General features: G+C 43.2%; 3 protein-coding genes across 3 annotated transcripts; 1 reads left to right on the forward strand and 2 right to left on the reverse strand.

Moving 5' to 3' along the window:
• Window positions 1-12,995: 12,995 nt before the first annotated feature.
• On the forward strand, window positions 12,996-175,060 carry ITGA2 (integrin subunit alpha 2). The gene is made up of 30 exons (XM_075589084.1): window positions 12,996-13,240; window positions 48,914-49,037; window positions 62,550-62,659; window positions 63,671-63,762; window positions 66,509-66,623; window positions 69,266-69,393; window positions 77,265-77,413; window positions 90,208-90,358; window positions 92,853-93,018; window positions 96,931-97,004; window positions 99,521-99,659; window positions 101,005-101,150; window positions 101,829-101,972; window positions 114,655-114,858; window positions 116,903-117,033; window positions 120,168-120,307; window positions 129,181-129,332; window positions 136,065-136,175; window positions 136,320-136,402; window positions 137,104-137,242; window positions 139,479-139,571; window positions 146,367-146,443; window positions 146,530-146,613; window positions 157,177-157,279; window positions 160,291-160,401; window positions 162,250-162,354; window positions 162,877-162,990; window positions 165,305-165,394; window positions 170,777-170,893; window positions 171,175-175,060. The coding sequence occupies exons 1-30, from the start codon at window positions 13,195-13,197 to the stop codon at window positions 171,250-171,252; spliced, it is 3,516 nt and encodes a 1,171-aa protein (XP_075445199.1). The 5' UTR covers window positions 12,996-13,194; the 3' UTR covers window positions 171,253-175,060.
• A 14,011-nt stretch (window positions 175,061-189,071) lies between these two features.
• Window positions 189,072-200,449, reverse strand: LOC142488677 (molybdopterin synthase catalytic subunit-like). The gene is made up of 4 exons (XM_075589088.1): window positions 200,323-200,449; window positions 193,051-193,204; window positions 191,961-192,084; window positions 189,072-189,523 (listed from the first exon to the last, which is right to left on the reverse strand). The coding sequence occupies exons 1-4, from the start codon at window positions 200,441-200,443 to the stop codon at window positions 189,449-189,451; spliced, it is 474 nt and encodes a 157-aa protein (XP_075445203.1). The 5' UTR covers window positions 200,444-200,449; the 3' UTR covers window positions 189,072-189,448.
• Window positions 200,450-202,464: 2,015 nt separating this feature from the next.
• Window positions 202,465-204,822, reverse strand: LOC142488691 (molybdopterin synthase sulfur carrier subunit-like). Its single transcript, XM_075589092.1, has 3 exons — window positions 204,579-204,822; window positions 203,209-203,330; window positions 202,465-202,603 (listed from the first exon to the last, which is right to left on the reverse strand). Exons 1-3 carry the CDS (start codon window positions 204,588-204,590, stop codon window positions 202,477-202,479), a joined length of 261 nt encoding a protein of 86 aa, XP_075445207.1. The 5' UTR covers window positions 204,591-204,822; the 3' UTR covers window positions 202,465-202,476.
• Between the last annotated feature and the right edge of the window lie 42,678 nt (window positions 204,823-247,500).

The following is a 247,500-nucleotide window of genomic DNA, read 5'->3' on the forward strand; positions in this document are numbered from 1 at the left end:
GGCACACTGACAGACACACTCACAGACACACAGGCACACTGACAGACACACAGGCACACTCACAGACACACAGGCACACTGACAGACACACAGACACACAGGCACACTGACAGACACACAGGCACACTGACAGACACACAGGCACACTCACAGACACACAGGCACACTGACAGACACACAGGCACACTGACAGACACACAGGCACACTCACAGACACACAGGCACACTCACAGACACACAGGCACACAGGCACACTCACAGACACACAGGCACACTCACAGACACACAGGCACACTCACAGACACACAGACACTCAGTCTGTCACTCACACACTCACCGGGTCACACGTGGCAGCAGTGGGGTCTCCGCACGGCAGTGGGCCCTCTCCAAGACATGGGACACACAGCGCAGCGTGGGCCTCAGCAGCAGCAGCAGCAGCAGAAGCAGCAGCAGGTCCCCCCAGGTCCCCCCCCCCCCCCCCCAGAAGCGGCCGACGCCGCAGCACGCTCCCCGGACACCCCCGGGCAGCATGCGAGGATCGGGGGCAGGTGATTAGGGGGAGATCATGGGCAGGAGGCGGACTGGCGCAGGAGGCGCGCACAGGGGAAGCTGGGTTGGCACTTCCCCCTCCGTCCCACGTGGGGAGCGGAGGGTTCGGGGGGGCTGGATCGCACGCTTGTTTTGGGCTTCCCCCTCCGTCCCACGTGGGGAGCGGAGGGGGGAGGGTGTGGGGGCTGGATCGCGCGCTGCGCTTGTTTTGGGCTTCCCCCTCCGTCCCACGTGGGGAGTGGAGGGGGGAGGGTGTGGGGGCTGGATCGCGCGCGGCGCTTGTTTTGGGCTTCCCCCTCCGTCCCACGTGGGGAGCGGAGGGGGGGGCTGGGTTGCGCGCAGGGCTTGGTTTGGGCTTCCCCCTCCGTCCCACGTGGGGAGTGGGGGGGGGGAGGGATGCGGGGGATTCTGGGTTGCTGAGGGGAACAGGCAGCGCAAATGGCAGGACACTCTGCTTGCCCTCTGCACGCGCGCTGGGACCACAGGATTTGCCGCCATTTTTTTAAACTTTTTTTTTAACCCAATCAGGGAGGGGGATTATTTATTTAAAAAAAAAAAAAAAAATTGGCACGAGCAGGGGGATTCATTGCGCTGCAGCACGGGTCGCCAGCTGCCTAAATCCACTCACAACGGGCGACAGCTTATCATTATTTGTCGAGCACTGTATATATATATATATATATATATATATATATATATATATATATATATATATATATATATATATATATATATATATATATATATATATATATAATAAGAGTGGCATATGTAAGTTACAGACCAGATTAAAATTTGAGACAGCTTTAGCTTTGAAAGAACTTAGACTGATGGTGGCTGTGAGAGTCTCTGGTACAGTAGATTGTTCCAGTTGTGGGGTTCACGGCGGATACTTTGTTGAACCTTGGGACCATGAACAGACTTTTGGAGTCAGATCTCAGTTGATAAGAGCTGCGTGTGGTAGGGGTGAGGAGCTTGTTCAGATAGGCGGCTAGTAGTATATGAAGGCAAGAAATGAAAGATGAACTTTGTGCCTAGACTCAAGTGATGACCAATCTAGTTATTTGAGCATTTCGCAGTGATGTGTGTTGCACTGTAATTGCTTTGGAGGACAAAGCGGCATATTGAGTTGTAGAGGGTATGAAATTTGCTAAGGTGAGTTTGGGGTGCAGTGCCATATTCTATGTCCCCATAGTCAATAATTGGCATTAGCATCTGCTGTGCAATGGACTTTCTGACCAGAAGACTAAGGCTGAGGCCATAGAGGGCTCCAGCCGCGCTCCTCCGTGCTGACGCTGAGGCTCGCCTGCTTGGTCAGGAGTGATTCCATGGACTGGCAGGCAAGCAAGCGTGCACGATCGGAAGGTGGGGGAGGCGGGGCAGTGACATCGCTGGGCCAATAGCCCGCGAAGCGCCGAAATCAACATCATGATGTTGACGTCATGACGCTGCTTCGCGCTGATAGGGTGTTTTCAGCCGACAGCGCACTGAGAAACAGTTTCGGCTGTCGGCTGAAAATCCCTGTGCGTCAGCACACCTGTGGACGTTCGAGGGAGCCCCCTCTAAAGACATCCTCATTGAGGCTGACGGGGCTCAGCACGGAGCGTCTGCACGGCTCAACGCGGCTTCCCCCTCTATGGACCCAGCCTTAGGGAGGATTTGTTCCTATAAAGTACACCCAGTTTCGCATAGTTTTTGGATGTCAGGGTATCAATGTGCAACCAAATATTAAATGGGAGTCAACCCATATGCCTTAATATTTAAAACTAGTAACAGGGGCTAGGACGGTATTAGAGTTGGTTCTGATCTGAAGCTCATTCTTTGGAAGCTTTAGAAATTTAGCTTTGGTTCCAAATACTATTGTTACAGTCTTAACAGTATTTAAAAACAGTTTGCTTTGAGAAATCCAATTTTCAAGTCTCAAAACGTCAGATTAAAGTACGTGTCCAAGGTCGGAGAGGCTAGAGCTGTGTGCATAAGATCACTGCGTCCAAAATACAACACAAAAAAATAATATCACTGTACAACGAAGCACTGTGCATGTGTGTGTTAGAGTCACTGTATCAGGCCTCTGAATCCTAGGTGATCAGGTCATGCAATTTGATACTGTAAGGAATCCACACCTGAGTTTACTGGTTACCTTGCCTTACAGACCTGTGCAATCCTGGAACACTCCCCCTGGTATCTACAGCAGCTGTGCAAGCTATGATTGCAGCCCCAGCCTGGGTTCAGTCATTAGGGCAATGCTGTCACATGCCCCTTCTGCTATTGGTTTGCTGACCTTTAAATACAGCATTCCCACAATGCTTCTCTGCCGAGTATAATCCTTCTTGGAGTTACCTGTGTTCAGCCACAAGCCCTGGCTTGTTATCTCTCATTTCATATCCTGGTTTCTGTTCTAGTTCGTTACACTAGTTCCAGTTTCCTCCAGGCCTGCTGCTACCTCGCTGAGGCCTGTGTTTCCTGGTTCCTGGGGTCTGCTGCTTTCTCACCATTGCAGAGGCCGGTTTCTGTGCTGAAGTGGTGGATCTCCCGCGTTTACTTCAGCTCCCCCGCACAGACCCGTTCTAGGACTCCTGCGCTGAAGCATTGGTTTACCAGTGCTGCCTGGTGGTGTGCCCACTCCGGTCTGCCTACCCCTTACTGAGACCGGTACCATGGGCCATGGTCGCCGCACGCACAGAACCCGCTCCTGTCCGGCAGCTATTACGCTGAAGCGGGACCTAGTTGACTTCCTGTTACCGAAACTCCGCTTGGATAACGTTTACCCTGATGTCTCCTATCCTGACCCTGGCTCGTCCACAGACTACGCTGCTCTCTCCAGTCCCAACCCTGCTATGTACGACTACGGACTGCACAATCCGGATCCGACTACGTGGTCTCAGGTCGGTGATTATACAACCCCACCTCAGCCCCGCGGTCCGGTCCTGGTTTGTGGCGAGCACAACCGTGACAGATACCAGTATCTCATTGGAGCTCATGTATTAAAATTTAAGTTGCAGGCCTCTAATTCGCAAAGACAAATAGTGGGGTACCACTTTCCTTTGACTCTGCGGGGTATCCCCCCCGTCAGTCACCTGTCTCCTGCTCTGCTCCTCTGTAGCTTGGCTCACTTGCTCTCCTGCCTTCATGTGAGTCACATGCAGGTCCCTCTGTACAGGAGGCTCTGGACATATCCTGACTTCCTCAGCTCCATGCACATCTGGGTGGAGTGGGCTGGAAACCAATCCTGAATCCAGTGCTCTAAAAACCATAGAATTTGGTAATAAAAAGTTTTCAGTTCAAATTCTTATCAATAGATCAGCAGAAGTCCTTCATTTAAGTCCATTTATATCCAAAATGATACTGTAGTGCGAACGGTTATTCTAACACAAACCAGTGGCAATCGCCAAAAAGACCCAGGTACATGCTGGGTACATGCTGGGTCTAGTTTAAGGCAAGTTTAAGGCATTTCTGCATTGACTAATGGCCCATCAGATTAACAGCGGGGGTCCCTGGCACTCCCATTCAAACTGAATGGGACTGCCAGGGACCCCTGCTGTGTTAATCCGATGGGTCATTAGTCAATGCAGAAATGCCTTAAACTTGCCTTAAACTAGGCAGGTTACACCCAGCATGTACCCAGCATGTAACCGGGCTAGTTTAATGCAAGCTTTAGAATACTCGTTGTCTCGTCTGTATGTCATCTAAACACATGACCTTGGAGGTATGTATATGTGGTAACTGTGTTAGAATCCTACTCACGGAGGTGGGAGACAATCGAGGGCACCCCGCATGAACGGAACTACCTGCGCCGTCAAGCCACACCAAAGCGAGCTAGGGTATACACATAATCAATGTGAATGTCAACTAGCTTATATGTAAGCACAATAACATTGAAATAAAGCCAAATGATACAACTCACGGTCCGCTGCGACGACTCCCATCAGGCATGCTCCTAGGCAAAAACATGCAGCAAGGGGAAATCGAAGAAGGAACAGCTGGTGCACAGCCGAAAAAAGCAACACTAGGACGCAGTGACCAAACAGATTATTTAATGTATAAAAAACATATAGACTAGACGTACTGATAAATCCTCTAACGCGTTTCGCACGGAGGTGCTTTATCAAAGAGTGATTTGTTATAGCAGGATATGTCTAGATGTAGGGCTTCCCAACTGAGATAGTCAGCTGAAAGCCAATAAAAATGCAATCAATCACTCAACAAAAAACAAACAAATAACCATAGTACTGTATAAAATCAACAGTACTGAACTATAAGCAATTCTGAGAAGTAAATACTAACAATGAGAGCAATTCAAACAATAATCTTAGATGAAGCACATATAGAATAATAAATTCATTAAACTTTGTAAAGGTATACATTTATATGATATCCAATATGGGATAGAGACTGTGTTTTCTCTGTATCTGTGGCAGTTTTAGAATAGAATAGAACTGTCACAAAAATGCAACAATTGCTATTAAAAAACTAGCATACACTGTAACATATGAAACATGGGCATATCTAAAAAGAAACATATGTATCTAATACTCAATTCATAAACAAGAATTTATATACAAAGCTTTCAATCATGAAGAAAATGTTTTAATTCCCATTCCAAATTCATACCTCTAGGATCGAGAGTATCCAATGTAAAAATCCAATAGATTTCTTTGTGGTTAATGGCATTTAGTCTATCACCTCCTCTAATATGTGGTGTGAACTGGAAATTCTGTATGCTCCCCTGGGAACAGTTTGAGAAGTGTCCGGACACTGGGTGTGACAGATCATTTCTCCTAATTAGCCGAGCATGTTCAGCAATCCTTGTCTTCAGGGGTCTGATGGTTCAGCCCACATATCTCTTACCACAACCACACCAGAACATGTAAATCAGAAAACGTGTGTGGCAGTTGATGAAAGTACAGATCTTGTGACTCAGTTTACGCTGTGTAAATCAACCAAGCGCATCGATAGTAAAATATATTATTTATTCGTGAAAAAAACGTAAAAGCATACAGGAGGTGTACAGCTCTAACACGTTTCGTCTCTAAACACTGTTAGGCCGATTTTAATTCTTAGCTGCAAGCTCCTATGGGGGCCCCACTATTAAGGTGTAAATATATTTGGCCTAATTGCCTGCAAGTGCATATATAAGCAACTTGTGGGAGACTAACCCCTCCCTTTTCTAGGTATTTTCTCAGTATGGTCCCTGGATTACCACCATTCACTTCACATGTATAAGTGTTCTTACTGTTATTAACCAGTTTTAACTGCACTAGATATATAAGCACATGCTTGGACGTTTTAACCCCATTTGGGGCATTTTCACATAACACTAGCTGCAGTCAGTGTAGGGACCTGCCTATGAGACTTACCTTGGCGTTTGGTGGAAGGCTTAGGCATTATTTGATCAAAGGATGTAACTAAAAGTCTCCTTTATCTCAAAGATTTGCACATCATGTATATATATTTATTTCACATATATTGTTAACCCATTAGGCAGAAGCGCAGGGATTCACTTTCCGTTTTTCCCTATTGTATGCCCCATTATACCTTTCTTTCTCCCTGTTATGTAAGTCATGTTAGCTGCAAGCAGTAACAGGTTAAATCTATGGCTTTTGACCCCCCTTATGCCCTCTTATGAGTGATAGAAGTAAGGTGGTGGCTCATGGACTGTGTAAGCCTATCAGGGATAGGTATAGACATGAGCCCGCGCCCTTCTTGAGTCTCTTAGGAGGGTGTGACCTTGTTAGTCAGAGTTCTGCTTGAGCTCTTGAAGAGAGAGGAAGCAGAGAGCTGTGAGTCTCTCCTATGGCAGGAGGAGTGTGCTCACCCCCATAGGCTGTGTAATCTCCCAGAAAGGGAGAGGGGGAAGTGCTACATTTGGAGGTGCTGCTGAGATGCAGGACAGGCTTTTACTGCTTAACAGAGCAGATGCCATACAGGGTGAGCTCTCAGAGAAGTGAGACTCAGTCAGGAGGGAATCTAGGGCTAGTCAGGGGGAGAGTTACCTCGCAACGACAGCCTAGATTTCCCTACAATATGCCGATAGCAGGAGTACCAGTGAAGGGGGAGGCTAGCTGTAGTGTCCAGGGGACCCTGGCATTCCATAACCAGGGACCACATTCCCTGCTAGGTAGTTGCAGGCTATGCTAACCGAAAGGACAAACTGTGTTAAAACAGAGGACTATTGCTCTGGTTCTAGTCACCCTGGGGTCTGAGGAAGCCTAAAGATATCTGCAGGGAGTCTTGTTGCCTGGGGCCTTGATACCCGTATCGTGAGTCTGAGAGGTCAGAACCCTTGGTGTGGCGTTTCTTGTTGTTGGAGCACAGGGAGTCAAAGTATACTTATGCTGAAGTAGTATCAAGTACAGTGTACAAAATTTAGTTTTGTCTAGCTGAGGGATAGTTGCTGTGTCAGACTATCTGCAGCCTCAGGAAAAGTTACATGTAAACGGGGTCTCAAGATGGTGTCCACCGCGTGTGGTATGTGCATGAGTCACAAAATGGTGCTTCTGCCAAGAACACGGAAACCGCATGGGATGCTGTGTGCCAATTTGCTACAGATCTGCAAATAGTTGAATCCTTTTCGGCGCCAACGCTGGCACTGCCCACCAAAGTGACTGGCTCACGCTGAGTCAGGTCAGCCTAAAGCTAACAGCCCCTCCTCAGTGTTTCGCCCAGGGGAGGAGCTATGTGTTCTCAGCCAACCAGAAGCTGTGTTCCTGCTGGGAGGGGTCTGAAGCGCAGCTCCACAAGCTCATTCACTACTGAGCCTAGCAAGAGAAAGGAATACCCTTCAGTATCTCTACCAATCTACCTCAAGATGGCTGCTGCTAACGAGTTGATCGAGTTGGAAGTCTCCAATTATTCTCTCCCAGGTGGCTACCTGATGGTGGGATTGGAGGCCAGATCCATCTTAGGTGCATATGCGCGCACTGTCGTCTGCCTGGTGGCCTTGTTGGCCTCGATGCGCGGTGCCTGCACTGTGGCACTTGCTATCTGTGGCCTGCAAGCCCAGTGCCCTCTGAGGTATGTGTGTCTCCTTCAAGAGCCGTTACCCCGACTGGTGCGGTCTCGTTCGGCTTTCTCTGCTGCCATGGAAGCTGTGGGCCTGTGCGCCCTTATCAATGTGGCCAGATGCCCAAGTAGTCCGGTGTCACCTATTATGACTGTCGCGGACAGGGCTGTGGGCCCGTGTGCCCTACAACTGCCGGTCCTGTCTGCTATGGTGATATCAAAGGTCCCAGGCCTGGGATCAGTATCTACCGCTGTTCCTGAGGGTGAGTGGACTTCCCCAGGGGTGTTGGGTGTCAGTCCCCAGGTGACCGCGGAGCAAGGTAGCTCCATACACATGGTCGACCGGGCGACTGGCTCACCTCGGCATTGAATCCTGGCGGAGGTCTGTCCCCTAGACGAGGAAGAGTATCTCTACTGGGCGGGACCTGTGGAGAAAATCCCACAGCCTACCTGCCGTACGGAGAGAAGTTCCAGCCCAATCGCTTTCATCCCTGAGGCTCCGTAGGTTCCGGAACGTCCTGGAAGCTCCGCGACTCCAGGTGACGATGGTGCTGTTTTTATGCTGCCTGCGGAGGAACCGAGGGACATCCCCTACCTTGCTGTGGGTGAGCTGCCTCATTCCTACTTTGTTGCAGATCCAGTTGCGGACTACCTGGATGAGGTGCCGGGTGTGGGCTTGTCTGGTGCGCTGCGGAGTGACAAACGTCCGGTTTCACCGGATGTGACCAATATATCTGTGTCATCCTCACCATCTACTCCATCCAGTGCATTCTCACATGTATGTGCCAGACCTGCTAGTGAAGGAATAGAAAAAATAAATAAGTGCGCACTAAAATATATACTTAATACAAAGTGTTAATTGTGATGTCAATTTAAATCAAAAAAACACACCCCACCATGTGAAAAAGGTAAATAAATATATACCAATGTAGATGAGCGTCTGCTGCTGTGTAAAGGGTAGCCCAAGACCCTAGAATCTAGTAACAAAAAAACAAACAAAGCGCACAACACTCATCGTGAAAAATGTAATAAACTATGTTTATATATAAGGTGTTTCAAGCTTATGCGTACATCAAGGTAGATTAATCAAGCATAGAGCCACAGAGTGGCAGTTACCAGCGTCTGCAACCAGGAACCACCAGAGCTTCACTCTCCTTTCCACCTACAGGTAGGTGAAATGCCAGATAATTGATGACTCTGCCACAGTCTCAATGTCCTGTAAATAGCGTCAATACGCTTAGTGGATCCTGGGGAGTGGTTGTCCTTTGCTCGCAAGTAGAACAAAGGTTCCTCTACAGACCTCACTGTGTTTCCCGATCAGTCAGGCAGCGTGACGGCGTGGTCCCGCGGGCCCTTCTGTGACGTCAGAGCACCCGCTCTGCTTTGAGTAACAGCATCTGCCAGTAATGATTCAGACCTCACTTGGCAACCACAGAGGCAGGCAACAGCGCGGCACATGCGCAGAAGAGGAAATCAACTCTGTGTTCAGCAAACCGTTTGACAACAATAAAATACACCTTGGAATATGAATAATAAAAGTATATAAGTTGAATGGTATCTCTCCTATGCGGCGTTTTGTAGCTCAAAAGGTCACCTGAAGGTGACCCCTAATGTTCCAGGATTCTGGGTACTACCTGGCCAGGGAGCTGGTCGTAAGGTCCTGAAGCTCAGCTGAGCTGACCGTGCCATAAGAAATAGGTACCGGCAGTCCCACGGTTATAATTTCCCCTATGTCCCGGAGCCTATAATGCAGGAGATAGAGGATAATCGGTATGAGAGGCTCAAACTAGCGGTCACTGATTATCTTCAAGCCAGAACCAGTTATGTGGAATGCGTAACTGAATCCAATATTTGCTACATCATGAGGGAATGGCTCATAGGGATGTTTATATATGGACAGAGTGGAAGTTCGCCAACAAGCAGGTGCCCCTAAGGTATAATCTGTTTGGGTGGAGGATTTTGAGGGACGGCCTGTTAAGAAGCCGGATCTTAGGTATAATAAATAGTTCTACACTCTGTCAAGTTAAGTATAAATATGTATTTCATCGCTGTAGTCAGTGGGTGATGTGGTTCTTTGTAATTATCCTCTGCATGGTATATGTAATCTATATTGTTATCTTTCAGGTTTCAGACTGACAGATGGTGTACCAAATTTGGACCCCAAGCGAGGGCATTGGGAATTTCACCCAGGGGAGAGTGTAACAGGGTATGTCCCATTATACCTTTCTTTACACCTGTTATCCCTGTTATGTAAGTCCTGTTAGCTGCAGGCAGTAACAGGTAAAATCTATGGGCTCTTGACCCCTGTATGCACCTCTTATGAGTTTTAGAAGTAAGGTGGAGACGCATGGCCTGTGTAAGCCTATCAGGGATAGGTATAGACCATGAGCCCGTCGCTTCTTGAGTCTCTTAGGAGGGCGTGACCAAGTTAGTCAGAGTGCTGCTTGAGCTCTTGAAGAGAGAGGAGAGCTGTGAGTCTCTCCTATGGCAGGATGAGCATGTTCACCCCCAGCCTCTGAGCTGCGGAAACATAAAATTCAGCCCAAGGCCCAATGCTATCAGAGCCAAGCACCATTAGAGGAATGGAACCTCTGAGACCATGCACCCCTGTGATTAAGAACTGCAGTGAGTGTCAGCCAATAAAGATCCTGTTCTAATATACCAGTCTGAGTATCAGTCCTTGGGCTGAAGGGAAAAGAGTGCAATAGTGGGGGCTGACCTCTGAACATCCTGGAGCCCATTACTGCTGGAGGCGCTAAGCACCATGAGAAGAACCAGAGGAAAAACCTTAGCTTGTTTTGATCTCAACACTACCACAGATCTGCTCAGCTCTCCTGACCTTAACAGGTATCGCACCATACACTAGGTAGAACAAGCTGTGTAATCTCCCAGAGGGGGAGTGGGGGGGGGGGGGGGGAAGGGGTTAGGAAAGTGCTACATCTATACCTTTAGAATGATTTATGAATTGATTATTCTTTATACAGTATGGTTCATCTAATGTTATTGTTAGAATAGCTCTCTACTGTATTTAGTTATCAGAATTGCTTATAGTTTAGTACTGCTGATGTTATACTTTGGTTATTTGTTTGTTTGTTATATTACATTGATTTTAGCAATATGTACTTCTCTTATATATATTTTTGCTTATGTGTATTCTGTTCAGTGGTTATCCTATCAGTATATTGTCTGATGTCTTACAATGACATTGACATATATGCTGTTGGTTTTTGTACAAAGTTTTTCTGTTACAGTGTGTGTCTTGATATGTGTTTCCCTCTGTCATTTGCATAATCTCACCTGTTGAATGATTGATTTTGATTGGCTTCAGCTCAGTACTGTATCTAGACACATCCTGCTACATCAAATAACTCTTTGATAAAGCATCTCTGTGCAAAACTTGTTTGAGGATTTGTCAGTACTTCTATTCTATGTTTTGTATACATTAAATAATCTGTTTGGTCACTACGTCCTAGAGTTGCTTTTTTCAGCTGTGAACCAGCTGTTCCATGCAGATCTGGCATGTCATAGCTGCCCCCAGCACATACGGCTCATTGCCCCTCTGTCCCTTCTCTTTCACCAGCTTTCTTAATAGCTAAGCAGTCATATGTCCATGGAGAGGAACCTGCTAGGGGGCAGTGTTCTGTTGTTGATGAGCAGACACAGGGGTTACGTAACAAGCATGTTACATTTTTTAAGCAGGGCTGTATACTCTGCACTAAATGTATATTGTACAGTAATTGTGATGCTCTTTCAGTCCAGTTGGGAGAAAAGTGCTATATATATATATATATATATATATATATATATATATATATATATATATATATATATATATATATATAATGTGTGTGTGTATATTATTCAGGGGCGTAGCTATAGCCCTGGAAAAGCCCGGGGGCCTTCGCTCTTTCGGGGCCAGTGCTCTCCCCGCCTCGGCAGAGGCAGGTGGGGAGGTGATGGTATGCGGTGGCGGGGAGATGATTCATGCGGCAGCGGGCAGGCGATGGTACAAGGTGGCGGGGAGATAATGGTACGCGGTGGAAGGCCGCTGGCGTTGATCAGAAGAGCAGCTGGCACAAGAGGTAAGAGTTGTACTGAGGCACAGCAGGATAGCCAGGGAGGAGCGCGACCCGGCGGTCTGACCCAGAAGTTTTTCTTACTTCCGGTGTCTCCGGCCACAGCGCACTCCTCCCCGTCTATGAGGAGTGGGGGAGATGATGAGGGGGAGGAGAGATGATGAACGATGATGAGGAGGAGGCATGGGGAGAAATGAGGAGGAATGATTAGAGAGAGGATCAGGGAGAAAAAAAATTGCAGTCAGTATTAATATTAACGGGCCCTGAATTTTTTTTTGCCCGGGGGCCCGCGCATGTCTAGCTACTGTATGCCACTGTTATTATTATAACTTTATTGGGTGGAAAAAATGAAAATGGGAAGATATTAAATACCGTAAGATGAATATTAAGAGATGTGTTTTGATTAATTAATTGTCATTGCATGGTTAGTCATCAGTCATTTTTTACTAAGGAAAATCCATGGAAAAATAAATCTGTAGTTTAAAATCATATCACTATTGTGTTGGAATTATTTGGTCATATTGCATATGATGTGTTTTTCTCCATAGAAATACAAAGTACAACATAGGAAGTGAGTATGCAACATATTATAATTTGTGACAAAGATTATATTGATTGCTTGATGTAAAATGATAGTGTCCACAAATAAAAAATTATATCGCTGCAGGGGTCATGTCAACATGTAGATAGGAGAAGGTAGATGTTCATGAGATAGATGTTGCAGCAATATCCTTTTGTGCTGTGGAAAGTGAGAACATATGTACTTTGAAGAATTGTCAGAAGTGCTTACTATGTAGGGAGACCAGGAGGTCTATGTATTAAACTTTGCAAAATACTTTTTTGGCATGCAATTGGTGCACAAAATCTAATTTCAAATTGTTCTTGTGTACACCTATGTACTAACATGACATTTCTCAATTTGCACCATCAGCGTCAAATGTAGGAGAGGATCTCTATGTAGGAGAGTCAGTTAAAGACATACTTTAAAAATCATAAGGTACATCCTTATTTTTAACTAGCCTTAGAGGCACCTTGAAGACATAAACTGTAACTTGATATGCATGTTGGCTCACAGAGAAGTGGCAATTATCAAGCTCCACTGTGGAGAAAAATGCTTCAATGTACTTCCTGTCTGTTCACTTTAACTGTGAAAACATTAGAATATCCCTTAACAGGTCTAATAAAAGCTCTATTTATTTATTTACACAAATGATCCAGTAATGTTTATGTTACTACAGTATCTCGTCAGTAAATGTACCCACACTACGCCGTACAGATTACACTGATCAGCATGTGTCAGGCTCAGGGAGTCATAGAAGGATTGTAGGGGAGGAGGGGACCAAAGGCTGGTGTTTGCTGACTTGGGTGTATTCTTTACTGAATCACCCCTCTGCTGCCTCGCTCCTCCCAGGGATTCGGTGCTGTTGGTGTATATAAACTAAAGCCTAGGGTGTGCTGTAAAGTTTTTGTTACCACCAAGAGGAATATATTGGAATCATTATTAAGGATACAGTTTGTGTTGAAGTTTATTTAACAGGTTTGCAGTCTGTAATCTCACCTAGTTTTGATGATGGAAAGAAGCATTCACATTTCTTTGCTGTTGATCATTCAAGGTACTGTACTGTATGTGTTTTTTTGATTGAGTTATTAGGTTTACTGCAATACAGTTTCTCTAACAGTGCATAGATTTACTGTACGGGCATAGTTGAAGCAATATTTAAAAAATAATGTACTAAGTATTTCAAAGTAAGGTGCTGTTCTTTTGGCTGTGTACTGTATTTTTTTTTTATTACTCTTAATGTGCATTGTATTATACCTTAAACAGTTTGGTATTTATTTAGCTGAGCTTTTGTTTGTTTCGTTTGAAATGTACTTCATCTACAAATATTATAATTCCATAAGAAACATAAGAAAGGATGACTCCCATTTGTACTGAGCTACATGAGGTATTTTTCAAATAAAGTTGCTGTATGTTTCCCAGGCAACTTACACATTCATTCATTTTTAATTTTAAAGAACATATTTCCTAAATATTTCTGCTGACCATGACGCTTTAGTGACATCATAATAATGCAAGTCTGTCCATAATTTAAGCATGTGTTAAATAGCTTGGTGTTATTTACCAGTGTTTACCACAGCAATACTTAATCATTATTAGATTAATATGATTTAGGTCAGGGTTCTCAAATTGTGGTCTTTGGAGCAAGGTCAACAGTTACTTTAATGGGCTCTCCAGAGATAAGAACCCTTATCTACCGATGGCCCTTTCTGTTAGGTCAAGGCTAAAGCTTGGTTGTACTTGCTTGCATACTAGTCCACGGATTCTCAACGCTATTCCTCCAGACACCCCAACATGTCAGGTTTTCAGGATTTCCCTGCTTCAGCACAGGTGGCTGACTGAGCCATCTGTGCTGCAGGCTCTTTGACTAAGGCGCTGATTGAGCCACCTGTGCTGAAGCAGGGATATCCTGAAAACCTAACCTGTTGAGGGGATCCTGAGGACTGGGGTTGTGAACCCCTGTACTAGTCCATTCATTCTGATGTTGTTTCATACACACGCACATTATATGTATATATTCTACATTTGAAATATATAATAACGCTAAATACAGTACATATGGTGGTCCTGCAATAAAGGCAGTGCATGAGAAGGACAGATCTTAAAATAAATCAAATACGTTTATAATAAGCCCACTGACATCCTTTTATACATAGTAAGAGAAACATACAGATGTAACAATGCCATTCAATACTATGAAAATATGTGATATTCTAAATTACCTCACACTATATTGTCTTATCAGTGGGAGCAATGAGTCTGCTACATCTGTACACTCCTGTATTATCAATTTTTAAAGAAATTACTAGGCTCAGTGGTAATTAACACGTGGTGTCATAGGTTAGAGCTAAGGCTGCTAATACTGCTTAGTAAATGTACCCCTAAAACATCAAGGCAATGAAAAGTTTCACATGAATTAACAGCATTTGTCAAGTATGACTGTGAGCTTATGGATATAACAAATATAAAAACCTGTTAATCATGTTTCTTGTACATACGCCATATAAAATGTGATAGATTCAATTATAGTGTACAGAGATTTCGAAACCTCATAGAATTCTTCTTCAGCAAAACCCTAGTGCTGCTTCGCATTCTGTATTGGATCTATTTACTCTAAGGATATAGAAGAAAGATGAAAGATGCAGAATTTAGCAATTTGAACAGATATAGACAGCTTTATGAATATGCAGTAGAGGTCACCAGCTCTATTTATTTTAGATGGTTGCAAGTGTGATGCTGTGATCAGGTAGTTTTGATTTTTTGGAAGATACAATAACATCTTTTAGTTCCTTGGCATACAGTACACAAAGCTGTCAAAGTTGAAGGACTAACATGAGTATGATTTTGGGGTCTTGGAGTTAAATGGAAAAATCTAAAGCAACCTTACTCTACTGTTCGCGTCTCTGTGGTGACGTCACTACCAGGTGATCGTTGAGAAGCAAACACAAGGTCAAGACTTGCCGGAGAAGCCATGCCCTCTGGTGCAGTGTCCATCTTGCACTGAAAGGGTTTAAAAGTTTAACTTTAAGTTTATCATATTGAGGCCCAGGTTCACAATAGGGTGCTAAGCTTTAGCACGCCTTTACTCCCATTCATATGAATTCCCATTCATACAGTATGCTTGGGAGTAAAAATGTGATGTAAAACTCAGCACCCTTTAATGAATCTTGCCCTAAGTATATTATACTAAAGTTAATTATAGTAAAAAGTGGGAGTTTTACCGTGTGTGATAGATATTTCAAAGGCGTAGGCTTGATAGAAACATAAATATAATATTTCTCACTAAAACACGTTTTTGATGCATTTGTCAGAACAGGTCAAGAACATACAAAGTACTGTAGAAGTTAATGATCTCTATATTGTCACACAAATGTGTTTCGAGGAAGGGGCATTTGCTAGCACTGAGTTGGTGTCTATGTTTGATTACATAGTGAAGGGTAAATGTTATACAAATTGGATATTATCAAAAATGTTGTGGAATTGTACATATACAAACAAAATGAGTGAATACCGGTTGAATCCAAAAGATTGCATAGGTAAACAAATGATATATGCAGTCTGTTACATATTAACTCACTTTCCTGTGCATGAGATGTCTCTGCTTGTTCATTCAGTAACCATAGGAATCTTCAAAGTGGAATGCATTGCTGCAGGGTGTGAAATTAAATGGGAAGAGTTTTAACACAGCTAAGGTTTCACCTGGTTTAAGCAGCCCAGTCATATATTGTTGTATACTACTTGTAGCTTTAGTGCATGAAGCTGTCTACCATGCACTTTTTATCTAATCCTTTCATCCTCCCCCTCACACAGACTGCACACTAGGGTCCTTTATAGTGTGTCCTATAGCTCATAATGGACTGAGTTAGCTTCTGTGGTTTCATTACTTGCATTGTTTAAGTGAGTGCCTAAATGGCAGTACAGTAGTTAACAAAGACAAGAGGTGTAATATAAAAATATAAATTCTGTGCTACATTACATAAATAGGCCATATTGCTGGTTCTCTTAAAAAAAATATAGAATAGAATTTCTAACGAAATGGTCGGTTGTGCCCCTCTCTCATTTACAAGTAAAATATTTCTGGATTTGACTATAAAACCGAAGCATGAATCTGCATCATAGTAAATCACATCATTTTAATAATTATTTTCGGAGATCTGAGAGGTCCATTCACCTACTGGCCGAATAAGTTGCAGAGTAACCACTAACCAGTCATTGAACTGCCTTAAAATAACATTAAAAAAAAAATTACTTTTAAAGATTTCGTCTTGCTCTTTCAGGGGGTGTTTTTATTTATAAAATCTAATGCTGCATTTAGAGGATATGAACAGTTGAAATATTAAGTGTCTGGGTGGTCAAAATAAAGCTCTCCGCAGAACCTAGTGGTTACCAAGAAAAAAAATTTTGTAACAGGTTTTTAAAAGGTGCAGGAGATGCTCAGGAAAAAGATACTCGCATTGTAAGAGTTAAACTCGTACGCTTCCATGGTGAGGGGAGAGTGGCTGGTATTGCATCTTATTTCAAGAAATTCTAAACATTTTCAATTCAGAAATAGAATTCTGCCGATCTCAATATTTATTAATATTCACTCAGTATTTACCAAAACCTACTGGGGCAAATTATTTCTAATATAAATACCATTACATTTTTTTTTTATTTTTTTTAAAGTTCAAGATTGGAGTTAAGGTTGTCATTTTATTCAGATGAATTATTCACTTTTGCTCGTCATATTTATTAAATTAAAGGGTTTCAGCGTTGCCAAGTACAGTACAGGTAAGGATTAACCAGCAAACGCAAGCTTAGTCCCTTATTCTGTAAAATGTGATAAGCACATATGAAGTGCTATCACAGGAAAAGCCCTATTAAAGTCAATGGGTATTTTCATGCGATAGCACGTCATCTGCGCTATCCCACCTTACAGAATAAGGCTGCGCCCATAGACACAGCAGCCGCACGGAGGCTGAGGGAAAGCGGGTGCTTTCCCTGGCCTTAGTGCGCGCGTCGTCCGGGGGCGTGTCCATGGGCGGGCTGGTTATGTCATGGTGCTGGTTCGCCCTCATTGGGTGAACCACTCACGTGACCACCCTATCGCGCGAGAAATCAGTTTTGACAGATTTCACGCGCATCGCACGCCCCCTCCCGCTTACGCGCGCAAGCACGCTGTATAGACGCGATCACTGCCTTTAGGCAGTCTGATCGGTCCGCCCCTGTATGGACGCAGCCTAAGGGTGTAAGTGTGAGACTATTTAACGAAGTAGAACATGGTCTGGTTTTTTTTAACAGATGGGAAGCATGGGGTCTCCGGAGCTGAACCCCCAGTAATTTCAGCTCCGGGACACACTTTTTCCCCAAGATACATACCTCTGTAGGTATATCCTGCTCAGGTTTTAATGTCCTGGTCACGTGGGACAATAGGAACCTGCAAGGGATAATGTCCGGCTTCCTATTTAAACCACCACTTCGATTGCCACACTCAGCCCAGCCAGAGCTGTTAAAAGGACCACCGACACAGATATGTATCTCGCAATGATGGGGTTCCCCGGAGCTGAGAGGAATGCAGTACAGTTCCGGAGACCCCTTGCTTTAAACCTAGAACACAACTTGCTTGTTTTCCTGGGGGTGATCGGGCTAACAACTGCGATGGAGTGACCAGCCTGATCGAAATGGAAGTGGAGCCTTCTCCACTCCCCGTTTCCGGCATCCAGACCTGGCACCATCATGCAATCGCCTGTGGACCAATCACAGAACCTGGAAGTTCTGGAGAAACCATTGGCACTATCAACAGCCTGATAACTGAGCTTCAATGGCAAGTACAAACACAGGTGCTGGGGCCCTTATTAAGTAAGCTCCGATACCTCCAACCTGGCAGTATAGCATGGAAAGTCCTATTGAAATCAATGTATATCTATAACAAGTAACAGACATATGCATGAAAAATAACTTACTTCCATTTTTATATTAACCCCTTCACTCCCATTGTTATGCGAGGCGTAATAATACTCACGTGATTTTTCAACCGAACTTTAATTTTAGATCCCCAGAAACACTTTATCATGTATTCCTAATGAGTAAGGATTCGGAAGCTGATCTTCTGTCGACATAAATAGTAATTTCCACAGTGCCCGTGGTTAATGATACATTTTGTCCTAGGGTTTTTAAAGTTTCTTCGTGAGTTTTCCATAAACCTGTCAGCGCATATTTGACCATATATATGTATAAATAACAAAATACTTTAATGATATGCCAGCTAATACAGTACTGTATATCGTATCCTTCACTTATTACAACTCTGTAGGGGCTGTGTACTTTATCAAAGTCTCCTTGCAAAATTGGAGCGACAAATCTGCCCCATATTTATCACAGAAAAAAATTCAATGTACCCTAGGGGACCTTTTTGTTTGCTGCAGTTTTTTTCCCCCTCCAGTTTTGCTGCCAGGAGACTTTGATATATATGAGCCTAATCATTTAACGGCAGTAATAGCATTTCTGGTAAAAAAAAAAAAAAAATTGCATCCATATTTCTGAATGTATGCAGCATTTTTTGGTCACATAAATTCAATTTTTGGATTATTTTTCAGTGGCAATATAAGGGGGGGGGGGTTAATTTTAATTAAAACGCGGCCCGAATCTGCTTTCCTTTGAGCATTTTCACTTTATAAGTTGTGCAGGCCTGGTTTAAGGCAGTAGCTCTGCAGTGTTTAACGTTTTGTTAGATCTTGCCTGATGATGGGTTGTGTTTGAACTTGTTAAAAAGCTACAGTATGATGTGAAACAGTGAATATCACTTTTGTGGAGACTGTACTCCTTTGCAATATGGTTGCAATATGTTCATGTGAATTTTTTTTACAGTCCTTCTATAGGACTATAATATTCTTTGAAGAAGCGGCCCTACTCCTGCAGCGTCACGGGAATGCGTCGTCATGTGATGCCATGTGTCATCAGGTTGCCATAACAACGCAACGCTACAGGAGGAGGGCCGCTCCGGAGAAGGTAAGGCACCCCCCTCTCACTCCAACCCACACTCTCTCTTACCTTGGAGTGAGGAACGGTCCAGCGCCGGTCAGGGGATTCTTTAGCTCCCTTGTCTAGTCGGGCAGAAGTTGAATCCCGGCACAAATGGAGGAGGGAGATTATTGCAGGCGGTTAGGGAACTGGTGAGCCTCTGGCCGCCATTGCTGGGGAGCTGCAACACGGGCCCACCAGAGTAACCCCGATCACACGGATAGGGCAATCCACCCTTGGTGCTCGACATAACTGATCATTAGTGATCATTCACATGACTTCAATTAAAGTCAATTTCCATAAGCCATTTGTATTTGCTATCGTAAATAAGTGAATAGACACCTTAAGGTGTTATTCATTAAAGTTCAGTAGTGCCAATAGGGCAATGCACTACTACACAGAAACCCATTCAAGTCAATGGAAGATATTTTGTTCCTTAGTGCCCTATCTGAACTATTACACTATCAACATAAGTAATTAGAATGTGAGCTCTTCGGGACAGGGACTCCTTTTCCTAAATGTTACTTTTATGTCTGGCGCTTCTTCCCAGTATGTGTTTTTTATATTATTTGTTATTTATATGATTGTTATGTGTATTAGGCCTCGGGCATGGTCAGCGCTTAGGCGCTGACCCGTGCTGAGGCGCGCTGCTGCTCGGCAGTAAGCCCCTTCAGCCGCAATGAGATCGGCTTTAGCAGGGGCTCGCGCAAGCGTGCGAAAGCGTAGGTCTTATACAATTTTTAGTTTCTGCGCTCGCTGGAGCGCAGGGCCGGTCACGTGAGCGGTTCGCCCAGTGAGGGCGAACCAGCTCCGTGATGTCACAGCCGTCCCCCCCCAACCCCCGACACGCCCCCCGGACGGCGCGTGGTCTAAGGCCAGGGAAAGCACCCGCTTTGTAGAAACAAAAACAATTTAAATGCTGTTATGCACTGAGGATGGCAAAATGCAGTTAAGGACAGAGATGTTTAAAGTAGTGCTCCAGTTCTCAAACAGGTCAGGCTTTCAGGATATCCCTGCTTCAGCACAGGTGGTGCAGTCATAATGACTGAAGCAGGGATATCCTGAAACCCTGACCTGTTGCTGGCTCTCGAGCACTGGGGTTTGCCACCCCTGGCTGAAAAGTTTTGTATATTAAAAAAAAACAAACAAAAAAAAAAACATATATGTTTATTACCAGCATATTCATTAATCAATACTGTGATTTACACTTATAGCACAGTTACACACACAGTAACGGTGCCTGTGTCTTTTGTGTTACCACTTCCTCGTTTCTATAGTTACCCTTCAGAAATGTAGAAAGGCCACAGACTGTGAGCAGAAAAGTTTAGGCAGCTGCATAGCAGCGTGTGCTTTGAAACTGCTCAATACTATGCAAAATGTAGGAATATGCTACATTTGTAGTTGGAAAAAGAGGGTAATTTAAGATTTAATAGTAAGATATGAAATATTTGTTAGGAAATGGGTAGGAATTAAAAATTCGTAACAAAGTGTCATTTATCTTGCACATTTTTACCTCTTTATTTGTACTAGTTACTTTTTTGGTGCTGATCCTCCAGTTTGACCTCATTTCCTGTCAAAGGACAGGCAGGCACAAACAACTTGATCTTAAACGATGTCATCGAAAAAATGTCAACATTTGGTCCAATGGTATACCTTGATTACATTGTCTTGAGTTCAAGTCGTGAATGCTTACTTGTCAACGTGCACCCAGTGTCTATGTTCTTGGTTATATATGAGTTCCCTCTCCCCTGGAGTATTGCAAACTTATGCCCTGCCATGCCAAGGTTTTGTCTTCCCTTGAACAATATAGTCCCTTATCTCTGTAAATCTAAGATTGATATAAAACAACTCAAATTAGTTTTCCTTATTTAATACTTGTATTATCATGTAAAAAATAAAAAAAGATGGATTCTGACATTCTGCATGTAGGCTTTTCACTTTGTATCCCTTTTTCTGTGTAAATAGGGCACACAAAAACTGTATACTGTATCAAAGGAAAAAATCCCAATGCTTTGTATGGCATTCCTTTTGTTTTATAAACATGGATTTGTTTTTTGCACCAGTTTTGCAGGCGGGAAACTGATAAATATACACGTGGTGCCAAATGTAGAGAGTTTGGATAGCACCTTCCCTGTATTTGATGAAAGGGCAAGCAAACAAATGTGTTAATAACATTCCTGTGATTTAAATGTGTTTATTTCTTCTAGGTGAGAAGCATTCGATCTCTGGTCCAGAGCTGAACTACATTCATTTCAGTTCCAGTGACCCCTTGCTTCATGAGATATTTACCTCCGAAGGTGACCCCAGTAGCATTCCTGGCTGGGGAAACAATATGGATGTTTAAATCTCCTGCGAAATGGGAAGCTGTGACGTAATCCGTCGTGGCTTCCTACTGGCCCACGTGCTGCAGGAGATTTAAGAATCATGGAGGACTGGCAGCACCTACGGAGGTAAGGCCTCGTCGAGGGTGGCGCAGAGCTGGCGCACGCGCTCACGCTGGACCCGTTGCGACAATGCATGTGGCCTGCGTGAGCGGGCGTGTGCGTCTGCTCGGCGCTCAGCCGCTTGCCTAGCAAGCAAAATTGATTTTGCCGATCGCAAGCGTGTCACGTGAGCGGTTCGCTCAATGAGGGCGAACCAGCTCCGTGACGTCGGGGCCGCGCCCCCAGACGCGCACACACCTAGACGGCCAGGAAAAGCACGGCCGAGCAGGGTGCAGCTCCAGAGTGCCAGTGCGCCCGTTCCATACCTGGACGAGGCCTAAGTATCTCTAAAAGCAAGGGGTCCCATGAACTGAAATAAACGAGGTTCAGTGCTGAGATTCCCTGCTTCATACCAATAACTGGTTGAAATGCTGCTTTCAGCTGTGCTTCTTGGAGCTTGGAACATGGACCAGATGCTGCTGACCTACAGTAATTTATGATGACTATCATATCTGGTGGCATTTATGACTTGTATCAATGTCTACCAGGTGTACAGAAAAACTGTTACAAAACAGCACCAGATTCATGAAATAAAAGTGCATGCATTACATAGGCCCCTATTTACTTCATGGTTATATGACTGCTTTATTTTTTTGTACAGTAAATATCACATCTGCATCTTTTACCTACTTTTACAGCTTCTCACATTTTTTTTCAGATAACATTTGTAACAGGATTAATGATTGAAGCCAGGTGAATTGAGGTGTTGACTGAGAATACAAATATGACTGCTCTGTATCTCTGAAAGTTTTTGAAGGGGCAATGCCTCTTAGCAAATCAAATGAGATTCTCTTCGTTATAGATTACCTTTAGGTTTTTATTCCACTTTTTCATTACATTTTTTCATTGCAAAATATATTTGAAGGGTTCTGTATTTGGAGAAACAATAATGTACTGTATAGGATGATGTGTGTAGGGCTAGGTGTACTGCATAAGATGATGTGTGTACAGTAGGAGTACATGTACTGTATAGGGTGATGTGTATAGGAGTTCAACGAAAAAAATATCTGAGGGGGTATTCAGAGGGGGACAGTGCCCCTTCCAAGTCTTTATAAACAAAAACAGAAAGGCCAGAGCATCATACAAAATTACACAACAAGTCTTTATAGTTTTACTGTAAACGTGGCAGACATCGATACAAGTGATAAATGCCATTAGATGCAATAGTGCATTACTGTTTTCCTCTTAATGGCAGCAAAACACCTACAGTATAAGGTCTGTAGCAGATATGGACAAACGTGTTGAATCGGGGTTGGGAAGGAATTTTTAGCATGTTTAAATATTATCTAATTTTTCCCATGTTCAATATTTTTCATTTTCAAATGTTTTCCAATTTTTTCCATTTTCAGACATTTGCCAATTTTCAAATATTTGTTTGTTTTTAAACTTTTTTTTTTTTACAAATATTTAAATATGCAACAAAAAAAATCTGCAAATTCTAAATTTGCAGATATATGTGCCCAATTCTTATCTGTGGAGGTGTAGATATTACTAGTTAATGATAAAACATACTTACATACAGAGTGAAAATGCTATGTCAAATATGTCAAAGCAAACTTTTTTATTTTAAATATATGACATACTGTATGTTTGTATAAACGAAATGATTAGATATGTGGTGTATTTTGTATTTTGCTGCAACATTATTCTTTCATTTTAAACAATTACTTTTGCTATTCATTTCTTATCTCAAACATAATTTGTTTTGGCAACTGTTTTTGACACTTTTTCTATAGTCATTTCTACTCCTGGGATCCCCCAAAACAGTGATCTCTTGAAAAACAGATTGATAGCTTTTGATGAGCAGGAAATTACATCAGCAAATTCTAGGGGTTGTCATAGAAACAGCAGCCAAGCACATAAAAATGCTAGTAACTCCTGTAACTGTATACTGTACATTTGTGAAAGTTGCATTGTAAGATGGAGTTACTGTAGCTCTAGGTTAGAGGTAATAGTTGCTTTTGAAGTCATGCTTCCAAAGAAAAGGCATGGCAATTATTAAGTAATTTAGTGTAAGGATGGCACACATATGTTTTTCCAGTGGTGTAAGTGTATTTGCATCTTAGAGAATGGAACCAGAAAGGACAGGCATTACATATATATATATATACACACATATATATATATACATACATATATATATATATATATATATATATAGATAGATAGATAGATAGAGAGAGAGAGAGAGAGAGAGAGAGAGAGAGAGAGAGAGAGAGAGAGAGAGAGAGAGAGAATGGAACCAGAAAGGACAGGCATTACATATATATATATATATATATATATATATATATATATATATATATATATATATCTACTATATAGTAGATTTCTGAAATGTCTGTATGTTTGTCTGCATGCCCTGTGTCCCTAGGGCCAATCGCATTGCACCTTTGGCCTGTCACTCCCCTCACCACACTGTCCCACCCCTCACTGACTCTCATTGGCCATCGGCCAACACCACTGCCACACTGTCCCACCCCTCACCCCACTGTCCCACCCCTCACTGACAACACTGCTCTGGGGCGACCTCTCAACCCACAAAACCCTCACCGCCTGTAGCGCAACACTGCCTCTTACAAACACCCCCCTCCACCACCACCCCCCCCCAACCTCATGCACCCCCCTCCACCACCACCCCCCCCCAACCTCATGCACCCCCCTCCACCACCACCCCCCCCAACCTCATGCACCCCCCCTCCACCACCACCCCCCCCCCAACCTCATGCACCCCCCTCCACCACCCCCCCCCCCAACCTTATGCACACTACGAACGCACGCCACAGCTCTCCCGCTACTGCAGCCCATCACCAACCCCCCTCACCCAAACATACAACGCACGATGCTCCATCACCCCCTCCCCCCCTCACACGAACAGCAAACGCACGCTGCTGAACATACAATGCACGATGCTCCATCACACCCCTCACCCGAACATCCCCGGAGCACACCCAAAACCACCCCACCCCCCTCACCCATACATCCACCGCACGATGCTCCTCTGGAGCACCTCAACCCCCCCCCCCTCACCCCAACACAAAACTCACGCTGCCGACCATCCAACGCACGATGCTGCTCCGGAGCCCCTCACCCCACCCACCATCCAACGCACGATGCACCTCACGATGCTGCTCCGGAGCCCCTCACCCCCCACCATCCAACGCACGATGCTGAACATCCACCGCACAATGCTGCTCCGGAGCCCCTCACCCCCCCCCCCCCCCACACCCCACACTCACCCGAACATCCACCGCACGATGCTGCTCCGGAGCCCCTCACCCCCCCACACCCCACACTCACCCGAACATCCACCGCACGATGCTGCTCCGGAGCCCCTCACCCCCCACCCCACACTCACCCGAACATCCACCGCACGATGCTGCTCCGGAGCCCCTCACCCCCCCCCCACACCCTACACTCACCCCCCACACCCCACACTCACCCGAACATCCACAGCACGATGCTGCTCCGGAGCCCCTCACCTCCCCCTCCTCACCCTCTGTCCGCCCCCCCCCCCCCCCATCACGTGCGCCGCCCTGCACCGGCTCCGGACGGGAAGCGCGGCCCTCCTACCCCAGCCGCTCCCTTACCTCCCCGGCGCTACCTCCCGCTCAGGTAAGTCACTGCGCGTCCCGCCTCAGCTTATGGCGCCAGTAACAGCCTCGCGCCTCAGGCCCACACAGGGCGCTTCCTGCCGCCGCCTGCACGCGCCTCAGCCGGATGGCACATCGGGGGACCAAGCGGGCGCCGGGGGGGGGGGGGGAATCACGGGGAGGGGGGGGAATCATGGGGAGGGGGGGGAGTCACGGAGAACGGGGGGGGGACATGCACATACATTAATTATGACAATACATATGCCCACTGCTCTCCACCCCCCCCAACACTCCCCTTCCCCCCCACACCCCACCCCACTCCCCTTCCCCCCCCATTCCCCTTCCCCCCCCATTCCCCTTCCCCCCCACTCCCCTTCCCCCCCCCACTCCCCTTCCCCCCCCACTCCCCTTCCGCCCCCACTCCCCTCCCCCCCCACTCCCCTTCCCCCCCCCACTCCCCTCCCCCCCCCCACTCCCCTCCCCCCCCACTCCCCCTTCCCCCCCACTCCTCTTTCCCCCCCCCACTCCCCTTCCCCCCCCCCTCCCCCTTCCCACCCCGCTCCCCTTTCTCCCCCCCGCTCCCCTTTCTCCCCCCCCGCTCCCCTTTCTCCCCCCCGCTCCCCTTTCTCCCCCCCCGCTCCCCTTTCTCCCCCCCGCTCCCCTTTCTCCCCCCCCGCTCCCCTTTCTCCCCCCCACTCCCCTTCCCCCCCCCACTCCTCTTTCCCCCCCCACTCCCCTTCCCCCCCCCTCCCCTTCCCACCCCGCTCCCCTTTCTCCCCCCCGCTCCCCTTTCTCCCCCCCCGCTCCCCTTTCTCCCCCCCCGCTCCCCTTTCTCCCCCCCGCTCCCCTTTCTCCCCCCCCCGCTCCCCTTTCTCCCCCCCGCTCCCCTTTCTCCCCCCCGCTCCCCTTTCTCCCCCCCCCGCTCCCCTTTCTCCCCCCCCGCTCCCCTTTCTCCCCCCCCCGCTCCCCTTTCTCCCCCCCCGCTCCCCTTTCTCCCCCCCCCGCTCCCCTTTATCCCCCCCCCGCTCCCCTTTCTCCCCCCCCGCTCCCCTTTCTCCCCCCCGCTCCCCTTTCTTCCCCCCTGCTCCCCTTTCTCCCCCCCCCCTGCTCCCCCCCGCTCCCCTTTCCCCCCCCCGCTCCCCTTTCCCCCCCCGCTCCCCTTTCTCCCCCCCCGCTCCCCTTTCTCCCCCCCCGCTCCCCTTTTTCCCCCCCGCTCCCCTTTCTCCCCCCCCCCGCTCCCCTTTCTCCCCCCCCCGCTCCCCTTTCTCCCCCCCCCGCTCCCCTTTCTCCCCCCCCGCTCCCCTTTCTCCCCCCCTCTCCCCTTTCTCCCCCCCTGCTCCCCTTTCTCCCCCCTGCTCCCCTTTCTCCCCCCCCCGCTCCCCTTTCTCCCCCCCCCCCGCTCCCCTTTCTCCCCCCCCCCGCTCCCCTTTCTCCCCCCCATGCTCCCCTTTCTCCCCCCCGCTCCCCTTTCTCCCCCCCCCGCTCCCCTTTCTCCCCCCCGCTCCCCTTTCTCCCCCCCTGCTCCCCTTTCTCCCCACCCCCGCTCCCCTTTATCCCCACCCCCGCTCCCCTTTCTCCCCACCCCCGCTCCCCTTTCTCCCCACCCCCGCTCCCCTTTCTCCCACCCCCGCTCCCCTTTCTCCCGCCCCCCGCTCCCCTTTCTCCCGCCCCCCGCTCCCCTTTCTCCCGCCCCCCGCTCCCCTTTCTCCCGCCCCCCTCCTCTCCTTTCCCTCCCCCTCCTCTCCTTTCCCTCTCACCTCCTCTCCTTTCCCTCCCCCCCTCCTCCCCTTTCCCTCCCCCCCTCCTCCCCTTTCCCTCCCCCCTCCTCCCCTTTCCACCCCTTCCCCCCCTCCTCCACCCTTTCCCCCCCCTCCTCCACCACCCATCGCCTTCCTGCCCGCCTTCCTGCCTCCCCGCCTCTGCTTTCGCGCCCACCCGCCCTTACTCCGCCCGCCTCTGCCTTTCACCAACCGCCTCACAGCCGTTGCATGCACTCAACAGACACATACCTGCCGCCACACACACCTGCTGCCTTCCGCCCCTACGCACCGACATCACTGACCCACCGCCTCACACCCTAGCAGGCCCCCGACTCACAGACAGCACTCACAACCCACGCGCCACCTGCCGCCTCACACCCTAGCAGGACCCCACTCACAGACAGCACTCACAACCCATGTGCCACCCGCCGCCTCATACCCTAGCAGGACACACGCCTCACATTTTTACATCTGTTATGTCACCAAAATATACATTGTAGTGTGGTGTGTTTACAATAAAACATTTTTAAACAACATCGTATTACATTTTATTCCATCTTTCTTTTCAATATTATTATCCAACCTTTCCAAATACTCACCTATTGTTCCACGATTTATAAATAATACTACCTATTACGCATTTACATCCCGGGCAACGCCGGGTCTCTCAGCTAGTATATATATATATATATATATATATATATATATATATATATACAGTAGGCCGCACCCTTTTCAAACACAATATATATTTTTAAAAATATAAATAAATTACTTTAGGTGCTGATGTGGTTATGGGCTCTCAATCCAACTGCTCATTCAATTCCTCACATTTTTAACTGCACATGGAGATGTGCAAATGTACAGTAAACGGCAGAAACTTCAGCTGCTGGGCTGCAGGTATCAGTGCAGTGCTATGCAGGATCTATTAATCTATAAATACAGAGCTAGACCAGAGCTGGATAAAAACAGTTTAATTAAACCACCTGTACAAAAAGTATGTGAAACTTTAGTTTTATCAACTAAATTAAAGGGGATAATTATGTAGATCTTCAGGTGTGAATTTAGGATGCCCCAACCCAAGAGAGTAATTTACATTTCCGACACATTTTGCCACAACAGATTTGTGTGTGTTAAGTGCATAGTTTTCATATAAACAGAGATCATAAGACTCTGCAAATTACATATTTTATATTTGTTTGGTGGTGATGGTGGATTAAAGATATATATTGTGACAGAGTGAGGGTACATATTCATGAAAGAGACCTGTATGCAGGTGAAGGTGAGTCAGCTAGTTAGCTGTGTGTATTAACCCATGTCATATATACAAGTCAAGTGCTCACACGTGTGCCTTTTGTGACATATAGTATATTGAAGTGTTTCCCAACTCCAGTTCTCAGGGAACCCCAACAGGTCAGGTCTTAAGGATATCCCTGCTCCAGCACAGGTGGCTCAGTCAAAATGATTGAGCCTCTGATTGAGCCACCTGTGCTGGAGCAGAGATATCCTTAAGACCTGACCTGTTGGGGTTCCCTGAGGACTGGAGTTGGGAAATACTGAGTATATTGGAATGAATTGAGGGTGTATATTAGCCATTTTAGGAACCTTTGCGGAAGGTGAACTGTGGGTCAGATAAATTACTGTGTATTAACCCTTGTCACATATACAAGTCACTTGCTCACAGGTGTGCCGTATGTGACAATTGTTATGAAAGCCATACAAAACATAAACATAAAAAAATATGTGACTGTATAGTGAGGCTGCATATCATTTTTGTGATATTGAGCATATGGAAGAGTTGATGATGATATGTAACATGAGATTTAAAGCAACACAACTGGTGACTTTTTGTGTTAAAAAACGCCCCGGCAGCCCCCTGCTTCTCAAGATACTTACCTCAGAAGGGGGACTGGTATCTCTTTGCACTTTAAATGTAGCACATCACTAGGACCAATAGGAATCTGCAAGGGATGATGTCGCAGCTTCCTGTTGTCCCCAGGATGCAAGACATTTAAGCTGCCATTTCGATAACCCCAACTAGCCAAGCCAAAGCTACTACTAGTACCCCCTTCCGAGATAAGTATCTCGAGAAGCAAGGGGTCTCCAGAGCTTCCTCTGCAATGCCTCTGGAGGTATCAGTCATGTCACTCCTACCTCGGCCCATTACCGCAAGCACTTTATGCGTGTCAGTGTCCGTAGGGGCCTTATGTCCTCAGCCCTTGGCTCGGTGCCGCTGCAAAAGTAGATCAGTCAGGGCCTTACAGGAGCGGGTGTCTCAATGTCCATATCCACCCCGGTGGTCACCTCCTCGCTGACGTAATCCCACAAAGGATTCCTCAGCTGGTCCCAGTGGAGCTGAAGCACCCTCTTCAATCTGCGGGTCAACCGTCATCTCTGGAACCTGGAAAGGGAACTCATCCTCACTTCTCCGCTGGTGCTCGGCATCTGCGTGGTTCTCCCGACCAGGAGCAGGCACCTTAGACTACGCCTCATGATAATCCTCCAAGGCCTTGGGGATCCTCCGCTCGGGTAGTGCCGTCACCTCCTATGACGTCACAGATACGTGACACAGCTCCCGGTTGCCCCTGGTGACTTCCACACCATGGCGGAAGCAATTGGATGACACTCCGGCGGGAGCATCACGATGGAGCACCCCTCTTCGCTTTCCTCCGACAAAGCCTCAGACTCTCTAGATGCAGAGGATCACCGGCACACTTCGGCAACGGTGACGGAAGTTGGCAAGCAGTGGTCCCGATCTTGCACCACCAACAGAAGTGCGCCCACCTCCCCACATGGTTCACTTGGAGCGTCCGCTCCCGATTCGGCAGTCCAGTCAGCATACCGCTCTAGATAGCCCACATTCTCTACTCTCCACGCAGGGTGGCATAAATTGTAGATAGCCATCAGACAACTCTGCCCCACCCTGGGGAAGCTTGTCTCATAAGTCTCTGCAACTCACAGATCGTGGTGTAGAAGACCCGCACCTCCGTCTCCCGGCATGGGTGGTGGCAACACCTTGGGCTTAAGGTGAGGCGTCCAATACCTCTTACATTTTGCCTTCAGGCTCACATCTCCGCCTGGGCAATCACAGCTGGGGCAAATGCACTGGAGAAAGTCTTCTCCACTTACTTGTACTAACAGGAAGCCTCCTGGTAGGGTGTACTGGGATACCGCACACTCAATCATGTTCGTGATGGTATGCTCCTGTTCCTTTGGCTCACCAGGTGCAACTGAGGGTGCGTTAGCTCTCGTCCGGCTACACCCCTAGTGGTGAAACGCAATAGTCCATAAGCACTGTGCCTCCTCCTCCTGGTGGATCCAGGTGTCCAGACACCAACTGTAGGTGGGGATCCAGCTTTCACGCCAAAACCAGCCCTTACTGTGGGTGGAGCTTCAGTTTCACGCTGAGCCAAGGACATTTTTTTCAAAGAAAGCATGCAGCTTTGCAAAGCTTGCCATGCAGTTCTCCCGGTTTTAGCGGGAATCGCTATTTCACATGGGGCAGCACTGTTTCACGGGGGATCCAGTTCTCAAGATCCCATTAAGCCCCCTTGAGACACTACACACACGGGGATTATCTAATAAAGCTGGACAGCGCTGGCTGCAGTTCCACTGACGGGGAAGGTGTTCCCTTGTTATGCAAGAGTCCCATTGGACACTACACCTGCACTTTTTCCTTAGCAATCATGCTGTAGCCCCCTTCAGGCGATTCTGGCCCCTTAAGACCCCAGAACCCCAGAGGCCATACACATACTTTTCCCAGGCACTTTTCAATACAGCATGAACTAGGATTTTTGGTATTGGAGCCCCCCTGGACCGTACATCAGGGCGTAGCTCACTCTGCTTGGGTATACTTAGCTAGGGTACAGTGACTGATCTCACTTCTCCCCCCCAGCTCATATCCCATTCTCCCTCTGGAAAAGCCTGTCCTGATGGTAATCTCAGTAGCTTCTCCAAATGTAACACATTCCCCCACCCTAAGGGAGATTCACTGCTGTTTCCTGCAGTTGGTGCTACCTGTTAGGCTCACAGAAGGCCCTGAGCATCCGCTATTTTTTGGGGGATGGACAGGATTTCAGTGCATAGATAGTTCTTCTCTCGGTGTTTCAGCGCCTCCATTCCCACAGGGCCTATCACAGATAGTTGCAGTCTCAAAAGTGGAAAACACTCTCACCCTCTCCCTGAAAAACTGCAGCCTCAGGCAGGAGTATAAAACAGTTACTGGCCTTTATTCTTTATGGTACAGCAACGGCATACCAACATATACAGCATGCATCCGTACACTCCTCTCTGACAGCAAGAGTGATTATCCCCCACTGGACCCTAAATAACCCAGCGGAGTGTCACCTCGCAGCTTGCTCTTCTCTTGGTCCCTGGACTCAACACACAGGGCTTGAGGCCCCAAATGTCTCTGTTCCGCATCATTAAAATGCCTCCAGGCAGCACATATCGCTGGAACAGAAGCTTATCCATAGTAGTAAAACCAGAGATAGTTCAATGGTAAGCCTTCCGACACTGAGCAACACGTGCGTCAGTGCTTGGGCGGCTTCGCATCCGGTCACACCCCATACTGAGCCATTGGCTCTTCGACTCCTCCCTCTGGTGGAATCAGGAGTTTCAGTCGGGATAGAGAGGGCACGGCTACGGGCATTGGCACCAATCCCAGATATTTTGCAACGGCGAACTTGCATCTTTGCAACTCACCACACGGTTCCTCTTGTTCGGCGGGAACTGCGATCAGACTCCAGGATCCTCCTCAGGGACCCTGAACTCTCCTCCTTTAGTGCCTGTGACGAACTCCATCTTGGATGGGACTGTGTTTCAAGCGCCCACACCGGCTGGCATGCTCCACCGGCACTCTCTTCCCCCCAACTGTAATCGGATAGTCCCAATATGGGGCCGGGCTATATTTCACGCCAGGTCCCCGGTTGAGCACCCTATCCCACTCGCGGATCTAGCTCATAGTAGCTGAGCACACACTGCAGTCCCATCGTGTGGGGGGCAATCTCTCAAGTCACAGCCTCCTGCGCAGGAGTTTAACCCCAACATTGCCTGTTCCTATCAGGGCTTATAGTGTTGAAGCCAGTAGAAGGCTATAGCCAGGGGCACTTGGCTACAGATTTTTCAGGGTTAAACCATTAAAACTACACAAGGCTCAAATTCAGTTTAGGAAACTCTAATTTCACACAGTTAAATTGTAGCCCTGAAGAAAAACTTAAATATTTAGTATTTTGGATATAAATCACAAATTTACAGCACCCTATTAAAACAGACTGCCAAAAATCATACTGAATCATTTAGTTGTTTTTTTTGTTTTTTATGCAATTTGCTTGGAAATGAGCAAAATTAGTATTCTGATGGGACATTATGGGGGTTATGCACAAAGCAGTGATAAGTGTTTTTAAGTGAGATAAATGCCTTTATGGTGCAATATTGCGTGCAGCGAGATTCACAAAGCAGCGATAAAACTGCAGTATCGCGCTTTAAAGGCTTTTTATCATCAAAACACAGTCATTGCTAAAAAAAAATTGAGCCATAAATTGCGCCATAAAGCATTTATCTCACTTAAAAACACTTATCACTGCTTTGTGCATAGCCCCCTATGTCTTAAACTAACAGTACCACAAAGAAACGGTGGTGTTTAGAACTCCTAATAGCCCAATCTATTAATTGAGAATGAACATTTTCCAGGGCATAGGCAGCAAAACAATGTTTCAATTCAGTATTATTTTAGACCACAAGTATTATTTTAGACTACAACGTAAAAGTATCAGTAAATCTTGTATTATTCAAACTGACATGAACTTATGATTTGTGATCAATTGAGCCTTTGGGTGCAGTAAAAATAGTTGGAGCAGAGTCATGAAAACACAAAAGAGCTCATCACACAGTATCGGTGAACTGTAGGTAACTTGAGGTTGCTCTTTTGTTTCATCGTCACATGAAGAAAACAGTCAGATCCTGAGGCGCTATGTTTTTGCTTCACCAATAATGTATACAGTAATTATTTGAACAATTTACAAGTCTTTTATTTCACCAGGAATACCTCATGTTATTTTTATTTTGTATGTACAGACACCAAGTGTAGGCAGTTTCTTGGCTACAGAAACAAAGCGTTAATTCTACTAGATAAATACCAAAGGCCTGATTGTATGTCCTTGATATTTTGGAACATGATTCATCACACATACCAAACCACCGATAGAGAAAAAGCTACAACAGAAGTGTTGCAGGAAGTTAGGTTTGTGTTTTTAATTCTGTAGTTGCACAGTAACTAGAACTATACTGGAATAGATACGCTTCTCTGACTGAACAGGACAGCACACACAACAAAATGCTGTAAACCTACGAAGCGCACCAGACTAATTAGGAAATCTACAGCTACAGCGATGTCTCTGAAATTACATACAAACCTGTATTTTTGGCAAAGAAACCAAGACTGAAGGATATTTATCATAGTCTTCCGTCTGCAAAATTGGTGTAAAAAACAGAGAACCAAATGTATCAAAGAAACAACCATATTAATAACAATTCAATGTTTTCCCGTGATAAATCAGGTGCTGTTTTTGCACCTAGGGTTGCCAGGTGGCTTCTCCAAAAATACTGGACTCAATGGTGAAAGGTGCGTCAGGTCACTATGTCCAGGGAGGAAAATACCGGACACATACATGTCCCGTATTACAGTACCTTTTATATTTTACTGGGCAGAGTGTCCAAATACAGGACTGTCCGGTTCAATACCGGACACCTGGCAACCCTATTTGCACCAATTTTGTTGGCACTTAGACCTGTCTAAGACATGCAAATGAATATACAGTAATATTTACAGTTGCTCTATGCTTTACTGTGGAGGGTTTTTGTCACTTTTTTTACCCACCATAACCTTAATAAGTGTGGTGAGTACCTACTCTTAATCTCAAACCAGCAGAGCCAGCAACCAACATCACACTGATGATACCCACAAAGGTTGAAACATGTCTGTGAGTGGGTTACTGGCTTTGCATCTTACCCCAGCCTTTGCTTAAAAGCTGTGTTTAAAGCAGCATGCATTTGTTTAAGGGTTGCTCGTGTAATATGAGCTTGAGATAAAAGGTGGCACTGTGTGCTCATTTGCATGTCATTTCCCAGAATCCCTTGCTGCAGTGGAAGTGCTTTGTGCTGGGTGATAATGGTGAAAGTCAAAGTTGAAGACCTGTCAGAGACATGCAAATGAATATACAGTAATATTTACAGTTGATATATATATATATATATATATATATATATATATATATATATATATCTATGTATACACTCACGGAACAAATATCAGGCTTAGTGGAGAATATCCTCAAACCTTTAGTCAGAAGGACCAACAGCTTTATACAAAATACCACAGATTTTCTCAATAATCTTAACAACATCAACCAACTACCATCCAACACACTGCTAGTTACCATGGATGTAAAATCCCTTTACAGCAACATCCCCCACAAGGATGGTATTGAGGCATGCCTGCATTTCCTTACAACATCTCCCCTGGATCAGAAATACAGCGCTGATGTAATTACCAAACTGATAGAATACATCCTCACACACAACTACTTCAGCTTCAACAAGGAAATGTACCTACAACTAATGGGGACTGCCATGGGTACAAGATGGCACCGCAATATGCCAATCTTTTCATGGCAAATCTTGAACAAAGATTCCTAACTACATGCCTCCACAAACCCTACAAATACTACAGATACATTGATGACCTGTTTATATTATGGACAGAGGGTGAAGAAAACCTAAAACAATTCCACAAGTCCCTGAACTCATTCCATCCATCAATTAAACTCAAAATGGATTATTCGGCAAACCTAGTAAACTTTCTAGATACTACAGTAACACTGAAAGATGGCAAACTACACACATCTGTATACAAGAAACCTACTGACAGATACAGTTACCTCCACAACTCCAGCTTCCATCCCACTCATGCCAAACAAGGTATCATACACAGCCAGGCTATAAGATACCACCGCATATGCTCTGACACTGAAGACAGAAACAGGCATCTCACAACCCTGACCGAATCGTTCAGACAGAAGGGATACAAAACAAAGACCATTGCCAAAACTATTACATCTGCAATAAAAGCCCCACGAGAACACCTGCTACAATACAGACAGAAAGAACTTAACACACGCATACCACTAGTGACCACATACAACCCTTCCCTAGAGGGTATACAAAAAATAATCAAAGATCTGCAACCCATGCTGACAGAGGATGCGACATTAAAAGAAATATTTCCCAAACCTCCCATTCTTGCATTCCGGCAACCACCAAACCTCAAACAGAAATTAGTCAGCAGAAAACTTCACAATGATTTTAAAGACATGGATAATGGCACAAAACCGTGCAGCAACAAACGCTGCAAACTCTGCAAACATATTTGCCAGGATCCCACAGCCAGTCACAACCATAGAACATTCAATGTTAAAGGATCATATAGCTGCACATCGAGGAATTTAGTGTATATGATTCAGTGCAACAAATGTGACCAAGGTTGCTACATTGGGGAAACCAGCCAAAAACTACAAGGAAGAATGAATATGCACAGACACTCTATACTCCATCACGAAGTAGGAAGATACTGCTCACCTGTGGGACATCACTTCTCACAACCAGATCATTCCATAAATGATCTAAAAATCAAAATCCTCAATGGAATGTTTAAAAGCACCCAAGAACGAAAAACATTTGAACTCAGAATGATAAGACTCTTTGACACCAAAACCAAATTACTTAATGCGGACATGGGTTTTCTCACATCCTATCAAAATTGCTTGTAATTATCCTGCTGCCTCTATTCTTATCCACACTTTCTCTCCCCCCCCGCAGTATCCCTCCCCATCCCCACCTTTCTTTGACACTGTCCCCTGGCTTCAAACACTTAACACCCTACCTTATCTAGAGTAAATATCTGTTTCCCCCCCCCCCCTCTCTCCACACTGTTTTAACCATTGAACCCTTTGTATATCAGTATTGCTTGACCTGAAGAAGAGAGGATAACTCTTGAAAGCTTGTCCTATGACATAAATTCCAATAAAAAAGGTATCACCAAATACTGAAGAACTCATTTATTCTGCACTATCGCAACTGGACTAACACGGCTATTTTCTGCTTTATATTTATCTATATATATATATATATATATATTCTACTACATTGGAAACAACTACATTACCCCACAGCAGACCTGTCTAAGACATGCAAATGATATACAGTAATATTTAATGTTGCTATATGCTTTACTGTGGGGGTTTTTTTGTCACTTTTTTTTACCCATCATAACCTCAATAAGTGTGGTATATATATATAGTTACATTCAGATGTAAATTTCTGACATCAATATGACTCATTTCCTGTTTCTTGTCAACTCCATAAGGGTACAATGTTGTGGAATAATCAGATGGTATTGGCTACTGAAATTATTGCATAACATCTTTGCTCTTTAAATACAGTATCTGTGTTTATTCAGGAGCAGGATGTTGCAATCCAGTAGTAGATACATTGTGCATGTTTGTTTCTATGAGTCAAATGAGTAATGACTTTTTTTCATAGTGGGGTGCATTTGAATCATTGCCTTTTCTGGAATTATATAGCAGTCCAAGGACAAAGCTCTCACATGTAAAAATTAAGGTGGTAAGCAGGGTGCAGGCTGTCCAGGTGTCAGCAATGCAGCACATCTGATATAGAAAGCAGGACAGACACTCTAAATTCCAAAAGTGTAATTTTATTCCTCAACGTTTCGTCTCCCAACGGAGCCTTTGTCAACTGGATATAGATCCAATGTAGTCTTTCTCCCTCCTAATAGAGGTAAAGGAGAATTTTAATCCTAATAGAGGTACAGTATATTAGTATTTTATCTAGTAGTGTTAGGACTTGCAAATGGGTGTCTGCCTTGTCGTGGCTCGCAAGCTTACAACGCTTTGGCCAAAGGGTTAAACTAAATGACCCTTTTTCAAGAGAATATATAAGTATTTTACTGTGTATTTCTCTCATGTTGCATGTAGCATTGGGCTTCTCTGTCGTCTGCAATACCACACATCAGACTTTATCAGGAGCAGGATATTAACATTACATAGTAGACATATAGTACATATTTGTTGTTGTGATTGTACATATGTATCAATGTATCTTTCCTGGTGATATATTTTATTACTAAATTAATTATGAATAGAGGAACCGCTGCTGTGGTTCAGGAAGAACCTTATAGGAAAAATCCATGCATTTTCCCACTTGTTTTTTTTTTTTTTAAATACATCAATTCTGTAGTATTAGATATTACTTACTACATTTAAAAAAATGTAATTCAACTCTTAATGCCATTTTTTATGAGTTTTAATATACTGAGCATTCTTTGATTTCTATAGCAGGTTTTAACACACTTCACCAGCCGTGCAAGGTCTTTGCAACACTTTTCTCTTTGTGATAATTGGTTGCCAATATTCCCCACAGTTTAAGCTGCAAACTGTAACAAAAGATGATGTTACTGTAGTAATACAAGAATACATTGTAGCTGCTGAATTACACTGACTGAAGGATTGATTGAAACTGAAAGGCAGCCATTTAATGAACCCTGGAAAGCAGGATCTTTCCTGATCGATCACAGGAGAATGAATTGATCGGCAGCTTAGGTAATTCGTTTTCAATAAATGTAATCAAAGGCTGCATATATTAAAACAAATATATATGTATATATATATATATATATTTTATTTTATTTTTTTTAAACGTGCTATTTGGATTGTTTTGTTAAAATGCTGATTTATGTCAATGTTTTTTTCTTTGGTTAAATATGTCAGTATTATCATTAAGTAGTGACCATACTCTTGCAGTAATTCTCTGATATCAGAACTGCTTCCTGTTGAACTGTCTGCATAATGTATTTGGTCTCAGAGATAAAAGGTATATTCTATTTCCTGCAAGTACAACTGTAGATAAAGTATAGGAGTTAAAGTTATAGGTTTGTGTCAAAATATGTGCGTTTGGTTGTTGTGTAGAATTAAAAGTTTACTTTAAGGTATGTATACAAAGCCAAAAATGAGTATGTTATACAGTATGTTGCATATCCTCATGTCAGACTATCAACTGACTTTTGGCTACATTGCTACAGTATGTTTACTTCAATGTGTGATTAGGGGTGTGATAGTAGGAAGAATTTGATAGAAGTAAAGTGACCCATACACAGTATTATAATGTGTTGCATAAATCTTTCTTGGCTCAAACTCTCCACCAAGCACGAAGAGGTGGACAAAAAATAAATAAATGTATTTTGATCTGTTTAATTAATAAGGCCGTTTTAAACATGTTTGGGTATTCCTAGACCCCAAATGGTTTTCTTTTTAGTTTTTTATTTGTAAAAACAATATGCAAAAAAAATCCAAATAAGTAGGGAAATGCTAAAGGAACATCTTAATGCAGGGAACAAATTATAAATGAGTGCAAAAAAGGACAAGCGCAACTTAAATTTGCTTGTGTAACAAATCTAATTATAATGCTCATACAGTGATAAATGGAGAAAATACATAAACCCCCAAAAAGGTGCTGAGTGAAAAGCAGTGTGCCTGCTTTCAAATATACTATTTGATACCTTACATTGAGTGCTGTCTCGCGATTCCCGATCTCACCATTGGTATTGTATACCAATACTGTCTTTATGTGACATGCACCAGCTATAATATATATATATATATATCTATATATATATAGATATATATATATATATATATATATATATATATATATCTATATATATATAGATATATATATAGATATATATATATATAGATATATATATATATATATATATATATATATATATATCTATATATATATATATCAATAAACTATTAGACACAGAGATCATGACAATGAGCTCAAAACCGTTTGTCATACTGTAACAATGTGTTTAATGTACTGAGGGAGTGTAACTTGGCAGATCTGCTTATATGCTATACTAACACAATGTCCCATTCTCTCTATCTCAGTGCTATGACCCATTGTTGCAGTACACATGTAGTCAATGCTTTTGCACCCTTATTGCACAATAAATTGTTTCTGCTGGTGCGAGTAGAGTGGTTAATCTTTTGACAAGAATTCTGTTTTATGACATCCAAAAGAGCTTACTATGTGTGTCTCTTTTTAGCTTTTTATTGTAAACATGGATTGCCTGGAGCTGTGTTACAAATTGCAGTGCATACAGAGAAGGTAAAAGAGCAGCCCAAGATGCTACTAAAAATAACCATAAAATAAATATAAAATAACATACGTGCTTTTGTGCTAATAAATCTACCCCTCTGACTTTGCCTTTGATGTAACATTTTTCTTGGGTATGTAAAACTACTATGTAATTCCAGTATCTACTGACATCGAAATCCAGATGTTATATGTTAAAAGTCACTATAGAATGAGGGATTAAAGGTTGAAGGATTTTTAATGCATTGGTGTACATACTGTATATCTTCAGTATGCAACCAGAATGCTGCTTCCTACTGTATGTGTCCATCCACACTGTATGTTCCATGGACCCTGTGTCCTTAACTTGCTGAAGAAGTATTTTCTTACATTTACAACTACTGTCTCAATCTCTAGCTTCAGTGCATGACCTATTTGCTCTAGTATTTTGAGACATGTTTGCCTCCAGTGTCTATTTTATAGGGAATTAACATTTCTCTTTCATGTATACACTTTCTTCTTTTGTGCTAGTGTGTACATGTTGATGTCATTTGAGTTTCTCTGATTATTATCTGTTGGTTACTTTGTAATTTCACAGAAATTGAATAGGGGCTTTACTATACAGTACATTTCAATGAATGGCTTCAAAATGTTCAGAAAAGTGTTTTACTTGTGAGTTTTACAACAACTTTAGCTAATCTATAACTTAATACTTATGTGTCATAAATTACCCACTACTAAACAATGTGTGAACCCATTTTCCCACAAATAATGCATTTCCAATTCATATTACTATTAGATATTAATTATATTATACAAAATATTCACATATTTTTTATTATACTGTGCATTCTTATCTGTAAGTGTTCTAAGATGACCACAGTGTCAATTTCAACATATTTATTCTAATAATATTATGTAATTCCAGAACACTCAAGAACTATTTCAGACAATCATTTTCAAATGTTTCTTTGCATAGTAACTCCGTTATTTCTGGCACATCTTTATTTTCAGCATTTCCATGGAACAGCATTTCTCACAATTTCTGCAGTTTAGCTCAATTTGAATTTACCCACTTGAATTCAGTTTGGGACACTTACTGCATACTGTATGTATGCTGTGCAGGTTTTTCAGTGGTGACCCAACACTAGTTTAAATTGGGAGGAATTTGAGTAGTTTTAAAAGCACTGTAAAATTTGAAAATTCTCCATTAGCTGAGGTTGTGTTTTATGTCTATATATCCTAATTAAGGATAGTGGTTTTGTAAAGTTAAGTAATTCCTTAAGTGCAGAACACACAAGTAACAAATAAATACTTAAATACAGTATCATCATTGGCAGCAACAGAAAGCACAAACCATTCACAAGTTGTATTTACAATGCAATAATTTACTCATATTTTTTAGATCTTCTGAATGTCACATAAGTTCCTTGATGTGGGTTCATAAAGGAAAGTCCTTAAATGGCAAAATCCCTCGTTACCAAGCAGCAGTAGAACATGCTCGGAAGAAGATAGGTTTAAGGAACGGCATTGAGCACTATTTTGGCTCAGTTGAAATGTTGTTTCATACAGATAAACATTTTGAAGCATTCAAAATTAAAGTAGTACAAACACTGAGGAAATTTATTTTGAAACATAAATAGTAAGCATATGTATGAGATAAGGTTGAACTGGACCACTCAAGAACATTATGGAACACAACAGTATGTATTAAGGCAAAAGTGGCACAATAATGGGCACATACACTGTACCATATGTATATCAAATTAAAAAAATTCTATTGATTTCAATGGGGATTTTTTTCTGCGATACATACTGTACAATGCAGATATTTCTTGGCACCAGAATTGCTCCAGTTTGGCATGCCCCAACGTTTTAAACATAATTATGAACTGAATATTATTCACATGCTGTGCTAACATTTCTACATGAGTCAATTTGAAAGAGTAACTATCTTTGTATCCTTAAGAAATTGTCTAAAAGGGAATTGTAGTCAGTGTAACAGTATGTATCAAATGTAGGCAATTGGATTGCAATTTCTGTATTCTCAGAGTGCTATTTATCACTGACAAATGGCTTCAAAAGGAGAGTTTTCATCTCTGTAGTTTATCAACACAAAGTGCACCATTGTAGAATGTACAGGACAGCTTTGTGGTGCATTTATAATGTAAGTCTCACAGCACTTATGGGGTCAAAGACAACCATGGAAAAGTTGAAAAGTTTCATTCATAGAAGCACAGGCTCTATAAATTTATATTAAATGTTTAACCTGTTTTATGATGTAAAACCTTTACACAGTTTTGTAGCATGACATATTAAAAAAACAACAACACACATCTAACCACAGTTGTCACAGACTTCATTTTAATGGCATAAAAAGCCATTCATTTATGTATCTTCTTTCATGGCAATTTTTTTCAGTGTATTTTTAGTTGACTTCTTGACAAAAAAAATGATATGTGGATTATTACTAAAAACGTGTTATTTTGATTACGGCAAACAGACATCTTTCCAAAAAGCAAGGGCGCTGACAGAGGGGGTCACCGGGACAACTGTCTCATGAACAGGGAGGCTGCGAGGAAGCCCCCCTTCCTTTTTTTACCTTTACCCACACAAATGCATACAAATAATGACAGACTCGGTCTGGAGGTATAAAGGCGTGGCTTTGTTTATTATATAATAATAGCGTAACTGCTAATCCCGTCATGATCAGGAGCAGAGAGACTGCAATCGCTCCTGGCTAGGATTTTTACCCTCCCTTAGCTCATCAGCGGCCAATCAGCTGGAAGGGAAGCCTTGCCCCCTCCTTATGGTAACCCGTCACCTAGGCGTCTAGAAGGGCTACATGCTGGGCAAGCTGAACCTGGAAGTTAATCACAACTGGACATCATGCCCAACTAACTCTATTGGCCGTCCGTGCAGGCATATACCTCACCACTGAAAGGCACACAAGGCACCCCTCAGCCCTACAACGCATTTTAGGGCCATTTCCCCTCACTCCTGCACAACATCTTGTATAGCCTGTCTATCCCTTCTGCTCAACAACCTGTTAGCAACCCCTTCACCCCCCACACCACCACTCAACAACCCAGGGCCAAGATAAAAGACTGCACCAGAAGAGCTGTCAGCTGTCCAACAGGAGGAGTTAGGGCAGTGTTAGGCTGCGTCCATAGAGCCTCAGCCCGCGCTGACGCAGAGGCTCGCCTGCCTGATCAGGAGCGATCCCATGGACTGGCAGGTAAGCCAGGGTGCGCGATCGGGAGGAGGGGGAGGCTGGGCAGTGACGACACTGGGCCAATAGCCCGTGAAGCACCGACGTCAACATCACGGCGCCGTGACGTTGACACTGCTTTGCTGTTATTGGAGGTTTTCAGCCGACAGCGCGTTGAGAAACAGGCTCTGCTGTCGGCTGAAAATCCCAACGCCTCAGCACGCCTGTGGACGCTCACGTGAGCCCCCTCTAAAGACATCCTCATTGAGGATGCCGGGGCTCAGCGCAGAGCGTCCGCGCGGCTCAGCGCGGAGCGTCCGTGCGGCTTCCCGTGCTATGGATGTTGCCTTACACGGCACACAGATTATGAGATGTAGAAAACTCTGTGTCACATATATCTTGAACAGTTGCGTTAAAAAAAATTACCATGCTTCCTTTTTTTATGCAGGATTCTTCTGGCCTTTACTGTGCTTGTAAAATGCTTGTAAGGCCTTTGAATACTTGTAAAATGTGTCTGTAGTAAGCTAAACTGCTAACATAAGGATTCTTACACTGAAACAAGCCAGTTTGTTAACTGCTCATTTTAAAATTGATCTTGTTTGACCTCAGTATTTATGCCGTGGAATCATTATTTTTGATTAATCGAGTAATTTTTTTGCTCCAATTGTGCCCTTGTATTGCAACAGGGAGACTTTGATCAATAGAATTTATGTCCCTAGCCCCTAAAGCTCTGTCTTATGTCACTTAGCTAATTCTTGTCTGAGATGTAAACAAATTCATCTTATGGTGAATATCACAAAGAAGTATAATTTGACCTAACCACTGCCCTGAAATATCTGTAGATTGAATCTATAAACTCTGTTCATTTAATGTAACCATGTAGTGTTTAGTTACAATAGCTTTGTGCCCAGGAAATACTTGAAAACGAGAGATAACTCTCAATGTATTATTTCCTGGTTAAAACATTTTATAAATAAAATTTAAAATAATAACTTATTGGTGTGATGTACACCACTGGCCATTGTGCATTATGAGGTTGGAATGTTTTGGTACAGTGGAGTAAAACTGACAGGCCAAAATTTATTAATGGAGATTGGTGAAGTTATTAAAGTTAGTCAAGCTAACATTCATGTAAACGTTTGTTAATCCTCGTAAACCCGCAGTTTTTGCTCTCAAATCCACGCAAAAGCATGGAATTTCCGCCATTTCTATTACTTTTGGCAATTGTATTTTGTTTTACAGTTAGTTTCTACAAACTTTTAAAAGGTTTGTTTTGCGCAAAACAAAAGTTTAACCTGTTTTCACACTCAGCCATGGCCGTAAAGATTCAGACTTTTTGAAAGATACTGTATGCAGATTGGGCTATAAAGTTCACCTCTCTCTATTTGCTAAGCTCCTGGTACTGGATGGTGTCTCATGACATACTGTAGCACTGTTTGGAAAACTTTTAGACTGGGCACTTTCACTCATCTTGGTTCTAAAACAAACTCATGTTTTTGTTTTGGATGGAGTTTTGGCTGTGGTTTTGTTTTGTTTGTTTTGTTCTTGTTATGGTTTTGCCAAAACTCAAGATTTGTTTGGTCTTGGATTCTTACAAAATTATGGAATTATGAAAAAGTAGGTCACTAAAATATTACTGAAAAAATGTCAAAAGATACAGTATGGTGAGAAACATTTACAGCAGCGATGGATACTTGGCCTGGTGTTCTGGTTTAGGTTTTAAATAATGTTGGTGTTTTGATTTTAAAAATCTTAAAAGATTTTGTTGTGGAATAGAAAGGTTCTGATTTCACACACATGGGTTTGTCCATCTCTTGTATACATGTTTCCCTAAGTGTCATGATATCAAGGCTATTTCACCTATTTTGCCAGGCATGTGTCAGCTTTTTATTTGAGGGATTGATTATAGGAGGGATTATCAAGCACGCTTATTGTAATGAGATGTATAGAAATCTGGAACTGGCTGCATCATGTTTTTCCATTTTCTGTCAAAGTTTTCCTCCATGTCTGACTGCATGTAAAATTCTTTGTTTTATAATCTGCATCCCATTTAAGAACCTTGTTATTACATTATGTAGTTCTCTTTTCTTCTTTTTCTTTCTCTTCCCCAAAGCACTTTTACATGTTTAAAGTATGTTAACATACTTTAACATGCCTCTAGGGCAGGGTTTCCCAAACTTTTTTTTCCGTGACCCGGTTATTTTTGAACTTCTCCTTCGTGACCCACTAAAAATGTTATCGTCTATACTGGCCTATAGGGCCTGCACAGACACACACAGCCACTGATACACACACACACACACACACACACACACACACACACACACACACACACACACACACACACACACACACAGCCACTTATACACACACACACACACAGCCACTGACAGACACGCAGCCACTGACACACAGAGACACTGCTACACACAAACACACACACACACACACACACACACACACACACACACACACACACACACACACACACTGCTACACACACACACACACACACACACACACACACACACACACACACACACACACACACACACACACACACACACACACACACACACACACACACAGACACTGATACACACACACACACACACACACAGACACTGATACACACACACACACACACACACACAGCCACTGATACACACACACACATAGCCACTGATACACACACACACACAGCCACTGATACACACACACACAGCCACTGATACACACACACAGCCACTGATACACACACACACACACAGCCACTGATACACACACACACACACACACACAGCCACTGATACACACACACAGCCACTGATACACACACACACACACACTGATACTGATACACACACACTGATACTGATACACACACACTGATACTGATACACACATAGATACACACACACACACAGATACAGATACACACACACTCGCTCTCCCCTATACGCACACAGACACAAACAGTGAATTACAGGCAATGACGGATGTGGGAGGGAGGAGGGGGCCAGGGAGTTAGGGAGGAGGGGGCCAGGGACTGGGTGGGTGGGTGGGAGGAGGGGGCCAGGGACTGGGTGTGTGGGTGGGAGGAGGGGGCCAGGGACTGGGTGGGTGGGTGGGAGGAGGGGGCCAGGGACTGGGTGGGAGGAGGGAGCCAGGGACTGGGTGGGTGGGAGGAGGGAGCCAGGGACTGGGTGGGTGGGTGGAGGGAGCCAGGGACTGGGTGGGTGGTAGGAGGGAGCCAGGGACTAGGTGGGTGGGTGGGTGGGAGGAGGGAGCCAGGGACTGGGTGGGTGGGAGGAGGGAGCCAGGGACTGGGTGGGTGGGAGGAGGGAGCCAGGGACTGGGTGGGTGGGTGGATAGGTGGGAGGAGGGAGCCAGGGACTGGGTGGGTGGGAGGAGGGAGCCAGGGACTGGGTGGGTGGGAGGAGGGAGCCAGGGACTGGGTGGGTGGGTGGGTGGGTGGGAGGAGGGAGCCAGGGACTGGGTAGGAGGGAGCCAGGGACTGGGTGGGTGGGAGGAGGGAGCCAGGGACTGGGTGGGTGGGAGGAGGGAGCCAGGGACTGGGTGGGTGGGTGGGTGGGAGGAGGGAGCCAGGGACTGGGTGGGTGGGTGGGTGGGTGGGTGGGAGGAGGGAGCCAGGGACTGGGTGGGTGGGTGGGAGGAGGGAGCCAGGGACTGGGTGGGTGGGAGGAGGGAGCCAGGGACTGGGTGGGTGGGTGGGAGGAGGGAGCCAGGGACTGGGTGGGTGGGTGGGAGGAGGGAGCCAGGGACTGGGTGGGTGGGTGGGAGGAGGGAGCCAGGGACTGGGTGGGTGGGTGGGTGGGAGGAGGGAGCCAGGGACTGGGTGGGTGGGAGGAGGGAGCCAGGGACTGGGTGGGTGGGTGGGAGGAGGGAGCCAGGGACTGGGTGGGTGGGTGGGAGGAGGGAGCCAGGGACTGGGTGGGTTTGGGAGGAGGGAGCCAGGGACTGGGTGGGTAGGTGGGTGGGTGGGAGGAGGGAGCCAGGGACTGGGTGGGTGGGTGGGAGAAGGGAGCCAGGGACTGGGTGGGTTTGGGAGGAGGGAGCCAGGGACTGGGTGGGTAGGTGGGTGGGTGGGAGGAGGGAGCCAGGGACTGGGTGGGTGGGAGGGAGCCAGGGACTGGGTGGGTGGGTGGTTGGGAGCCAGGGACTGGGTGGGTGGGTGGGAGGAGGGAGCCAGGGACTGGGTGGGTTTGGGAGGAGGGAGCCAGGGACTGGGTGGGTAGGTGGGTGGGTGGGAGGAGGGAGCCAGGGACTGGGTGGGTGGGTGGGAGAAGGGAGCCAGGGACTGGGTGGGTTTGGGAGGAGGGAGCCAGGGACTGGGTGGGTAGGTGGGTGGGTGGGAGGAGGGAGCCAGGGACTGGGTGGGTGGGAGGGAGCCAGGGAATGGGTGGGTGGGTGGGTGGGAGCCAGGGACTGGGTTGGGAGCCAGGGACTGGGTGGGAGCCAGGGACTTTGGGAGCCAGGGACTGGGTGGGTGGGTGGTTGGGTGGGAGGAGGGAGCCAGGGACTGGGTGGGTGGGTGGGTGGGAGGAGGGAGCCAGGGACTGGGTGGGTGGGTGGGAGGAGGGAGCCAGGGACTGGGTGGGTGGATGGGAGGAGGGAGCCAGGGACTGGGTGGGTGGGTGGGAGGAGGGAGCCAGGGACTGGGTGGGTGGGTGGTAGGAGGGAGCCAGGGACCTTGGGAGGAGGGAGCCAGGGACTGGGTGGGTGGGAGGAGGGAGCCAGGGACTGGGTGGGAGGAGGGAGCCAGGGACTGGGTGGGTGGGAGGAGGGAGCCAGGGACTGGGTGGGTTTGGGAGGAGGGAGCCAGGGACTGGGTGGGTAGGTGGGTGGGTGGGAGGAGGGAGCCAGGGACTGGGTGGGTGGGAGGGAGCCAGGGACTGGGTGGGTGGGTGGGTGGGAGCCAGGGACTGGGTGGGAGCCAGGGACTGGGTGGGTGGGTGGGAGGGAGCCAGGGACTGGGTGGGTGGGTGGGAGGGAGCACGTGTCCTGGATCTGCCACAGCTACTATATCACCGATACCAATGCGTGTGGAGGGGAGCACGTGTCCTGCATCTGCCACAGCTACTATATCACTGATACCAACGCGTGTGGAGGGGTCCACGTGTCCTGCATCTGCCACAGCTACTATATCACCGATACCGATGCGTGTGGAGGGGACCACGTGTCCTGCATCTGCCACAGCGACTATATCACCGATACCAATGCGTGTGGAGGGGAGCACGTGTCCTGCATCTGCCATAGCAGTGTAATAATGCCCCAAGCTAGTCGAGGTCCATTCTGACAATATACTATTGTTACTACTTTAAACACACTCAGGGGGATGTGCCCTTAACTGTTTCCAGACCGTAACACAGACCTAACACAATCAGAAATCACACCCCTCTCATACACAGCCAAACATAACCAAACACACACACACTTCTCATCTACACTCGCGGTAACAAAACAGCTCGACTCCCACACCTGCAACAACCACGCTAGCAATAATCTCTCTTTCTATCGCACCACCAATGTGAACACTTTCCTGATGTGTAAAAATGCATTTCTTTCAAACCCATTTGGAATTACCTTTTCGGGTTTCTAGCCAACGTGTTTCTGGGGTAACGATTCGTTCCGCGATTATGTACCGCACATATTTCAGAGTAACGTTCAGAGAATGAGGGAGGGGCTGCGGCAGCCCGGGGTGCTGCTGCTGCTGGGAGCTGAATTGGTGCGTTCTGTCGTTCCTCTTAACCTGGATTGAGGTGGAGGAAGAGCGGGGGGGAGGAAGGGAGCGGGGGGAGGAAGGGAGCGGGACCGCGGGGGGAATCGCCGCCATTTTTTTTAAATTGAGCGGGGGGGGGGGGGGGAGGGGAGAAATTGCGCGGCCAGCCTCGCTGCGACCCGGCAATTTTGGTGCCGTGGCCCGGTGCCGGGTCGCGACCCACCATTTGGGAAACGCTGCTCTAGGGTGCTTGATTTCTAACCACGCTTAGTCGTTTAATTATCATATTCTACTACCAGCTCAAATTTGGAATCCGTATAGACTGACTGAGCATATGTACAGTCAAGACCTTTGTATTTTACAATATTGTTTCTTCCATTGTATGGGGAAAACTTTCTAATAAAGGATAGAAAAAATTTGCTTTGAGTCGTGCTTCGAAATGCATTTTTGGGTGATTTTATAAATATTGAATCTGTAAAAGACAATGATAATATAAGTTTTAGTGCAATCATATTAGTATACCAATAGTATACTGTAGTTCATATTCTCATTGGTTCTACCGGCTATGTGGGCTAGCATCTTAAAATACAGATAAAGGATAATCTTGTACTTTGATTATTAAACTCTTTAAGACTACATAGGTTTTTGGCTTCTTCTTTTAAAAATCTAAGTAAAGTGTCTAAATATTTAATTTGTTTCTAATTAACTTTTTTTTTTTCTCTCAGGCATCTTTCTTCAATTCTGTGCTCCATACAATGTCGGAGTTCCAGGGGCAAAAATATTTTCTGGACCACCAAGTGAACAGTTTGGATATGCTCTTCAGCAATTTGAAAATAATGAAGGAAACTGGTAAGAACCAACTTATACAGGCATACCCCGCATTCACGTACACAATGGGACCGGAGCATGTATGTAAAGTGAAAATGTACTTAAAGTGAAGCACTCCCTTTTCCCCACTTATCGATGCATGTACTGTACTGCAATCATCATATACGCGCATAACTGATGTAAATAACGCATGTGTAGCAGTCTCTATAGTCTCCCCGCTTGCGCACAGCTTCGGTACAGGTAGGGAGCCGGTATTGCTGTTCAGGACGTGCTGACAGGCGCATGCGCGAGCTGCCGTTTGCCTATTGGGTGATATGTCCTTACTCGCGAGTGTACTTAAAGTGAGTGTCCTTAAACCGGGGTATGCCTGTATTGATATTGTACAATCATATTACTTGTGTATGAACTCCTACTTGACCTCAGATGAAGACGCGTGGACAAGAACCGGTAAGTAAATTTACAGAGGACTAACTCTCTTAGCTCGGGGCCTCTGTAACCGTGAGCCCAGGTGGGGCGCGTCCACCAGTTTGCGCACCGCTGATGTATACTATACACAGTATAGTATAGTGCTTATAGCTCATCCTATATAACCTAACACCCTACTGGCTTTCTGCATAGCTTTGTGTAGAAGTACACTGATTAATAATCACTGGAACCCAAGTTCGAACCCACAAGTACATATACTCCTGTTCACATTGGTAAGTATAAAGTCTAGGATTACTTAATTGCAAGTTTGTTCATTCACCAATTGCTTTAGAGATACCCCTTGCAATCTATCCAGGATGTCCCGGCTTCGAGCTGAACGTGAAAAAGACACATGCCATTTCACATCTGCCAGATTGAAGTCTCCTATAATGATTGCCACTCCTTAAATTGCCTTAAATTGCCATCTTAGTTATGTTCTCTATTAATACCTTATCCAATGCTTCATCTTGTCCTGGAGGTTTGAGGACCACTCCAGTATGAATGAATACCTTCTCATCACTTTCTAGTCCAGGGTCATATTATCATTATTTGCAAACTGCTGCAAAAAAAGTGCACATCTCTAATACTGAGTGCTGCCAAGGAGTAATATATGAATAACATAAAAGTTACCTCTCTTGGTAATGGCGGACATATTTAAAGGTTACTTTACCACAACCTCCTCCATGTTTTTACAAGTTGTTTATCTCTACACATAATCAATGTTCTGTATTACAACACTTTGCCATTTATCAAGCAATGAAAACTACAGTTGTGTCATCAAACTGACATTAAAAGTAGCATTGGGCATGTATGTTCATGTATGTTCATGTATCAAGAATTTAGCAGCTGAATGTCAATAGGAATTACATGTAACATTATCTACAAGGAAGGAATTTATTTTTCCCCTTATGAGACGGCATTGAATAATGTTTCACTGGTTTTTTTTGGTCTGCCTAGATTGAACTTGATGAACATATGTCTGTTTTCAATCTCATCTACTATGTCTCGGGTATAATTGTGTCCGTTTTCAATAACTATTGATCGAGATTGTGGAGAATATAACATCCTAGTTCAATAATGCAAGGAGTTGTCCATACTGTAGGTACCAAAGGAAGAACATTACTGGGAAGGCTTCTCATGAAATGAAGATTTTTAAAGTGAGTTCTTATTTGTTATAATTTAGGAGTTAGGGAGGTACTAAGTAAAATGTTTAATTGTAGATAATTCTTCTGCATTCGACTCTGAACCACCTTACTGTACCTAGTGTGTTTGTTTGCTATAAAAATGCAAAGCAGATAATACAGTATGTACTTTTTAGCAAAACAGAATTAAGGGAGCTCAGACCTACTCCTGTAACTGAATGTATCATTAACACTATAACTTTCAATACCTTCATGGAGTATGGTGCTAAGAAAAAGGAAATTGGCTATACATTTATGTAACACAAATACAAAAACCCTAAGCTCCTCCCAAATTGGCTTGGGACACCAATCATTTAAAATAAGAATTCTGCAAGCACCCCAATAATAGTGCTGCTCTGTTTAATGCAGGGACCACATTGATGATTTATAATGGCACTACTATGGATGCATCAAGGGCTATGCAAAAAATAACAAATTAAAAGTAGTCGTATAGTAAAATGCAACCAATTTCAATATTATGCATGATTTATCATCTGTATCTGCTCCTACAATCAAGATGCAGCGGTTGTTATTTGAACAAATCACGGAGCCGTTTTCATGTGCGCTGCTGTATCCCACGCGGCATTAACGCGGCCGATCGCCCCAGGCACACGTGTTTATCGCGGTTGCTTTGTTTGAATTTCATGGATTCTGTTTCTTTGTGTGCAATGAAATGAATGAATTGTAATGTGTACAGTACTGTGCTACTGTGCTACTGTGCCAATTTCAGGTGTTTAAAAACCAGAACACTAAAATGCCATTTTCTGCACTCACCTGCACACGCGTCTAAAGGTGGTAAGGTTGGAAGAAATCACGCGCCATGACATGGGTATTCTGAGGTAATGAACACATGAAGTGTTCAAATAATGGCCGCTGCATCTGTACCTCAAAGTCCTATTCAATGTAGATTTTGTATGTATAAGTAGAAGGTCGAAATAGCTATCTGTGAGTAGGTTTACTGGCTATGCAGTTCTTTAATCCAGCCTGTAATTTAAAGCTGTGTAATGCAGCAGGCATAAGCTTATAGGGGTCCATGTTAAAATGACAAGAAGCAAAAGGTGACACTGTGCTCATTTGCATGTCATTACCCAGAATCCCTGGCTGCAGTGGAAGCTGTGTATGCCAAGAGATAATGGTGAAAAGCAGGGTTACAGACCTGTCTGAGACTTGGGAAAGTGCTTACAAGTGGTATTTTTATTTGCTGTACATATATACATTTCAAATACATTTGATTAAATATTGGTGGTTACAGATAGCCATAATACATTATAAGCATAACAACACATAAGTTAAGAAAACCTTATTGTAAGCAGTGCTAGTGCTGAATAGAAATGAAGGCTTTACTAGTAATAGGGAATGGTACATGGAAGTCACTGAATGTTACATATTTTAAATATTATGGCTCATAATTACGAAGTTGTGCTGCTCCATAAGATATTTGCTTACAGCATGGTTATATTAGTGGTTAGATAAGTTTTAGGCAAACTTTCCCCGCTGCGCCCCCCTGCTTGCGTTCCTCCACCCTGCTCGCCACCCCTGCTCACGCCCACCACCTCCTTACCTTGTCTTCAGTGTAAAATGATGCCGCGTTGCCGAAGACAAGGTAAGGGACGTTGCAGAGGCCTGACGCGATCCCCCGGCAACCTTTTTCCTCACAGGTTCAGAGGCAGAATGACAGCCTGGAAGAAATCTGCTGTCTTCCTTTTAAACCTCCCCTTTCCAATCAGCTAGCAAACCTGCCAGCTAGGGTGTGGTCTGCTAAAGTGTGAGAGTTTATCCTCTTGTATATTCCCTCACATGCCTCCCCCCTCAGAGTGTTGCTCCTCGCAAACTCGCTTTTTGAAACAATCCCCCTCCCCCCCTTCCCGGGACAAAAAATCTGCATTAGCGTGTAACTTCCCAGCCCTATGTTGTACCCAGAAGGAGAATGGTTGAAGGGAGAACTACCAGCGCATGTCTCTGGGGTTTGTGTCCTTCATTGTATGTAGCCATTTTAGCAGAGCATGGTCTGTGACCAGTGTGAATGTGGTACCCAGGAGACAATACCGAGTGCTAATACTGCCCACTTCACAGCTAAACACTCTTTCTCTATTACAGAGTATGCCTGTTCTCTTTTTAAGAGCTTCCTACTAAGGTATAGGACCGGACACTCTTCCCCGTCTTCCTCCTGAGACAAGACGGCCCCTAAACCTACTTCTGAGGCATCCATCTGCAGAATGAAGGGCTGTACTGTCCACTGAACTTTATTGGGTGCCACATTTCTTATTAGATTTGGTGAGGGGGCAAGGACTGTGGAAAAATTTGGTTTACATTTCCTATAATACCCTGCTAAGCCCAGGAAAGCTCTCACCTGTTTTTTTGCTGTTGGTACTTGACAATCCATCAACAACCTGCACCTCGCTGCAGACAGGCATTATTTGTCCATAACCAAGTATGAAGCCTAAGTACTCCGTTTCACTTCTCCCTATTGAGCATTTTGCTGTATTGGCAGTCAGGCCTGCCTTTCTAAGGGACCTTAGCACTTCCAACACTTTAGCCAAATGTGTTTCCCAATCTATGGAATAAATGATTACATCATCGAGGTAGGCTGCTGCATATTTGTTATGGGGGTAACAATATCTGATCCATTAACCTCTGGAAGGTAGCGGGAGCCCCATGCAATCCAAACGGCATGGTCCGAAAGTGAAACAGACCACAGGGAGTGGCAAAAGCAGTCTTTTCCTGTGACTTTTCTGTTAAAGGGATCTGCCAATATCCCTTGGTCAGATCTAACGTCATAATATACTTGGCCTTCTCCAGCCTCTCTAACAATTCATCAACTCTGGGCATGGGGTATGCATTGAATTTAGAAACCGCATTTACTTTTCTAAAATCTTTACAGAACCGTGTAGACGCATCCGGCTTAGGGACTAACATGATGGGGCTAAACCACTCACACCTTGACCTTTCTATCACTCCCAATTTAAGCATGTTTTCTAGTTCTGTTTCTAATACTCCCCTTAATTTTTCAGGAATTCGGTAAGGTCTGTGTTTCACTTTCTTACCTGGTTCCGTTTCGACATGGTGTGCAATCAGATGTGTTCTCTCCATTGCCAGGGAAAACACATCAAAAAAGTGTTCCACCATCTCTCGTGCCTGTACTTTCTGTTCCAAGGACAGATTCTTCCCCAATTGGACACACTCCTTTTTCCTGCCAGGGTCTAATTGTGGTCCCAAGTCTAACTCCTTCTCTCTTATTGAGACAAAAAAACTCTCTTGTGATTTTCAGGGCTTCAAAAGATTTATATGATCAATTTGTTTTTCTTTTCCCTGGCTGCAATATTTCATAGTCTACGGGTCCTACTTTTCGTGCTACTTTAAAGGGTCCTTGCCATTTTGCCAACAACTTTGATTCTGTAGTCGGAAGCAGAAGCAAAACCCTATCCCTTGGCTAAAATTCTCTTGGGCGAGCTCCTCTATTATAATTCCTTTCTTGTGTTATTTGTGACTCTCAAAATGTTCCTGTGCAAACACCCCTAGACTTTCCAACTTTTCTCTTAGTTTTAATACATACTGTACCACATTATTTTCCCGTGGGGTTTGTTCTTCCCACATTTCTTTTACCAAATCCAGGATTCCTCTTGGTTGTCTTCCATAAAGTAACTCAAAAGGTGAAAACCCTGTGGAAGACTGGGGAACTTCCCTAATGGCAAAGAGAAGAGGTGGAAGCAGTTTATCCCAAAGCCGACTTCAACTTTAACAGACCACAGACCTCCTTCATGAGCCTGGAAATAACATTTGTTCCCTGGTCTGTTAAAATTTCAGCCAGAAACCCCACTCGGGAGAAGACCTTAATTAGTTCGGTCGCTACAACCTTAGCGTATGTCGTTCTCAATGGAATAGCTTCTTCGTACCTTGTAGCATAATCTACTATGACGAGTATATACTGGCACCTGGCAGCACTTTTTTCCAGGGGACCCACAATATCCACACCTATCCTTTCGAAAGGGGTCTCTACTAATGGGACAGGCACCAAAGGGACCTTAGTGTTCCCCTTTGGGGCAACCATCTGACACTCATGGCACGAAACACAGAAGTCCCTTACCGCTCTATAAATGCCTGGCCAATAGAACCGTGCCATGAGGCGGATTCGGGTTTTCTCCCTTCCCAGGTGACCTGAACAAGGAAGAGTATGAGCTAAACGTAATACCTCTTTTCTATAGTGTCTTTGCGCTAACAGTTGCATTTGTATCTTTTGAGTTTGCTTCTCTTTCTCAACTCTGTATGAGATCATTATGCAAATAAAAATGAGGAAAAATACTGACCCCCTGTGGGTTTATTACTTCCTTGTCTACCACTACCACTTGGTCATATACCCGGCTTAAGGAATCATCATTTTTTTGTTCTACAAAAAATTTGAAAACATCGAAAACATCTCGGCCTCCAATGAGGGAGGGTTATCTACTCCCTACCCCTTCACCTGTTGGGGACCACCTTTCTGACTTGTTTGGGGTGCCTCTAACTCTTGGGCGGTACCACATCTTACAACTTGGGTGTACCGTCTATTTTTTCTATCCTGCGCTGCTTTTTGGATTTTCGGGGGTGGAACCTGGAAGGAAACAGCACTGGATCAGTAAAAGGGAACAATTCCCTCAGCGTTATCTCTGTATCTCTTGTCACCTGGGGCCTAAGGGATAAAACAGCATTTGTGAATAATTCATCAAAGAAATTCCAATCCCAACCTAAGATCATTGGGTATGGGAGTTCCTTGGCGACTCGCACCAACAAAACCTCCCACTGTTAGATTTACTCTGGCATGGGGGTATTCCTTGACATCCCCATGTCAATTCAATGCGTACCTGGGCCATACCTGCATACCTGGGCCCCATTCAATCCAAACCTGGACAGACCCTGTAACTTTATCTAAGGCCACCAGTTCCTGCTGTACCAGTGTTTGACTACAGCCAGAATCCACCAACCCATACACTTTAATTCCTTCTACTTCCAAACATATGAGGAATTTAGTTCTGGCAGGGTCTTTCACCTCCCCCATGGCCAAATAGGCGTGAGCATAGTTACAGTCCATGTGGGGACAATGTCGGGACATGTGACCCTGTTCACCAAAGGAAAAACACACTATGGGATCTGTGTCGGACACCGAATCCCTTCTGGCTTCTGGAGTCTCTGGTACGACCCCTTAGGACACCCCCCTCCCCCGGTAGGGCCTGGTTGGCGCATATTATGTCCTATATTGAAGGCAGACGGAGCCCTCCATTTGGCCCGAGCCTCTGCCTGGTGGAGGAAAATTTCTTTTTCCAAATGTACTGGTTTCTTTAATGGCCACCCTCTTTCCCCCTTGGACTATGGGTACAGGACTGTTCTGTGGCCAAAAAGTTCTCCATTAGTTTGGAGGCTTCAAGGAGGGTCTTGGCTGAATGGCGACAAACCCACTCCCTTCCGCCTAGGGGCAAAACCCACAAAAACTGTTCTAGGGCGACTAACTCTGCGACCTCAATGGAGCTGCGGGTCTCGGGTTTTAGCCAGCGCCAGCAGTAGTCCTGAATACGTTGGACTAGGACTTGGGGTTGCATACCTGGGGAATACTGCACTTCTCGGAAACGTTGTCGATAGGTATCCTCTGTTATCCCCAAGCGATCCAGGATTGCCGCTTTGACTTGGGCGTAGTCGAGTGCTGCAGTATTGTCAAGGGCGCGATATGCTGCCTGTACTTCTCCTGTTAACTGCGGGGCCAGGTGTACAGTTCAGTCCTCCTTGGCCACTGTGAAAAAACTGCAAGTCACTCAAACGTGATGAGGTAGGCCTCCGTCTCGTCATCAGGTCCCATTTTCGTCAGCGTAATGGCAGGTCTCTGATCTCCAGTGCCCGGGTTCTGGGAAGCGGGCCTTGGGGCCTCAGTGTTTGTTGCAGCTCCCATGTGCTGTACTAGCTGCTGTTGAGCTTGTGTCTGGAGAGCTGTTAGCTGTAAGAAAAACTGCTGCTGTGCAGCCTGTTTTTCAGCCTCTCGCTGCTGTTGGGCAGCCTGCTGTTGCTGCAGTATCTGGAAAAACTGCTGCTATGTAGCCCGGTTTTCAGCCCCTCGCTGCTGTTGGGCGGCCTGTTGTTATTGCAGTATCTGGAACCTCTGTTTCTGTGCAGCCCGGTTTTCAGCCTCTGTGTTTCTGGGCAGCCTGGTTTTCAGCCTCACACTGCTGTTGGGCGGCCTGTTGTTGTTGCTGTGCAAAGGAAAAAACACTCCAACGCACAGCCAAAAATAGAGTGGGTCCCACACCAGAATACAGATAAAAATGTAATCTTTATTGGTCCATGTTTAAAAAAATGGAGGTAAGTACCCTCCTACGCGTTTCGTACCTGGTGGTACTTTACCACCAATTCTGGCAATAAAGCCAACAGTATCTTTGTGTCAGGTCACACATGTGCATCTAGGGGAAGTGTCATCTGGCAGGAGTATCAGAAGAAACGAACCTCAGCAGAAAGAGAGAAGAAGAAATCCATAGCACAGATTAATAAGGTATAAAAGATTTATATTTAAAAGATAAAAAACACACTTACAAAACATGCAAGTATAAAAAGGCACATAAGACTATTATAAGTGTTGACAGACACAATGGATGGTTGCCGCTCACCGCGTTCAGCTTCGTTCGGCCGCCCCGTTAGTTCCAGAAACCTCAAGCTCAGGAGTCTCCCCGCTGATGTTTGCTAGCAGTCCCGACTCCGCCGCGCTTTCCCTGGGTTTTGCGTCCCCTCCGCTATCCACTCCGTGGTCAGCCAGCAGTAAAAAGTGCGTCCGTCTGGTGCTTTATGATTGGCTCCACGGCTTTGTCAAGAGTGTAACGTCCATAAGTTACTCTGTGTGTTATATACATACAGAAATTAGCCTAATTAAAAAAATCACCCAATGATCTGTGCTAATATATTATCTTTATTAGGAATATTACTACTAGTATAGAATATACTGATTTACGCTGTAAATGGGAACAGAATGAACATAGAACACAGGAACATAATTTGCTCTATTTTTTCACTGCAAAAGTAAAACAATAGCTCTAGTTATTCCTTCAATGTATGAATGCATTATTAATAGTAGTGCTTAACCAAACTATCAACATATTATACTAACAACACTGCTAAACGTTATGCAGGAATCAATGATTATAGGATTACAGGAACATGACTACTATTACTCGATGGAAAAAAATATATATACTAAATTCTTCTCTAGGAGGCAGCAATTTTATACAGATGAATTAAAGGACAAAAATGATTTTTTCCCTTTCCTTCGTATTACCTCATAATTTATATACAGTAATATAAAATTTACAGAGGGGTAGGTATACAGGACACAATTTGCATAATAATGCATTCGTACATTGAAGAAATAACTAGAGCTATTGTTTTACTTTTGCAGTGAAAAAATTGAGCCAATTATGTTCCTGAATTCTATGTTCATTCTGTTCCCATATACAGCGTAAATCAGTATATTCTATACTAGTAGTAATATTCCTAATAAGGATAATATATTAGCAACGATCATGGTGTGATCAGTGACTGTGTGTGTGTGTGTGTGTGTGTATCAGTGACTGTGTGTGTATCAGTGACTGTGTGTGTATCAGTGACCTTGTGTGTGTGTGTGTGTATCAGTGACTGTGTGTGTGTGTATCAGTGACTGTTTGCAGGGAGCCACCTGCACGGATCTCCTGTCTTTCCTCTTTCCTGTGTCTGAGAGAGAGTGTGTGTCTGAGAGAGTGAGTGAGAGTATGTCTGAGAGAGTGAGTGAGAGTGTGTGTCTGAGAGAGTGTGTGTCTGAGAGAGTGTGTGTCTGAGAGAGTGTGTGTCTGAGAGAGTGTGTGTCTGAGAGAGTGTGTGTCTGAGAGTGTGTGTCTGAGAGAGTGTGTGTGTCTGAGAGAGTGTGTGTGTCTGAGAGAGTGTGTGTGTCTGAGAGAGTGTGTGTGTCTGAGAGAGTGTGTGTGTCTGAGAGTGTGTGTGTGTCTGAGAGTGTGTGTGTGTCTGAGAGTGTGTGTGTGTCTGAGAGTGTGTGTGTATGAGAGTGTGTGTGTATGAGAGTGTGTGTGTATGAGAGTGTGTGTGTGAGAGTGTGTGTGTCTGAGAGAGTGAGAGAGAGAGTGTGTCTGAGAGTGTCTGAGAGTGTGTGTCTGAGAGAATGAGAGAGAGTGTGTGTCTGAGAGAGTGAGAGAGAGAGTGTGTCTGAGAGAGTGAGAGAGAGAGTGTGTCTGAGAGTGAGAGTGTGTCTGAGAGAGTGTGTCTGAGAGAGTGTGTGCCTAAGAGAGACACCAACTGCGCACTGCAACTGTTAGGTATGTATATACACCTTTGTTTTTACTTTGGGCGCGGCGAAAAAATCCTGATCGCCTTGGGGAGCCTTGAACCGAAAAGTTTGGGAACCACTGGGTTAAAACAAGGTGAATAAGGACTTAGAAAGTATATAGTAAGTACAATGTGTCTGTTAATCAAACTTACACTGCAGTTATATAGAAGAAAAACTTGTTTTTAAATAGTAATCTTTCCTATAAAGTTGCTTTCTACACTGTACAGTATACTGTAAGCAATCCTGAAACAATTCATGTTTTCAACCAAGTCAATTATTAACTAAACAGTATATAAATGTAGACAAAGTCTGGCTGGTTATTTATTTTAACAATGAGCAATAACTAGAGCACAGTGCTTATTGCGGGTTTGAATATTGTAAAATGGCATAATATTTAACATGACTAAGGTTCAATGTATAATGTTTTCTAATTAGGATGCCTGTTTGTGAATTGTGTAATGCTTCCCTGTGTTTTTAGTTTTGCTTCCTGTCTTTTCTGTGAATCATAATAATACTTATCTGAGTAAAAGTAAATACTGTTAATATGTCACTAAATACAAAGCACCACAGTTATGGGATGACTCAGAAGGGAACTGGTTCCAGACATCTTTATCTTTAAGGTGTGTTATTTACAAAATGTGGGCAATGAGTAGTAAGTAAGTCTGCATGACAAATACGTTTGACATGTTCTGTACTACGTACTTTATGAAATGCAGTATTGTTCTTTATCTTTCACAATTACCTTTCCACCTTAACATAGTGTTTTAGGATGTTACTTTGTATACTGTTCAGTCAACAATTTTGCAAATTTACTGGTCATCTGAATAGCCAAAACGTTATTAGTTAGATTTATTAAAGTTCGATAAAACAAAATGATGGTTTGACCCATTTTATTTATTGACGTATTCACTAATTCCATATTGCCAGCGATTAAGCCAAGAAAATGTTTTTTTTTAACCGGGTGGTAGATAAATCGATGATAGATTTAACAGCGCATGCAAACGAGCATATATATCAGTAATTATCACCAAAATCCTTATTCACATGCTATGCACTAAGCTTCTAAGCCTAAGTGGTGATCTAGACATGGTCAACCCATGGCTACAGGTAGTTGGAAACTAAGGTCGCGCGTATAGTGCCCGCGACGCGTGATGTCACCCGTCGCCACTAGCGAAAGTTGTATTTCACTTTGCAGCGACGACGCGGGCGACCAGGCCATTGATTGGTTCATTTTTCGTTATGCACCATCCCGACTCTTGCGTTCTTCTCAAGGATGTCTTCTTTCTACCCACGTTGTATCTAAAGCCCTCTCCCCCCGTAAACCTTTTTAGGTGACTGCCCCGCACCTCTGGAATGCCCTCCCCCTCATTACCTGACTAGCACCCTCTCTATCCACCCTTAAGACCCACCTTAAGACACACTTGATTAAAGAAGCATATGAATAGCACTGTGGATAATACTAGACACAGGATACATAAAGCTTGGCCCCCTGCAGAAGCACTTACCAGAATGCCCTCCTACTGTCTCTGTACGTTCTCCCTACCTACCAATTAGATTGTAAGCTCCTCGAAACAGGGACTCCTCTTCCTTAATGTTACTTTTATGTCTGAAGCACTTATTCCCTTGGCCTGTTATTTATATTATCTGCTATTTGATTACCCATTGTATTACTACTGCGAAGCGCTATGTACATTAATGGCACTATATAAATAAATACATACAATACAATACAATGTCCCATAAATATCATATCTGTATTCAATACCCATCATTCAATATCCATCACTGGTTGTTTGTGAATGTTCGGTGGACCTCAAGTAAAATGAGTATTAAATCACATCAATATATTATTGGCCTGTAACTCTGGAATAGGGTGAATAGGGTTGCCAGGTGGCTTGTCCAAAAATACTGGACACAATGGTAAAAGATGCGAGCCCCCTCCCCCCCCAATACATATAAAAAATACCCCCACGCCCCCCCAAATACATATAAAACATACCCGCAAGCCCCCAGAATACATATAAAAAATACCCCCACCACCCCAATACATATAAAATATACTCCCCCACCCATATACATATAAAATATACCCCCACCACCCCAATACATATAAAATATACCCCCCACATTGTACCTTACCTTATCTCCTGGCAGGACGCAGACAGGACTGCAACATGTCTCTGGGCCGCCGGGTGTGGGCTCCGCCCCTGCTGTCCTCTGGTTGGCTGTCCTCTCCTCCAATCAGGGACAGCACACTAGTCCTCCTTTCTCTGTCCGGCCACCATCCCACCCCGCCCTCTCACTGCCTCCACCCGCCCTCGCGCTTGCCACACTTGCCTCCGCACGCCCTTGCGCTTGTCACGCTTGCCTTCGCCCCCCTCTCAGCACCAGCCACTAGCGCTTGTCGCCGCCGCCCTCTCACTGCCTCCGTCCGCCCTCACGCTTGCCACGCTTCCATTGCCACTGCCTCCACCACCGTAACAATGGTAATACTGGACACATACTGTATGTGTCCGGTATTATCTCCAATTTTATACCGGACAGGCATCGGAATTACCAGCCTGTCCGGGTGAAAACCGGACACCTGGCAACCTTACTCTGGAAGCAGGGGGTCCCCGAAGCTGAAATTAATGCGGTTCAGCTCCCTGCTTCAATACTGTGTTATCAAAATAAAATAAAAGCAGCTTCATTACCTTAGTACTGCAAGTATGACATTTAGTATAAAAAAGGAATCATAATGGACTCATAGCAAATGTTGTAATTCCCAGTCTGTGTTGATTCCCATTGGGTTTAAAGAGTCTAAAGTAAAAATCCAATACTTCTCACGTTGATTTAGGAGACTAAGTCTATCCCCTCCACGAATGGGAATTGGAACATGCTCCATCCCAACAAATGTGAAATTATGTAACTCCCATGTGGGCAGTTAATAAAGTGTCTTGGTACCAGATGTATAACATCTTAATTTTCTATTGATTGAAGATGTTCCATTATCCTCGCTTTGAGGGACCTTCTCGTTCTCCCAACATATCTAGTGCCGCACCCAAATTTCAAGTAATACACCACATAACAGCTATTGCAATTAATAAAAGTGCTTACTTTGTAGTCGGGTTTTAATTTCTTGTATCTTACTGTTTTTCTGCAGTCTGTATAGAGGCACATTTTGCAATGGCCGCATTTGAAAAAGCCCTTTGAACAGCCCAATCTACCTCTATCTTTTGATTGGGAATTAAATAGACTGGTAATAGATGGCACGGATTGCATTTCTGAGTGTTGATTAGTGAGGAGAAGAAGTGATGTTTGGCACCATGGAGAGCAGAGAACTTTGTAGCTACTACTACCAATTAGAATCTGCAACAAAACTAACCAAAAGGTTACTTTTATACCCACTAATTCTGTTTTCAAACAGTGAGACTAAATTAAGACCATTGGAAATGGGAATGATCGAGTGAGTGAAATATAGTTTAAATTAATGGTATTTAATAGGGCTTTTTATGTATATTACTGCAAGTGCTTCTGTGGAATAGCTGCCATTAACAAACTGATTTATATTGTCTTAATTTCCAGGTTGCTTGTTAGTGCCCCCTGGAGTGGATTTCCACAAAATAGGATGGGCGACATCTACAAGTGTAATGTTAACTCATTGAAATCCACATGTGATAAACTGAATTTACCAAGTAAGTTATCTGCTGAGCTCTCACATAAAATTGCAACTCTGTACTTCAGCCACCAATCCTTAATCATGTTTCTGTTTTCTTTGATTTTCAATGAAAAAGCTCACGCCTGCCATATCCATCGTTCTGCTTATTTGTCTTACCATAGAGACTACAGTATAAAGCAATAATCTATGTTGCTTGAGTTATTTGTTTTATATTTCTTTCCTTTTTACGTTATCAGCACCGAGGGCCCAGAGCTGACCCAATCAATTTCTCGGTCTGCTGATCCCTGACTCCTGTGATAGTTGGCTTTTAATTATCCCAGAGAATTGTTTTTTTTGGGGAATAAAGTATGGCCATCCGGGTCAGCCTGAAACTGACAAGCAAACAGTGAACCACAGCATCCTTGGAATGTGATGTTACAGGTTTCCACTGGAAGATCGTGTTGGTCATATTTCTTTTAGTTTGTCAGCAGATCAGAAATCCAAATATTTCTGGAACTGGAGGGCCCCTGGAGCAAAGGATAGAATGCTTCACAGGACCTCCAAACTCAGATAATGTGATTGTGTTTGTAGTTATTCAAGCAAATATTAATAATGATAAAAATGTGTCCCACGTCTTTCACTATAACATGCCTATTAATGAGTGCAGCCACTAATGGGACACATATCTATACAACCTATAGGTTACTAGACACCTGCAATTAGTCTGTACATTCCTATAAACAGTGTACACAATTGAATAATACAAGGATAATGAATACTGTACATGTGGAATACAAAACAGCACACAGAAACATACAGTACAGTAGTTCACATGTAATTTACAAATCCTGTAAAATATATTAATGATCAGCCTCCAGTTTTTACGACACATTTTTTCAAATATTTCCATGAAAGAATTTCAGGTTTTTAAATGTTTTTCCCGAGACACGAAAGTCCATTTATTCATATGTTTTAAGAACTTGTGTGTAAGTATTTCACATCAATACATCACCAGTACTATTGTGTGTATTGTTTCTTTTTCTTGTAGGTGCAACAACCATTGCAAATGTTACTGAGATAAAAAAGGAAATGCACCTGGGTTTGACCCTGATAAGGAATGAAAATACTGGAGGATTTTTGGTATGCATGGCAACTTAGAATGAAAAATGAACTATTGTAAAATGTGCATGTATGATTTAATAAAATTGTGTGCTGTGATCAGTTTTAATGAACAGATATACTGTACAGTATTTGCATTTCTGAGTGATTACACTTGTATACTTTTATTTGCAATAAGAGCTACTGGAAAATATGTATAAAATTCATTGTTTTTATTTAATCCACCTTATTTTTGCTCCCTCTGCGCGATAATGGAAGAAACTTTTTTATCAAGCCTTCTACTTGTGGTGCAGGTTTTTCACTACATTGGAAATGTTTACACTTTCTCATTTCTAGCGTTTTTTTTACTTTGGCGCAATGAAATATGAAAAAAATGGTGTATAGAAAATCAGAATTATAATGTGTCGGCAACTCCTCCTATTTTTGTATCGGAATATTGTAAATTATTTCTCCCAAATTGATATAAACAGCTTTAGTGTTTGAGTATTGTAGACTTCACAAAATATTTTCATTTTGTACTTTTTAAATTTTTATTGAGTATAAGCTAAGTTATACATTTGAGAAAATGAATGTTGTTTCGTCATCCAGTGGAATGGTCTTTATTCTCTTTCCTTTGATTGTAATTATTCACATTTTCTTCAGTACTACTGGTAAATCTTTCACGTTATTTGTCAGTCTGCAGAAAAACTTGGGCTTCAGTTATTTTGTTACCTGAAGTCCAAATTGAAGATAGAATTTCTATCGCTCTTGCATTCAGTATGTGTATAAAAGCATTGGTTTACTATATAGGTATGTGTGTGTGTGTGTGTGTGTGTGTAGCCGAAGTTATTTCACTGGCTGGTATGAACACAGCTGGAATCAAACGCTAGCACCGCCCCATCTTCTGCACAAATGATTCAAAACAATCTGTGCTGCTGAAATGCATTAGCAAGAGTAATAGTGTTGGCTACATCTGTAAGCAAAGCTATCTGCAATATAATGTGTACATACTGTACAGCAAGAACCAAACGTACTCCTAGCAGGATGCAGGCCCTACGGCTCTGATGGGTTAAACATATGTGTTCTTCAATATCTATATATAATAAAACTGATTCTTGTATGTCTGGTGCTAGATGCGGCGAATCTGATTGGTCCTCGGCCTCTGGCCAATCAAATTGGTGCCTCTATGACGTCAACCAACTGCCACTCTCTTCTCCTCACCCGCAGAGAGACACACACACACACTCACACTCACTCACTCACTCTCTGTCCTCTCCCCCCCCATCAACCCCCCATCACCCTCACGGCCCTCCTGCCCCCAGCTGCCAATTTCAGGCTCCTCCCCCCTCACTCCCAACTGGCTCCCGGACAGAGGGGAAGCGCGGCGTGGCCCTCCTGCCCCAGCCGCCAACCTCAGGCTCCTCCCCCCTCGCTCCCAACCGAGGTGAGCGTGACAACAACCCCTCCCACCCGCAGTGAGCCGCCGCACGCTGCGGGACATGCCCAGGGGGGGGGGGGGAACAGGGCAGTGGCGGCTGCGCGGGACATGCCCTTCCCTCTGATCCCCTTCCCCACGCCGCTCCCTTGCTTGCACGCGTGGGGAGGGAGATGGGCGCGGGGGGGGGTGCGGTGGTGGTGCGCAGTCACGGCTGGCGGGAGGTGGGGAGCCGCCTGTTCGGATCGCCGGACTTCCACTCTCCCTACCCCCCCCTCCTCCTGTCCACTGTGTGTGTGTGTGTTAGGGAGAGTGTGAGTGTGTGTGTGTCTCACTGTGTGTGTGTGTGTGTGTCACTGTGTGTGTGTGTGTGTGTCACTGTGTGTGTGTGTGTGTGTGTGTGTGTGTGTGTGTGTGTGTGTGTGTGTGTGTGTGTGTGTGTGTGTGTGTGTGTGTGTGTGTGTGTGTGTGTGTGTGTGTGTGTGTTACTGTGTGTGTGTGTTACTGTGTGTGTGTGTTACTGTGTGTGTGTGGGACACTGTAGGGTGGGGACCGGAGCTGCGCATGGGGGTGGTGGAGGAGCGGAGAGAAAGGGGGGAGCGGAGAAACAGACAGGGGGAGTGGAGAGGAGGGAGCTGGAAATTTTAAGCCTGGCCAACGCCGGGTGCCTGTCCTGTCCACTGCCACCCCCCTCCTGTCCACTGTCCCCCCCTCCTGTCCACGGCCCCCCCTCCTGTCCACTGTCCCCCCCTCCTGTCCACTGCCCCCCCCTCCTGTCCACAGTCCCCCCCCTCCTGTCCACAGTCCCCCCCCTCCTGTCCACTGCCCCCCCTCCTGTCCACTGTCCCCCCCTCCTGTCCACTGCGTCCCCCCTACTGTCCACTGTGTCCCCCCTCCTGTCCACTGTGCCCCCCGCTCCTGTCCACTGCCCCCCCCCTACTGTCCACTGTGTCCCCCCCTCCTGTCCACTGTCCCCCCCCCCTCCTGTCCACTGCCCCCCCCTACTGTCCACTGTGTCCCCCCCTCCTGTCCACTATCCCCCCCCCACTCCTGTCCACTGTCCCCCCCCCTCCTAGCGGGAAATTTAACTCACGGGCAACGCCAGGTCTCTCAGCTAGTAGAAACTATTTTCCATTACTCTTTCCATACTGTAAGTCTTGTATGTTGCACTACACGCCCAGCATTCTAGAATTTTCAATTGTGACAGCTAACACCATTTACAGATTGCCATGCAACTACTGTATTTATTAAAGCGTTATTATTCATATTTTGTATATTAATACAAATTAAAAATGATGGACTCCATTGAAATATGCAAAATATCTAAAAAAAATTTTTTTTCGTGTTTACCAGACTTGTGGGCCATTATGGGCACAGCAGTGTGGAAACCAGTATTATGCAACAGGAGTATGTTCTGACATAAGTAAAACATTTCAAGTACTGAGAAGCTTTTCTCCTGCTATTCAAAGTAAGATAATATTTGTGAAACTGGAAATCTGTATTTTATGTGAGTTGATGTTATATTGTTGCTCATCTAATATAACCATACAATGCAGCTTAGTGGCAATTAACAGATGATATATAAGATATGTACAGTATAAAGATCCCAAAACGGAATGTCTCTAGTCAAAGCACAAAAAATATAATTTGGCTTGTGTTTGGGTCAAATGTAAAATTAATTCTAAACCACTTCAGTATCTTACATTTGGTGCAGAAAAATTAATGATGTGTTTGACTGCTATATTTGCCTTTTACTTCATTGAGTGTTTTCACTTTATTCTCTTTAACTTGCTCTGTGTATAATGGCAGTCAAATAAACAATCAATCAACTATTTGATTTGTTTCTAAAGATATCCATTTTTTTTTTTTATATATCCCTCATCCCCATTCACATTAGAAAAGACCCTGGTATTTAATGAAAAATTGAAGATACAAACATGGGAAGCACTGTTTACAGAAGCAGGTTATTGTACAGATGTAGCAAGACTTACTGTTTTTGGAATAGGGGCAAACCACAGTGTGTGATCTCCCTAGTGCCGGAAGAGTATCACTGCAGGGGATCCGATAGGAAAGCATGGATTCTGGGTAGTGAAATTCATGTCAATCGGCTGTAAGGAGTGTTCTAATAATGGGAAGGTTAGTAAATATGGGCAGATTCAATGTTGGTTGGGATACCTTCTGGCGGACCAACATTAGCGTTCTTCACAGATTAAATGACAGTGTACTGACCTTTCAAAACCTCATAGATTTCTCTTTCAAGTATACACACTTACACTTCTTTTTTTTCTGCAACTAATTGTGATATTTCTTATTAACAATCTGTTTATCAGTAACAATGTTTTGTGCCTATTGTGGCTCATCTTCAATCTGATGAAGATCCGACAAGAACCCAAAATATTGCTCCATTTTAGCAGTATCTCCAGTTGTATATTTATCCCCTCAAAACTCCCTCCAAATAAATTAGGAAGTGGTGCCTATGCTGAGAAAGGAGCACTACCTGAGGTACCCTGGGATATATGCTAATGGCCATGCAACATATATTTAAACCAGTCACATCCTACACTTTGTAAAATAATTTCCATAAAAAGTATATTGAGTTAGCATTCCTAAGGTACCTAGTGACTGGAATGGTGTACTGGTGTCAGATGCAACGGGACTAGAACCCATAATCACGGCTTTTACAACTGTAACTGGCTATTAGCATTTCTCCTAGGTACTGTATATCTATTTTGTTGATTATAACCTTTAATGTACTTAAAGCAAGTAATAATATGTACTGAAGACTGTGAGTTGCTGAGGCCAGGTGAAATTAAATAAAATACATATTTTCTGACACGCACAAGTAAAAACAAAGTGAAGCACAGCAACTAAAGCAGATGCAGACAGAAAGTAATATAACAAGGTGACCTGTTGACTTGAGTTAGTACTTCTAATGTTTTAAAGAATAAGACAGTGGGCCATATTTACTAAGCAGTCTTCTGCCCTAAGGCATCTTCGGTGCTAGAATACATTACAACCTATTCAAATAAATTGATCTCTTGTGTCAGAAGGTGTCTCATTGCAGAAGGTGTCTCATTGCAGAAGGCTGCTTATTAGTCCTCTATCCCAGAAGAGTGCAAAGTGCTTTGTACAGTTATGAGTACTTCGTGAGAAGTTAAGCTCAAAAGTATGCTGTGACAGTAATTTTAGCCATCAGCCGGTTTAGCTCACACTGCTGGAGCTACTGCCCCGAATAACATATGTTGTGTGGGTTCTAATCATGTTGGGTAATCAGCACCCCGTTCCAGTCACTACTGTAGATGCCTTAGGCTTGCTAACTCAGTATAGTTTTCATGAAAATCATTTTAGGAAGTGTGTGATCTCACTTATTTTAAATATACTGTATTTGGCATAGCCATTAGCATATCTCCCAGAGCACCTCATGTACGCTGCTTTATCAGCACAGGCATCTGCCCCTAATTTATTTGGAGGGAGATTTGAGGGGATATATATATATAAAGATATATCTATATATACATATATATATATAGATATATCTATATATATATATAGATATATATGATATATACAGTGGTTGACAAATCACCCAAAAATCTACTCGCCGAACCAAAAAAATCTACACGCCACTAGTCCCGCCCCCAATCCCACCCTGAGGAGGTCGCCATGGGGTCAAATCCAGTCGCCACGGGCCTGTAGGTGAATGGATTTGTCGAACACTGGATATATATATACACACACAACAGGAGGTCCTTGTCCTCTCACAAGGAGAGATGACACTGGAATTTAAATTGTGTTCACCTGCCTCAAATACAGTGTTGTTACTTATAAGTTGCTCCTTTTCACCATATGGAGTAAGCTTTTTTTCTTCCATGCAATTTTCTTTCCAATCACACATTTGTTTATCTGATAGTAGAGGACATTTCCTTGCTTCATGCTGTTGAATAGAAATACTAGTACGATTATTGTTTCAGCATTTAACTATTTTAGCTGCAAACTTGTACTACAAATTCCTTTAGCCCAAGGGTGACCATTTCCTATTTCTGTGGTTGAGGATCATCGTTTTGTTTATTTTTTGGGGGGTTGTAACTTTGTTTCTTTTTGTGTTTTTAGCATGCTCTACTTTCATCGATATAGCTATTGTGTGTGATGGGTCTAACAGTATTTATCCCTGGTCTGCTGTAAAGAATTTTTTGGAAAAGTTTGTGCAAGGGCTCGAAATAGGACCAGCAAAGACTCAGGTAAGTAAGAATTTACCACTGTTCTATTTTCATGTTTATAGTATCATTAAACAGAAAGCCGTGAAGTTGCACTTACAATAAAAACTTGCTATGGGAACCACTTTTACCAGCGTGCTAACGCATATCAGATTAGATTTTTTTATTCTTCCCTGCTCTGATTATTCGCTTCACTACATTATTTCTTTTGTTACCTTTTTGGCAGCAGCATTTTCAATTTAATGGAGTATGATGCAGTATAGCATCTCCAGATGTAGCAATACTTACTGTTTCTGTGACCGTGGCTAAATAAGGGAAATGTCTTGACATTTCATTCCATGGCACGTTCCCTGCCCTTTGGTGTTTTGTGGCTTCTGTATTTTTTTTAATTGCCGATAGGCGATGCTAGTGTGTAGTTACGCTAAATTCAATGTATTCTGAGGCTATTTCTTCGGACATGCATTTTCTGTATAGTACTGTTTAATAAAAGTGGGTAGAAAATGAAAGATAACTGCTACGTGATGACAGACCGCTCACCCAAGGACAACAATATAAAATGACCAGGTGCAAAAGCGAAATGAACACATACAAAACACTTTGGAAGTGACCAAGAGGTCACAACAGTCCCTTATTCTCTGCACTCCAGCTCAAAAATAGAAGGAATACATAAATGTATAATGAGATTCTAATATCCCCAAGAATGGCTCTATATGACAGAAAACACCAAAGCAAACACTGAGGTGGACGGACCAAAACACTCCATATACTGTACAAATAAAAGCAAAAATAACAACATTTTATTACATAATACACAACAATGAAAAAAGTGAGGTATATCCAGTGAAGGAATTAAAATCCCCAGAGTAGAGACGGTGGGCAATAATGGGTAGGTGTGTCAAATGGTATCATCAAATACACCTAAACCGATAGGCTGTAAGCCGCATACGAGTGTTGACAGATACAACTAGTTGCAATAAGTATCTAGGTCAGGGCTATAGAACCTTCAGCTCAAAAGCGAGAGTGGATGTCAGCCTATTATATTATAGAGAGTTCTTGCTTGTAGGTTAAAATTGGGTAGGTATACATATAGTAGATGGTATATAACATTAGTAAATAATAAATCTGGTAATCATAACCAGTAACCTACAGTAATACTAGCATATATCAGTACCCAACCTCAGCATAAGGAAATGCTACAACCATAACTGAACATTAATAGCGTGTAGTCTCCAAACATAATGGTAATTGTCAAGAGCACATCTCAGAGAAACGCGATATAGTATAGGCAAAAAGAGTGGTGTAAAATAAGCCCATGCCTAATAGTATACAACCGTATAGCACTTTACCCCGACACGCGTTTCACATGATGAGGCACGCTTCTTCAGTGACCTCTTGGTCACTTCCAAAGTATTTTGTTAGAAAACTAAAGATACCAGACAGTCTCTGCAGTACTTAGCATGATACTTTCATGTTCTACAGCAGCGGTGCGCAAACTGGGGGGGCGCGAGACTGACTGCAGGGGGCGCGGGGTTTACAGAGGCCCCGCACGCTTCCCGAAGGCACTTAAATTAAGTGCTAGGGGAGCGGCAAAGGCCTCCGTAAACCTAACTTACTTTGCTCTGGCGGCTTCTTAGACGCGTCGCCATGGCAATGCGGTGTCAAATGACGCCGCGAGGTCAGGTGACGTCACATTGATATGGCAACGTGACATCATGCCGCCGGAACCGAGGTAAGCGGGAGTGGGGGGCGCGGAGAGATGGGAACCGCCAGCAGGGGGGCGCATGTAAAAAAGTTTGCGCCCCCCTGTTTAACAGTATGTCCATCCCATAGCAAAGATATCTATTATCAAAGCTTTTAAACTACTACTGTAAGAAAGCATTCTATGCAGAACAGCTGTACTTACATCTGCCAAAATTAGAGTCAGACACTATTCTATGATATATTTTATGGAAATGCTCCATTCACAGGTGAATTACAGTGTTGGGAGCAACTAACTTTTATAAGATTGGCACTTTTATGCTGACTTTAAATGCTCATAAGGATAGTCATTTTGCCCACTTGGTACTCATTAACAACTTTAGATTTCTTGAGTTCACATAATGGGAGCGTTATACCAAGGCGATTTTGAAACTGAGAATGTGTTTTGACACAGTGCACCATTGTTATGGAATACAGTTGCATAAATGTAAGAAATTTCCACCACCTTAAAGTTGGCATATATTGAGTCAATTCTGCTCCAAAATTGTCTTATTACATAGACTGCATAGTGTCTATTGTATACCAAGGTAGGGATAGGCTACCGCTCACCATAAATGTGGAATAAAATTGGCTGGTAGCTAGAGATAGGGTGCATACGGGATAGGTAATTAGGCTGAAGAGGGTGGTAGGTCACAGAGGTGGCCTTAAAGACTCCTATTTGCACTCGCTTGACCAGTTGATCAGGGCTAGGAAAAATTCAATCCTTGGAGATAACTCCGTAGCCCTACATATACACTTATATAAAATCACATTTATTAAACATATATACAAAAGAGACCTAATGTCTAAAAATGCCACTATGTGGCTCCAGGGAACACAGAGGAAACACAGGGATAGGGGAAATTTGCTGTTGGAGTATATTCCGTTATTGGAAGACTGTTACTGAGTATACTGTCGTATTTGTTATGCTAGTGCTTTACTAGGAGGAATTCCCAGCATAATCCTCTGTTAGTAACATTGAGGTATATAGCCTGTGTGATAGGCTGGGATCCCAGCATGGGAAGGGTATTATGTAGTTGTGGTTAATAACCATGTAGGGTAGGGCTATGCAGTTCAGGGTAAAGTCCCTATGTGTCATATAAAATAGTATATAGACAGAATAGTTTAGGGACCCCTATACAATGTCCCTCTACCTTCCTTCACTGAGGTGCAAGGTACTCCTATGGAGGTGCCCCGCTATACACTACTGTTAGCAGTCTGGGCGTCACTCTGTGTAGCGTGGCGCCGCTATTCTTAATGAAGCGAGACAGTCAGTTATACCGCTTTAAATACTATCATCAGTCCTGTCTTAATGCATTCTTCAATGTATATATGGAGAGAGCGCTCTCCCCTCAGCTGTTCATACGACCTGTTATCCTCGCAAAACTCTCAGCTTCCCGCTTGTGTTCCTCCGCGACTCCGGATGACGTCACCGGAAGTGCGTCATCACGTACCAACGCACGTTTCACGCTCGTAGGCGCTTCGTCAGGGTAATGGGAGTGACATCACCAGTCTCCTCCCTACTATAAGTGCTGGTTGGTTGGGGGCGTGTAGCATTTCCCAACCAATCCCAGTGTTGTGTGGATAGGAGGACAGCTGTATTTGATCCCCGTTAAGGGTGTATGTATTAGGCGTCCCGCTATCTTTTGTGATTCATGTTACCATGGTAACGTATCCGAATCGACATATGAGGTATTATACAGTCTCATAAGGGGCAGAAATGATTGTACATGGTCAGCACAGGGTGTAATGCGTGTGTGGTATGGCAAAGTATTGTAAAGGGTGTATATATACTCTGGGACATAATCTGCCATTGAGATCAAGTTAAACTAGTGTGTATGGTGGTGTGGGTTGGTGCAAGGTGTTATTGTCTAACCTCTAGGGTCATCGTCAGCAATGGGTTTAGGTACCTCAGATGATGTTAGTGATTGTATATCACATAGCTAGATGTCTACGTGTGTCTAATGTAGGAGTGTACGTTTTGCTAAGGTCCGCCTCTAAAGTCAATACGGACTTCTGGAGTTTAGGACTCTATTTAACTACCCCAACTACCTCTAGGGTCATCGTCAGCAAAGGGTTTAGGTACCTCAGATGTTGTTAGTGATAGTATATCAGTGATAGTATATCACATAGCTAGACGTCTACGTGTGTCTAATGTAGGAGTGTACGTTTTGCTAAGGTCCGCCTCTAAAGTCAATACGGACTTCTGGAGTTTAGGACTCTATTTAACTACCCCAATGCCCTGTTCTCTCATTGTTGGTGTGGGAGTGTAAGTTTGTACTAAGGTCCGCCTCCAAAGTCAATACGAATTTCAGGAGTTAAGGACTCTTTTAACTGACCCTTTGTCCTGTTCTCTCCTTATGGTGTTTTGAGAGTGGATTTTGTAAAGACCCCATACATGTGACAGTCGTGGTGTGTTCCCTACAGAAATGCCGAATAAATATAGCCCTCGTTTAGGCCTTCTGGGGACAGTGTCTGCAGCGTGAATATCCACTGACACTCACGCTGCATCAGACGTCTGTCCCAGTTGCCCTTCCGCGGCCCCCAAGGGATGTGTTCAATCCCGCAGAATGTAAGGAATTTTGGGTCCCCATTGTGTTCCTGTAAAACATGGCGGGCAACAGGGGTATCCTTCTTGTTTCTTATGGACCCTAGATGTTCTAGGATCCTCACTTTAAGGGCCCTGTGGGTCTTTCCTACATAACGTGCCCCACATCTGCACGTGATAAGGTATATAACTCCTTCTGTCAGACAGTTGATGTGGCTCTTAATGGTATAGTCACTACTTACTGGTTTGTTGATGTTTCTGGTAACTTGCATAAAGGGACAGGCTTTGCAGCGCCCACATGGGTATGACCCTACGGGTATCCTGTCTCCTAACCATGTCCTAGGTTTAGTGTCCTTGTAGTGACTATGCACTAATCTGTCTTTTAAGTTGCGTGCCCTTCTGCATGTCATCGTTGGGGAGTCTCTAAGGACCTGTTTCAAGTCCGCATCATTTGTAAGGATATGCCAGTGTTTGCTGAAAATCTTACGTAGATCCTGCCACTGTTTATTGTATGTCCCAATGTATCGTATGATTTTGCCCGTCTGTGTTTGTGGGTGCTGTCTGTCTACTAGAAGCTGTGCTCGAGGTGTGTTGATGGCCCGTTTTTTAGCCTTGCGTATGTTGTTTTTTGAGTAGCCTCGGTTGATAAATCTAGCAGTCATATCATCAGCTTGTTTATTAAATTCATCTACAGTTGAGCAGTTCCTTCGTAATCTAAGAAACTGTCCCGTAGGGATGTTATGGATGATATGTTTAGGGTGATGGCTATCAGCCCTTAGAAGACTGTTAGTCGCTGTTTCTTTTCTATATATGGTTGTGATGAGTTTGCCATCTTTCTGTTTACTGATTGTCAGGTCAAGAAAGTTCAGAGATGTATCGTCCATGTTGAAAGTAAGTTTTAAGTTGTGGTCATTGTTGTTTAACTTATCAATGAATTGTTTGAGGAGCGGTTTGGGGCCTTTCCATAGGAGAATGACGTCGTCAATGTAGCGCCCCCACCAGTCCACATACCTTGTGTATTCCTCCAGGGCCTCGCTGAAGACCATCGTTTCCTCCCACCAGCCTAGATATAGATTGGCGTAGGTGGGGGCACATGTGGTCCCCATCGCGGTGCCCTGGATTTGGTGGTAGAATTTTTTATCAAAGGTAAAGTAATTCTTTGTAAGTACAAAATCCAATAACTGGATTACAAATGCATTGTGTTTATTGTAATTGTTACCTCGTTGTTTGAGAAAGTGTGTAACAGCCTTCAAACCAACGGCGTGAGGGATACTTGTGTAGAGTCCCTCAACGTCTAGACCTACAAGTAGTGTATCTGCACTGACAACCACATCCTCAAGACGTAAAAGGACGTCTTTAGTGTCCCTTAGGTATGATGGTAGGGAGTTCACAAACGGTCTCAGAATCACGTCTAAATATTTGCTAGCACATGCCGTCAGGCTATCAATACCCGATACTATTGGTCTTCCTGGTGGCGGTAGTTTTAACTTGTGTAGCTTAGGTAGATGATAGAACGTGGCAATCTGAGGATTTTTGACCATAATGTACTCCTGCTCTCTCTTTGAGATAACTTTCGCGTCTACACCCTCATTCAGAATTTGCATTAATTGTGTTTTGAACACTGTTGTAGGATCTTCCTGAAGTACCCTGTAACTCGCTTGATCTGATAGCAGTCTTTTACATTCGGCAGCGTAGTCCGCTTTGTTAAGAAGGACTATGTTGCCGCCCTTGTCAGAGGGTTTAATCTCGATCAAGGGGTCTTTCTCCAAATCTACTAGTGCAAGGCGTTGTGGGTGCGTAAGGTTGTGTCTCTGATTAGTTTTACTCAACTGTAGGATCTCAGTCGTTACCAGTTTCACAAATACATCCACATTTGAGCAAGACTCTGAGGGAGGTGTAAAGGTGGATTGTGTCTTGAGGTCCGTGAATGGGCCCTCACCATAAGGTCTGCTAGAAACTTCCTCTAGGTCATTCAACATCTCTAAATTGTCTAGGTCAGCGTCTGTCAAGTCTTCTAGTATTGTACCCTGTATGGTGTTGTGTCTCCTTCTCTGAAAAAACTTGTGTAGAAGGAGTTTGCGTGAGAACAAATTAAGATCTTTTATGCACTCAAAAGGGACTATATCATTGGTGGGAGAAAAGGACAGGCCTTTGCTTAAAACTTCAATATGGAATGTTGTAAGTACTTTGTTTGATAGATTCACTACCTGTTTCTTCTCTTCCTCCCTCTGTAGGGTCTCCTCAGTGCACCTCAGTGAAGGAAGGTAGAGGGACATTGTATAGGGGTCCCTAAACTATTCTGTCTATATACTATTTTATATGACACATAGGGACTTTACCCTGAACTGCATAGCCCTACCCTACATGGTTATTAACCACAACTACATAATACCCTTCCCATGCTGGGATCCCAGCCTATCACACAGGCTATATACCTCAATGTTACTAACAGAGGATTATGCTGGGAATTCCTCCTAGTAAAGCACTAGCATAACAAATACGACAGTATACTCAGTAACAGTCTTCCAATAACGGAATATACTCCAACAGCAAATTTCCCCTATCCCTGTGTTTCCTCTGTGTTCCCTGGAGCCACATAGTGGCATTTTTAGACATTAGGTCTCTTTTGTATATATGTTTAATAAATGTGATTTTATATAAGTGTATATGTAGGGCTACGGAGTTATCTCCAAGGATTGAATTTTTCCTAGCCCTGATCAACTGGTCAAGCGAGTGCAAATAGGAGTCTTTAAGGCCACCTCTGTGACCTACCACCCTCTTTAGTGTCTATTGTATCCAGGGTTGCATATTAAAAATGATTTTTACGCAAACAATAATAAAAAAAGAATTGGAAAACTTTAGAGGACCACCCTGTACGCCTAAAGAAAAAGTAGAGATAATTGCTATAATCAATGGGAGTTATTCATTAAACTGTCCGAGTGCCGATCGATCGCTATTGTAATAAAACTCCTGTGGAAGTCTTATTGCAGTTTAATTTAACCACTATTTATCTGAAAGCGCTGTTTAAGCTGGTCTTCAGTAAAGTTGGCCCAAAATTTAGCTGAAATTCAAATTAGACACAAAGATGCCAAATTGTTTGCATTTTTTTATATTTATGAAAGATCCCAAGTTAAAAAATAACTTCCAGTAATATTTTTTTTTTTAAATTAAAACAATAAAAAAATTAGCAAATATGTACATCTTGACTGAAGCAGTGCTGTAACCCCGCCACTTATTTTTTTTTCTGTACCCCCAAAAGCAGTTTTATTTATCCTTTGTATTGTAATGTTGAAAAATGCAAAATAAAATGTGTTCATTTTTTTTTTTTTTTTTTTTTTACAATTGCAAATATTACAAAATGAGAGAATATTTGAAAGGGATCTAGAGCTCAGAATCAGAGACCACGTTTTAAGAAAAAGACACTATCCCATAGTTTGAGGTGCCCATGATAGTCTGTTTAACTACTGTAAGTAGCCTGTATTCGTATTGTGTGGCTCTTCTCAACTCCACTACTTTTCCCACCCAATGTCTATACTTACTGTAATACAAAAATAAATAGCAAAAACGGACTCCAATTAATTATTCTGCTAATGTCTATCTTTGTTTGAAGGTTAGTCTTATCCAGTACGGAGTTGACGCCATAGAAATGTTTAGGATGAATACATATAAAACAAAAGAAGCTATGATCCAAGCAATATCAAGTACTGAACAAAAGGGTGGAGATCAGACCAACACTTTCAAAGCAATTGACTTTACAAGGTGAGCAGTTAAGGCCTCGTTCAGGATGCCAGAGGCAGGAGTTGGAGGGCGGGCGTTCGCGAGGGCGGGCGGCAGTCTGCTTGGCGATGTGTGTTCATCCTCCCAGCAGACTTTTTCAGGAGTTGAGGAGGCGGGGAGGGGGCGGGGCTACAGACCTGAGGTTAGGGATCCAACTTGCAGTCTTGAAATCATTCTCAAGAATGATTTCATTGGCTGCCTGAGGTCCCTGAACGAGACCTATATCCTCTCTGTGTTGTATTATGAGTTGTTTTTAACCAATTCAACCTGTCTTTGATAGAGGAGAAAATTGTTTAATAAATGAATCCTACATTTTTGATTTAAATGGTTCGATTTCCATGTGCTAATTTGCCAGTTAATAACTATGAAATGCTGAGGTTAATATTTGGGTAAGGAGTTTTTAACCCCTTCAAAGATGAGACACTTGCACTATAGTGGCAGAAGAGTTGAACAATCATTTTCACTTCTAAATAAGTTGCTGAGCAGTTATCACTAACATCACCATCTGAACCACAGTATTCTATCTTTCAGCAACTATTTTCAAATCTCATTTGAAGGGTTCCTGAATGTTTTATATTATTAATCTAGCTAAGAGAAGTGGAAGAGCCTTAAGAAGTTTTCTGTTGGGGTCACTGGTACGATAAAACCACAAGATGATGAGCTGTCTAGTGACAGTATTATAGCGATGCCATCAATGAAAATAAAATATAAAGTGCACAGTGAAAAAATAAATACAATCTACAGATGTGTGATGCAGCTCACACCTTGGTACATGACCAGGGAGGCTGTGAGGGAGCTCTCCTCCCCTAGTTACACAGTACCCACGTAAACACATACAAATAATGGCATAGACCGGATCTGGAGGTATAAAAGGCGGCGGCTTTTTTATTTAAAATTAAATAATTGAGTAAGTGCCAGTCCCTGCCAGATTGCTCACTTAACGGGTGAAAGGTCAGACGGTTCATTGAATCACTGACTCAGAAAACCCACTAGCCGGGCCCACGTGACCCGGCCGTTATCGCGAGTGGGCTCCCGGAAGTCACGTTTAGAAGACCCCACACACTCATCACTCCCACCGGGCTGAACAGGGTTTCTCCGACCAAGAAAACTGATCACTGTGTCCAGGAAGCAGGTACCCTTGACAGCAAGCAAAGTTGTGGTCATGGCTTACTTACAGCAGGAAGGATGCAGACGCAACGGGCTCAGGACACTCCACACAGGATACACAAATCCACACAGGATACACAAATCCACATAGGATACACAAGGAGACTCACACAGAGGTACAGGGCAGTTATACCCTAGTGTCAATTAGGAAGGTGTCTAAGGAGTCTGGTTTGAGACAAAGGACATCTCTGCACATGGCTCTAATTTAATTAGCCCGGGCTGCAAACAACCCTGAAACATTGCATGACTGGGCGAGTCTCTGCCAGACAGAGGGGCACCTGAGCAGGCTTAGATAATGCTGGCCATGTACCCAAATACTATTAATTTCCAATACTTTGCGACATTCCTATAGGGAATATAGTACATTACACATACAGTATAGAACAGCGGTGCGCAAACTGGGGGTCGGGAGATTGTAGCGGCCCCGCGCTCTTCCCCCAGGCATTTATTTTAATGCCGGGGGATCGTGTGAGGCCCCTACAACACTCCACTTACCTTGTTTCAGCCAGCTGTGTGACGCGTCGCCATGGCAACCACGTGACGTCACACGCGTCAAATGACACCGCGGGTCGCGTCACATGACGTAATTTGACGCATCATTAAACGCGTGGGAGGGCGCGACAGAGGAGGGAACAGGTAGAGGGGGGCGCAGGTGCGGAGAGTTTGCGTACCGCTGCACTATATTATTTCCCAACATACAAAAAGCATATGCATTTTATTGTAAAATCTTACAATAGTTTTCTGTTACTAACATTAGCATCAACATTGTATTTAATAAGTCTATTAAAAGGATTACCACTATTTTATACTTGGAAAAAGAGCATTTGATAGCAATCAACACTAAATTAATGCAAATGCGCTTTCTGTAGGCTTAAATGTGAAAGGCGCTTGTTGAATTATAAAAATACTACAAATGTACAAAGTAGGCTGTGTTGTGACACCACGTAATACACATTTAACAACATTTTGTATCTTAATGTTTATTTATTTTTTAAACTATCTGCTTCTTACAGATTTTTTCTTTATTGATGAATATTATGTCCTGTTGGTTGACATATGTTTCTTGAACAAAAATACATCATTAGGGTGAAAAGCACTGCATTAGAACATGAGATACCACAAGGTTATTGATTTGCGTATTTATTTTCTAGGTTTTGTGTTTGTCTGTGTTTAATAAATATGTTAACAAAATGACTTTGCTATATTATATAAACAAGAAAAAACACAAAAGCGCACCAAGATGAGAGATAGATATTGTATTAGCAACAAATAATAAAATTAGTAACTTACATATAAAATTTCTTTAATAATCCCCGATTCTGGTGTCTATCACAGGAGTAGGGCATCACATAGGAAGTATGAAGGGTAATCTCAGTTCTGAGAGATCAGACCCGCGCGCTGGGGCTGTCTCTGTTCACTCTCCTGTCCTCCACGTGTGGTAGGAACCGGGGCCTTCAATAGGTGTCCTTAGGATGCCTGTCCGTTTTTGATAGCATAGAAACGATCGGAAATAAGCAGGAACGGTACACTTGAGTGTGTACTGGTGGTGGGTAGTAAAACCGCCAGCCACAACAGTCGCGACGCGTTTCGTTTAACAAAGTAAACTTCTTCGCTTGAAGAAGTTTACTTTGTTAAACGAAACGCGTCGCGACTGTTGTGGCTGGCGGTTTTACTACCCACCACCAGTACACACTCAAGTGTACCGTTCCTGCTTATTTCCGATCGTTTCTATGCTATCAAAAACGGACAGGCATCCTAAGGACACCTATTGAAGGCCCCGGTTCCTACCACACGTGGAGGACAGGAGAGTGAACAGAGACAGCCCCAGCGCGCGGGTCTGATCTCTCAGAACTGAGATTACCCTTCATACTTCCTATGTGATGCCCTACTCCTGTGATAGACACCAGAATCGGGGATTATTAAAGAAATTTTATATGTAAGTTACTGTGAAAGCATAGAAATAAAATCAATGAGACAAGGGTTCAAAGTAACACATGAGTTTATCTGTACCAAGGCACAATTGGGAGACAAGAGTTCAAAGAAAGAACTCAGGCCTCTGAAAACATATTGCTTAGTATCACATTTTTATACATTTCAAAATGAGTAATACACCCCTTAAGGGGGCTGGCTTATAGATAAATGATGATATGATGACATGCAAAAATATATATTTGCTGATGCCTAAATATGCTTTACATTGCTATATTCTTATCGATAATTTACCATAATGTGGGCCTCCCAACCCTGTGACATAAGGGAGTTACTGTGTTCAGCCCTGTATGTGTACTGTAGATAACAACTACACTATGGTCAGCAGGAATATCTTTAAGACATGAGAAATTGCTTACGAATGCTATTTCAATTCTTGCCTGCCTTGTAGGAATTAAAAAGGGTTAGTTATATCTAGGAGCGATACTCTGCAGATTCAAACATTCACAGTTCATTCATTCATTCACGAATGAGACAAATATATATTCATATAGCAAACACTCAGAAAATGGTGGTTTAGGCCAAAATGGAGGTGATGATAGCCACTCACATTATCTCAATCTTCACAGTCCTCTCTTTTTATTCTTGAAAACATAGTCTTTTAAGGATAATTCAGAAAAAACTCAGAAGCGTTGCACTGGCCTGGAGGGCCCCAATTTGCATGGCTTTGATAGTTCTGAAAACTCACAGAGCTGCTGGCTATCATCTCAGCCAGGTTGGTCTTTCTGCCATCATCTTCATCTGTATTCCATTGAGGAGGACTGACTTTTCCTTCTGAGATTGCATCTTCCGTTGTGTCGTATGTGATCAGTGGCATGGGCTGGTTAGAGGGTGTTACACACCTTTGCAGTATAGATTTACTGCACATGGCACAGACATACAAAACAATCAGAACAGCAAACACACAGACAAATCCATCTATCAGTTTCGCTTCTAGAAAAACCAACCAACATGGTAATTCCTAACAAAAGGGATGTGTGTGTGGTGCTCTCAAGACAATACTTAAAGCCAAAAATGGGTATATGAAATGGAAAACAACCCTTGAATAAATATATAAAGTGTCTCTAGGATGCAGCCCGGTAATGATAATCCCACAAACCAGGTAGTAAGGAAAATATCAGTAACACCAGCTGGTGACCGGTAGATGAAACATCCTATAAATGACACAATGATATGGACAAAAAAGGAACGAACTCACTTGGGAATCTTCATCCACTATAGGCAGCAAGTCCAATCAATTCCAATGTCCCAGGGTTGAGTGTGCATCCGTAAAGGGTACTCTTGATGAAAAACAAATGGAGAAAAAACGAAGCACCGAATCCAGCTGTAAATACAGCAATAACACCAATAGGGATACGTACCAAAAAATAAGCTGTTTAATTGGATCAGAACAAGGTAACAAACACACCTACGCGTTTCGGACCTCTACAGTCCTTTATCAAGGTGAATACAACAATAACCCATGGAGTGCAATTTATACTCACCACATGAGCGTGTAGGCCAGTAGCGGAGCACTTCCGTGTACGTCACGTGTGTCGGGTGGGTGACCCCTAACCTGTGACGCACAGTCGCGTAGTCACGCTGCATAGTCAGTAACCTGGGGTCGCGTCATGCGCAAAAGGGGTGGGAGAAACACTGCTCGCGCGTATACAAAAACGCACCCGTAGCTAGTGCCTCCCACTCGATAAAGAAATAGCGCGTGACGTCACTCCGTTGACTGACATGTGACCAAAAAGGTCAACATGCTAAGCGTAACTAGGCAACCAGGCCTAATGCGTAACGTGGTGTACATACTACAAAACAAATACATCTTTATTAACATGAACAATAAAAAATAAATAAAAACACTCGTAATGAGGAAAAACATAAAGCTGATAAAACCAGTTAAAAAATAATTTTAAAAACAATTGAAGGTAACCTAAGATATCAGATTATCAAGATCCTCATAGTTAGTTGCATAATGTTGTAAGGGTATAGTGAAAGCATATTAATATAACAAGTAAGTATAATCATACATAAATTGATAGCTTCACTGCCCAAAGAGATAATGAAAAAACACCTTTGTCTACTTGTAATGTAACTAATTTTTATGTCTCCGTAATAGATATTCCTTATGTACATGCCTAAGTCTGACAATATTACTTAATCTATATGTTAGCATCTTCAGTCACATGTAAAGAGAGCCTGAAAAATAGGAATTGCGCAAAACTAAGTATCAAACAGAAGGGTCCCAATATCCCAATCTGAATTTAACCCATATGGGGTACGTGTTTGTAGGGTAAATATCCAATAAAGTTCCCTTCTGTTTAAGATACTCAGTCTATTGCCACCTCGGATTGGATTTGGTATGTGTTCAATGCCCTGAACACACAAATTATTTGAATCACCCATATTGCAATGACTAAAATGTTGAGATACGGGATGACTCAAATCTTTTTTAATTATCAGTCTTAAATGTTCTAATATGCGGACTTTGAAGTGTCTTACAGTCCTACCAATATACTGTTTTCCGCAACCGCAACTTAACAAGTATACCACGAAACTGGTATCGCAGTTAATGAATGAATTCACATAGTATTTTTTACCCGTTTTGAAAGAAAAGAAATCTTTTTTGATTTCCATGTATTTGCAAATTTTGCATTTTGAACATGCAAAATTCCCCTTTGGTAATTTCTTAATTAAAGGTTTGTCTGAAGTGAACAAACTGCCCGATACATAGTTAGCAATAGTTTTTGCTCTGCTGAACACTATCTTAGGTCCCTCGTTGTATACAGTTTTTAACAAAGGATCTGCTGCTAACACTCCCCAATGTTTATGGATGGATTCTCTGATATTTTTAGATTGGTTATTATGTTGAGTAACAAAATATGGAGAGTGTGTTAATTTTTTGTCTTTGTTGTTTTGTACTTTATTGAGCAAAGCAGATCTATCCAAATATCTCACTTCTCTGAAAGTCTTATTGAGATCATCTCTCAGATAACCTCTGGATTCAAAACGTTCCATCAACTCTTTAGATTGTTTTACAAAGTCTTCATCATTTGTACAGATTCTTCTTAACCTGATAAATTGGCTTTTTGGTATTCCTTTAAGCAGGGATTTGGGGTGGCAGCTGTCAGCTCGCAAAAATGTGTTGCGTGAATTTTCTTTGCGATACACCGTAGTGACAATTTGTTTGTGCATATTAACAGAAAGAAATAAATCTAAAAAGTGAATATGGTGAACATTGTGATTAGAAGTGAATTTTAAATTAAATTCATTATTGTTTAAATACTCTGTGAACAAAAGAAGAGAATGTGTAATTCCTAACAAAACACACCTCTTATCTCCACCTTTCCTTAATCTCTCCTGTATCTCTGCGATCTTCTCTACCTCATGCTCAATCTTACCACTTTGGTCTCTAAATAACATAACATTGCTCTTTAAGTAGGGCACACACGCTAAAATATAGTCCAGAGCCATTCTATTCTGTAGGGCCATTAATCTAATCTGTACCTGTTCTTGATTAAGTAAATTAATGAATGTAGTTGTATGATTGAGAACATCATCCAGTACATCCGTAAGTACATTGAGCCTGTCATATAGCAACCCAACTCCTACATTAGGAAATAAGCAAGCCCAAAATTGTTCTTTCCATAGACTACTTTTCAACCCCTGTGCGTTGGAAGTGGCTCTGCTATTCCTGATCCTGCCAGTGGGTCATTGTAAAGGCAGGTACAATTGTACCTAGATAGCAAGACCCTGTCCAACCACATGGTAATACTCTGTAGGCCTATTTTCCACAAATCCAATACACTCCCCTAGGTAAACTAGAATTTGTGCAAGCACTTTTTACTATCTTAATTAAAACTGAAAAATTAAGGCCACATCCTCCCTGTAAATTTTTAGTTCAGGGCTGTAAATACATTTTCATACAAGTTTCATTAGTTGGTGGAGACACCTGGCCCATAAATTGTTTGTTGTTCCCAGTGTAATTTTCACCTAAAGGAACCTCATTTACCAGTGGAATTCGGTTTAGAAAAGTTTCCTGTAAACAAATTCAAATTAACATTTCATCATTTTAAATTCGGCATTAGTGTAAGGTATCCCTACTCAAGGGGTTAAATGCAATTCTCTCTTACGTCATTGGGGGCCACTAGAGTATGGCAGGGATTCATTGTATATATTCCCTTGTGACCCATTAACCTGTGTAGCATTGTGCAAGATTGTGTGATTGTCTGCAAAATAATGTGACCATAAAACAATGAACATTACAAATATTTCAAAACTGATCATCCCTTATCATCATCTGGATGGTGTAGGCTGATCTTGCCTAGCGGGGCATACATCTTAAAAACACACTCTAAAGCATAAAAAAATAATATTGAGTCCTGAAAAAACAAATTGTTCATTTAAGTCCGGGCCTTGATAATATTGAGTTCAGAAAAAACAAATTGTTCGTTTAAGACCGGGCCTTGCCTGAAGTCTTAATTCCTTGGTGGTTAAATGTTCTAGGATTATTGTGCCTAGAAACACTAACAGTTGGTAAAAAACGCTGGCTTGATGATTCTTTGTCTTTGTTAGCTGTTTACGGTGGTGCCGGCACTTTTTTCTTGTGATGATGCTGCTTTGTATTCTCCTTGGTAGACTGTATGGCTGCACCTAAGTTTGGAGAGACTTAAACATTTCATTAATAAAAGCACAAGGAGAGCGCTTTTAACCACTATAATTTAGTATCAGCTCAAATTTTTTTGTTTTTCACCACTATCTTGGCATCCGCATATAAAATAAACACAAAAAATACCTTGCTCACCAATTACAAAAGAAAGAAATCAACGGTACATAAGAAAGTATTGTAAGAGAACACTGATAAGTGACAAGGGGTTGTCACTAAAAGTCCCTAAAGCTTGCACTCATTGTAAACTGCAAAATATACATAAAGTACCAGTTAAATAACTAATACCACTAATATCAAATTTATTACAGACCAAATGGGAAATATCCACATAAACTTAACTTTAACACAACTAAAACGTATACAACTTTTTTACAAGCTAAAAACTTACAAACTGCATAAAATGACAACTAATAAATCATAAATAAAAGAGTCCCCATGTGAACGAAACGGACAGTATACGGTAAACAAAAATGCTAATATGAACACAAAGCCCTATCAGAACATGAGGGGCCAGTGACCATAATATACTAACAATGCTAATTAGCTTCACCACAAAACACTGCATAGTAGCAGCTCATCACATTAATTCTTAGTTCCCAAACAGACTCAAAATAAAGCTATCCAATAGTTATGCTGGAAAATGTAAAGAGGAGGGGTATATCCCTCTCTACATGAATATTCATGAAATAACATGTTGCTATGTGTAGCAATGAGTAGACAGCACCAAAACACAACACAATATGAATGGAGTCATATCGGCAAGGAATATTCAAGGATAAATAACAAAACAACACACATAAGGTAATGTTGCAATGAACAAAATAGGCAGAGTCCGCATATAGACAGGTGTGTAATGGAAAATCATATAAATTATCCTCTCTTTTGTTCATATGCAAATCCTATGACATGTGAACAACATACGACAAAGAATAATGGTATTTAAAACATCAGCAGCTTGAGATTTAAATATATATATCATGAATTTGACAATAGCTACTGCTTTAAAAAATAAATTCTAGATAGCCTACAGTTGCATTCTTTAAAATGAGAGGCTATAGATCAGGGTTCAAATTAAGACACCTTTTGGAGGGAAAGGAGAGGTAATGGTTAAAAGTTATAAAAATACATCACATATGCAGTTAACTTTATAGGAAAAATTATTTCATATCTGATTTTATGCTTACTCGTTTATATTGTACGCTTTGTGAAGTACTGAGTATACTTTTGACACTATTCAAATACGGAAATACATATTAAATATTATTGTATTGTTAATGAAACAATTATAACAAATAGCGTTAAAAAACATCTCCTAATTAGAACAAATAGAATTGAAATGTGTTTACTGGTTTCTGCGTAGAGGTAATTTGGATACTGCATGTGGGGATTATAACCCCTTCTTGTAATAATTCCTACATAATGGGGGCTATGCCATCTAAAGCATTTCATAAACTATGAGGTATTTATCCTAAAATAGATACAAAAAACAAAAAGCATAATTTCACATTTCTCTGATACAGAGCAAAATGAACTTTACAAAAAATAAGATAAAAACCCAAAACAGACCTGTTTGACCCTGCAAACTCAGTCCCCAAAAATAAATAAATTACAATATCATTCTCTTCCCCCATACTATAACTAAGCTGCTTTTAAACATTTCTTTTTTTTTTTTTCTCTCAGTTTCTATTTAACTTTTCATGTCTGGAACGTGGTCTTTGTACATTCCTTAAGCTGGAGGAGGGGGGCCAGCCCACTTGGCTGCTTTTAACCTTCCCTCTTTTAAATGACTACTGTTCAAAAATCAGACGAGCAGTGTATTTAAGAAAACAAACCGTTAGTTTCCTATTATAAGTTTGAACAGAAAAACCTTGATAACACAAAAACAAACACAAAACCATCTTTGCAACCCTTCTTATAAAACATAAATCTTATTGTTTTATTTACTATATATTTATAATTCCTTATCTTTCTTACACACACCCACACAGACACATACACACGTTCTCTGAGTTTATCTTCCATCAACATTCATTCTTCTTTCTACAAAACTCCAACACGATCTTAATCTTGTGGGCCAGAGTAAAACTTAATAAAGCTTCCTTACTCCATAAGATCAGACTCTTTCTTTTTGTTTAAATAAAAAATAAACATTTACTTTTTAAAACTTTGCATTATAGATATACCTTGCTTTTAGTCCTGACTCCTCTAAATCAGCACATGCAATTTAAATTTAAAACTTCATTTAAATATTGTAACACAGTATTTCCTACGCCCAGGAACAAACATGTGCTACTGTGAAAAAAATACAAATTCATATTTGAGTCAGGGTGAAATGACTTATTTTTACAACTGCCAAATTTTCATTCTCTTTTAAAATATTACACTAACAGACTTTAACATACAATACTTCCTAGGTTTATTTTAAATGCTACTGTCATGCCTTGTAAATGGCAGCATGTTTAATACACTTTGACAAAAGGGTTTAAACTTAAATGACCCTTTTACACGAGATTATTTGTTATTTTTATGATTAGTACAATAAGTGACAATGTGAAGCGCTATGTACACTAATGGTGCTAAATGAATAAAGACATTCATACATGCATACATACATTAACTATCAGAGTGACACACAAACACTTCACTCCATGACATGTATATTATTATGCCATCAAACTAGTTACTATCTGAGCTTTCTAAGACAAAAACAAAAAACATTTAAAGAGGATGTTCCCTTCTTTTTCCATGCAGTATTAATGCATTAATTCCTAAAAAACTACTTTAACATTCTTAAATTCAAGCCATTTCTTCCTAGGTTACTAATTAACTTCCATGTCTCACAGACATGCAACTCCTGTGCCTCACAGACATGCAACTCCTTTGCCTCACAGACATGCAACTCCTTTGCCTCACAGAAATGCAACTCCTTTTCAGTGAAAAAGGGTGAGAAAAGGGGGAACAGGAAAAAGGGATCAGAAAAAAGGGGGGTCCACTAATGCTACAGTTATTTTTAAAACCGAGCCTGATATGTTTCACTTTCCTTCTTATTTAATATACTCTGCGTCACTAAATATCCATTTTTAAAACATTTTATTGCCATAAAGTCCACACATAATTTCAAGGGACGTACCCTTCGCCGGCGACTGAGAATGTAGGTTCCCCATAATTCTCCTCTATTACACGATCAACGCCAGTCGATCGTGTACCAATAAGGTGCCCACTACTTGGTAGAATATAGAGCTAAGGAGCAGTGGTCTTAAAAAAATAAAATAGTCACCTGTTGCTCCTTAACAAAATCTTCTCTTTACAAGTTTTTTGAGACTTACCACCTTATTATCTGATCCATCCCCGATCAACGCCAGTCGATCGGGTTCCAATAAGGTGCCCCAACCCTTGGTATAATATAAGTAGAATATAGAGTTAAGGAACAGTGGCCTTAAAAACAGTTTCCTGCTGTTCCTTAACAATAGTTCTCTCCCCAAGTTCTAGGAGACTTAACACCTTATTAATTATTATACCTTCCGGGCCCTCACTTGGCCCTGCCGTTTAGCGGCACACGGTATAACCTGAGTTTATGGCAATAATACAAAAACAACAATAACAATACCTGATCAGTATAATATTGATAAACTCACGTGATACAGGGTGTCCCGTCACTCAGGTAGGTTGCCCATAAAGAACAAACTGTCTACAGATTACTCAAACTTTAATCTAACGGCTTTTTTTGTTAAAAAGGATAAAGCCATACCTTTTTCCAAGTGTGCACGTTTGAGTAATGTAGGCAGCTGCTCCGTCTGGGTTTCCTGGTCCCGAGATATTGGGTCCCTATTCAAGGATGCGCCATCTGTGAAAGCATAGAAATAAAATCAATGAGACAAGGGTTCAAAGTAACACATGAGTTTATCTGTACCAAGGCACAATTGGGAGACAAGAGTTCAAAGAAAGAACTCAGGCCTCTGAAAACATATTGCTTAGTATCACATTTTTATACATTTCAAAATGAGTAATACACCCCTTAAGGGGGCTGGCTTATAGATAAATGATGATATGATGACATGCAAAAATATATATTTGCTGATGCCTAAATATGCTTTACATTGCTATATTCTTATCGATAATTTACCATAATGTGGGCCTCCCAACCCTGTGACATAAGGGAGTTACTGTGTTCAGCCCTGTATGTGTACTGTAGATAACAACTACACTATGGTCAGCAGGAATATCTTTAAGACATGAGAAATTGCTTACGAATGCTATTTCAATTCTTGCCTGCCTTGTAGGAATTAAAAAGGGTTAGTTATATCTAGGAGCGATACTCTGCAGATTCAAACATTCACAGTTCATTCATTCATTCACGAATGAGACAAATATATATTCATATAGCAAACACTCAGAAAATGGTGGTTTAGGCCAAAATGGAGGTGATGATAGCCACTCACATTATCTCAATCTTCACATTACTAATTTTATTATTTGTTGCTAATACAATATCTATCTCTCATCTTGGTGCGCTTTTGTGTTTTTTCTTGTTTTGCTGATATTGGTATCACCATCGGGGTTCCGGTGGAGACCACATTTGGAGGTGGGGGAGACACCTCATAAACACAGAAGCAGCAAGAGAACTGAGAGGGACCAACACTCCAAGTTTAAAGAGCCAGAGCGCGGACTAAACTTTTCATATTATATAAACATTAATGATTAAAAAAAAAAGCAAATATAAAGAAATAACATCCGTATAAAACTCTTAATTATGTTGTCCAATGTGCTGAAATACACAAATATGTATACCATTAGCCGGCACACTAATGAGACTAATGTATTTTATTAATCTTCTTTTACTTTAGGCTTCCTACGCTTGATAACATAAGCATTTTAAATACCTACAACATTCAGATATACTTAGTATTAAACTGTATGACTTGAGCAAATGTATCAACAATAAAGAAATATTCTCTCTGTACTGTAGACGGTCTGCTTTCTCTACGGAATATGGAGGTCGTCCCAGTGCAACGAAAGTCATGGTTGTCATCACAGATGGTGAATCGCATGATAACTCATTATTACGAGACGTGATTGCTAATTGTAACAAGGACAATATCACTAGATTTGGAATAGCGGTATGTAGACTTTTTGTACATTTATTTTGAAAATGAATTTTAATGTTGCTTCTAAAGTATTGCAATATTTATTTTTATTTACTTTGAATGATGGTATGATACAGTATGAATATTGAATCCTGGATTTAGGGGATTAGTTATTGTTGTCTTCTGGTTGCGAAACATATTTTTATCAAAAAAAAAATGCTAAAAGAAATGGGATTTCTTTTCTTTTCATACATTTTAAGCAATTTTTTTTACACCAGTATTTGAAACAAAAGGGAAGAAAGAAGTACTCACCATAACAGCAGTTTTCTTGCCAGGAGAAGAGTAATGCTTAAGATGAAAAAGATCAAACGGAACCCCATTGGATAATAACATCTGCTACATCTGTACAGGAAGCCTTAGCTACATCTGCATTTGAACATAGGGGTTACTCATCAAAGTTTCTTGACTGAAAAACTAGTGGCAATACTGGTGTAAACGGCACTCTATTGGGCTTAGAAGCACATTTATTATATAGTAAATACTATCAACATTTCGGTCCCACTGTCAGACCTTTTTCAAGATGTCTTGCATTAACGCTGGTGCGTTATTTAGCGGTAGTGCTATTGAAAACATTGGCTAAGCAGATAACCCATGTTATTTAACACGTTATTTCATGCTTTAACTTGCATTAACAGGTGTAATAACGTCTGCTACATCTGTACCTGGTATGGTGCTGTTCTGTGCAAGTCATCATATGTTTGCACAGAATAAAGTGCTCGAGATCTTGTAGTTTTGAAAATAGTTTCTTCTTTATTTTAAATGTGTCACGAAAGTTACCATGTTTACATCACTTTTTACGTAACTTCCTTTCTAAAGAAGTTTGTGTTTTTCACTGAGTTTCTCTAGATGATAAAAAATGCGCCAAATGTCTCAATAATTTTCAAAATGTTACATCTTGAAAATGTTTTGACTACATTTTGCCATTTCCCCCCCCATAATTACAGTAAAAAAAAATTGTGATTTCAAACCTTTCTTTCATGTCCCATTTAAAATGCTACCCCTGAAAATGAATAATCATAGAACTTGAAGTTGGCGAAAAATTGGATTTCCCAGAGGCTTTCATTCTATTAGTGACTGTAGAAGTGAGTTCTACAACATAACCTGTATAGGTAAAGAGAATATGCTGCTCGTGTTACTTGTATGAGTCAACAAAGCACATTTCAAGGTAATACCACAACATTTAATTACTTTCCTGATTAGTTTTCAAACTGGGATCTACGTATTAAGTGAAGCAAGTGTGGGGCTACCCGGTGGCAGATTTCCGATTGGGCCTGGGCCCAGGGCAGCAAAATTTTGAGGCAGCAAAAATGTCCGCCCCCATATACAGATGCCACGCTCTCAGGCCTGTTGGGCCTGAAGGAAAGGCACTTGTCTGTGGTTGCTGCCTTCTTGCTGCCGCCCTCCTCCTTGTTCCAAATTGCAACATCAAATGACGCCGCGGATGTCACCAGCGTAACATCACCAACGTGACGTCACCGGCGTCTCATTGCCATGGCAACGTGACATCGCGACATCAAATGACATCATTGCAATGTGACGCCATGACGTCACGTTGGTGACATCCACTGCGATTCGGAAGGAGGGCGGAAGCAAGGAAGCGGCCGCCACAGGCAAGTGCCTAGGGGCGGCGGATCTTCAAATCCGCTGCTGGGGCTACCAAAGAAAAAAACAAGGTCACATGACTAATGTGTATTGCACATCTCTATTCCTTTTGGAAATAAGGACTCTGTACTGTACGTACACTGTAATTTGCATACATGCAAATCTGCAAAGCAATACAGAGTCCCTCCCTATTCAGAATGATACTATGCGGACTGTACATACAGTGGCTTTATTTATTTATGCAATGTGCAGTAAATGCCATTTCTGTAATGAAGTGCAGTACAGTATATGCCAGGGTCTGCCATTGATCAAAATAGTCATTAATATGCTATATTGTGTAAAACGGAGTAATGAAGACCAATGTTTGTGACTTTCTGTGAAACGGGGAAACATTAACATCAGTTTACGGTATTCAGTACACAGGTATACAGTATATAAAATTGATTTTGCAATTTAATTTGTCTTTACTTGGTATAGTTCAGGGCATCTAAAAAGGGACACTCAGAAATGGGATGATAAACAGATGTACTGTAGCAGACGTTAATACTCCAGTTAATGTGTTGCGTTATTGCAGGTGCTTTATTTAGTGCTTATGAAAAGCATGTGTTGTTTAATGCATTATGAGGCATTGACGAGTGTAATAACATCCGCTACATCTGTACTGTTTAAAATGGTCAGGCTCAACAGAATATTACATAACATTAGTTCTAGGGTTCGAAAGAGTAAACTATCGTTTTTTAAGTTGCTCAAAAGTCCACTCTGTACCACTAAAATTGTCCAGAATCTGGCTATCAAATTTTGTGAATCTTGCATGGATTTTTTGTATGAAGATGCTAATTTATTTCTGTATATGTTTATTTTGAAGGTTTTGGGGTACTACAACAAAAACAACATTGACAGCAAAAATTTGATTAATGAAATAAAATCTATTGCTAGTCAACCCACAGAGAAATATTTTTTCAATGTGTCTGATGAAGCTGCATTGTTAGAAAAAGCAGGAACTCTGGGGGAGCGCATTTTTAGCATTGAAGGTACTGATTTTTTTTTCTTCAATTTATTTCTCCATTATATGTTGATTCTAAATTATTCTTTATTAAATGTACAATACCAATTCTCTCACTGAGAGAGACAAAGAGAGAGAGAGACAGACAGAGAGAGACAGAGAGAGAGAGAGAGAGACAGAGACAGAGAGAGACAGAGACAGAGAGTGACACAGAGAGAGAGACAGAGAGAGAGACAGAGAGAGAGAGAGACAGAGAGAGAGAGACAGAGAGAGAGACAGAGAGAGAGACAGAGAGAGAGAGAGACAGAGAGAGAGACAGAGAGAGAGAGAGAGACAGAGAGAGAGACAGAGAGAGAGACAGAGAGAGAGAGAGAAAGACAGACAGAGAGAGACAGAGAGAGGGACAGAGAGAGAGAGAGGGACAGAGAGAGAGAGAGAGACAGAGAAAGACAGAGAGAGACAGAGAGAGACAGAGAGAGACAGAGAGAGACAGAGAGAGACAGAGAGAGACTAGTTAGAGAGACGAGAGAGAGACTTTCCGGGTTAGCAATCCGCTTAAAATGGAAGAAAGTAGATTAACAAATTTTGCAAATGTGATAGAACTTTAGTTTTTTTGCACAGGCCACTCTTTGTTTCCTGGTCGTTTTTTCCTCTCTGCTTTCTACTGAAGCTTTGGAACTTCAATTACCGTTATTGTCCAACAAGTGTTGCTTAGCAGTTCGTTTCTGTAAGCGTAATCCAACTGCTACACTATATCATTATCCTATGAGCACAAAAATGAACACATTCGACTATGCCAAATGTAGTTATAGTTCTTCCTATTATTTCTCGTTGTTTCCAAATATATTTTCAGTGTTTCCTGGCAGAGGTTCCTTTCTCCCTTTCTTTGCTTTTTTACGATCCTCTTCCACATACAAAGATTTTTAGCCGTGAATAGAGTATGTTTTTACAAATGCATTTTTACAAACTGCTATCTAGGAAATATGATGAACAAAAACATAGTTCACAGTAAAAAAAAATAATTCAATTGATTCAGAAACAAAAAAAAAACATTGTTTGTATAAATGCTAACATGTAAAATGCCAGAATCAGGGTTTTGGTGACTGGGAGCTGGAAGATACAGCTACTGTACTAGGGAGGCAGGCTTGAGACTGAACTGTAAATGTGAGTGTCACGGCTGGGTCTGCCATAACACCAAATATCATGTTGCCTGTTGAATCTTTATTATTTTGTCAGTCATTTAATATTAGTCCTTTGTTGCAAAAAAGGAAATGTAGCTAAGAGCAAAGTAGCTACTGAAATAAACAGGTAGAGTGGGCTAGAAAGATGCTTTTGTTGGGACATGACAGCCTGTGCTGTTTTTTCTTTGAAAGAATGCAACAATTCTATGCATTCATTTAGTGGTTAAGATACAAAATCCTTGCAATTTATATATTCATGTGTCGTTCTGTTGTGTCCTGAAAAGGTATGCTGTGATCTACTGTATTAGCTGCCCAAATCAGATACATTAATAAAGCAATAATGACCACTTCACGCACAGAAATATCTATGTATGCAAGGTGTACAGTATGTGTCTATACACATACATGGTCTTCTTTCATTCCACAGCTTACTGCTGTATCACCTGTTATTCACTATTACATAACAACAAAGAGTAGCCTCTTAATCCTCCTCCACTAGCCTGCCAGCAACCACCCTGTCATAATATCCCACTTCCTCTGTATCCATGTGTAACACGTGTTCCCCTTCACCCCCCACCTCACTTAGAGGCCAGTGTATGGAAAGGAAGGCATTACCTCGCTGTTTTGTGCTTCACCTGTTGGTTCGCAGGATGTCTGAGTGGTCTGCAGATGTTATGAGACTTAGACAGGACTGGCTCTTACAGGATTCTAGTTCATCTCGGTGTTTCAGCGGCTCCAGTAGTGATGGCTCCCACAAGTGTAGGCGTCAGCAGCCACCACTACACACATACCTTCTCTCAGCCCAGGGACTGACACCTTAGACTGAAGTATAATTACAGGGTCTTTCACACATTACACAGCTCAGCAGCATATTTTTCTGCATATGCCCCAGGACTTCTGGACGTTGTTTCACTTCCTCTGCTCCAGGTGGTCTTGACTAGCCAGCCAAGTGAACAGGCTTACCCCGCAATGGGGAAGACTCATAGTTCCCACCATCTCTTCTCCCTCCTTCACCCTAGCCAGGGATCAGACAGGGACTCTTCATCCACCTCACTCCAGGAGGAGCAGGGAGGAACACAACCTCACCCTCCCCAGGCTGATGGGAAGTTTCTCTTAGCTCCTCTCTCTCTCGGGGGGAGAGAAAGACTGCCTCTAACTTTAGTCTACTCCCCTTAGAAACTTCTGGAAGGGGCGGGCTCATGGAGTGTACCCACCTACAAGGGGTTGTACACAGGCCATGAGTCACCACCTACCTTCCTTCACTTTCTGGGGAAGCAGAAATGGGGGGTCAAAGGCACAGATTAACCTGCTAATGCCTGGATCTTAACAGGGCTTACATAGCAGATACACTATGTGGGGTGAAACAGGTATGACTGGACACACCCTGTTACACATAGTAACGAAATACCAGCTCTCTACAATATTATATACGGTATGGTATCTGCGATTTCTGTATTTGTGCCATAACTGATAAAGAACCCCAGGAGGTTCCAAAACGTGTAACATATCAACTACCTGTTGGTGTGATAAAATTTATCACTCTTCCTACTCCTTCTTCCTCTGTTATTTTCCGACTCAAAATAAATCACATTTACTAAAAGATAGGTGGTATTCAAAATCAATAAAAGTGATATAAAGTGTGAGGAAAAACAACCTCACCTATGTATGCATAAGTAAAAGTATCGCACTGTTTCAAAATAAATTACAGGAGCAGATTCCCCCTCCCCTCAATGGGTTGTTCTCCCCTAGGTGGGAAGCAATGGGTCTCCAGAGCTCAACCTCATTAATATCAGCTCTGTGGATCCCCTGCTTCCCAAGATACATAAATCCGAAGGTTCTGCCAGTAGCCATGAGTTTAAAGCTCCTGGTCACGTGGGCCAAGAGGAAGCTGCAAATGATGACGTCACAGCTTCCTACTGTATTGGCCCGTGTGACGCGGGAGCTTTAAATCCACCACATTTCGATAGCCCCACGTAGCCCAGCCCCTGCTACTGGCACGCCCTGCGGAGGTCAGTATCTTGGAAATCAGGGGCTCCCCAGAGCTGAAATGAACGCAATTTCAAATTTATAACCCTAAAAAAAAAGAAAGGAAAGCAGGATTGCTGCTTTAATTATGACCCGGGTAAGAAACATTTTCAACCAAAAACCTATTCCATCGGGTTAATTAAACATCATCAAATGGGAAATAATAATGATTTTAAAAAGTAAGTCCAGTGAATCTGTGTATTTCCAACATGAGACCTCTGTGCGCTACTTTACAAACGTGCTCCCCATGTGGCTTATATATGGACGCTGCTTTAGACATTCCTGCGGTGACTGCGCCTGTGCGTTTCACTTAGCATGGATAGCCGCTTTCATATAAACATTAGGATAGTTGAAGTCAATAGTACACTCAAGGAATATAATGATGTTATTTACTATATGGAGCACTTTTTACTTATGTACCTAAATTCTTTTTTTTTTACATTTGGTTTTCTTATGTGTGTTTGTAATAGGCAGTTAGATTTATATACCTGAAAATACATGACATCTTTAATTTCTAAGAGATCCCTTCTCACTTCTTTCTTTGCATAACATTCTGTATTAAGACATATTTTAGTGTTATTTTCATTGAATATATACCGTATGATCATGTAAAAATGTATAAACTTGCCTCCTAAGTATTTGTTATATTGTTTTCAACTCATTTTTAATCTGTCACTTAAATGACTGACTTGATGTGGTGGAACAAAATAGTTTAAATTACGTATCTTATTCAGGCACGGTTCAAGGGGGTGAAACCTTTCAAATGGAAATGTCCCAGGTTGGTTTCAGTGCACAGTACACACAAAAAGTAAGTCAACTTTAAACTGTTTATAGAAAATATGTGCATCCAAAGGTTTCTTACCGTCCTTGTGGAGCAGTGGGCTACCCATGGCTAGCCCAAGGGTCGACTGCAATTAAATATGTATCCAATAACTATCAACCAAACATACAGTGTATTACTTTTATATAATAGGTAACCTTTTCTTTATTTTTATGTATAAATTAATTTGAAGGGGACTTACATGGAGTTCTTTACTAATTAGCTTTGTAACTGAGGGTTGTAATGGTGGAGAGTGGTTCTTAATTGGTTGGAAATTCTTTCTGGGCTAGAGGAGCGGGGCCAACTCCAGTCCTCAAGAGCTGCCAACAGTTCAGGTTGTTTCATCCCTGCTTCAGGTTGCTTCATCCCTGCTTCAGCACAGATGACTCAATCAGATGCTCAGTCTTTGACTGAGGGATATCCCGAAAACCTGAACTGTTGGTAGCTCTTCAGGACTGGAGTTGGCTACACCTGGACTAGAGTTGATGTAGATGTGCTACAGTGTATAAGAGAAATCCCCACCTTGCTTTTTATGGGGTTGTGTGACCAATGTTTAACATAATCACATTGTTTGTAGTTCTGTTACATTTATTCTAGCTGTACATTTTTCTTTGATAATCTTTTGCTGCTTGTCTCTGGCCAATTAACAGCCTCAACTATTGAGATTTAGGCTATAATTCCAGCCCCGATTATGTACTTACTATACTGTATGGCTACATCAGCATGGTCCAGGCCAGGGGGGCTCAACTCCAATCCTCAAGCCCCCCTAACAAGTCAGGTTTTCAGGATATCCCAGCTTTAGCACAGGTGGCTCAATCGACTGAGCCTCTAATTGAGCCAACTGTTCTGAAGCAGGGACTGATTGAGACATATGTGCTGAAGCAGGGAAATCCTGAAAACCTGACCTGTTGGGGGGGGTGGGGGGGCTTGGGAACTGGAGTTGAGCACTCCTGGTTCAGACAGTTGGTTAATAAACCCTTTTTTTCTGGATAAGTGTATGTACATACCCATTGGTCGACAAATCGCCAAAAAATCTACTCGCCACCTAGTACCACACGTGTGCTGCTTGGGCCAATAGGAGCTCGCCACGATGTTAAATCCACTCGCCTGGGGCGTGCAAATGTATAGGTTTGTCGAACACTGTACATACCTATGTATATCCTTTTAATATGTAGCAATACTACAGATGCAGCGGCCGTTATCCGAACATTTACCTGGGTACATTTTTTGTACATATATATTCACAAATTTTGCTGCTGCAGAAATAATGGCCCATCGGATTAACACAGCAGGGTCCCTTTACCGGGGTCTGCCTTTCTATAATAGACGCGCATTAAGAGATAGGCTGAATCAGTCACTCTAACTGCGCGCCTCTCACAGGCGATCGCGTGGGGTTTATTTAATTTTAAACATTATTGTAATGTAGCAGGGGGTCTCCCGAGCTGAATCACATTGATTTCAAGTCCGGGGACCCCCTACTTCCCGAGATACAGGCCCCGTTATGGGGTGCCGGTATCTCCTATGCATGAAAATGTCTCGCGTCATGTGATCAGCCTCTTACTGCGCGTCTATTACAGACAGGCAGACCCCGGTATGACTAACACAGCAGGTACCCCTGCTGTGTTAATCCGATGGGCCATTATAGTCTGCCCCGGCAAAACTTGTGCGAATCACGGGGAGATCTCGAAATCCATTTCGAGATTTGTTCGAATAACGGCCGCTGCATCTGTATACTCATTAATGTTTAATCAAGCATATATGGCTAATATTTTTTGGCAAGGCATAGAAATATTTTGTCTGAAAATTAGCAACATCTAACTTTGCATACATATTTGTATTTTGTCTGTGCTAAACAAGGCGTAAGTGACAACATAATCAAACTGAATAAAAACTGTATTATGAGGTGGGACTACTTCTGGGTAATTTGTTATAGTTTTAGTGGTATCAAATTCCACCATATTTGCATGTTTGTCTTTTTTTTTTTTTTTTACTGTATTCAACTTTTTAAATTATTTTTATTTATATTATATTTTTAAAAAGCACCAAGTAAAAACTGGAAGCACTAATTGTGAAAATCTCTATATATTATAAATTAAAACTTCATAACTAAAAGCTGACAAACTACAGTCTCTAAAGCAATGCATTCTCCTTCCAAGCAGGAAAAAAAGGCAGCACTCCAGAGGACTAATAATGGATTTATTTAAAGTGAAATCAGATCAGATTTCACTTTAAATAAATCCAATATTAGTACTCTGGAGTGCTGACTTTTTTTCCTGCTTGGAAGGAGAATACATTGCTTTATGAATTGCGCTGTTTGGCGCATGGCGAGGCAGATCCAAACAAGGGGTCATGTGAGGGCACCTTTTTTCTATACCTATTAAACTATAGTATCTGACATATTTTGCCCTGAAATGTGTTCTTTACCAGGCATATCTGACTAATTTTGATATATTGGTCACAATATGTATAAATATTAATTATTATCATTTTTTTTAATCTCATAGGGGTTATTAATGTTGGGTGCTGTTGGTGCCTATGACTGGAGTGGTACAGTAGTTCATCAAACCTCAAAGCAGTTTTCTATTTTTCCTTATAATGCATTTGAAAAAGTGACTCATGACCGAAACCAAAGTTCTTATCTAGGTAAGAAAAGTCGCACAAATGTAACCTACTGTGCTACAATGTGTTATTTGTCCTGAAGAAATCCTTCCATTTTTTTAGGCTATTCACAGAATGAAATCATTATACATTTCCAGGTACATATTGTTTGATGACATCAACAAATTGATTCATATGTATTAGCATGTTTGAAGGCGCTAAGGGGCCTATTCATTATCTGCGATAATGTGACAACAGGTAGATACAAAAATGTATCTCACTGTATTCATTAAACAGTTGTGGAGCATTTAAGCCGCATTTAGCAAACAGCATTTAAAGATGGTTCGGTTCTGGCTATACAATTCTGTGCAATATGCAAAGGAACCAAGGCTGCAAAATGAGCTATTCACGTGTTTTTCAATAAGGTGTGAGATTGCATATCGCATGGAAAGGCCCAGCTACATATCTTGTGCAGTACAGTATATGAGAGAGCTCGAGGACGGGGAGAGGAGAAGGAGAGAAAAGTGCATAATGCATAAAAGCTCAAATTGAGGGCTGAGCGTTCGGATAGTGAAGATTAGGGGGATACTAAGGTTAACTTAAGTAGCCTGTGCAGCTGTGGAACGAGAGAGACAGAGACGAGAGAGAGAGACGAGAGAGAGGGACAAGAGAGAGATATTCTACATACCGTACTACTGACATTGTTAATCTCTTCAATTTGTGGTGAGAACAATCACTTTTTACTCTGGACAAGTAATGTCAACATTCACATGTTATTTTATTTTATTTTTTTTGCATAATGCTTGAATACATTGTTGTTATTTTGCTACATCTCACCACGAGTTGAAGCTATTAACGATGTCTCTCTCTCTTTCTCTAAGTTTGTTTCAGTACCAGTGCAGTTCTGTCTTTCCATTGCATTGTTTAAACTGCTAGGTTTGAGAAGTTATTATTCTCTTTGATTAAGAGATCAGCGCCAGATGTAACAAAATCAAACAGGTTTCATAAATATGCCACCAGTGCTAATGGGTTGCACAGTATGGAGCAAATTTCCCCCTTAAATTGGCCTACAGCTGTACTGTACATACTATTTAATTGAACTTTTACTATCCCAAAAATGGTTCCATATAGAATGTTAAGCTATTGGGGCAGGAACACTTTTCTAGTAGATTTAACCTTTAAGCAACATGTATTTTTTTCAATTTGTATTATTCTTCCCTGTGTTATGTCTTGTACATAATCTTTGTAAAGCGCTGTATAGATAGTGGGCACCATATCAATAAAAATGCAATACAATGAATGCAAAACAAGCAATGTGAAAAAATGCTTCTTCTGTGGCTCATCTTTACTATTGTACAATAAATGCGATGTCACTGCTTTCTCTCTTTAGGATATTCAGTCGCTGTTCTCAAAATGGAGAACTCAGCAAATTTTGTTGCCGGGGCCCCTAGAACTAACTACACTGGTCAAGTTGTGGTGTATAACATTAACAACCAGGGAAATGTTACAGTTATCCAGATTCAGAGGGGGGAACAGGTACGTGTGCTATCTTTGCTGAGGGAAACCGTATCTTTAAGAAAACATGCTGAGCATTTTCAGTACTGAAGTTAAAGTGTGATTGTTCTACTTGGTACAGAATACATTACCTTTTTTTCCAAGCCTAAAAAGTTAATAACAAAATAAAGATCGTTATTTAAAATAATTTTAAAGCTGTGTTGATGCAGTGTCAAAATGTAACCCGACCCTTATTTATCACTTTTAGCATTGTTTTGCTGCATACGAGTAATCACCCTCACTAATATTTATAATGCACTTATACTAGTCATAAACCATATCAGTGGAATCAATTTTGCATTTGCACCTGTAGGTGATGTTTGGAAAATAGTCCTCCTGCACTCTGTATTGTACTTGTGTATATTCATAATGGAGCCATTATTTCACATCTTCTGATACATATGAATAGATATTTGGGGGGATGACATTCATAAACACAGTTTTCAGGAATTGCACATTTTCCTTCAACAGAAAAATACTAATACAGTCTTTAAACCTTCAAAGATATTGGAATAGCTGAATGGATCATATCAAAGTTTCAAATAGAAAGCGCACAACAAAGTACTTCTTCAGCAACATAATGTTCAGCACTCTCAGCTTTAAATAATTTGCTTGAATTTCATGTACAGTAATAACTGCATTGTTATGGTTCAATTGCAGATTGGTTCCTACTTTGGCAGTGTTATTTGCTCTGTAGATGTCAACAGAGATTCTGTTACTGACATCCTATTGGTAGGAGCTCCAATGTTCATGAATGAGCACAAGAAAGAAGAAGGACAGGTGTACATGTTTTCTGTCAATAAGGTAATACACAATTATTTTATAGGACTGAAAGTTTGGTAGAAAAATATTTTTTTCCCACAAAATTCAATGTGTGTCTTTGCTATTTATTTAATATTATTCTCTTGTCCATTTTATTCACATTCTTCTTTTTTTGTGACAGATGTTTACTCTTACAGAAACTAACATCATTGGCTCTTGACTTCTGCCATGTGAATAGAAAACTTAACGTTGTATTTTTTCATAAGCAGCAGAATCCAATCCTCTGGCATCCTTCCTGACATTTTCAGTGACCATGCAATAGTGTACTGTGTAAGGAAAAGTAAATCACCCCAATCAAGCCCTAAAGTTCTCCTCACTAGAACAGTTAGAAACTCTAACCCACAACAGTTTCTGGCAGACCTTACCAACAGCGCTTGGTACAGAATCAACTTAATTCCCGACCCTGATTCTGCGCTCGACTATTTCCAATCCGAGTTCTTAAAACTCTGTGGTACCCATGCTCCACTACGCCGAATAAGAGTACGGAGGGCCCACCTGACATGGGTTACAACTGACCTTATAGCGCTCTACCATTTCAGGGATGCCTTGTGGAAAAGCTACAAAGTAACTGGCACTACCAAGGATCTTAATCACTACAGATGCCTGCGGAGTATGTGCACAAGGCAAACAAGACACGCAAAAGCACAATATTACTCTGACAATCTTCACCAGAATACATCAAACCCAACTACCTTCTGGAAAGTTATCAACAATATATTCCAGCCTTCTAGCCATCAACAACTAAGTACAGTAATATCACTAAGGAGGGCATTACTCTGACAAACCGCACTGACACTGCAAATGCATTCAATGATTACTTTGTGGGTTGTGCTACCAACTTATTAGTGAAACGCAACCCAAACCACAAACATGAACCTCATTCTGAGTGTACCCCTATAGCCCTACTCTCTCCCAACCCTGCTCACAATTTTTAATTTGTCCCAGTATCCGAAGAGGAGATTACATAAGCGCTCCTCAAACTAAAACTAAGCAGCCAATGTGAACCTAACTTACAGCACTCAGAGGAAAGTCAGCAAAATAATGTATTGAAACAGACACAAAAATCTGTGTCAATACATTATTTTGCTGACTTACCTCTGAGTGCTGTCTCTCTTTGCTGTTCTGCTGCCCCGCTGGATGGTAACGTACTATATATATATATACTGTATACAGTGCTCAAAAAATATTTTGCCAGCTGGCGAGGTGCGGCGGGGTATGGCTGTAGCGCGATCGGGCACATGCGCAAAAAAATACTCTGTGCGCATGCGCAGGGAAGCAGGGTGTCCAGACCCCTTCTTTGCTCCCCCCCCCCGGTCCTGTCTCCCAACCCGCATGGGCACTGTGATGAGCGCACAACAACCTTGTTCCCCCTGCGCATATTGGAGGATTAGCCATCCTGGCGGTCGCAGACCGTCATTCCCACCACAAAAACCCTTCCGCGATGTACACCCAGGACGCGCTATCTCGTGGCCCAGTTACGCGCGCGCGGATCTTGCACGGTCTAACTCTCTGCCCGCGGGTTCTGACTCCACCCCCCGCTCCGGAGCACGACGGATGTGCTCGTCCAGCCTCCCCGCTGACACGCTTTCCAAGCTGCGCCCCCACTCTGATTATGGACAGGACCGGCGTGGGAGTGATGCGTGTTCTAGGCTCCACCCCCTGGCCTCCGTGATGGGCACGGGTCGGCACGATCGGCCCCGCCTCCATTCCTGATCAGACTGCATCATAGGGCACACCTGTGTGCACCAGCAGCCTATTGGATTCTACTTCCTGGTCCTGCCCTGGCTGGCTATTGGAGGGCCTTCCTTTATATACCTTCCTGCTGCATACTCTCATTGCTGAGCATAGTCTATTGTGATGCCGTGCCTTGCCGCATTCCTGTTCATTGACCTTGCCTTGCTTTGCCGTGCCTGTTAACCTCTTGTTGCCTGACACTGCTTCTCTACTTGGACTCTGCACCTCTCCTCTCCTGATCTGACTACGAACCCCCATTCTCCTGTCTCCAGTCCTGACCTTGGCTTAGTACTCCAACGATCCGATACTCTCCTATCCTGAACCTGGCTACGTACCCCAACAATCTGCTACTCTCCAATCCTGAACTTGGCTATGTACCCTGACGATCCGCAACTCTCCACTCCTGACCTGGCAAGTACTTACAACTATTCTCAAATCTATAATCCTGACCTGGCTTGCACGACCAATCTACATCCTAGGCGCGCCCGCGTTTCTGTGGATTGGCGTTAATCAATTCCCTACCTCAGCACCGCGGTTGCGCTTTGTTTGTGGTGAGCTACACGTTACAGCATACCTCCCACCCCGGGCAGCAGCCACGGGGTTGGGGGGAATTGGGGGGGGGAGTGCTGCAAATGCTGCCTGTTGACCCGCTCCCTACGTGGGATGGGGGGGAAGCACCGTGGTGAGCCTGCGCCCACCAACCTGGCTCCCCCCGCACCAGCCAACCCGGCTCCCCCCGCACCAGCCAACCCGGCTCCCCCTGTGCCAGCCTCCTGCCCCTGGCAGCAACAGACAACTAAATGCTCCCGTGGGAATTAGCCCACCAGTCTCGCCCCCCCTCCGAGTCTACCTCCCCCCGACTACCTCTCGCCACCCCTCCCCCCAGCCTACCTCCCGCCACGGGCAGCAGCCGCTGGGATTGGGGGCAGGGGGAAAAGCATGGACGAAACTTCCTCTGAAGCGTCTGGCAGGCAGGGAAGCAGGAAGCAGCACCCGTTCAAGGTCAGTCACCCACCCACCTAAGTCACCCACCCAGGCAGTCAGCCACCCATACAGTCAGTCACCAACCCAGACAGTCACACACCCACCCACCCAGACTAGTCACACACTCACACACTCAATTCTTAGTAGGAATTTAAATTGGGGCAGGGCTAGGGCTAAGTGACGAGTAGATTTTTTGGTTTTGGCGAGTAGATTTTTGGGTGATTTGTCAAGCATTAAGTGTGTGTGTGTGTGTATATATATATATATATATATATATATATATATATATATACTGCATATAAACACTGGAAGGAAGAAAAACTCAGTACAAGCACTGAGATGAATCAAAAAGTATATATATATATTCATCTCAGTGCTTGTACTGAGTTTTTCTTCCTTCCAGTGTTTATGTATATATAATAAAAAAGGTATCACCGAATACTGAAGAACTCATTTATTCTGCACTATATATTATATATATATATATATATATATATATATATATACAGCTAAACCCCGTTATAACGCGGGTCTCGGGGTCCACCCCGAGACCACCACATTACTAACGGGGTTGCGAAAAAAAAATGGCCGCCGCTTTAGCGCATATTCATCCCTCGGGACAGGAGATGGGAGCGGGCATGTCCCTCCGCTCCCCGCTTCCCCCTGTCACCGCGGGACAGCCCGCGGGGCAGGAGATGGAGCGGGGATGTCCCTCCTGTCCCCGCTTCCCCCTGTCACCGCGGGACAGGCCGCGGGGCAGGAGATGGGAGCGGGAATGTCCCTCCTGTCCCCGCTTCCCCCTGTCACCGCGGGACAGGCCGCGGGGCAGGAGATGGGAGCGGGGATGTCCCTCAGGTCGCCGCTTACCTCAGATCCCTCCACGTGCCCGGTGCTCCCGCTGCCTGCATGGAGGTGGTAGCGGGGGGTTTCTTCTCCCCACCGCTGTCCCCGGTGCTCCCGCTGCCTGCGCGGGAGGAGTGGGGGGAGCGGGTGGTGGTGCTGGTCGCGGCCTTTCCTCTGCTCCGACCCCACCCCCGTCTGTGTAGAGTGAGAGAGTGTGTGTGTGTATGTATATATGGGAGAGAAAGTGTGTGTGTGTATATGGGTGTGTGTATGTGGGTGTGAGTGTGTGTAAGTGTCTGTGAGTGTGTGTAAGTGTCTGAGTGTGTGTGTAAGTGTGTGTAAGTGTGTGTGAGTGTCTGTGAGTGTCTAAGTGTGTGTGAGTGTCTGTGAGTGTCTGTGAGTGTGTGTGAGTGTGTGTGAGTGTCTGTGAGTGTGTGTGTAAGTGAGTGTGTGTGTGAGTGTGTGTGAGTGTGTGTGTGAGTGTGTGTGAGTGTGTGTAAGTGTGCGTGAGTGTGCGTGAGTGTGCGTAAGTGTGTGAGTGTCTGTGATTATCTGTAAGTGTGTGTGAGTGTCTGTGAGTGTGTGTGAGTGTGTGTAAGTGTCTGTGAGTGTCTGTGAGTGTCTGTGAGTGTGCGTGAGTGTGTGTGAGTGTGCGTGAGTGTGCTTGAGAGCTGCTACTCTCCCCCCTTCCCGGACTGCAGGAGGGAGCTGTTACTCTCCCCCCACTCCCTCCACTGGCTGCAGGAGGGACCCGCTACTCTCCCCCCCCCTCCCTCCACGGACTCGGGCTGGAGCACTCATACATACACACATACACACATACACACATACACACACACACACACACACACACAGGCACTCACGCACTCATACACACACACGCGCGCACACACATGCAGGCACTCACGCACTCACACACACACACACAGACAGACAGGCACTCGCACTCACACACACAGACCGCTAACCCCCCCCCCCCCCGCCGCAGTACAGGGCCCGCCGTAGCCGCAGCGCAGGGCCCCGCCACCCCCCCACCCCCCCACAGCACAATGACTTCCCACCCCCTTAACTTTGTCAAACAAAAGTCACAAGACGTTGTACAGGCAAAATACATCTGTTAAAGTGCAGTTGTCTGTTTATTTCTATATAATAATTGTGTGCAGTGTGCAGTGTATGTGCAGTGTGTGTGCAGTGTGTCAGTGTGTGCAGTGTGAGCAATGAGGAGTGTGTGTGCAGTGTACAGTGTGTGTGCAGTGTGTCAGTGTGTGCAGTGTGAGCAATGAGCAGTGTGTGTGCAGTGTGTCAGTGTGTGCAGTCTGAGCAATGAGCAGTGTGTGTGCAGTGTGTCAGTGTGTGCAGTGTGAGCAATGAGCAGTGTGTGTGCAGTGTGCAGTGTGTGTGCAGTGTGTCAGTGTGTGCAGTGTGAGCAATGAGGAGTGTGTGTGCAGTGTACAGTGTGTGTGCAGTGTGTCAGTGTGTGCAGTGTGAGCAATGAGCAGTGTGTGTGCAGTGTGCAGTGTGTGTGCAGTGTGTCAGTGTGTGCAGTGTGAGCAATGAGCAGTGTGTGTGCAGTGTGTCAGTGTGTGCAGTGTGAGCAATGAGCAGTGTGTGTGCAGTGTGCAGTGTGTGTGCAGTGTGAGCAATGAGCAGTGTGTGTGCAGTGAGTGTGTGCAAAATTTTTTTTTTAAACGGGAGCCACGGGAAAACCGCGTTATAACCGAATCGCGGTATAACGAGGTACGTTATAACGGGGTTTAGCTGTATATATATATATATATATATATATATATATATATATATATGCACTATATATTATATATATATATATATATATATAATATATATATAGTGCAGAATAAATGAGTTCTTCAGTATTCGGTGATACCTTTTTTATTGGACTAACAATTTATGTCATAGGACAAGCTTTCGAGAGTTCTCCTCTTTTCTTCAGGTCAAGCAATACTGATATACAAAGGAATCTATGGCTAAAACAGTGTGGGGAGAGGAAAAAAAAAACCAACAGATATTTACTGTAGATAAGGTAGGGTGTTAAGTGTTTGAAGCCAGGGGACAGTGTCAATGAAAGGTGGGGAGGGATACTGGGGGGGAGAGAAAATGTGGATAAGAATAGAGGCAAGCAGGATAATTACAAGCAATTTTGATAGGGTGTGAGAAAACCCATGTCTGCATTAAGTCCTTTGGTTTTGGTGTCAAAGAGTCTTATCATTCTGAGTTCAAATGTTTTCCGTTCTTGAGTGCTTTTAAACATTCCATTGAGGATTTTGATTTTTAGATCATTTATGGAATGATCTGCTTGTGAGAAGTGAAATGTACCTACAACTAATGGGGACTGCAATGGGTACCAAGATGCACCGCAATATGCCAGTCTTTTCATGGCAAATCTTGAACAAAGATTCCTAACTACATGCCTCCACAAACCCTACAAATACTGCAGATACATTGATGACCTGTTTATAATATGGACAGTGGGTGAAGAAAACCTAAAACAATTCCACGAGTCCCTGAACTCATTCCATCCATCAATTAAACTCAAAATGGATTATTCGGCAAACCTAGTAAACTTTCTAGATACTACAGTAACACTGAAAGATGGCAAACTACACACATCTGTATACAAGAAACCTACTGACAGATGCAGTTACCTCCACAACTCCAGCTTCCATCCCACTCATACAAAACAAGGTATCATACACAGTCAAGCTATAAGATACCCCCGCATATGCTCTGACACTGAAGACAGAAACAGGCATCTCACAACCCTGACCGAATCGTTCAGACAGAAGGGATACAAACCAAAGACCATTGCCAAAACTATTACATCTGCAATAAAAGCCCCATGAGAACACCTTCTACAATACAGACAGAAAGAACCTACCACACGCATACCACTAGTGACCACATACAACCCTACCCAAGAGGGTATACGAAAAATAATCAAAGATCTGCAACCCATGCTGACAGAGGATGCGACATTAAAAGAAATCTTTCCCAAACCTCCCATTCTTGCATTCCGGTCATCAATGTATCTGCAGTATTTGTAGGGTTTGTGGAGGCATGTAGTTAGGAATCTTTGTTCAAGATTTGCCATGAAAAGACTGGCATATTGCGGTGCCATCTTGGTACCCATTGCAGTCCCCATTAGTTGTAGGTACATTTCACTTCTCACAACCAGATCATTCCATAAATTATCTAAAAATCAAAATCCTCAATGGAATTTTTAAAAGCACCCAAGAACGGAAAACATTTGAACTCAGAATGATAAGACTCTTTGACACCAAAACCAAAGGACTTAATGCAGACATGGGTTTTCTCACACCCTATCAAAATTGCTTGTAATTATCCTGCTTGCCTCTATTCTTATCCACACTTTCTCTCCCCACCAGTATCCCTCCCCACCTTTCTTTGACACTGTCCCGTGGCTTCAAACACTTAACACCCTACCTTATCTACAGTAAATATCTGTTGGTTTTTTTTTTTCCTCTCTCCACACTGTTTTAGCCATAGATTCCTTTGTATATCAGTATTGCTTGACCTGAAGAAGAGAGGAGAACTCTCGAAAGCTTGTCCTATGACATAAATTGTTAGTCCAATAAAAAAGGTATCACCGAATACTGAAGAACTCATTTATTCTGCACTATCGCAACTGGACTAACACGGCTATTTTCTGCTTTATATATATATATATATATATATATATATATATATATATATATAAACACTGGGAGGAAGAAAAACTCACAACAAGCACTGAGATGAATCAGAAAGTAACAAACCTTTAATAAACCAATTAAGACAAAGAATTAAGTAAATAGACAGATTAATATCAAAGCTGAGACCAAAAGAAAAGCCTAACAAATAATCAAAGAACACCTTTTAAATCTCAAATCAACTGCTTATAGGGGCACAAAATAACAACTCAAATAAAGTGCTTGATCATGCTAAAACCTCATAAAGGACATGTGTAACCTAAACAAACAGTGGGATCTAAATTGTTCCCACTGAAAGTCGTGGCTGGCCAGTCCATACAACGTGCATGAATAAATGTGTATAAAAAAAGTACCTAGCGGAACAAAACTGAGCTAAACCCTGTATGGGAAATGTACAGAGACCAGTGGAAGTAAGTCTGTTAATACAGAGGAACACATAATGTCCAGTATAATGCTTAGATGGTATAGCAATTTTAGCAGCACGAATAAAGAAGGCGGTGATAGATCCAAATGATTACTGCTGAGATGCAAACATAAGAGTCCCAGATTAGAGCAATAATAATGGGCATGTCAGGAAACCCATCACCAAATATCCCATATGTGGCTCCTGGATGTAGAGATGTAGAGAGTGGATAACGAATAGCAGATTATATCTGCAGACAGCAAAGCACAATCTTTCTTTAGGAAGCCGGGTAGGTATCACTCGGGTTTAGCCGACAATCAGCTGCAATAAGCATGGAAGGCTCCGGTATCCGTGGTAATGATCTATCTCATCTGCCGGTCCCACGATTCCAACGCCTGCTGCGCCCTCGTCCATGTCCACATCCGGTCATACAGAGGTGGCTTCACGATGGGAGATGAGGGATATTAGGAATTAAGTCATCTAATTATCAGTACATTAATACCGGACAAGGGAAGGGGGAAGGGGAAATGGGAAGGGAGGGGAAACCCTCGCTACTGCTCACTGGACTAGATTGGTGGAGGTGCTACTATCAGGGGTAAAACGTTAGGGAATACATGGGAGAAAAAGAACCCCAAGGAGAGCACTCATCCGCAGTGGAATAAAGACTGGTGTACCAGAATCAAGTGACTGTGGGTGGACATGAGTGATTTAAAACATATATATCTTTATTTGACAAAAAACAGATAGAGTGCGCAAATTATTAAATCTATTGATTAACCCCTTCACCTCCGTGTATTATTTATATAACAAAATACAACCTCTAAATCGATGGGTGACCTGCAGCTATATGAACAGGGGTAAACCCCTAGGCAACTGAAACACAAAAAAGACAAAAGCGCAAACGCACATAGTGAAGTTTGTAAAAATGGGTGAATATAATTTTAGGGTATAATATCTGCGTACATCAGGTTAGTGGGTATAAAGCATTTCATGTGCAATACATGAGTTTACCAACGCCGCACTGCCGCCTCCAGACTTTGGGAACTCTCTCTCACAGCATCCAGGACACACTGTCTCGATTGTAGTTGGAAACCTCCACTGCGGTGCTGTGTCTTGGTCAGTCTCCTTCCCCGGTCGCTGCCGTTATAGCTGCTCCTTCTCGGGTCTGTTTTCCAGCTGCCACTGTGTCTCAGCTCACTTCGGCAGTAGGTCACGTGTCCCGCGGGGTTTGCGACCGGCCGCAAAGGGAGGTGGTGCCGTAAAGCACGATCTTAGCTTTACTGCAATTTGCCGAATGTAGTTTTTTTGTGAGAAGTCAGTCCAATGCAGGAAAAATCACACAGAGTGTGGGGATAGAGTCCTAGGACTTATTAAAATCTTTATCCAACGCGTTTCGAAGCCTGAAGAAGAAGCCTATGCTTCGAAACGCGTTGGATAAAGATTTTAATAAGTCCTAGGACTCTATCCCCACACTCTGTGTGATTTTTCCTGCATTGGACTGACTTCTCACAAAAAAACTACATTCGGCAAATTGCAGTAAAGCTAAGATCGTGCTTTACGGCACCACCTCCCTTTGCGGCCGGTCGCAAACCCCGCGGGACACGTGACCTACTGCCGAAGTGAGCTGAGACACAGTGGCAGCTGGAAAACAGACCCGAGAAGGAGCAGCTATAACGGCAGCGACCGGGGAAGGAGACTGACCAAGACACAGCACCGCAGTGGAGGTTTCCAACTACAATCGAGACAGTGTGTCCTGGATGCTGTGAGAGAGAGTTCCCAAAGTCTGGAGGCGGCAGTGCGGCGTTGGTAAACTCATGTATTGCACATGAAATGCTTTATACCCACTAACCTGATGTACGCAGATATTATACCCTAAAATTATATTCACCCATTTTTACAAACTTCACTATGTGCGTTTGCGCTTTTGTCTTTTTTGTGTTTCATATCTTTATTTGAGTCATAACTCAGAACAATAAAATAATGGGGTGGGGAACGCTGTAGATCAGGTTTAATGCTCTGAAAAACTAGTGTACAGCGAATTAAAAGGGGTACGGAGTGAACCAAAATATGAACCACTCTACTGTCTAAACTACTTGAGTGTGCTAGGGCTAGGTGTCCTATGAATACCACCACACTCGATGCTAGGCGGTACAGGTATGGCCCAAAGTAGGGTTTTTGGGCAGACCGGTGCCACTGAAAGTAGTGTTACCTGTTGGCACCTATATAGCCCTATATTGGCCCAGATCAGTACTGGTCAGTAGTTTCAAAGGGGGTGCACATATAGTGCCTGTTAACAAATTATTATCCTAAGCACAATGTATGAATAAATGTTTGTCACAATTATTCACAGTAGGAATCTTCCTAATGCTATGTCACACAGTATAATAAGGCATAGTGATATCAGTGATACCTATAACAGTACACACGTAGTGTCTGTTTACATGAAAGTATGTCATGTGTGTGTCAGGCAGTATAGCAGACAGGGTAAATGCCTGTTTAAATAGTGCATAAATTGTGCCTGTATACATGAGGCCTGTGTGCATATATACTCCGTGTCCTGTAGGGACTAGATGTTAACAGATACTCGATAGTGTATGTGTGCTGTCCCTCAGTGTAGGACATGTAGGACATACATTCACACACACATCGGAACAGTATAGGACCCAGATCAGTATTTATCTAGAACAGTGCACAAGTAGTGCCTGTTTACATGGAGTGTATAGAATTCACGAGGTTCATCCGTCCATCAAGAGTCAGGCATACCTTATAGAGTGGGGCTGGGCACCTTCAGCAACATGCGTGGAGCTCTATTAGATCAGCCTGAGGTACGCCTGGGAATAAAATCAATAAGTGTCGCTACAATAGCAGAGCCCCATATCTGAGGCTACTGGGGATAGGAAGCGCTCCGACAGCAAGCGCATGTCCCGCCCCTCTGACGTAATGACGTCATCAATCGCCGACGTACGTTTCGCTAGTACTGCTTTGTCAAGGCGGTCATACAGAGGTGGCTTCACGATGGGAGATGAGGGATATTAGGAATTAAGTCATCTAATTATCAGTACATTAATAACATGTTAATACATATGTCATAATATACTTCATTATATATTGAGTGATAGTCTCTTGTATAGAAAAATTATGGAGGTGTATATCATTAATACACTAGATGTCCTATATATAGCCACCCTTCATGATTGGTTGACACAACCATATCTTATGATAATATCTTTTTTACCAATCTGTATTATAATCTAAATGTATTTACCCAGGGTTATTCAAAAGGACGTTGTTTATTATTTGATTACTAATAATCATTCATTACTACACTAGAAACCTATTTAATACATTATATATTTAACATTTATTGGCAAATTCATCTCATTACTATGAGAAAGACTTAAGTTGAATTATTCCCTTAAGCACAAGAAATTGTAATATTAGCAATCATAGTTTAACACACACAAGAAAGGAAACTGCAATAACACTCAGGACCACAAATCTTGATATTTATATGCTATATTGTACAACTCAACACCATGTAGTGTTAAACCTATAATCGACCCTATTATCTAACACTCATCAAGAATATGTTAGAATATAATCACCCTACTAAAGGCATCAAGAAGGAAAGAAACTGAATACAGCATATCCAGAGACTCATTCTATAATACAGTATAGAATGTTTCCATCGCCTCAAACTCATTGTTATTCTACATAATCGATACACAGAACATTCTTATATTGAACATATATAAAACTGTAAAACATAGAGAGAGGCTCTTGTTCTTTGAGGAATGATCCCAAGTCAATATCGATGTTAAGACCCTGTGGTAACACTGTTTTTAGGGCATCAATCCAGTAGGTTTCTTGTCTGGAAATTTGAATGACTTCGTTACCGCCTCTCCAATTTGAATGGATTTTTTCAATTCTATTTTTTTTTAGACCATTTGGATTTTGTGCATGATGGTCCTTAAAGTGTCTTGATACACTATGTTGCATAAAGCCTCTCATAAAGAGGAGTACATGCACACTGCAATATGGTGCTGGAGGGGGGTACTTATCTGCCGGTGCACCGGGTCCAGGGAGGTCCAGCCATCCCAGAGGAGAACAGTGTAGAAAATGGAAGCAGGCACACGGTCTTATGCAGAAAATGTTTAATGTGCCACCAAAAGGTCCAACGTTTCAGCAGAGAATTGCCTTTATAAAGGAGAGGAGAGAGGAGAGAGATTTTAGCCATGCTGCTCCCACTCTTTGGAACAATCTGCAATCTCATACAGTTCGAGAGGCCCCCTCTCTGGAAATCTATAAATACAGGATTTAATAGTTACAGTACCATCCCATCCTGTATTGCAGGGGTGAGCAAACTTTTTTGTCTGCACCCCACTGCCTGCTCTCACCCCCCCCCCTCTCCCCCCCCCTCCCCACCCTCACCTTTTTTCTGGTGTTTTCTGATGTCAAAACGTCATTTGACCCCGCAACATCATTTGCAGTTCTTAGAAGCTTTGAGTGCCTCTGATCAAATCCATAGAACCTCCTGGTTAATATAAAAAGTAATTGACTTTGGCGGGATTGCTGCTTTAAACCTAAACATTAACTTTAATACGGTACATTGGTTATGTTTGTATTTATTAATTTGCTGTCATAGACCAGTAATGCAAAGTGTTGGAGGCTTGTTTGTCAATTAAATACTTTTAAGATTCTCTTAAAAAAGAACAAAAGCAAATTATAATCCCATTGATGAAGATGTGATCACTGATGTGATCCCACGTGAAAGATAGACGCTTTTTCATATGAAGAAATAATCACTGTAACATACTGTAAATTAGAGTTTCAGTAATCTTTAGAAATGTATCAACAATTATATATTATTAAACAATATTATGAAAGTTATAACCTGTTGTAGGAAATAGAACAGCTTTGCATGTTGGTTTTTTTGCTTCTAAACCTTCTTTTTTTGTCTTTGTTTGTAAAGGGAATTTTAAATCAACGTGAACAGTTGGAAGGTCCTAAAAGTTTGGAGAACACAAGGTTTGGAGCTTCAATAGCGGCAGTTTCAGACATTGACTTGGATGGTTTTAATGATGTTGTTGTTGGAGCACCTTTGGAAAATCAGAACAATGGAGCAATTTATATTTATAATGGAAACAAAAACACAATACGAACCAAATATTCCCAGGTACGACGAGTACATTGTGTCCATTGTGTTTGTTCAAAGCTTGGTTTGTTAATACAATTAGGATTCATTAGACTAATTGTCTAATGAATTAAAAATAATTGAAAATGATTTTTTAACAGCAACATCTACACTAAACATGATCACAACATTTGTATATTGTAAAATTATACTTAAACCTTTATTCAGTAAACTGATCTGGGCTAGCATGGGAAGCCCCATTGAAGTCATAAGAATGAGACAGATCTGATTCCCATCATAATTGGCTTAACAATGAAAACCCTTTAGCATATAATAATATTGTTCAATGTATAAATGATTGCCAAAAATGATGGACTTCAAGCATCAATAAAAACTGAGATCTAACCAACTTGGCTTAACAAGCTTACACTACATGGATTTGCAGGCCCCACATTTTCATAGGTATTTTCAGTGTTTCCGAAGTGAAGGTCTCAATCATTTTATGATGTAGAGAGCCTAGATCCCCACCGTTATATGTTTCTATCTCATCACAAATATAATTAACTACATATTCAAATTTTTGCATTAATTGTAGCTGTGTAGCCCCACTGTTTCCACCAATTTCACACAGCATAGTTAGTTGTACAAGTATATCACAAAGTCTGCATTAAATAATAGTGGTTCTGAACATACATTCATTTGAGATATATTAATCTAGTCCATAAGATTAATCGTGTCATTCAATTACTTTGATTAGTGTAGTGGTTCTCAACCTTTTTTTGCGCATAGACACCCCTGAAGAATTTTTTTAATCTCTGGGCACCTCTGCTCATCAGACCACATGAAATCTTTCTCCCACACACCCTCCTTATACGCTCAAACCCAGCTCACTCCTCCCCTTCTTATACACTCACATCTCATATTCACCATTATTCTCAACACACTTCACATTCACCCTCCTCCTTGTCAGAGAGCACCCCCACCCAACACTGTTTTTTCTCAAACAGCTCCCCTCCCCCTATTCTCACATAGCACAGCCATCACCTTTCGCATGTCTACTCTCTCCTCTGTGCCGGTCTAGGAGAGGAATGTGACTACAGGTAGATCACAGCATCTCGGTTTCCAGACAGTGTTTCCCCCAGGAGTCACGGCACTCTTAGCAGAGGGTCACAGCACATCAGGTTACCATGGCACCCTTGTTGAGAAACACTAGACTAGTGAGTAGTGCAGTAGTGCAGTTTTTCATGTGTGTATGTTTTGCCAATTAAAGCAGCAAGGGAGCTCTCGGTGGTTATTGTTGTTTCTCCAACACCCAGGGTTCCCTTTGGTTTATGAGGTATTTATAGGGTTTTTTTGTGGGGAAAAGCCACAATATCATTTCGGTGACCATGTTGAATCTTTCATCTTAGCTGCCAGATTGCACGCTCAGCCACTCCTAAATCGTAGGTCCCCGGATGTCAGGTTCATGGAAGTTTAACAAATTTAGATGGAACTGCTGTTCTTATGTGATTTTACTTTCTTACAGTAATACGTACTGTACATATAATAGAAGTACTATATAGTTCTACTATCAATGAGAGCTAATATATTTGCAAACACACACATGGGGGCTTATTCTATATCCACCAAAGTGGCTCATCTGGATGTTTTTGGCCGAAATTCCCCATAGAAGTCAATGTGAAATTTGCGAAAAACAGCCCAATCAGCCGCTTCCCCATAGTGGGCTACTGTACTTATCAAACTCTCACATCTGCCAAACAGTGGCTTGATAAATGCCATTGGATGTGCTGTATCAAACAAAAAGATCCCATTGAAAGCAATTGGATTTTTTTCTTTGATAAATCTGGTGATTTTGTACCAATATTGCCCCAGTTGTGCAGTTCATAATTACAGTATTTCTACGGCAAGATACAATGATTTGAGGAGTTGGTACTAAAGACCTAAATCACCAAACCATTATTGAGCTTGATTTGTCACTGAATGATGAATATCAACATTTTAATAAAATACTGTTTATAATGTATATATGTTTTCAATGATGCCGGTGTTTGAAATATGTAAATTAATGCATATATTCTCCATACAGAAAATATTAGGATCGTCATTCCACCAGTCCCTGCAGTATTTTGGCAGATCAGTGGATGGTCACAGAGATTTAAATAGTGATTCCATCCATGACATATCAGTTGGTGCTTATGGAAAAGTAATCCAGTTATGGTAAATTATTTCGTTTGCCTTCCTCTGGAACAAAATACTGTAAATACAAATATAGGATAAGGTGTCTGTCGACTAAATTTAAAACAGGTTAAACTTGATGGATATATGTCTTTTTTCAACCTCATCTACTATGTAACCCCTTTGGACCTGAAAGGAAACTGTTTTTTTTTTTTTTTAATTTAGAGCTAAATTAATTTATTCATAGATATCATATACAAGGTACCCAGCAGAAACAAGCAGATACAATAATACACTGTATGGAATTGCTGCAGGAGGAAACACCATTGTCTCAACAACATAGAAAGCCACAACCTGTTTGTTTTAGAAAAATGATTAGGAGCACTTTTGCAGAGGCAATTAGCTGCTGGTTTTGTATGCTGCCTACCATAATAACCAATGAGAGAATGTTTCCCAAAAAAGCACTTACGCAATACGTATTTAGACTTAAATTGGCTAAAGGTTGATGTTGCCGCAGTAAAATGTCATTTTTACAAAACCTGGGATTGCGGTGATTATTTTTTAGGCCGTATTCACTAACAATGATTTATTTATAAATAGGTGGCAACATCAATTCTCATTATCTAAAAACTCCAGTAACTGAAGAAAAAACAAAAAACAAAGCTAGCGCTAAAAATAAGTGTGGAGCCATAGAAATGGGGGGATACAGTATCACACTTTTCTACTGTAGGGTTGTAAAATAGGATTTCTAACAAAACCCTATGTCAAAAAAATATGTTGGCCCTGTGTTATCGGAGGCTACAAATGCATTGCAAAATCAAGAAATAAATGTGTGGTGGCACACAGGTATTCTCTTACTGTATTCAAGTTTTCTCTGTATTTAAGTATGTATATCTTTATATAGTGCCATCTATGTACATAGCGTTTCACAGCAGTAACACAAAGTGACATAATGATATAACAGATTATGGGAATAAGCACTTCAGACACAACAGTAACAAAAGGAAAGAGAGTCCCTGCCCCAAAGAGCTTACAATCCAAGTCAGAACAGAAGCAGATACAATAGTACTGTAGTATACAGTTTTGGGGTTGCAGCCCTTTCTTTAGACAAGCCCACCCCTGCGCCTGATATGATTTAGATACAGAGCAAACTTGTGTGTCAATACTTGTCTGCCTCCACTCATGTATTCTTTGATAATATATAAGACCTGGCACACTGAGATATAGGTGGGCTAAAGCACCAGGACAATCCAGAGAGTATTGTTGTAAGCATTGGAGTACTACTATACCCCTATCTCAATGCATTGCAAAGGAATGCCTTTAGGGGAAATTGGACATTTGGTCACGCCCATTTTGCCACGGCCATGTTGGCGCCGGTGTTTGGTTGCCAAGGTACCCTTTGCCACAGCCGCTCTGCCACTGGACACTCGGCCACCAGCCATTTCTCCAATAAGGTAAGTACATTAAGGGGTTTTCATGGTTAGGGTTGGGAGATAGGAGTTTTAGGGTACGGGGTTGGGTTTTTAGGGTAGGGAATTAGGGTAAGGGCTTTTAGGACAAGGGGTTAAGGTTTTCAGTGTAGGGGTAGCGTTAGTATTAGCGGTTTAAGATTAGGGGGTTTTAGGTAAGGAGTAAGGTATGGGGCTTAACTTGGCGGCGAAGCAGTTGGCAAGAGATGTCCCTGCGGTGAGGTGAGTGCCGGCAAAACAACCGCGATCAAATGTCCTAACCCGCTAAAGGTGTTGACATACAGTACAACATAAACAACCTATAAATAAAACACAAAAAGCATAACATCCATACTGCTGCGGCCGAGTTTATTCGAGCATTTGCCCGTTCTCGGCCGCAGCAGTTACCTGGCGCGCGCCGGAGGGTGCCGGGCGCGCGCCGAAGCAGCGGAGGAGAGGCCCGCCGATCGCGGCTTCCCCCTCTCCTCTCCGGGTCCGCCGGGTCCCCCGGAACCCCCTGCCGCCGTCCCCCACATCGCGGGACACCAGGGCTCCCTCGGGGAGCCCTGGACGTGCGTGCAGGGGGCGCAGGCACCCGATGACGCGTGACCGCGCATCGGAGACGCGCGGCACGCCGAGGGGCTGCCACTTGCAAGCCGGGAAATCTCCCGGCTTGCGGTACTGGCCACACTGCAATAAAGTGTGTCGCCAGTGTATGTGCAATTATTAAGTCTCTGATTAACCTATACCTATCTGGCCACCTGGGCAACTAAAGGCTTAATATTTGCACATATTGATGTTATTTTTTATTTGTGGCCATTGTATATATGTATGTATATCTTTATTTATATAGCGCCCATAGTGTACTCAGAGCTTTACAAAGAATAAGGGAATGCAGTAGAGTTCTAGCAGTAGATTGACAGAGGAAAGGGCCGATCTTGGCAATATTACGGAGGAAGAAGGGACAGACTTTAGCCATGCCGTGAATGTGAAGGGTGAAGGAAAGTCGAAGAGTCAAATGTCAGTCCTACGCAACATGCTTTGGTCACCGGATGGATTGTAAGACCGTTTACTGTGATGGGAAAAAAAAGGGATATAAGGCCATATTTAGGGGAAGTATGAGGAGCTCTGTTTCAGACATAGTAAGTTTAAGACGGCGGAGCACCATCCATGAGGATATAGCCAAGAGGCAATCCGAGACTTGGGACTGGATTTCAGGAGTGAGGGTCGGCATAGATATATCTGTGTATCATCTGCATAGAGATGACACCTAAAACCAAAAGAGTTGGTGTGGTCAGATATGACAAATATGTTTCTATGGCCATTACATACACAGGCAAGATAGACTTAAGGCCGGTCTGGGATAGATGATAACATCTGTCATTAGAATGATAATGGCAAGTATCAAAGTGTAGAGGATAGCATGTGAATAGGTTATTATCAAATGTATTTTCCGATAACGCCAATCTTTTAATGTATCAACCTAAAATTAATCCAGCCTGTTGACTGGGGTGGTGTCTGGTAGGGGTAGAATTGTTGTGATTAACTATTACATTAATGTCAATGTCTAGATAAGCTTTGCATTGCAGACAATTCCTTTTCAGAAAGGAGGGCGTTTAGTTTACTTTTACTTTCTTACATGTAGTTATTCCAAAGGGTTCTACATTTAGAATAAACAATAATGGTTTTCACTTTACTAATTTGTTTCCATGTATTGTTGCCATTTAGGTCACAGGCTATAGCAGATGTGTCTGTGAAGGCGTCATTTATACCAGAACAAATCGTTCTCACAAACAAGAACTGTGAGGTAACTGCAAAGATATGTCTCAGTGCTCGGTTTAGACCCACTATCTCCAAAAACCAAATAGGTAAGTAACTGAAAAATAACTTTGTTTTGCAAAATGTACAATATTTTTTTTTTAATGGTAAAAGTAACATTTGAACAACACACAGACAATTATTCCCAAAACTGTGCTGGCGCCGCTCGCATGCAAAGCCCCATTGTCTTTAATTGTGCTTTCTGTCTTCTATAGGGGTGAATGGCCCTCATATACAGTACAAAGGACCATAAACAAAATGTAGGGAGCCTCTTTGAACTGATCAATAAAGTGACAAATAATTGGCAATATTGGAAATTTCACTGCTTGACTTTACAAGATGTTAAAAATGGTTATTTCTTGATGAATATTTGATGTAGTTGATAGACTTCATTATATATACTGTAGTTAATACAATTAAATTAATAGTAAAAAAAAATTAAATCAGTTCACTAAAACTGTATGTGGATTCTTCTGGTAGCAAAATTCAATGAAACACTGTGGTGAAATATATTGCAGTTTCCAACACTATAGCCATATTTAGGAGGATTGGTGCCAATTCATGTTAATTTACATACTGTTGACCAAATTAGTTACTTGTTAAATGTCCCTTTTTTGTTCAAATTACACATTTTTTAGAATAATTACAGCTTGAATTTTCCACACAATATGGACTTACAGTACCTCACTGAAATTTAAATGTATTTGTCATTTTAGGTAACCTTGATTGAACATAATCAAGCATTTTACTGATTTACTTATTATGACAATCTCCAATATTGATTATACTGTTATCGATTTATCTATTTATTTATTTATATAAATGTTTTACCAGGAAGTAATACATTGAGAGTTACCTCTCGTTTTCAAGTATGTCCTGGGCATAAAGTTATAACAGTACATGGTTACATTAAATGAACAGGGTTATACAAGGTTATACAGTCAATTCACAGCCATTTCATGGACAGATAGAGTTGGAAAATTGGGTAAAGGGGATAAAAGGGCTGGTGAGTTTCAGATTGAAATAGAGAAGCTTTAACATTACCAAACATCAGCGAACGGCAGCAAACGGCTCACACCCTTTAACTACCCTTTCGCTGCACTAAAGGCTGTCTGCCTTTCGGGCAATACAGATGTACACTGAAGGGGTTCAGAGTGAATGTAGCTGGGGATTGAAAGTCCTTTGTCTTCCTGGCTCATTAACATTCCAGACGATGGAGTTGACGTACCACATAGTACAAGCAAATGTTAACCCTTAGCACGCTGGTTCTGTGCAGAGGGGAGCAGCTGTTGTGTAACCCCTACAGGCGTCCGCTTTTGGAGTGACATAGATGTACACTGAAGGGGTTCAGATTAAATGCAACTGTGGATTCAAAGTCCATAGATGAAGGTTTTATTATCAGTTAATGATATAGGAGACCTCACCTGTTGCAATACATTTTCCTTATCTATTATTCAAGCTGGTCTAATCATAAAAAAACAATGCTCATAATCATTGACTTGTGTCCATATACTTTAGTCTGATTTTGGCCAAAGTCTAGTTCCTTCCATTTAGTTTGCATACCAAACTTTACTGACTTAGGAATTATGGATGGGCAAGTCTGCATGTTCAAAATCCAAACTTTGCAAACTTCATACAGTAATTCATTTTCAAATCTGAGCAAAATTCGAGCCAGAACCCTTGAACAGATCATTCCTGAATTCATTTTTTTTCTTCTTTTTTTTTTTAAAAAGTGAGTGAACTTTTTTTTTATATTTCCTGTTTATTCTGAGTGGTTTTATTCATAATTTATTTTACAGAACTAAAACCCCAGTGAAAGTGCCCACCATATTGGAAATAGTGTGTATGTCCATAATCCACTTTTTTCCACAAAAAGGTTTTTATTGTCGGACAACAGTACATTGCATACAGTGTCTACCAACCCAAAGTCGTTTTTTAATGTACTAACATCCAACTTTTCTCGTTCCCACTTTCCTCCGGTTTTACAAAGACAAACTGGGTAGACCAACTCACATACAAGACACGTCTCACAGACATACAAAAGGGAAGGTGGGGGGGGGAGCTCAGTGTCTTCTGCCTGTTCACCGTCTCACCTCTTTCTGTCCTACTTAGGAGCCGCTCTCAGTTGCGGGAGATCCATGGATGTCATCCCTACCTGTACCCCTATTATTGCCGTCTGTACTGGCACATCGTAGGAGAATGCATTTAGGTGTATTATGGCATGATGGTGGTGGCACTCACCCCTGGAATGTCGGAGTGGTCTAGCCACTTGGTCCAGATTTTCAGGAAATTTGTGCCGGTGTCGTTGACCAGACTTGTCAACTGCTCCATCCGGCAAATGTACCAAATTCTGTTTCGAATTTTCGGAATGGTGGGTAAGTCTGGGAGCTTCCACAAGGCTGCGAGTTCGCACCGCATGGCTGTTGCAAAATGTGCAATCAATTTTTGAGCCGGTCTGCCTATTCCCCGAGTGCGCCTGCCCAGCAGGAACAGCCAAGGGTCCAGGGGGACCGACTGTCCGAGAATACTCGTTAGCCAATCTTGGATTTCCTCCCATAAAGGAGCCACTTTGGGGCAACCCCACAGCATGTGAAGCAAGTCTGCCTGTTCCCCACATTGTTTTGGGCACAATGGGGGGTAACCTTTAACAAACTTTGCTAATCGTGTAGGGGTGAGGTACCACCTCATTAGGACTTTATATGCATTCTCCTTCAAGGTGGTGCATATGGAGCTTTTCGCTGCTGCCAGTACTATAGTGGACCAGTCCTTATCTTCTAATGTCTCCCCTAAGTCCGTTTCCCATCTGGTTCTGTACGCTAACTTAATGTCTACGTCTCGTCCAGGACAGACCACCTCTCCGTATATCCGAGAAGTGAGTCCCGTAGTGTCCGTGCCTCTGGAACACAGCTGCTCAAAATTTGTGCGTTTGGGGCGTTTGGGGATTTTAGCGTAAAATGCGCGCACCTGGAGATATCTAAAAAATTCGGAGTGGGGCATCTCTGTTTCTGATCGGATTTGTTCGAATGATTTAATATTTTGATGTCTCTCCAGGTGTAGTAATCTGGTGATACCTTTTGCTTTCCAGACTGCAAGGTTCTTGCGTAACAGACCCGGAGCGAAATCAGGGTTCCCCATAATCGGGGTCATTAGTGTGTGCTGGGTTGTCAGTGCACACTTGTGTTTGGTGTTCTCCCAGGTCGCCAACGAGCTACTCACTGCGGCCAGCGGCTCACTCACTGTCAGATATGTCTTTTTGGGTAGCCAAATTAGGTCTTGTATCTCTACAGGATCACAACATGCTTTTTCCAGCTCCACCCATCTGCGTAGGCTTGGGTGCATGTGCCACTGAATAATTTGGGTTAATTGCGCCGCTTTGAAATATGATATCAAGCAAGGTACCCCCAATCCTCCTCTAACTGTTGGCCTCGTGAGGATGCTACTTTTTATTCGTGGTTTTTTATTACCCCAGACAAATTTCACCATAGAGGACTGCAAGCGGAGGATGTCATCCCTGATCACTTGTATCAGGAGGGTCTGAAACAGATACAAGATTCGGGGTAGGAGATTCATCTTAAGGCATTGGATCCTGCCGATCCACGAGATTGTGTGGCCTGACCAGATCCGAAGATCCTCCCTTAAAGTCCTAATTAGTCTGGGGTAATTGGCTTTGTATAGGGCTGAATATTCTTTGGTGATATGGATACCTAAATATTTAATGGAGGATGCTTGCCATTTGAACTTAAAATTCAGTTCTATTAATTTTTCGGTGGCCTTTGGCAGGTTGATATTTAATGCTTCTGATTTTGTCTGATTGATTTTGAACCCCGATATCTTATTAAATTCATCTAGTAAGCTGAAGACATTTGGCAGGGAGATAAGGGGTTTGGACAACATTAGGATAATGTCATCTGCATACAGGGCCACTTTATGTGACTGATCTTTTATCTGTATACCTGTTATATCTGGAGAGTTGCGGATATGTGCCGCTAGGGGTTCTATACATAATGCAAAAATAAGTGGGGACAGGGGGCATCCCTGCCTGGTGCCGCTCTTTATTGGAAAGTCTGCCGAGGGGAAGCCCTGGTGTCTGACCTTCGCCCTCGGATCCCTATAGAGAGCCAGAATAGCGCCCATCATTCTCCCCCCTATGCCAAACACTCGCAACATCTCTGTAAGGTAGGGCCAATCAATGCCTTTTCAGCGTCTAAACTTAATGCCATAGACGGGATGTGTTTTTTCTGTGCCAAATCAATTAAATCTATTATCCGTCTGGTATTGTCCATAGCTTGCCTGCCGCATATAAATCCTACTTGATCGGGGTGGACCAGCTTCGGCATGACCGAATTCAGACGGTTGGCTAATAGTTTGGAGAAGATTTTCGTGTCTGAATTGATAAGAGATATTGGCCGATAACTTTTACAGTCTGCTGGGTCCTTTCCTGATTTAGGGATCACTGTTATAGACGCCTGGAGCATTTGGCTAGGAATAGGGGCACCATCCAAAAATGAATTGAATAATCGGGCCAGGTGAGGTACTAAGGTTTTTCTGAATTTTTTATAATACAAATTAGAGAAGCCATCCGGGCCCGGGGCTTTGGCTGGCTTTAGTGCTTTTATTACCTCTGAAATCTCCTCACCTGAGAAGTCTGCCTGTAATGCCTCCCTTTCCAATCTGCCCAGTCTGGGTAGTTTTGCCTCAGATAGAAACGTCCTCAGCTGCCTATGAGTGTTCTCACAATGGGAGACCTTCTCCCCGTCGTACAGGGTCTCATAGTACTGTTTAAATTCCTCTACAATTAGTTTAGGATCAGAAGTAAGGTCACCGTTCTTGGTACGAATGGATTGAATATGGAAGTTACGGTTACAATTTTTGAGTTTATTGGCAAGTGGGGTATCTGGCTTGTTCGCTTTCTCATAGAATTGTCGCCTAGACCAGGTCAGCTCCTTTTCGGCTCGGGAGGACATCAACAGATGCAATTTAGTTTTAGTGTCACGCCAGGCCTGTAAGGTCTGCGCTTGTTTGGTAGTTTTGTGTAGGGCGGAGAGGGCTGATAGTTCAGATTGGAGGATCAAAATTTTCTTTTCTCTTGCTTTTTTCCGCCTACTGGCTATCCCCATGAGTTCTCCGCGGAGAGTTGCCTTATGGGCCTCCCATAGGGTGGATTGGGATGTCACGCTACCGACATTCTCCTCAAAATAGACCCTGATTTTATCCCTTATTTCTGTTTCAATTTCAGGGATTTTTAGCAAGCATTCATTAAGCTTCCATGTCGCTCCTGGTCTATCTAGTCTGAAGTCTGTGCACCGCAGCTCAATTGGCGCATGATCTGACCATGAAATATCATGGATGCCCGTATGGGAGATCTGCGAAACCATTCTGTTAGACACAAAGAGGTAGTCTATCCTGCTGTATCTGTCATGGGGGTGCGAGTAGAACGTGTACTCTTTTGCTCCTGGCTGTTGTTCCCGCCATATATCTACCAGCCTATTTGTCTTAAGGCCTTGGTTCCAGATTGCTCTACTTTGTGTGTGCTTCGGTGCTTTGGGTGTGCACCTATCGGCCTTGGGATCTAGTGTCAGGTTGAAATCGCCCCCTAAAACTATACCGCCTTGTGCCACTCTATGGAGGATGGTGAAGAATTTCGTGAAGAAAGTATCGGCTCCCTCGTTGGGGGCGTATACATTAGCGATTGTAAGGGGCTGTCCTCCCATCTCGCCTACTATTATCAGGAAGCGACCGTTCTTATCCTTTTTGGTTAGCGTGACCTTGAATGCCAGGCGATTATGTACTAGGGTTGCTACCCCTCTTTTTTTTACGTTTGCTGTTGCGGAGAGCCACGTTCTGTATCTGCTATCTAGGAACTTGGGGGAACTGGTCTTTGAGAAGTGGGTCTCTTGGAGTAGTATTATATCGGGGTCTTGCCTCCGGTAGTCTGTGAATGCCAGTTTTCTTTTCAAGGGGCTATTAAAACCTTTTGTGTTGTGGGATAATATTGTAAAATCCTTACCCATTGGTGTTTTCAATAGGAATTGCTGCTTTACCTCTTTCTAGTGGGGGCATGAACTTCCTCAGAGTGTGATCTTGTGAACTGCTTTGTATACTGCTCATCTGCGCAGGGGAGAAACACTGGGGTAAACACAATGGGGACATTGGGGAGACAACAAATAAACTTGAATAACTTTCGGCGACCTCAGAGGACCGAGATCCCCTGGGCACCTGAACTGCCCCACGTGGGGTTCCGGTTCGGGCGGGCCCACCCCCGATCGCGCGAGGTTGAGCCTTACCCGTGTTCACCGGCCCACCGGGGTCATGCATGGATCTCCTGGGGTCTATCCCCCAGGTATCCATGAGGAGACTCATGGCGACGGCAAGAAGGAGGTCACCCCCCCCCCCCATCAGATTTTAGCCAAACTTATGGTAACTCGTTATAAACAATGTGAACGTCCGGCGTCTTCAGGACTGCAAGCTGAATTAGTGAATATGTGTACCCTATCTATGTGGGGGGCTTTACCCTCTGCTTAGCTTGTATGTGGCGTGTGCTGTCTCTGTGCCCTGTGACCATTATCTATCCCACGGTATTTTATGACCTTTCTTATTTGCTAGCTCTCTCCAGGCCCCTTCGTTACCGGCCCCTCACTTTGGGGCATAGGACTACTTGGCCCTGCTACCCTATGATTCGTGGTGTTACTGCTGCCCGCTGTGCGGTGTTACTCTTCCCTGCCTTGCCGCCCTGGGGTATTCCCCTTTCCCTCGACTTCCCTCAATATATCCTAATCCCTTGTCTAGGCTAAAAGTGGGTAATGGCCTTGTCCTTCGGGGGGACGTCTGCACGCGGGGTGTCTTCCGGCGGGGGGTCTGCGTCCGGTGGGTCTGCGGGCAGGGCGACACTGCTCAGTTGTCCGTGGGGCAGTGCCTTGTTGTATAGATGCTACCGCGGGCATCCGGTTTCTTTGGTCTCTGGGCTGTTCCGGCGCCGTCTCGTGACGTAGCTCCTCTTTTCCCATTGAGGCGCCTCTACCAAGATGGCCGCCCGGCCATATCCGGTGACGTCCTTCCGGTCTTGGCTCATTCACCGCCGGACGTCGACGGAAGTGGACGTCTTCCCGCTCTAGGCTCTTCTTCTTCCGGCCGTGCAGGTTGTTTGTGTCTCGCCACGAGGCGCGATGCCTCCATCTTTCCTAGGTGCGTGTCACGCGTCTCTTCCGGGTTGCGGGGCCGCCATTATCGCCGGGATTTCTGGTAAGTCTTTTCTTTTGCAGGTTTAGATCTGGACCCGTAGAACAAGATCTGTGCATCCCGCGCCTTAGATAGGAGGAGTTGTGGCATCACTTATGCCGACTCCACTACTTAGCGCTTCACACTGTTAGCAGTCCTGAGAGTCCCAACTGTAGGCCATAACTTGTAGGCAACCAAAACTGGAAACACAACATTTTATTGGAGCTGAGCATTCTGCGTTCTTTATTTGCTATTTCACTCCTTCTCCGGTTCACTGGCGGCTCGAGTTTTCCGGGATGTGCCGGCCTGCTGCCACTCATTGTCCGGTTCTCTCTCCGCCCGGGGGCTCCTGGGTTCTCCGGTCGGAATTCCCAACCTACGCAGGAATTCCTCCCCCTCCTCCAGGTTTTTCATTGAGGTGGCCCTTCCGTTCCTAATGACTAGTAAGCCGAACGGAAAGGTCCACCTGTATCGGATGGCTTTGTCCCTGAGGAGGCGGGTTATGGGCTGGAGCTTCAGGTGTCTGGCCAGGGTCAGGGGGGACAGATCTTGATAAAGTTGTAGTGAGATGCCCTCGAATTTACAGGCTTCCTCTCCCCGGGCTTTCATAAAGACTGACTGCCGAGTGCGGTAGTAGTGTAACCTGGCGATCACATCCCTGGGTTGTGCATTCGCCAGCGGTTTGCTCCGTAGGGCCCTGTGGCAACGGTCTAACATTAGTTCAGCTGCCGGGGTGTCGGGGAGCAGGCCTGTCATCCATCTTGTGAGGAAATCTTCAATGTCGGTAATTTCCTCTGGTATGCCTCGGATGCGAATGTTGCTCCGCCGGTCCCGATTCTCAGCATCCTCCTGTCTCTCGGCCAGCTCTGTGATCTGGTTTTGGAGGTATGCAACCCGTTTATCAGATTTTTTAATTGTGGAGGAGACCGCCACCATCTTGTCCTCCAGGGCCCCAGTTCTTGTTCCCAGTCCTTGTACCTCCTGTCGGAGTTCCTGGATCTCGGCCCTGAACAACGACTTCATGTCGTTGTACAGCCGGTCGAAATCACACCGCCGCACTGGCCGTTGCTCTGGTTTCTCCTCTCGGTCCTCTTCTCTTTCTGATCCCGATCCTGGGGCCGAGCCGGGCGCCATTTCTGCCCTCCCGTCTCTGGATGAGGATCTGCTCAAATACCTCCTCAGATCTCCTGTGTTCTTTTTTTTTGTTGATGGCGGGGCCATCGCGGTGTATTCTTGCGTCGGTACCCTTGCTTTTTTTGTAGATTCAGTAGTTTTGGTTGGCTTTATTTGAAAAAATGCTTTGGCGGGGGTGGGAGCTATGCGATTAGACAACCGATCCCCTCACCATCGCGCATGCGCCCCCATAATCCACTTTTTATCTGTTTAATGTACTACACAATATTTTAGGCTAGATTGTACATTGGAATGCAGTATTGTAATAGATAAGGATACCCTCTACAATTTTCTTACACGTCAGTATAGTTAACTTTTGTTCCCAATAGAAGCCTATAAAGTAGTTTATCATACATCGACTGTAGTAACATCTTCTTAGACCTGTATTTTTTAGGCTAATGATTAATTTACACTCTGGCTTTTCATTTTGTGTGTTGTCAAATGAATTCAAATTTTCCACATCTTTCAGTAGTATAACACGTAAATGTAATGTGATTTAAAAGGACTTCCTGTTATTTTTTTCACCATCCATCAGCTGTCAGATACAACGCTACCTTAGATGCTGATCTCTTGTCATCAAGAGTGACCTCTAGAGGGCAGTTTAAAGAAAGTGGTGACCGATTTTTGCAGAGAAACGTTGTTATCAGCTCTGCAGAAAGATGTGTTGAACACATTTTTAATGTTCAGGTAAGGCAAATGTTCCACTGGATATAAACTATCACCACATATTAAATATGATTAATTGGAAGGATACCTGGATTAGAAAGACAGACAGGGCACTGAGGCACAGAGATGGGAAGTTAGAGTCTTATTCTGGGAAAACTGCAGATGACTATTATTATCATTATTATTACCAATTATTTGTAAAGCACCAACATATTCAGCAGCACGGTACAATGGGGGTACACAAACATGGTTCAAGTCTGGAACCTACCAGATCATGTAATTTGAGACTATGGGGCCTATGCTATAAGCGTTCAAAAGAAAAATCGTCGGGCCATTTAAATCGCCTGTTTTTTGAGCGTTGCTATCCCGGTATTCAGAAAGCCTTGATTACCTGTGATAGCAAAATTCCCGAAACGGGCGAGTAGCCAGTGGCGTGATGATCGCCTCTCTGAAAAGGCCTTAGCCGGTGATTTCTTTCAGCTACAGAGAGAGCTGCTCAGAGAGAGCCGCCTCTCCCTGTGAGATTCTCGCCCAAAATTAAAGCTTTTTTATAAAAATTGTAATACTATTGTAGATAAGCAGGGGGTCTCTGGCAGAACCGCATTGATTTCAGGTCTGGGGACCCCCTGCTTCATGAGATACAGGCCCCCGTTATGGGGTGCCGGTATCTCCTATGCATTTTATTCCCACGGTCACGTGATGTGGGGCATTTAAATGCATAGGAGGTATCGGCTCCCCATAACGGGGCCTGTATCTCAGGAACAGGGGATCCCCGGACCTCAAATCAACGTGGTTCTGCTCCGGAGACCCACTGCTCATCTTCATTAGTATTAAAATTTATATTAAAACAGCTGCTACCCACAATAAACATTAAAAACACAACAACACTAATATCCACCTCCTTTACCCCACATGATTGATACCAGAGGCCGCAGGTGTCTGTAAGCCCTCGGTTAGTTCCCACGGGTGTCTGGGTGTTAATCATTTGGTCCCCGCAAGTGTCTTTGGGCCCTCTGGTGGGCCCTGTAGGTGTCCGGGGCTCCTCAGGTGGTCCCCGTGGGTGACTTTGGGCCCTCATGTGGTCCCAGTGGGTGTCTGGGGGTCCTCAGGTTGTCCCTGTGGGTGTCTGGGGCCCATAGGTGGTCCCTGCAGGTGTCTAGGGGTCCCTCAGTGTCCCTGTGGTTGTCTGGGGGTCCTCGGGGCCCCGCTGGCATGCGTCACCAATCCTGTGGCAATTTTTTTTGCATTACACAGTGTAGTAATGGGCAAAATAACTATTATCCACATATGGATAATAGTGCATTGGCCCGTTATAAAACCTTAGCCAGCCAGCATAAATAAAGTAAATAAACGTTTCTACTTACCCCTGCCATCATGAAGGTTGTCCTCATCAGCATACAGCATGCAGACCATATCCTCCAATGCTAGCAGTAATACATGAAAAAAATACAATCTAATGGCCCCTAACCCCTTAATCATCTTAGCGGTTAATATCCGCTATAGTAATTAAGGGGTTAACTCACCCTCCCCTGCTAACCACCCGGGAGGCCTAACCACCCACCTCGGGACCACTATACCCACCCTGTACTCATTGATTGGCATAGTGGTACCTCGTACCCATATAATATGGGGATGATAAGTCACTATAGCACTCAATGGCACCCTAATAAAAAAAAGCATGAAAGCCAAAAACACACAATGCTAAAAGATATACACAAGCACCTAAACACCCCAATTAAATAAATAAAAGCACTAGCCAACTAATTAAATAAATAAAAGCACTAGCCAACCAATTAAATGCATATATAAAAGCACTAGCCAACCAATCTATTTAATAAATAAAAGCACTAACCAACAAAACAATTAATTTATTTTAAACACTAGCCAACAAAACAATTAATGAATTTAAACCAGTAGCCAACAAAACAAAAAATTATGAACACTAACCACCCCTAAAATGTACTAAAACAAGCCATCCAAAATCCAAACAATTGAATCCAAACAATAAAAACAAATAGAAAAAATTACAATTAATTCAAAACAAGCATTTGCCAAAAACTGCATTGGCTGTCACTGTATTTATCTGTACCCTAAAGGGGCACAGATTAATACAGTATCAGTCAATGAGCAATCACAAACATAAAAATAAATAAATACAATGAAAAAACCTTAAAAAAAAAAACATTTACATACATTCAATATTTTACTTACCTTTAGATGTCTTCACCCTCCGAATCCCGTTTTATCTGCAATCTCTCGTACCGCGACATCACCCGCAATTCAACGCCATCCACCTTGAAGACCAGCATCAGGTTAAAAAAATCTTCTTTCTTTTCTCTTACTGCTGCGGCCAAGTTTATTCGAGCATTTGCCCGTTCTTGGCCGCAGCAGTATCCTGGCGCGCGCCGGAGGGTGACGGGCGCGCGCCGAAGCAGCGGAAGAGCGCCCTCCGATCGGGGCGCTCTCCCTACCGCTGCCGGGTCCGCCGGGTCCCCCGGAACCCCCTGCCGCCGTCCCGCGATCGCGGGACACCAGGGCTCCCTCGCGCGTGCAGGGGGCGCAGGCTCCCGATGACGCGTGACCGCGCGTCGGTGACGCGCGGCACGCCGAGGGGCGGCCACTAGCAAGCCGGGAAATCTCCCGGCTTGCGGAACCGGCCACACTTTAATAAAGTGTGTCGGTAGTGTATATCCCCATCTTTTTTTCTTCATCTCATTATTTTTATTTTTATTTAATCTTCTATCTTCATCTGTCAATCCAACACCCAATGGTAAATCCAGAACAGGATGTTCTCTTGTCAGCTTCGTGAGGTAAAATGAGACATACAGTACAGGCCTTATGTACAGCTCCAGCGGTCGTTATTCGAACACCACACAGTGTTTACATCGGAATACCCAAGTCATGGCGTGTGATCTCTTCGAACCTTCCCGCCTTAAGACGCGAGTGCAGAAAATTGCATTTTAGTGTTCTGGTTTTTAAACACCTGAAATTTACACAGTAGCACAGTACTGTACACATTGCAATTCATTCATTTCATTGCATCCAAAGAAACAGAATCCATGAAATTAAAACAAAGCATCCGCGATAAGCGCGGGTGCCTGGGGCGATTGGACACGTTCATGACGCGTGGAGTACAGCAGAGCACACGAAATCGGTGCCGTGATTTGTTCGAATAACAGCCGCTGCAGCTGTAGGGCCTTTGACGTCTCATTTTATGGTCAGATGGTACAGTTCCAATCCGATTGGACGCTATATCATGCACCACCTCTTTTTTTTTTGTTAAGGATGTGACGTCATCTCCAAGGGAGATACGTCACATCCTTAAAACCACATGGCTATATCACATGGTTATACTGCCAATGGGATTGAAGAAAAGTTTACATTAGTTCAAAAGGATGTGACATCACTTTAAGGGATGATGTCACATCCTTTTGAACTAATGTGACCGATCACATGGTACAGCAACTAATGGGATTGTCTTCAATCCCTTTGGCTTTAATATCATGTGATATAGCCATGGGGTTTTAAGGATGTGACGTACCTCCCTTGGAGATGACGTCACATCCTTAATAAAACAAAAAAAAGAGGCCGGAAGCGGACACATGATACAGTGTCCAATCGGATTGGAGCCGTACCATCTGACCATAAAATGTGATGTCACAGGCCCTATATAAGGCCTGTACGTCTCATTTTACCTCAAGAAGCCGACGAGAGAACATTCTGTTCTGGATTTACCATTGGGTTTTGGATTGACAGATGAAGATAGAAGATTAAAGAAAAGATAAAAATAATGACTCATGAAGAAAGAAGACAGTGATAGAAGATAAAAGAAAGAAGAATTTTGTTACCTGATGCGGGTCTTCAAGGTGGATGGCATTGGATTGCGGATGATGATGTCGCGGTACGAGAGATTGCAGATACAACGGGATACAGTAGGTGGAGACGTCTAAAGATAAATAAAATATTGCATGTATGTAAATGTCTTTTTTTCAGTTTTTTTCATTGTATTTATTTATTTGTATATTTGTGATTGCCAATTGACTGGTAATGAATTAATCTGGGTATAGATAAATACAGTCACAGCCAAGGCATATTTTGCCAAATGCTTGTTTTGAACTGATTGTCATTTTTTCTATTCATTTTTATTGTTTGAATTTAATTGTTCGGATTTTGGATGGCTTGATATTAGTACATTTTAGGATTGGTTAGCGTATAAAATTAATTATTTGTTTTGTTGGCTACTGGTTTAAATTTATTAATTGCTTTGTTGGCTAGTGTTTAACATTAATTAATTGTTTTGTTGGTAGTGCTTTTATTTATGTATTTAATTGGTTGGCTAGTGCTTTTATTTATGTATTTAATTGGTTGGCTAGTGCTTTTATTTCTTTAATTGGTTGGCTAGTGCTTTTATTTCTTTAATTGGGGTGTTTAGGGGCTTGTGTATATCTTTTATTATTGTGTATTTTTGGCCTTCATGCTTTATTTATTAGGGTGACCATTGACTGCTATGGTGGTGTATCATGCCCATATTATAAGGGTATGATGTACCACTATGCCAATCAATGGGTACAGGGTGGTTAGGCCTCCTGGGTGGGTAGCGGCGGATGGTGGGTTAACCCCTTAATTACTATAGTGGTTATTAACCGCTACGGTGATTAAGGGTTTAGGGGCCATTAGATTGTATTTTTTCATGTATTCTTTCTGGCATCGGAAGACATGGATCTGGAGTATGCTGATGAGGATGCCCTTCATGATGGCAGGGGTAAGTAGAAAGGTTTATTTACTTTATTTATGCTGGCTGGCTAATGGGCAATAATGGGCAAATGCACTAGTGTCCATATCTGGATAATAGATATTTTGCCCATTACTGTTCTGTATGTGTTGGGCGGGGGGGAGGGGGGTGTATTTATTTCTATGAATTGGATTGGTACCTGCAGGCCTGTGGGGACCACCCGAGGGCCCCCAGACAGCTGCGGGGACCACCTGAGGGCCCACAGACACCCATGGGGACCACCTTAGTACAGATAATAGAGAGGAATGCTGCACACCTCAAAAAAGAAAAATGATACAATTACCGGTGCTCCAATGTTAGAACGAAAGCCTGCAGTCAGTCCTGGGTACATAGAAGAAGGAACAGAGGGCACAACGGATTTTGCAAATTCAAACTCATTTATTGAGCCAGTGTTGGCTCAATAAATGAGTTTGAATTTGCAAAATCCGTTGTGCCCTCTGTTCCTCCTTCTATGACCACCTTAGTACCCCTGGACACCCGCGAGGACCACCCGAGGGCCCACAGACACCTGTGATGACCACCTGAGGACCCATGGACACCAGCATCGATCACTCGAGGGCCCACAGACACCCACAGGGACCACCTGAGAACCCCTGTGCCTTCTGGTATCAATCATGTGGGGGTAGAGGAGGTGGGTATTAGTGTTTATTGCGGGTAGCGGGGGTGGATGAAGAGGGTATTTTTTCCCTTGGTGAGTAGCGGGAGGGGTTAACCCCTTCAGTGCCTTAGCGGTTAGTCGCTAAGGTAATGAAGTTGACGGTAAATGCATTTTTATTGCATGGGATTCATGCTGGGGGGCTCCGATGCTCATACTAATGCATATCAGCTCCGGAGACCCGTGGCATCGATCCGATGTAGAAAAAAAAGCCTTTTGTTTTCTAAGTCCTGAATCGCCACCTCTCAGCAGGCTCTCACCAACCTCACACCACTTTTCTTGGCGTGAGGATTTTTGGAGAAACTCACCATTCTATAGCTGCGATAGGCCTTGATAACCTAATCGCGGATATTAGAATTGCACGAGTTTCAGAACCTGCCGATAAGTGGCCTATCGCCGTTCACCCGGCGATTTTTTTATGACAGCTGAAATTTTTGGCGATTCATGCCTTTATCGCCCACTTATCAAGGCTTACTGAATAGCAGTAGGCCTTTTGGCCGATAAGTGCTCGATAAGTGGCTTATCGACGCTTAAAGCATTGGCCCCTATAGCTTTAATTACATTTAAATAAAACGGAAATAACCGTGTTACTCCAGTTGCGATAGTGCAGAATAAATGAGTTCTTCAATATTAGGTAATACCTTTTTAATTTGGACCCCCCCCCCCCCCCCCCCATGCTGTTCCTTGTCACACTTCCATGGCTTCAAACCCTTTTTCACCCCACCTTATCTACAGTACATCTCTGGTGTGTTTATGTTTTGTTTTTTGCTTTCCCTTACATTGTTTTAGCCATAGATTCCTTTGCAAATCAGTATTACCGACCCGAGGAAGAGAGGAGAACTCTCGAACTTGTCCTATGATATAAATTGTTAGTCCAAGTAAAAAAGGTATCACCTAATACTGAAGAACTCATTACATTTAAATGTAGAAGCATTTAATATACTAATAGAACTTAAAATGCCCCTGGAAGCTACCTTTCATTAAAATCTACCAATTGTATATTCAAAAATGTAATTACTTTAGCAAGGGAAAATTGAAATTATACATTAATATCGCATTACTTTGTAGAGAATTATGACTTTAAGCTATAAATATGAAAAACAATACATGTAATGCTTTAAATAAATTACTTTCAATTAACAGCACAGGCCAGGTTAAACTTATAAAGCAGGAGGACAATATATTTCTTACTACATGTACATGTACCTGTACTGTACCTAATTAAATGTCAAATAGAATTGCCCCACTTAAATGTTGCGATTTTTATAACCCCAGCCGTTCAGAAGAAATGCATTCCTTGTTTCAGGAGCCGTCTGATGCTGTGAACGCCCTGGCTGTACGTTTTAATATTGCCGCTGTGAACCCTGACACAAGCCCTGTTTTAAACCCTTATTCATCTGGCTCAAGTGAATGGTTTGTAAGTAAAAAAAAAATCCTGGTCTCATGTTAGTTTATAAACTATCATCAGATTTGGATTTCTGATTTTTGGGTGAATTGCCTCATTACAAACATTAAACGAATTGTCAACCGAAATATTTGCATTTCTTGTGGTTTGTATTAGATTCCCTTTTCAAAGAATTGTGGTGATGACGATGTTTGCATCTCTGACCTTTCTCTCCAAATTCAGCAGAAACCAAGTGATATGTAAGTTCAGCTGCATTTTACAGATAACACACACACACACACACACACACACACACACACACACACACACAAACACACACACACACACACACACACACACACACACACCCACACACACACGTGTTAATGTGCATCCATGTTGTATCTTACTGCTATTATTATTCTTGTAGTCACATTAGACAACAAGAATAATAATAGCAGTAAGATACAACATGGATGCACACTTAATTACAAATTATTGAGCACCATTTAATGACCATACAATTAATGTTACCGTTGCATGAAAATTTTGAAATAAGAATATACAGTAATTTATCTATTAGACCTTTGCATCTTGCTTTCTCTCTGGTGGAGATATAACTATATATACACATATATATACAGTATATAGTCTGGCTTTAACATATACTGTATATATTTTTTATTTGAACACAACTTATGATTTTTGTGGATATAAGGATAGATGGAGAATGCACTGAGAGCAAATTTCATCTCTACAATAAGAAAACATATCTGATGTGAGTGCTCCACTTTGTTAGAATTACAGATTACTAGTAGGTCATACTAGAAAAAACGAACAAAATGACCAAATGTTGACCAGTGTAACGTGTAAGATTTTATTAAACCACTTTACTGTATCTACTGTATACCAATTGTTTTTCTAAAACATAATAAGCAAAGTGTTTGTTTTCACTTAACAGCAAACTACCATTCCTTGTCAGCAACAAAACCAGGTTATTATTTCAAGTAACAATCATGAATAATAAAGAAAATGCATACAACACTAGGATAAATGCTATTTTCTCTGAGAACTTGTTCTTTGCATCTTCCACTTCTCCAGTAAGTATTATTTTTATTTTTTTAACCATTGTCACCTCTGTAACTGTAAAGTTCTTCTCAGTTCGAGGTATGACTCAACAGTGATTTGCTTTTGACTTTCCCCTTAATCTTGGTATATGAACCAATAAAAACGTGCAAACTTGAGATTCACTTCATCAATGTTTGACTTAAACTTTTCAAAAAGTTCTACAATTCGTGAAAAAATGTTCTGTTAATGTTGCTTGAACTTGTCTGACTTCAACGAAATAGGTAAATCTCACAGGCAAATCTATAGTAAAATCTATAGTAAATTCAAACAACATCCATTTCGTATGGTTTGCGAACTTGGGAAAAAAGTTTGCACATCTATAGGAACCAACAGAAAAAGAAATACATAAAGTATAATGGAGATAGTATTGTATTAAAGTCAGAGTACTTCCTTTGCAAATGTACAGTAGCCACAAATGCTTAGAAATGTCTATACTGTATACACTAGGGGCCAGATGCTCTTAGCTCCGTTTCGCTACTTAACGTGGCGATAACTTCACGTTAATAGTAACGCTGCATCCTCAAAGGACAATAACATCATGTTAAGTCATGTTTTCTCCCATAAGTACATAACATTTAACGATGTTTGTAATAATGACATGCAAATGAGGCATCATCCTTGCATCCGCTATCCGTTATGGTTTGTTAGGGGACATCATGTTATATTATTTGTCATGATTAAACATTGTGTTACTCCCATCCAAACCCTAAAATAGGACTTTTGCAGTGTCTAGATCAGTGTTTCCCAACTATGGTTCTGCAGCATCCCTGGGTGTTCCGCGAGAGGATCAAAAGGGTGTCATGGGATTTCCGCGATCTCCCAGAGCAGGGAGAAACCAGAGTTGTTGCTAGGGGCTTGGAAGTGTCCTCCATCCTGATTGGCTGCATTGCCCAGCAGTAGCTAATCAGGAGCCTGGGGGTGTGGCTAAGCAGATAAGGAAACAGCAGGAGCAGAAAGGTGTGGGTGTGTGTATTTGTTCTGTCCTGTTGTGTATGCGTATTTTCTGTTCCATCTTTGTGTGTGTGTGTGTCTTCTGTGACTGCTTCTGCCCCCTCTTTCTCCTGTGACTCTCCAACCCCTCTATCGCCTGTGATTCTCCACCCCCTCAATCTCCTGTGACTCCCTGCTCCCCTCTGTCTCCTGTGACTGCTTCTGCCCCCTCTTTCTCCTATGATTCTCCACCCCCTCTATCTCCTGTGATTCTCTACCCCCTCTGTCTCCTGTGACTCTCCGCCCCCTCTATCTCCTGTGATTCTCTACCCCCTCTATTTCCTGTGACTCTGTCTTTGTTCTGTGTCTTATGTGACTGACTGTCCTGTTGTTGGGGTGCCTCAGGAACAGAGCACTGTGATTAGGGGTGCCCAGAGAGAAAATAGGTTGAAAACCACTCGTCTAGATGGTTGTAATCCCTCACCCAGTCTTCATTTAATTAACATACTGTAGCATTGTTTCCTGAAATTATTTCCCTCTCCTCTATCGTTCAACTTGATCTAAAGACCAGTGTCTCAATAGGAATAGGGCCAAGACAGACATAAAGTCATGTTTTATTTGAAGATAATGCAACGTTATTCTTCAATAACATGATGTTAAGTCTATGCTAATAAGATGTATTTTTTTATGTTGCTTTTGCATATAATTAGCTTTGTGAATACTATGTAAACTAAGAGAATATTTCATCCATTTCTGTAAGTAATGTCACATTAAAAACGCTGATTTTCATGGGCTTAGAGCATCTGGCCCTAAAAGAGCTGTTCAAACTAGAACAAAAATTAAAAGATTACGTTATTTTTATTTCTATTCTGTTGTCAGGAGGTGGCTATTTCGGATGTATTATGTGATTTAATGTATGACGCATAAAATATTAGAGTGCTAACCAGTTTAACTGTCATTTAGCCATACAAACATGTCATTTTCCTAATTGTTGCTATCTAACACATCAAGGTGGTTATTCATTTAGGTCTGTTACAGGTAAAATCACCCAATCTGGTGTTAACTCCCATTGACTTGAATGTGAGTTTGCCAAATCAGGTCTGTTAACTCGTAATGGACCCTAATGAATAACCCTCTCCCAAACATGAGGAGAGTACACAGAAGTTTGCTGTTTCATAAGAAGCTGTAGCTAGCTTGATTAACCTACCTTGATATGGTTGAAAAAGTTCATCTTTACAAGATGAAGTAGGACTTACATTTTTTGTTTTGTTTTTACAGAGTGATGGAACTGAAGTGTTGTGTCAGGATGGTAGTTCACAAGATTCTGTCAACTGTCAAGTTGGTTATCCTGTTTTAACAGAAAGACAAAAGGTAAGAAGCCATAGACTTTACATTAACCAGTAGAATGGCTTTGTGCCTCTCTGGGAATTGCACATGAGGTGGCACAAAAGCCCTTGTGCCCCCGGATTGTGTCTGGATTAGCCGCAAGCAAAAAGGGACTGGGCTAATACATTATTGCACCCACTCGCACATTCCAGTGGGTGCGCTAACGCCTACTAAATCTGTATTTAACAATAACAACTGAATCATTTGGAAGCTTTGCTAACCAATACACCACAATATTAAAGCATTCTTTAATAGCCATGGTTGAGCAGTTGTTTAAATACACTTAATTAGGACAATAAATCACTCTAAATGCTTTAGAAACACAATACTTATCGTAACTTTAATATCATCTCAATTATCTAGGACTGTAGTCTTCAAACCTCTCCTTAGGGAGCACCGGCCACTCCAGGTTTTAGGAATAAACAATACACTTGCACACAGATGAATGTAGCTAATTTGCATATGACATTAATGTTGTGTGGTTGCTACAAAATCTGGTCTGGCTCCTGGCACCAAGGAGAGGTTTACGAACCAGTGGTCTCGAATGCTTGTAGGGACTTACACATGGACCAATATCACTAACATTAGCCACCATGATACTGGGGTTGCTTAGGGCTGGTTTAGTGATTAGTCGAACTAGGCGGCGGCCCAGGGTGGCAGAATTTAGGGGGTGGCAGCCGTCTAGTTTGCCTAATGCAGTTTCCTAACTGGGTAGGAATCCCACGAGCAGGAAGAGAGCAGGTCAGGTGCTTGGGACCAAGCAGAGAAGAGAGCAGCATGGACGGGATAGAGGTGAGTGCTTTGTATGTGTTTGTATGTATTCTGTCCTGTCCTGTTGTGTGTGTCTGTGTGTGTGGGTGAGCTCTGAGAGGTTGTCAGTGGGTAAACGAGACAGTGTGTCAGTGGGGGTGAAGAGTTAGTGGGGGGGAGAGAGAGTCAGTAGGGAGAGAGAGTGACAATGTCAATGGGGCGGTGTATCAGTGTCAGTGGGGGGAGTGATTCAGTGTCAGTGGGGGGGAGAGATTCAGTGTCAGTGGGGGGGAGAGAGTGTCAGTGGGGGGGGGAGAGAGTGTCAGTGGGAGGGAGAGAGTGTCAGTGGGGGGAGAGAGTGTCAGTGGGGTGGGTAGAGAGTGTGTCAGTGAGGGGAGTGAGACAATCATTGGGGGTAGTGAGAGAGTGTCAGCAGGGGGAGAGTGTCAGCAGGGGGAGAGTGTCAGCAGGGGGAGTGAGAGTGTCAGTGGGGAGAGAGAGAGTGTCAGTGGGGAGAGAGAGCATGTCAGTGGGACGTAGAGAGTGTTTCAGTGGGGGGAAGAGAGTGTGTCAGTGGGTAGAGAGTGTGTGTCAGTGCGGGGAGAGTGTGTGTCAGTGGGGGGAGAGTGTGTGTCAGTGGGGGGAGAGAGTGTGTCAGTGATGGAAAAGAGACAGAGTTAGTGGGGGGAGAGATTCAGTGAGGGAGAGAGAGAGTCAGTGTCAGGGGGAGAGAGAGTGTAAGGGAGAGAGGGGGAATGTGTATGAATGTTAGAAAAATCTATTAGGTACTGTATAATATTTTAACTTCTCAGTTAGAAAAAAAAATCTGGAAGTTACGTGGTTGGGGGGAGGGGTTTGCAAGGCAGAAGGTTTGCCTAGCTCACCGAATATCCTTGCACCGACTCTGGGGTTGCCATATAATGGATTAAAGTGCGCAAGCACTAAAAACATTTTTCATGTATAGATAATGCTGTACTGCCCAGCATTTTTTTTAAATTATTTTATAAATGATTATTGTTAGAATTATAATACTTTTGGGTGGACGTTGTATTTCTGTAATGCCAACATGGCTGCATCTGTAGTATGTTCAAAAGTTACCAGCCTACCAGCTTTTGATTCCACTTTACGCTCCTCCCTCTCCTCTCTCAGTTCTGCTTCAGACCCTGACAAATTAGTTAGGAACTACAACTCTGCCTTATCCTCCTCTCTTGATCTACATGCCCCGCTTTCTCTCTGCCGTCCTCGCCCTTCCAACCTCAGACCCTGGCTAAATTCCCACACACGCATGCTGCGTTCCTCCACTCGCTCTTCTGAACGCCACTAGAGGAAATCTCATACACTCGCAGACTTCCTTCACTACCAATTTATGCTGCCCTCTTTCAACTCTGCCATCTCAGGCTAAACAAACCTACTTTTCATTACTAATCAACACACACAAGTCTAACCCATGCCGACTCTTTTCTGTCTTTGACTCTCTACTCAGACCACCCTCAGCTGCCTCCTCTTCTTCCTCCAACTCACCTCAGGACTTTACTGACTTTTTTAAGGAAAATGTGGAATCCATACATCAGAACATCCCATCTGTTGCCTCCTCCCATCCCACACCGCTTCCTAACTCTCCTCCTGCCTTTCTTTACTCTTTTTCTGCTATCTCGGAGGAGGATGTGTCACTGCTGATCTCCTCTTCTCCCTCTACCACCTGCCCTCTTGATCCAATTCCTTCCCATCTCCTAAAACCTCTTGCTCCTTCTATAATCCCTATGCTCACACAGATTTTTAACTCTTCCCTCTACTCTGGTACATTTCCATCCTCCTTCAAGCATGCAACGGTTATACCATTACTCAAAAACAGCAAGCTTGACCCTACCTGTCCTTCTAACTATCAACCTGTCTCCCTCCTGCCTTTTGCCTCCAAACTCCTTGAACATTTTGTTTTCTCTCACTTGCTCCACTTTCTCAACACCCATTCTCTCCTTGACCCTCTACAATCTGGCTTCCGCACTGCTCACTCTACTGAAACAGCCCTCACTAAAATAACCGACGACCTCCATGCTGCCAAAGACAGAGGTCATTACACTCTGCTCATATTACTCGACCTCTCTGCAGCATTTGACACCGTGGACCACCCTCTTCTCCTCCACATTCTCCATACTCTTGGTATTCATAACAAAGCTCTATCCTGGATCTCCTCTTACCTCTCTTATCGTACTTTCTGTGTCTCTTTTGCTAACACCTCCTCCTCCTTTGATCTCTCTGTGGGGGTACCCCAGTGCTCTGTCCTGGGACCCCTTCTCTTTTCTCTTTATACACACTCTCTCTAGGTGACCTAATCACATCTTTTGGGTTTAAATATCACCTCTATGCTGACGACACACAAATTTACCTTTCAACCCCTGACCTTACACCTGCTATACAGACCAAAGTTTCTGAATGTCTCTCTGGAATATCATCCTGGATGGCCATCCGCTGACTGAAACTTAACATGGCAAAAACAGAGCTCCTTATACTTCCTCCCAAACCTGGCCCTACTACCTCCTTCCACATTACTGTTGGAATTACGATCATTCACCCAGTAGCCCAAGCACGCTGCCTAGGGGTCACACTCGATTCCTCTCTCACATTCTCTCACATTCAAAACTTTTGTAAAACTTGTCGCTTTTTCCTCCGCAATATCACAAAGATACGCCCTTTCCTCTGTTATTCGACTGCTAAAACTCTGACTCAGGCCCTCATTCTCTCCGTCTCGATTACTGCAACCTCCTGCTGTCCGGCCTCCCTGCCTCTCACCTGTCTACCCTACAATCTATCCTAAACACTGCTTCCAGAATCACTCTACTCTTTCCTAAATCTGTCTCCGCGTCTCCCCTCCTGAAATCCCTCTCCTGGCTTCCGATCAAATCCCGCATCTCACACTCAATTCTCCCCCTCACTTTTAAAGCCTTACATTCTTCTGCCCCTCCTTACATCTCAGCCCTAATTTCTCGCTATGCACCATCCTGACTCTTGCGTTCTTCTCAAGGATGTCTTCTTTCTACCCCCTTTGTATCTAAAGCCCTCTCCCGCCTTAAACCTTTCTCGCTAACTGCCCCGCACCTCTGGAATGCCCTTCCCCTCAATACCCGACTAGCACCCTCTCTATCCACCTTTAAGACCCACCTTAAGACACATTTGCTTAAAGAAACATATGAATAGCACTGTGGATAATCCTGGACACATGATACATAAAGCTTGGCCCCCTACAGAAACACTTACTAGAATTCCCTCCTACTGTCTCTATACATTCCCCTACCTACCAATTAGATTGTAAGCTACTCAGAGCAGGGTCTCCTCTTCCTTAATGTTACTTTTATGTCTGAAGCACTTATTCCCATGGCCTGTTATTTATTTTATTTGTTAATTTTATGATTACAATATGTATTGCTACTGTGAAGCGCTATGTACATTTATGGCGCTATATAAATAAAGACATACAATACAATAGTTTACATTACAGCCCCAAAAAATCCGATTTATACTAGGTTACCAAAATTACATTGTAGTAGTGAATGCAGCGGCTAGGCACTTAGCTGTTCCGGTCCCCTACTTGCTGCCATCCCCTTCCTCCTTCTGAACCGCAGCATCGAACGGCATCGCGTTGCCATGGTAACGTGACGTCAGTTGACGCTGCAACGTCGCGTTGCCATGGAAATGAGTTGCCATGTGACATCAAGTTGGTGATGACTACGGCACCATTTGATGCTGAGGTTCAGAAGAAGGAGCAGGGCGGCAGGTAAGCCACAACAGCTACTGAAAGTCATTTCCCATAATGCCAAATAAGCCAGAAAGCACGGCAAAAGTATATGGGGGCGGACATTTTTGCCGTCCCCAAATTTTGCCGCCCTAGGCCCGGGCCTAATGGGATATCCGCCACTGAATGTATGGGTAAACTTCATGTAATAAAGTCATATTTAAAAAACAATATTTCTATGTTTAATTAAATATTCAAGACATCCTAGTTCTCTGACTAAATATTTTCCTAGAAACACCACTAAACATACAGTAGGGAAAAATGCTATTGCACATATGTTAACAATAAAATGTTAGTATACTGTATGACAACCAGGCCATGCCAAATTTGTAACAGTTGATGATTACAAATTACTCATATGTAATTTTTATGTACGTAAAACAGAACAAACACTTAGCAAATTAATGAATATGCATGGCCATTCTATGAACAAGCAAAAAACAGAAACAACAGTTGGGATCATTTCTCTAGCCCAGGACCCAATTTTAAGGACATGAAAGTCACAATTCTGCACAGGAACTTAGAAGAAAAAAAAGATAGAACATGGGAATATAAACTCATGCAAAACGTTTGATGCACTTGAAAAAGTTAACAAACACACAGATACCCAGCAAGCACTCTGAACCCCCCCCCCCAAAATGACCACAATATATATATATTTATGTAAGTGTCAAACGGAGTGCTATTGGGCGTGGTTAATTGTATGAAACTAGAAACAAAGAAGTCCAGAGCAACATTCAATGTGGCAAAAATACACAGTGAAATACCTATATATCTCTTGAAAAAGGGTAATTTAGTTAACCCTTTGGCCAAAGCGTATAAGCCTGCGAGCCACTTTCAAGGCTTGACCAGTTTGCAGGTCCTAACACTAACTGATTACAATCCTTATTTACCTCTATGATTAGAGGCAGGATGGTCCTGGCATTGGACCTGTCTTGTTTTATGGCTCCTCCATTTTGGCTTTATTTTTGTTAAATAAATCATGACACGGTGTAATATGTCATGTGTTATTTTTCATCTGAGGTTATATTTACCTAATTTTTAGACCTGCTAAGGAACAGATGATTGTTATTATGTCCTGATATGTAAAACCATTATTATATAGTATTATATCTTATTATCCCACATATAACATTGTGTGCACCTACATTACAGTATAGCATACAGTATATCCACCATTTGAAGGCATCATAACCATGTATTTGTCATTATAACTCTATGCTCAGGACATACGTGAAAACGAGAGGTAACTCTCAATGCAGGGTTACGCAAAGTTTTGGAGCTGCACCCCCCTGCCACTGCTCCTCCCATGCTCGCGCACCTCCCCCCCCCCCCTTGTCTTCCTAGAGCATCAAATGACACAGTGGGGTTATGTGACATCACGTGACCCCGCACCATTTGCCGCCGTGTTGCTATGGCAACATGACATCAAATGACGCTGCGGGTCATGTGGCGTTACATGACCCCGCGGCGTCATTTGACGTCATTTTGCCACAGCAACGCATCTTCAGAGCCAAGGTAGGATAGAGTACAGAGGCCTCGCACTGTCCTTGGCATTTAATTTAAATGGCTTGGGGAAGAGCACAGGGCCTCTGTATGCCCCGCGAACCCCAATAACATTTTTGCACACCCCTGTCTTAAAAATTACTTCCTTGTATAACATGTAATAAATAAATCATGATGTTCAAGGTATATCCCAATTCATAACTCTTCTAAACTTCTCTGATATGTATACAAGACTCAGACACCTAACACCTCCCCTTTTATACTTATTGGTTTCTGTGTTTGCATCTCATATGTCTGTGTGATACAATGCATCAGCTTCTGATACATCAGCTTCTGGATATGTAATTATTCCATGTATTGTTTTGCCTAGTATTACTGTAACTAAACATGTAAGATTTAGTGGTCCAGAAAGCTGCCTTCTCTCTTGTAACACCAGTCAGCCAATAAAAGTTATTATTTTTAAGCTATATTTGTCATTGCTGTTTTTTACAGCTTTTATCCTACAGGCTAACATGGGACCACATCCATATTCTAATCTTTCAGTTACATTTTATAGTCCCAATGTTAGAGAGATCTTGTACAAGCATTTTAGTATCCATATATAGGATTAAAATGTCTGGAATATTTACATTTTCCATTCACTGGGGAATATATTTATGCAAGAAAATGTTGTGTTGTGCGCTGTTTGGACCTATAACTAGGTCAAATGTAAAAATGCACTATGTTTCTATCTGCAGGTAACCTTTGACATTGGGTTCGATTTTAACATCAAATATCTTCTGAGCAAAGCGTTTATATATTTCCAGGCTTTAAGGTATACTTTTTTTGTTAATCTAAAAACAACATGTACTGTATGTATATTCGCATTAATTTGACTAAAGAAGCATCTTTGTTTTACAGTGAAAGTAATGAAGCGCATGAAGCAGACAATGTAGTCAACATATCTATACCAGTTCAGTATTACACAGAATTCGATTTCACAAGGTGCAGTATTTTATATATGTTCATTCCAAGTATTAAACATGATGTTGCCCCCACCATAAACTATTTTGACAATGAGCTCCATGTGACTTCCTTTAAAGCAGATTATCAACCTTGTTTAATTTCCTAACTGTTTTTATTTTCATATGTATTCAAAAAAAGGCCTGAAGCAGTAGTGTGTTCACGTGGCAACTCCTGCTTTTTGTTAATTTTCTTCACCCCGGCAGATAACACAGAGCTGTTTTATAACCAGACTATAAAGGATCTTGTGGGGAGCGCAGATTTTCACCATATAAAGGAAAGAAAATATATAATAGTGTAATATATCCAAACACCTGTGGCAATCTGTATGGGGATCGAGATTAGGAACTCACATTCTCCCAGTTAAAATACAGCATTGGAAGACAATCTGAAGACTCTGTGGCTTGCAGGGGGGTCTTGCTTAGTGTACTCTCCCTGGTGTCAGTGGAACAAACCCTCGGTGGAAACAGAGACAACTCTAGTGCAACATTGTATGTTCACTAATGGTATATTAAATAAAAGCAGTGGTAATTTGCACTTACATTAGCACCATGTGCATAGACACATAAAAATCAAAGCGCAGCAGCAGTATACACCATCTACCCCACTCCCGGGACCGCGTCGCGTCACTTCCGGTCCGGCCCGTCGAGTCACTTCCGGTTTCGCGATCGATCTCGAAATGGATCCACACGGGTTCTGGGGCATGGGGGGCACACTCTGGATTGCTGCTGGTTCACTCTACGCGTTTCGCTGGCGTGGCAGCTTCGTCAGGAGCCTGATATTTATTTATCACACCTTTATTGGAAGCGCCTCACAATTTTTGTTTTACACTTATAAGACATTTATTCTGATAAGATCCTTTATCTTATTCTTCTCAGATATGTTTCTTTTTTTTTTTAGCACTACTAATATAGCCACAATCTGCAAATACTTTCTCCGCAAAACCCACCCTGAACCTCATAGCCTAGCAATTTCTGCTTGGAAAAGGCAAAAACATCCAAATTCTTTATTGTCGCATATTTTACATACAGGCACAGTAGTACATACACGACAGTCAGGTCCAAAAGCTGACACTCTAGGACCCCAAAACACGGATCAGGGGCAACCAAGTGGGCTTGACCTTTATTAGTGAGCCTGGTTACCCTTTCACCGGCACAAGGGGCCATTGAAATTAGTAGGATTTTTTTTTCATGTATCTTTTTGCCTCAGAAATGCATCACTTGTGCCATGATACATAGACCCCACTTTCTCAAAGCAAGTCAGTCAAGTAGAATTGTTTTTAGCTTTACATGCATTTATGGCACTTTCAGTGTGACTGGGGTTTTGTTATAGTATATAATCAGAATATGGACCTCAATGAATAATGTAATGCTATAGATCAGTGGATTTCAACCTTTTTTTGGTTAAGGAACCCCAGAATTAGATTGTGAGATTCTGTTGAACCCCAACTCTCTCCCCCCACCCCCTCACCCTCCATCTCTCGTGTCTCTTCCTATTTCCCTCACACTCTTCCCTGTATGCTCCCTCTCCCCCTTACACACACACACACACACACACACACACACACACACACACACACACACACACACACACACACACACACACACACACACACACACACACACACACACACACACACACACACACTCTAACCCTCTCTTCTACACAGACACACACTCACCCCCTCTCTTCCATACAAACAAACACACACTCTCTTCTATACACACACACACACACTCTACCTCCTCTCTTCTATACACCCACACACACACTCTGCTCCTTCTCTTCTATACACAGGCACACACTCTCCCCCCTCTCTTCTTTATACACACACACACTCCCACTCTCTCTTCTACTGTATACACACACACACACACACAGTCTTTCTCTCTTTTATACACATGTAACACCCTTTCTTCCCTAAGGGAGATTTGTGTGTTTCTGGTGTTTTAGTGCTCACCTGTCAGCTCACAGCAGACCTGGGCATAGGCTTTTGGGGAGCTTGGGGTGCACGGTGCAGCGCCTCCACCCGTGCGGATATCAGCGTTGGCGGGATGTCTCCTCATGGGAACATGTACAGTAAATGACACAACCACACAGCAGTAATAAACAGTATTCTTTACCGTCAGGTCCAATCCTAATGTAGATACAGCAATACACATGCAGTAGCTAAATACCCAAACTGCGACAGCAATGACAACAATAATAATAACACCCCCCTTCACTGAGGCTCCCAACCGTACTCAATCCCTTAGGCACTCATGAACGGAAAGTGTCCTGCAATAGATCCCTTTCCAATGTATATGTGAGGGCAGCACTATAGTCTCCCGGTGTATGGATGGTGCACGTTGGTACCTTCCTGGTTACAGCAGTATAACAAGGGAATCCTGATAAGCACAACAGAAGCCGCATACGTGATCCCACATGGCAGGGCCTCCCAACAATTTCCTTTTTGCCTTACTTCCGGCAGCCGCAGAGTAGTATTTCCAGTCCTGGGGAATCCTCCTCTGCAGGTTGTCCGTTCTGCCAATCCATGACAAATAACTACGGGGTGAGTCCTGATATAGGGTCGTCCCTACCACACACAATCTAGGGTGGCTCAGGGCCTAGCTCAGACCTACGCGGGTCCCCCTTGTCCTTAGGAACACCAACATGGCCGCCATGCCTCTGCATGTAAGTCCGAAGAGCTGCATCAACTCCCCCTGGAGGAGCGGCGGACTACCCTGCTGCACATACACACACACACACACACACACACACATACACTCACACATGGCACAAGGCAAAAAATACCTGCAGTGAGAGCACGATCCTTCCTCTCCCTCCTGTCAGCCATAAGTTAAATATGACTTCCGGCATTGACGGGATCAGGGAGAGGAAAGTTCGTAGTGACCGGGCGGTGGCGGCTGCTGCGCGGGGGTGACGCCGGGTCACTGCTATGTGGGGTGCAGCTGTGCCACCGGGCCTGGGACACCCTGAGGGGTGCTCACGGAACCCTGGTTGAAAATCACTGCTAAAGATGATTAACAATCTTGTCATTACTTGTGTCTATTTCTAACTCATAGGTGTTCATTTGTATCAGCCGTTCAGATGAAAAAACACCTCAGGGCTACAGTACATTAACATCAATAAATCAAGAATAATCTTGATTATCACCAAGCCCAAATAATTGGCTTTACTGCTGCGTTATTTCAGTATTAACTTAATATATGCAAAAATGCTCTACACATGCACTTGTGAATCTACAGAGAATAAAATAGTCAATACCTGTACTATCTTTTTAAATTAATTGTATCACACATAGTTTTTCTTGGTTGAGACCCATGCAAAGAGGCACAGGCTAATTAATAATTTAAAGATGCTAATTAATAATTTAAAGGGATACTGGTTGAATGCTATAAGCCCAAATCAAGCAGCAATCCCCCTAGTTAACCTGCCCCCTGTTTTATATATGTAACGGATTTTCTGGCCTGGCCTTACCCACCCAATCTCACATTGGCCCCTGTGGTCTAACCAGTCCCCATTACATGGTCGTGTCTGGTGGTGCACCTGTTGGCAACAGGACTCCTGAGTCTCCCGCATGATGTTGTGTGGGGATTGCCAACCCAGACAGGCAGCTGAGGTAGTGTGCTTGAGTCCTACCTAGATCCAGTGCAGCGCCTTCACCTCATCAGGATCCCTGCGTCCGCATGGGGATGATTCTGATGAGGAACTCCTCTGTGGTGCCTTCTTCTGCAGAGTAATCCCAGACTCACACACGAGGGTATCTTTGATCAAGGTCATCTTTATTGACGGTTCAGGCAGACTGCCCCTCATAGCGGTCGTACTTAGCCGCTCATGTTCTTGCTGCAATCCTTGGGAAGGTTCCTCCTTTTCTAATGGAGTTGCTTCCACCTCTCCCCTAAGGAAGATTCACCAGCTTCTCTCTGTCTGCTCTGAGCTGCACACAGTCACAGCTCTTGCATCAGCCTCTGCAACATTGTTGCAGATCTCCACATGACTCTCCTGAACAGAGTCAAAACACCAACTGAACTCCTAACTTTAGGCAGTTCTGTGTCTTATATCACCTCAGGAACAGGCACATCTCTGATGTCACTAAGGGTGGACACCAAGCATGTTGTCACTTCCTTTGGGACATATGACACCTCACCAGGGTTTGAGGGCAAACCTCCATGATGACTACTGGCAATCCTGCATACTTACCAGGTTTACTGCCAGCATGAGAAAGAGATATGTACACCAATTTTACACATGGCCCAATTCTCCCCCTGGTGGAACCCAACGTCCCGGCTGGGATCTAAATTTGCGGAACCTTCCTTCAGGTAGCACTGCAAAACACAACAATACACATTACAGTACATATCTTCATCATAACATAATAACAGATACATCCTAACGTAGATGTATAACAACCAGGATTACTCCCGGATGGAGTATCCATTAGTGGTACTACCATACCCTCTTAAGGTGGCCTACGTACAGCATGGTCCACTGGGTTTAGAGCAGCAATGCTGTAACACTCTGGGTGACATACTGGACACCCACAAACAGCCCATAACTCTGGCCTGGATGCTAGTGGACTGAGAGGATCATGCCCATACACTTCCTTAAGGCATTTCCTGGAGATGTAAGCTATTCTTTCTGCTGTCTCAGTATACCAATTTTCATCTGATACTTCACGATCCCAATTTTCTATGGAACTATCAGTATCCCAATTCTCCTCGTCTGATCCTTCCTCATCATCAGAACTATATCCTCTATCCTCATCAGTGGAATCCATCTCAAACTCAATTTCTCCCTCCCTTGGATGGTGAAAATAAAGTAATAGCTTTTGGCGATCCCTGGCAACCCTTGCCGACACTGGAGGTACATAGGGGGTTCCCCGGGCAATAGGCACAATATGAGCAACATTACCCAAATCCCCAGAAGACACTCCTGTGGACCCTGTGGACCTAGACTTGGACCCAAAGTGCTTAGGCCTACATTTTATATTAGCATTGCAATCAGTATTACTCGTACAAGATGACTCTTTTCTCCTATGCATTTCCCACTCCGCTTCCTCATCGGATGTAAAGCAATCACCCCAGTCCAGGTTCTCCCCAGTCCGTTCATCAGCGCTGCCCTGTGACTCCCCAGACCACCCTTGGCTCGATCGGGACCCCGAGGGAGACGTGACAGGGGCAGGGGCTTTAACTATGGCCGGGGGTTGAGCATAGGGAAATACTGCCGGCATACGCGGGGCTACGACCCGCAACTATTCGCTACCTTGCCCGGTACCATCGGACTGTGTCCGCTCCCGCCTCCTCGGTCTGCCCTGGTACGAAGGGCTGCATGGCCCCTAGGTAGTGGATGCCACATTGGGGGCACCTAGCCGTTGTGCTGGCTTCTCCACCGGGCAACCTGCACTGCATGCACAGGCACCGCAATGTCTCTTTGTCCCCAGCCGTGACTACCAGGAAGCCTCCTGGCAATGAATAGGGATATACCCCAATGTCCATCTCGCTCTTTGTAGTGCTGGTTACGGGAGACACTTTGCACAGTGGTCTCTCCTGTTCACCAGCTCCTCTCACTTGAGGGACAGGAAGCTCACATCCAGCTCCTCCCTCAGACAACTCGGGTCTCGCTTGGCAGAGGTAGAGACCCCTCCCCCTGGTGAATATTTGGGGAGGGTCCCACAAGTTAATTGGATGCCCCGGCACAGGGGCTGAACTTTTCACAGTCCTGGGGGGCACGGCCTCCGATTTCGCGCCACTACCCCCTGAGCGTAACTCCTTATTTGGCGCCAATCCCGGCCAATTTCCTGCAGCCACCTTGCTTGCAAAATCCTTGTCCTCTTTTCCGCGGGCAGCACTGATTACAGGAACTACTTTCTGTAATGATACGGCCGGTTCACCAGCTCCTTGCTCCGCTGGAGTCATGCCCACAGGGCATAATTGGAAACCACTCCCCCTGGTTGAGATTAGGGGGAGGTCCCATAGATTTATCGGGTGAGCTGAGCTGGTCATAGTCCAAGAAGGCGCGGCCGCAGCTTTCACGCCATACCCCCCATCAGGGCGGGGTTTTCCTGGCCAACTCTCTGCAAGTCCCGCATTTGCAGAATTTTCTGCAACTGGCCCACGCGGTCTCCCAGGGAAGCTGGAGCCGCCATTTTGATTTGCATCGCCAATCTCTTTAGCAACTGAGGTAGCTTTTTGTGTGTTGTACGCTGACTGGCAAGCAAATTCACCATTCTCCCCACACATTACGACAATGTCCTCCTCGCTATTATCCGGAGTAATACTCCGCGGCCCTAGGCAGGACCAGAACGGCGTGGCCACAGCCTTAGCACCACTCCACAGCAGGCTCGTGAAAGTCATTTCCGTAGCATGCTCTTCACCCGCACACACGCCATGTGCGCTCTCTCCATTAGCCTCCGTCTGCCATCTTGGACCTTCCGCACCGCGCGGATCCTCCATTCTTGCGGTCGCCATTCTTTCACTGTACATAGGATTATTGTACATGGAGCTCCTCTCTGCGGGGCAGCTACCACACTGGTACAATAAAGATTGCCTTGATGCACCACCTTGTGTACCTAATGTAGGCTGGACTCGTGTTTGGACAAGAGATAGGGGAACGAACCCCTCGGGATACTGTGGCTACCAAAACCGTGGTGGTTCAATTTGTGCAAGTCCCTGGTAGCAAGAGGTGGACATCCTTTAATATGTAAAGACAATAAGCAACCCAGATTTAGCCGTGCAGACTAAGGCAGGGCGGGGGGCTTTATACCGGGGGAGATACCTGCGGGCACGTCCAGGGAAATGCCCGAAAATAAACCCCAACCAGTAGCAATGTGCCTCACCCACGCCCTGTGTCCCGGACTAAACCCAGCGGTACTCACGACTCCTTGTGTGAACTGCCAGAGTGCTGGTTAAGGGGTTGCTCAGCGGTCTGCTGTATGGTGGTGTCCTCGTGTGCTCCAGCAGGAAGTAGGAGAGATAGGTGAAAAAGCGAGTGACGCCGCGGTCACGACTCCTCTAAACAGCCAAACGCATGTAGAAAAAATAAAAAACTTTATTGAACAAACAAGTGAACAGCAGCCATAGTCAACCTCTGACGCGTTTCGTCCGGGTCTTTGAAAAAGTCCGTGACCCGGACGAAACGCGTCAGAGGTTGACTATGGCTGCTGTTCACTTGTTTGTTCAATAAAGGTTTTTATTTTTTCTACATGCGTTTGGCTGTTTAGAGGAGTCGTGACCGCGGCGTCACTCGCTTTTTCACCTGGACTCGTGTTTGCACTACCTCAGGCTAGGCTCACTCTCTCTGTGTCTGCTGTATCTCCTACCTCCCAGTCTGTGCTCCCTTCGGTAAGTGGTCTGGTATGGGCTAGAGTACTCTGACTCTTCCATGCAGTACTTGGGCGTCTACCTACTGTTGGCTAGCCAAACGCAGACCCTCTCCAGAATTCCTGACCACGTTAACAGGCTATCCCTTTAGGCATCCTACCAACTAGCACTGCCTCAAGGTGACTAGGACAGCTGTAGCCCGGCTCCAAACCCCCAACTCCTTTCAGGCCCCTAGGTCGTCCCTGCGAACTGACAAACTCCATCAGCCCCCTGACTACCCCTAGGTCCGTCCCAATGCAGCACAAAGTGGCAGCAGACACTCTCCCTGTTTCCTAGGGTGCCTAGCAAAAGGCTGTCCTGTTGACAGGTATCTCAGCAGCGCCTCCAAATGTAACGGATTTTCTGGCCTGGCCTGACCCACCCAATCTCACATTGGCCCCTGTGGTCTAACCAGTCCCCATTACATGGTCGTGTCTGGTGGTGCACCTGTTGGCAAAGGACTCCTGAGTCTCCCGCATGATGTTGTGTGGGGATTGCCAACCCAGACAGGCAGCTGAGGTAGTGTGCTTGAGTCCTACCTAGATCCAGTGCAGCGCCTCCACCTCATCAGGATCCCTGCGTCCGCATGGGGATGATTCTAATGAGGAACTCCTCTGTGGTGCCTTCTTCTGCAGAGTAATCCCAGACTCACACACGAGGGTATCTTTGATCAAGGTCATCTTTATTGACGGTTCAGGCAGACTGCCCCTCATAGCGGTCGTACTTAGCCGCTCATGTTCTTGCTGCAATCCTTGGGAAGGTTCCTCCTTTTCTAATGGAGCTGCTTCCACCTCTCCCCTAAGGAAGATTTACCAGCTTCTGTCTGTCTGCTCTGAGCTGCACACAGTCACAGCTCTTGCATCAGCCTCTGCAACATTGTTGCAGACCTCCCATGACTCTCCTGAACAGAGTCAAAACACCAACTGAACTCCTAACTTTAGGCAGTTCTGTGTCTTATATCACCTCAGGAATAGGCACATCTCTGATGTCACTAAGGGTGGACACCAAGCATGTTGTCACTTCCTTTGGGACATATGACACCTCACCAGGGTTTGAGGGCAAACCTCCATGATGACTACTGGCAATCCTGCATACTTACCAGGTTTACTGCCAGCATGAGAAAGAGATATGTACACCAATTTTACACATGGCTACATATATGTAACACCTCTGACCCCCATCCGGCATGAGGGGTATGGTGTACATGTAATAAGTGTGAGGGCTAGATACAGTCTCTGTGTTTGACAGGCCTTATACCTGTTCAACAGTGTTTAGTAGCTCAGGGGTTACCTGTTCATCTCAGGGAATATGTTGAGTTTGTGTCAGCTTCTGTAAGGGAGTTGGTGAACAGAGGAGGGCGCCAGAAACTTTGTAACTTATGTTTATTAGAATACAGCAGCATAGTCCCCAAAACTGGACTGGGTTTCAGCATACACAGTACAGCATCCACATTCTCTTGCACCTCTCTAGGGCCCTTGAACTGAAATTCTGTCCCTACCTAGAAACAAAAGATGTTGTCTGCTGCTTTACAAGCCTTGATAACCTGGAGACCTCCCTGATGGTATAGGGGTATAGGGGTCAGGTCTTCCCTGGTGTAATGGGATCCTACCTTAGGCCAGGTCCTCCGGGGGGGCCTGAGAACAAAGAACAAAATGGAGGAACCCAAGTTTATATATTCAGGGCATGGCCAATACTCAGACCCAGTATGTGGGCAGATTAACTGTTGTCACTTGGTCACACTACTAGACATGTGACCCTCTAGCAACTTCTAGAGAAGCACAAGGCCCAACATGTGCCTAGGAAGTGCAACATTAAAGAAACATAATTATATCTAACTGACATGCAGGGCAAAAGGATTTCGTAGCAGTGTGCTACATATATAGTGGCATACAGGATAGGATTGGAAGCAGGGGTCTTTCAGAACTAAACCACACTATTTTCTGCTCCGGGGACCCCATAATTCTCGAGATACCGGTGAAGTTACCAGTATTAATTCTGGGTTTATAAAGAGGATTTAAATAGCTGTCCAGTAGGAAGCTCCAAACAATGATGTTGCGGCTTCCTATTGGTCTGAGATTTGGCAGCTCTGTTGTTTCCACAGGTATACCCCACACACAATGTCTGAGACACAGACAGAAATGTCCATGTGTTGAAAATATGAAGGCGCAAATAAGTTTATAAAGTCAAATCCAGTGCAGTGCTACATAAGTGAAAAAAAGCACTCTGGGTGGGCTGGGTCGTCTTAGTTGATTAAACCAAAACACGCAGTCCTTAGTGTTGACTGCACACTGTAGACCTCCTCAAATGAAAACAGATAAAGAGTACATAGCATAATAAAGTTTAATATGCATTAACAGAGCAGGGAATGTACAAAGTGCACCCACATTTTCCCAGTCTGTCTTGCTATTCTTTGATCTTGATGTTCTGCAGAGATAAAATACAAAAACAAAAATTCATCGAGCAGTATCCTCTGAGTAATGGAAACTCCTCTCCCCAACCACTAGCTACTTACAGCAAAGCTGCAGGGAATGGATGTTGATTGGTATCTTTATCTTTAGTTTCAGGTCACTGCAGTACACACTGCATCACGTTTTGTCCTCAGATATCTATTCTGGCACTCAGATTAAAAGTGCCCAGAGGATATAGACAAACATGGTGCAAATACCGCTAATATAAAAATGTATTAAAATAACATGACAAAACACCACAAGGTGTCACACTCACATTTGCAATGTGATGGTTGAACCATCTACAATGTGCCGTCCGCTGCCTGTAAGTTCCAAGCTGCATACACTAGTAGCTGGGGTTGGATCCCTTCCTCCCTCCTTCTCACGGCCACGACTCCAATTAGATCCTCCCCCCGATGGCAAGACTACTAGGCTGCTGCTCTCTTCCTACGTGCACAGAGTGACATCACCAATAAGTTCCACCCCACGCGTTTCGTAACTATCGCGTTACTTCGTCAGGGGTGTGTCTCATTTCTATAATGATATAGATGTTTTATGTTTACATGCATATTCTAAACATTTGCCTAGATTTTGGGGTAGAATATTAATTCAGAAAAATTGTTAAAAAATATTTTTAAAAAAGTCGTCCCTGAACTTGATTTAATTAAAGCTTGCCAAAAAGGATTTTGTCAGAGACATCAAACAAGATCTAAAATTATGTTATTTCTGTTTACTAGGGTCACCAACATAAACTTCTACGAAGTGTTTTCTGGTTCTCATGTTCCATTGGTGATAAATAACTTTGATGAGATTGGTCCTGAATTCAACTTTACCTTAAAGGTCAGTAAACGTATTTACTGTTGTTTGGTCTGTGAGATACAATGTCCACGAACAATTTTTCTGCCTGTAGTTCAACATCCACACTTTGTTTCAAATCTCATTTACACTTGTATTTGACATGTACTGGAGTTTCCTGACAGTCTTACAGCAAACAGTAAAAGTGCAATCACCCGGCGCTCTTGTGAAAGTGCTATATTAATACATTTGCGTGTATATATAATGAAATAGTGAAAAATAATATAGTAATATTACAATCAAGTGTTAAATGCAAAAAGTGAAAGAAAGATACTAATAACTGATGCCTCTTCGGCTTCAACCCACGTTGAACCCTCCTGTTGGATTCTTAGAAGAACCGGTTTGTTGAAAAGATGCAGGGAGCTCAGGAACCGTGAAATATATAAAAAAAACAAAAAGAAATAATAGTGCAACACTGTTTTGCAGTGGTAGCTAAATGAGTGAATATAACACCTATAAGGTGTACACTCACACTTCTGGCAAACGTGTAAACAATAGATACTGCACATTGCGTTAGTTGCTGGTGCATAACTAAAGAAAAAACTATTCCAATACTTTAACGACCAGAACTGAGTTATAGTATATATTGTGTGAAGTATTATTTTTACCTCACTGATGACCTCAACATTTTAAACGTTACAGTTCTGTTCCCTCAATAAATTTACCAACCACTAATGTCCTTCCTATTGACATGTCTTTGTTTAACTCTTTGATTGCCGGAGGGTCCGAGACCCCAGAGTGCCATGGCCCTTCCGGCACAGCGCGGTCATGTGACCGTGGTGGCCCCTAATCAGGATATGGAAGAGGTGGAGTCCTCCTCTTCCATTTCCATATACTTCAGATTGCATCCTGCGATGCGAGCGGGAGAAAAAGCACTCTTTGGGCATGACAAGGGCAACTAGGGACCCTGAAGTGCTAGACCCCATGATATTCTGACTACGTCTTGGGGCACCCAATGCATTAAAAATAAAGTTGCGGTTCTGCCAAGTGGTCTCTGGACCTTCAGCTTCACAAAATACCTACAGAGGTACTACCGGCTGGGTGAAAAATATGGTGGTTTAAATGTCACACGGCACAGGCTAGGTCTATATATTAATTAAATATATTGCATGCATCTGTGATAGGGAATCCTGCTGCATTGACCGGCATCGCACATGGCAAAGCAGAACAAAACTTGGTCACACTGTTTGCTTTGCTTTCTCCAAATGAAATGTGTCTTTGCCATTTATTCAATCTAACAAATGAAGGAAGGGTACTGTAGGATTTTCAATTCAAATTTTCAAATGCTCTTGAAAAGGCTGCTATGCCAGCCGATATGTTGGTCATGCTTGGCTAAATAAATAATCTTTGATTAAAGTGCCCTTGCTTACTTTTTTGAATTCTATATGTTCTGGTCAGCTGCAGAATTGCCCATGGGTTTGGTACACAACCGGTATTTCTACATTTAACCCATGTTGATTGTTTCTTTGAGTGCTACAATGCCTTTTTTTTTACTTGCATTTGCCATTTATTCATACATATAAAAATGTTATTGCGTATGGTGAGAATTGCCAAAAAGTTTAATGAGAAGGAAAAATGTGAGAAGGTGGAACATTTAGGAGAAAGAGAGGAGTTATCAAAATCTGTCTATCTTGCCTATGTTTGCATATCTATTCCACACATGAGACCTCATGAAAATCCCTGAGCAGTGAATTACCTCTTTAATAAATCGTAAAAGCAATTAGATCATTCCACCCTTCAAACAGTAGTTTTACTAGTGTATCAGGGACCCTCCTTCTTACCTCCTGTGGGGAGAGAACAGCTCTGTAGTAAGGGAGAAGCAGCAGTATTGCGTCAGCCATGTTATGGTTGGCATGGCCCTTCAGACTGTGCAATGCGTATGCGCGATGGCCATCTTGGGGTTGGTGCGGCCAGAAGGAAGAGGCAGGGACTGACAGGTTTTCCTCCTGGTACAGGGGTGACCTTATCAGAGTATTCAGAGCCAGGGAAGAGTAAGGTTGTGTCCAGGGAGCCTGCCAAGCTCCCGGACTAGGCCTAAGCCTGCCCCAGGCCCCAGATAGCTTCCCCTCACAGCAGAGAAGTGTGCAGGGCTAGAACTATGAATTGGTAGCTCCCGTTAGTGAGGGAGCACAGCAAAGCAGATAAAGGTGCAGAGAGAGGCTTCCCCCAGCAGCCTGAGTACCAGCCATCATCCGCACATTAAGGTGTGAGGGGCTTCTTGTTGGAGACCCCGCAGCCTGGGACCCTGCTGCTATCCTTGCTTTGCCTAGGAAGTGTGGCCTGGCTGGACCTTAAGCCAGGAAGGTATTGTGCACCAACGCAAGGGAGAGGTTAGCGCCACACACACACACACACACACACACACACACACACACACACGAGCACCCTAGGTACTATTGGAGATAGCTACCCCAGGACTATATTACTGCAAATATTGTTATCCTTGTTGTATTTGTGTATTGTGTTGTAAGTGTTATTGGAGGCCTTCTGTGGGACCACAGTAAAGAATTTATATTATACCTGGTTGTATGTGTTATTGGGGTACCCTAAGGTATACGCGTTCCCATGAGGAGTCATTCTATTAACCAGGATCCTCATAAGTGGAGGCGCTGCACGATAGAGATATAGAGGACACACAGTAACCCCAGGCTCCCTATAAGCGGAGGCCTAGGCCTTTTGTACGCCTAACAGGTAGCACCATTACCGTAATTACAGCTGTTTCCCATAGGGATAGGGGAAAGTGTGTTACACTTAGATTGTCAAAAAAAGTTTATTCATTTTATAAACTGCCGCTGGTTGCCTTTTTTCCCCTTGATCACATACTTCATTTTCACAAAGATGTAACATGGCTGTATGCTATCATTTTAATGCAACTTCGGTACAAATACTAAGTAGGACCGGGGCTTTAAACTACAAAGATAAAAGTAATTTGTCATGGATAAAGTATTTGACATTTTCTTTCTCATTACTCATTTGCAAATATTTTGTACTTCCAGATTCGTACCAAGACCATCCCAGTTAACATGGCATTTATGACCATCAATGTTCCACTAACCAGTAAAGGAAACAACCCACTAATGTACATCACTTCAGTTCACACTGACCAGGTAAAACAAGTATATTTGTATTTTGAGGGAAATATTCATAAAATTGTATGCATAGCGTTTCCTGCAAACCATTGTTTTTTGTTAAATGTGCAAAATAATGAAAGTGCAATTTGAACTCTTCAGCATACTGTACCTCACAACAGTCCCAGGTCTCCCTGGACTGGTGGGAGGAGTCTCTTCCCTGGATAGCAGCAGAGAGGGAGAGGAGTCAGCTGATGAGTCAGGCTATTGATTCTGCTCCTACCACTGATCAATCAGTGCAGCTCTTCTCCTGAAGGGGAGGCGCAACGGTTACTCCAGAGGAGAGGCCGGGTTGCGTTAACCTTTATGACGTAACTGGTATTTCATGGGACCTGGCACATTAGAGGTCCCATTGACATACCAAGTTTTTTAGGGGATGATACAACAGAGCTGCAATTCCGATCAACATGAAAATGTAGTTGGGTATGTATTCATGTATAATTTTATTCACAGATGGAGCAAGCTTTATTTTACCTGCTGATAACTCAGAGTATTGAGATATAATGAAGCATATCACAGACTTTCCATCGGATTCAATGACAGTGTTAACATAGAATATCACAAGAAATCTCACCATAACAAGCCAGCAGGAGCAATAACCCTTGCTACATTTGTTTATAGTGCCAGCAGTGCTTTATAAAATTAAAATACAGGGAAAATAAAGTATAAACAATGGAGATAAGAACAGCAAGTACATGATAACATTGGAGGGACAAGTTCTCATGTGTTTTTGTGTGTTTGATAATGTGAGTGTGTGTGTGTGTGTGTAGTTGTATGCTGAAGAGAGTGTATATGTATGAGTTTCTGCATTTGTGTGCTAAGGTGAGTGTGTGCGTATGAGTGTATATTTGTGTGCTGTAGTTTAATGTATATGTGTATAGGGCACCACAGTATGTTTGTGTGATGGTGATTTGATTTCCTTGCACTACTGCCATCATAGTGATTGCCGGTAATGTGAGCGAAAGTGCCATTGTGTTTTTGTGATTTTGTCCGAGTGTCCCTCTGTAGCCTTTGGAAATGTTGGGAGTTACTGTATGGTTCAGTGATCAAAACACCTCCAACACAAGTATTACTGTATTATCATTATTTATACTATGCCAACAAAAGGAAAAATAACTGTGAGAACCATCCACCTTTTCCTGTTGCAGGATCCAGAGGAGTTATTCATTAAACTGTGTTTGTGCAGATCTGGGCACTATCACAACAAAATGTAATTGGAATTCAATTAAGTGGGTTATTCATAAAGCTGTGAGAGTGCTGATCACCGCTTTTATGAAGAACTCCCTAATCTCCTATAACACTTCTTTCCACTTACCTTTCTCTAAAAATATTTTCAAGTAGCCTTGCTGTCCTACTGTACTGTGGAAGACATCTGCAGTGGCAGTCAAAGTGCAAACACCTCACAGAAATAGTATCTACTTCTACTGGCACAATGCATAATGGAGAGCAGGCTTGGCCAGCACACTCATGCAGTACAATTTATTTCAAGCCCCTTCAACATATAAGGGATTCATAATAGTAATTGTTGTTGTTGTGTGTTCTTGTATAGCTCTGCTACTTTTACTTATTGCTTTACAGAGACACATTATAGACACAGTCCCTGCCCCGTAGAGCTTACAATCTATGTTTTTTGTGCCTCAGGCACAGGGAGATAAAGTGTCTTGCCCAAGGTCACAAGGAGCCGACAATGGGAATTCAACCAAGTTTCCCTGCTTCAAACTCACTGCCAGAGTCGGTGTCTTTGCTCTCTCGATCTAGATCTTTGTTGAGAGGCAAGCAATGATATATATATATATATGGTATTTTTTTATTGTATTCCTTTATTAGGACAAGGGAGTCACGTGTGAAGCCAAAATAAATCCACTTATGATAGGAAAAAAACCATATTCAGTATTATTCAAAGAAGAGAACTTTAAGAATGTACAAAAATTGGTAAGATCATTTTATTATTTTCTGTCACCAAACAAGGGGAGTTATGTTTTAGTTAGCCAGTGGGGTAATTAAACAGGTTATTACAGTTGATGATATATTTGTTCCTAAAACAACATTTTCAGTTCTAATACACTGTATACTGTAGATTGTTGAAAGTAATAGTAGGGATACAAAATAAACACAAACACGAACTGTACAAAATGATGGTATTCTTGCTGTTAAATTAAGGATTTATTATATTAAGAAGAAATACTTGTTTGTTACAGTAATATGTTTGTTACAGTATTATGTACATTTAGTTAATAAATGACAAATTAGAACTTGCAAAAGGAGTATGTTATTTTTGCAGTAGAATCAAACCGATGTTCAAATTTAAGCAGCTAAAATATTGGTTTGAGCCTAGATATCTTTGACTCAAAACATCTTTTTTTATCATTAGCATGGCTAAAATATTATTCAATATATTCGTTTATATATGCTATTTTCAAACAATAGTATAATTTTTTTCCCTACCTTTTAAAGAATTGTGATACTGCAATATGTGGCACAGTTAAATGTTGGTTCAAAGATCTGCAGCTGAAAGAAGAGTACTTTGTTAATGTGTCTACCAGAATCTGGAACGGGACTTTCGCAGCTGTAAGTATGGCACTAAACTCCTGATCACTTTACCCTTAGAACAGAGAGTAATATGTCCTTCAGATGTAGGAGATTGTCAGCATACTTTTACTTACTTATGATTTATGTCATTATAACTTTATTACAGCTGTAGTTGACGTGTGCCAGCGAGGGCAATAGCGTGTGTGCCCTGCCCATTGTCCCGCACGGCTAGTGCTTTGAGAATGACGGTTGCTCACTCAGACGAGTTGTGTATGTTCCACTGTAATGCACCAGAGGGAGCAATAATGGCTGCTACATCTCTATAGGCTAAAAAAATGTTTGGTGCTGATGTTCATAACAATTTCACCTACAGTTTTAGTCATATTTCAGTTACAGAACAATTCTCTTTGCATTTCATTTTAATGATCTATTGGCTGGTAAATATATCGTTTTTTTTATTACCTAGTAATAATATGTATACTATAGTATATTCACCAACAATAGGCGTAACAGCATGTTTTTTTATATTAAAATAATTAAAATGAGAAATTAGTCATGACCAACTATGGCTCAGTGATTCATACTTATTGATCATTAAGTACATTATTTAGTATATTGTCTGTTTCATTCTCGAGTTTTTGCTTTGTGTGTCTCCAAGTATAATAGTAATAATTGCAAGACTATTCTTAAACAATTGGATACTGTCTGAAAGAGATTTCATCTGGTACTGTACATGAATGCCCAAAAGGGTAGGTAGTTGAGGTCGTTTTGGGCGTCCTTTATATTACCACTGCTGTTGCTGATATTCAGCATTAGGAGAGGTGCCTTAAGGCAGGGGTGTGCAAAGTTTCTGCGCTGCGCCCCAATGCCTGGCAGCCCCAGCGCTCACGCTCGCTCTCCTCCACTCCCCAACGACTCTGCGTCAAATGACGCTGCGGGCCATGTAACGTCACGTGACTCCCGCAGTATCATTTGATCAGCATCGTCATGGCGATGCATCACATCACATGACCTCGCGTCTGACGCGTCGCCGAAGAGCCGGTAAAAGAAGTTGCAGAGGCCTCATGCCTCCCCCTGCATGTAATTTAAATGCCTTGGGGAAGACTCTGTAACCGCCGCGCCACCCCATGAAAATCTTTCATCCCCCCTTTTTGCACACCCCTGTCTTAAGGCATTGAACAAGCAGAATTTTATTCTGAGACAAGAAAACGAAAAATATTTGCTTGGGGCTCTACCATTTCATTGTGCTGTCCCTTCTGTGGCCAAATTGAACTAATGGCAGAAACGTGTATAAGGGGGGTAAATCTGGGTAATTTATGCCTTTAAAAGAATGAGAAAGTTCTAAGTACATTGTGAAGCTGAAACATGGGGGGTTTGATTTCCTGTTGCCAATACTTTAGTCGTTGTGCTGAACTAGAGCATGCACAGCTAAAGCCTTCCCCCCCCCCCCCCCCCCCGCCCCCCCCAGCCCCCCCAGCCCCCCCAGCCCCCCCAGCACTCTCATCAGTATTTGCCCTTTGACATGGTGGAATAAGGGTAGAAGAAACACTTGATTTAAAACCACTCCTGCATTCAGTATGTCTCCACTGAAAATGAAAACTTGTGTAGTTTCCAAAGAAACCAAATCTTTCCTTTTTTTTATTTTTTTAAAGCCATAGGGGATTGTACCTTTAAGCACAATTTAAGTCTAGAAATCGGAAATGCTGTATATTAATAACTAAAAAGACCACTTATGAACACATTCACATCTCAGACAAGTCTGAAACCCTGTCTTTCCCTATTATCTCTTAGCATACACTGTTTCAGGGATTCTGGGTAATGGCATGAAAATGAGCACTGACAGTGAGTCACCCTTTACTTCTTGTTCATTTTAACATGGACCCCAATGAGCTTATTATACCTGTTGTATTGCACAGCTGTAAATTACTACTAACTTTACTGCAGGAAGTGAAAGCGCAGAGTAGAAAACACTTTCCAAGCAAATTCAGTAAGGTTTGTGATCGGTAAACTCCAGCATACATACAGTGGCGGTCGCCATCAACCTCGTGCGGTCGTTTCAACGCGATTTTTAAAACCGTGGGCAGATGCGGCATGTTCCGTCCGTTTTAGGCGCCGCGGGCGTTTTCCTTGTTTAGCGCTATTAGCCCTGTCTAGCCATGAATGCGGCTGAACATGGCAAAGTGCGTGACATACGGAAAACATCCCCGAAAAAATTTGGGGATGTAGGAGAATAAAAGGGGCCGCAACAGTATGAGCTAGTGCAGTGGCTAGAACAAAGGACTTTGGACTCATTCAGTGCTGTGGGATTTGCAATGCAATGATTTGCTGAACTTTTTTTTCCATTTTCTTTTAGTCAACGTTCCAGGCATTAGAGTTGACAGCAAGTGCAACACTTGAAACAGTTAACCCTGAAATATTTGTGATCAAAAACAACAACGTAATGGTGAGTATTATTCATATAAAATAAAGTTCTTACTGCAATTACTCATAGAATGAGCTTAAGATTTTTAGAACCAAAACCCCCAAAATTGTTTAGAACCAGTTACCAGGACATCAGTCTGCTCTATTGCAGTATAATGAATACCGCCTTACACCTTCAGAGAAAATGGGGCAATGGGATAAAAGTGGAGAACAAGGGACAAAGGGATGCAAAGGTAGAGGCAGCGGGGTGCAGATATAGAGAGGTAGAAAGACAAAGATCAAATTTGGTGATAATACAGAGTTATTTCCAGCTATTTTAAATAGTTTCCTAGGTTAAAAAAAATATGTTACCTACTGTAGGTAGTAAGAGTTTTTTTGGTGCACAGTGTGCATATTTTCCAGCTCTGTCCATGTTGCATTACTGTCTCCATCTCAGGAATTTGCAGGCATATCAAGATATTTAAATATAGGAAAACCCTGAAAGTTGTTATTCTTATTTAGCCTGTAGACACATTACTGAAAGGGTGAGTTTCAATTGTTTAGACTGTACTTAGCAGCAACACATTATGTATTACTAAATGGCTACATTTACAAGGTTGTATTCATTTTTATGTATTCGTTTGTATAACATTGCAGAGTAAATGAGTACTTCAGTAGTATTAGGTGATGCCTTTTTATTTGGACTATCAATAGATATTAGAAGACAAGCTTTCGAGAGTTCTCCTCTCTTCCTCAGGTCAGGAATACTGATTTACAGAGATTCCATGAGTTTAACATACTGTAGATGTAAAAATAGAAAAACAAGATAGCCATCTAAGGCAGATGATGAAGAGAAGGAATAAACAGACAGGGCAATAAATGGATGAAGGGGACAGTGGGACACAGGTACATACTGTACATCCATCAGCAGTGTGCAAGGGGGTAGGGATGGGGGGGGGGGAAGAGGGCGTTAATTACAAAATTCACAGAGAGGCAGGGAGAAACATTACAAACAATGATGGTACTGTAGTTGGTTAAAAAAAAACATATCAGCATTAAGTCCTCCTGTTTTAGTGTTAAAGTGTATTGGCATTTTGAGTTAAAATGTTTTCTATTATTGAATGCTTTTAAACATTCCATTGAGGATGTTTATGTTTAAATCATTTATGGCAGGGGTGCACAAACTGGGGGGCGCACAGTCCTTTTGGGGGGGGCACAATCTAGTTTCTAGTCTTGACGTAACGGTGGGGCGAGAAGGTGCTTGGCGTATACCGATTGTGAGGGAGTTTCACAGGTAAAGGGCAGTGAGGGAATTTTTTTTTAAAGCAAGAGAGAGCAGTAGAGGTGAAAGGGAGACCGTTATGAGCAAAGTGCAGGAGATGAGCAGGGGCATATCGAGAAATCAAAGCTGATACTGTATGTAGGAAGGAGCAGATGAGTGGAGAGCATTGAAGGTAAAGAGGAGAACTTTGTAGGTCATGACATTTGATGGGAAGCCAGGAGAGAGATTTAAGGAGGAGGATATTAGCAGAGACGGTTGTGGGAGAAAGTGAAAATATTTTAGCAGCAGAATTTTGGATAGATGGCAAAGGAAAATGTTTTGAGGCAGTGAGGCCTGTCAGCAATATGTTACAATAATCCAGTTGGGAGAGGATAATGGCATGCATTTTAGCAGTAGATCGATAGGGGAAAGGGCAGTAAATGTTATGGAGGAAGAAGCAGCCCATTTTAGCTATGGTGTGAATGTGAATAGAAAAGGAAAAGGAGGAATTCAATGTCACGTTTAGGCCGCGTCCATAGTAGAACGCGCTAGCTTCTACGCTTCCTCCTCCTGGTGTCGCGCTTCAACTACAAACGTGTTTGTATTGCGAAGTACCGCTCTCCCTGTAGCGCATGCGCGTGCGCACTATGTTCATATGTATTGGCGTTTAGTGTTTGTTTCGGCCCCGTATCCTGCACAATGGACAAAGCCTTAGGCAACGTGCTTTGGCGACCGGATAGATGGTAGTAAATGTACGAAGCATACAAGGTTATATTCATTTTAATTTACCTCATTTGCATATGATTGAAGAATGACTGCAGCAAATGTATATAAATAGCATAATTAGCACAATATCAATTAAGTGAAACCGGCAGAATAATTAACTTACTCATTACATGGCATTCAGTATATTTTTGCATTCATCAGAAAGAAATATTCAGACTAACACACTAATTGCACTGGGAAAATGTATTTCACTGGCATACTTTTGGGGTGTAGTCATGCATCTTGTATGTGGATTGTGCAACCTCATGAGGAAATATATCAAGTTCTCATGATATACACTGTACATCTTAACAAAAACAGAAAGGCCAGCGCAACATACAAAAGGACACAACATAGTACAATACTTCAGTGCTTATTTGCTCATGAGTAAAGGTCATTAAGTTAAACCCTTTGGCCAAAAGGTTATAAGCCTGCAGCCACTTCACAGCATGAACAATCTGCAGGTCCTAACACTACCTGGCACAATTCTCATGTACCTCTCTTTTCTGCTGGAGGGAGAAAGACCATCCTGGGTCTGTGATTCACAGGATCATGATAAAAACTGCTAATTGGAAAGTGGGGCGGGGCGAGTTTTAAACCATGGAGAGGGGGGCCATACCTCCAACAACTACAGTTGTGTAACCCATCAAGATCCAGAACCCCCAAACCCACCCTCACATCATATATACAGTATATATATTAGTGTACACTCTACATCTTGATGCACAGGAATATTTTCTGCGCTACAGGGAGAGCGGTACTTTGCAATACAAACAAGTTTGTATTTGAAGCGCGGCGCTGGGAGGAAGCGCGGAAGCTAGCGCGTTCTACTATGGACGCGGCCTAAGTGTGACATTGAATTCCTCTGTAACCCTTATTCCCCCCCCCCCGCTAGACTCATCTGACATATCTAGGGTGTGTGGGGGCGGATTACATGTACTGGGTGGTGCGTACCTGTGTGGAACAGGAGGGCCTGAGTCTCCCGCGGTGGTGTGGGGGATAACAGGACCTGGCTTCTGGGGTAGTAGCCTCCATGCTTTCAGTGGTGGTGCAGCGCCTCCATCCTCTATACCTTCCCAGAGTATGGGGTAGGACCCGTATAGAAGAGTGACCCCTGGTCCCAGCGTGGATGCTCCAGAATCACACAACAGTCTTTAGTAAAAAGGTAATGTCTCTCTTTATTGGTCCGAACAGCGCCCGGCAGAAGTAGCGACAAGCAGCTACAACAACAACAGCAATGTCCTCAAATCGCACGACCCTCCACTCTGTACAGGTCTTTACTCCTCTCCTTCCCTCCAAGTGTGCACTCCGACAGGATGGACTGTGCTGGGGCCTTAATACCCCAGTGCCCACCTCAGAGGGTATCCTCTGGGTGGGGGATGGATTCTCCCCATCACCCCAGCATCAGGGTGAGGGGCATTGGTCCACCTGAACTCAGCTTGTTCTTCAATTGTCATAGGCCAGAGTTCTCTCTCTTGCTTGCTCCCAGGACGGAGCTAGGTATATTCCTCTCACTCCCAGGACAGACTCCAGAGTCCACTCCCTCATAGACTCCAAAATAGACAGACTGTCACTTACAGGAATGGGCTGCTAAATAGGCTTAGCCCCACCCCTCATGATGTCAACAGGACCTCCCCTCTGGCTCATGCCTGCAACAGAGTCAGGGGCCTGCATCTATCACTCAGGGCAGGGCTTGAAGGGGGGAAAACCCATGATTACTACTGGTGCCTGCCCCTAACAGGACTTAACACAGTAGGAGGAAGATATGTATAGCCTGTGCTGTTTACAGGGGGCTACACCTCTTATGCTTGTCTATATCAAATATGATATAATGGATTACCAAATTTCTGATGTTTGCCAAAGACAGCCAATGAAGTTTACACCATTTAAGATCTAGCAAATATTTTTCACGCAGGAAGAACTCAGGAATAGTTCAATAAAGTTTGATATAATATAGTACATTGGGTGGCCAACCCAGTCCTCAAGGGCAACCAACAGGTCAGGTTTTAAGAAAAAACCTGCTTCAGCACAGATGGCTCAATCAGCTGAAAACTTGACTTGTTCGTGACCCTTGAGGACTGGAGTTGGCCACCGCCAATATAGATATGGGCGAATCTGCCAAAATCTGTTTAGCTGAATTTCCCGAGCTTTCTATTCAAAATCCATTCCGCAGTGTAAAATCAGTTGGCAAATTATTCCAGTTTCAATCCATGCAGATTACTCAAAAAAACTGCAATTGGATACAATCCGCTGGTGGATTTTACCAATCCAATCCATGGATTCCGTAATCTGCGCATTGATTGCTGAATACAGACCAAAGGAACCCAGCGATCTGTCCCCAAAAATTGCCCATCTCTAAGTACATCTAATAATATACTGTAGCATGAAGTCATGGGATTTAAAGCAAAATGCCTTTAGTGAAAGGGACAGCCACGGCTTTCCTGGGCATTGCAACGAGTGGTCCATTACTTCCGAATTGGACCACCAGCAGTGAAGATTTCCCCCTGCAAGTGGAAGCCACAGCTGGGATCCACAGTTTACACTGGCAGAGACAAGATTACGTGTGGCTAGACATTGAAATACACGTCATATAATATATACATTGTATGTTATGTATAGAATAATACAGTTTACCAAATTGCTACAAATGCAGCGGCCGTTATTCGAACAAATCACGGCGCCGTTTTTGTGTGCGCTGCTGTAACGCCGCCAATCGCCCCAGGCACATGTGTTTATCGCGGTTGCTTTGTTTGAATTTCATGGATTGTGTGCAATTAAATGCAATGAAATTAATGAATTGTAATGTGTACAGTATTGTGCTACTGTGCTCATTTCAGGTATTTAAAAGCCAGAACACTAAAATGCCATTTTCTGCACTCGCGTCTTAAGGCGGTACGGTTGGAAGAAATCGCGCCGCCGTGACATGGGTATTCTGAGGTATACACAGCGTGAAGTGTTTCAATAACGGCCGCTGCATCTGTATTTCTCATACCAATAGACTTCTACATTTTACTACAGGTGCTCCGACGAGTTTTCTAAAATTTGCCTTGGAAAATCTGGGGCTATAACCAACAAGATCCAGGTACATGCTGGGTACATGCTGCAAACATTTCAGTGGCATTTCTGAAGAGACTAATGGCCCATCGGATTAACACAGCAGGGGTCCCTGGCAATCCCATTCAGATTGAATGGGACTGCCAGGGACCCTCGCTGTTAATCCGATGGACCATTAGTCTGTCTGCAAAAATGTTGCAGAATGTACCCGGCATGTACCTGGGTCTTGTTTGTGATTGCCCCAGATTGTTTTAGAATACTCGTCGGCACTTCAGTAAGTGCAAAGAATAATTGATGCAGTTTGATCTTATCATGGTCATCGGATAAATATATATTTTCTTATAGATCGAACTCCAAATATCAAAACCTGATGAAAAATCGGAGGTGCCAATTGGGGTAATAATCGGAAGCGCTATTGCAGGGCTGCTTTTACTTGCTGCTCTGGTTGCTGCTTTGTGGAAGGTATTTGATATGTTTTTTGTTTCTTCTTTACCATATTACTTTAATGTGCTTAGTTTCTTAATTGACATGAGTCGAATCTAGCAATAAGCTTACAAAAGTGAAACATACGCCAATACATCATAGTCAATGAAATAACATTTAGCTAACACTAAACTTGTAGAAATGTCCTTACATACAAACAGACCACATCATTTGATGAATTACTGCTTTAATTTATATGGTTCTACATATCAATATAAAGATGTTACCAGTAATAGTGTGATTTTCGGTATTCTTTCCAGCTTGGTTTCTTCAAAAGAAAATATAAAAAACTTCCGGTAACCGAAGATGAAATTGCTGAGACTACGCAATTGAACTAAGTTCTGCGGGGACACAACTGAATTCACTGATAAGCAGTGCTTTTAGCACTGAAATAACTGATACTGTATTTTTTCCTCTTAGTAATATATTTTGTTTATTCAGATACTGTATGTAAAGGTGATTTTTGTAAAGAAACGTATCCTTTTATAAAACTGCAGGGCAGTATAATTTAGGTTGATATTTGGTCTTTTTTTTTTTTTTTTTTTTTTTTTTTAAACAATTAGCTAAACTAGCTGGTCTGGGGTACTTGCTATACATTTGTGATAAAAATAATTAGCATACACAGAATTGTTTGGCTGATTAACTGTTATAAAAATTTACAGAAGTAGACCTTTTTTATAAGTACAGTTGTACATGATGTTTTTCTTGAATATTCACTTTATTCGTGCATGACAAATCAGCACATGTACTGTAGTACTAGTTAATGATGAGTGAATTCACTTTTTTGTTTTTAGTTTAGTTGTTTGTACTGTAGATGAACTTTTCTCCATGTCATCACTTACTGTAACTTACTACTGTACTTCACACACATTACAATAGTCAGTGCAGCATCTTAAAGTATCAAATCTACAGAGAGAGCCAGTGTTGTCCAGTCACGTTCTAATCATTAGAATATCCTATTTACTTAAATCCCTATTTTGCCCTGTGAAACTCGAACAGCATGCAGTACTCTGCCATTCTTTAAGTTATTTGGCTCTCAGAAAGCCTCAAATGTGATTTGAATACAGGGCTCAATTTATCACTGCAGTAGCAATCGCATGGTTCTGGAGTCAGAATGTCTGCTGTCACTTTATGCCACTATCTGGCAATAATAGATACATTTGTGGAGCAGTGATATTCTACTTGAAATATAATTTAAAATGTTAAAGGAGCCATTCAATTTAGTGAGCCACAAAACCCTCAAAAGCCAATCAGTGTAAATGGCTTCCTTAGATTAAATGACGCTCATAGTAATGCTCTTACTTACCCTGTATCTCGTGATAAAAATGAATATGTATCACTTTTTGGCCTTGATTCACTTACCTCCGATAAATGTGGGTTAACATCGCACTCAGTAAAAAACACAAACATTTCTTCTTGTACCTTAGCTTTATGTATTAACTTTTCTATCGTCATAATATCCGCACATTTCTTTTTTTAATTACATTAAATATTGCAATAAGTAATGAAGTAATTTAACACGATGTTAAAATTAAGTTAAACCGCCGCTTGATGGGTATGTTGTAGAATTTCTTAGAAAACCCTATGGCAGAAAATAATTTAACAGCAAATAACACAAAATGAACACATCCAAATTCAATAATACCCAACTTGTCATCATTATTAGCTCTGACAGAGTGATGGTGAAAACATAGGCGCTAAAAACAATACTAGTGATCACTAATAATAAAGTGAAAATATTTAAACACTAAATATTAAGTGACTTTCAGTGACTAAAATAGTGCAAAAAATAAAGAGATTGATAAAGGTTGTAACTCCCTGCTCAGACCCTCTGGAAGGGACTGTCTTCACTAGTCGCAGATGATCGATATATATTCTCACAACAGGTAGCATGGATTGGTGAAATCGTCTGCATATAGAAGATTTCACCAATCCATGCTACCCGTTGTTGCCCATACACTACTACTATCCTGTGAGTAGGCTGCACAGAAGAGCCAAGATATTCACCACATTCTCCCACATTGAACATAACTGTCTGCACTTAGATTGTTTTTTTGTTGTTTTTCTCCTATATGCTCCCCGTTGGTTGTGAGAATATATATCATTATTAACTCTTTCATATCACTTACATCATGCTGCATAAAAGCATTTCTTCTAGCATTATTTCTAATATTTTATGGAAATTGGTGTTTTAGTTTATATTTTGGCTAAAGTATGATAAGATTGCCCAGATCATAAAAGACCTACAGTAACTTCTATTTTAAAAAAAATTCAACCATGTATTGTGAGCTGCTTTTCGCTTTAAAAATAATGACAGGACCAGTCCCCTTTTTGGGTGATTTTTTTTTTTTTTTTTAATGGAATCAGAGCCAAAGGACATACTGAAGCAGAGCTGCGTTGCTCCTAACTGTGGGAATCTCACTTTTTTTTTTAGATATTTACAATTTTATGTGCTGGTAGAATTCAAGTCAAATCAAAGATAGAGTAACTACTGTGGTCATCCAAAAGAAGGTTGCAATATCATGTTCTAATGACACTGCGGCTTCCTATGGACCTGTTGGAGTGAAGCATGGATGGCAGCCATATTGACTTCTTAAAAGGGACCAAAAGTACTGGGACATAAAAAGTTAAATATCACAAGAAACATGGAGTCCAACAGATAAAAATAGCTTGGTTCAGCTCAAAGAACCTAATTTACCTCCCCACTCTCCCACCCGTTGGTTCCAATATCTGTAAAATAAATAGTAGTAGTAGTAGTAGTAGTAGTGGTGGTTGCTGCTTTAATTAGAAATGAGGACGTGCCTGATCTGGGGCAGGGGTGCTCAACTCCAGTCCTCAAGCCCCTTCAACAGGTCAGGTTTTCAGGATATCCCAGTTTCACCACAGGTGGCTCAATCCTCAGGCTCAATCGGAGGCTGAAGCAGGGACTGATTTAGCCACCTGTGCTGAAGCTGGGATATCCTAAAAACCTGACCTGTTGGTGGCGGGGACTGGAGTTAAGCACCCCTGATCTAGGGTAACCTTGATGGGCAGGTTTACCATACTTTTGCCACAATATGTAACCAAAACCCCAATGTATATAAAATATTAGAAAAGGTTGAAAATGTGCAGGCTTTTATGCAGCATGATATAATGAATAAGAAAGGGGAAAGGTTGTGATAGTACTGTTTGTTAATGAACAAGTTTGCATTAATAACTCAAGCACGTTAAATTTAACTCACACATACCCCATCGCTACAAACATGCATTATTTTATGCAATAACATTTTAAAATGCACCAATAAAAATAACACAATTTCTTTTAACAGCGGAAAAATTTCAGCGTTTAATGAATATAGGAATTTGTCGGGTACACTGGATTCATGCCTGTCAGTTTATGTTTATCTGTTTGACTAACAGCTACTTTACACCATAATTACTTTGCAAAAAAAAAGAGAAAAACAAATGACTTACGGATTTGAAGGCTCACACACTGTATCACCAAACACATCAAAGATTGTATAAACCTTCAAAGCATTTGTTTACCATGAAAATTATGAGTTGTAAAAATGATTTAAACTGTTGTGTATTTTTTTTTATTACACTGTGTCTGTCGGCTACATTTACCCATTAAACATGCCACTGCCACGTTTGTTCTACGCACCCAGGACATTGGTGTGCTAGTGTTAGTGGTTATTGTAAATACAGAACTACAATGCACACATGTAAACAGACACCAATGGGATCTCCAGGCAGACAAATGTTTGGGAGCATTCTTACTGAAAAGATAATTATCCTAATTATTAGTGGTGCTATCTGAGACGCCAGCTTGTTCTGCTACCTATCGAAAAACAACATGGAAAATACTCAACGCAAACAGCTTGAATGTACTCAAAACATTCTGACAGAGATCGAGAAAAACCTTTCAGCTTCCATATGGTTTTTCCAAAATATTTTCATTGCAATATACTGTACTGGAAGTGTCTGTTTTCTTTTTATTTTTTATTATGTGCCTTCATACCTACTGTATGAATATCCATGTGTACATTTACATTTCCTGACGATATATACAGTATATTTATGATTGTGCATTGTGCAGCCGATTTACAAATTCTCTTTACAAAATGCTGATTATCTCAAAAAGTACAAAAAAAAAAAAGAACAAAAGTGACGAAATAGAGGCACTATTGGATTATGCCACAAACAGTAAAACTATTCACTCTTTTTTAATGTTTTGAAAAGCTGGTGTTATTTTAAAACGTGAAATATTCTCATTGGCATACTTGAAAATGTGACCGATATCGACTTAGTGTATGTTTCTGGGTAAAATAAACCATTCAAAGTTGTTCCCCCACAGAGTCACTATTTAGATCTGCAGATTTTTACCTTTGTACATTAGATGGTTCCTATATTTGTCTTTCTCCGGTATGGTCATTCTGATATCTTCATGGAGGACTGTGACTGCAGCCTTAAAATTTCTGCCTGCTGCTGTGATTACTGTATACTGGTCCTCTCAAGACCAAAAGCAGCTGCCGCCCACCCCGAGGAGATCAGACAAAACATTATACTTCATGGACCATCACTTTAAAATCCTTAGGCCCTGGCAGCAATTGTGACTACAAGAGTGCAGTATATTGTATGCTGTAATGCAGTATTCCACATACAAATATGGTAAAGGTATGAAAGGTTGATGAAAATGTAAAGATGAGATGTAAAGGTTGATGAAAATGATGGAACATCCACAAATAAAGTCAAAACTCTAGGCATGAATTGTCTAGGAATGGCAATACATTTTAACCAGTAACAGCTGCAAACTTTAAATATTAACATTAGAACAAATGTTCTATTAAAAGTAATACAGTAATCCACTCTGATCGGGGTATTAATACCTGGCTGGGTGAAATGACCTTGGTTATGCCTCAAGCCTACCAATTCTCTAATGGGGAATTAAAGGCCAGATAATGCCCTGTTCTTTTGGGTTATTGCCTAAGTATTGTATGGCACAGTACATTTTGGGATAACACACCCTATTTACTGACATTAAGTAAATTAGGCCATATTACAGAACCGCTACCAACAATAGAACGTATGCTTTCTCTTTGTCTCCCTAAAATACAGGAACACTATTTGACAACTTGATTAAATACTGTAGCTACTGTACAAATTGCATGAATGCTAAAAAATGATTTATGACATTTCCTTTTGCTAAGAATACTTGAATGCCATTTTTTGTTATTTTGACTAATATTGAGATGAACAATAGTTGATAAAAAAAATTATACATTTATTTTTAAGTATGGGGTTTACATTAGGAAAATATTTTATGTCAATGTACTGTAATGTCATTAAGCAATCTTAAATAAAAATACTTTTTTTATATAGTTCTGAGAAGTCATGTTTTTTGTTTTTATTCTGTACATGTACGAGTTGAAATAAACTCTAAACTTACTGTCCAAGCAGATCAAGCTTTTGAGACTTGAATACATTGCACGGTGAGAAAATAATAAAGTGTTGCAAATATTTCACATTCTACAGTACCTAATGAAAATGAATCTGCAGATATATTATGTATTGGCCATACCACAAAATGAAATTTGTTGATCACACACAATATATCTTTATCATTTGTTTGGCTGGTGAATATTACTGTGTAGGAGTGGAACCACATTAGAAAAACAGTAAACGTGATTCTGTCACTTCTGCCCACTACCTATGGTCACTATATATGGCATTGATTAAGGAACAGAGCAGACAATATAGCTCATTATTCAGTCATGCCGTTTTCTCCTTGTCTTGGAAAGTGTAATCTGCAAACATGAACAACATGCTAAATGGAGGCCTATGGATCCTGGCCCAAAGAGTTTTGTGCATGTAGATAAACTTCCCAAAGAGCTAATTCTACTTGACTGAATATTCACTTAAGAAGCAAGGATTTTATTCACCATGGACTAACATTAATTTCCTTATTCAATATACTGAGAAACTGCTGCCAAAGACTGAGCCACTGATTGAGCCACAGTGCTGAAGCAGGGTTATTCTTAAAACCTGACCTGTTGGTGGCCCTTGAGGGCAATAACAAGGTTTTTCACAGATGTAAGAGTGTGTATTAGAACTACTGAAGCCTCACAGGTCTCTTCTTTAACGTGGACATTGGCAGGCGGCTCTTCTTACTACTGTATGTTTTTTCTAGACATGATGAAGAAAAGACTTGTCATGCTTTCATAGCTTCATACACACTATTCGCGAAAATATAAGGGCACACATTTCATCCAGGAACATAAAAGAAAGTAAAAAACAGCAATAGTGCAACACAGCATAACAATCCGAGACAAATTCAGATTAATCTTTGAATGTTAAACTCATGTGTTCCACGTGACAGTCAGGCAGTGGGGTTATATAGAGCAGGGCTGCGCAAACTATTCGCGCTGTGCCCCCCCACTGCCTACTCCCCCTGGTGCTCGCGCCCCCCTACCTTTTTTTCCGGCATGCGGAGGTCATGTGAAATCACTCCATGACCCTTCAGCGTCATTTGACGCCGTGTTGCCATGGCGACGCATCGCAGAAGACCCGGCTGGTAGCAGGTAAGTAAGTTGCAGAGGCCTCACGCGGCATTTAATTTAAATGCCGTGGGGAATGCGCGGGACCTCGGTAACCGCCCGCAACCCCCCTAGCAATTCTTCCGCCCCTCCCCCCCCCGGGGAGCGCACCCACCCCCCAGTTTCCGCACCGCTGATATAGAGTTTATATCAGTAACCATCTCAGAGACCATCAAGGTAAGTTCTTCACACCACCAGAAGCGATTTCCCAAATGATCAGCAAAGAAGATAGAGGGAGGGGAATCTCACATACAAGAAACAAAGCAAATATAGTGAAGATTTAATTATTAAAAAACACAAAGTAATTAACTTACATACAGTAAGTGTCTTTGAGGTAAGCATTCAGACCACCCTGGGTCAAAACACAGGAACTGGACAGACAGCACTCCCAAACAGCCCTTGATCCTGCTGCATGGCCGATTAGCAGCCACTGGGCTGAGTAATTGGAACCTATTCCAGGCTGAATTCCACAAACGGTGAGAGAATGCCCCCCAAAGTCTCTGTACTGCAAGACTCTGCCCTACACGTTTCGTCTATATTAGACTTCCTCAGGGGCTAATCTAATAGAGTATGGTGTTCCCCTCCCTTTTAACTGTACCGCTGCCACACGAAATGCACATGCGTCGTATCATTACTGACGTCACTGTGCTCTCCGGCGTCCGGCGCGTCATCACGAGTTGACGTTCCTGATGTCACGACTTTGCCTGGAGTCGTAGGTGTCCAAAGCATGATCCCTTGGCGATATCCTCGGAGCAACGTTAGTTGTTTACACTGGTGTCATGGAAACTATCAATAGCCCCTAAACTACCCCACATACGCTGCCACATTGTGCAACACCCGCCATTACTAAGGCTGCTGGACCACTAATGAACGCAGAGATATCCATACACAGATAATACAGTAAAAATTATACAAATATATAAGAAACATCACTTAAGTGTTTAACATATTACAACACAATAAACAAATCATTAAATTATTAACATCTTCTACAATACTACAAATGACAGAGAAGCCCAATGCTACATCCAATATGACAAAAATACGCAGTAAAATACTTATATATTCTCTTGAAAAAGGGTCATTTAGTTTAACCCTTTGGCTAAAGCGTTGTAAGCTTGCGAGCCACGACTAGAAAGAAGACACCACATTGGATTACAAAGAATTTTTTATTTTATGGGTTCCTGGTTCCTGTCTTTGGATTTGTTGCAGACATAGCGGTTCCCCCGGAAGTCGGTCATTGGTCATCTAATGGTAAGTAAACTAAAGAAATGTATTTGATTAAAGTTGTAACTGTTTTTTTTGTTTTTTTTCTCACAAGTCAAATTTATTTTTTTAATGTCCATTTCATGCCCATGTATGTATATATCCCTATGGAGCTATATACATACATGTTTATTAAAGGGTTGTTTTGCAAATTTTTATTGCATTTTTTCATGTCTTCTACAAGTCTTTTCCCTGTTTGGTTACTATTGTGTGTGTGAAATGTAATGTAGAATTAGTTATGTCATTTCAGATGATGATGATTGCATGGGTTTATGTTGGGACCCTGCCTTAATTGTTTATTGTGGCTTATTTGGTGAATTTAGATTGTGTATGATCATGTTAGTTAGAAATAGATTTGTTTATGCAATGGTTTCGTGTTTGCATAACAATCTTGAATAGGGTTTTTGGTTTAGATTTGCTTGTAATGTATATTGGTTGGCATTAATTGTGTGTTGGTAATTTATTATTATCTACTTGCTTTGTTTATATTGAATGTTTACTTTCAATCGTGTATTTGTTTTGGACCATTGATTGCTATTGTGTACATGATGGAAATATTTTTTGAATCATGTACACATTGTTCAATTGTATGTTTTATTGCAATTTGCTCTTTACTGGTTTGGATAGGTGCTTGCAGTATTCTCTTATGAGATGTGTTTTTATTTTCATTTGGCTTTGTTTTAAAATTTGGCAGTGATGTTGTCAATTACAGATCGGATGTTTTAAATTGCTACATGCATATCCTTTCCCATTTCTTTGTAGATTGCTTAATCATACTTATATTTTAAATATATTTATAAAGATATATTTAAAATATTTTATATATATATATATATATATATATATATATATATATATATATATATATATATATATATATATATTGTGACAAACAGCTTACTCCGGGGCTCCGCCGTTTGTCCGGGACTGTTAGAACACGGTCTTTTAGGGTAGGTTAAATGATGAGGCGTCACGTGCTGTTCCTTTTAAACAGGCTATGCCTGGTTTATTCAGTCCCAGGCACTGAGACTGCCACAGTGCATACAACAGAAACACATCAAAACAAAAAGCTGCTCACCTGAGCGATAGCTTAACTTAGATTTTCCCTAACTCAGGGTGGAAGTGGCTTTTCCACTTCCAACAACAAAACAAGGTACTTTTCAGTTTTAGACAAAAAGGAACAGAATCATTTAACCTGTTTGGGGAGAGGCTTTTCCCCTCTCTGCTTCCAGCAGCCTTCCTGTCTCCAGGCTCTTGGGGAGAGGGGAGAGGAAACAGGAAATCAGTCTTAAATACCTGATTTCTAACTAGCATTACAGGTGACAGAAATCAGGCAGCAGACAAACTCTGGTCTGGATCCCTCATCCCTCAGTTCCAGCACTTGCCAAACTGTGGGATGGAGTGCATGTATTATGAGGCTGCACTCCTAGGCCAAACAGGATAGAAACTGTTCAGTATCCTGGGAGCCCTATATATGGAATTTATTACCATCCCCTGGTTTCTGTCACATATCCTCCCCCCCAGCTCAGACCTCGAGGGATGAGCGACCATGGATATTAGGGAGTGCATCCTTGACAACCCGTCAGCATTGCCATGTTTGTGCCCTGACCTGTGTTCCACAGAAAATTTAAAGGGTTGTAGGCTTAGGAACCACCTGGTCACTCTAGCATTCTTTTCTCTGTTTTGACACATCCAGGTAAGGGGTGCATGATCTGTGACCAACCGGAATTTTCTCCCCAACAGATAGTATTTGAGCGTCTCTACAGCCCACTTTATTGCGAGACACTATTTCTCGACTATGGAGTAATTTTTCTCCTGGGGATTTAGTTTCCTACTTAAATAAAGGATGGGGTACTCCTCACCTTGAGACTCCTGGGAGAGTACCGCCCCCAGCCCTACCTCAGATGCGTCGGTTTGGACTACGAACTCTTTGGAGAAGTCAGGTGTGACCAACACTGGTTGGGCACAGAGAGCTTCTTTCAGGCTTCTAAAGGCCTGTTCGGTTTTGGGGGACCACTTTACCATTAGCGGTCCTCTTGCTTTTGTGAGGTCGGTTAGTGGGGTTGCCTTAGTTGCAAAATTGGGAATAAACCTTCTATAGTACCCAATTAACCCCAAAAAGGTCCTTACTTGTTTTTTTGTAACTGGCGTTGGCCAATTTTGTATCGCCTCTACTTTGAGTGTTTGGGGTTTGAGTAAACCTCTGCCAATAGAATACCCCAGATACTTGGCCTCCTCCAGACCAATAGTGCATTTAGCGGGGTTAGCAGTTAGTCAAGCAGACCGAACTGCGTCGAGCACAGCTTGGACCTTTGGAAGGTGGGATTGCCAATCTTCACTATGGATTACCACATCATCCAGGTAGGCGGCAGCATACCGAGCATGTGGTTTTAAAATGTTATCTATCATTCTTTGGAATGTGGCGGGAGCTCCATGTAAGCCAAAAGGCAGCACCCTATACTGAAAGAGGCCGTCTGGGGTTGAGAAGGCTGTTTTTTCTTTTGCCCTTTCTGTGAGGGGAACCTGCCAGTACCCTTTTGTTAGGTCTAGGGTTGTGAGATATCGGGCTTTGCCCAGTCTCTCTACAAGTTCATCTACCCTGGGCATAGGATAAGTATTAAATTTTGACACCGCGTTTAGTTTCCGGTAGTCATTACAAAACCTTGTTGTACCATCTGGCTTTGGGACTAAAACTTTAGGGCTGTTCCACCCACTTTGGGATTCCTCAATTACGCCTAGTTTTAGCATTTTTTTAACCTCTAAACTTATAGCCTCTCTTTTGGCCTCTGGGATTCGGTACGGTTCAAGGTTAACTCGGACCCCCGGTTCAGACTAGGTCATGTTCAATTACGCTAGTTCTACCTGGCTGTGTAGAGAAGACTTCTTTGTTTCTTCTCACTAAATTCTGAACCTCTCGTTTCTGATAAACGGGCAGGGTTTCAGCTATGCTAACCTCTGGGTCAGTTTCTCGATTCTCTGACTGACCTGGGGGTACTAGGGTTAACAAGACCTCTCTATCTTTCCAGGGCTTAAGTAGGTTTATATGGTAAATTTGCTCAGGTTTCCTCCTACCTGGCTGTCTCACCTTATAATTTACTTCTCCCACTCTTTCCAAGACCTCATATGGCCCATGCCACTTAGCAAGGAATTTACTCTCTACGGTGGGAACCAGAACTAGCACCCTATCGTCTGTAAAAAAAATTCTGACCCTAGCACCCTTATTATACGTATTCCTCTGTGCTTCTTGAGCTTTTTCCATGTGTTCCCTCACTATACAGTAGGTAGGACTGCAGCTATGCGGTCCTGCATCTGGGCAACATGTACACTTCTGTAAGAGGTAACCTCGTGTTCCCAAGTCTCTTTGGCTATATCCAGTAAGCCCCTTGGGTGTCGGCCATACAATAGTTCAAACGGGGAGAAGCCTGTGGATGATTGGGGAACTTCTCTAATGGCAAATAACAGGTATAGGGGCTTATGCAGAGAGGATAGAGAAGGGAAATAGCACCATATTTTGGAGAAAATACTTCCCAGAGAAGCTTCTCCTGCAGAGAACATGGAGAGATTCATAAAATTCTCCACAGCAGGTTTCTTTACTTTAAAAATTGCCAAACACGTGGAGAGATTGGTAAATAGGGTGGTATGCAGGTAGCATAGATGCACTGCAACTCGCCATTCTGCCCTATATTATAGTGAGTTCAATCTAGCCAGAAAAACTTGGCAATTTTGAATCTCATCAGAAAAATTAGGTAACGCAGCTTTCTGCATACGACCATAACTTGCTCCAATTCTGTGGCTATTTTCTTGCCGTTTTCACATTAAATAACGTTCCTCTCTGCATAAGGCCCATAGTAACAAACAATCCCAGTATTTCCCATCCTTATCGACCGCCCGGCGTAACATGCTCTTTAAGGTTTTATTGAACCGTTCCACTAAACCATCTGTTTGTGGATGATAGACTGAGGTTCTGAGATGCTTGATTTTTAGGAGTTTACATAACTCTTTTGTTACTTGGGACATAAATGGTGTTCCTTGGTCAGATAAGATCTCTTTAGGAATTCCGACCCGGGAAAACAGAACTATTAACTCTTTTGCTATGTTTTTAGCAGAGGTGCTACGTAGGGGAACTGCCTCCGGATATCGGGTGGCATAATCTAATATTACCAATATATGCTGATGTCCCCTAGCGGACTTTATTAGGGGTCCTACTAGATCCATAGCAATCCGGTCAAATGGCACCTCTATTATGGGAAGGGGTTCCAATGGGCTACGGTACGCTTTGAACGGGGCGGTGATCTGACATTCTGGGCATGAGGAGCAATAATTTGTAATTTCTGCCAGAACCCCAGGCCAATAGAAGCTTCGGAGAACCTTTTCTTTTGTCTTTTCCACCCCTAGGTGTCCCCCCAATGGGTGACTATGTGCGAGGTGTAATACTACATTACGGAATGTCCGTGGTACCAACAATTGTTTAGTTGTAACTGATTTCCTTTTATCAACCCGATATACTAGGTCATTCCCTACCTCGAAGTAGGGGTAGGCAAGTGACCTATCTGGTTGGCCAGGAGTACTATTCTGGTCCCATATATATTCCCCCTTGCTACCGCTAATGTTGGGTCTTCCCACTGGGCCTTCTTAAAACTCCCAGGACTGACCTCTAGGTCAGCGAGGGTCTTATCCTGTTCTGGGGTGGTAAGTGCCTGTTCAACATCTTGATTTGGGGTATTCCCTACCAAGGTAGCCATGGGGAAGGGAATTTTACAGCACTCCTCCTTTTTCCCCTTCTTATTTGGGCCCTCGTCAACCTCTATTTCTGAAAAAGGGAAAGGATTTGTTTCTTCTGTTACTTCGTTATGGTCCGCTATTGAACTCTGGGCGCTATTCTGAGAGGACCACATTTTTAGAAAATGGGGAAAGCCGGTCCCTATTAACACATCATGTGCCAGTTTGGGTATAATACCCACTTTGAAATCTAAAGAACCAAACTCTGTTTCAAAAAAACATCAACAGTGGAATATTCATGATTATCCCCATGTATACAACAAATTGCCACTCTTTGTGAACTGCTTACCTGTTTCTTCTTAATGGGCAACAGGTATTCGGATACTAGTGTGACCATGCTCCCAGAGTCAAGTAGTGCCCGAACCCTCTTACCATTAACCTTTACAAATGCCCACAGATGGTTATTCAAGGGGTCCTCTGGGCTAGGGCCCATACATTGGGACCACAGCGAATAAGGTTCAACACTGTTGCATTGCATGGGTTCAGCATTTAGTGGGCAGATTTTCGCGGTGTGGCCCCTCTCATAACAATTTACACATTTAGGTACATAGTCTGTGTCCCACTTAGAGCCTTTTTTCGGCTCCCCATGTTGGCTGTTGCCTTTAGTGTGCGAGCCACTGTTGCTGGTGCCGTGTGAAGGCGGTCGTCGCTCTTCAGCCCCCCTTAACCCTGGTACCCTTTTACCGTCTCTGGAAGAGTCCTGAAACCTTGGGTAGTGGGGTTGCTCCACGACTATGGGTTGCGGGTGCTCTTCTGCTGCATTGTACCTTTCTACGAGGGCCACAAGATCGTCTGCATTGTGGGGGTCACTCTGACTGACCCAACGGCGTAGGGCAGAGGGAAGTTTCCTCAAGAACTGGTCCATGACCAACCGTTCCACGATGTGGCTTGCTGAGTTGATCTCGGGTTGTAGCCACTTCCGAGCGAGGTGGATGAGGTCATACACCTGGCTTCGGGTGGCTTTATCCATTGTGAAGGACCATGAGTGGAACCTTTGGGCACGAACAGCCATGGTTACGCCGAGGCGGGCGAGGATCTCGAACTTCAATTTTGCATAGACGTTAGCTTCGGCTGGCTCTAGATCAAAGTAAGCCTTCTGGGAATCGCCGCTTAGGAAGGGTGCGATTAGACTGGCCATCCCTCTCTCTGTGCCGTGCGTTCAAACGTGAGAAGATAGGTTTCCACATCATCTGAGGGCCCCATCTTCTGAAGGTAGTGGCTTGCCCTGATCATTTTCGGGACTGGGGCTGCCTCTGCCAGTGGAAGGTTACTGATAGTCCCCCTCAGGATCTCGAGTTCCTGCTGTAAGCCCTGAGCGAACCGTTGCTGCTCCTCTCTCAGCAAGCGGTTTGTCTCTTGCTGGTTTGCATTCGCCTCTTGCAGGGCTGCATTCGTTTGTTGCTGGTTTGCATTAGTCTCTTGCTGGGCTATTAACAGCTGTTGCTGGGTTGCACTCGCCTTTTGCAGGGCTGCATTCGTCTGTTGCTGGTTTATTAACAGCTTTTGCTGGGTTTCATTCGCGTCTTTCTGGACAGCGACATTGCGTACCTGCGCACTCACCACGTCTTCCTTCTTGTTTGGAGAGGGGAAAAAAACATTTTTTTTTTAAAGTTCTTTAACCCGCAGACCTTTTAGTGTTCTGCCCGCATTCTCCACCATATGTGACAAACAGCTTACTCCGGGGCTCCGCCGTTTGTCCGGGACTGTTAGAACACGGTCTTTTAGGGTAGGTTAAATGATGAGGCGTCACGTGCTGTTCCTTTTAAACAGGCTATGCCTGGTTTATTCAGTCCCAGGCACTGAGACTGCCACAGTGCATACAACAGAAACACATCAAAACAAAAAGCTGCTCACCTGAGCGATAGCTTAACTTAGATTTTCCCTAACTCAGGGTGGAAGTGGCTTTTCCACTTCCAACAACAAAACAAGGTACTTTTCAGTTTTAGACAAAAAGGAACAGAATCATTTAACCTATTTGCGGAGAGGCTTTTCCCCTCTCTGCTTCCAGCAGCCTTCCTGTCTCCAGGCTCTTGGGGAGAGGGGAGAGGAAACAGGAAATCAGTCTTAAATACCTGATTTCTAATTAGCATGACAGGTGACAGAAATCAGGCAGCAGACAAACTCTGGTCTGGATCCCTCATCCCTCAGTTCCAGCACTTGCCAAACTGTGGGATGGAGTGCATGTATTATGAGGCTGCACTCCTAGGCCAAACAGGATAGAAACTGTTCAGTATCCTGGGAGCCCTATATATGGAATTTATTACCATCCCCTGGTTTCTGTCACAATATATATGTAAGGATGTGTGTTCAGTTGGTGTTTGACTCTGTTCAGTGAGAGGCCTGTGCAGTGTCTGCAACAGTGTTGCAGTGTGTTAGAGCAGAGTGAGACAGGCAGTGGCTGATGTAATAGCTGTGTGTCTGTGCAGATTAAGGCAGAGAGGCTCCATGGAGAAACTACAACTCCCATGAGCTCCTGGGCAGTCACCTGATGTAAAGAACCAATCAGAAGGCTAGGATGACGGGAGCAAGAAAGGGAAGCGTGGGGGAGAGACCACGCTAGTCAGAGGAGATCTGGACGGAGCTGAAGAAGGTAGTGTGAGTGCAGGGGGTCCGTGACCCGCCTGCATAGGCCAGCTATCCCCTCAGGCCCATAGGAGCATCCCCTGAGTCACAGTAGGCTGCTGTACTGCAGGGACGCCCTGTAGTGGAAGTGATTGTCACCCTACTATACATTAGTTAGGGACAAAGCACAGAGTTGCGGCCGGTTGCAGTCATCTGGAACCAGACAGCTGGACACCGCGACATCTGGAGGTCAAGGGTCGGAGGCATCGGATCCTTTGTGAAGAGGTACCGGTCACCGCCGTGACCGTAAGGTATATTGTAACAACAAGTGCACCAACACCGGTCATCAGTCGCTGATCCCGCCTTAGGCGTAACTCTTTAGGGACACTAAGCGAGTGGCTAAAGAACTGAGCCTATACCAATACATTACCGTACACGGACACGGTGTGGAGCACGCGGTAGCGGGACAGAGACGGTACTCAATAGGAGCGTGGCCAATAAGGACGGTGCCAGTTATTAAAGTGTTAGGCATTGATGTGTTAGGTTATGTGTTAGGATATGCTGTGTGTGTGTGTATTGATATGTGTTATGTCTACGTTGCATTAGAGTGATAAGGATTATTCATTGCATTACAGAAAAGTGGTTGCATCACATATGTGTTGTATGTTTCTTGCCCAGGGGAATCTTACACTACGGGGATCCTGGGCAAGTGGAGGCGCTGCACTAATAAGTGTTACCCCAGGCTCCCAGCTAGCGGAGGCTCAGATCTCCTGGAGCCGCAGGTGTTATACAGTGACCAGTAGTTCCTTTGGGAGGGTTCAGAAAAAGGCTACATATATATATATAAAGAGAATGATGAAGCCACTCTACAAATGAATGGGTGCAGGGTGGCTTAACACATTAATAACTTTAGCGCTTATTAACCGTTATTGTTATTAAGGGGTTAAGTAACACCACAATATATTTGCTATATGGTATGGGTGGGTTATGTATAGTTTATTAATAATTGTTATGTTTATTGAGGGTGTGTGTATTGTTTTGAATGGGGGTAGGGGGTATTGTCCCCAAGGGACAGAGGGTAGGCCTCCCGGTGTGTTAGGCCTGGGACCCGCTGCGCTCGTTGGCGCGGGCGGCAATGTAGCGAGTTCCCCACCAGCAGGGGAATCCTCGCGAGCCAATCCCGGTCCCCACTGGCTGCACAGCTGACTACACGCTGTGGCGCGTCAGCCGCTAGGAGACACCACAGAATGGTGTTTCCTAGCGTTGACGCGTCACGTGGTGTGGCTGTGAGCCAATGGGGAGGGGAGGCTGCGGGAGGAGGAGAGGCTTCGGGGAGCGGGGAGGAGTGTGGAGTGAAAGCAGCGTGAGTGCCTCTCTGTGTGTGTGTCTGAGTGCGTGCGTGCCTGCCTGTGTGTGTGTATGTGTGTGCCTGTCTGTGTGCGTGCCTGTCTCTGTCTGTGTGTGTGTGTGTGTGTGTATGAGTGCGTGCGTGCCTGTCTCTGTCTGTGTGTGTGTGTGTGTGTATGAGTGCGTGCGTGCCTGTCTCTGTCTGTGTGTGTGTGTGTGTGTGTGTATGAGTGCGTGAGTGCCTGCGTGTGTGTGTGTGTGCGTGTGCGCGTGTGTGTGTTTTTTTTACTTACCTGCAGCCCGTGGCAGCCCGTGGAGGGAGGGGGGGGAAGAGTAGCGGGTCCCTCCGCTCAAGCCACGCCCCCCCATCCCTGTCAATCCTCCCACCTCCCGCCCACCTCCCGCCCCTCACGTCATGGCCGCGCCCCCTCACGTCATGGCCGCGCCCCCCCCGACCCGTTTGGCCACGCCCCCCCGCTCCGAGAAAAGTAGCCTGTAGACCGCAGATCGCGGTACAGCGAGTTGCACGCGCCGCCGGCAAGCAAGCCAGCCGTGCGGACGCGTGCAACGGGACCTTAGCCTTAGGGTGATGGTGGTTATGCCTCACAGGGGTGGGTAGGAGGGGGGTGTATTTATGTTAAAGTATTTGTGTTTTTTAATTATTTTTTGGGGGCACAGACTTGATACTGCAGGCAAGCGGGGACACCTGCGGGAATACCCGAGGGCCACCACCAGCCTATAGTACCATTCCTGTGCCTAAAAATATAACTATGGATTATGTATAGAAGGGGGGGCTTAGGGGTTGTTGGGGGCACAGAGGCCGATTGTGTTGTGTATTGCAATGTTTACTGGGGGCAATTGTCCCCAATAAACATGCTACTGTGACTTAACCCCTTCATTGCCTTAACGGATAGCCGCTAAGGTAATGAAGCAGCATTACAGTATTTGTATTAATAGTGTACATGTGCAGAGGGTCTCCGGACATGAACCGTGTTGGTTTTATGTCCGGGGACCCCCTGCTTCCCGAGATACAGGCACCTTTATGGGGTGTCCGTATCTCCTATGAATGGAAATGTCCCGCGTCACGTGATCGGGCTATCTCCATGCATAGGAGATACCAGCACCTCTTAACGGGGCCTATATCTCGTGAAGCAGGGGGTCCCCGGACATAAAACCAACGCGGTTCATCTCCGGAGACCTCCTGCACATCTACAATACAGACCTCGCCAGCGGAGCCCTTCTCGCCAGGCCTCGCCATCTATCTGCCGGATTCCTCTCCCAGATATGCGCACCTTCCTGCATACTGCGAGGGGAATCCGCCAAAAATATGGCGAGTTCTAAGTCTGGCGAATGGCCATTCTCGCAGTTTCCTGCATAGGCCCCATAGTCAGAACCCACTGTCATTGATTCTTGAAAATTAATATTGTATATTGTGTGGTAATATGTTGAACACTTAAGTGATGTTTCTTATATATTTGTTTAATTTTTACTGTATTATCTGTGTATGGATATCTCTCGTTCATTGTATAGTACCTTGCATGTGACAGGAACAGCAAATAAAACGAGTTGTAGCATGTGTCACAATACACCAGCAATGCAGTACAATATTGAGACAATTATTGAAGAGCTTGTGGCACTGTTTTTATTGAACATTTATTAAACACTGTAAAAATCTGTGACATGCAGATTCGTGTGTGTGCTGGACTGTACATGCATTAACAAATACATTGACATTCTTTATATATATATATATATACAGTGTTTGACAAACCTATACATTTGCTCGCCCCGGGCGAGTGGATTTAACATAGTGGCGAGCTCCTATTGGCCCAAACAGCACACGTTTGGTACTAGGTGGCGAGTAGATTTTTTGTTCGGCGAGTAGATTTTTTGGTGATTTGTCGACCACTGTGTGTATATATATATATATATATATATATATATATATATATATATTTATTTTTTTATTATTATTATTGTTATGTAAACTCACACAATATTTGGATTATACATTGTTCTGCTTTGTCCAAAAACATTCTTTATTTTCTTTCCATGCATATTTTTCTTCTCCGTAAACCTCCTATAGACAACAAATGTGTAAAACTGTTATTAATGCATTCAGTATAAATAACTGTTATACGTACATTACACTGGCGACACACTTTATTCGAGCTCGGCTAGTCCCACGAATTCGGGTATACTCGGGTGTATTGAGGTTTGTGACTGTTTTCTGCCCGAGTGCATTGCGTTATTTTCCAGGCAGGGATTGAAGCATTTTATTCCCGCTGGCTGCAATACTGCACAGTATATATATATATACTGCATTACAATTCATGAATTTATGCCATCTGGTAGACACGCAAAGCATTGCAGCCTATTAAATCCTAATCATTATCATTTAACAGATCAGCCGCCCGTCAGCCAGGCATGAACCATGGCTGGGAAGGCAAACGCAACGGGGCTTGTCAGAGGTGAGGAGCGGCGCATTCCAGGTATCTGCCAGGTACATACTGGGTATTTGCTCGAATAAAGTGTGTCGCAGCAGTAAGTGACCACGTAAGAAAAAAAACAAAAAACTTGTAGCACAAAGGCATAAAAGAGGGTTACATGCATCTCCATTTGCTAAAGGATTCCCCCTTTTCACAAACATTTATAGATACCACAAACACACTTACAGCATGTACACCTTGTATGTAAAAAGGAAAAGGAACACAAAGTAAGTTTTAGTGAGTAAAACAAATGTCTCAAAAACCATCCACCGTACAGCAAACACAAAAACACGTATGTGTATGTTGCTTTTCCCCATAGCCACACAGCACACGTTTCCACTGCTACCAGGGGTTCTAGGTAGGCATAAGCTTAAAGCTGCAGTTCAGTCAATATCCTGCATGTGTGTTTTTTTTAATAAATCATTTCTGTAGTAAGAAAAAATACTTTTAGCATTTTCTGTTTTTAAAAAAACAACTTTGAAAGACCAATTTTCTTGTATTCTATTTTAACAGCCATTTGCTAAGGCACTGCCCCTTCATGTCCTGTCACAAGCTCTGGCACACCCCTTTGTCAGCCCTGCCCTCCCTCTAGCACATGTCAGTGCAGGAGTGCTCATGAATATTCATGCGCTTCCACTGAGTGACAGAGGCAGAATATAAACATATGCCAGCTCTAATTATGTCACCAAATTTCGCCTATCAATACATGGAGAACGAATTGACCTGAAGCTATACAGTTCTTTAGGTAATTAGAGATTGCACACATGAAACTATTGAAGTAAAAAAATAAATAAAAAAAAAAAAGACTGAACTGCATCTTTAAAGCCTGCAGTGGGAGTATTGTATGCTGAGCGACTATAGGAAAAGGCAGGTTTGCTGACCTGTCTGAGACACGCAAATGTGTTCATGAGTGGTATGTTTTATCTAAAAAGGAAAAAATTATTTCAAAAACCCACTTGAATTTTAGCAGTGTAAAAATATAGATTTCCTGTAAAAAATATTTTAAAAAAATTAAAAATATATATTTTTTCTAGGTTTCAGAAGTTTTAATTTTGCCAACATTCCACATCAAACATCAAAGAAAGAAAATGTATTTTCAAAGAAATGATACGTGAATTGGATAAGTGATTATTGGAATAAATGTAAGCTTTGTTGAACACAGACAATAGAAATAAACATTTAATGGCATATAAGAACCTGTTTCCTAACTGTATTAGCTCCTGCCACCTTTTCCATGAACCCAACCCCCTTTCCCTGAACAACAACTTCCTCACATTTCCCCTGAGTTTCCCACCCTCCAGCTTCAGAGCATGACCACATGCTCTAGCACAGGAGTGACCAACTCCAGTCCTCAAGGGCCACAGTCAGGTTTTAAGGATATCCCTGCTTCAGCACATGTGGCTCAATCAGTCAAAGATTGAGCCACCTATGCTGAAGCTGGGATATCCTTACAACCTGACCTGTTGGTGGCCCATGAGGACTGGAGTTGGCCATTGATGTTCTAGCATTTCTCTTTCTCTGAAATATGGTTCCCATCAGCCCTTTTGTGAGCCGCTTTTATGAATGTGAAAGTTTCAATCATATCCCTTTCTCCTGTCTCTGTATTGCCTGATAAATCTGTAGATTATGTGCCATTTTAGTTGTCCGTTGCACAATCTCCAATTTCTTTATGTCCTTCCGGAGATATGGTCTCTAGGACTGAACACCGTACTCTTACCAAAGATCTAGAAAGTGGCATCATTACCTCTCTTTCAGCTGATAATACCTCTCCCTATGCAACATAACATCCTGCTGGCTTTCCCTAGGATATAAAGTTGTGTATGAAGAAGTACGGTACAAAGTTAGCAGCAAATATTGATCACATTTACTAAGAAGTCTTCTGCCATAATACTCCTTCTGGCGCTGGACGACACCATTTAACGTAAGGGTTTCTTCCAGCACAGGAAGGTGCCTTATGGCAGAAGGACAGAGTTCTAATTTACTATGGGTTAACATGATAACCAAAACAAAGGAGTTCTATATATTTACCTTTTTCCAAATTGGTACTGTTGCTTTTAATGTGTTTATGCAATATTTCACAGCATCCAGAGAGTCACTTCTGTGTGGTGAGGCGACCGCTATAATTACGCTAGCTTCAGTAATTGGAACCAAGCTTAAAATCAAAGAAAATAAATGACACGAATGTTATGAAATTGGAATTATTTTAGATGTTCTCCCAACATGTCTGCTGTAGAGGCTGCTGTCTCCTATGGTGGTCTCTCTTTTTCTCATACTCCACGCCACAATGATGGGCGAGAAAGACTAGGTCTCCTTTCCTCCAACTGCCCTATACCTCCACCTTTTTTATGCTCTTCCTTTTGAGGTTTGTGCTGTCCAGCTTTTCTACCCTCTCTGCATATGGCAGTCCTCTACAGATTGCCTAACTCTACAGGCTCTACCTTCACCATTCTCTCTGACTTTGAATCCTGGCTTTCCTTAATTCTTTCCTCTGACTCTTTGTCAAGGGGAGACTCCTGGAGCGGATAGGACCTTGGTGGTCAGAAAAGCGAGAGCAGGCAAGGATTGTTGGGGTCACAAGCAAAGTTCGGTGGCAGGCAGCAAGCAGGATCGTCGGGGTCACAAGCAGGGCTTGGTGGCAGGCAGCAAGTAGGATTGTCAGAGTCACAAGCAAGATTAAGGGGCAGGCAGCAAGCAGTGTCATCTGGGTCACAAGCAGGGTTCAGTGGCAGGCACAAACAGGGACAAGCCAGATTATAGGCAATAGGGGCAGTAGGGCAGGCCTGAGAGGAAGTATGAGGAGCTCTGTCTTTAACATGTTAAGTTTGAGTCAGCTGAGGGTCATCCAGGATGAAATAGTGGAGAGATATTCAGAGACTTTCGTCTGTACCAAAGGTCAGTGATTGAAAGGTAAATTTGTGTAAATCAGCATAGAGGTGATATTTGAACTCAAGAGATGTGATAAGGTCACCTAGAGAGAGTGTGTAAAGTGAAAAGGGAAGAGATAGGACGGAATGGGGTCAAGAGGGCAAGTGGTAAATACTTTTCTGCTCTTCTCTTTAGATCCCATTATAATACACCGAAAAGATTACATCTAAGGAGATAGCCTTGCTGTACTCACCCAAGTCTATGGTGCACAGCCACATGTTTGATAGATGGCCATTTTTGTCTAATGTCTGAGCAGATTTTCCTGATTTCCATTTCTGCCATAGGTGTATATGCTTCATACTCTAGACGTACAACCTTATTTCCTTCAAAACTATTTCTTGTGGTCCCTGAAAGACAGATATCAGGGGATAAAAACATAAGCATAGGTAAGGGGGAGATGGGTGCTCCAACCGCTGGGAAACTTATCACTCAATAAATCTTGAAGGACTCCAAATAGACTATGACGGAGTGGATATGTTTTCAAATGACCTGTGAGTCACCATCATGCGCCAGGATCAACAATAATGGAGGGAGCATAATAATGCTTAAGTCACCTCATATAAACCTCATAGGGATGATCAAGGTAAAGGTATTCCTCCATAATTGGTCAAAATGAATAATAAAGATATTCTTACCCACTCCTGCAGTCTCTGGTAGTCCACTGTGGCGTGCCAGCCGTAGAGGTAGAAATCCAGAGCAACAGACAAAAAGAAAAACAGCGCACTGCAGGGAGTCAGGTGGTGAAAAGTAAAATCCTATTTATTCAGCACAAAGGCAATAAAAACATCACCCCATGAGGGGAACAAAAGAGGATTTTGTTCCCCACCTGAGGTGATGTTTTTATTGCCTTTGTGCTGAATAAATAGATTTTACTTTTCACCACCTGACTCCCTGGCAGTGTGCTGTTTTCCTTTTTTTCTGTTGATAAAAACATAAGCATATTGAAGAATATGTCATTTATATTATAGGGTAAGCAGTGTAGAATTTCGAGCATTATTGAAAACTCTGTGCTCTGATTGGTCAAAATCGCAGGCATTATTAATTCAGTAATGGGCCGGAATTTTTGGTACCTTGCCAAGTTTTCATTTTATCCAATCAGCGTTCACTTGTGATGCAGTGAGTGAGACCAGCTCTCTGACAGAGGTGATTGGATAGGAGGCACCAGCAAGGCACTGACTCCCCCCCCTCCACCCCCTCACTGCCTGCAGAGAGCTCTGCAAAGGAGACACTGAGAAGTAAGAAGTGAGAGTTAGTGTGTGTTGCAGCATGTGTGTGTAGATGGAGAGCTGCAGAGGGTGTGTGTGAAGATGGAGAGGACTGCAGAGTGTGTTTGTATTGTGGCAGGACGGCCTCGCGGCGGGGTCAGTAAGACACTAGACACGTTGGGAAACGTTAAACTATAGTGGTTTATTAGCCACAGCAAAATAAAGTACGGGTGCACTGTCCCTTTAAAAAAGTACTTCCTAGAAATTAAAGCCTATTCCCGTTAGGGAAACTAACTCACTTCTTGAGCCCGTACTAACAGGACAGCCAGCTAATCTGGTTATGCCCAAAACATATACAACACAAAGTATAACCAATAAGTGTAATAAGTGTAATTGGGAAACGTTAAACTATAGTGGTTTATTAGCCACAGCAAAATAAAGTACGGGTGCACTGTCCCTTTAAAAAAGTACTTCCTAGAAATTAAAGCCTATTCCCGTTAGGGAAACTAACTCACTTCTTGAGCCCTTACTAACAGGACAGCCAGCTAATCTGGTTATGCCCAAAACATATGCAACACAAAGTATAACCAATAAGTGTAATAATAAAGTCTTATCTGTTGCAGCTCCAGTAGCAAACAGGAACACGGTTCCGGGGAGCAGGCTGTGTCCAGCCTCGCAGCAATGTTTATCTTTATCCTGGGTTGGGGTCCCAGCAGCAAAGCTCCTCCCAGGACTGGGGGACCAGAGCAGCAGCAGCTACGGCTTCCTAGCCGGGAGAGTTCTCTCCACCCTCACGTGGAAAAACAAGCTCACCTTGTGTGAGCAACTTCCTGCTTTTTAAAGCACTTGTTTCACTGATAGTTCAGCCCCTGTTTAATCAGTCCTCAGCTGTGCTTTCTCTGTCTGAGGAGATTAACCCTCGGTGAACTGGCTGCAGCATCTCTCCATTCACTGTCACAGCCTACTGAGTCAGTGACTCTGTCACATATCCCTCTCCCCATCGAAACATTGTCCTGTGGAGCGGCCCGTGCACCATTCTCGTGCACTAGCATCTTTATCGAAAATGTCTGACGTCGGCCCTTCCCTCCCCCCCTTTTTTTTTCTTGCCTTCCAATTTAGGCATTTTCTTTTTGGGGTAATTACCAGGCCATCTGGGCCTGAGGACTGGTACCTCACTATCTCCTTGTGTCCAGAGTCTCCTTTACCCAGTGACTGTTTGGCCTTCTCTTGTGATGACAGCAACCCTGTTTTAGCGGTGATGGTTTTTGGACCTTTCTCCCTCAGCGTACCTTCAGTGTTAGGTTCCACAATATTTATCCTTAGTACATCAACTGGGTCGGGATTCTTATTAACCCGAAGTGCACCCCATGGCACCTCTCTTTTACCATCAGCAGACTCATAGGCTTGGGCCTTTCGGTCTTGACTCTTTCCAGCGACTCTCTCAACAGAGTAAGTTAAAATCTGTGCGGTCTTTCTCTCCTTATGATCCCGGGCACACTTCCGTCTCATTCGCGGCTGTCTCTTCACAGTGGCTGCCCTCATGGCAAGGAATCCACTTTGTGTCCCCTGGGCACTGTAGTTTGATTGGATTCTTACTGTGCCAGTGCATCGCAATTTGGCCTTCGCATTCCGTGCCTTGTGGAAAGTTGACTGTAGTTCTGCAACGGTATCACGGTCATGCTTCCTGGAGTGCCTCCCTTGTTTTATCTCGACTGCCACCTTTTCCTTGGACTGCTTCAGTGACCCAAACGTCTGTCTTGGGGTTGTAAGCTTTTCCTCCAGCTTCATCTGAGAAACCTCCTGCTGGGCAGCAGTAGAGTACAACGTAGCGTCCCGCTCAGTCTTCAGAGCCTCAAGCTCCTTGACTAGGTCACACTTTTGTTTCTCCGCCATCTTGTGGCCAGCACACTCAGACTCCAGGTCCTTCCTCAGGTCTTGAAGCAGTACTTCTGCCTTTCTTCTTTCACTCAGTGCGGCTGCTAGTTCATCATCTTTAGAATTGAGTCGCGATTCTACGTCTCCTAGCAGACTCAGAGCAAGGCTTAAATCTATCTCTGTTTCTTTATTCTGGACGTGCAGCTGCTGGTGCTCCTCCTGGACCTTGTCCAGCTCCAGCTGTAGCCGGGCCCCCTCATTGGTCGTGTAGTCCAGCCGCCTGTGGATATCAGCCATCTCGGTTTCATGGTGCAATGACAGGCAGGCCACCTGACGGACAGACACCTCCTCCCTCTTGGCGCGCTGCATCTCGCGCTCAGCCATCTGCAACTTTTCAATCTGATGCTGCCAGTCCCCTCTCAGGGCCTTCACCTCTTCCCGGTGCTTACTCTCGGTTTGCATCAACGCCTGCTTCATCTTTTTGAGCTCTGCAGTTCTTGTTGCTAGGATCGCTGCTGCTTCTGTTTCCCAGGCCTCTTTCTCCTTGATATACTGACTCATTGGGATGGCACTGCTTCTCCAGCTCTTGCTTCAGTCTTTGGACCTTCTCATGTTCCCTCTCACACAGAGTCACTTGGCTTCTAAGCTCCGCCTCCAGCGATGCGCTTGTGGCGCTCAACGTGATCTTCAGCTGCTCCAGGGCGAGGCATTCTTTTTCCAGCATTTTCTCTGCATTCTGCAGAGCAGCCTGTACTTCTAATTTTTCTTGCGCCAATTGCATCTTCACTTTCTGCGCTTGGTGAAGCTTCCCAGTCCCATCACTGACCTGACCAGTCAGGTTTAAAACCTCTTCTTTCAGGTTTATATTCTCCATTTTCACAGTCTCTATATCCCTTAGGACCGTCTCATTGGCTTTCTTCAAAGTACCCAGCTCTGTAGTTAGACAGTGGCCCTCCTGGCGTGAGAGCTCCAGCTCTGTTTTGAGCGCGCTAACTTCTTGGTGAGAAACTTCTAAGTCTTTGATGAAGTTTTGCACATCTCTCTGGGACATCTGATAGCACAGTCTCCAGTCAGGACTTGTTCTCTCTGATTCCATGTTAGCAATTGCGGTGTTGGCCGTATCCAAACTTGTCTTCAGCTCCTCCAACTCACTCCGTAAGAGACGCTCTGTTTTCTTTAACACCTCATACTCAAGTATAGCTGGGAGTATACACTTCTGTACCTCGGCGTTTGCTTCTCGCTCCCTATTCAATTGTTCCTGCAAGACATCATAATCACGGTGGGCAGTCTGGAGTGCAGAAATTAAGGCCTCTTTTACCTGGATCAAGGATTCAGCTTTCCTTTGCTCCTCCTTTTCCTTTGCCACCGTTCCTGTGACAATTCTGCCCATCACTCCGGTCTGCAGCACATCTCGGTGGCTTGCTGATGCCTGTTGTCCTGATACCGCAGGCTCAAGTGGTTCGGTCACTTTCTCGGTGACTTGAAAAATATTTTTCTTCTTTCTCTTTGTTTTATTAGTTCCAGTGACATCAGTGGTACTGGGCACACACACACTGGTCACTTTTGCAGCTTTCATCTGCGGGTACATCTCTCTTCTCGGGGTCACATATGCGTCATCATCAGAATCATCATATGGCCTGAAGGGACACTGTTTTGTATGGTTATGTACATTGCAAAACTGACAAATGATGGCGGCCATTTTAAAACCCCGTTTTTTTTGTTTGTTTTTTTTCACACCCGACGAGGCAGACTTTGCGCAACACACGTAAGTTGTTCTTGCTTTACAATATTTGAACCTTCTGGGTTCTTCTTAGGGCAACTTCTTTGCAAAAATCCATTTTCACTTTCTTTTTTACCAGACAGGGCAAATTTTACCTCACAGCACTTGCTAGCTGCAAATTCACTCACTTCAGCAAAAGGCATTAGCTTTACACAGCAATCCTTTCATACCCGACGGGGCAAAATTTACACTCAGCGCTTGCTAGCTGTAACTTCCATGCTTCAGCAAAAATCATTTTTTTTTTTTCGCTTGAGTTCAGTGTCAACACATCTTCATCTACTGACCCCCAGAGGTGTAGCATCCCACTTCTGACACCACCTGTGGCAGGACGGCCTCGCGGCGGGGTCAGTAAGACACTAGACATGTTGGGAAACGTTAAACTATAGTGGTTTATTAGCCACAGCAAAATAAAGTACGGTGCACTGTCCCTTAAAAAAAGTACTTCCTAGAAATTAAAGCCTATTCCCGTTAGGGAAACTAACTCACTTCTTGAGCCCTTACTAACAGGACAGCCAGCTAATCTGGTTATGCCCAAAACATATGCAACACAAAGTATAACCAATAAGTGTAATAATAAAGTCTTATCTGTTGCAGCTCCAGTAGCAAACAGGAACACGGTTCCGGGGAGCAGGCTGTGTCCAGCCTCGCAGCAATGTTTATCTTTATCCTGGGTTGGGGTCCCAGCTGGTCCCAGCAGCAAAGCTCCTCGCAGGACTGGGAGACCAGAGCAGCAGCAGCTACGGCTTCCTAGCCGGGAGAGTTCTCTCCACCCTCACGTGGAAAAACAAGCTCACCTTGTGTGAGCAACTTCCTGCTTTTTAAAGCACTTGTTTCACTGATAGTTCAGCCCCTGTTTAATCAGTCCTCAGCTGTGCTTTCTCTGTCTGAGGAGATTAACCCTCGGTGAACTGGCTGCAGCATCTCTCCATTCACTGTCACAGCCTACTGAGTCAGTGACTCTATCACAGTATGTATAGAGATGGAGCTGCAGTGTGTGTTTGTGTGTATAAGGGGAGCTACATATAGCTTCCCCATTTTGGCTTTATTTTTGTTAAATAAATCATGACACGGTGGAATATGTCATGTGATGTTGTTCATCTGAAGTTGTATTTACCTCATTTTAAGACCTGCAACGGAACAGATGATTGTTATTATGTCCTGATATGTAAAATCATAGAATTCAAAGAGGGTGTACTTTCTTTTTCACACAAATGTGTGTGTGTGTATATTTATATATATATATATATATCAAATGGAAATATTCCTGTATGCTCATTTGCATGTCTTAGACAGGTCTGCAACCCCGCCTTTCACCATTATCACCCAGCACACTGTACTTCCACTGCAGCAAGGGCTTCTGGGAAATGACATGCAAATAATAATAATAATAATAATAATAATAGCATGTTCTTTTATAGCGCTGCTAGTTTTTACGTAGCGCTTTACAGAGACATTTTGCAGGCACAGGTCCCTGCTCCGTGGAGCTTACAATCTATTTTTTGGTGCCTGAGGCACCGGGAGATAAAGTGACTTGCCCAAGGTCACAAGGAGCCGACACCGGGAATTGAACCAGGCTCAGTGCCAGTCAGTGTCTTTACTCACTGAGCCACTCCTTCTCTCACACAGACACACAGTGTCACCTTTTGCTTCAAAACCATTTTTAACATGGTTCCCTATAGGCTTAAGCTTGCTGCATGGTCGCAGTTTTAAGAACAGCCAGGGTTAACCAACCCCACACTGATGAGACCCATTAAGGTCAAAGCGGCTGTCTGTGGGTGGGTTTTCTGGCTATGCATCTTAACCCTGGCTGTGTATATATGTGTGTATATATATATCACTGCAGCCCTCCACCCTCTAGACTCAGAAAACACACACACACCAGCCCCCCTCTATACCCACAAATATACACTGCAGCCCCCTGTAAACCCACAAAACTGCAGACACACACACCAAAACACACTCTGCAGCCTTCCTCCACCCTCTACACTCACAAAACACACTGCAGTCACAAACACCAACAAATCAGACTGCTGAACCCCTCTACATCCACAAAACACACAGCAACAGCCCCCTCTACACCCACTGCAGCCCTCATGTAAACCCACACACTGCAGACACACACAAACACACACAACACTCTGCACCCCTCCTCCATCCACAAAATACACACTGCAGACACACACAAACCAACAGCTTTACATCCACAATGCACACACCAGCAGTCCCCTCTCTACACCCACTGCAACCCCCCTGTAAACCCACACACACCAACAAAACACTCTGCACCCCTCCTCCATCCACAAAACACACACACTGCAGCCCCCCTCTACACCCAAAACACACACACGCACACCAATAAAACACTCTGCTGGCCCCCTTTACACCCACACATTTTAACCAACCAGAGAGCAGTGATTCCAATAGAATTTAACAGCTTTAGCCTATAATTAAGTAATAATCCCTGAAGAACAGGGCATTACTGGCCAATAATGCCCTGGCTGGAAGAGTTGAAGGCCCGAGGACAGTATTATCCTCCTGATCTATAGGATTTCTGACTTAGTTAGTTGGAATATGTATTATACCAGCATTATATCTTTCTACTTACCTATAAAGATGGATACAGCCCCACAGCATGGGGAAATCACCAACTGGGAAACGTCATCTGTTGAGAGTTTTTCATGAGTTACTTTAATGAAATTTCTAGGCTCATCCTCACCTTCGTCCATAGCCAATGAAATCTAAAATGTAAGAACATAGTGCACATAAACAAAAGTATTATTGTAATTTAAGGATCATAATAATCCTTTAACTCAGACTGTGCTGGAAAAGCTATGTAAAACGTCAGGCATAAGTTTATAGGGGTCCATGTTAACATGGATAAGAAACAAAAAGTGACACGCTGCGAGTGGTCATTTTTATGTTATTACCCAGAATCCCTGGCTGCAGTGGAAACACTGTATGCTGAGTGATTATGAGGGGAAGCAGGTTTGTGGACCTGTCTGAGACCCATGAATGTGCTCATAAGTGGTCTTTTGATTTGCTGTATGGTGGAGCATATTTGATAGAAAAAATGTCCGGGTACTGTAACTTTAAGGGAGCTTAGAGTGCTTTGGTGGTTAAAATGATCATAATGCAGATAATCTGTACACACTTCAACCTCCCCCATCTCTTACGTCTAGGAGAAAAGGGAACTAGAATAGCCATCAACTATGCAGAATCCGTCTATCTAGTGTTGTTTTGTGTTGCCTTCTCTATCTTCCATATAAAACCCACATTAAAATCCAACAGGAGTCACCTCCAAAACAACAAGTTTCCATGTTTCTATTTGAAAAGAGCTAGAGTGATATGGGGAAAAAATGCAGTCCCCCAAAAAGATAACTACTGTATGCTGTAAAAATAGCTCAATGTGATGCTCTTAAGAGTAAATTACCAATCATATTGTTATTTTTCCATAGTTGTTTTTCTTTAAAAGATATGCAGGACAGTGCTTGCATGGTAACCTCAGCTGCTTCTTCTGGCTTTCGCTAACCCATCAACAAGTACAGAGCTGTCTGCTTGCAGACTTCATATAGCCTAATCAAAACGATGCACTCTTCTCTCGAGTGTCTCTGATAAAACAGTTTGAAGTCTTACAGATGTGAGAGAGCTATTTAAACTAACTATTTTAATTATTATAACTGTTTGGAATAGTTAGGCAACACATGAATAATGATTCTCTGGCCCATGTCATTGTCCACCACCGGCTTATATGTTGGGCACTGAATTCATGTGATTCCAGTACCATTTAAATTTAAACTAAGAGGATATATTTTTAATTACAATGTCATATTAACAGGGCATTGAAAATAAAAATAAAAAAACTTGTGGAAGTGGAAAATTAGGCATAACGTGGTGCTGAAAAACCACGGCGGTCCTACTGCACCGACACACTTTATTCGAGCAAATACCCAGTATGTACCTGGCAGATACCTGGAATGCGCCGCTCCTCACCTCTGACAAGCCCCGTTGCGTTTGCCTTCCCAGCCTGGGTTCATGCCTGGCTGACGGGCGGCTGATCTGTTAAATGATAATGATTAGGATTTAATAGGCTGCAATGCTTCGCGTGTCTACCAGATGGCATAAATTCATGAATTGTAATGCAGTATATATATATATACTGTGCAGTATTGCAGCCAGCGGGAATAAAATGCTTCAATCCCTGCCTGGAAAATAACCCAATGCACTCGGGCAGAAAACAGTCACAAACCTCAATACACCCGGGTATACCCGAATTCGTGGGACTAGCCGAGCTCAAATAAAGTGTGTCGCCAGTGTAGAACCACTTCACGAGCAGAAATATTCATCGCTGCTGCGCTGAAGTAACCCATTGCCTTAAATTGTAATCTGTTGAAATTAATGGGGCTCCCATTCAGAATCATAGTCGCCCACAGTGCGACCGTGGCAGACACTGTGTCCTGCACCACAGACTTTCACTTTTGTGGCAACACCACCAGAGACAGTAGGTCTAGCTGCACCTGTAGCTTCTTTTGTAATGTTGTAAAGCACTGCATATTATAATTATTTAATTACCGGTATATTGTTGGCGCTATATAAATAAAATTATACATACATACATACATACAGTACACACAAGTCTATGGGAATTTCTGTGCAGTAGTGTCGAATTGTCACGATTGCACTTTAATGAATAAGCCCCAAACTGAGAAATGGAGAACGGATAAACCAAAATACTTTAAAACATACCAAAAAGTATTAAGAGCTAGCCCCCACTGATAGGTGGAATAACAGCAACCTCGTCACCAGGATGCAGAATTAGAAGCTCATCACCAATGACAACATATTCCTGACGAACAGCAAGGACCACTTGATCACGTATGACACAGAGTCTAAGGGAAAAATAATAACCAGTAAAAGAATTTCAAACTCCATGACAAGCTTTGTTGACATCACAAAGAGGAAATTAACTTTTCAAAACCTTTATAGGAAACATGGATGGTGCGCAAAACCACATAACTGTTTTATAATGAAGCATTACAATACTTGCATGGAGTGCAGAATATGGTTACCATGGTCTGCCTTACTCTGCCAACCAATAAAAAGCCACAATGACATGGAAAGATGATGCCACGGTCTTATATTGGTGACAAAATGAACTCAAATGACCACAGTTTACAGAATGTATTTAGTTAGTGTTTTAAAGAGCAAAATAATCAACCTGTATTATTTTTATTTAGGCGAAAACTAGGTTACAAAACATAAAATTCAGACTGCAAAGATCGGGAAGTCCCAGGAGCTGAAACTTATGTGATTCACTTCCGAAGTTCCCCTGATTCTTACACATTAAAAAAACAATACATTCAACTTGAAATGTACCTTTAATAGAAATCTGTTTCACCCCATGTTTTTTTAGACAAGCTAACAACATTTATACAATAAAACTAAATAGATTTACTAGAGCAAAAGTTTTTCTATATTCTGTTTAATGTTTTACCTTGGATGGCAATGAACAAGCTCGTCCCAGAGCTGCTGAGATGTGAGTTCTTGTGATACTTTAATAGTTTCTGAACGAACCCCTGTTAATTCAGCACTCTTGGCAAAGTACAACACTACAACCTTTAAGAAAGAAAGAGAAAAGATAATAACCTTTAAAGATGATTCAGAACTAACTGGCCAACTGTACAGCTAAAAAGACCCCTATACAATATGCAGTAAAGCGCTGCATTGTGCTGAAGAAGAAATGAACTCCGTTAAAATAAATGGGCCACAATTATTCTCCAGCATGGGAAGAGACAGATTGGCCCTTAACCTACTGCTGTAGAAGTAAATGTACGTTTTGGCTTATTGAGCAATAGTATGCTCGTGCCCTGATTGTGGATGTTAATCATTCAGTTCTCCAGTGTCTGAGGGTCTTGGACCACACTGGACTTGAAACAAATACAGTGAACAAGCAGGACTGCATTAAAGTGCATTGTCCATTGTATTGTTCAACTGCCCATCATCGTAGGGGCAGCTATTCGTTCTTCATCGCCTGTACAGATCAAGGCAATATCATTTAAATGTTACTTTATTTTTTATTTTTGAGAGGGTGTGGGAAGATATTCACTAAGCAGTGCTAAGCTACAAGACACCTTATACTTGAATGTGCCACAAGTGCATTAACTAAGCACAGCTTGGTAAATATGGGTTTAAATACCCAGACTGACAGACTGTCCTGGAATAATGGCGTTGCATAATCATACTCAGTATTGCTATTTCCATAGTTTTTATTGTCAGAGAAGAGGTCACAAACATGCTGCTGCTACAGAATGTATTCAGGATGTGTATATATACGTGTATATATATATATATATATGTGTGTGTGTGTGTATAATCGCAGCCAGTGTGGCAAAACTAACATTAACCCAGGTGCTTGCTCTGCAAGTGGTTTCATTGTCTTATTTTACAGCAACATATTCTGCGACAAGTCTGCCCAGGAACATACAACATTAAGTTATTGTCAAGGTTTAAAATAAGCATGTCATTTACAAACATAGTGAACTGTTGCTACATACTTAAGTTATTTAAATATAAACTATAAAACAAATGCACAACTAAAAGTCTGTAGCCTATAACCGAACAAACTATTCCTTAACATTTGTATTGAAATACATTTTGTTCTTTAAACATACTGTTATACAATATTTGTTATATAACTTTGCACATGTTGTCTGTAATAACCATTAGTAGTGAGTGCTCCTGCACCTGCTGCGTTTCACATACAACACACAGATGTAATATATAGATGCAATTGTTACTAAATTGTAGGGACTACTCTATAAACCCACTTTATGTTATTACATATTTAAGAAATGAATCCCCTACCTCACAACTCATGAAGGCAAAGGACAGAATCAGATCACAGGATTAAACAGGAGGCTGTCAGATCTCCAGAATACAGTGGATCTCACCTCACAGTATACAGTCAGATCTGCAGACCTCACAGTATACAGTCAGATCTCTAGACCTCACAGTATACAGTCAGATCTCTAGACCTCACAGTATACAGTCAGATCTCTAGACCTCACAGTATACTGAACCTTGGATCTCCCTTCGCCGCAGTGACTGGAATGCAGGAAGCCTGCAATGTGTGGAATCGCAGTGAGAGCTCTTTGCTGATTGGTCACTCTACACAGTTCCTGATACACACTGCATTCTTCCTTCTGATTGTTCAGTGTTAATTCCCACCCACTTAACCCTTTAAAACCTGATTATTGTTAAAGAAAACATTCTGTAAACTGAATTTTTATGCAGCTCTGCAAAGAAGAAAAAATAGTCCGTTTAAATGTTGTCCAGTATGTTTAACATGGGGTTACTGTAGGTGATGCCCACCCCACGTCTCACTGGCAAAGCGGGCAATTGAGTTACAGTAACAGTAGTGTTCGTGACTGCTAATTTCCACCAAACATCAATAAACAGAACAGGTTTATTTGGTATGCGAAGTATAAGCCAGCTCTGAGCCAGCTGTTCTTAGCTGGCCTCTCAGCAGGGTCAGCAATTGCAGGGCCTTAATATCCTGTTCAATGTATGTTTTTATCCTCCATAAGAGGAATAGGAGAAAATGAAGTGCACTAGAGGGCTAAACTTGACTACAATATTTGTTAGCCCCAGACTAATGTTGGTGAACCCCCAAAAGGGTATAGGAATAGGATCAATCACCTGGTCAGATCATGCTCCAAAACAGTATACATGCTATTAAAGACACCACTGATAAATCTAAGGCAATTTTAATGGTGCTTCAATGATTCCCTACTGAACCACTCAGAAATAAATCTAAATCAAAAAGGCACTTGAGGACTATTTTAACAATAAAGGAGCAAGTCAAGCACTTAAAAAAAAATATTATTTGTCTTTACACAGGATTGGAGCGGAGGGTCTACAGAGCTGAACCCCATTAATTTCAGCTGTGGGGACCCCCTGGTACCAGAGATAATTTAAATAGGGTTGCCAGGTGTCCGGTTTTCAACTGGACAGGGCGGTAATTCTGATGCCTGTCCAATAGAAAATCGGAGGTAATGGCGATGCATGACCAGGAGCATCTGAAACAAGGCAAATAGAAGTTTACAGAGGCCCTGCAGCTCCTCCGGCATTAATTTAAATGTACTTGGGAAACGTATGGGGGACTCTGTAAACCCCGCGCCCCCCGCAGCGTGTCTGCCCACTTTGCATACCGCTGAAATAACCCATGACCCCTTATAGATTGCAAGGATTTTTCCATCTTTTATACACTCATCTCTATAACCTTAAAGCTGCAGTTCAAGAAATATCCTACATGTGTGTTTTTTAAATAAATTAGTTCTGTACTATAAGAAAATACTTGTAACATTTAAAAAAAAAACATATTTAATGTATTCTAATGTAACAAGCATTTTTGTTTCTATAGCAACCATTTACAAAGTCACATCGTCTTCTTCTTCTGAGACAAGCTCTGGCACACCCCTTTTGCCCTCTCTCTAGCAGTGCACCAATTGCATCTAGTGCCTGCCTGGTCACATGATCTTCCACACAGAACTTTGCATCTTGGGTACTCATGTGTACTGTGACTTGAGGAATCGTTTTTTACGAAGAGGCTATAAGAACAAAGATTTGTCTGAAGCTTTTGAATATGCACTTTCAGTAGATTGTATTGTATGTCTTTATTTATATAGCGCCATTAATGTACATAGCGCTTCACAGTAGTAATACATGTGGTAATCAAATAACAGATAATGTAAATAACAGATCATGGGAATAAGTGCTTCAGACATAAAAGTAACATTAAGGAAGAGGAGTCCCTGCTCCGAGGAGCTTACAGTCTAATTGGTAGGTAGGGAGAACGTACAGAGACAGTAGGAGGGTGTTCTGGTAAGTGCGTCTGCAGGGGACCAAGCTTTATGTATCATGTGTTCAGTATTATACATAGGGCTATTCATATGCTTCTTTAAGCAAGTGTGTTTAAGGTGGGTCTTAAAGGTGGATCGAGAGGGTGCTAGTCGGGTACTGAGGGGAAGGGCATTCCAGAGGTGTGGGGCAGTCAGTTAAAAAGGTTTAAGGCGGGAGAGGGCTTTAGATACAAAGGGGGTAGAGAGAAGACATCCTTGAGAAGAACGAAGAGTCTGGATGGTGCATAACGAGAAATTAGGGCTGAGATGTAAGGAGGGGCAGAAGAGTGTAAAGCTTTAAAAGTGAGGAGAATAATGGAGTGTGAGATGCAGTATCTGATCGGAAGCCAGGAGAGGGATTTCATGAGGGGAGATGCTGAGACAGATCTACAGTAGGAAAGAGTAGATTGATTCTGGCAGCAGCGTTTAGGATAGATTGTAGGGGAGACAGGTGAGAGGCAGGAAGGCTGGACAGCAAGAGGTTACAGTAATCAAGACGGGAGAGAATGAGGGCTTGAGTCAGAGTTTTAGCAGTCGAGCAACAGAGGAAAGGGCGTATCTTTGTTATATTGCGGAGGAAAAAGCAACAGGTTTTAGATATGTTTTGAATGTGAGGGGCGAATGTGAGGGAGGAGTCGAGTGTGACCCCTAGGCAGCGTGCTTGGCTACTGGGTGAATGATCGTAGTTCCAACAGTAATGTGGAAGGAGGAAGTAGGGCCAGGTTTGGGAGGAAGTACACTACCGACACACTTTATTGAAGTGTGGTCGGTACCGCAAGCCGGGAAATCTCCCGGCTTGCTAGTGGCCGCCCCTCGGCGTGCCGCGCGTCATAGACGCGCGGTCACGCGTCATCGGGAGCGTGCGCCCCCTGCACGCGTGTCCAGGGGCTCCCCGAGGGAGCCCTGGTGTCCCGCGATCGCGGGACAGCGGCAGGGGGTTCCGGGGGACCCGGCGGACCCGGCAGCGGTAGGGAGAGCGCCCCGATCGGAGGGCGCTCTTCCGCTGCTTCGGCGTGCGCCCGTCACACTCGGGCGCGCGCCAGGCTACTGCTGCGGCACAGAACGGGCAAATGCTCGAATAAACTGTGCCGCAGCAGTATGAGGAGCTCTGTTTTAGCCATGTTGAGTTTAAGGCGGCGGAAGCCATCCAGGATGATATAGCAGAGACATTCAGAAACTTTGGTTTGTACAGCAGGTGTAAGGTCGGGTGTTGAAAAGTATATTTGTGTGTCGTCAGCATAGAGGTGATATTTAAACCCAAAAGATGTTATTAGGTCACCTAGAAAGAGTGTGTACAGTGAAAAGAGAAGATGTCCCAGGACAGAGCCCTGGGGTACCCCCACATCAATAGAGGAGGAGGTGTTAGCAGAAGAGACACTGAAAGTACGATGGGAGAGGTAGGAAGAGATCCAGGATAGAGCTTAGTTCCGAATACCAAGAGTACGGAGAATGTGACTAGGTCCCAGGACAGGGCCCTGGGTTACCCCCCCCCCCCATAGAGATTGATAGAGGAGGAAGTGTTAGCAGAAGAGACACTGAAAGTATGATGGGAGAGGTAAGAGGAGATCCAGGATAGAGCTTTTTTACGAATACCAAGAGTATGGAGAATGGGAAGGTAAAGAGAGTGGTCCACAGTATCAAATGCTGCAGAGTGGTCGAGTAATATGAGCAGAGTGTAATGACCTCTGTCTTTGGCAGCATGGAGGTCATTAGTTATTCAGGGAGGGCTTTTTCGATGGAGTGAGCAGTGTTCAAGGAGGAGGGAGACAGGCCGATAGTTAGAAAGACAGGGAGGGTCAAGCTTGCTGTTTTTTAGTAATGGTATGACTGTTGCATGTTTGAAGGAGTAGGGAAATGTACCAGAGTAGAGGGAGGAGTTACAAATGTGTGTGAGCATAGGGATTATAGTAGGAGCAAGAGGTTTTAGGAGATGGGAGGGAATGGAGTCAAGAGGGCAAGTATTAGGCCTCGGTCCCGCTGCGCTCGGTGGCGCGTGCGGCCACACGCGAGTTCCCCACCAGCAGGGGAATCCTGCGGAGCCGGTCCCGGTCCCCCCTGGCTGCACAGCTTACTACACGCTGTGGCGCGTCAGCCGCTATGGGACAAAAGAGAATGGTGATCCCTAGCGTTGACGCGTCACGTGGTGTGGCTGTGAGCCAATGGGGAGGGGAGGCTTCGGGAGGAGGAGAGGCTTCGGGGAGCGGGGAGGAGTGTGGAGTGAAAGCAGCGTGAGTGCGTGTCTGTGTGTATGTGTGTGCCTGAGTGCGTGAGTGCCTGCCTCTGTCTGTGTGTGTGTGTATGAGTGCGTGAGTGCCTGCCTGTGTGTGTGTATGTGTGTGCCTGTGTGTGTGCGCGTGTGTGTGTGTGTATATGAGTGCCTGCGTGTGTGTGTGTGTGTATAATTGTGTGTGTGTGTGTTGCTTTCCATCAGCAGCTCCAGCCCGAGCCCGTGCAGGGAGGGAGGGGGGGAGAGTAGCAGGTTCCTCCGCTCAAGCCACGCCCCCCCTCCCTGTCAAGCCTCCCACTCCCGCCCACCTCCCGCTCCGGCCCCCGCTCCCTACAGACTGCATATCGCGGTCTGTGTATGTCAGCGCCCCGCCTGTCTGCAGTGCGGGCGTGCTGACTCTGGGAGCGGGGCCTTAGCCTTAGAGGGAGAAGAGGAGATCAGCAGTGACACATCCTCCTCTGTGATAGCGGAAAAAGAGTCAAGGAAGGCAGGAGGAGAGTTAGGAAGAGGTGTAGGATGGGAGGAGGAAACAGAGGGGATGTCCTGCCGTATGGATTCCACCTTTTCCTTGAAATAGTCAGCAAAGTCCTCAGGTGAGATGGAGGGGGAAGAAGAAGCATCTGAGAGTGGTCTAAGTAGGGAGTCAAACTTATGATATGTTGTCTCACATTTGATGGTTTTCTGTACAGTAGGAGAGTAGGGATGGTTTTGGACAGATTTATTTAAATTGGTTATCTTTATAGAGGAATGATAATAGATGTTTGGCTATTTTGTGCAGGAATTATAGTTGGGTATAGTGGGTAACAACTATGGGTACCCGGTTATCTTCCTCTATCTGTTTGCATTGAACGTTTTTTCTGTGCATGCTGGTGATTGTATATTTGGTTTTATTTGATTTTAGGGTTGCAACCTTCATTTATGAAGTTTCTCCTCAGTTTATCATGATGCTTTTCCCTGTCTGAAGTACTGTATCTGAGCAAATCCAGTTTCGTATCGTATGGCTTGGCTATAAAGGATAGAGTGTTTTGGGTGTCTGGGGTGAAAGCTATCATAACTTAGATATGTAGGCCGGTCTGTGGGTTTTTGGTATAGGGATGTCTTAATGTAGATTGTGGTGTCGAGAAAATGAATACTGTATGTTTGTGGGAATGGTTCAGTTTAAGGATAATGGTGGGCTAAAATGAATTAAACCTTTTATGGAATTTCATGAGATCCTGTTCACTGGCAGTCCAAATATTTAGGATATCATCTGTGTAGCGAAAATAAGCCAGTGGTTTGGTAGACAAGAATTTTTTTCAAACTTTGCCACGAACAAATGTGTGTATTGAGGGGTCATCCTTGTGCCCATGCTTATCCAAATATTTTGTAAGTACAGTAGATGTTTTCACCAAAAGAGAAGTCATTGTGTAAGTAAGAGTTTGGTTATTTGGAAAACAATACCTACAGTACTCACAATTCTATAATTGTGGGTAGATCGTATTGATCAAGGTATTCTTGGCATGCTGCTACAGTTGGCCATCTTTGTGGGGAATGTTGATACAGAGGGATTTCACAGCCATAGTAGCCAAGATTGTTCCTTCTGGTAAAGGACCAATTGCAGCTAACTTGTTCAGCAGGCCAGTAGTGTCCTGTAGGTAGCAAGTTGTATTTGTTTACTAAGGCTTTCAGAATGTTTTCTACCCAGCCAGACATATATCCAGTGTGTGCATATACCAGAGATGATCGTTTGCCTGGGTACCCCTCTTTGGGTATTTTGGGAAGCATGTAGAAACAACCTTATTTTTGATTATCTCGCATTAGGCCCTGCATGTGATTTGAGTTCTGTGGAGGGGATGTCTTTGATGATCCTTGTCAGTTCCTTTAGTATATGTATGGTTGGGATCTTTCTGTAGTTTGGAGTAATGTCTAATGTCAGTGTAAGGAATCCGCTCCTGGCTTTGATTATAGCCTTGCAGACCTCTGCAGTTACAAAGGCTTCCTCTGGCAATCAATGGCACATGTGCAGCTTCATTGCAGCTTCAGCCCTGTGCTCCGTCATTGGAGGAATGCTCACACACCCTCCCCCTGTGATTGGATCTCCGCCTTTTATATGCTGGGCTTTGGCACTGTGTCAGTGCCGAGCATAATCCTTCTCTGGACGTTACTGTCTCTGCCACAAGCCGCCTGGCTTGTCACCTTGTCTCCTGGTGTACTAAAATCTCTAAGGCTGCGTCCATGGATACTGCTTGCGGGCAGAGGCGCGCTGAGGCTAAGGGAAAGCGGGTACTTTCCCTGGCCTTAGACAGCGTGCCGTCCGGGGGTGTGTCGGCGGGCGGGACAGTGACGTCACGGAGCGCGAAAATGTAAAATTCTGCTAAGACTTACGCTTCCGCACGCTTGCGGAAGCGTAAGCGAGCCCCTGCTAAAGCCGCTCTCATTGCGGCTGCAGGGGCTCAGTGCCGAGTGTGAGCGCTCCTCAGCATGCCTCCGCCCGCCAGCACTAACCATGGACGCAGCCTAATTCTTGTTAGTAGTTCCTGAGTTCCTGAGGCCTGCTGCTACTCTCCATGCAGAGGCCTGAGTATCCTGAGGCCTGCTGCTAATCTCCATGCAGAGGCCTGTGTTTCCTGAGTATCCTGAGGCCTGCTGCTACTCTCCACGTAGAGGCCTGTGTTCCCGTGTATCCTGAGGCCTGCTGCTACTCTCCACGTAGAGGCGTGTTCCAGACTCCTGTGCTGGAGCGTTGGTTTGCCAGCACTGGTTCCTGGTACCTGCTGCATTCTCCCCTAGCAGCGGTTACCAGTCGTTTCCTGAGGCCTGCTGCTATTCTCCATGCAGATGCCTGCTTTGGACTTCTGTGCTGAAGCGTTGTTTTTTTCCCCGACGCTGCCCCGCGGTGTACTTCGGCCAGCCTGCTTTTTCCACCTGCTGAGACCGGCGTCATGGGCCGAGGCCGCTCCTCGCGCAGAGGCCACTCCCACGCTCACGCTCCTAAGCTGAAGCGGGGAACTCCTGTCTACCTGTTGCCGAACTCCTGCTTGAATAATGACGATGCTGCCTTCTTAAATCCTGACCCTGCTATGTACGACTATGAACTGCGCACTCCGGATCAGTCTGCGCGGACTAAGGTCGGTGATTATATAACCCCACCTCAGCCCCGCGGTCCGGTCCCGGTTTGTGGCGAGCACAATGGTAACAGTATGCTCGGCCACACATAACAAGACCGCGCCGTGGCGGGGGTTGGTAAATGTTTAACTGTACCTATGTCCCAGGCTGCGGACCAGTCCCTGTTTGGAAGACCATACCTGTTTGAGAGACTGCCTCCGCCTGAGAGTGCGTTCTTGTATGAAGGTTTAACCCCTCAGGAAAGAATGATTCGTAAAGAACTCCTTACTAGATCTCAGCAATTTTAAGAGGAAAGAAAGTCTCAACAGGCTCTGCTCTCCAATGGCACCGTGTTTTTTCCACCTCAGATTGAAAGACTCTAGATTAGATTCTAGATGCCGCCCGTGTGTTATACCAAGATTTTGACCTAATCATAAGTGAGCGGGACCCTCTTCTCGCTGCCTACGCACTTTCTAATCACAAGTTATTTTCTGCCAACCTTGTTACTAAACCCGTGGGGGTACACCCCCTCCTAAGAATGGCCAAACCATCTCCCTGTCGCTGCCCACTAAGGAAGAAGCTGCCACGGTCCCTAGTCCTGAGTTTACCTCCCTGGGTTCTGTCCCCGAGGTTATTCCTGTCTTAACCCCTGCTTGTCAGGCCTATGAGTCCCCCATTGTAAATCCCTGCATTCCCTAGGTCAGTGTGTCTTTCCTAGCACCAGAGAATGAACCCCTGTTTGCCCTCACTTTCTAACTCAGAATTTCTAAGCTCTGTCCCCGAGGTTATTTCTGTTCTAACCCCTGCTAGTCTGCTGTGTCAGGTCCCCATTGTTAACCCTTGTATTCCGCAGACTAATGTTATGTCCCTAGGGTCTGAGGCTGAATCCCCTATGACCCCACTTTCGGTGGCTAACTTCTCTTTTTCTGACTTTCAGGCACAGCCTGACTTAACCCTTGTGAGTTCTCCACCCCCAAATCTGACAGTAGATCTTGCACGTAATGCCTTCCCCAAAGTTCTAGTTGCTGAGCCCTTGGAGCCTCATTACTGTAACCCCCCTGGCTCAGCTAAAGTTCCCGCTGCCGCGCTTCCTGAAACTTTTGCTAAATTGCTGGTCCTAGTTAAGAGTATTGTTCATGAGTCTGTTTCAGCCTTAAGCTTGTTCACAGAATACCCTTTCCCAGGTATTTCTCCTTTCCCCTTCTGTTAGTCAGAGAGCTGAAATCCCTGCTTCAGAGTATAGCTCTCTTTTCGTGGATTCCGCCTTTGTGGCTGATTTCCCAGACACGTCTCCTCAAGTAACCACTTCTGAGACCAGCGTATCTGTTGTTGCTCCCTTAGTACAATTACAGTCAGGCCCCTCCTTTTTGGAGGATCAGGTTTTCAAATCTAAAACTCCCTCTACCCCGGATTTTGTAAACCTGCAGTCCCCTCTCACTGTAGTTAAAAGTTCTCCAGCAGCCGCTGAGTTAAGCTCTGCCGCTACTAAATCTTCTGTTGTAAGAGCAGCCTTCACTAGCTCACTTCCGTTTGTCCTATTTGTTATGCCTGTTCCCAATGTTTTTCCTCCTCTGTCTCAGAGTGTTGCTATTCCTGTCCTTGACTCTAAGTCTGCCCCCTTGGAACCTGTGACAGCTATTAGCCCCCCTTCTACGGCCCCTTGGGTTTCACTTCAGAGATCAGCTTATCTGCCCCTGATCCCTTACTACGCTCTGAGTCTCCCCTTACGGCTTCTAATTTCTCCCCAGCACCTCCTGTGTTAACCCGTGCCTTCTCCCTAACTCGTGAGGTAGAGCCTGACTGCCTGCCCTCCACCTCTGCTGTAGTCTGTGAGATACCTATCACCTTTGCTAAAATTCCCATTTTGCAAGGTATTTCTCCTATTAAGTCTGTGATGCCTGCAATTCCTTTAATTGATCCCGAGACCCCAGCCACTGAGCCTCCCATGGAGTCTGATGCCCTCACTAGGGATTCTCAGAAACCCAAGTCAGAAACAAGCGCAGTCTCCCCTAATTCCTTAGATGTACCTGGCCTGGTCCTTGCTCTTTCACAAATTCCCCCTCCGGAGACAAGCGCAATGTTCTCTGATCTTATTACAGAAGCTAGCTCAGTTCCTGCCGGTTCTCAATCACCCACTTCAGAGACTAGCAAGATGTCCCTTATTTCCATTGGAAAGTCCAGCCCAGTTTCTTTCACGGATCATGCCACAGCCTCTGGGAAGACTAAAAATGTCTTAAAGCTCATCACTGTCATGCTGTGCTCATCACAAACAGGACGAGACCCCGGTACTGAGATGGGAGTAGAAACAAACACTAGCCACAAGCACGGGGCCACGTTCGGAGTGTAGATTTGTCTTGACAGCAGGGTCAGGGATATAGATATCAGAGTAGTCTTTATACTTGCCGAGTTCAACGCAGGAGATATCCGGAGCGTAGAAGGTACTTTTGCCAAAGTCAGGGTTGGAGAGTGGAGAGTGGTCGAGGTGCAATGCCGAGTTCAGGATTAGAGAGGAGCGAGGAGTCAGAGGTAGCCAAGATCAGAAGCCAGAGGTTGGAGTAGTCAAAGCAAGCCGGTTCGGTACACAGAAGATCAAAAACTGGAACAAAGCAACAGGACAGGAACAAGGCAGGAACAGCAAGGGTAAATACAGAGTAACAAGAATCTATGCTCAGCCAATGTGCCTATATCATAGGTGAGCATATACAGGCTGGATCAGCCAGCCCCCATGGGGGGTGGAGCGGGGGCGCGGCCTCCGCGGTAGCTGTGATAGGTCCAGGGCTCAACGAGCAGGTGTAGCTGTTTGTGCAGCTAATGAATCTTGACACGGAGCTAGGGGGTGTGGTGCACGTGTCACATGCGAGCTCTGCGCACAGTCAGTGTGCATCATGATCCGGGGGCGGAGCCAGAGTCCGCAGCGTCGGATGACGCCATTTTTGCGCGCGTGCATGCTGCGCGTGTCTGGTAAGGAATGTGGTCCAGAGGCACCCCGCGTGCGCGGTGGTGCTTGAGAGGATGCGCGGAGCGGCTGTACTTCGGTAATCCTTACACTCACGGCTGGGAATAGCCTTTTTCGTTCTAAGCCCCCTATAACTCCACGCTTAGCCCTAAAGTCTGGGATGTCCACTCCGCTAATAATACTGTTTCACGCTGACTTGCCCACAGTATTCGGGGCATCCGCTACTGACTGCATGTCTGCTACCACGAACTAAGGGGTATCGCACTTGGAACTTTTGGTAATACCCGCTGCGTCCCTTTTTTCGAAAACTCCTGTGTACAAGATGGAGTTATATTTCACTGTATTTTCCACAATACTTGGGGTACTGTAACAGAGTCACTGACTCAGTAGGCTGGAATAGTGAATGGAGAGACGCTGCAGCCAGTTCACAGAGTGTTAATCTCCTCAGACAGAAGGAAGCACACCTGCAGCCTAATTAAGCAGGAGGCCTGAGAGACTGCAGGTTTAAAAGCAGGAAGTGACACACACACAGGGAGCTTGTTTTTCCACAGGAAGGTGGAGAGAACTCTCCCGGCTTGGAAGCCGTAGCAGCTGCTGCTGCTCTGGTCCCCAGTCCTGCGAGGAGCTAGGCTGCTGGGACCAGCTGGGACCCCAACCCAGGATAAAGATCAAGATCGCTGCGAGGCTGGACACAGCTTGCTCCCCGGAACCGTGTTCCTGTTTGCTCTTTGGAGCTGAAACAGATAAGACTTTATTCTTATTATGCTTATTGGTTATCGTTTGTGTAGCATGTTTTGGGCATGACCAGATTAGCTGGCTGTCCTGTTAGTAAGGGCTCAAGAAGTGAGTTAGTGTCCCTAACGGGACTAGGCTTTAATTTGCAAGAAAGTAGTTTCTTAAAGGGACAGTGCACCCGTACTTATTTTGGTTGTGGCTAATAAACCACTAGTGTTTAAAGTTTCCCATCGTGTCAAGCGTCTTACTGACCCCGCCGCGAGGCCGTCCTGCCACAGGTACATACTATTGACTGTCCTGTCGCAAAACTAGGGGTATCTCCCAGGAAGGTGTCTGTAGCTACCGATGCTAAGGACCCTGTGTTTAAAACAGTCATATTTCGCATTGCTTCTCCCACAGTATCATGCGAGACCTTGTTACCTGGGACCTCACGCCTAACTCAAGTTCATGTTCTCCGTTTTCTCTCTCTCTGCTGGAGGTACCCAGCTTTAACCCCAAGACTTCTATTTCTAAGGCTGATGCACCGCTTACCCGGCTTCCTGTCTTCTCGGATAAGATCTGTTTTCTCACCTTTCAAACAGAGTCTTTACTCGCAGGTTTCTGTGCGGTGCCTGAATTGGATTGCATTTGGTCTTTCTCTAAGATGACACCCATACTGTGACACCCATACTGGACCTCGTTGCTTTACCTGAGGCATCCATCCCTGTTCTCGATGGCCTCACTATGGGTATGGACATGCTGTCCCCTACTGTCTCCTTGCTGCTTACTATGGCCTTCGCCAAGGCCATAACTTCAGATTTGATTCTCCGCAAATATCAGAGGCCAAAGGAGGCTGACCCTTCTTCAACTGCCTGTACCACAACCAAGAATTACGTAATCACTGCTACCGCCTCTCTCAAATTGCTTGGGATTACAAGCCTGGTTCGTATCGAGACTACTGATTCAATATCTTGCTGTGAATCCTCCCGTCCAATATCCTCGCTAACCAACACCCGGAATTCCTTGGGAGCTAAAGACTCTCACAAGACTCTCACAAGTTCTTACGTGCTAATACGTGCGAATTCCGCCAAAACCTTTGTCTGCCCTGAAGTCCCCAATGTCATTCATGTCCGACAATCAGTGTCCTGTGTCCCGTACTCTTGGACTATTACTATGCACCGGACACCTGGCTGCTGCCCTTCTGATGTCCCTATTCCAGAGTCCCCTGTCCTTTCTCAGCTTTGGATTTCCAAGTCCCCTGGTCCCATTGCCCATGTACCGAGAACCGCAGGGCCACCGCTCTCCTTTGTGGCACTCGCCAATGTTCACCTGGATTTTGGACCTAATTCTCATCTGAGACACTTCAGGAACAACTCAATGTCTCCCAGACCTATGATTGGTCCTGTCCACCCAGGCTTCTCACCCAGAGGTGGGGGTACTGTAAGGAATCCCAACAAACTGTGGGCTTTCAACGTCACCTTTCGCCTAAGGAAGTTTAGGAACAACTCCATGTCCCCCAGATCTATGAATGAACCTGTTCGTCCGGAGGTCTTACCTGAAGGGAGGGCTACTGTAAGGAATCCGCTCCTGGCTTTGATTATAGCCTTGCAGACCTCTGCAGTTACAAAGGCTTCCTCTGGCAATCAATGGCACATGTGCTGCCTCTCATTGCAGCTTCAGCCCTGTGCTCCGTCATTGGAGGAATGCTCACACACCCTCCCCCTGTGATTGGATCTCCGCCCTTTATATGCTGGGCTTTGGCACTGAGTCAGTGCCGAGCATAATTCTTCTCTGGACGTTACTGTCTCTGCCACAAGCCGCCTGGCTTGTCTCCTGGTGTACTAACCTCTCTAATTCTTGTTAGTAGTTCCTGAGTTCCTGAGGCCTGCTGCTACTCTCCATGCAGAGGCCTGAGTATCATGAGGCCTGCTGCTAATCTCCATGCAGAGGCCTGTGTTTCCTGAGTATCCTGAGGCCTGCTGCTACTCTCCACGTAGAGGCCCGTGTTCCCGTGTATCCTGAGGCCTACTGCTACTCTCCATGCAGAGGTCTGTTCCAGACTCCTGTGCTGAAGCGTTGGTTTGCCAGCACTGGTTCCTGGTACCTGCTACATTCTCCCTTAGCAGAGGTTACCAGTCGTTTCCTGAGGCCTGCTGCTATTCTCCACGCAGAGGCCTGCTTTGGACTTCTGTGCTGAAGCGTTGGTTTTTCCCCGACGCTGCCCCGCGGTGTACTTTGGCCAGCCTGTTGTCTCCCCCTGCTGAGACTGGCGTCATGGGCCGAGGCCGCTCCTCGCGCAGAGGCCACTGCCGCGCTCATGCTCCTAATCTGAAGCGGGGAACTCCTGTCTACCTGTTGCCGAACTCCTGCTTGAATAACGACGATGCTGCCTTCTCCAATCCTGACCCAGTATGTACGACTATGAACTGCGCACTCCGGATCAGTCTGCGCGGACTAAGGTCGGTGATTATATAACCCCATCTCACCCCCGCGGTCCGGTACCTGTTTGTGGCGAGCACAATTGTAACACTCAGATAGTTGTTGTCACGTGCGGCACACTTGTGAGCACGTAACCTGCATACGGGAGACAAGGGTTAATACACAGCTCTCCAGCTGGCCCACTTTTCACCTTCACAAATGTCCCTCAAATTAACAATATCTCCCCTCAATCTTTCCCAAAATACCATCTGTCATGAACAGCACACTTGTTTGACATCGATCTGAAACCAGGGTTAATACACATGCCTACTTTAGCCAACTGGGCTTTCTTCTGCGCAAGGTACTTTCAATGAGTTAGTGTTAACCCCTTACTAGATTGCAATCATATCTATCCGCTTCCACCACCCAAGAAATATTCAACAATATGTAATTATATATATATATTTCTGCCAGGGTCTCAGGTCCCTGTTTATTAAATAAAATTATGCACTTAACACACACAAACCTGTTGTAGCAAAATGTGTCTGAAAATGTAAATAATGTACTCTCTACAAAGCGTGCAACCAGTTCAATCAGAGCTCAAAGCATCACTTATTAAGTTTGGCTTTAATATACAAAAATACAGTGTTTTGATTACAGAAAATTATTATTACAAGAACATACAGTTACAATAAATGCAGAACAGTGTCTTAAACTAAAACGATAAAATAAACAGAAATCCCTATACAGTAAGTTACCATATGTGATAGGTCCTGTCCCATAGAGATCACTGGAGTAGAAGAGAATTCATGTGTCAGATCCCAACACACAGCTCTGTTTAATTCTGATTTTGTATGCAAACATGCCAACTTTTATGCCAAGACCCTCTTGCATTGAAACACACAAGACCCACCCATGTCGTAAATCAGCTACTGCATTCACCGTTTTATGACTTAGAAGAAAAAGAAAAAAATCTTGACATTTAAAGCCTGCTTTAATATATGAAATATATAATATCTTAATTTCTCTAATACTTAGAGAGATACCGTCTTCAGTGTTATGTCTGTGTACTTCACATACATGCCTACATATAACATTTGACAGCCTAACGTCTATTTTTGCATGAGAAACAGATATCTGTCTTTGACAACACTTAATCATGAAGAGTGTGGTATGATTTGATTCGTTTTATTGCAGCTATGCCAAATATGTTCCTGTTATTATAAAGAATAGGTGTAATCGCATGATATCATAATTTTTATTATAGTCCTCCAACTGAGTGGTGGCCCGTTTGTCACCTCTCTCTGGGATGCACAAGGGGTATCAAGAGTGTTAGCTTTCTTTGAGGCTGACAGCCCAGGATCTGCCTATCGTCCCTAGCCTTCACACCTATATATATTTCACTTTTAGTGAGCCATCATTGATGCCACACTATTATTGTTATTGTTATTATTATTATTATTATCCCCTGAAGCACCAGATTGATTGATTAAAATACTTAATTTTCTACCTGATATTTTTATTACACTAGTCTACAGTATGTGCTTCTTTTATTGAGTCTGCTGTGTCCATTATAATCACAGAACCTCCCTTGTCTACAGGTTTCATTATTATGTCTTTGGTTATCTTTTAGAGATAAAGCCTATTACTTATTCAATAAAAATCAGCAGTTTGGCAGTGCAGCAATAACCAGAAGAATGTTATTTTATATGTATTTTACACATAACTGAATCCACCAGAGGGCACAGTTGTTCTACTCATGTCAATAGCAAGTCCAGTTTGTATTCATGTTGCAAGATAAACAAATGTGTGCGTAAATCTCCTTTACTAACCTAAAACTGTGCCTATAATAATAACAAACAAAGTAAATCAGTGAGTAAAACGGACTTGTTCTTTTTGTTTTGCTTTTATGTAGAATATCTTAACCGCTTTAGTGTCGGAGGGACTATTTGCATTAAAACAGTTAGCATTGGCTTGAAAATCCATTTTTCTTTCTGTCGTGGGGTTCTGAAGAATAACTGTGGCCGGGTATATAAGTCCTTTTTCCAGAGACCCATTTATTTAATCATCTGTTATGTTAGAACATTGTTTCTGAATTAATAATCAAATGCCTTATATTTGTATCCCCATATAAAGCTGATAATTTGTTGACTCCCCAAAGTACCCACCTTCCATTAATTTTTTTTACCAGAACATTATGTGGTTTAAGGCCCTTACTTTTTACCATCAGTAATCTATTTCTCTTCTTTCAACTTTGTCTTTCTTGGTGTAAAGTACATTATATATTTCCCTCCTTCCTCTGCGTCTGACCTTTCTCCAGGACTCCTGGCACCATACCACTTTTTATGCCTTACTTCATTGCTATTTAGTGAATGAGGTCGGATTTATATTAGCTTGTGTGTGTTCACATCAATTCTCATGTCTGCTAAGAAATTTTAAGTGCAACAAGAAAAGTGAATTTAGGATAATGTCATGCTTAATATGTTCAATTTAGAGGATTATCACCTTCTTAAAAATAGTTAACAAATACTTGAGAGTTTCCTTCTCTTCACTGTATTTCCCTGGGATGTCTGGACCTCCCTGGACCCAGTGCATCGGCAGATAAGTACCCCCTCCAGCACCATATTGCAGTGTGCATGTACTCCTCTCTATGAATGTACTGTATGTAGCACATGTCCCCCCCCCCCCTCTCCCCCTCTGGGAGATCATGGCTATGCTACTGCAAGTTGTAGTGCTGATTACCTGTGAGGTACAGGAAAGATGCAACATGTCACTCAGACCCTCCGCACTAAAGATCCATAGCACTACTGCAGGAGGCGTCAGACTGCACCACTTGGCTCATACACCATACAGTAGGTTAGTTGGGAACCACAGTTAACCCCTGCAAGGCGGCTTTACCCCTTGCGTTTGGACTTCTACATATAAAGGGATTAGCAATTTATTTTGGTTTCTACAAATTTGCCTGGGATTTTTTTTTGTCTAGTGTCATTGGTATAGGGACATTTTGTGGTATTTGGGATATTTCACCCTTGGTTATTGTGGTCGGTCATTGGTCTCTCTCGGGACTTTGTCCTAGGAGTCTCCGTTACATTCAGGGGTGTTCTCCCTCTCCCATTTGTTCCCCCATCAGTGTGTATTATGTCATCCGTACTATGTTTTGATCCGATAATTTATTATTTTACAGTGAGGAGGTTTTTCTTTTGTCTGCCTGTTTTTCATGTGCCATTATTTTTAACTGTTGTTGGTGTCTAGATGTATAGTTAATAAAAAATTATGTTATTTTGGACTATTTTATGCATCTTGTGTTGATATTCTTCACATACCCAGTATATATCTGAGTGCTTATCACAGGTTTTCTTTGTGTCTTTGTGTGTTCTATATTGTTTTTTTACCCTTAGCACCGCCAATCCCACTTTTTATTTTCAGGGAGTATTGTTTGGCATTAGATATCTGAGCATTTATACGGCTGTTCTGATTGCGGTATTTTCTTTGTGTATCATGTATATATATATATATATATATATATATATATATATATATATATATATATACTAGCTTTTGTGCCCGGCTTCGCCCGGAGAATGTAATATTTAATACATCTCCCCCCCTGCTGCCGGCACATAACTCCAAGCACATCTCCACGGCCCCCCCTCCCCCCCGCTGCTGGATGTAGTGTGGGGTGAGGTTTGTCTCTGTCTGTGTGTGTCTGTGTGTCTCCCCCTGCTGTCGGAACATGTCTTTGCCCCCCCCCATGCCGCTGTGGCATGTCCCCTCGCTTCCGGCACATGTCCCCCCCATCCCCGCTTCTCCCCCGCTAGCTGGCACATCATCCCCTCCCTCCCCGCTGGCACAACTCCCCCGCACATCTCACATCACACACAGCCCAGATTCAGGCAAGGACACGCCCCCTCCCTTAGTAGCCCCGCCCCCCACCCCTGCTCTAACATTAACCGAGGGAAACTTAGAATGTCCATAATTTGGGAGGTGAGTCACATTGGAACCTCAAAATAGTTGCGTGGACCTACAAATCTGCCGCAGAATGTCCAGTCCAAGTTTCGTTGTGCTATGTGGTGCCGTTTCTGAGATATCGATGCCTCAGACATACAAACAAACGGAAACCAACTTACAATTATAATATATATATATATATATATATATATATATATATATATATATATATATAACAAAGCAATGGAACAGCAGGCACTCCGTAGTAACAGTCTGTAATGAGGGTGCAAATCCTATATGAATAATAAGCAATATGATACCGTTTTTGAAGACGAAATCAAAAGGCAGCACTCCAGAAATGGTCAAAAAAAGTATATTGGAGACAAGACACAATACCAATATATATATACCATAAGGTTGTGTGGTTGTTGCGCAGCGTATTATATTTTAAGCAATAGTACCTACAATACATACATCTCAAATGCTTAGTGGTCTCTATGAAGTTTTCTTTCTATTAGATAACATGCTGTTTTAGAAATACTGTAAATAGTGTTCCTTCATGGGTACAGTATATATACTGTATTAGATGTGTTCGCTTTTCTTTTTTCTTGACTTATATGTAAAATTGGGTTGATTTTCACAATATTTAGTCTGTATGTTAACTGATTTGGTACGATGGAGCTGCGTGTCTTGCTGCCTTCTCCCACATAGTGACAAATGTATTTGCCTGTAGCCAGACACAATGGTGCTTGGCATCTGTTGCCTAGCAGCATGGACGCTTCTTGGTTCTTATGGCAGGACATCCTTTGTTGGGTCCATTGATGATACATAATAATAAAAAAATAATGATAATAATTACTTTATTTCATATAGTGCCTTTACAAGGCTCTTTACAATTACAGTATAGTGCACGACCTGCAGCACATAGGAATTTTTACACTCAGAGTCCCTGCTCAGTAAATGTTATAATCTATGTTTTGGTGCCTGAAGCACCGGGAGATAACGTTATTCTCCCAAGGTCACAAGGAACTGACACTGGAAATGTAACCAGGTACTTCTGATTTGAACGCAGTGTCATTGTTTACAGAGTCGTTGTCTTTACTCACGGAGCCACTCCGGCTCCCTGTAGTTTCACTACAAGTGCGGGTGGTTGGAGTTTGTTCACATTTCCACTATAACAGAGTGGCTTGGATACTAGCAGCCATTGTAGCTTGAGAAAAGGCCAAGGTGGCCCAAAACGTATTATTAACACGGTATCCTGTTGTTATCTGCAAATAAATGTAAGTATTTTGATTCAACACTGAGTCCTGTGGACCTTTTGAGTTATAATTAGTTTACTAATGTGGGGAATTTAGATGGCAATCCCTAGTCCAACATGCACTATACAACCAATGACTTTAGACATCATGTGCTTGTAATACTTTAAAAGGCTGATCCAACCTGAGATTTTTGTTAGTAACATATTAGTAAATATGAAAAGATATCGCATTATTAAAGGATGACAGTGCATGATGACGGAGAGCACAGTTACAGTACCTTTATTTTTCAACAATATGAAAAGATCAAGGATGTCTACATTACATATCTTTACTGTCCATATCAGATTAACCTAGACACCAAAAACCTTCATAATATTTCCCCCAGAAGGGTCTTAATATAAAGAAAATATGTAAATATTTGTAAAGTAGCCTTATAAATAACTAATGTTCACTATTAGGGTACCGTATGTTTAGTTATTTTGGTGATAGGTTGACTTTGATAAACCAATAAGTGTTCCGCTGGTTTTCTCATGTACAGTATAACATTGGGGTTTTTAGCGGCAGGTTGCAAATATTTGTGATAAAGGATCATAAACACATTGCTTTTATTACAAACCCATATCTTGCTGATATATTTACACTGCTCTCTGCGCCTTTCTGCCTTATGCACATCCAATATTTTATTACAATGAGGTGTTGTGGTCATGGTTTATAGAAGACTTCTGAGTTACTGTATTCAGCATTACATGTTAAAGGAGTGATTCCTTCGCATGAAGCCAAGTGAGTGAGAAGGTAATTTAAGATATTTTTTTGTAGACTATCTGCATCCCATGACATAAAGAAGTGACATTTGTTTTCTTGTAGAGTTACTTCAAATTTACACTAAGAAACAGTGTCGCAGTCACACCTCATTACTGATTTTAATGTATTGATCTACTATATAAAATGTACATGATACACATAATGTTTAAGTCATAATTGAAGCTTTTTTCTATTAAGGACAATCCATTTTGTTTGAGTTGATTATATTGTGTCCTGCTATCTTATCATATTGTGTCAAAAGTACATGAAATGCTCCATGTTTTTTGAACAGTCCTATTTTTCTATCATGTTTCACAGGTTAGAAACACCTGACAAGTATCTAAGATGCTGACAGAGCAATAGACTAAAGGTGATTATTAGCTCCTGATGTGGCTCAGTTTTGGAAACTTTTAATCATGTTAGAATGATTATACACTAAAGTGCTCTTTAAAGGGCTTATTATTTTAAGAAAAATGAATACCATTTATTTAATTTAGTATGCAATTTTGCATCATGGGTTTCAGCTTGTATCATTCCCTTGTGGCGATCACTCACCAGCACTTTGTGATGTCTGGCTTATGGAACTGTTTGAGAAAAGGCAGAGAGACTGTGTCTACAAATACAATTACTATTCTAAAGAAACATTTTCCTACATAAAGCTGAACAGAAAAACTAACCTCGGGGGCATCACGTGACACGTTTCATGCCACAGCAGGACTCTTCTGCACAGTGGAGTGTTTTGTCACATTTTTTAGCTACACTAATCTTATGGTGTATTTCATTGATTGTTTAATGTATTACTGTAGCTCTTATTTCATGGTACATGAATTACCAAGTTTGCAGCAGGGAGTTAATAGAAGGGTTATAGTATCTGTGGGTGATATATCAAGGAAACATTGGAGAAGAATTGCTGTAAATTGCATCATGTTTTTGCCCTGTAAATGTGATTAGTGTGAATAGGAGGAGTTAGGGAAGAGTTACAACACATGACAGCCATAATATAATGGGATGTATGAAGTTCTGGGTGACAGTAACTGTTTCTCTTTTTGCTAATGCTAAAAAATCAGCATTCCTATCAATCTGTATCATATGTAAGAAACTCTTCCTTATGACACAATTGCAAGCAGAAAATTGGGCAGTGCATCAAAACACTTTGTTTCTGCTGATAACTTCTCTGAGTGTATCTTATGTAAGGAAGAATGTGCTGACAATTAGTACCCAAAGGTTATTTGTGTGACTGTTGTTTGATGTAAAAGAGAGAAGGGCATTTTTACTAATATATACAATGATTCCCAGCACACAATCAAAGTCAGACAAAATGTCAATTAGAAAAAGTTGCAAATTGTATTTAGATATGGATGAAAGTACAAAGCTAGCCCAAATGCAGGCTTAGGAAGCAATTCTCACGGAACAATACAATATACATCAATAAGAAGGAGAGGAAGGGTGGAGGGAAAACAAGGGAGTGAACAGAAACCAAGAACAAGTGGGGAGTGGGCGGAGGGGAAAAAGACGTACAAAACACGTAATGAATAGGGTGATACAGTATAAGGGGGGGCAACGTTTCGGGGCCTTAATCGCCCATTCTTCATGCCTGTTCCCACAGACTGATACAGTCCCTAACACTACCAGATAAAATACTAATATACCTCTATTAGGATTAAAATTCTCATTTACCTCTATTAGGAGGGAGAAAGACCAACATTGGATCTATATCCAGTAAAATGAAAGGAACCTGCTGACTTAGGAAGTGGGAGGGGTGAGCTTAAAACCCTGGGAAGGAGGAGCCACTAACCTCCAACAGCTGAGACAACTGAAAATAAGTTAACAAACAACACACAGAACCCCAGGAAGCTTATTTTAGGAGCCCCTGAGCCCCCACAAAATATATATGTATATAAGTATAAAAAAGGAGAGCTATTGAGCGTGGCAAATGTATACAGCAAGCGACAGAGAAGCCCAATGCTTTATCCAATATGACAAAAATACGCTGTAAAATACTTATATATAGTATATATAACCATAGACTCTGTATCTGTAGATTTAGATAACAGCAGATCTATGAACCAAGGTAGTAGCCAAATGACAATGTCAGATCCACCATATGCTCATGGAACAAAAAGCGTGAATAAGTAACTGCTGCAAGGAGCACTATAAAGTCAAGCAGAGATAAGCTGATAAAGCAAACAAAAATTGAACAATACGAGTTCTCTATAGTGGTTAGTGTCAGCAGCTCTGATGCAGTGGTGCTTTATTTGTTTGGGTAACTCACAGCATTATTTAAATGGGGTTCATCTGGTGGAAACCGGGAGAAGAGGGGGACCCTTCATCCAATTCCTGAGCAGTCACGTCGTGGGTAGGCAGAATCCCTGACGGCATCTGATGTTCCTGGATGCAGATCTGATAGAATTAAAGAGCAGTTGTGGGGATGACAACCATCACTGACATCATCTGGTGTGCCCGGAAGTGGAATCAATGGATTCAATCAGCGGCCATATGATCGTTATACAAATTGTATATGCAGTCTGATAAAATCAATATCTGTAGTATGCAGGTAATAAATTATCACTAGAGTAAAAATGTTCATCCATCAAGCGAAATGGTACCTGAGGAGAATTGTGTTGACAATGGGTACCAAGGGCAATGGGGTAGAGGTGAGTAGTGACCAGTAACATCAGAAGTGGATCCCTGGCATATAGCAGACTGGAAATGTTGGGTAAATGGCGATATAGCGCAGCCACGAGCACATCCCTCATGAAGTAAGGGACAACCGTGCAGCCATGGACTTCTATGATCTGCGGAGAAGGAAAATTGACGGATTAGATGCTGACACAATAGGGTATAAAACCACAATGACTAAGGGATGAGGATAAGCTGAAACCTAGGGCATCCGCTCAAAACACCCCAGGTCCAACTCCTTATTGATCCCTTCTGGGGCTAAAGTGCCTAGTGTCCTATTCCATTTGCTTTCCTTTTGTTGCAATCATTGTTTAAGGTTGCCACCTCTTCGACTTTTTTTCCAACTTCGACTCAGCTAACTTCTCTTAGTTTATCTTATGTTAGGAAGAATGTGCTGACAATTAGTACCCAAAGGTTCTTTGTGTGACTGTGGTTTGTTGTAAATGAGAGAAGGACATTTTTTCTGCTCAGCAGATTTTCTTACTTTTCACAATATGAAAAGTACAGGGGTTAGGGAATGATCAACTAAATCATACTAATTGAAATATTGAAAATAATAATATCTTCTAATCGATAATTATCAGTGCAGCCGTGAATAGAAGTGAATCAGGGAAAATAAGGGATACAATGTGTTTGTATCCCTGAAGAAATTCACTTATATGCACACTCCTGGGAGTAAAATATAACTTTTAATACACAATACTTAAAACATATATTACCGAAAGAGGAGGTATAATAAACATTAAAAATGAATTAAATAGTATAGATACATGCACCCAAAAATGGCTCTCAAAAAATGTATATAGATACTCCAGTCAATAATTGTTACTTGAATCCTAGAGGCTCAAAGGGGTGCAACCAGCCAAGGAGAGCCAAAAGAGCTCAGCACTTGCAAACACTCGTGCAGAAAATGCATTACCAAACGTAGCAGCAGGGGTTGATCACTGCCTTCATGTACATACTAATTAGCAACACTGCATAAATAATGCCATACACTAGCTGCTACACTGTTTTTAGATATATGTTTGCACTAGTGAATTGCTGGAAAAGACACTATGCTAAAACAGCCCCATAACGGGGACTGATGACAAAATCACGCGTCCAACGCGCGTTTCCCTCCTACTATGGAGCTTCGTCAGGGACAATTTTTGCACACAAGGGGAAGCGGACGCTATTTAAACCTCCGGTTGTCATGGAGACATTAACAACTCACCGCTATAGCGCATGCGCGTGAGAGCGCATTCGCAACTGCTAATAAAACCCCCCAAAACAACTCATAACATACCCATAAGTTCAATGTTGTAAATCCTTAACATCTGGAAACCCACAGATATCCCCCAAGCTGTACCAACAACGCCACGTTGCACTAAATCGATTGAGCGTTGCTACTGCGCATGCGTGGGGTGATACAATTCCTACCTCTCTCCTTACCCTGCGCATGCTAATAGGCAACTTCACTTGTCAGTGCGCATGACGCGACTGATAGCCACTGCATCCAACAATTACTCAGCAGTTCTGCGCATGCTTGGGGTGATAGAAATAAATGGGAGCTACCCTACTTTACACAAAACATGTGGAGGCAGGCAGATTTAATACTGCCTTGTATCATTTGCCTCATACAAGTATATAGAATAATGCAATGGTTCAATAGGTGCAGCTTCATGATTCCCAAGCACACAGTAAGTGTTGCTACCAGGCAGCAATAAACAATGGAATAAAGTAAGAAAAGGGGGGGGGAAATTGCAGTCAGGGATGATACAGGCAGTATTGCCCCTTGATTAACAGCAAAAAAGTGCAACCATGTTCATGAAACATAGTGAAATAAAAATGGACTATTACACTATATTAAACACACAAAGAATGACATAAATACATTAGTGTCAGTATAAGTTTAATGTGTGTAGTTGATTATACCAAATAATAAACCCAGTATCAAAAGAGGGAGATGGGTTTATAATTCAGGTAATATAGTCACTAATTCTAAATGAAATAAATCACAATGATAAGAAATATAATATATAATATATAACAATATCATGGTTGGGATAACATAAACAGGTGGTAGGACTGTTCAGAGGTACAGCATAAATGGTGTATATAATGGCCAAGAGTTCAAGAGCATGTGTCAGAACTATGAGGTGACAAGGAGACGATAACCCAGACAGCAATAAATGGGGAAAGAATTAAGTAGGGATAGGTCAAATGAATGGGGTATAAGTGAATCCTTCATTAAGTCCAAAAGGACTTCTGGTCTTCAATTTATAGATCCATTCGGCTTCGATTCTCAACAGCATTTGATCGACATTGCCACCTCTTGCCGGACATTTAAGATGATAAATACAGTACCCATAAATTTGAGGCTATCCATATCACCATTATGGAATTGCGTGACGTGTCTAGCCACTGGTGTTTCTGCAGAATGCTTGACCGAGTTGACATGTTCAAGTATTCTGCGACGCAATTGCCTTGTAGTCTTGCCTACATACTTTTTCCCACATTTACAGATAAGGAGATATATAACGTTGGTTGTTCTGCAGTTGATAAAGCTATCAACGTTAAACTGCTGCATATTATCAGAGCTATCGAACACCTTGGCTGTAACGACATATTTACACGCCTTACACCCTTGACATCGATACATCCCCTTAGTGGGGCTCAGCCAAGTTTCTGATCTTGCGCACTGATGATGGCTATGGACAAGTTTATCACGTAGGTTCTTGGATCTCCTACTTGTGATATTCGGTCTGGGCCCAAGAACCTTATTCAGGTCAGTATCGGATAAAAGAAGGTGCCAGTGGCGGGCAAAGATTCTTTTAATCGCCCACCATCTTTTGTTATAAGTCCCGATGCATCTTATAATGTTGTCCTTCCTTTTAGGTGTATTGGAGGACAGGAGACATCACTATGTAAAGCTCTATGATAGGCTTTATTGAGTGTTTTCATGCTATACCCACGACTACGGAACCGGTCACGTAATTCTTTGGATTGTACAATGAATTGCTGAGTTGTAGAGCAATTCCTACGTAACCGAAGGTATTGCCCAGTTGGAATACCGGAGATAAGACTGGCAGGATGTTGGCTTTGTGCCAATAGTAAACTATTGGTCGCTGTACTCTTCCTGAAGACTTTGGTTTGGATATTCCTGTCGTCATCGACATATATTTCACAATATGCCATAAACTCTCTCCTCTTAATTCTCTCTGATCTAAAACAAACACAGTCTTTCTGGGAGTGCTCAGTTGGTCTTATTTAAATTTGAAAAACAATACTAATTTGAAAACTCAAGCCGACATCAGTGTTGATGCTTACATCCCTGTGGATCTCCAGCTCCTGCTTCCTTCCTAGTATTTCCACCAAATCTGATCCTGTTACCTCATTGCTTGCTCCATGTGCACTAATCTTATTATACAGCTGTGGTTTCTGTGGCTGTGGGTGATATTGCTTCTCTGATCCAGGATTTCTTCTATGGGACAAGCACCTTCTCTCAGGAGGTTACAACCTCGCAATATTCAGAAAGAATCACCCTGGTTTTTTTAGTTGTTTAATAACAAATTGTTAAGTTATGCAAGATAAAGCAAGTGCCATCTAATGTGTTAAAAACTTGCTGAAATATTTGGCGTTCAAAAGGGTCCCTATTTAGTGTTTTTAGTGTAGCCACTTTAACCTTGCAGTGGTAAGGGCATCCCGGATGAAACAGACCCAGCCTTTCGTGGCCACTGGGAAAAACACTGCACACGTTATAAGGCCTTTACTCCCATTTACATGAATGAGAGCTAAGGCATGCTATACAGCCTATTCAAAGGATCTAATGTTGCTCCTCATTGATCATGAGACAATAAAATTGGAACAGGCTACCACAAAATTGGATCTGGAACTCAAACAAACTAATAAGTGGGAGAAAAATCCAGATTTCTTGGAGTTAGAAAGTAAATTGAAGAAAAATATAGAACATTTTACAAAAAAAAATGAAAGAAAGAAAAATAAAAATATTAAATCACAGATGTAAATGATTACAAAACCGGTAAAATCTACAAAACTAATAAACACACACAAGGAATACCACGACTCTTCCACTGAGTGGGAAAACTCAGATAATGAGGAGAGCAACCATCGTGATATTAATACCAATTATCCCCAGGAAAATCATTCTTTTTTTAGAGGTCCCGAGAGGTCGGGGAGGGGGATACAGAGGGCGAGGCGCCGAACCAGACGAGGGAAGGGACAGATTGAGAGATCGCGAAGTTTGGGAGTACAGAGGCAGGGGAAAAGGGAAGAGGGAACCAACGCTAACCACCGCTAACCACCCAGTGTGAATCCAATAACCACAGGTGATTAACCTGTCTCCCATTATCCTGACCACTAAACAAGAAACAGTCCCTAAAAGACGACTTTATTTCACCCCAACATGTAACATAAATTTATTCGAATGGGTAGATTTATTTGGTCGAAAGTTAGCTTTGCACAAAATGTTTAAAAGGAGGGAATTTTTCAGCATCCCAGCTGATTTCCTATTGTCTGCTGACGATACTGATCTGGAGAATTATAGGAATCTGATAGCACTGGATAATGAAAGTAATAGAGAACTGGGACAGGGTCCATTTACATAATTAAAACCGAGAATGACCTCCAATACTAACATTGATATGTTCCTAAAGCTAGTAATGAAAGACCTACAGTAGAACAACTAGTAGATAGAGGGGGCCATGATAACACGACTCCTATAGAAAGGAAGGTCCTGAAAGAATTAATAAATCTAAAATATGTGATCATAAAACCTTCAGATAAAGGAGGAAATATTGTACTTCTTAATGATCGGACCTGTTATGAGGTCCTACAAGGGGACCCAACCATTTCCTATTTCAAAACATTGCAATCAAACCTAAAATATGCTCTTACATAGAAATTGATCTCAGAACATGAGTAAAACTATATGCTAGTAAACAAGCCAAAAGTGGCAACTTTTTAAAGTATACCCAAGCGGCATAAAGACACACAGAAACCACCAAGCAGCCCCATAGTATCGGGTATTGATTTACTTAGTGAACATGCCAGCACTTACCTTTGACAAGGTATTAAGACCATTTGTGACAAATCTACCGTCCACTGATGTCCTAAGAAAAATTGACGGGGTACAAGTATCAGCATCATTTGCTTTCTGATTTTGATGCTTTCTGGCATCACTTGATGAGGAATCCCTGTATACTAGCATACAGCGTATGGTGGGTCTAGAAGCAGTTACATACCTTCTAAGAGCGAAGAGTGCAGAACACCAGGATCACAATCTATGTGTAGTTCAACTCCTGCAATATGTCCTAAAACATATTTTTTTCTTATTTAAGGGCAAATACTACCACCAACTCCAGGGAATGGCAATGGGCACTAGATGTGCGCCAACGTATGCCAACATCTACCTGGGTTGGTGGGAGGAAGTACAAATCTTTACTCAAGAAATGCTTGAACACACCCAGCACCTCGATTTATGGTCACACTATATTGACGACGTGTTGGTAGTGAGGACTGGCACAAAAGAACAATTTCTTTTTTTTGTGAACACCCTTAACCATAATGATCATAATTTACGGTTGACGCATAAAATCAGTCACGAAAAAATTACATTCTTAGACTTGGATATTTTCAAGGATGAGGGAGGACAACTCCAGACAACAATACACACAAAAGCAACAGCAACCAACAATTTACTTTTAGTAACCAGCCACCATCCGCGACCACTTCTTCAGGGAATTCTGGTTGGATAATACCTGAGGGTAAGACAGAATTGTTCAACGGCAAAGGATTTTGAAATACAATCTGAAATTATGAGGGATAAATTTACCAACAGAGGGTACAGTCGTTCCTGCATTAACAAAGCCTATAAGTAGGCAAAATCAACCGAGAGGAGTACACTACTGTAAGGTAGAAATCCTGAACAAGAAGGAACAACCTACAGTATCAGAGTCATCGGAACATACAACAAACAATGAAGGGAAATGAAAAATATACTAAATAAACACTGGTATATCCTAGAAGATTATGAACTAAAAAAAGGTGTTAGATCAGAACCCTTCCATAACATACAGACGCCCGAGAAACGTATCAGACCAATTGGTCCATAGCCACTACCAAAGCCACCAAACATCAACTTGGTTCAATAATAGGAAAACAACAGGAACCTATCGGTGTGGAATGTGTAATGCATGCAAGTTCATTAAACCCGCCAAACAATTTAACAACACAGACAAAACCAAGCAATTTACAATGAGAAGCTGTGTTAATTGCAAGGTGGAGGGAGTAATCTATCTGGCAACTTGCAGATGCGGAATGAAATACATCGGTAAGACATCTCGCGAACTACGCAGGCATATTTTAGAGGATGTAAGCCCCATTATGAATCTCAAAGACACAACGGTTGCTAGACATATAAACCAGGCACATGGGGGTGATGCATCCTATCTGCCCTTTCAAGGAATAGATTACATGACATTAGGAGCACGCAAAGGGGACATAGACACAGTATTGCTAAGAAAATAAGCAAAGTGGATCTACACATTGGGAGCCCTCTCACCTAAGGGATTAAATGAAGGGTTTGTCTATTCTGCCTTCCTTTGAAGAATTAGATGGAATTAAAATTGATAACTACTTTATCTAGTATAATAATGATAACTTATTGCAAAATAAAAAAAACATTCACACACTGAGATCCAGCTAACCTTTTTGCCCCTTTATCTATTTGTAATGAGAGTCAGAACTCCGGCCAATTATGTTTGAATCTAAGTTAATCAAATTATGTTTTTTTTTATGCTGATGAAAGCAGCTCTGAAGAGCTGACAAAACCACTGCTACTATTGTAGCATGTAAAAATCATATAGTTGTTGCAGCAACTACATCATAAAGAAATATCACTCACACTCTGGGGTTTCATTAAGCCACATTTCCCTTTAGCTCTGCATTAGGACATATATTTTGCTCAATTACAGTTTAATGTTCATCATTGTGGATATGGACTATTCATTTCAATAGCAATTAGATTCAGCACTATGACAATGTTTAAAGTCCAAGTGAATTTAACAATGTGAACTCTATGCTAATGAAAGCAGCTCTAAGAGCCAACACAAGCGATGCTATTTTCCCAGTATATAAATATAACATGTATCAAGTAGTTGTTGCAGTAACAATGTTTCAACTGTAACATAAAGATAGACATAAAATGTGTTACAACTTAACACCTGTCTTACAAAAGGCAGGACTGCATCTATTGTATGTATGTATGTCTTTATTTGTATAGCGCCATAAAATGTACATAGCGCTTCACAGTAGTAATACATGTCATATAAATAGCAAATATAAATAACACATCATGGGAATAAGTGCTTCAGACATACTGTAAAAGTAACATTAAGGAAGGAGTCCCTGCTCCGAGGAGCTTACAATCTAATTGGTAGGTAGGGAGAACGTACAGAGACAGTAGGAGGGAATACTAGTAAGTGCGTCTGCAGGAGGCCAAGCTTTGTGTCATGTGTCCATGATTATCCAGTGCTACTCATATGCTTCTTTAAGCAGATGTGTCTTAAGGTGGGTCTTAAAGGTGGATAGCGAGGGGGCTAGTCGGGTATTGAGGGGAAGAGCATTCCAGAGGTGTGGGGCAGAAAGTGAGAAAGGTTTAAGGCGGGAGAGAGCTTTAGATACAAAGGGGGTAGAAAGAAGACATCCTTGAGAAGAACGCAAGAGTCGTGATGGTGCATAGCGAGAAATTAGGGCTGAGATGTAATGAGGGGCAGAAGAATGTAAAGCTTTAAAAGTGAGCAGTAGAATTGAGTGTGAGATACGCGATTTAATCGGAAGCCAGGAGAGTGATTTCAGCAGGGGAGACGCTGAGACAGATTTAGGAAAGAGTAGAGTGATTCTGGCAGCAGTGTTTAGGATAGATTGTAGGGGAGACAGGTGAGAGGTAGGAAGGCCGGACAGCAGGAGGTTGCAGTAATCGAGACGTGAGAGAATGAGGGCCTGAGTCAGAGTTTTAGCAGTTGAGTAACAGAGGAAAGGGTGTATCTTTGTGATATTGCGGAGGAAAAAGCGACAAGTTTTAGAAACGTTTTGAATATGAGAGGAGAATGAGAGAGAGGAATCAAGTGTGACCCCTAGGCAGCGTGCTTGGGCTACTGGGTGAATGATCGTATTTCCAATAGCAATGTGGAAAGATGTAGTAGGGCCAGGTTTGGGAGGTAGTATAAGGAGCTCTGTTTTTGCCATGTTAAGTTTCAGTCGGCGGATGGCCATCCAGGATGATATTCCAGAGAGGCATTCAGAAACTTTGGTCTGTATAGCAGGTGTAAGGTCAGGGGTTGAAAGGTAAATTTGTGTGTCGTCAGCATAGAGGTGATATTTAAACCCAAAAGATGTGATTAGGTCACCTAGAGAGAGTGTGTAGAGAGAAAAGAGAAGGGGTCCCAGGACAGAGCCCTGGGGTACCCCCACAGAGAGATCAATAGAGGAGGAGGAGGTGTTAGCAAAAGAGACACTGAAGGTACGATGGGAGAGGTAAGAGGAGATCCAGGATAAAGCTTTGTTCCGAATACCAAGAGTATGGAGAATGTGAAGGAGAAGAGGGTGGTCCACGGTGTCGAATGCTGCAGAGAGGTCGAGTAATATGAGCAGAGTGTAATGACCTCTGTCTTTGGCAGCGTGGAGGTCGTCAGTTATTTTAGTGAGGGCTGTTTCAGTAGAGTGAGCAGTGCGGAAGCCAGATTGTAGAGGGTCTAGTACAGAATAGGTGTTGAGAAAGTGTAGCAATCGAGAGAATACAAGACGTTCAAGGAGTTTGGAGGCAAAAGGCAGGAGGGAGACAGGTCGATAGTTAGAAGGACAGGTAGGGTCAAGCTTGCTGTTTTTGAGTAATGGTATAACGGTTGCATGCTTGAAGGATGAAGGAAAGGTACCAGAGTAGAGGGAAGAGTTAAAGATCTGTGTGAGCATAGGGATTATAGAAGGAGCAAGAGGTTTTAGGAGATGGGAGGGAATGGGGTCAAGTGGGCAAGTGGTAGAGGGCGAAGAGGAGATCAGCAGTGATACATCCTCCTCCGAGATAGCAGAAAAAGAGTCAAGAAAGACAGGAGGAGACCTCCATGCCTCTGGTTTTGTTCATGTTCCACAGGGACAACCGTAAATTAAGTTTGTAGTTCATTTGCTTCACCATATATGTTATTTTAATTATGTTATGTGAATCATTAGGATACCTTGTTTTAATAGGGCTCACACTGCAACAACTGTCAATGGTTTACACATTCCGATTGGCTGATCATTTCGCGCCATAAGTAATAGCCTGACTTACCTGTTCAGGTGGTTGCCATGGCAACCGCGGGGTTAAATAGCCGCTGGGAGCAGTGACCCGCCCACCCCCGAAGAAGTTCCAGGACGGAATGAAACGCGCGTCGGGTGATGACATCAGTCATGCGTCAATAGCGCAATCAGGATGAAGGTCTTGGTCTGTCTCAAGCTGTGCTACATAGTAATCCTCAGTAAGCTAACAAAGATGTGGGCCGTACTAGGAACCCACTAGCTTTAGATAGAAGAGTATTTCTGCATTGCTGTTCTACTTTAATGAATATATTATAGCTCATTTCATTATGAAGCAATTTCTCAGTATCAGCAAGGCAGCGTTAATGTGCTGTGGGATGTTCTAATATGCAAGTTACCATATCAGTAGCATTACATGGCTCAACATCAGTATCCCCTGCTTTTCTGCTTGAGGCACCAACCAGTAATAACATGAAATGTGTGGCTATATTTGTACAACTTGATTAGTAAGTCTACATATCACTTTACATGCAAGCACAGATGACTCTTAGCAAGCTAACTAAGATGTGAGCCGCACTAGCTTCAGATAAAAGTGAGTCTCTGAATGTGCAAGTGATAAATGAGTGAATGTGCAATATTTATGTCATTAAGCAGAACACCATCAGTATTCGCAAGGCAGTATTATTTTGCTGTGGGATATGGGGAATACATACTGAATCCCCGCATTAGCAGTATCACACTGCTCAACATCAGCATCATCTGCTGTGGGTTGTTTAAAGTTGTCTACAGTCAGTGTCTTTCCTCTCAGAACCATAAAGCAGTAAATGTGCAATAGTCTTATACTAGGACTGGGCAGTTCTGAGGTTACATTTATACTGTATACTATGTAACTATATGCTGGACTAGAGTACGCCTGAGTTCAAGACATGCACACGTACTGTATCTGCTAGGTTACTCGCTTACTTGATAGCACAGCTTGGCACTATTATTTAGGTTTTAAGGTAGTTTATGTTTTTTATTAATTAATAAAACATTATTATTTTCACTATTAGTGGAGGTGAGTGCATCACTCAAGGATTCTATCTCTTAAGTGGCGCGCAAATGCTAATTATCCTAGATAGCACCACTCCAGAAAGTTAATTCTAGAAGCTGAGCAGGGCGACGCTTCCCTGTCATTTTCCCCTTCTATATTGACATGCTATAGTTTAGCAAAACAGAGGACCCCAAGATATAGGGTCAAAAAGCACCCCCGAAATATGCACTCAATGTCTAGTGGATGGCTTAAATAGCCTTAACTAATAATTCTGCTAAGTGGTATATCGTAGTCAGAAGGTGATGGGCTAAAATAAAAATAATAAAATGTTATTACATCATAATCATTAAACACTGATGTGTTTAATGATTATGATGTAAAACAATTTTATTATTTTTATTTTAGCCCATCACCTTCTGACTACGATATACCACTTAGCAGAATTATTAGTTAAGGCTATTTAAGCCGTCTAATATCCACTAGACATTGAGTGCATATTTCGGGGGTGCTTTTTGACACTATATCTTGGGGTCCTCTGTTTTGCTGTTTATCGTTTACCCTTTTGCACTTGCATCTTTTAGGACCTTTTACATAGGTGATCAGTCTGATTCATCAGGTTTTGTTGTCATGCTATAGTTTATCACAGTTTTGTAGAGCAATTACATTCAGAGTGAGCTCTCATTTTCAAGTATGTCCTGGTCACTGCAGTAAGTTACGTTCATGAATAGAAAAGTGACTATTTCTAACATGTTTGCAATGGCTAACATTAGAAGTCTGGAATGCAGTGCTGGGTACAGTGGGTGTTTAGATACCTTTCATAAGATGATTTTACATTAAATCTTTGAGATACTTAGGGGCCTATTCTAGTACGTAGCTTCGAGGACTTTGCTGCTATCTTGAACGATGTGGCCTGTTTCGAACGGTTTGTCATTTGTGTTATCACAGTATTCAGAAAGAATCTGAAACCATCTCAAACCGTGAGGCAGGAAAATGCCCAAACCATTTGGTGTAGCAGCAAAGTGATCTCAGATCTTTCAAAGTTCTCCCCCTGCGATCTTCTCGCAATCTGAGCTGCACAGAGAAAGCCGCCTCCCCCTGCACAGCTCTCACATGCGATCGCAGTGTTTTTATTTTAATTTGAATACTAGTGTGTGGGAACAGGGGGTCTCCGGAGCTGAACCGCAATAATTTCAGGTTCAGGGACCTCCTGCTTTCCGAGATACAGGCCTTGGTATGGGGGTATGGGGTGCCGGTATCTCCTATGCGGGACATTTAAACATTGCATGGGGATACAGGCACCCCATACCAGAGTCTGTAACTGAGGAAGCAGGGGGTCCCCAAACCTGAAATGAATGCGGTTAAGCTCCGGAGACCCCCTGCTCCCACACACTAATATTCTAATTAAAATAAAACCAGCTTCATTACCTTAGTGGCTAGCCGCTAAGGCAATGAAAGGGTTAAACCTGAATAGCCTGTTCATTTAGGGAAGAGGGGGGGTGAAGGGGGGGGCATGGTGTACGACTGTGCCAATCAATTGGTGTGTTGGCATTTTATTTTATTGAAATGTAATGTGTTTTATTCAGTGCTTATTTTTATTTTATTTTCAGCTATACCATTCATTGCCATAGTGTAAAACCATGCTCATATTATGGGCATGGTGTACTACTGTGCCAATCAATTGGTTTATTGGCATTTTATTTTAAATTTAAATGTAATGTATTTTATTCAGTCCTTGTTTTTTAATTTGTGACTTGCCCATTCATTGCCATAGTGGCAAACCATGCTCATATTATGGACATTGTGCACCACTGTGCCAATCAATTGATTTATTTGGGGTTGGGGCAGTTGACCCGGGAATGGTGGTTAGGCCTCGGTAACGGGAGTGGGGTTAACCCCTTAATTACATAGTGGTTAAAACTGCTAAAGTGATTAAGGGGTTAGTGGCCAGTAGTTCGTTTTTTTATTTTACTGTCGGTGCTCATTGAAGAAGAGGAAGACAAGGGGGACGAATGTGGCCTTCATCCTAGCAGGGATAAGCAAAACTTTAAATTACTATACAGTATACTGGCTGTGTCGCGTTTTGATTATGTTTTATTTTTTAATGGACAAATGTGCTATTATCCAGATATGGATAATAAGAATTTTGCCCATTACTGTACTGTATGTGTTGGGGGATGGTTCAATGTATTGTACCGATGTTTGTATTGTAATGCTTATTGGGAGTAGAGGGGGTGGGTGAAGGGGGTAGATGCCCAGGGTTGGTGGTTAGGCCACCAATGGGTAGTTGGAGAGTTTAAGTATTTGCTACCATAGCGGTTACTACCTCTAAGGTAATGAAGGGGTTAACCCCTCCCGCAACCTTCCCGGTAGGCCTAGCCACCCACCCTGGAGCAACTACCCCCTTTACCCACCCGCTCCTACCCCAAAAAACAGGTACGCTGGCTTAACCCCTTCATTGCCTTAGAGGCTAGCTTCTAAGACAATGAAGCTTCTTTTATTTAATTTCTATAACACAGTATTGTAGCATGGGGTCTCCGGGGCTGAATCACATTAATTTCAGGGACCCCCTGCTTTCTGAGTTTCAGACCCCATTAAGGGGTGCTGGTATCCCTCTGCTTTGTTTAAATCTCTCAGTCAAGTGGGCCGTGACTTTGGAGAATTTAAACATGGCAGGGATACTGGCACCCCACAACAGGTCCTGAAACTCAGGAAACAGGGGGTGAAATTAATGTGTTTCAGCTCCGGAGACCCCCTGCTACAATACAGTTTTATTAAAATAAAATAATAGCTGTGCGATCACCTGTTATAGGCGCGCAGGGAGTGTGACTGATTCAGTCTCACTCTTAGTGCGCTTCTCTTACAAACAGGTGTAGCCCGGTGGGATTCACATAGCGGGAGTCCCATTTAAACACAGGTACCCCTGCTGTTTTATTCAGATGGGCCACCATTAAGTCTGGTTGCTGGGATCTCGCGGTGCGGGGGAGAATGCCGTACCGGACCCGCAAAATAAGAGGGTCCGAACCAACGGTTGTATCTGTAGCTTGTTGGTTCACATGTCGAAAACAGAGCAGCAAGGAGGCATTGGAAAAGGAGATTTAAAAAAAAATTACAAATGTAATACTGGTTGCCAATTATAAGTTTCTGTGAATTGTCTACTGTGCAAAAATAGGTCAGACAAGGCATGGGAAAAGATTATTACTGAAGAACACTGTTTGAGTTAGGAAGGAATTTTTCCCCCTTTTTGAGACAAACCTGGTAAATGATTTACTTAAATTTTTTTAAATAAAATTGCTTTCCTATGGATAAATAGGACAACAGTGTAAATATAGCATAAGCATCCAACCCAATTAAAATTTGAGAAGGATATAATTCAATGGACACGTCTTTTTTTCAACCTTATCTATCCCCCTATCTGTCTTACTATATTACAATTTGGAAAGAGAGGGAATCAGAGGGCTAAAAAGAAGTTTGTATATGAATGTAGTCAGTGGGGGAAGGGGAGGGGGAGGGGTGGGGAAGGGAGAATCCTGTTCAGCTCAAAATAGACTTTCTAGGGAGGTGCTATCAGGGTGAAACTTAGCGTATAGGAGGAGAGAGGAGAGAACCCTATGTGATGCACTCAACCCTACTAATCAAAATAATAAACTTTTATTTATTGAAAAATGCAAACATAACAAATATATTTAAAACCTAAAGAGTGTACTGTGCAGTTCTGATGTGCATTCACTCTGGATGACCAAGTAGTGTCATAACTCGTGTGATGCACTGTAGATAAGAGAAACTGTGGATTCTCACAACACAAGTTTGAGAATGTAGTGAATGCACAATGTATATGACCCTGTGGGGGAAACAACTAGTGTGCACTCTACACAGGTGTTGTGATACACAGGCACTGGGAGCATTAATAGTGCATTAGTAGTGCAACTCTGTGTTACAAGGCTGCAGTGAGGTACATAACACTGCTGCATACACAGGGAGCCAAATGCAGACCCAGATAGGGAAAGGACCCCCCTGATAACAAATCAATGGGAGCGCTGCTAGGAGGTGGGTGCAGGTAAGTATACCCCGTTGTAAACCTCATGCGGGTACTCCAGACTAATAGCCAGAACTCACACTTTTAGCAGCTCCTTCCAGGGGGGGGGGAGAGATGTTATCGCAACCCTGCTGTGTATATATACTTATGGCTAGCCAGTGCCAGCAGAAACTCTGATATGCCTAGTTTCTAGCTAGTGGGATCCACATCTGTGGCCCACATCAAAGTTTAAAGCTAATCTACAGGACGTGAACAAACTCCTATGAGTTTGACACTGCAGCAGTACAGCCGGCGTCGGGATGACGTCATCCCGACGCCGGCTGTACTGCTGCAGTGTCAAACTCATAGGAGTTTGTTCACGTCCTGTAGATTAGCTTTAAACTTTGATGTGGGCCACAGATGTGGATCCCACTAGCTAGAAACTAGGCATATCAGAGTTTCTGCTGGCACTGGCTAGCCATAAGTATATATACACAGCAGGGTTGCGATAACATCTCTCCCCCCCCCCCTGGAAGGAGCTGCTAAAAGTGTGAGTTCTGGCTATTAGTCTGGAGTACCCGCATGAGGTTTACAACGGGGTATACTTACCTGCACCCACCTCCTAGCAGCGCTCCCATTGATTTGTTATCAGGGGGGTCCTTTCCCTATCTGGGTCTGCATTTGGCTCCCTGTGTATGCAGCAGTGTTATGTACCTCACTGCAGCCTTGTAACACAGAGTTGCACTACTAATGCACTATTAATTCTCCCAGTGCCTGTGTATCACAACACCTGTGTAGAGTGCACACTAGTTGTTTCCCCCACAGGGTTATATACATTGTGCATTCACTACATTCTCAAACTAGTGTTGTGAGAATCCACAGTTTCTCTTATCTACAGTGCATCACACGAGTTATGACACTACTTGGTCATCCAGAGTGAATGCACATCAGAACTGCACAGTACACTCTTTAGGTTTTAAATATATTTGTTATGTTTGCATTTTTCAATAAATAAAAGTTTATTATTTTGATTAGTAGGGTTGAGTGCATCACATAGGGTTCTCTCCTCTCTCCTCCTATGTATATGAATGTAACCAGGCTTTTTGAAAAAGCCAAGGACAAGAAAGTGCATAGTGGTCATTGTCATGGGAGGAGGGATTATCTCAGTCTCAGAAGTCCCAAATCCGTGCACAGATCCCTAAGGTATCCACTGTCACCAGAGCAGTTGAGGGTATGCTCAGCCCTATACTAGTCCCTTTTGGCTGCACGGGTTACGACAAGCCTGGCGGGAGCAAATAAACTTTGGGTTGATTATAAGAGAGTATAATAAATCATACATAAATCCCGACACTCGAGGAAAGATACATAAAAAGGAGCAAAGGTAGTCACGTAAAAGAGCTTTGATCACAGTCCTGCGATAGACTTAGCTAAGAGATCCTGAGCTATTTTTGTCCTTTGTGAGGGCTTGAGATGAGGCTAAAATCAGTCCATGAAATACAGCCAGTCCTTGAGTAACTTCCCAGCAGTTCCAAGGAAAAAAGTACGAGGAAAGGGCTGGCAGCTTCTTGGCCACCCAGTCCAGGCTAGATAACAGCTCACTAGATACTTGTCTGTGAGCAAGGTGCCTCTATCTACCAACCGGATGCACCAGGACATCCTGGATCTTTCCCAGGAACAAAAACAGAGACGTGGCCAATAGGCTCCTTTGCTACAAGCCTGGATCTTTCACTGAGAGTTTCTTCCATATGGGGCTCACCTCCATGATCCAGCACCCAAAACAGGCTCCCACCACAAAGTCCATGGTCTCCACCAGCAGAGGATGCATTCCTGAGAGCTCTCTACCGCAGTGGTAAGATGTGAGTCAGTGTGACTCACCCGTGAATCTGTGGAACTTTGGAGTGACCAAGCATTTGTAGATAGATTTCCCGATTCCATTCAAAATCATGGAGGAACAGCGCTCAGCCAATAAGAGCATGATGGGAAAGACAAACAGACCAATCACAGTTGAGGGGCATGGCTATAGATATGGCCATTTGCCGATTTTGACATCAGATAGGAAGTGGACCAATCACAGCAGTGCCTACGGCTTCCATTGCAGCCATGATCATCTCTGAGAGTTTGATGACAGATGAAATGGTGCTGATTTGGTGGTCTAGAAAATGGCTCCGCTTTTGGGCTGTGTGCAAAACCAGTGGGTGCCCTTTGTACCCAGCCTTTCCTGGACACTGGTCTTTGCCCCCTCCCCCCCCCAATCCCTCCATCCTCCAAATTCCTGGAAACGGCCTGAAAATAGGGACCACGTTCCCACATTTGGGCATTTTCCCACCCCCACCATAGGAAAATGGATGTCCAGCTGTGGGGCATGGATGTGAGGGCAACAGTGTCTTTGACCTGGCCCCCTATGTCCAGCAAGGTGGTACTGAAGTCCCACAAGTGTAAAAGTATCTATACACAGCCCAGAACAGTACCACTACTTGCACATACAATAAAATGTTACATGTCTACATGATTTGGGGAAATACACAAATAGGCAGTGTCAGTGCCTTACAATAGCCCTCGTCTCAAGGACCATGACCTGGATGAAAGGGACAGCAGGACTTGGCTTAAGGGAAATTGGAAATAGCTGGGTTCTTTAATTGGTAGCCAGATAGCCAAATTCAGCCTACAGTATGATTACAAGTATCCCACAGATTGCTCAACACCTCTAGTGATCGATCTTTCGGTATGGGAGCTACTCCCTGTTCAATCTGCTCAATTGCTGCCTGTATGTGTGTGCTGCTTAGAACAGTACTGCTTCTTTCCTTTGATCGAGACTTGCTCTGAGGAATAGCAGAGCAGCAAGACAATAATAACCAGCTCACTTAGGCCCAGGACATAGTCAACTCAGCGTCGCTGAGCCACGCTGAACAGATGCACAAAGCCCCTGCATCTGTAATCAGCGCGGCTATAGTTTCTCCCTCCGCATGCTTGCTGATGCGTGCGGAGGCTGAGAAACTTCCCCGAGACAGGCAAGTTTGAAATTTGCCGCTCGGGGAAGCGGAGGAGCGGTCACGTGACCGCTCCCATCCAATAGGGCTGCAGCTGGTCCAGCATTACTACAGAGCCACCAGACCAGCAGAGGTGTGTATGTATGTGTGTGTATGTTTATGTGTGTGTGTGTGTGTGTGTATATATGTGTATGTGTGTGTGTGTGTATGTATGTATGTGTGGTGTGTGTATGTGTGTGTGTATGTGTGTGTGTATGTGTGTGTGTATGGTTCTCCCGGTACCATCTGATCAGCGCTGCCCACACACACACCATAAGCCCCACTGCCTCACACCGCCCTGCAGAGCCCCCCACCCCTCACGTCCGCCTCAGGTTTATGGCCAGCTACCGGACTCTTCTCTTCTTGGTGATACTTTATGTTCTGGCCGCCTTCGTCTCTCTGGGGCCCGCATCCTGCACTTTCTGCCTTCTGATTGGCTACTTACTGTATGCCACAGCTCTGACTCTGCTGGCCGACAGGTGAAAACCGCACCGGAACTGACCCGAAAAAATAACTATCACTTGTTTATATTTTTAATGCTTTGGATACTGTCAGTATTTTAATGTAAGATCAACTCTGGCTGAAAATGTTTTGGATTAAATAGTTTCAGGTAAAGATTTCTGTAAATGCTATTTTTGTGTGATGTGTGATGTGTGTGATGTGTGTGGTGTGTGTGTTTGTGTATGTGTGTTGTGTGTGTGTGTGTGTGTGTGTGTGTGTGTGTGTGTGTGTGTGTGTGTGTGTGTGTGTGTGTGTGTGTGTGTGTGTGTGTGTGTGTGTGTGTGTGTGTGTGTGTGTGATGTATGTGTGTGAATATATTTATCAAAGTTGCACAATATTAATAAATAATTTATTCTCACAAATTTTTCTTTTTTATTAAATTTTAAAATATTATATAACACACACACACACACACACACACACACACACACACACACACACACACACACACACACACACACACACACACACACACACACACACTGGTTCCCCAGTGACACACAAACACACAGACCACTTCAAAGTGACACACACACACACACACTGACAGCTACCAAGTGACACACACACACAGTGATACCCGCCTCCCAAGCGCGCTTGCTGTCTCCTCTGCCAGGACAGCAAAAAACTCATGGTAGAGTGAGCGGCAGCAAGCAAGAGCGAGCAGCAGCACCTAAGTGCTTACTATGTCCCAGGCCTTATAGAGTACATAGCACCTGATCAGAGGAGTCCGGGAGAAGCTTAAATCTGCATCTGTGTCCTCTCCTCACTGAAGAGAAAGAGGCGAAGGTAGAGAAGTGCAACACATTGTAAATCTAGAACTTCTTATGGCGCTAAGGCAAAGGGTGCCCTAAGGAATGGACAAAATCTCTTCTTAAGGACGATGACCAAAGGTGGCTAGGACATGTGCATTGTTTTTTGGTATCTTTATAGCCTGTGGACACCGCTCGCCGTGGAATGACACCAGTCAGCTGCTTGAGGGGATCCTTCTTCCTTGCTCGGAGTCAAACGCTTCCAGAGTTTCTACGATCGGCTCCTCCGCTGACGTCACTTCCGGTATCTGCTACGGTGTCCCTGCTGGTCCAATGCTTTTCGAAACTCCTATTAGTTTCCTGACGAAGAAACCCACTAATAGGAGTTTCGAAAACGCGTTGGAGGTTTTTTGGACCAGCAGGGACACTGTAGCAGATACCGGAAGTGACGTCAGCGGAGGAGGCGATCATAGAGACTTTGGAAGCGTTTGACTCCGAGCAAGGAAGAAGGATCCCCTCAAGCAGCTGACTGGTGTCATTCCACAGCGAGCGGTGTCCATAGGCTATAAAGATACCAAAAACCAATGCATATGTCCTTGCCACCTTTGGTCATCGTCCTTAAGAAGAGATTTTGTCCATTCACTTAGGGCACCCTTTGCCTTAGCGCCATAAGAAGTTCTATATCCCCATATCCTTTCTGGTCGTGAGATAGCCAGAGGAACTTTTTGGGCAGCTCTGGGACACTTTTTGGACTCTTTACCACAGGTTTTTCAATATATAATTTTGTTGTCACGCGAGCGCTATTGTACACTTACATTGTAAATCTAGGTTTACTAAACTTTGAGTGTGCTGCTTTTAAAATTAGCATTATACATAATTGAAATTGCAGCAATATTTTTATGATTTCTTACTAAACCCTACAGCAGAAAATATTTGAACTCATTTGATGCCTATGGCTATCAATGCATTCCAAATAAATGGACACACAGGGATAACATACAACATAAACACCCTAACAATAACAATCATTATATGTTTTTGTCAATTGGATGTTGCATTGGACACCCCCTGTCTTTTGTTGTATACATTTGCCACGCTCAGTAGCATTCTTTTGACATAAATATATACTGTATTCATGATGTGGTGGGTATAGGAGTTTGAGCAAACTGGGAATGTGAGTGTTATGTCTTCATAGTTGTAACTGATAAGTACTGTAAATAATCAATATAAACAGCAAAATAAAGCAGAAAAACAGAACGTCTAGATTTATGTATAATGTATCTGGGTGATAATAAAAAAACATGAAAATAAAGGTAAAGTACTGTATGCTGATTACAAAAGTAAATACCACACAAACTAAAAATTAAGATCGGCCAATGGAACGCCTATGGGAGTTGCATCAGTTTTGAACAAGTTTACAAACCCCTAGAGGTTCCATGTCTATACTGTAAGTTGAGCCAGGAAGAGGCCAGCTTTTGTATAAATTATGATGGGGTAGCCACAGGACAATGGAAAATCAGCTTATCTGTGTTTCCAATATAGAAGTAAAAGAGATCCATAGGCCCCATAACACTTAACATTTTCCCTTATATTTTGTAGGATATAGGTCAACACTTCCATTGAATAAGTCTCCCAAACGCTGGAAAGCCACGTTCCCACGTAGGTGTGGTCTATTGCTTCCACAGCAATGGGATCTTGGATCTGGTTGCATTTAGTAAGTGTAAGGTTAGTTATTTTCTGAGTTTGTGCCCTGGGATGCAATCCCTATTTAAATGGGTAATCCATGGGTTTGTAGGAATTGTGATGGAGTAAATCTTCTCAATGTTCTCAATAACCTCATCCCAGAATGGTCTAAACTAGAGACCAGTCCCACCAAATGTTAAGCATGGACCCCTGATACCTGCATCCCCTTCAACACTTTGTATGTGAATATTTTAAGCTTTCAGTAGCCCAAGGGGCCAACTAGTCCTGGGTTGACCATGACTAGCTGGCCAACTGCTTCTTCTAGGGTGTTAATAAATTAATGTTAAAAAACATGATATTAACTATTTTAATCTTCTGTCTGTATATTTATATGGCCTGTGTCTACAGTGGCTGTTATACCATATACACAGGCAAGATCAGCCTAAGGCCCAGGCCATAGAGAACTCAGGCGTGCTGAGGCGTGCTGAGCCGCGCTGAACAG

This window comes from Ascaphus truei, chromosome 1, assembly GCF_040206685.1.
Source record: "Ascaphus truei isolate aAscTru1 chromosome 1, aAscTru1.hap1, whole genome shotgun sequence".
Taxonomy (NCBI): domain Eukaryota; kingdom Metazoa; phylum Chordata; class Amphibia; order Anura; family Ascaphidae; genus Ascaphus; species Ascaphus truei.

What these genes read in the sequence shown, in the direction of transcription:
- ITGA2 (XM_075589084.1), top strand. Translation starts at nt 13,195, where the DNA reads ATGATGGAAAGAAGCATTCACATTTCTTTGCTGTTGATCATTCAAG. An exon ending in AAAATACTGGAGGATTTTTG is followed by an intron (nt 63,763 to 66,508) that starts GTATGCATGGCA and finishes CGTGTTTACCAG; the next exon opens with ACTTGTGGGCCATTATGGGC. An exon ending in TACGAACCAAATATTCCCAG is followed by an intron (nt 114,859 to 116,902) that starts GTACGACGAGTA and finishes TTCTCCATACAG; the next exon opens with AAAATATTAGGATCGTCATT.
- LOC142488677 (XM_075589088.1), bottom strand. Translation starts at nt 200,443, where the DNA reads ATGGACGAAGGTGAGGATGAGCCTAGAAATTTCATTAAAGTAACTCAT. An exon ending in GGCTGTATCCATCTTTATAG is followed by an intron (nt 193,205 to 200,322) that starts GTAAGTAGAAAG and finishes TCTGTCTTTCAG; the next exon opens with GGACCACAAGAAATAGTTTT. An exon ending in GCTGTGCACCATAGACTTGG is followed by an intron (nt 192,085 to 193,050) that starts GTGAGTACAGCA and finishes TTTGATTTTAAG; the next exon opens with CTTGGTTCCAATTACTGAAG.
- LOC142488691 (XM_075589092.1), bottom strand. An exon ending in CTTGTTCATTGCCATCCAAG is followed by an intron (nt 202,604 to 203,208) that starts GTAAAACATTAA and finishes TTTTTCCCTTAG; the next exon opens with ACTCTGTGTCATACGTGATC.